This window comes from Clytia hemisphaerica, unplaced genomic scaffold (genome assembly GCF_902728285.1).
Source record: "Clytia hemisphaerica strain Z4C2 unplaced genomic scaffold, Clytia hemisphaerica genome assembly, whole genome shotgun sequence".
NCBI lineage: Eukaryota > Metazoa > Cnidaria > Hydrozoa > Leptothecata > Clytiidae > Clytia > Clytia hemisphaerica.
The window spans coordinates 494,497-735,163 of record NW_027104297.1 but is presented as its reverse complement, the minus strand read 5'-3'; the positions used below and the strand labels follow the sequence as shown (position 1 = coordinate 735,163).

The following is a 240,667-nucleotide window of genomic DNA, read 5'->3' as shown; positions in this document are numbered from 1 at the left end:
CTTAACGCTAGACTTAGCTTAGGATCTAAGGATCCAAAAGTTCAAGAATGGTTCAATAGGGCTCACATTATAGCCTGGAAGTCTATAAACCCCTCCCGAATTAAAATAATCAAATAGATTTATCAATTAGCCCAAAAGTGTCTTTCTCGCCCGAACTCCAAATTTCAAAAAACGAGGAAATAATCTAAATTCTCATTAGATAAGACCATGATTGTCTTTTTTTTTTTTTTTTATTATTTTTTATTATTAAACAGAAATACGGTTTCAGGCGCGCATGGGCCTCTTAAACCGATCGTTTACAAAATACTTTCTTAAAATAAAGCTTGTCACGAGGACTTCCTCGGACTCTTATTACATGATCCTTCTCTGACATCGCTTGATTCATTTCGTCCGCTTTCTTTCGCCACTCTTTAACTTGTTCGCGTTCGGATTTGGTTAAATCGTCAGTTATACTAACTTTGTCGTACTTTTCATATCTCTTTAGTTCTCTCAACTGCTTCATAAATCTGTGTTTAAAATGAGTGTCTTTAAACACAACTTTGATCGGACGCATGTCAGCAGACTCCTTTCCTATACGGGAAATGTATGTTGGAACTGTCTTGATGTTGACGTCGCTCAGTATCTCGGCTACGAAGTCATTATCGTCTTTATCTTTGGTCTCTTTAACGCCATGGATGATAATGTTGGCATCCCTAGATTCTTTTCTTTGTTCTTCAATTTGTTCTTCGACTTTCTCGCTACGGAGAAGCCGTTTGATATTGGATATGTTTAATTCGTTGCTGGCTGTCGCCATCTCAGCGTAACTTTTAGCAGGAATTTTCTCTTGGTCCGTTGTAGTCTTCGCATTTATGGTTTCTTCGATTTTGTTTACGAGTTTTGTTTCCAAGACGGAAAATTCTGTTTTGATTATTTCGGTTACTTGATTCTTCTCCCTTAGATATCCTTGACATCTTGCTTGCAGCTCCTTAACAACACAGCTCAGTCTCCTCTCATTCTCATTATTGTTTTTGTGGCTATCAGCGCAGCTTTTGATTCTTACTGATTGATCGATTATCTTTTTATTCAGTTCTTCATCGATTGAGCAGCAATTTATACACTGGTATTTACGATATCCTTTATTCAAGAACAGCTTTAATTGATACGTTGGAAGTCCAGTGCATGCATAATGTACTGTCCTCTGGCATTTTTGGCATTCAATTCTCATATTATCGTCATCTTTAATACAGTTCTTTTTCGTGCATTGGTCGGCGTCATTTCCATTTTCTTCCTTGTTAGATGTTGCAGCAAGAGAAGGCATTTGTTGACGAAATTTGGTCGTTTTTTTCATATTTTTTATTTTTGTTAAAGTTTCTCCATTTTTTAAAGAAACGAAGAGAGCGACCTTCTTAGTTGACGTCAAATGGAATCTTTGAAAATGAAAATACTAAATTCTGCTCTGCTGGGGGACCGATTTCAATCGAAAAGTACATTTTCCGGTTAAAAATATCTCTTTATTCATATTTACAGCCAGAAACTCAGAAAAAGTTCAAAATTTTCTGAAATATTGGCATTTTTGGATTTGCGTAAAAGTGATCTTTTCAAAAAGTGAAATGTTTCACACAATACTGATTTTGACTCAGTGAAAATGCTTCAAAATGGTCGGAAAAAGGTTTTTTTCAAATCTTTTTCTCGTAATTTTAGACCCCCAGCACAGCAGAAATTGGCATTTTTCATTTTCAAAGACAATCATGGTCGTAATATTTGAGAAAAAAGGTAATCTTATAACCACAAACGATTTGGAAGCGCTCTAAATTAGGTTGGAAGGGTAGAATTTTAACTCTATTAGATTTTGACCATTCAATTTTACTTTCATTTTTATTTTACATATATTTGGCTTCAATTTATACAAATTGTTCTTCCGCCTAAACTTAAAATGTTTAAAAGTTGAAATGAAAATACAAAAGAATAAATAGAATAAATATATACTAGCAAGTAGCTGTCGCTATGAATGCCCCGCCGATAGCAGATATTAGCCCAGAGGAACTTAACTATGAAGAGAGCAAGGGAATCATAATCAGACTATAAATTGGTGAAATGAGTCTTCATAAAAAGTGCTCAATCTTACTAGAGCTGTTTAAAGTTAAGAAACACGATCCGATGCGGTTAAAATTTCCTCAATAAGATCCATACATAACGGAAGTGTCAATCCAAAAAAATACATGTTAAATCTACACTTTCTGATGCAAAGTGACCTAAATTAAAACCATTACAGGTTTCGCAACATGTTAAGAACTAGAATGATATCAAAGTTGATTTTCTTCAATCACCAGATAAAAATCGCTTTTGAAAACCCAAACATAAGAATGTGTACTGTGAGACTGAAAGTGCTTCCCTCCCATAAAGAATACATAATGCAGATTAAAGGTGAATTCCAAAATTAATTTGAATATAATTTCAGTCATTTGATTTGAAATTTAAAAAGTAAGTAACTTTGGACTGGTGGCATACTGTAGATATATTTTATTTGTATCAAAGGTTACTAAAAATTATCTGAAGAACTTTAACAATGTTTATATGTGTTTCTGCAAAAAGTTTTCAGTTAGCTTGAATAAAATTTCTTCATGGTTACAAAAGATATAAATTTGATAGTTTCAAAATTGGCAGTTGAATCAGATACTTTTAATAAAGGTATTAATTTTCAGGGATTAAATTTCCCGGATTTCACAGTCTTTGTTCTTATTTACGAAAGACCATAAAATAAAATCCTAAGAAAATCTGAGGGGCCTTCCCTTCAGCGAAAATTAGTCACCATGAAAATATTAAAACATCATCTAATCCGCCACTGTACACAATTTTTTTCTATTGCTGTAATCCACTTCCCTGGCAAGCAAGAAAGCGGAGATTCTTCAACGAAATGACTGTTAAAAATACCAAGACTTATTTCATAACTTTTTGAAAATAACTTAACGTGGGAAAACACGAAAATAAGTCCTTGCGAAAAGCTTAGCTTTAGAATAGTGGATGCCCAACCGTGAGTATAAATTAATGGTAGAATAAATTAATATGCGGAATTAATCAATGTGAATGACCGAAGAATTGCCAAATTTGAATAATGCGAATTAGGGCCTAATTAACTAATGCTGCATTAATTTATCTTCGCATAAATTCATACTCTTAAGGTAATTCCTGCGAAAATTTATCCACTTAAAGTAGTGCCAGACTTTGTATTTCAACAAGTGTGTTTGTTTCGCTCCTATAAAAACAGATTCATCTTGTCTTCAATCCATATGTTTTGAAAATAAAGGCCAAGGGAATTTCAGATTCTGTGTCCCGTTCCGTTGTAACCACCGTCAACATGGTTGAAAACTTTTTACTTCACAGGTAGGTACAACATTGTGTTTGTATTTTATTGGACGTCTGGTTCTAAAAAGTCAAAAAGTTTGTTCAGTTTTGATTTGAGCAAAGTACGCTCATGCGTTCAACATCAACATGGTACAGTGTGCAGTGGTGGTATTAGTAGAGAGAGTGTTTGAGTCTGTTCATAATATGTGACAAAACAATTCAAACTGAAATTGAAATTACGCCAATAGTCAGATAGTGTGTGTAATAATGAAATGTTTTGTCCCAGTCTGGAATTCAGGCAACTGAAAATTTTCGGCATACGTACACACATCGCAGTACCGTTCTGGCACAGTCACAGTGGCATAAACAGCAGTTTCAAAGTTTGCTAAAGCTTCATTATTGGCGTAAAGAATTATTCACAAAATAGCATCAAATACTCCATATACCATCGTTTTTCGGCTTTTGTGTTTGTTCGGACCATTTTTTTGCCGTAGCTGACACTGTCACACTGAGCTTCAAATATCCACGAGAATGAATCAGTTCATGTTAGTCATACGTCATAGTATATTCTCATTGGCATGTCTCACTCACTAAACATTCTGTAAGAAACTCAATGTTGGTACCAGTTTTTGGCACGTTTTGGCGCAACGCTTCGGTAGAGCAGCACTCTGTCTGTGTGTGTAACACATTTGTGTTTATTGAAGATGTCGTCCATTCTGACAATCTAGATGGTTTGATCCAATATCAGTAGTTTGATAGTTATTCATTCAGTAGCAAACAATGTCCCTCAAGTAAATCCAGTTTTAGTTTTGAGCAAATAACTTAAAAATATATTAACCAAGCAAAAATGGGAGGTCGTCAGTAGTCCGACACTTTCTAGTCCGACAGTAAAAGTGCCCGACATTGGATTTGACGAATGCGTCAGTATTCCGACAACAATTTTGTCTGACAACGAGTCAAAAAAACAAAAATATAAAACGAAATATGAATCGCCGAAGAGGAGCCACATCTTTCATAAGCAAACAAAGTTTTTAATTTGAGGTTGGGCCTCTAAACCCGACTTTTCTTAAATTTTTGGAAGCTTATTAGGATTAGGCTTTAACAAACCCTTATTCAACATTCCGACAACAATTTTGTCCGACAACGAGTCAAAAAAACAAACATATAAAACGAAATATGCATCGCCGAAGAGGAGCCACATCTTTCATAAGCAAACAAAGTTTTTACTTTGAGGTTGGGCCCCTAAACCCGACTTTTCTTAAATTCTGGGAAGCTTATTAAGATTAGGTTTTAACGAACCCTTATTCAACATTCGACTTTTCGGGACACTCTTTCCCAAAAATCTTTCGTTTTCGGACAAAAGTGACGTCGGGAAAAAAGACTTCTAAATCGTACATTTATTTTAAAGATTCGGACTATTTTACTGTCGGACTAGAAAGTGTCGGACTAGTGATATGCACCAGCAAAAATCTTGTTTGTTGTTTGTGAAAGCTTAGCTTAGCTTTAGTACCATTGGGAACCAGCTCAGCCCTGTATGGAGCTCAGAATAAGCTTAACTAAGGCTCCAGTAAAGCGCTGTAAGCTTACAGCGTAAGCCCAGGCGGCTCTGTAGGCCTAAAAACCGGTTTTCTGGCAAAACTACTGTTCCCAGCCGGTTCTAAACCCTCTAAATCGCTTCAGCAGCATGAAAACATGCTAATTAGAGCCTTTGGAAGTAGCTCACTCGCTTATAAGGTCGCGTTTTTACGTTTTTTGCTTAAAAAAGCCTTAAAATCGCTTAAATAGAGCTTTTTAAGCGTTTTAAAGCTATTTTAGTGAAAATTCGTCGGTTCTGCCCCCTTCGCTGGACTTCAATGGGTCTAATCCATTGCAAGGGAGTGTCCATCGAGGTTTAGGAACATTGGGAACAAGCTCAGCCCTGTATGGAGCTCAGCAAAGCGCTGTAAGCTTACAGCGTAAGCCCAGGCGGCTCTGTAGGCCTAAAAACCAGTTTTCTGGCAAAACTACTGTTCCCAGCCGGTTCTAAACCCTCTAAATCGCTTCAGCAGCATGAAAACATGCTAATTAGAGCCTTTGGAAGTAGCTCACTCGCTTATAAGGTCACGTTTTTACGTTTTTTGCTTAAAAAAGCCTTAAAATCGCTTAAATAGAGCTTTTTAAGCGTTTTAAAGCTATTTTAGTGAAAATTCGTCGGTTCTGCCCCTTCGCTGGACTTCAATGGGTCTAATCCATTGCAAGGGAGTGTCCCACGAGGTTTAGGACCATTGGGAACCAGCTCAGCCCTGTATGGAGCTCAGAATAAGCTTAACTAAGGCTCCAGTAAAGCGCTGTAAGCTTACAGCGTAAGCCCAGGCGGCTCTATAGGCCTAAAAACCAGTTTTCTGGCAAAACTACTGTTCCCAGCCGGTTATAAACCCTCTAAATCGTTTCAACAGCATGAAAACATGCTAATTAGAGCCTTTGGAAGTAGCTCATTCGCTTATAAGGTCGCGTTTTTACGTTTTTTGCTTAAAAAAGCCTTAAAATCGCTTAAATAGAGCTTTTTAAGCGTTTTAAAGCTATTTTAGTGAAAATTCGTTGGTTCTGCCCCCTTGGCTGGACTTCAATGGGTCTAATCCATTGCAAGGGAGTGTCCCACGAGGTTTAGGACCATTGGGAACCAGCTCAGCCCTGTATGGAGCTCAGAATAAGCTTAACTAAGGCTCCAGTAAAGCGCTGTAAGCTTACAGCGTAAGCCCAGGCGGCTCTGTAGGCCTAAAAACCGGTTTTCTGGCAAAACTACTGTTCCCAGCTGGTTCTAAACCCTCTAAATCGCTTCAGCAGCATGAAAACATGCTAATTAGAGCCTTTGGAAGTAGCTCACTCGCTTATAAGATCGCGTTTTTACGTTTTTTGCTTAAAAAAGCCTTAAAATCGCTTAAATAGAGCTTTTTAAGCGTTTTAAAGCTATTTTAGTGAAAATTCGTCGGTTCTGCCCCCCTTCGCTGGACTTCAATGGGTCTAATCCATTGTAAGGGAGTGTCCCACGAGGTTTAGGACCATTGGGAACCAGCTCAGCCCTGTATGGAGCTCAGAATAAGCTTAACTAAGGCTCCAGTAAAGCGCTGTAAGCTTACAGCGTAAGCCCAGGCGGCTCTGTAGGCCTAAAAACCAGTTTTCTGGCAAAACTACTGTTCCCAGCCGGTTCTAAACCCTCTAAATCGCTTTCAGCAGCATGAAAACATGCTAATTAGAGCCTTTGGAAGTAGCTCACTCGCTTATAAGGTCGCGTTTTTACGTTTTTTGCTTAAAAAAGCCTTAAAATCGCTTAAATAGAGCTTTTTAAGCGTTTTAAAGCTATTTTAGTGAAAATTCGTCGGTTCTTGCCCCCTTGGCTGGACTTCAATGGGTCTAATCCATTGCAAGGGAGTGTCCAACGAGGTTTAGGAACATTGGGAACCAGCTCAGCCCTGTATGGAGCTCAGAATAAGCTTAACTAAGGCTCCAGTAAAGCGCTGTAAGCTTACAGCGTAAGCCCAGGCGGCTCTGTAGGCCTAAAAACCAGTTTTCTGGCAAAACTACTGTTCCCAGCCAGTTATAAACCCTCTAAATCGCTTCAACAGCATGCATGAAAACATGCTAATTAGAGCCTTTGGAAGTAGCTCACTTGCTTATAAGGTCGCGTTTTTACGTTTTTTGCTTAAAAAAGCCTTAAAATCGCTTAAATAGAGCTTTTTAAGCGTTTTAAAGCTATTTTAGTGAAAATTCGTCGGTTCTGCCCCCTTCGCTGGACTTCAATGGGTCTAATCCATTGCAAGGGAGTGTCCCACGAAGTTTAGGACCATTGGGAACCAGCTCAGCCCTGTATGGAGCTCAGAATAAGCTTAACTAAGGCTCCAGTAAAGCGCTGTAAGCTTACAGCGTAAGCCCCAGGCGGCTCTGTAGGCCTAAAAACCGGTTTTTTGGCAAAACTACTGTTCCCAGCCGGTTCTAAACCCTCTAAATCGCTTTAGCAGCATGAAAACATGCTAATTAGAGCCTTTGGAAGTAGCTCACTCGCTTATAAGGTCGCGTTTTTACGTTTTTTGCTTAAAAAAGCCTTAAAATCGCTTAAATAGAGCTTTTTAAGCGTTTTAAAGCTATTTTAGTGAAAATTCGTCTGTTCTGCCCCCTTCGCTGGACTTCAATGGGTCTAATCCATTGCAAAGGAGTGTCCCAAGAGGTTTAGGACCATTGGGAACCAGCTCAGCCCTGTATGGAGCTCAGAATAAAATTAACTAAGGCTCCAGTAAAGCGCTGTAAGTTTACAGTGTAAGCCCAGGCGGCTCTGTAGGCCTCAAAACCGTTTTTTTGGCAAAACTACTGTTCCCAGCCGGTTATAAACCCTCTAAATCGCTTCAGCAGCATGAAAACATGCTAATTAGAGCCTTTGGAAGTAGCTCATTCGCTTATAAGGTCGCGTTTTTACGTTTTTTGCTTAAAAAAGCCTTAAAATCGCTTAAATAGAGCTTTTTAAGCGTTTTAAAGTTATTTTAGTGAAAATTCGTCGGTTCTGCCCCCTTCGCTGGACTTCAATGGGTCTAATCCATTGCAAAGGAGTTCCACGAGGTTTAGGACCATTGGGAACCAGCTCAGCCTTGTATGGAGCTCAGAATAAGCTTAACTAAGGCTCCAGTGAAGCGCTGTAAGCTTACAGCGTAAGCCCAGGCGGCTCTGTAGGCCTAAAAACCGGTTTTCTGGCAAAACTACTGTTCCAAGCCAGTTCTAAACCCTCTAAATCGCTTCAGCAAAAAGTTTCTTATATAGGAGATGTATATCTATAGAGGTTTGCAAATCAAACTAGCATAAATTGGGAAAGCGTAGTTAAGAGAGTCAAAAGTAAACAAAAATATTTAATATATTTCTTACATCCGTGGATTTTGATTTATAAACAGGTCGTCTTTCAGTGTTCGTTCTATATTCTTTTAAAGGGACATAACAGTACTTGCGAAATTTGTAAACAAACTGTATGCAGCGGATACAAAATCAAAACAAATGTCACATGTCAAAATAAAAAGTCAAACCAAATATGGCTAGTTTTTATTGTTCAATTGTTTTACAAGTTTGTTTTGGACACGTGATTTTCATTGTTCTCTTTAATGACACGTGGTTTGCGCAATGTTTACATTTTACTACTGTAATGTCCCTTTAAGTGCTCTTGTATGTGACAAATTAGATTCTTTCCCACCATCCACTCTGACTTGGTCCCACACGCCATATCTTTCTAAGCTTGGTCTATAAGTAAAAAACAAAAAATAAATTAAAGCAAAATATGGAAAAAATACTGCCTGAGGATTTACCAAACTATACATTTATAATGTGTAAAACGTTCTTCTAAGTTCTCATATTATGCAAAGCCCTTTTTAAATTTCTTATTAATAAGAATTCCTCGAGAGAATAATAAGAAAAGGTATCCATACTAAATTACCTATAAATTTCATCATATATTGTGATGTTGTTCTTTCTTGGCATAGTCGAAAAACCAATGATTTTCCCAGAAAAGCCGTCTCTTGAACATACATGAACTACACCAAACATACATAATTTCTCATTTTGATCATAGTGAATCTTATGACCAAAGTAGTCGGCTCTGTAAACCTTCGGATTGAATGACCTTCTGGCTATGTTTCGTCTTCGCTCTTGAGCAGCAGGGTTAATACTTTTCAAAATTTTACCCACTTTTTCCTCTCCAACACGAATTCCTCTGCTCCTTAGTGTCCCATGCAAAGTACGACGCCCATAGCTTTCACCAACCTAAGTAAAATTATTTTAAACTGTTTGTGATCGAAAAATTGAACATTTGTGCATTTATTTAATTCAATATCCCAAGAATTACTTGTTCCTTTGTTCATCAGATAGATGAAGGTAAGTCCAGCCTCCTTCCCAGGGCCTGATTCTCACTTTTTCATAATTTTGATGGTCGTTTCGATTTTGTATGACAGCCCCGGGGGATAATCTTTACCAGATAACAGATTCAACAACCTACCAACCTCAGGACCCTAGGAAACCCTTGTTTGTCTTATTATATTGGAATTGGAGATGAAAAGAAAAGCCTTTGAATCGACTCTTGTAGTACTAAGTGGGATTTGTTGGACTCCCAGAGGGATAGACAGGTAGATAATCAGATGGTGTGCCCGTGATTTGAATTTACTTACTTCTGAGACTGATACAGATATTTCTTTTCTCAGGTCATCCGCAGATAAAGTGCAATTTCTTCCTATATTATTTTCTTTACAAAACCTTCTAACACTCATTGCTGATAATCCTCTTTGAGCGGGAAAGTCTGATTTCAATTTGCAGCTTATTTCTTCGTACGTCATTCCATGTCATTCCATTCTGTATCAAAGATTTTATGGAAGACGGAGTTGTTACTCTCGCCACTTCCATTTCAGCTCTTAATGAAGTAAACGCGCGTGTAATCGAGACATTAAGAGAAAAATTAGACTAACAAAGAAAAGACTGAATAAAACTATTGTTTCATTTGTCTTCTTTGTAACTGGTTGTAAATCATTTTCAACTTTCGATTTTTTTATCCGAGACGTTTTTTTTACAAATTGGTTTGGTTTTGTCAATTTCAATTTTTCACGACACAATTTCAGTATTTGAAAATATTATTTTCAATTTTCAATGCAAGAAGTTTATATTAGAAAATTATAGATGATACTGGAAATTTCAGTTCATTTCTGGCAGAAATAAAAATAAAATTGAAACTTTCAATCAAAATTCAATTTTCAATTTTTTAACTCGAAAATTGAAAATTGAAAATTACCATCGAAATTCAATTTTTTGACCAGAAATGTCGTCAAAAATTGATTGAACGGAACATGCCTGCATGAATATCCTGCCCAAATTTCTTGTTTTAAAGTTATTTAGGAAAGTTTAGAAATGGATAAGGGATCGCGAAGGAAAAAAGCTAAATATTAATCTCATTTTTTGTTTGTTTGAATAAAATTATTCAATAAATTAAAAAAAAATATTGAAAATAAAAAATAAAATTATAAATTTTCACACTTAAAAAAAAGTAGAGCAAGAAAAAATCAAAAACAAAAACAAAACTCGTCCAATCAGAATTACGTATATCAAGATCTTGTTGAATACATATCAGAATCTTCAGGATCAGATTGTCCAAGATCACCTTCAATAATTATATTTTCTTGATTAGCTGCCGTATCTAAGTCTAGTCTAGTATCTTTATCATCAACAACTTTTTCATCATCTAATGAAACGACAGATATTTCTTGAAGTTCAGTTTGTCCAGGATCAAAGTCTTGTACCTCATTATTTGACACAGGTACCTCTGTATTTTCCTCGCCAACTATTTCTTCACTTCTTTCATTTGATACGTTATCATTAACAGAATCAGGCACAACTTCAGCGGATCCACCTTCAGATTCCACAACCTCAGTCAGTTCTGCTACAACTTCTTCTTGTGGCGTCGGCGTCGGCGGCGGAGGCGGTGATTGAGTTTCATCTTCAATCACAGAAATGATTTCCTCAACTACCTCAGTTGCAGGAGCACTGACTTCTTCTTCCTCGGTAGAGGTAACAGCCTCTGATATCACAATTTCAGATTCTACTACTTCATCAGGCTCGTTTTTATCATCTAAAATTTCGACAACACGCTCTGTGGTTGTTGGTGCACTTGGTGCAAAGAGTTGAGCAATGGAAGAAGCGGTATGATAATAACTCGTCTCAGCAATGTCAAGTGTTCGCTCGGGGTAAGATATAGCAGCAGCTGTTGTTCCAAAGAGTAATCCATACAATGACCTTTTGATGGGTCTTCCTATAAGAAGAACACAAAACATATGTTTCCGTTATTTGAAGCATCCTGTAAAAAAGATTATCTCTAAATTCATAGAATGCACCCCCCCCCTGAGCTTAGGGGGGGGGCTAAACCATTTTAACTTGATTGGGGGCTGTATTTTTCAAAAAATACTGGGGGCTAGCTTGCTAGGGGGGCTGAGTGCTGTGTAATAGAACTGGGGCAGAACTGATAGGTTGAAGATATTTTAAATTATGTTAAAAATCTATATGCTGTGGGGAAGATTTTATCCCTCTTAAAAAAAAAATTTAAAATAATTTATCGAGAATTTGCATGCAAAATTTCTTGGATATTTTGCCTTGTGAAGGTGGGAATGAATGAATGTTTCTGGAATTTAGCTGCGGGCTATTTTCCTTAGCCCCCCCCCCCTGAAAAATGCTGGAGGCTGGACCCCTCTGCACACTATGCTAAAACGATCGACTAAAACAATAGAATCTTTTCTTTGAAGAAGAAAGTATTTATGGAACACGCTCTAGCTAAAGTTAAAATTTGAGGTCCTAGACAAATCTAGAAATCTAGAAGATCTTAGTGAAAATCTATCAGTTCTTTAATCACTTACAGTAGAGTAATCTTATAAAATGAGATGATTATAATCATTATATCTTCAAGCGTGACTTACTTCCTTTTCCAGCAACGACAGCTCCAGTAGCAGTTGCAGCTACAATTGCTGCAGGTGAGAACAGAAAATATGGATCTTCTAATGTTCGGTTGTAACTACCTGGAAGAGAAAAGAAGAAAATTTTATCACTGTATTTTTTACACTGAGCTCGATAGTCATGATCTATCTTAGAAAGGAAATCAAATACAGTTCAAATTTATTCAGATAGACCTTAAATTACGTTACGAACATCACTTGCCTCGTTCTGAAATTATTGCCATGGTGACCTTTTCATAAAAGAATCGTGGGCATAAGGGACACAATCACCATGGTAATTGTTTGAATACGAGGTAAGTTATGTTCGAGACGTAATTTATGAAAAGGTCTATTCTTTGATTTTTTATAATTTATAAAAAGTACAATGCTCACTTGAAATTCTTTCTTTCGTTGTAGCATAAAAGTCAGAAATCTTTTCATGGGTGGTCTATAAGAGAAAAGACAAAAATGTTAAACGGGATCTCTATAGCTTGAGCCTGAGAGACAAAAACAAAAACATCTTATGAAATACAGTAGATGTTTTCCACTTCGAACAAATTATTAAAACTATTAAAGATAAAATCTCATTGGTTATTTAAAAAAGAGCTTCATGTTGATATGTAAGATTTTGGGAATAAAAAAAATGACGATCTATACACATTTTACACTATACAGATACGGAAAGGAATTTAGCCCAAGATAGGGTTCATATTGCCATAAAAGCTGTTCTAGGTTCTGAAAAACATCATTTTGAATGTGGTTTAGGATAAGATTGTTAGTATAATAAAAAATCAATACCAATAGTCCAGAAAAGACGTTAGTTAAACTCTCTCTTCCTACGTGAATGTATTCATAAAGGAATTCTGGTGTAGGTGATGGTCGCTCAGCTGGTATTGTTGGCTCTGGCTCATAATAAATATCCAACTAAAGAAAGCCAAAAAAGCATATTCAGTTCTCAACCCCAAGAAAAAACAAAGAAATTGGAACTTCTCTTCAAAAATGATGGAAACTTTGAGTATTTGATACCAATTTTGAAACTCTAATTCTTTCTAAATTCTGCTATCCCTAGCAAAAAAAGGCCAGATTTCACTTCTCCATCAACCATTAAACCCCTTCCTCTAAGCTTTCTTGTCTAAAATTACTGAACATAAAACTCTCTAAAACATTTCTGTTTTATTATAATCCTATTAAATAATGCATATTCCATACAAGAAATTGTGACTATAGATATAGATTTTTAGTCATCTGTCAGACTACCACATTCCATTTTCTGGAATTACCCATCTAGTGAACTTTTTAAGGAAAGTAACTCTACTCTAAGTCATCCCATGAAAATCTGATGAAAAATAGCTTGTAAGCACCAAAATTGTATTGAAGAATATTTCTTACCTCAGATGGCTTCAGCAATTGCTTTTGATTGGATGCATGAAGAGTGGACACTAAAATGCCTTTATTCAAGACTGTTGACAGCATTATTTCATTATTTTTCTCTAAAATATTATCAATTTCTACACTTTTTCATAAATTTTATTAATTAGTCAGATAGGATTATTTGGTTTTCACCTTTAAAAAGATAATGTGGAAATGGAAATGTGGAATGTGAAATCTTGAGACAGCTAGGTTCCTTAAATGAGTCATAGAACCACAAGAAAAAACTTGCAATTAAATCAAAACTGATGCCCTTATGCCAGCAACAATTTTCAGTATAAACCCCTGCTAATGAATTTTCTTTAATTTCAAAAATAAGTTTTGACACTTTCATCTGAAAGATCATGCAGAATTTTAGTTTATGAAAGTGGGTTAATTTTCAAAATTTTGTCAAACTCCCTAAAATGGTCTGAAATGGCCCAAAATCTGTTACAAATCATTTCTTGGTAATCAGATTTGCACTTTTAAACCAGGCTTAAAAGATGGGCTGTGAATGATACTAAACTGAAAATGGTAAGGTCTATAAGGTTGCAATAGCCAGATCCACAAGATGTTAGGTTTTGCTGACTCAGCTAAAATATACCGTAACTTGGTCTATTGTCGACACCCCTCCTCTAATTCCGACACCCTTTTTATCAGCTGAAATTTATAGAAAGGTTGAAACTGCTTTTCTTTGTGAGAGAGGAATAATCTTTTTCAATTAGTGATTCAAGCTTATTATTCCTTTCTCTAAAAAAGGGTGTCGGAATTAGAAGAGGGATGTTGATATTAGACCAACTTACAGTAGTGATTGTGCTCAGACTTGACATAAGAACAGTCCTGTATGTATTTTTGTAAACCTTTTTGAGTCTTTATTTGTTGTTGTAACTGACTTTAAAAATTGCAATACAAATAATACAATGCTGACAAGTTGACACAACACATTGACAAGTATAATCCCTGAGAGAAGTTGATATTGAAATCTGCAGCAAAAACGAAAGCGGTCTCTTCTACAGATTGATTGCCGGCGCTCCTTTGCAGCTGTTTATCAAATTTCTACCAATGAAATTGCAGCATTTCAAACGACCCTTACTTTGGCACCCGTGGCCTGTTGGTGCCTTGCACGACGGGCGGCTGTAAAATCTCACCCTTCATATATTTTTTTCAATCCGTGATCCTAAGGCTTAGGTTTTTTCTCATCTTCAATTTTCTGAAGGAAGCAAGAATTCGATGTTAAGAGTCAAGGCTGTATGCAAAGTACCCAATGCTGTTCCCGTCAGGCAAAATCGTCCAATCTGAAGAGGTCACAAGATTTCTGTGTACAGACGTCAAAAAAAAAATTCAAAATGGCTGCCGAGCCAACACTGACAAAAACAAAAAATCAGGAGTTTTCAATCGCCTACTACAGCAGAATAAGACAGAGAAATGCAATAAAATAAAAAGTAAACAAACCTCAAACCTTTTATCGGCCAAAATAACGAAAATATTCTAGCTGTAGTAATGTTTACATTCAGACCTACAACAACCACTAGCAATGTTTCAAACCACGCTGTGGCATTACTGGCAATGAATTCTGACTTAAAAAATGTGGGTTCCCTGAAGAGGGTATGATTACACTTCCTAATGACTTTTTTTTTACAATAACATTTGTCTTCTCACAAATCCAAAAATATAGATTATGAAACCAACATGGGGGTTAACTTTCTTTACGACAAACTGTCAAATGAAACTTTATAAAGATCAACCATGTAATTATGTCACTTGTTCTCATAATATTTGGAAAATATCAAAAAACCTTTTTGTATACATTTGGTTCCTCCAAACCATTTCCCTTTCCTGCAGCAGGCTTTAAAGTTCATGTTGACCCCCGGTTATTTTTGCGCGGTAATCTAGAAAGGCCTTTAGTGCGGTATAAACAAATGATTTCATTGGTTTAAAAAAGTCAAAACATCAAGCTAATCACATGATCAGAATCATACGTCATATGATATTTTCCCACATTTTAATTTGACAAAGTTTAGTAAATTTGACCATGTATTAATGTTTTGATTTTTCAAGCCGGGATTTCTGTAGAATGATAAAATATGGCTTGGCTGGAATGGAGACCACAACAGCAGTGTGCCATAAAAAATCATTGAATAAACAGTGCGCCACAAAGTGCCATATAAACAAAACTCAACATCCTTACAAAAGTTTTCTTTTTGATTTCCCAAACATCAAGCGTTCACTTCCACAATAATTTATGTAATTGCACTTTCTGTCAGTCCACAGTTGGGTTCAACATATACGCGTGTTTTTATTCACGTGACCGAAGTGCCAACTAAAACAATCCAGGGGTAAGTGGCGAAGCAACATAGCAGATTATTTGTAAAGTAAAGAAATATCTTTTTGGATATTTCGTTAATTCAAAAATCAAAAATTCATTTTGCAATTGCGAAAAAATGAAAAAATGAATTATTATTTTTACATAATAAAGCACCCCCGTCTTTTAATGTAATCTTGTCTAATTTCCGATTTTGGGACGTGCAAAACACCCGTCCGCCCAATATCCAACCAATTATCTTAAATTCACTTTAATTGTCCTTTGATTTTCGAAAAATATTATTTAAAAACTATGAATTTATAATAAAATTACAAAAAACAAAAAGTTTGACACTTTATCAGTGAATTATTCAATAAATTTCAAGTTTCAATTTTCAGTGGGCATTTTTCTAGCGCTTCGTTGATCGCGCAATTTTTGCGTTACACCAAAAAACTTCAAAAAGTTGCGTATTTCCAGTGAGTAAACAATTCTGACAATTAACGAAATTGATGATGATGATTTTTTTCGGTCAGGCAAATGTCTCGTATTGGGGATTCTAGTCTTGACCCCTAAGCCTACACGAGATTGAAGTATTTGGGTAACCAGACGTTACTAATCGATAAAATCAATTATCGATTAAAATCGATAGCTAATCGATAATTAATCGATTGACTCGACCCTATCGATTTTTAATCGATATTATTATATACTGTACCTGTAGGCAAAAGCAACCATTGAATAATTCCTGATATACCATGGGTGTTATACCGCGGTCGATTTTTTTTTCAAATTTTACTTTCAAAGTTTGACTTTTTGTTGCTCTTGCTTTTTATCAGAGAAATTTATTAAAATATTTCATGCATGAACAAACTTTATGACTCAAAGTAATTAAGAAAATCATTAAAAAAGAAAAACATTCGAACGTTCGATTATGGGAGTGTTTTATGTGAATCTTTCGACTATATTTACATAATTTATGTTTTGTTTTTGCCTCTAGGTATACAATAAAACATATATTCAATAGGTTATCATTGGTTATTGGATTTATTAACCCTCGGTGATGTAACTTTTACCTATTGATATTCATACCGTGAGAGGTCCTAAATCCGACACCACTGCCTAAATCCGATGGGGTCTTTCAAAGATACAAACTAAAATAAAAACAAACCTTTCGCTGTGACGCAACAAAGATACCAAAGTGTCAACTAAACTGAGAGATTTGATACACTGAACCAATTGAACCAAATAACAATAATTGCTTCTTATAACAAAACATATTTTTTATTGCAATATGCACAACGTCATAAATGACAACAGTAGTAACAGCATCATAAAAAGTAGTGAGGTGTTTTGATTTTCACAAGCACACGAAAATATAAAAGAGGTCTGTGTACAAGCGTGCTCATTCTCAAACATTATGTAATCAAGCCTGGTTTTTATTACCGTAAACAGCCATAACTTGCAACGAAAAACAGCGTTTTTTGACTAAACGATGCTATATCTTTTAACCTAGAAAAGTTATAGCAATTAAACTTTCACAAAATAAGCTTCTACCTTTCTCCTTTTTAGATTACCATACATTGATCCAAACAGAAACTTCAATCGAAAACGTCGTTAATCCAAAGATGATCAAAAAATGTTCTTCAAAGTCCACAACTTGCAACGGTGCTAATTTCATAACAACAACATACTGAACACGCGCCAACTCTATCACATGAAAAAAATTTGATTTCAACAAATTTTAATAGCATAATTAAAAAATGGCACAACGATGGAGTGCGTTGTTGTAGACAAAAGACGGATCAATTTGTGAATTACGATTACTTCTCACACATGCAAATTCATAATTGGTCTGGCTTTTTTATGACGATAAGGGAACATTTGCAAAAACATCGATAGAAAGACGGGGGGCATTACTAAGCGGAGAAGCTCAGTGTAACGAAGATATCTGGGATTTCGTACCTTCGACGAGTTGAATGAATCTTCTACACCCCCATCTCAATTAAAGCAAAATAAAGTCTACTTTAATTCCTGATTAATTTTCGCGAATTTATATTTTCGCTTTTTTGCAAATGTTTGCCTTTCATTCACGAAAATAAAATCTTGCTAAATTGCGAGAGGAAACTGAGTTGCGAAATTCAATACTCGCAAAACTTTTGTTTTGCAATCGCCGATTAGTGAATATAAATTCAAAAAAACGAACCTTTTGCCTCGCAAAATTACAGCTTACGAAAATTAATCCAATTAAAGTATGCTGAGATGAAAACGAAATAAAATATTGAATTAAAAGTTGGGATTACGACGGCAGGTTACGGTAACAAATCAAGGACCATCATCCGTACCTTATTTGTCGTTCTTTTAGACCTTATTTCACTCAAAATTTGGAAATAGCGTATAGATGGATTTCCATGAACATTTTTGAGTGAAAAGCGTTGCCGAATTCGCCAAATTTGTAAGGCAAGAAGTCTTCCCTTAACAAAATGGAAGGTTTTATCGAAATATAGTACTAGATGTTTTTGACTGGAGAGATTCAATCATATATAATATATACTTTCATAGGGATAGAACACTAAAAACGTAAAATTTTTTTCGGGAAGAATCTTTAGCGAATATTATTGGGTATCACTATTTGCATGTTTCCACAAAAAAACAACCACCTTGCTCTTTCAAATTTTAAGTTTGACACATTTTTTTGGTGGTGTTAAAACACAAAATGAAGACATTAGAGGAAGATTATAGGCTCGGGAAAGCTTATACGTTTAAATAACGGTTTAATATATTATTTGTTTTAAGTCTTTCGTCTTCTACCGTTGGAATCCCCAATCCTTGTCATAGTATGCCAAATTCATTCGTCGTTTTGCTATTGAACTTTACTTCAGGGGTGAGAGAGGAGAGAGAGTGTTTTCGATCTTATGTATTATATAATTACAGAATCTAATTTTTGCATTGAATCGTTGAATAGATACAAAAAAGTTCGTCCCCGTTGATTTCATCCCCATTCGAAATCCATCCAATGTAAAAAATTGCACTCCAAAACCATCTTCATTGTGTATTTTAAAGCTTGGAACAATAGAATTCCTATCCCCATAGAGATTTTGATAGAAATTATTGGGCCGTTGTGGGAGAAAATTCCACCGGGGCTTTGAGACAGGTGTTTCGGCATGACATGATTTACTGTATATAGGAGATTTGTAAAAATTCGAGAAGAAAACGGATATTTACTTTTTACCATGTATCCCGTCACTGTCTGCCCGGAGTTCTGCATTCGCAAAGAGTGACACCTCTTAGACTGAGAAATGATTGTCTAATACGCTACTCCTTCTCTGGTTCCAATTGACGAGATACCGGAATATTCATCAGAATACTCATCTCATCTTCATCAGAATACTCATAACGCTCATTTGACGTTGACTTTGCACACACCCCTGTCTCACAATCTATATCGATCGACGAAACGTCCATATACAGTGTTACATGTACTTTCTTTTACACCCCTGTATCTTAACTAAATTCGGAACAGGTTTGAAGGAAAAATAATCACTTTTGATTAAAAAAGTTCTTAAGAAAAATTCAAAATTAGCGTGTACAGGGTGTGTTTTTCTTTTCCGAAGCTCTTATCCTTCTTGCATTTCTTATACTCTTACAAAATTGGCTCTGATATTTACTCCTCATTCCTGAAGGGTTGCTTTTTTTTATTCGTTTTGTCTTCTGGTCATTCTTTTTCCGTAAATCCAACGAATTGTAGAACTTATTTCAATTAAATTTTTCTTATAAAAGAAACGCACTTGAACAATCCTTGACCCCCTGATAGTAAAATTGATGATTACAGTTTAACAACGAATGATTTTATTGATTTCTTTTGAGGCACTTTTATGACACCAGTCTTGTTTATTAACATGATTAGTTATCGTATGGGACATTAGGAAGCAGAACTTCAGCTGAGATCCTTCAGTTACAATGGTTGATTGATTTAATATGTAAGCATTGGTAATTATCCAATTTATGCATCGAAACGTCTCTTCGTTGTGAAATGTAATCTAGCAACTTCAATTGAAGAATACGGAAGAACGAAAAACTGTACGAGCTGCGGATTTCGACCCAGCAAGGCCTCGTCTTTCTTCTTTCGAACTTTCTAGAAATCGCATCGTAAGAGAACGTCAATCGCCCAAGCGTGGGGGTTTATTGGAGTGACCTAATTATTTTCACTTTTTCATCTTCATTTTCGCAACAAATTATTCAATCGGGCTTGTTTTGCTTGATTAACGTGTAGTTTACCATTTCGAACATTCCCTGGAAAAATGAAAGAAAACGAAGCAATCAACGTGGAGAAAACGTAAATAAACAAAGCTGTTGCAAGTTAAGTCCGTGTTGCAAGTTATGGCCGTTTACGGTACTTTACACTTGGCTTGATTGTGGGCCTTCCGTAAATAAACATGCGGACTTATGGGTGGTAAAGAGGGCGTTGATAGTTGCCGCCTCATTGATTCAATGTTTGCTATTCAAATTAAGTGCTACCGCATCCGCCCTCTTTTCAACTTCGCGCCATTTTTACAATTTAGCTTCTTGATGGAAACCAGACCAGTTGTTTCGTATTTTTCCCACACAAGTCACTTTTTTTAAAAAACTGTTATCGCTGGTTATCGTTTTAAACATGAGCAACTGATCCAGAATAAAAGGTAATTATTTTTACAACTCACACTTTTAATTACATTAATTGACATCTTGACATAACAGCTATCTTGTTAGATGTTTTGTTTCAAGAGTTCTAACAATAGTTTATCGTTCAACTTGTTGGAAAGGGAATGTTTGTAAACATAGAATTTTTTTTCATAACAGTTATTAGGGGGGTCGGAATTAGGCAATGGTGTCGGATTTAGGACCTATCACGGTATCTAATTGATATAATCAATATCTTATATTAGGGGGGCGTACGGGGGTCGCAGACACCGAAATACCAACGCATTTTTCTTGGATTACTGTCAACACCAACAGCAAAATTTGGTAAAATCCTTTTTTTGTCACCACATGGCATATTTGACACCGAAATACCATCACTTTTTTCTTCAAACACCGAAACACTGACAGAAAAAAGGGTTAATACTGTCACACCGTCAAACCCGTACGCCCCCCTTATAACTGATCAATATAATCGATACTCACAATTTTCTAGGCAGCGATTATTTATCGATTATCGTTTTTAATCGATATTTAATCAATCGATTAAATATCAATTAGCTATCGATTTTAATCGATAATCAATTTTATTGATTAGTAACGTCTGGGCTGGGAGTAAATGAGACAAAACTTGCAAAAAGCTGGTGTTTTGAAGCGCCTTCCGTGCGATCTAAATATCGCTTCTTTGCCTTTGTTGGTGACAGACTGATTATCCTGGAAAAAATAGCGGAAAGATTCAAGAAAGATTCCAGAAAAGAATCTTAGCGAAGAAATGGGAAAAAACTTATACAAAACAACTCTAACAGACAACAACAAAGCATTTTTTAGAAAATGAATAAAACAACACGTTGAACCTAACCCTGACTGATGTTGAAAATGTCGTCAACTAGTAAGCCTTTAGTTCAAGCCTAAGCCAAAAAGACTAGAAAGTAACCTTGAAAATTCTGATACCTATTGCTTTCTTGGGAGTTTACAGGCACTATGGTTCAAAATTTGTGACCACATGCAGAAATCAGCAGCCATTATGTTGGAATTATGTTGGGTCCTTTCCTCCGAATGTTCAGTCGGGTTCAACTGACAATCATTATGGGGCCCGCGTAATGCGTTACGACCGAGTTACGGAAATACCGGCGTTTAAAAATCCAGTAACTCGAACATTCAATAGATTCAAATCAATCTGACCAATTCTATTATCAAAATTATGAACCAAATCCACCAGCAATCAATGATCAGAAAAACGATAAATGTTGTTGAGCGAAGAACAGACCTCAGATGCTTAGACTTAGGGAATTAAGCTCAATATATCTACCATTGTAGACCGACGGGGGTGCTCCGCTGAGGTTCGAAAAATGGACCCTACGTGGGACTCGAAATTTGAAAAAAAAGTTACCCTGAATGGGACTAAAATTCCAAAATTTTCTCAAAATTTCTACTTTTTCCCAAATTTTACAGGCACCCTACAAGGGACTGATTTTTCTATTTTGGTGTTTTTGTGACCCTACCTGGGACTCGTGGATGTTAAAAAGGTACCCTGACCAGCGGAGCATCCCCGTAACCCATCTTGCCCTAGTACCCCCCCCCCCGGGTTTTTCAGCCAGTGGGGATAAAATTAACGGTCTGAAACTCGATGGGGATTATTATATACATATGAATGGGGATTCCAATTCTTTTGTTTTGAAGCCAGAATGCAGAAAATTCAGTGGTGATGGGAAAAATAGTGAATATTTTGCAATGAGGATTGGTTTATTTGATTATTTTCGGTGGGGAAAACAATTGGAAGATGATTATAACATTATAACGCCCCACCATCAAATGGAACAATGGTTCCAGTGGGTCTATGAGAAGGAGTGTTGTTACAGAGTTTGGGCTTTTGGTAGTTCATCAGTAAAAGCGCAAGACCAGAAATACATCCAGTTGATAAGATGATGCTATTGGATTACTACACCATCCCAGTGGTGAAGAAGGTTGATACAATGCCATTGGTACCCAAAGATCGAAAGTCACTAATGAGTAAGAATGAAGATTGAAATGATAAGTAGTAGCATCGTTTCTTTTGTTTGAAGAAGTTAAACTGTGGTTTGGAAGATGCTGGTTGGATTTTGTGGTGGTTGGTCTTGAATGGGGGATCTGGAATCTGAAAGCATCAGTACACCCCCTTCCCACAGACCCGGTAGGATTTTTCCATCCAGTGGGATGAAAATAGCAGACTGAAACTCGATGGGGATTGACATTCCCATATTTTTCATGGCTGGGAATTTCAATTCTTATCTTTTCAAAGAAAATTCAATGGGGATGGGAAAAATAGCAAAATAGTTTGCAGTGAGGATTGGTTTATTTGATTATTATCAGTGGGGAAAAATTGAACGATAATTTCCCACCGTATGCAATATTTTGGACAATTTTTCCAGTGGGAAGGGTTTCCAGTGGGTCTGTAAGAAGAAGGTGTATCAATATCACGTGTGCTGTTGACTCTTTCGATATATTTGAGCTCAGTTTATTGATATATCTGACCTTTCAGTTTGTTGCTTGCTTTTAATAATAACCTCTTTCAAGTCGAACTCACCATAAATGAAGCGAAAGTCATGATAAAAAAGATGAAACTTAATTCCAGGGCACCAGCATTTGTATACTCAATATGAATATCCCAAAACAAAAAGATCAGATTTAGATACACAAAGTTCAGACACGGACCAATTTTGCAAATCCAAGTGCAAACGAAAATGATACTGAGGAGATTTTTGCTAATATTTCGTTTTCAGTATATGATCTTGCTAATATCTCTGATGTTACAATTGGACACATAAATCCACTATTGATGCCAGACACACAACGATTGGTTAATAAAAGATGCTCGTTTTTTTTTTATAAGAACATTTTTTTGAAGCCTTTGGATGTTTTTAACTTTTCTAAAAATATCTAAAAATGTTCTTAACATGTTCTTATTTTTGCCATTTTGTGGGTATTTTTGTGCGTTTTTCTAAGAAATTGGGTGTTTTAGAGTCCCCAAAGCCTTAAAATGCTCTTAACTTGTTCTTGACATTTTGGCCATCGAAGCCTTATGTTCTTGTATAGTTTGTCCTAATAAAAAAACGGGTACGGTGATTTCAATATACAGTAGAGGATGAAACCGATACATATTAACGTGTTCCCAAAGATGAATATGCACAACAGAACTTGTCGGAGATTTTACCGATAACCACAGGAAAAAATTTTCGACTTCCAAGGTTGGAAATTTCAAGTTTTCTTAGTTGGAAAAAAGATAAAATCCAATGGAAAATCCAACCTGAAAATGTGGGACATTCTCCAAGGTTGAAAATTTTGCATTTTCCATGGCTTGGAATTTTCGTAAATCCAGGTTGAAAAAAGCCAAAATCCAAATTTAACAAGGTTGGAATTTTTGAAAATTCACGTTGAAAAAAGCCAAAATCCAAATTTAACAAGGTTGGAATTTTTGAAAATTCAGGTTGAAAAAAGCCAAAATCCAAAAAGTGATGGCAGAGATGTGGAAAAGAGATCTTAAACAAGGTTTTTGTTTTTGTGAACAGTCACTCGCTAGCCTAGGCTCGATGGCTCCCGGTCATTCTCTTATTGTTCGCACAGATACGTGGTTGATCTTAGTTCACTCACACAGCACAGCAGGGCGCTATTTGAAACTATGACACAAGTACCCTATGTGCTTCACTGTGCGAACTCACTGCGATTGACCGAGGCCGCTCCGAAGAGACGCCTCACCTGACGGAGACTTACAGCTTGACTGCTCACATTATAGCCAATTATCTAGGTAAGCTATACATCAAAACAGTTTTGAGCGAAAAATCGCTTGTGGTTTTCCCAAGGACATGCGCAGAAAATGGTTAGAAAAACGTAATTTCCACATGGATCTTTTAACGTTTTCCAAACTGTTTGGAAAAACACAAATTTCCAACCCAAAAAGTCTAGTTTTCCAATCAAAAGAGTTTCAATTTCACAAAAATGTATTTTCCAAATGGATTTTTAACGTTTTCCAAACTGTTTGGAGAAACACAAATTTCCAACCCAAAAAGTCTAGTTTTCCAAGAAAGGGTCTCAATCTTAGAAAAATGTAATTTCCACATGGATTTTTAACGATTTCCAAACTGTTTGGGAGAAACACAAATTTCCGACCCAAAAAGTCTAGTTTTTCAACTTGAGGTATCAAATTTACTAAAATATGTATTTTCACACCGATTTTTGACCTTTTTTTTCAATTCCCAAACTGTTTGGAAAATAAAAACTTCCCACCCAAAAAGTCATGTTTTCCAACCAGCCTTGGAAAATTGTCATTTCTATATGTTTTTTTTTCACTTGATTTTTCAAGGGCATTGGTTTATTCTACAAAACCTATGGGTAATTTACGTTTTCCAAATCAGCTTAAGGTAATCGCTCAAATTTCCAACCTTCAATTATAAAACCAAAATTTCCAACCCAAAAATATTGAATTTCCAACCTTGGAAATCGAAAATTTTTTCCTGTGAACGAGACTGGAGAAAAATAGATATTGCCAGGTAGCAACCAGAAATAAAACTATAGAAGAAATCAGTATGTTGCGACATCTTTTAGATACAAGTATAATTTCACAAAAGTTAAAGTGGATTCCATGCTTAGATAAAGCTCTGGAAACAGTATATGATATATTGTTCGTTCGTTCGTTGTCAACGAACACTTGGGAATATGATGTTTATCTATAATCTCCGCCATGTATGTGAAGTTTTCTCCCGCTAATTCGAATTCAGTGAAAGGTCTAATTTGTTCAAATTATAGAGAGTATTTTGCAAGAGTTTCCTCTTGACGGGATCCAAGAATTAATTCGCTCCTGGATATCTTTTCAACAAGCAAAAATCACTACCTTATTAGAAGTCTATTATTAGACTTTCTTTTGTCTCCACTGCAGATTATTTTGAGGAAGAAATTTGTACTTCTGGAACATGTCTGAATAACAGACCTCTATAAAAACACTCCTGTCTCACAGCCCAATAGTAGGGGGAAATTTGTTCGTTTTTTTGAGGTCGCTCGATTTTTTTAGTCAAAGCACTTGTTATACATTTTTGGAAAGCTAAGGGGTAGGGGAATCAAAATAACTTGGGTGCCAATTTTTTTTTCGGACACTTGGGTGTGATTTTCGGACAAATGCGACGGTTTCAGGCAAAAATCATAGGGTGAAAAATTAATAAAAATTTTAGCTTGAGAAAACGGAGACCTGTTGTATATTTTTAGAAAGCTCTCAAAAAATTAAGATTAGTGATATAATGCGAGTATAGGTGATTTCTTTACCTAACTCGAGATATTAATCCTTAAAAATAGTGTTTTTCAGTGTTTTTCAGCCAGAAACAGCTGTTTTGTCCAGTTTTTGCGCTTTCGGAAGCTCAATATCTCGAGTTAGGTACTGAAATCTCCTATACTCGTAATATATCACTAATCTTAATTTTTTGAGAGCTTTCCAAAAATATACAACAGGTCTCCGTTTTCTCAAGCTAAAATTTTCATTAATTTTTCACCCTATGATTTTTGCCTGAGACCGTCGTATTTGTCCGAAAATCACACCAAAGTGTCCGAAAAAAAATTGGCACCCAAGTTATTTTGATTCCACTACCCCTTAGCTTTCCAAAAATGTATAACAAGTGCTTTGACTAAAAAAATCGAGCGATTTTACAAATTTCCCCCTACTACCAGTGGAAAGTTTTTCCTCTCAGTGTTGATTGAAATTCTATTGTTTCAAGGTTGAAAAATTCAGTCGGGATGGTTTTGGAGCGCAATTTTTAAACTTTGAATTTTGAGTGGGGATGAAATCAAAGTCAATTTTCCAGTGGGGGCTGAATATCCATAGGGAATTTTCCCACCGGGGACGAGATTTTTGCCAAATATTTTAGTTAGGCTGGGGTTCCAGCGGGTCTGTGACACAGGGGGTTATGAATATGCAAGTAGTATAAAAAACGAAACTGTTAATGGATGCCGGCAGCCTACCCTTGTCTTGTAAGAAGAGCTAGTTCAAGTTGTATTTCTCTATATATTTAACTCTTCCCATCAAAACTTTAAATTGACGAAATTTAAGGTTTTAAATCTACCAATATCTATCTCTAAATCTAAATCTAGATTTAGACTGAAATACCAAACCCGATTTGCAGCAACAGTAATCTCCAAGCAGATTCTGATATTCAGCGCATGGTACGTATTCACTCTAAAGGCCATGGCTCCGTAAGAGAATCTGCCCGGGTTGGCACACCGTTTTTATCTTTTTCATCCAGATTTGGGATGAACATTAAATGAGCTTTTTGAGCACGCTGATTGGTGAAAGCAAAACAATCGCACTGAAATCAATAAACAATAAACAATAAATAAACATAACATAAACATTAGAACCCAGTTCAAGCAAAAAAAAACAACGCAACTTTTGATTTTTATGGCTGAGCAACAGGTCAGATGGTCACATTCGAAATATTTCCTTAGAGTAGAGGACATTTTCAGTAGATTTTTCAATTCCGCTAAATTTATATTTTGATAAAAAGGCAAATGTAAATAAATATCGTACATATTGAAGAAGCTTTATCAAAACTTCAAATAGTATAACACCCCCGTCTTAGTTCCCCCAGAATTTTTTTCCACAGTTGGAATGAAAATTTCTATCAAAATCCCATTGGGAAATTCTTTTTAATTTCCCAGTGGGGCTGAGATTATAGGGTATTTTTCCATCGAAGACGAAATTTTAGCCAAATTTTCCAGTGAGGTGGGGGCGTCCATCCGAATCTTTGACGCTAGGGTCGTGTAGTATATGCAGTCTATGGGTGAGGAATTGAAAGATTTCATAAATTTTGGGGTACTTAAAACTTTTTATTCTCAAAATAAAACGAAGTCTGTCTGAGAGTTTATGAGAAAAAGTGTTGAACATAAAAGTCGTAATCAATAGTATTAGCACCCCTAGTGAAAAGTGTGAAGTTTTTCGAGACTAAATGATAGGGTTCTTAAAAATCGATCTTGCCTGACAATACATTTAGAAATTCATTGAAATTTCTTTCTTTTTTTCCCAAAATATTGCTTTTATCACTGCCCTGCAGTTAGATATAATGTTATTTTTTTCTTTTTGGTTGGATTCAAGAAATTCAAAAGCAGGGGGTGTCTTTTAGCCCCCCAAAAAATTTCATAATGTCTTTATTTTCTTTTATTGTATACATCCATACATCCCTTCAGGCTCGATTTAGATGGAATATTTGGATGGAATGGAATGGATGGAATACTTTTTGATTAAAATTATACACTATTATATACTTTCTAAATGTTTATGTTCGTGAAAAGTAAAGTTGTTATAAAATGTTGGAAAATTCTTATCCTTTTTCTTTCTTCAAAAAGTTGATTCCTTTCATTTTCATTCAACTGATTCGTGTTGTTGATGAGAAAGGTTACTAACTCAGGAAGTAAGTGGTTATACATTTTTTTCCCATGGAAGACAGTGTGATTTTGTACACCCCCTTCTCATAGCCCGGTATAGGATCTAGGATCTTTTTTAACCGGTGGGGTGAAATTAACGGACTGAAACTCCATGGGAATCGATTTCCTATATTTTTCTATTGCTGGGGATTCAAATTCCATTGTATTCAAGTCAGATGGGGATGGGAAAAATAGCATAAGATTTTGCAGTGAGGATTGGTTTAATTGAATATTTTCAGTGGGGACAAAATTTGGAGTATAATGTCCCACCGGGACGATATTTTGGCCAATTTTTCCAGTGGGAAGGGGTCCCAAGTGGGTCGATGTGACGGGGGTGTTTTAAACAGGGCGCATGGAGATATAGCTCACAGACACTGAGATAAGAAAATGCACACATGCAAATAGAGGAAGTTATAATTATTCGATTGGGTTAGACGTTTTGAACGGATTTAGAGTCTACAACTTTTCAAGAACAGCTTAACAAGAGTAGGCGAGTGATTTGAAACAGTGGGAAGTGCAGTGGATTTAGAAAGCTAACTTCAGGAAAAAAGTTTTCAGTTCCCTTTTAGCCCTAGAGTTTTGCGCGGATACAAATCGCTAAAGTTTCATCAAAATCTAAGCTCTTTGAAATGGCAGCTACGAATGCTCAAAAAATCTAGTTATAGTTCGTCAAAGATGAGAAGGGCCCGCAAAGCAGGTCCCTGTGAAAGAAGGGCTAGAAGAAGGGTCAGAAGAAGTCTATATATAGGGGACAAACACTTGACGATAGTACTGTTGTGTAGCCTGGGGTTTGTAGCAGAAATGGCAATGTCATATTTGAATTGAATGCAATCGAATCTTTTGAGAGCATTGTATATGATAGGTCCCCCAGTCATCTTTCAAATCACTAACAAAAAAAAATCCAAATCCAAATCACGCAACAACAAAATTCCGTTATCACGAGTTGAATTTCCTTCCTATCACGATCACGTTGATCACGTTGGTTCCCTCCGATCACGCAATTACGCACTTTAAAATCTTAAATCACGAAATCACGAACTTGAAATAACGCCAATCACACCATTACGGAAACCGCTAGGGGCCTCATATGAGAGCATCATAGATTGCCCGGATTTCCCGAGACAGAGACGATGAAACAGAAGTTACTATTTAGGGCTATTCTGCTATCAAACAGCTTACTTGGGCTTCATGCATAAGTTATAGAATGTGGCTGGAGTTTTCTCCTCGTAAACAACTGACTGTTAACAGCAAGGGCTCATGTTTTCGCCTGAATATGTTAAAATATTACTGAATTATCGCAAAAAAAGAAAAATAATGACGTCATCAAATCTCCTCCCCTCTTTTTGCAAAGAAGGCTTTTTAAGCTTGATTTAATTAACTTTTTTTTCGCGTGTTGTTTATTTTTAACAAATTTTGCTTCACCATGGTAAATAGTGATTACAATTTTTGGAGGCTTTAAGGAATTTTTGATTTGTTTGTATGTATGTTATTTAAAATTTAAACCTTTTTTTTTGGTTATCATTTGGGATATATTTCTTGTGTCAAATTTCAAGATGGAAATTACCAAGTTTAGCGTTTTATGGACAGAGGTTAGTAAGAAAAATGGGTCTTATACTTTTCCTCCAAAAATTATCACATTATAGGATTTGTTCATTTAAAAAATTTACCGGTCGGGGATACGTCCGTCGGGGAAACGTCCGGTCACCAATATTCGAATACTAACAGTTTGTCACTTTCTAACGAGGATGAACTGTAATATTGAGCTAGTTTCTCGAAGGGAAATCACGAAGCCCAAGTACACATTTTTGCCATGTTCTTAAGATATTCTTAAAATTTCGTCGACTTCCAGCCATGTTCTCATAAACTTGGTTCTAATAAAAAAGAACGTGTAGTATAGTACAGGCTAGATCAGTTCTTTTCGTTGGAAAGATTATCTCAGATGATGGATAGTAAAATCTTGAATTGAAGAAAATATTATCACCCCTTCTCACAGACCGACTGGGACCCCTTCCTACTGGAAAAACTGGACAAAATATCGTTCCCAGTGGAAAATTATTCTCCATTTTCGTCCATATTGAAAATAATCAGAAAAGCAAATCCTCACTAAAAAGTATTGTTCTATTTTTTTTATCCCCACTGGATTTTCTGGCTCGAAAGCTGTGAAAAAACATGGGAATATCAATCCCCATCCCAATTTTACCGGGACTTTGAAAAAGGGGGTGTATATTAGGGAGATAAACTTTGAAATCTAACACTCTAATGGGTAAGTAAAGATTAGGCTTGATAATGGATAGCGGAGGATTTCTTAAAAATATTTTGAAAGTACAATTTCTTTCTGACTTTGAACGAACGATAATGACTATGAAAATCGATCAATTATTGAGTGACTGTGCTAATAGTAATGATGTTTATATTTCAAAGTTAGTGAAAAATCAGTGATTTTTTGAAAGTTCATAGGGCAGATAGATGGATAGATTCATTATGTTAGACTTGGTTGGAAATTCATTTCTATCGTGTGGCCTTTGAAGCCAAACAATCAACATCGCGGTCGAGACAGGGCCCCTATAATTCGCGTTTTCCCCGTTTTTCGATACATTGTAAGGTATTGCACTGTGAGAGTTTTCATAGAAAGAATGTTTATAGAGGAAAGAAAAATGTATGAGATATAGAAGAAGAGAATAGTGGAATGGCAGAAAATATAAGATAATTAGGAGGGGGTATAAAGTAAAAAAAATATAGAGGGAAAAGAAAATTGGGTTGAATATATATCTTCTATGGTGGCGATGAAAAAGAAAAGATTTTTTGTGTGAATGAACATAAACAGATTATTTTTGTTTTATGTTTGTTGATCTTAAACAAAAAGTTTGATACTGAGCCCTTTTTAAAAGTTCGCGATTTTTACTGATTTTTAGTGAGAGAAAATGAAGAAAAATGGACGTCATTTGCTACCAATCATCTTCTTTTTCAATTCTTTCATTTTCTCATCTTGATTTAGGGGATAAGAATTAAGTAAAAAATTATCAGGAATGAATGAAACGACTATTTTAGTTTATTTTGTTTGGTTTTTTAATGTTTTTCTTTTTGGTGTTCTTTAAATAGGTTGCTAATTTTTATCCTTTAATACTATTTTAGATCTGATTTAGTTTCATGTTTTTTGTTTACATGATGAAGGGGGTTGGTACAGAGGTTTGACTTAAATTATCTTTTTCTAATGAACATTTAAAATGTTAAAAATTTGTTAGTTAAGTTTTCTTTATATTTCTTTTTGACTAATTTATTCACAAATTGATTCACGCACATAGTTCAACTTTATTTTTTAATATGGTCTGTTTAGTACATGTTTTTCTTTCGAATCTAACAGTCATCATGTTGTTTTGATTATACATAGTAGACTTGTGGTAGACATGATAAATACAGCTACGTGCTCTCATTTTGAAAATATGAAATTTTAAATTTCCTTGATTCACAACGCTGAAACATCTTGAATATTTTGTTTTGAATGATTGTTGAGAGTGTCACCAGCATGAATTTTTTGTTTGGGAATGAAGTAAGTTTGATCATTTTAAAAGAATGCAATCTAAGACTCAAAGATTCTTTTTTTTATAAGAACAATGTTTTAAGAACAACGAGGCTGGAAAATATAAGAACAATTTAAGAATAATGCTGACCCTGTGGAACTGCCGAGTTTCAAGAAATTCAAAGATGTTCTTTTTTTTTAAGATATCTCAATCTTGCTCCTAAAATATAGGAACAGTATAAGAACAATCTGAGGATTAGAGGTTCAAAAATAAGAATGGTCGGTCCTTAAGAAAAGTTAAGACTACAATTCACTGGTTCTTATAAAAAAAGGAGTATACGGCATTAAAGTTAAACCCGTAGCCGACTAAGATTTCGACAGACCTGTCTCACAGCCCCGGTGGAACTCTTTTTCTTAATGGGAATAAAAATTCTATTGTTCCAAGGTTAAAAAATCCAGTGGGGATGGTTTTGGAGTGCAATTTTTAAACATTGAATTTCGAGTGGGGATGAAATCAAAGTCAATTTTCCAATGGGGCTAAAATTCCAGGGTATTTTCCAACCGCGCTACATTTTCCAGTGGGGCTGGGGTTCCAGCGGGTTTGTAACACAGGGGTGCATTTTGTCAAAACGAAAAAGTTAGAGGGTTTGATCAGACGAAAAGCTGAGGCGTCAAAGAAGAAATGGACCAACTATGAAAAGCGGTTTCCGTGATGGCGTGATAAGGAACTTTTTCTTGCGTAATAACGTGTTTTGCAAATTTTTTATTCCATCTTTGAGTGATCAGAGGTCAAAGCGTGATTGTGATTGGAAAGATTTTTGAGCCGTGATGCGTGATCTGGACTTTCTCAAAAGGAATGCGTGATTATCCAAATTTTTTATTTATTTTCGTGATCGTGATTGAAGACAAAAAATAGCGCAACATTGTGATAAATCATACATTCAATTTTTGAAGTTTAAATCTATCCTCTACTTTGAAATGACATGTATATGTGTTCATTGTACTGGGCTAAGTTACGTTAATAATACTCCGGTATAGATAATATTTTGATATCCCGCACTGGCATTGTTTGCACTCGTGGGTCTGTAAGAGAATTTGGCCAGGTTTGCTATTCAGATTCGGAACGAATTAACCCAGTCGCTTTCGAGCATGAGGCAAGGAGGTTTTGAATGTTTTGACTAAACAACCAGTAAGATCGTCACATTCGCCATATCCTATTAGCAAAGCGTGGTATTCGCAGAATGGATGATCTGTTACACGTTTTTTTATACCAACAAACTATATAAGAACATAAGGCTTCGACGGCCAAAATTTTCAGAATATTTTTAAGGCTTTATGGACTCAAAAACACTCGATTTCTTAGGAAAATGGGTAAAAATGGTCAAAAATTTGTTAAAATAAGAACATGCTAAGGACATCTCTTAGTGAAGAGTATGAGATGACAGACTTTTGAAAGATGAGGAAGAGAGAAGAAACCACATATGATTCTAGACACGCGGTAGGGGGCGAAGCAAAGCAGCTACCTCCATTTAATCGTGATTCGAATTAAAATAACTGAGATAAATCGAAATTAATTTGCCATTCAAAAGGGTAGGGTTTCATTTTTCATAGATTCCAATTGAAATCTATGACGACTGCATAATGAATTGAATATGTCAAAATGAATTCGATAGCCAGGGGAGGTGCTATTGTTTCGACTGTTCTTTTTTGTTTCCTGTCTGTGATTTGATGTATCGAAAATCATTTCCGTGTAAAGTTAACGTGACATGTGGGGAAGTTGAATTTTTCTGAGTCAGTTTATTTTCTGAGTCAGTTTATTTTCTGGTGTAAAAAATATTGAACCGTTGAACAGATTTAGTGTTGATACTACTAGAATTCCAAAATGACTCCACAGTCAACAGATGATGAGGTAGGATTTATCAACATTCTCCAATATACCGTGTGCATCAAGAAAAAGTTGATTCTTTTTTATTCTATATAGGAAAACTCAACTTAAATTTTGGTATATGAAGCTTCAGTTCAGTCAATCAAAACCTATGTTTAAAAACCTGAAAATTTTGACCTACCTAAAATGACAAAATCACACTTGCGTATGTTTCTTTTCTCTTCTAACTCCACACTTAACAAATTATAAGGTGGGATTCAATAACATTCTCCAATATACAAGCAAACTTTCTTCCTTGAGTAAATTATTCACTGTATGTTTCTTTTGTTTCTCTTTTCTAAAACTTTTTAAAACTGCAATCTACAGTACTAACGGTACCCGGGGGGGGGGTAGCTGGACGGGTATGTGCAGGCCCAAGGGGTACCCTTTCCAAGATGTTTATAATGCACCGTAAGGGTCGGAAAAACTAGAGATGCACTATAAGGGTAGAAATTTCAGAAAATTCTTGAATACATGTTTTTTTTATAAGCATATGTTTTTTGGGAAACAAGCTCAGTTATGCTTAGAGATATTTTAGACTCAGGCTCGAAGTATGTTTATCATATGCTTATTTTACCGAAAAATTCGAGTCTCCAATTTTTTCAAAATCTGTCGTTGCTATACATGAGGATATTTATAAGATTTTTCAGGAAAGTTGTGAACGATTGCCGCGTTTACGCTTGTATTTTTTTAAATTAAAATGCCGTTTGAAGAAACTTTTTGTTAATTTAATGCAGGCTGTGTACTGTATTAAACATTTTCACTTACACACCTCAAAAGCAAGCTCAGTAATATGCTTGTAATATGCTTATTTTTTAGACAAATTCAGGTCTTGGTATGCTTATGCTTATAAAAAAAACATGTAGTCTAGATATTTTGCCCAAATATGCTAGAATTTTGACCATTTTTTGCTCAAAAAGGATTGAAAATTTGGGAGGAAATGTACTCTAAGGGAACGGTACTCTTTACCAGAGCAGAGTGTCTATATCTTACGTACTGTGTGACTTAGTATAGCCTTTCACTATCCCAACACATGATTTCTCTAGCACTCTGTGGGACAGGGTTGAGGAAAAAGCCGTGGTCGTTTGCCGCAGTGGTAGTTACAGAGCCAAAGCCGATCGAGCACCAAATAACGCCCCACGCAGCGAAGCCCATAGTGATAAAGAGGCGGTGCAACAACAAGACAGTTAAGTCTGTGTGTGGATAAGCCTGGTGTTATGTAGTGCGTTAATGAATTATGAATGAAATTCCGTATGTATCGGGTCTGGCATTATACATTCAGATATTGGGTACATCTACCTTGAAATAACACAAAACCAAGCTGGCGAATAACTCACAAAATTCGGTCAATTCGGTTCGTCTCTCGAAGTATTCGGAAATTTTCATTTTCAGTGGATACCTATGTTTTCATTTAAGTACGGTACATCTGCTGGAACAAAGTAGTTTTGCCGTTTTTAACAAGCCAATGCAAAATTTTATAAAATTTGAAATTTTTCTTCAAGCCTGTGCTTATCATATTTGCATGACAACTTTAACACCTTGAGTGAAAAGGCTCTGTTGGACAGATTCTATTATGAATAAAATCAACATCTTAAGTGTGAAATGGGTAAATATTAAGTTCAGTGAATTTCCAAATACTGTATATAAGCGAGCCTCAAAGAAAAGCTGCAAACTTAAATTACCATCTGCAATGCTTGAAACTTTTCCAGACAGTAGGGTTTAGAAAGTGAGAGAGCTTTTAACTTATTCCTGTCAAGACTATATATATATATATACGGGATTGACGGCATATTTAAGAACGTCATAATACAGTCTCCATAACTCGAACACGTTCGGGAACACAAATTTGTTCGAGTTAAAGAGATTTCGAGATATGGAGTAAGGTTTACATGGCATAACTGCGGACGAGAAAACTTGTTCGAGTTAAGGAGATATTCGAGTTAAAGAGGTTCGAGTTAAAGAGACTCTACTGTAATTCTAAGCAGGGAACTCTCAGCAGGCACACAACGCTGTTTCAACGTTCATCTAACGTTATATGGACGTTGTGAACGTTAGATAAACGTTGAAACAACGTTGTATGCCAGCTGGGTAGTTATTGATGATAAGTGTAGCCAAGTCTGAGAAGAAAACGTTTCAAATTCTTCATTTTATAAATTGATAGGTTGACAGAAATAGAGCAGCACAGCGGCCTTCGCTCAGCATGTTCATAGCAAACGATACAAGTACACCTTCTACACACGTCCGAAGAAGAGGCTCTGTACAAAGTATAAATTCGGACACTGACTCACGTGGCGTGTATGATCAAAAACAATACAAACGACGACGTAGAAGAACCTGGGAACGAGGTGAAACGGAAAACTCGTTGAAACGAAACCCGAATAATGCACCGAGGATTCGGATCAATGTTCGGGGACGGAAATATGAAACGTACATAGGTAAGATAGTTGAATTTCCATTTTTCATTGAAAACTGAAAAACCTCCAGTGTCACATCACGATTTGAATTATTTCAAACTCCTACAGGGTCAATGAATGGATAGACATTATTTGAGGCTAGAAAAGCGTTGCTTCCAGCTCAAAGATTATCCAGAGGTCAGAAAGTTGGTACGGATTTTTTTTGTAAGAAGCCTTTGTTCTTTTAACTTTTTTAGTTTTAAGCCTAAAGATGTTTTTATTTTCACCACTTTGTGGGTATTTCTTTCCATTTTCCTAAGAAATCGGGTGTTTTAGAGTCCGCAAAGCCTTGAAATGTTCTTGCCTTGTTCTTAAAATGTTGGCCATCGAAACATTATGTTCTTATATTCTTTGCAAAAAACATGTATCAATTAGATAGTGAGAAGGCTACTTTCAAATAAGTTTCCATAATATTAAACAAATTCTCCATTTTCTTTTTATTAGACACACTTGACCGTTTTCCAGACACGTTACTAGGCAACAAAGAACTTCGTAACCAATATTACAATGAACGTAAAGAAGAAATTGTCTTGGGTAGAAATTATGAAGTCTTCGAAGCCGTGCTCTTCTATTACCAATCAAATGGGATCTTGGGTAAGTTTTTAAGAAGACAAAACTCTCACAACAAGTTTTCAAAAAATCTTGGCGGAAATTACAATAAATCTTTTGTCCCATGGATCTTTGACCAAAGCCTTACCCTTACAAGCAAAACGGAAATCGTACAAACAAGTTACGCAACTATACGATAAAGTCGTTCTTTCTAATAATATTGATTTAATCAAGATAATCAGGAATTTTATACACCATTAGCATCAGCATCCCCTATATCAAAACATATCAGAGGGAATGCGTGCAGCCTAATAGAATTTTAAACATTATTCCATTCCAGCAAGACCAGCTTGGGTTAGCGAAAAAGATTTTGAAAAAGAACTAAAGTTTTATCAACTGCAACCATCCGAATCTGAAAAACTGAGAAAAGAAAAAGAAGCTCAGAAACAAGCGGCTAAAACGTTAGCATCAGAGCGCCGCCCTGCTTATCAGAAACTCATATGGAACCTTATGGAACACCCTCGTTCATCAACGCCCGCCTTCACATGCGCCATTCTCAGTATCTTTACAATCATCATTTCAGTCGTTGTAATCTGTCTTGAAACGATGTCCTCGATCACAGACGATCCTGATAAAAAACGAGGCTACATTAATCGCAAAGTTTTATTTTATCTTGAAACGACAGTCATGATATGGTTTACTATGGAGTATTTATTGAGAATCATTTCAGCTCCCAGAACGTTCAAATTCATATTATCACCTACAGGAATAATAGATTTGGTTGTTATATTACCTTATTACATCAATATTATAATCGGTGAAGAAATCCGTTCGTTTAATTTAGCGGTATTCCGTATAGTGCGAATGTTTCGCGTTTTCAGGATTTTCAAATTAACTCGATACAGTACCGGATTGAAAGTGCTGGGTCGTACTATTCTTGAAAGTTTTGGACAACTTGTTGCTCTCTTTCTCTGCTTATTTTTGTCAGCGATTCTATTCTCCAGTTGTTTATTTTTTATCGAACACGATAGCTTGGACCATAATTCCGAAGTGTTTATTAGTATTCCGGACACTTTTTGGTACGTCATCATTACTATGACTTCGGTTGGTTACGGAGACGTCGTTCCGCGAACGTTAATTGGACGTGTAGTTGCTGCCTTTTGCATGGTAACAGGAATTATAGTTTTGTTATGTTTACCAACACCCGTCTTTGTGACGCATTTCGGACGATTTTATGAAGACGTCATCAGTAGGCCGGCCACTGAACAAGAAGAGGATGATGAATTGACCGACTCTGAGATTTGGCGTAATGGTGAACACAATCTTATGATCCCAAGGTGGGTCAATGATGATGCGTGGAAGGAGAAAATTAGGACTGATGTTAATCAGAATCTGACGTTACCAGGGTTAAATGTTTACTTGAGTACGTCTAATCTGTTTTTATCCAGAGCTTGCAGTCAAGAAGTGTTGCATAGTATTCATAACTCACCAAGTAAGTAGAATCTGGTAATTTTGAAAAATGTTTTTTTTGTAAAAATTATATACTTTTTGGGTTTTACCAAAGAAATAAAGAACATCGAAATAATGCCAGTTTAGTCCAGTGCATTGAATATCAATTGATTTTCTCTATTACATTTCCTTGAGCCAAAACTCCAGCTCATCCGAAAACTTTAAATTATTTAAAGTTTCATTCACATTTTTTTTCATTCACATTTTTTATAAGAACATCTAAAATTTATGAAAGCTGTTCCTGACTTTTTGAGTTTTAAGTCTAAAAACATTCTTAAAATTTATATTTCTTATTTTCACCATTTGCTGTACAACGTAAACAAAGCAAGCAGAGAATGAGAGTAATTAAAATTAAAGAGAAACAGTCATACATTAGCCTTCAGATTTAAATCTTCATCGGGATAGAGAAATAAGGCAAACCTCGGTTTTCATTTGCCAGAAACTTTCGCCAGATGTCTTTTTGACCAAACCAGCCACATTATTTAATACAATCGGTACCAATCTTCAGCACTTTTCAACACAAGACTTGTTATGTTTTATTTCTTTTTTTTCTGCTAAAAAAAGAAGAAAAGAACGAATTACTTTGCTTGGCCACCATCACTGAAAGATAAATAGTACTTTTCGAATACAGATGTATCCAAGCTGGTATACAATGTTGTTTTAACATTCATCAAACGTTGTACGATGGACGTTATTTTGTCATTCTGTGCCAAGCTGGGATCTCATGATTGGCGACCCTAAAAATGTCTCGGGTAAGTTATGGCATGTCTCCAAAACTGAAAAAATACCATAAGTTTTAGATCGCATTAGTCGACAGAAAATGACCAAACATATGTTTGAACATGAAGAGTTCTCACAGGAAAAAATCTTAAAGTCCCAGGCCTGGGAAATGGCCATTTTCGGGGTGGAATTTTTTTAGCCCTGAGATTTTTTAACGATTACATATTTCGATTAAATTTCGGGGGTGATTTTTGCCATTCTACAACCCTTGGAAAATTTTATGCAAACTTTCCTACCCCGAAAATGGCCATTTTTCAGGCCCAGGATTGAAAGATTTTTTTCTGTGTTTATGATGTAGTTTCTAACTTGGGGTGTCTAAAAGGGTGTCATTATCACTCAAGTCGATTCCTTTACGGAATAAGAGGTATTATATTGCTACATGTGGCTTTTAGGGTAAAAAAACATTGTTTAAAATATAGAATATGAAATAATATAATATATAATCCTACACATCATAAATAAACATTTTATCATTATGACATTATTAAAAAATGTCACAAAAAAATAATTGAATTGGGGTATAAAAATGTTAAATATGTAACAAATTACTTTAAGTAAGGTTTAACAAAAAAAGAGATTAAAATAATATTGGTAGCTTGATAAAAATTTCTTAAGATTATAGGTTCGGTTAGATAAGCAAACCTTTGTGGTCACACTAAGCGGGGACATGAGGGTTTGACGGTATTAGCTTTCTTTTTGTTGGTGTTTCGGTGTTAAAAGTACCGCATGGCACTTTATAAGGATTTTAGCAATATTTGCTGTCAGTGATGACGATGATTAAAAAAATACGTCTGTATTTCAGAGTTTTCGACCCCCGTACTCCCCAAAGATTTATAAATAAAGCCCTTATGAAGCCTTTATAAATCTATGATACGCCCCACCCACAAAATTAAGGTCTTGTTAAGAGCCAATGCAAAGAAACAAGGGTGACAAAAACAGAAGTGGATCAAGTCTTTTTCAGAAGATTTGGATCAGTTTGGATCAAGTCTTTTTCAAGTCTCTCTTCCAGAAGAGAGGTTTTTCTGACCGTAATTGGAGAACAATTTAATAAGCTTAATTTCGTAATTAGAGTCGTCAAAAATAAATTAAAAATTAGGATAAAATTGACAATTGAAAATGAAACCAACATTATGAAAATTAATTATTGAGCGATAATCTAAAAATATATATACGAATTAAAAAATAGCTGGTCGAAATATTAATTCAAATTTTAACGTGATAATTTAAATGGTAAATGGTAATTAAAGAAATTTTCATGATAAAAAGAATACATTAAGGGCCGTTGAAAGTGACCAACATTTTAATATTCGAATCATTAGCGACGTTATAAGCAAGAGGCTTTTTAATTTAATGTCGTTAAAATGTGTGTACATGAGATTTCAAAGATTATTCTCACGGGTTTTGGTAGAACGGTCTATGTACAGGTGGGTATACACATTCTCACACCATAAATAGCATCTTACTTAACCTCACCATTGAGGATGAAGAATTAAACTGATCTGCGTCGTCTACGTTTGTGCTTGTTATTCTGAACGAGATCAATTTCTTTTTGCAACCAGACCGGGATAATCTTCCCCAACTTCTTCAGCAAGTCATACAATTTGAGGTTAGGAAGATGATAATAATTGGACAGGAATTGCCATTCCTTACCCGTCATCTTGCCGTAATCTCTCCCTTTACCTTTACCAAGACAATAATGTTTGTTGTGAAAGAACCTGCAAAAGTATTTCTTCTTACTGCTGTACCTGGAGTAAGTAGAGAATATAAAATAGGTTATTTCAAGGTTGAAAAGGATCATGGGTAATCAGGACCACCACGCTCTAACACAGTGATTCTCTCGAATGTCTCCTCAAGACGAAGAAGTTTAGCGGTCCCTTCAGTGAACAATGCCTTATAAACCTTACCCTATAACTCGAAATTCCCTTAACTCGAAGAAGTTCAGCGGTCCCTTCAGTGAACAATGCCTTATAAACCTTACTCTATAACTCGAAATTCCCTTAACTCGAAGAAGTTCAGCGGTCCCTTCAGTGAACAATGCCTTACAAACCTTACTCTATAACTCGAAATTCCCTTAACTCAAACAAATTTTTGTACCCCGTGAGTGCTCGAGTTATTGAGGTACTCAACTATGTAGTGAAAAGACCCAGAGAATGAACAGACTTACGTGATGTGTTTGTGGAAAGGATAAGGCGATAAACGGAGAAAAGTTTGAACTTTGGACATGGTCATTATCGGTTTGTGCTTCAATTCATCTCCATCAAGCACCAAGAGCTGTCGAAAAAGGAGAGCATAACAGAGTGATTTACACAAAACGTTGCCAGCTAACTGCAGTCAAAATTAAGATTGTTTAAATTTATCGACATAATTTTTATATGTTATTGTTGCCTTGGATTTAGCCTGTACAATCGAGCACAGGAGTCAAAAGAGTCCCCGCTCTCTAATTCGACGTTCTACTATTCGATACGCTTATTCGATGAAAATTGAAGCGAAAGAGAATAAAAACAAGATTGCTTACAAAGTGGTCAAAGCAAGTTTTTTGTCTCTTGAGACAGCACATAGATTTTACACATCAAATTAGCACATGTTCTTGAAATGTTGGTGAATTCTACAGGATTTTAAGACGGGAGAACTTCAGTAAACACTGCATGAAAAAGACCTACCTTAGAAGAGTCGTAGTATTGCAACCAGCGTTCGATAGATTCTGCGTAACGACCAGGTAGTAAACATTTGGCTGTCAACATGTCAAATTCGTGATCGTTCGTCAAATTCTTTGTACTAATCACCTCGTAAAAGGTATGCGGGTAAGGCACCATTGGACTCTTACTGCGCATGTGCTATTTCATAAATTAAGAAATAACTTCTGACTTCCAAAATGATATTAAAATGATTCTCATAAAAAAATGCGTTTCTATCCAAGATCTTTATTATTGGTCCACAAATTTCAGATCTTCAAATTCGACTTCTAAAGGGGGGGGAAGCCTTGATGACGTAATTAATAAGGATATATCAGGACGAAATACTAGCATGGAAATTTCCTTTCTACATCAAATTTCAAAACTTTTGTAATAAAATGTTACTAAAGTAAACTATTTGAGCATATTCGACCCTCAACTCGTAGTTTATATGTGGACGAGTCGATATTTAACGTGGATCACCCAGTAATCTAGAACATTTAGACAATCTTTCTATTGTATTTGTATGTGGACGAGTCGATATTTAACGTGGATCACCCAGTAATCTAGAACATCTAGACAATCTTTCTTTTGTATTCACGGTCAGCCGGATTGGCTATCTAAGTACTGAAAAATGGAACAGGCGGGGATTCGAACCACATACCTCTGGTTTGAAGCGCTGACCCCATGAACACTAGGTCATCGCTCCTTTGTCCATTCATTAAAAGAACATTATTTTCATCAATGGCAAACAAACATATTCATACCTGAAACCAGGAGTAAGCACGTAAACGAGGGTCGATCAAAATGACCACCAACTTGGCTTGAGGTAGGAAAGATGATGCTCTTAATGGTGCTTTCAATGAATCAAAATAGTTGGCCGATTTGTCAATGTACACCAAATCTTTTGATTTCCGCGTTTCAGGAAAGAAATTGAGATACCTGCAAAGTAGGAAGTAACTGATATTAGGTAAGATCAACAAATGAATTTTCTTGCACGAGTAAGTGCAAATCAACTTTAGCCTACTATATTCGAGTCAAGCATGATTGGTCTGAGAAAGGGTAGTCAGTCTCAATATAAGCAGCATCGGAGATAAAAAAAGACTGTACTTGAGAAAGGGTTCGAAGAAAATGTTGCAGTGTTTTTGTCCTGTTTAAAAGATGGGTGTGATATTATAAAATAGAAAAAAAATCTAAAAATTCTGTGAACTGTGAGAGAGTTTAGTATCTATTCAGCTCAATTGTGCAGACAAAGCTTCAGGTTATTATATCATCAACAAAGCTTACCAATCCAAACCGAACTTGTAGTTTCGCTTGTTGAAGAATTGTATTTCTTCGAAAGAGTGGTTGCTACGAACACTGGTCACTATGTCCGGATGTATGGCTAGGAATGTCAACAATGCGGTCGTTCCGGTCTTTTGCGGACCCAGGATCAAAACATCCGGTAGCCGAGAAATGGTGGACCTCTTGTCCGGTATACAGTATTTGTTTGTGTGGTTCCAGATCAGTTGATGACGTAAATCGTCACATGGGTCCTGTGAAATGGGATAATAGCGAGTTTATATATTTTCACTTTTGAGGACGGTAAAGTAGAAAAACCCGCAGTTCTGACCCGCAAAATCGAGGACCGTAAAAGTGCTGATTTACCGTCGTCCTCAGCTCGTCAGGATCTAGTCAAATTAGAACCTTACCGTCTCGGTCGTTCTGACCCGCAAAATCGAGGACGGTAAAAGTGCTGATTTACCGTTGTCCTCAGTTGATCATGATCTAGTCAAATTAGAACCTTACCGTCTCCGTCGCTGAAAAACACACAAACATAAACTTGGTAATGAATTAACAAAGCAGATTCAAGTCGCAAAGTCAATTTACTAGCGCAATGGTTGATAAAACGCGCAACATATGTGCTAACAGATTTTGGTTTGTAAAGAATTATGTCGGCAAGTCTTTTTTTTAAATTTACAAACTCAAGCAAAAATCTTGTATCAATGGAAGGATGTCCCCAGTTTTTTTAAACTTTGCGAGTTGTTTACAGATTTTGTAACAAGTAGTTTTTTAATAAGTCGGCCTATGATGAGATAGGAATTGGAACCTGATGGAAATTTGAGAGATGATTACATTTTTTTTCTAGATCACAAAGAAGAAACCAAAAAACTTTCAGTAATTCATAAAAATCATAGTGGTAAGTAATAAAATGACCCAACAAGAAAATTGCTTCAACATTCATTTTACGTTTTATGGATGTCGTAGACGTTACATGAACGTCGAAACAATGTTGAGTGCCAACTGGGTCGTTATAAAATTTCAGGTAGATGGTAGCCTAACCCTATCCCACCACGCGATTTTTGGATCGCATTATTGATACATTGTCCGTCTGGTTCAGGCAATTCAACAATTTCGTAAACATCAGTAAAAAATACCTACCGTCCATAGAGGTTCAATCTGTTTCGGGAACAATTCGAAATATTTGTTAGCCATTTCTACAGGTGGGATGGACTGCATGCGAAGATTGGTCCATCTGTCCACGAAATCTGTGACGTTCTTGAAGACTGAGAGTGCCAGCCTCTCTTTCATACCGTAGTTGTTCATGTGTGTCATGAAAATAAGAATCTGTAAAGGATGAGTTAGTACGTTAATACAGCAGAGTCTTTTTAACTCGAAAGTCTCCTTAACTCGGAAGTCAACGAGTGTTATTGTCCATTCAGCAAACAATGCCTTAGTTCCTTGAAGGTCGAATAAAAGGGAGGCAATTGTACAAACAAAAAGAGGAGTTTATAAAAGGGAATTTTTTGAATGAAAAACAGCAGAGCATGCAACTTACCGGGTTAAAGAGTATAGTCCAGAACAGTTCGCCACCTTGCGTCATATCGTACAAATACGTTGGTCCTTTGGGGTGTGTCGCAGCACTTAATGTCTTGGTAAATAAGCCACACGTTTGCCGTGGTAGAACCTGGAAAGAAAAATATAATTTCAAATCTATCTTTCCTGATGTTCGGTCGGTGTCTCATCATGAATATTTTCTACCTGCCTGAAATTATTTGGAAGCTGTACCTACTTTAAAGATACTAATGTTCACGATTGAAGTGTTTGGAATCGGTGTTTTAGCGGAGCTTATTTTCGCAGTTGACACCCTTTATTGGCCGATATTTTTTTGATTTACTAGGTTCTCTTTTAAGGCTTATTTTCACGGTAGGCATACAAAATCACGAAAGAAAGTACCACGCAAAAAAAACAAGTAGTTCTCTCATAATAATTATTAAAATTTTACAATTTTTATTTTTTTTCATGATTCCCTTGAGAACGGACCGAGTCCGAGACATGTCGGGAAAAATCAAAACATAATAGCCGCATTCTTTTTCACCGTTCAACATTTTAAAATTTTAGATATGCAACTGAAAAGGAATTTGTAGCGCGCAAAATAATTTATCCTCCTTACCATAATATCTTCATACAAGAATCCCTTGCGTCCATAGGCAGGTTTCAAATGCGGATAACCTTCGGTCGAGGTGACCTGTATCCCGTAAACCGACTGCCATGCTTTGTACAGGGCATCATGTACGGGATACACACCGGAGTGGTGTGGTGCAACGGCGTACGTGTGATCAACATCTAAGCCAAACCTCTGTGAATGAAAAAAATAGAATTCATTGCAATAAATATTTTTTATAAGCATAACGTGCTTATACTAAAATCTGGATTTAATGAAAAAAAAGTATATCATCAGCATATCGGTGAGCTTTGGTCATTAGTCACTGTTCTGGGTTGTATACTTGGGAGGGTTCATTTCTTTTTCATTCTAAATGAAAAATCTTTCTCTCGGAAATATAAGCATATCACAAGAATAATTTGAGCTTGTTCTCCAAAAAAAGATATGCTTATAAAAAACATAAGACATGGGGCCTATTTGTTTCATCACTATTTTTGCTATGTTTACTACAAGTACACTCGATTCAATTTTTTCTGTCCAGATCTGTAGCACTTTTTGTAAATAAACTTGCAAACTCCCTTTTAGCAAAAATAGTAAAAACATCAACCTTCTGCAAGCAAAGCAAAGTTTGCAATTTCTTCACAGTAAAAATTGCATCTAAAATTAGACTGGATGATACTTTCTTAGCCTGATTGCCGATTTTAAACCAATAAAATTAGAGAAGTGAAGAGCTGAAACTGTAGCTTGCTCCACGCACGGGTCTATATCTGAAATCAAAATAGCAGTTGTTTTCATAATGTCGGGATGGTGGTCACACAACCGTAAATAAACAGTGGATTGAAAATTACTTTTCAAAATTCAAAGTACAACCAGGGATCATAAAGATGGCAGACAACAAAACTTGCAATATTTACTATCATTTTCAAAGTTTTCATGGAATTTCATAGCACTTTTAGCAAATAGCATCTACAGCATTTATAGTAAGTGAAACAAATAGGCCCATGATAAATGTCTTTTTAAATTAGCTGTCAGTAAATTTTCAACTGTGTATTATTCTTGATATTATATTTTGCAATTTTTGGTAAGATAATCTGGAATATTTTGCGTATAAAATTAATTTAATTTAATTAATTCAATTAATATAATGCAAGTGCCACCGCTAACTCTGCCCTACCGAGAAATGGGTGGCACTGTCAGAGACATAAAGTCACGTGCAAATCAAAGGAGTTGACCACGTGCTTAAATTTCAAGTATAAAGATGCAACAGGGCGTAGAGAGCGATGTCTCTGTAACAACAATAGCAGAGAAATTTTCGAAAAAAGAAGGTAAATCAAAAAAAAAAAAGGGTGTTACCCATTCAACGTTCTTATTTATAATAAACGAAAATCAAGTAACGTTTTGACAAAAATTTGATTTTGTGCATCTTTTTTGAATGCAACTTGCGAAACGAGGGATCCGAAGTCCTTCGCAACACTGATAGGAAACAGCTAGTTTAGCAGAAGGTGAATGGTAATCTAACAACTTAGGAGATTTCCATTTATTTAAATTTATTAAATTGATTAAAGTGGGCATACAATGGGCTGTCTTAAGTCAACGTATTTTTTGACGACTAAGCATTCCTTCCAAAATAAAAAAGAAGAACTTTCCTACCCACTTTTTGTCTACTCTAACAATTAGAATAGACAAGGCAGAAAGACTGCCGTCTAAACTAGAGCTAACTTTATTAACGTACTAACCCTCGATGTTTTTTACCATGTATGATAAAAGTAAATGTCTTCTTTCAGACAAGCAACCAGTTGAAGAGCACGCAATCTTAGTATCTGAATGGAGATACAATCAGACTGCGTATTGCAACTGGCACGCGAAAAGAAAACCAGAAGGAAGCGTATGAGAAATAGAGCAAAAAACAGAACGATGACGTCTCCTCTCACTAACGATGTTGAAGCAGCTACCCTAGAATCCAAGATGGAGGAACCAGCCGAAGAACCTAATGTAGCTAGCCTAGAATCTGAGGTAGAACCTCCTTTCGAGGAGCCAAGCATTATTAATGCAGCCGAGGTAGCTACCCTAGAATCGGAGAAAGACCTTTCTTTTGAAGAGCCAGCCATCACTAATGCAGCTGAGGTAGCTACCCTAGAATCGGAGAAAGACCTTTCTTTTGAAGAGCCAGCCATCATTAATGCAGATGAGGCAGCTACCCTAGAATCGGAGGTAGAACTTTCTTTCGAGAAACCAGCCATTGTCGAAGCAGCTGAGGTAGCTACCCTAGAATCGGAGGTAGAACTTTCTTTCAATGAACCAGCCATCATTAATGCAGCTGAGGTAGCTACCCGAGAGTCGGAGGAAGACCTTTCTTCCGAGCAGCCAGCCACCATTTATGCTGCTGAGGTAGCTACCCTAGATTCAGTTGAGACCCTTCCAACACAACGAAAATGTCTAAAACCTAAAAGAAAGTTGGCTCTACTCAATACAGAAAACACTGAAACAATATATGTTCGTCAACACCCTTCTAACACTACAAACAACAACCGTACTAATGGTGGTTTCGCAGCCAGATGGAGGCGCTTTTTCAAAGTGCTAAAAAATCCATCGAAATGGTGTGGCTCGTGTCACGTGTCACGCCAAACATCATCTCAATAAGTTAGTTCATCTCTTAAAAGGTTGGGTGTGACCAAGGTATCTAAATAAGGTTGTAATACAAACCGTCTATCAAAAAGACCTCCGAAGTCAACGCCCTCTAACGTATTTACACCAATCACCAAATTTACACCAAACTTTGTCACCATCAACATTTGTACATCACGTTTTAAAATAATAAAATAATACCATCAAAAAACTTGTTGTTGCCAAATAATTTACCTTGCCGAATGAAAACCAAATCGATCGAACATTATCTTATCCTCAATTTCGTTGAGGAGGTCCCTCCATCGGATTGTGAGGTGGTTTTCAAAGGCTACAAGGTTTTTTTTTATAAGAACAAACTATATAAGAACATAAGGCTTCGATGGCCAAAATGTTAAAAACAAGTTAAGAATATTTTAAGACTTTGCAGACTTTAGAACACCAAATTCATAGGAAAATGAACAAAAATACTCAAAATATGGAGAAAATAATGTTAAAAACATTTTAACGCTTAGAAACTCAAAAAGTTAATTGCATCCCAAGGAGTGAGAAATTTTGGATGTTCTTATAAAAAAACCGTGTAGTTGCACAAAGTTTTTACTAAATCCAGAATGCAAATTTGAGAATTTCTTTTAGGCATCCTGTTCCAGCCTATACCAGACGACATCGTTCCGTCTAATATTTTCCCTCGGATCCTCGGATCACTTCAAGTCATTGCAGAATTGTTTCAAGGAACCGACATCACTTCTATGTAAAGCAAACCATATTAACACGAGTAGCTCATAGTAGGGGATCAAAATACCGGTAGTACTTAAAGGGCTTTTGATACCGAAAAACTCTTGCATGCTTTTTCATTGCATTTTTAGAGTATTCGTAAAATTTTTCGTCGATTGGTATTGCTATTGGTATAATTTGAAGGCATTTGAGCCAAAACTCAGGCCAGAACTGGAAGTCAAATTTTCGATAAAATTCGAAAAGGTCGAAATTTCAACTTTAAAAAAAGGCTCGATTGTGAACGTGTTAAAGGTAATAAACTGGCAAAGTTGGTTACATTAAAAAATCGCTGTGGAAAAGGGATAGGCTATCTAATATAGAAGCGTGGTGAGTCAACCAAAATTGAGGGCTGATAGCCGGGGGTTGGATTTTGCAACATTTTTTTATTATTTTCCTCTTTATGCCTGAAAACTGCTAAGATTAGGGTGTATAAAAAGCAAAAGGGGCGCCGAGATAAGATGAGAGGCGCCCTTTATTTTCGGCGCACCCACAAGAGAAATCAGCCCTGCACCCCAACCTGCTACCACGAAGCTGATAATGAACGTCACAAATACGTTTCAATTTTCGCCAGGGCGGGGACCAGTCCTACTGTATAGGACAAATTTAATTTTCTTTAGCAATAAAATGCAGTTAAATTTATTAATAAGGAAGTACAATACCGTTGTATGAACAAAAAAATATACAATACAAATTGCTGAAAATAAAAGATCTTAAATTTTTACTAACAATTACACTAAAGTTTCAAAAAAGTCGTAAAATTTGATGATAGAAGAAGTTAGTTGATATCTAAAGCCAAGTGAAGTTAAGCGAAGAGTTGCTAATGCTGAGTTTTATTTCGTTATTTATTGGTGCCACCGCAAGAACCGCGAATACAAAGAGCTTCGGCGTCATTTAAATTGGGTAATTGACGTCACTTCTTCGAAGAAATCATTGTAATTAACTTATTGAATTTTGTATTTTAACCTATTTTGTTTGGCTGATGACTGTTCTATATAGGACATATGATAGGACGGCATGAAACTTTTGTGGTATCTTCGAGTATCAAAAGCGTTTAAAGAGCACAAAAACTAATGTTATAAGAGAGGAAGAATCTATCATCCAAACCAGTTACACGTGTTGCCAATTCATTAGAACGGGTACCTTCACCTGAAATGGCTACTGGCTACAATGAAAACATAGCTAAAACAAAATGGGCTATTCCAGAAAAAGTCTGTACCCCCTATATTGAGGAGACGTGTGACGTCCAGGGTGGTCTAGAAAATAAACAATCCAGGGTGGTATGGTTTTTTGAGTGTAAAAATCCAGGGTGGTCAGTAAATTCGGGTCGAGAATCCAGGATGCTCAGTATAACGAGGTCGAAAATCCAGGGTGGTCCAAAAAAATGGGAGAAAAAGATCCAGGGATCAAAAACTGTTAACTTTGTTTATGCGAGAAATTCGAAATCGCCTGAGACTACCTTACTACACATCATTTCATTAATGCGCCTGGAGATGACCATTTCTCTTTCAAAATATCAACAATTAAAGAAGTGCGGTTTACTTCCGACCACTGCAGCTCCGATGTCGCAAAACGATGCCAACCTTATCGCTGAAAGGAACAAGGAAGACGTCGAAAGCCTTCAAATGCTTCTTTAGCTTACGAAAGATGACGCCAACTTCTGGAACATATCAAAAGAACGTTTAACTTTCGCACACAAACTAATGAAGGAAGGATCCTTACCAGAGGATGATGATGGTGAATGGTAGAAGTCGACACATGAAAAATAATCGCAACAGCAATTAAACAAGTAATTTTGTAATAAAAACTACTTATTCGACGAGGTTATCATTAATAACTTATTGAATTTATTCATAATTTATTCAAAGTATTTTATTTGGCTGGTGATTGCCGGCTATACATACGGACGATACCAAAAACTAGAAGTCTCATTCTTACCAAATTATATATTATAGGCCAGCTGTCCAGAGGTATTTTCTTTCATTTATATAATTTTAATTGATTCATTGAAATAATATAATTGATTCAACCTTTAATTTTAAATTGCTTAATTATTATCTTTATTTAAAAAGGAGATGAAGATCATAACATCAATAACAACACACTAGAGGCTATTCCTGACATGCTTCATTGATTTGTACAAAGTTTATCGGACGAAGTGGTATCTTCGAGTACCGAAAGCGTTTAGTGAAAACAAAAACTAATCCAACAAGCGAAAGAGAAGCCATCGTTAACCATCAGTCAGTTGACAGCAAAAATATTTAAAGACACTGAAACTCGCAAAACATCATTACTCAAAACCAGTCGTACCTAATACCATTTCAAAAACACTAACCACAAACCAGTTGCGATTGTTGGCAATTCAACAGAACGGGTACCTTCATCTGAAATGGCTATTCATGATATGCACCATTCATTACAATGTCTTCCACGGACCCAACAGCTGATTGGTTGAAAGTGACATATTGACTGGTTTTACGTCACTTATAACCAATCAAGCTATTAGGTCCGTGAGTTAATGTTAGAAGACATTACGATGATGCATATCATGAACTAACTGCAATGATAACATAGATAAAACAGATGATGACGTTCTCAAAGTCATTAGTCAATCAGGTGATGTGAGAAAATGGCTGAAACAATAAAGACGATATGTTATCAGGAATTAGTAGCGGTTAACAATAATGTAGTAAGGTTCTTCTAAACACTGGGTGGTTCTTGATGTCGATAATTAAATACGCCAAAAAACACTACCATCACCCAACAACAACAACAACAAATCAAGCCCAGCCGAAATACTTTTAAAATAGCCATAGACTTTGCAGCCATGTCCGTAAGTATATTCAACGTCTTGCTGCCTGAAAACCCAGACGATACACGAGAAGAACTCTTACCATCGACATTCAGTCCTACCAGTGAAATAGACGTTAGACAAATTGAGGACGAAAACAAGTTGTTGAAAGAAGTAAGTAATCTATATCAGTCAGTTCTTTAATAAAAAACAGCTTCATACCACATTGTACCGTTCCATTTAATATCCATTACTGGGAGAAGGGGAAGTTTTTCTAAAGATTTTTTGAAAATGAAAAAAAGCACCAATAGCAATAGGACAATAAGTTTAAAAAACTTTACATTGCTCCTTGGGAAAAGAAATAAATTCCTTCGATTATAGTACTCGTTATAACTTTGCGGATAGCCATTATCATTATGTATAGGACCCGAATCCACGAAAACCTACCTCTCCCGGTAAAAAGTAACAAACCATATTCAATTCATTTCTCAACAATTGAATTTATTTTAAAAAACTTTCAGGAATTAAAACAGATGAAGAAACACGTGGAAGACATCGTCAAATTATCGGACGAAAGATAAAACATAATTAAGAGACAGGACAAAGCAGTAGAATGGCAAGGCACTCAAATACAGGAGATGCGATTAACCATCAAACATATAGATAATAAACCCGTTGAAGAACAAGAAGTCCACTTAATTGGACAACTTCTGATTCCAAGCAAATCAACATAAGACGTTGAGTTTCAAACAACCAAACCAGACCAGTTACATCAAAAGGCGTTAGTTAAGGAGATGTACAAGGGATACATTGAGTCCACCTCAAGCAGACCTCAAGAAAGGGAATACGAGCCTAAAGTCATTTTAACTCGTTTTAAGCCATCTTTGCCAACAATCAAAGATGAGGAAAGTGACCAAATTGCAAGTGCACCTTCGGAAAACCGAGGAATCAATCAAATTGACCAGGAAAAGTGACGTCATAATAAATGTGTCTGCTGTCAGTTCAACACCACAGTTCAACGTAAAAACCAATCAATTCCAAGCACTTGATGCACACACTACACCGCGTGCTATGCAGTTAAAACAAGAAAAACTAAAACTGAGAAAAAAAAAGACGACCAAATGTGTCATCAAAGAAGTTTCAAAACATACCACCATTAAAGTTTGAGGTTTCAATTACAAATTACCAAGCAAAAGGTCAGGCTCCAAAACAACACCAGTCATCATGTTATATAATTTTAATTAATTGAGATAATATAATTAGTATAGTATTTATTCCATTGTCGCTATTAATGATAGCCTTGGGTATATGTATCTATTTTTGATGATTACATTGTTTTCATATGTACATGCACAATTTTATGACTTAATTGTTTCCTTTTCTCTTTTAATACTTGTTTTATATTCCCATGTGATTTTATGATTTTTTTCAATTTTTTAGAAATACTGAACATTTTGCTTGTAGCTTACTTTTTAACTGATGATGGACGTGAATGTTCGAAATATATTTTGTGATTTTACCTTATGAACCATTGCAGTTCAAACATTTATCTGTAAATTAACAACGCAATGTTTTTATCGTATCGCCTCTTGGCAAAATACCTTAAAAAGGAGGAACAATGGAAAATGTTTTTGGAATACGAAAGAGCACTGTTGAAGAGAATGAGAAATATTTGTCGAATTAACTTTCTGAACAGTTGTTTGCAAGCTGATATAGTGCCACGTTTTTTGAAATTTCGTGTACCCACAAATGGGTGTTTTGAACCAACGATCGTCCATAATTTTCAGAAACGTTTACTGAAAGAAGAATGCAACAAAGCCAAAAAAGCACGAGCAGTCCACGACGCAACCATAAAAGACATACGAGACGCTCTTAAATTTAGTGTCCACAGGAGGTATCTACCATCGATAATAGTCCATTCGAGATTGAAAGTTAGAATGGAGAGGAATGAAGTAATGTCAACACAATCGAAAAAGCTGGATAATTTATCAAAAGAACAAAATCGGCCGCTATTTCAGCTCCACAATACCGTTAGACTACTAGACGTCGAGGTTCCAGTACCGAAATACGTACTTGATACACTTTCAATGGGGCCAAAGAACTCTGTTTTGACGAAATTTGACTCGAAAGGCTTCCTTGCCGAGATGGACTTGTTACTCAATAATCTCCAAAACCCAGACGTGACAAATGAAACAATCAACGACATAAACATCGCCACCCTAAAATACGTAAAAAACTGTTCAAAACAAAAGATCCCTAGACACGTGAAAATGACTAACCGTTTCCTGAAAGAAAACGCCTTACTCGCAGTTCCATTCGATAAAGGCACAGGGATTTGTGTGATGAAAGAGAACACATACCAGGAAAAAATGAATGACATTCTAAACTTAAGTCAATTCGTAAAAGAAACTCCAACACGTAAGAATGCAAGGGAAGTGGTGCTAAAAGAGGAAGAAAGGATAAATTCAGAACTAATTACCTTGAATAAAAACAGTAAAATCGATGATAAGTTACTAGAAGATCTACGATCAACAGGTGGACAACTACCCCGATTATACGGCACAGCGAAGGTCCACAAACAAAATGTACCGATGAGACCAGTCTTATCAATGCCATCTTCACCCTACTACAACATCGCCAAAAGAATAACAGAATGGTTGTCAGTCGTACCACAATCGAAAATTAATAGTTCAGCAAAGAAAACGGTTGATCAGCTAAAGGATATCGAGTTAGATGAGGACGAAGTCATGATCTCGTTTGATGTGAAATCGCTGTACACCAACGTACCCGTCGACGAAGCGATCCAAGATGCAGCTGACCTACTCTATTCTGGGAATGTAAAAAAGCCACCTGTTGACAAAGAAACATTTATCACACTAACCAAACTTGCGACAACTGACGTTATGTTGCTAACTCATGATGGACCGTACAAACAAGTGGATGGCTTAGCTATGGGTTCCCAACCAGCCCCTTGTCTGGCCAATATATGGTTGTCCAAATTCGAAGAATTCATCAAAGATGACGCGAAAATTTTCGAGCGTTACATGGACGATATTCTAAGATCAATTAAACGACAACACATTGATCAAAAGTTGATTGACGTTAACGACGATGAGAAAGTCCACAAGAATTTGAAATTCACGTTGGAGATTGAAGAGGATGGTAAGCTACCTTTCCTAAACGTATGTATCATACACAAAGGAAACTCCCTTGAGTCAACATGGTACTGCAAACCGACAGATACCGGGCTTATGATGAACTTCCACGCGTTGTCACCGAAACGATACAAACGGAATGTAGTATCTGGTATTGTCCACAGAATATACAGAGCTTGCAGTCACTGGCGCCACTTTCATGAAAGCCTTCAAAGGGCTAAGTCGATGTTAGAGAAGAACCAGTATCCACCAGAATTTTATGACCCAATCATTTCTTCAACCATCGAGAAAATCATTTCAAAAGAAAACGAGCAATTGTTAACGTCAAACCAGGAGCCAGAACAAAAGCAAGCTAAAGTAAAGTTCTTCGTGGAATATCGTGGTAAAGTGACTGATAACTTTATTAACCATCTTCACAAGTGTGGAGCACCAGTACAACCAGTGGTCACACTTAGAAAGCTCAAAACAACCCTTCCTAGCCTTAAACCTTCTATCAAAAGAGAACTGAAAAGTGGAGCGATTTATAAAATTTCTTGTCCAAGATGTAATTCTTGCTATGTTGGGCAAACTGCTCGACACGTGATCACCCGCTTTAAAGAACACAGAAATAGAAAGGAAGGGCCAGTAAGGATGCATTTCATGAGATGTTGTAAACGAAAACCTGAATTTGAGGACCTTGAAATTTTAGGCTCTACAATCAAAGGAGAAGTACACTTATTGACAATTGAGGCACTATTTATTAGGGAAATAAAACCAGACCTCAACACCAAGGATGAGTTTAAAAGCAGACAGCTGCTCATTAAGATTTGAATAGTATTTATTCCATTGTCGCTATTAATGATAGCCTTGGGTATATGTATCTATTTTTGATGATTACATTGTTTTCATATGTACATGCACAATTTTATGACTTAATTGTTTCCTTTTCTCTTTTAATACTTGTTTTATATTCCCATGTGATTTTATGATTTTTTTCAATTTTTTAGAAATACTGAACATTTTGCTTGTAGCTTACTTTTTAACTGATGATGGACGTGAATGTTCGAAATATATTTTGTGATTTTACCTTATGAACCATTGCAGTTCAAACATTTATCTGATAATATAATTAATTCATTCTTTAATTTAATTGCTTTAAATTTGCGAAGTAATTTAATATCTTCATCTTTTGAGGGCTTTTAAGTATTTTAAATAGTGAAATTATGATTAATTTTTGAATTAGTCATTCGCAAATTGCAGTGCTCCAGAAAAAAATTGAGAAACTGTCGAGGCACCACTCCAGCCAAACACCAGGAACCAATAACTACCCTAAAGGCAAGACATATTAAATTGAAATTGATTAAAATCTTAAAGTTGAGCTATTTTAGTTAATTCCAATCGATTTTTAAAATTCCTTCCTCAATGATAAAAGAAAAATCGTACTCGAAGCAATAGCAGTGGACCAATCTAGAATGCAAAGTAGAAAATCCTTTCAAGGGACCAGCCATCATCGAAGATGCCGAGATTGCTATCCTCGAATGCAAAGTAAAAAATCCTTTCAAGGAACCAGCCATCATCTAAGATGCCGAAGTTGCTAGCCTCTGTCTTCGACACGATGTTGTATATTTTCTCAAGTAGACCTCAGCCCATTCAAAAAAAAGATGTTCCCCCCATGAAACGAATCTTTTTTTTCAATTGTTTTTCAGAACATCCGAACTAAAGTGTTTAGTCAAAAGATCCTCCCAAACAGTGTGAGCAATCTAAACGAACCAACCAACACTGACAGTCAAATTACAATTGGTGACGACGTGAAATGGTTAGTTGAGCCACCTATCGAGACTAGTGGCAGTATTACAACACTTGTAACACAATCCAGCATCAGTTATGTCGAATCTAAGGCAGAAATGTCGGCTGGAGCCAAAAACAAGGGCTCAAATGAAGCTGGAGCCGAATGCCAAATACTAAACAACGAGATAAGTACTTGCGATACAGGAGCTGACACTTCAATCGGCGACATTCCCTTGGCAGGGAAAAACGATGACAATACGGCTGAGACCTGTAGCTCTGGCAATATAAATGTAAAAATTGGTGAAGTTAGCAGCACTAATTGACCTTGTTGCCAAAAGTAACAATAAATCCTCAAGTAACAATAGTCACAGCCGCAAGAAACACTAACTCACTTTAAATTGTTCTAAATTATTATTTTTATCATTTTTTATTTATTTGTTTTAAGTAGGTAGGTAGTTTTGTTGCATCCTTTCAAGGAACCATTATTGAAGAAGCTGAGGCAGCTACCCTAGAATCTGAGGTAGAACTTTCTTTCAAGGAACCAGTCATTATTGAAGAAGCTGAGGCAGCTACCCTAGAATCTGAGGTAGAACTTTCTTTCAAGGAACCAGTCATTATTGAAGAAGCTGAGGTAGCTACCCTAGAATATGAGGTAGACTTTTCTTTCGAGCCAAGTCATCATCGAAGCAGCTGAGGTAGCTACCCTAGAATGCAACGTAGAAAATCCTTTCAAAAAACCAGCCATCATCGAAGAAGCTGAGGTAGCTACCCTAGAATGCAACGTAGAAAATCCTTTCAAAAAACCAGCCATCATCGAAGAAGCTGAGGTAGCTACCCTAGAATGCAACGTAGAAAATCCTTTCAAAAAACCAGCCATCATCGAAGAAGCTGAGGTAGCACTTCCTGTCAAGGAAACATCCATCGCCAAAGTCGTTCAGGTACGATAAGAAAGAAGCAACTAAAGATAAGCAAAACAAGGGATTATCTAAAAATGTCTGGCAAGAGTCACCAAAGCAAATAAAATCATCAAACTTGGGTAACAAAGAATTTGAAAAAAGAAAAATGCTAAGAATATAAAATTTAGAGGCATCATTGAAGCAACAAGAGCCTTTTAAAGTTAGACTTTCGATGAAATTCCAAGAGGTTAAATTTTTTATTAATAAAAAAGGGCTCGGCAGTGGGTGTTAATCAAAACTTTCTACAATCGATTTAAGTGTCTTGTCTGACTTATACTATGAAGTTTTTCACGTCTGCTTGTTTTTCTCGAATTTTATTATCAACGACTCCGAAATAACCACCACCTTACCTGAACTATACCACAACCTACTGACCAGCCACACACCAGTTGATAGAACAGTTGAGACCATTCCAACAAAAAGTAAAACTTAAAACACAAAAAAAATGGCTCTACTGTAAAGGCAATACCAGAGGACAACAAGAAACTAGACCTTCTCAGCTGCAATAGTAGATTTCAAGTGTCACTTTTGATCACGTCGATCGAAATGGCGTAGAAATAAGAAGAAATGCGGTCTTATTCCTGAAACCGTAACTCCACCATTGCAAAGCAAGGCCGATTCAGCCGCAAAGAGCCAACGTAACAAGGTTACAGAAAAATCTTCAACTAAATTAGGGGGGGTTTCAGGGGGTACCCGATTCCGCAATTCCGCCAATTTTTTCTCTAATTTCCGTCAAACCGTCTTAAATTGAACCAAAATTCCGTCACCGAAGATTCCTTTGAAATTCAATATTTTTGTCGAAAATTCCGCAAATTTTGAATATCTTTTACCAATTCCGAAATTCCGCAAATTTATTTGCTCGTCTCCGTCAGAGAACCCAATTTCCGTAATTCCGTCTAAATATTCGCCAAATTTCGCCACTCCGTCCGAAAAAAGGGCCGATTCCGCTCTTCCGCCAACCGTGAAACCCCCCCCCCCCTAAATGGATCACATTCGTGGATCGAAATGGCGTAGAAGTGACCGTTACTGACTCAAAGTATCAACATTTGAAAGAATGTGGTTTGCTTCCTCCCATATCATCTTCACGGTCGCAAACAGGCAACCTAACAAAGTTCCAGAAAAATGATCACCAAAATTGATCACTTTCATCGATCGAAATGGCGTAGAATTGACCGTTACTGAGTCAAAGTATCAACAGTTGAAAGAGTGCGGTCTAATTCCTAAAACCATAACTCCGCTGTTTCAAAGCAAGGCCGATTCAGTCTCAAAGAGCCACCGTAACAAGGTTACAGAAAAATCTTCAACTAAATTGATCACATTCGTGGATCGAAATGGCGTAGAATTGACCGTTACTGACTCAAAGTATCAACAGTTGAAAGAATGCGGTCTACTTCCGTCCACAACATCTCCACCGTCACAAAACAAGTTCCACACCATCACCGAAAGAAAGAAGAGAGAAAATAAGCAAAGTCTTCAATTGCTTCTCGAGTTTACAAAAAATGCCAACTTCGGGAAAATATCAAAAAACGTTTAGCTTTCGCCGAACAGCTCATGAAAGAAGCCCAAGAAGCCTCTTTACCCAAAGATGACGGCCAATGGTGAATTCACCACAGCAACAAATAAACATATCATTTTTAATAAAAAACAAAAAACCTTTAAATCTAGTATTCTTTTTTACGTTAATCACAGCTCATAATAATTCGCTTGCTTGTCATTGAGGAAGTTTGTCTCCTTCCAATTTAAGCTTGATATTCTTGTTCTGCGTCTTTACCCAAGGGAAAAATAAAGAGGCTGATGTTTTCTTGAGCTCCTCGCTGATCAAGAGATATCTCGAAATCACCTGATCGCTAATGATAATTCACTAGGGCTGAACATTTGTTAAGGTCAAGTGAATCATGGGTAGTCAGGACTGATAACGCCTTCCCGTTGGTTAGACTTAAAAAAATCATCTAAAATTTTATATCAACAAAAATACGTCATCAGAACACGATGGTCCTATGGGGGTCCTGTACCCTTGATTCGCCTATAAAGATAAAATTCAAAAATGTGTGCAGTTTTGTTGGCTTTTAGATATCAATTTTAAACCTCGCTCACGATTCTTCTTCTCCGAACTTTTAGCTAAGAAAAATCAGTTTTATATAAGAACGATCAGCCCAGTACAAAAATATTATAATCAAAGGAAGATGTTTTTCTGTTGTTTCAATCGATTTCTTTACTTTCCATTTGATGTGCTACGTCTGGTGAAAGATAATTGATGATTTATGACATGAATTATCTGATCTTTGAAGAAAGATTCGGTGGAACTAAATACCATCCTTAAATTCATTGTCAATTCTATCGAGTCGTCTTTGTAAATTAGCTTAGAGACTGACCTTACATAACATTTCATGAGATTGTCCAAATCAAAAGGTAAGAACAGGTATTCGACCAAGGTCTTCTGGTTTGATATTGTATCACTTGAAGAAGTTTCAATAGTCCAGTTCGTTGCGTATAGTCAAGATCACAGACGAGACAATAATGACTTGATTTGGTTGACAGTCTAGGTTACTTTATCAATAAGAGACTCCGATTTCATTTAATTAGATGAACTCAACGAACGGACGGCGATGATGGCACGCTTTCTTTCACCCTGTCAGTGGAGAATCAAAAGAGTACCAATATTAGCAAGAAAGATTCAGATGACTAGCTTAAAATGATGTAGGGCTCTTTGTTTAAATAAATTTTAATATAAAATTGTCCAAATAAAGTCGTAAAAAATGCGCGAATAAAAAGGAAACCTGAGGAAACATGAAAACTATGTTCGAGTATTGAAGAGGGAAAAGCATATTTTGCACTTACTTTTAGCGGTTCATTTGCTGATATTTGCTCACAATTTGAAGCTGTGAGTCTTTGTCTTTGATGTTAGGTGAACGTGGCATTACCAAAAACAATTGAGGATTTCCTCACCTTTTAACTGTTTCTAACGTCCATGACCTAGCCAAACACGTACTTTTTCTCCAGTGATACTTTTAGGCTGTTGTTGTTTCTCTGCCGAAACACACCCGCATCGGCTTTGCGTATGGTCATACTTCGACCGAAAGCTTTTAAAAGAAAAACCTCCTTCTTTTCCATTTTCATACTTTTCAATTCTATTCAACTATTTTTGCGAAGAGTTGTTGTTGACAGTTAGAAGTTATTTTTATGTCAAATGTCAAACCGTAACTTTGCAATGCAAGGTCAAAAAGGAGAAAGTGACGTCATTGATGCAATGTCTTCTATTTTTCTAAAATTGACGTCAATTTACGTTTTCTAGCTGTCAGTCAGGAAGAAAAGACACTTTTTTATTCTGCTCATGGCGCTATAAATTTAGAATGCCATGATTCTGTTTTTATGTTTTCTAGCTGTAAATTTAAAATTTATTTACGATATTTTCACCATTCGTCTTGTTTTTTTCTTTTTTTACCTAACTTTTTACTACACTAATTTTATCTGTTCTACTATTTGAAAGATTATTATTTATGGTGACCAAAAAGAAATGGGAAAACAAACTGTTGGTACAGCGTCGCAGCAGATTTGTTCGGAATTGAGCTTCTGATAAAGGACAAGATCTTTCTTTGGAATTCTTATTGGAATTCTCATTAACTAAAACCAGCATCGAAGCTAGTAATATTTCAAACCGTTATGCTTAATCCCTTGATCCATGACCATATATTCATTTTTATAAGAACAAACCATATAAGAACACAAAGCTTTGCTGGCGAAAATAATAAAAACACTTTAAGAACATTCTAAGGCTTCGCGGACTCCAAAACACATAATTTTCTTAGGAAATTGCACAAGTATACCATCCATGCAACGGTGAAACTAAGAACACTTTAAAACACTTTAAATTTTTAAAAACCAAAAACGTTCCGAAAATTCTGGACGTATCCATAAAAAAAAGCTTTTGAGCTGAAGGTACCTACCTCGGCAAACTTTTTGTTCCATTCGAAATCTTTGATGAGTTCGTCACGAGAAAATTGATGAGGTTTTATGTGATTAGAGGTGTGACAAAACCAGCGGAAGTGCTTGTGAACGTCGCTCTGCATCAGGTAAGCGTCTCCTTCGCGTTCACGCGAATCGTTGGACAGTTGATATCGTTGACCAGAGTATCCAATGTTGAATTTGAAATTGGTTATCTTCGTTGAAAGATATTCTTGTGCTTCAATCATAGCCTGAAATAAAACCAATATCGGGATTTACTGATAATAATTTTTTTAAGATATTTTTTTTGCTTTAATCATAGCCTGAAATAAAATCATTTTGCTTAATCGTAATAATGTAAATAGCTTAAATGGCTAAAATATTAAGAATATTTTAAGGTTTTAAGGACACAAAAACAATTTCTTAGGAAATAGCACAAAAATACTCACACAATGGCGAAAATATGAATATTTTAAGATTATTTAAAGCCCGGCTTAAAACTCAAAAAAGTTAAGAACATTAGAAAGCTTCAAAAATTTTGGATGGAACAGAAAGTTTGTGATGTGCGGCGCAACGATAGAAAATCATGGCTAGATAAATTTAAAACCTAAACTGAAAACAGGTAATTCACTATAAATAAATTTCTAATAGAATATGATTCGCAGAATTCTAGCTTCGAGCAGAAATTTCTAGATAACGGAGCGGCTGAATTCTTTTTATACGCGTCGATAAGGCCTTAAGAATGTAATTTTTAAAAGAGTTTCCCATAAACGGAAAGCAGGGTCAAGCTCACACGATTAAGCTTCAAAAACATTGGTTTCCTAATCAATTTGTTTAAACAAGCAGGCGGCGAGTTAATTTAGTCTCGTTTTGCATCAAAATAAGATTAATCAACTCTATGGTTTTTGTTTCACTACAAATGTATTCTAGTATCGGAAAGCCTGTTATCGTGTATTTTGATTGCGAAATACATTCAAAAAACAAATCGCTATATTTTTTCAAATAAAGTGTTGATATCTAAATTAACTGTAAAAATGCTCACCAAATTTCGATTCGGAAATTCAGTTTTTAATAGAAATACTTAAAAGACAAAAATTGAACAACTTGTTACAGTACATCAAATTTAACTCCTCCATTCGGAATGATAAAGCTACCCCTCAAATTACCTACCGCGTTTCCTGTATTTAGCGCCGCCCTTCAAAGAGCGCAGTGATTGAGTTTAACCCCCAAATGGTCTATTCAAGTGAATCTTTTGGATAGGAAGAACACTTTCTCAGAAAAAACTTGAACATTCTCCTCCTTCTAGCCCTTCAGGTTTGAAACGCAACGCTGAATACACTTCACTAAATATCATAGGTTTTCACCTTATGAAATAAAATAAACATCTTTAGGTGCTTTTAAGCAGGTTACTGTTAAAGTATACAATTTTTAAGTTTGAAAAAACCACAAAATGACAAAAGCATTTTCTTTTCTTAAAACCTACAGCTCTTTTTTTGGAAACTCTTTTTACGACAGACCTTACGCCACAAATAAAAGAACTGAGCATCGACCTGATGTAAAAAAGGTGTAACTTCAATTATTTGCCCGGTTCAGGAATATTTCAAAAATGAATCTAACCACAGATCGCCGAGTAAGAGACGTAAAAATGAATCACAAACCTGTACATCTTCTTTGACCAGTCGTTTGCCAGTTTTGCCAACGAATATATCATCCACGTCAATCTGTATGTATCGCTGCAAATCGTTTCCAAGGAAACCATTCGAACTAAGTTGTAAACAATCCATCAAAACAAGTTGGTAAAGCCACGATTCCCAAAAAGACACACCGAATATGAATTTACGGACACCATCAAACAGACCTTGATCGTATAACGCGATCGCACTTTTACTGATACTATACAGAGTGTGTTTTTCATTGAAATTAATCAGGTCCTGTTGTCCCGTATCCCTACGCTTACGTCCACCCGTAAACGCCGAATCCGTCATCATTAACGTTTTAAACGTCGGATGCTTGGAATGAAACAAAACATGTCTTTTGCCAGGCAAATCACCTTTTAGAACATTCGGTGACTTGACCAGTTTTAAAACATCATTGGATGGAATCTCCGCAGTCTTCAAGTTGTTGACGCCGTAAATAAGTGTTAGTGGTAAGGAAGTCAACTGTTTGGTTTTAATGGTCTCTGTATGAACAGGATGACATAGAATAACGATTCCTATATTAAATCGTTGGCAATGTCTTTTAACAAGCTCCCAATTATAACCATCAAAATCGTCATAGATATTTTCATCAGTGAATATAAAGGTCTGGTAACGCGTGTGGCCATATTTATCGATGAACCTTGGCATAGTTAAGTAGTTATCGTCCATCTTATTCCAAGTCAGAAAATCGAAAACAATTTTCATTGATCGGAAGAGCGCCTTCAGTTGGTCTTTAGTGTTGGAAGTCTCAGAGCCGGTGAATACAAGAACGCTCCTTGATGGTTCGAAAGTAATGTTGTATACGTTTTCCATGCTCTCGAAACGACTTTTTGGAACGAATTCAACCTCTGGTTCAACCTTTTGTTTCGTCTCATCTTTGTTTTCAATGCTATTAAAACTACCCCCAAAGTTTGTGTCTCCTTGCCAAGTATCTGGTGAAAGATTCTGATGGCTGACCCATAGTGTATTCTTGATATGTTTTCTGTGAGTAGTTCGTTGTACCGAGAAAAAGATGAAAACAATAGCAATGAGACTCAATACAACCATTGTTTTTCTTCTTGGTTTAGGGTAGAGATATTTGATGAATTTTCGATAGCAAACCATGACTGTACTAGAATGTCCGATGGTCCAATGCACTTCACCAACCCTTACGTCTTTTCATGATGCGTCCATATTGTATTCAACCCATTCAAGAAGACTGGTAGTAGTGAATTTATGGAAGGAACATGCAATAAACAAGCTCACAACTCAATTCAAAAGATTACATTTCTTTTTTATCATGTTATGTTTTTTTCTTGTGTCTTGCGTAATCTTTAATCTATAAGGAAATATGTTTTTATAAGATAGCTATAAATATGAAAAGTAGAAATTAAGAATGTACGTATAATATGTCACAAACATGTGTAACACAAGATGATTTGTAATATGATACCCTCTTCTTTTAAGCATCAAAATGAGTATGTATCGTAAGTACTAAAGGATAACAGAAAAGTAATAAAATCCATGAACTGGCCCTTCAAAATTTGTGAAACCCCTTTTTCCTCGAAATTTATTCAACAAGTTGCAGCAACCTTCAAAATAGTAGTTTTTATTTATCAAAGAAAACTTTTTAACAACACAATCAGCATATTTCACTTTCTGTACTGGCCCTTCAAAGTTTATTGTTGTATTGGACCCCTTCTCCCAAATTCTTTCAACCTTCAAACTTGAGGTATTCATGATATGCAACACTGCAATGACTTTACGAAATTTATGCAACTTTTCTGTTTTGTTCCACCCAATACGTCACTTTTTCTATTGTTTAAGTGACGTATTGGGTGGAAAATTTTAAAAGTTCTCAGAAGACTCTCCAGTGGTGCATATCATGAATTCATTTAAAAAAATAATTTTCACACAAGTATCAACACAAGTATCAACACATAAGAAGACAATAATAGGATGATGAGAAAATACAAACGATATCAGTACCACAGTGACCACAAAACCAAAAACTACCTCTCCTCGAAACATACACTTAATTACCAAAAAACGTTAAAAAATCACATTAAATCATCTCATTAATGATAATGACAATTTCACAGGGTCAAAAGTTTTACCTAAAAGAAGTATAAATAAATTTTAACGACAAACACTATAGAAACTATTTTATAGATGGCTTATTGTTCTAGATATAACGAACGCTATGAATGTAATTCTTCGAGTTGTTGTTTTAGTTGAGATGTCTAAATCTATACAAATAGTAAGACTGAAATGTATCAACAAAAGGGAAAAAACTGGATTACAGCAAAGTTGCTTTTAAAGTCATAATTTTTGACATTTTGATAGCTGACATGAAAGAAAAATCAATACAAATAAACTAAACAACATAAAACAACAAAAAAGATAAACTTAAAAGCAAATGTGAGTCTTCACTTTGTAAAATTAAAACATTTCAAAAGTCTCGTGTAAAGTAACAAAGATTTTTCATATTGAGAAAATTACAAAATTTTGATGCCCTTACACTTAATTTATTTATTCTAATGACGTATAAGGAAGACATGATGAAAAAGCAAATCCAAAAAGTATTTCATGATGGATACAGAATCTGAGGACAAAGATGACCTATTGATACAGCAATTCTATAGGGTGATTAGGGCCCATGGGAAAATTTTCTATGGAGCCTATGGAGAAGGGGGTAAGGTCATTTTGGCCTAGAGACCCTATTATACCCTATTTGAGTTTGAAATTCTGCTGACTTAGTAGGTAAGGGTAAAAAAAGCTGAAAAATATTGAGTTAGCAAAATTTTAAACTCAAATATATAAAAATCTAACCATTTAAACCATACCTCTGATCGATAGTACTCTTCGAGATGCGTCTGTTGGAATAATCATTTTTGGGGGACTTTTCCAGGGGACCAAATAAAACAAATCACCCCTTTTTGTCGAGTTCTTTTATCTCAGCTTTTGTCAATAAGGCACTTCAAAAATTGACTTTTCATGGGTCTCTAGGCCAAATTGATCTTGCCCCCTTCAAGGCTTCATAGAAAATTTCCCCTGCATTGTGAGCTTGGCAAAAACTGGTTTTGAAGTCAAAAAGAATCATATCATTAGTACTTCTGCAGGGATTAGTTTTGCATGATGATGTCCAGCACTGTTCACAATGACCCTTTACTAGTGCAACATATATATGAAGCATGAAAAAACACAAGCATTAAACCTGTAGCATTTTATATATTTTCAACATATCATATAAGCTTTTGAGAATATTTTCAAAAACAACCGTTTGTACTGACAATTATCATGTTCCTAGTGGAAACAGCTAGAAATTCAAGGTATTTTAACCAATGTGTAATTTTTAAAGAGCCATTTTCTGTAAGAACCAGGCAGGTGGTGATAGAAGAAAAATTTAAATTCCTCCATTTTTGGATATTTGGTAGACAATAGTGAAAAACTCAGAATCCCAAAATTTCAGGTCCCCAAAATCCATAATGGCGGATTTACAGCCAATCAAAAATTTCACTTTTTTGGGGCGTTTTCTTTGTTACAACTTTAAGAGGCAGTTTCAAGTTGCAACTAAGATCACATGGGTTTTTATTAATTTTCTTGAAGTACCCAATTAGTGCTTCCAAAAAAACCAAAAAAACCCATGTAAACTTTAAACGCAAATTCAATAATGGCGGCTTAAAAAACGCTCCAAAATCCATTTCAGCCATCTTTTAAGGTGCCATTACTCAGCCCAGGACTTTTTTTGGGCCAAATTTCTTTGTGGAAATGTGTTGAGCAACTTTATGGCAGTAGATTTAAGCAATTTTGAATTTTTTTTTTAAGTAGACCTTACTGGGCTCTAGCAGCCCTCAAAGGCGGCTCCAAACTCAAAAAGTAGCAAATCCGCCTCAAATTTTTCAGAGTTGCGACTAATTTCGGGCAAAATCTAAAATTGGATCAGATGCCATGTTAAAAAGTAATACACCGTTGGAAAGATATCATCGAGTAGGTTTTTTCTAAAAGGCTTAATATAATCGAAGATTAAGAGAAGAAAAATAAAGATAAAGAATTGGATCCGATAAAAAAGTACGTGTTTTAGGCCTGTTTTCAAGCTGGAAAACCGGTTTTACAGCTTGGAAATATATTTTTTACAAATATTTTATCAATATTTCCAAAAAAAACCTAGTATTTATTCCGAACAATTCATTTGAGTTGAATATATCCAAGATTCCATGATTTTCGTCATTTTTCAGTGAATTTTGTACAGAGGCTTCAAAAAAATCATTCAAAAAGTGATATTTTTCATTTTTGACGCAAAAAAACCCTTTTATCAACCTAGGCAAGTCTCAGTTCATGATCATTAACTGAAAAAGTTACAATGAGATTCATGGTTATCGTCTAAACAAGGGGAAAACAGGCCTAAAACACGTAATTTTTTATCGAACTTAAAAAATTTTTGATCCTTTTTTTCTCTTTCATGCTTATAGATCACATGGTTTTTTTTCACTTTCTGAAAATACATAGTCTAGGCTATCAGATCCAATTTTTGGTTTTGCCCGAAATTAGTCGCAACTCTGAAAAATTTGAGCCGAATTTGCTACTTTTTGAGTTTGGAGCCGCCTTTGAGGACTGCTAGAGCCCAGTCCACTTAAAAAAATAATTCAAAATTGCTTAAATCTGCTGTCATAAAGTTGCTCAACACATTTCCACAAAGAAATTTGGCCCAAAAAAGTCCTGGGCTGAGTAATGGCACCTTAAAAAAGATGGCTGAAATGGATTTTGGAGCGCTTTTAAGCCGCCATTATGGAATTTGGGTTTAATTTGCGGTTTTTTTGGAAGCACTAATTGGGTACTTCAAGAAAATTAATAAAAACCCATGTGATCTTAGTTGCAACTTGAAAAAATGCCTCTTAAAGTTGTAACAAAGAAAACGGGCGAAAAAAGTGAAATTTTTGATTGGCTGTGAATCCGCCATTATGGATTTTGGAGACCTGAAATTTTGGGATTCTGAGTTTTTCACTATTGTCTACCAAATATCCAAAAATGAAGGAATTTAAATTTTTCAACTATCAAAATTGTCCAAAACTGCCCGGTTCTTACAGAAAATGGCTCTTTTTTTAAATGTTGAAAAAATCATTATTTTAAACAAGTCAATTCATAGGCAATTTTACCAGTTCAAAAAAGAATATTAGAAGGGCTGTTGAGAAAAAAATATATTTCTGAGCCTATTTGTTGAAAACCTAGGTTAATACCAAAGGCTCAATTTTAATGGAAATTCAAATTCGTTTTAGGGCGAAACCAATAAAAGAATCTGAAAGCTCTTGAAAACTATGTAGAAGACTTTAAGCGAGCATGTCTGATTTCTGTACTGAGCGAGAGTGGCGATTTCCCCCTCATTTTGGTCATTTATATTACTTGTAAATTGATTTCTGAATAAAAAAAACTTCCAAATTTTGCATGTGATTAATAATGAAATTTGTCACCAATCTGGACTACTAATAGTCCTAAACCTATTCCAATATTTAAAAGTTCAACAGAAGTTTGCTCTCCTCCACACAAGGCTGAGTTGTTCACTCGGTGACAATTTTGCAAATTCCTAATTTGACAGTCTGCAAATTTTACAGCTTGAAACACTGCAATGGAGAGCGATTATCTTTGATGGAAACGAGAGCTTATAATAGTCCTAAACGTATTCCAACATTTAAAAGTTCAAAAGTCTGCTCTTCTTCACACAAGGCCGGCGACATATTTTTCGAATTCCTAATTTTGATTCCTGCCCAGGCTTACCCGCCCCTTTGTTTTTTTTTCTTCTTTTGTTTTAGATGTTTTTTAATGTAATTAACGATCGTATTTATAAATGACATTCAAATTCTTTTCAAAACAAAACAAATTCATTTCATGGAAAAGAACATTTCAGATGTAAAGCAAAACATAAAATTCAAAATGTTTGTCGGACAAAAACATCATTCAAAGGGCGATAAAAAGCAAAAGAAAAAATTAATCCACCTTTTTTCTTCCTATAAAAGCATTCAAGTCATCGTTATTGTTAAAAAGTGTATACGTCATTTTTTATTTTAATGTTTAAATTCGAAAAGTTATGACAAAGGTTTAAAAAACCAACCTAGAATTAATTATCTCCTTTTTTTTTAACCTGATAAAAACAAAGAGTTGCCCTATTCTTTGGGACTTTCCTGCTTTTTCCTCAAGAATTGTCATTTCAACTGGACAGCATATTTAACGCGGGCAAAGCGAGAAAAATAACTACCAGTAGAGTTGTTTCAGACGACACTGGTACAGTAAACAATGCTCTTTCTGATAACTTTTGACTTATACAAAAAATTACCTCATGGGGGGTCAGTACACGATCCAAATATGGTTAAAAGATAACCCTCCTAACCCTCCTGAGTTCAGCTACAGCTACCGGCTACCCAGGGCTACCTTACTTTTTCTGAGAAAAATAGACAAAATTGGGTAGGGTCAGGAAGTGATATTCTCAGAATTGGGAATCACCATTTCGCATCTCTGTGCAAAAAATCAGAACAAACTAATTAGCCAATTTTGTGAAAAGCTAGTAACAGAGGAAAGAAGGGACGGACATAAGTTAATTCAAAGGACCTCCAAGGTAGGTCCAAAAAGACACAAAAAGCTTGAATTCATGGATGAAATTAAAAATCTTATGTTTTCCACTAAAAAGGCTGTTTTTATCAAAATTTTAGTAATTTCAAGAGGGGCAGCGTCCGATAAACGGATGCTTAAAGGGCATGAAAAATGGCCTTTAACTTTTTGTTTTTTATAATTACAGTATTATAAATTCATAGTTTTTAAATACCATTTTTCGAAAGTCAAAGCATAATTATTAAAGTGAATTCAAGATAATACCGTAGAGTCGTCTAATCTCGACATACGTCTTGCAATCTCGACATAGCTGTAGGCTGGTCTTCGAAATAAAAAATCAAACATAAACAAATACATACCAAAGTTATCAATCAATCACTAAATTGTTCTCTCTCTCAATCCACGTCACAGATTGTTAATATAATATGAGAAATGTGAAGTGTTATTACTTATATTTTATTTGAAAAGAAAACTTTAACGATGTAGTAATCGCTAAAAACTAATTAGTATACTTTCAACGAAGATGTCCAAATCACAACAGCACAACATTTTGCACGCGAGGAATGTTTTACTAGACATTTTTACCGTGAACCGAAAATAATAAAAAGAACCTGGTTTCCTTTAGAATTTAATGTGACCGCCATACTGGCCATCACGGCGTGCGGCCTGTTAGCGCCTAGAGCGTGTGTTTTTATATATAAGGAAGGGGAAACCAGGCTAAGCGCGCGAATTATTTTTATCACATGACTTGAAGCGTAATAAAGTTGTAAAATTTTAATGATGGACACGAGAAAGTAACGAGGAAGTTTGCATGCGTTTCGTGTGTTATGTGAAATTGCTTATAATTTGGCTGTTTTTTTAATTGAAAGGATTGCAATGTTTACTGAACTTCTAGTTTGATGGATGAACTTGTTCGATAAGAATGATACCAAGAATTTCATTCAAGGTTTGTTTTGATTATTTTACAGATCCGGTGTCGAGATTGCAAGACGTATGTCGAGATTAGACGACTCTACGGTACACAATTCACAATTCAATAATTAACTTTTTTAATTGTGATAAGTAATAGTTATATCGGACAGTTGCAAGTAAAATAATATGAGTATATTTTGCGAGTTCCGAGATTTTTCCGTACAATATTACGGAAAATCCGGAACGAGTAAAGTATTTCTCATATTTTACTCTCAACTGTCCGATAACACTGGTATATTTGTGCTTGTGTGAAATCGTTGTGGTGGATTTTTATTTACATCGTGGATTGGTTGATTATTGATAATTGATTGCGAATTTTCTTTTATTAGTGTAGTCAGAAAATAGATATATTCTAAAAATTCGTACCAGGTTCATTTTCCATTTTTTGTAGCAGAACTTTCTTCTTGCAAACACGATAGACAACGATGAGATAACGAAAGTGACGTTAAGACAATCGTTTCCCACATTTTGAACATTTTCGTAACTATTCAACACCTTTGGAGAAAAAACCATAAACATTGTGAAAAGATAGGCCTATCCACACTATACCTACTGCATCAGTAACTTGTTGACGTTACATTTGACGTTACATTATGTTTGCCAACAGTTTGATTTTGGCTAAATTAGTTTTTATTAATTACTACATGCATGCGGCACGCGTATATAATTGGTCAGCCTAAGCTGAGCATTCAAATCCGTAAAATTCATTTCTTCTTCCATCATCATAAGACGGCAAAAAAAAAATCCGATTTCCCGATCTCACTTTGATTTTTAAACTTTCTTCCGATCGGGTTAACTTTTTGGGTACTTTTAGCGTGCGTTGTTTTTACAGATCATAATGTGGTGTTTCAAGATGGCGGCTCAAGCGATAAGTCAGATGTGATAAGTCAGTGTTGTTCCGATCGGGTTAACTTTTTGGGTACTTTTAGCGTGCGTTGTTTTTACAGATCATAATGTGGTGTTTCAAGATGGCGGCTCAAACGATAAGTCAGATGTGATATTAGTCAGTGTTGTACCAAAGTATTTCCAGTGTAAATCTGTTGCAAGCTTCAATTTCTGTCATTTATTTTTTTAACTCGGCAAATCAAACACATGATTTTCATCAAGGGGATTTTCTACACCTTTTGAAGGTTTAAAGCCGTTTGCTCAAGTTTTTGTTTATGTTGAATTTTCTGATACTTTTTTTTATTGCTGCTTTTTATTAGTTTTTGCAATAAAAACATATTTTTCTTGTTTGCCTCTAGGTGGGATTGATGGTGTTATAATGTTATTGGAATTTGATAAAGTTTACAAAAGTACAGCTACTGTCTAAATTTGTTAGAGACTGGATGCAATCGTGCTTTTTTGGACTTGGTTTGCTTGGACGTGTTTGATAAGGCGAATCGCAAAAAATTGTTTGGTTCCCGTCATTTCTACTTTAAAAAGTGGGGGTCAGTTTGTCGAAAATATTTTTCTTTCAAGAAGCAGCTATATACATCTTGTTGAAAGGGAATCTGTACCCGTGTGGACTGATCTGAATTAAGAAATTGAGAAACCGTGGATAAACTGGTTTTCGGTTTACTCTCCATTAGCATGCGGCTCGCTACTTCGATTTGAAAACTTGTAAACACAGAGCGTGCAGAGGTCGACAGTGGAAATCCAGCAAAGCAGCGGAAAAGCTTTCCAACTCTCCAACTCTACCTGCTGACCGTAAATCAGGGGCGGTAAGATGACGGGAACCAAATGATGACATCACATCTCCTATTATTGGACTTGCAAAATTATGACAAATGGTCTTTGGAATTTGATCAATTATATTAATATTAATATATACAGTTCTTGTTGAAATTGATCAAACTATTTTTCACGCAGTTCCGGACGCAGATAGTGTTTTTCTAACCTTTTCTAACCTTGGAGCACGTTTTGACTGAATGATGGAATGGAATGAATGGCGATAACAGTTTATACATATCTCTTATCAGACTTGCAGAAAGCGGACTGCAGAAAGTTATGAAAAATGGTTTCTAGAATTTAATGAATTATACCGTCAAGTTACACAACATGCACACTCTCGTCACAACTTGCACAGTCATAACAAACAGATCCATCTGGTCTTCATTTAACATTGTTTTAAAGTTTAAAAAACACTACCAGTGCTTGGCACAGAAGAGAGGAATCACAGTTGAAATTACAGTAATTGCTACTCCGTTGCCCTGTTGAATTTATTTATTATGGTCGTGTGTTTATTCCGCCAAGGCTGTAAAGCGATCGCCCAAACTCATAGACCATTCAAAAGGGAGTTTAAAGCAAAATAGGGGGAAAATGAGCTTCCCTGCATAGTTATGAATTTTAAGTTTTGCTTTCGATTATCATTTGTGACTAGCAAAGTCTTCAAGATGGTTGTGTGCATGTTGTGTAACTTGACGGTACTAAACTACAAAATTTATTTACGAAGACTGGATGTAAATTATGTTTTTCTGACCTTGCCAAATTTTGGCTTTCACTGAATAGCAGTCAGTTTTTACGTACCTCATTGGCCTTGCAGACAACTGACAAATGGTTTCTGTAATTTGACCAAGTCCAGTTTGTAGCTTGTAGTTGAAAAATTGAATGTTATAACAATGAACTACGTTTGCAAAGATTTGTGATGCAAGATTTTTCTGGAGTTTGCGCTTTGTGACTTGTGAGTAAAGTTGTAGCTTGTTAGTTTAAAGTGTTATGGAGTTTTATCAAGTAAAAAAATACAGTTTCTGTATATTTGATGGATATCTTTATTTTGGTCCTGACGTTTTGGCAATTTTCTTATTTATTTCTACTAGATAACACTTTGTATATCTGACATATGGATATTGTCACCATACTTTGATCTTCTCGTGGGGGGGGGGGCTTGGAGGAGCTCTCAGGCTTGTTTTGAATAATTTTAAATCAAGTTATCAAATGTTTCACATTTTGTACATTATTCAACATTTTTAGCCTACTCTGTTTCAGTACATCTCTTACACATGTTAACCCAGTTATTAAAGCTATCTAGCTAAGCTCTATTGGCTGACCTTCCAGCCTCGGCTGGTTTATTACACATTCATATCGAAAAATCACTCATCCACATCCCCTATCTATCTATCTATCTATCTATTATGGTTGAGTTACAGGAGGCTCTGGGAGCCCATTCTCGCAACTATAGATGCTTTGAGTAAGCATCCCGTAATTTTTATTTTTTCTAAAACTTTGAGCTTTGATTCCCATGCCATAAAGACCAATCACAAGTTTACAGACAGGCAGTAAAAGGAGGTCAACAAACTGTAAATACCACCTGAATCATTTTAGTAAACAAAACATGAAGATTTTCAAATCCAATGGCTTTTCGTTGTTTTGATTTTTGATTTATTGATATTTCCTCAAAAACTCGCCGCCATTTTTAGACTTTCACGCATCCTGTTTACTCTTATTCCGTTAACTAAACTAACCGTATTGTCGTCCCGGGTCCCGTCCTGCCACCGGGAAACCGCGGGAAAAGCTTTCGTATAATTCATTTGCACAGGAGTAGTCATGAAAAAAGCCACCAATATCTTCGAGTATTTAACATTTAGAAACTGCAGATAAAACGATGGGAACAACGAAGTTGGCCCTTCATCCTACCTCTTTGATGTAAAGGTTGCAATTACGCAGAAGCTATCGCGATCTTTGCGAATTTTAAAATTTGTTCCAGTTATTAAAATGAGATATTCGAGTTTATAGACAGTATGATAGACCATATGAACATATAAACGACTGGACATCCATCTCTTTTGTCTTTTTGTAGAAATAGCTGCTAGCTTCGTTGCCGCCTCGTTAAAAGAGGCCCCCAGCGTTTGGCATGATGGCGTGATGGAGGGTTTTTCATGGCGTGATGGCGTGAAATTTTGAAAAAAACGACGTGATGGCGTGAAAATGAAGTGCCGGCGTGATCGTGAAATCGAGGTTTTTTAGGCGTGATGGTGTGAAATTTGCAGTTCAGCGTGATCGTGAAAGTTATACTTATTATTTGAATCGTAATTCTATGTCCATTTTAGCCAATTAAGAGGGTTTAAATTTCAAAATTTTCTTGGTCGGCCCGAAATATGGTGGGGCCTCCTATAGCTCTCATTTTAAAACATAAAAGAAGCGGTGCAAACAGTTTTAAACATCTGCCATTTATCCTTGTAACATCCAATTGTCTTTAGCAATTGCTTGCTAGTCTTCAAAATAAAGTCGAATGCTATGAGAGGCTCAAAATTTAAAAATTTTCCCGTCGGCGCAAACCATGGTTGCGCTTCCTCCGTAACTAACATTTTCCTCTCTTTCTTAGATGCTTATTCTTAGAAGCATCAAAGACATCGGATCCTTTATTTCAGGAAAATATATATTTATAGCAAAGGCTTAAACAGAAAGAAGCAACAGGTTCATTATGAGGTGTAATTTTGAGCAGATTGGCATTGATCAAAGGAATCCTGTGATGTTTAAACCATATTTTGGAAAAAAGAGAGTAAATGAGGGCGATTGTAGCCATACTAAATTGAAAATTTCTCCCGTCGGCGCAAACCATGGTTGCGCCTCCTCGTTCCCCATTTAAAAACTATTCACGCTAATTCACAATTAATGCCAATGGGTCCCGTCAACAGGGGGCCAGAGGGGGCATGGCCCCTCATGTTTTACCAAAAACCTTTGTACTTTTAAAAGATTTCCATTATTTTTACATGAATTATTTTTCAAATTGAATTGAAATGGGTCCTAAAATAGCACTTTGAACCCTTCATAATTCAAAAATTTTCTCCGTTGCCCACCTCGTGGGCTTTGTCAATTTGCTCAAATATACCTCAGCCCTAAAAACCAGGGCCCTTTGATGTGACCCACCAGTTGTCAAAGAATTTTTGATATGCATAAGTCAAGATAACGTCATTTTTCCTATCGGAAACACCCGAAAAAACTTGAAGTTGACCCCTGTGTATTACTAAAAATGGAAAAACAGGTCAAATTCCTTCCAGATTTTTCGGGTGTTTCCGATAAGAAAAATGACATATTCTTGACTTACGCGAATGAGAATGCCAAAAAACTGATCGACGATCAAACACATACCTATTTATAGTCAAAAATTAAGTTTTCATAGCAGCATTTTATCCATACCAATGGGTCTAAACGTGGTCTAAAATAAAACTGAATCAATCCAGAGAATACGAGCGTGAAAACAAAAGTTTCTAGGCGTAATGGCGTGAAATCGAAAAAAATTGGCGTGATCGTGAAAATCAAATTTTTCAGGCGTGATGGCGTGAAATCGAAAAAAAATTGGCGTGATGGCGTGAATTTGGGGTCCGCTGGGGGGGGGGCCTCTTAAAAGCATAAAATGAAACAATAGATTTTGATGATATACCACTTGGGAGTACCTTGTTAACAACGTCAAAAATCGACAAAAGTCTCTGTTGTTCTACTCTTCTCAAGTCTCTTTTATCCAATCTATATCATAACAAAGATAGCAGAGGCAAAATCATCGTCAGCTTGTCAAAACTCCGACTAATATTTCTAAATTTTGACTGAAAAGTGTCTAATAATTTTAGAAAGTGTCGCATTCTAATTTCGATATTCTTATGACACAGGCTCTAAACTTTGGCAAGATGTTTTTTTTCAAGTCATAAAAAAATTTATTGGAGTGACAAAAGGGATTCAAAAGCATACACGCAGATGAATTTCTGCATTTTAGAGTTGAAAATGTTGATAAAATATATTACAAACTTGTGAAAAAATTCGAAAATAATTTTTTTGTACATTAGGAGTAATGTTCAAGCTCTATCAATCCTTTACCTAAATAATTCAAAGAAATAAAATTATGACGGAAAATATTGTCGGATTTTTCCTACCAATTTTGAAATACAGGCGGCAACGAAGCTCGCTTCAAAGAGACAATAAAAGATAGATGTCCAGTCGTTTATATGTTCATGGATAGACGAAAGCATCCACCCGAAGGAGGACTTCAAAATATCTGTTCTGAAGGCACGTTCAGCTGGATATGGCGGTCTGTTCCTAGCAAACTAAAGAAAAAAGTCTGCTGGAAAAAAGTGATCTGTTCTATTGACGATTGGGACCAGCTGGAAAATATGATCTGTTCTACTGAAGATTGGGACCAGTTGGAAAAATATGATCTTTTCTTATGAAAAAATAGTTTGATATCCAAAAAATAAGGTGTCTAAGAATTTCCTATCTGTTCTGAGGGAAAGTTTCTGTTCTTAAAAGTCCTTCAATGTCAAGCTGGAATTTAGCGAACTGTTCTCATAAGATTTTGTCAGCCCTGGTAGAAAAGAACAGTTAACTCGCATAAAATCAATCGCCTGGTAATTTATTCGTAGCTGTTCCGAAAGCTTTTTTACCTCCTAGCTGGAAAAATATAACTGTTCTGAAGTAAATATTTCTCCACTGGAAAACGAGGAACTGTTCTTTTAATTTCGTAGAAATCCTTCCAGCTGGCAAATCAGAACAGATATTTGAAAATTTTAGGTCGGTGGCTGCTTCTGGATAGAGGTTTGAGTTAAAGATATTTCACCATATTACCGTGATATAAGAGCAAAAAAATGGCTTTTAGAATTGCACCTTTACAGTGCAGAAAAAAATCAAACCCTTGCATCATTAAGGCGCTGTGGTATAGTGGTAATTGACCTTAGTTGCCGCACAGGCGACTGAGGTTCAATTCCCACTCGCAGCGGTTCACTTGGCAGGTGAATGAACCTTCACCCAGGTCAACCCATGCCATGTGGAATTGGGTAGTCAGTTCAAGGTGCTGACGGGGCGCTCTAAGCCTCCTGCGACTCAACCAAATAGAAAGAGAAAGTGCATTTTTTCAAATTTTAATCTCTTTAAGAACAAAAAAATCAAGATTTTCGAGCAAAAATTTACAATTTTTCCTAGATTTGCTGAAATTTCCACCCATACAGTCCATTTATCAAAACCCTTACTTACAGTGTATTTCTGATAGTTTAGAAAACGTATATCCTTAACCGCCGCCTCAACGACCGTGAGGGGCCCAGTCTGTAAAATACCGATTTTGCGGTTTTTGAGATTCCAGGTCTTAGATATTGAATTTTTCGAGTTATACGCATGCTAAACGATTGGAAACAGTTTTATATGAAAGTTCCATCCTTTTTGTGTCGATCAATTTGCCTGACTGCGCCTTCTCCCCCGCAGGATTTCACATTAGATTGGCATGGATGTGTAGCAAGATTGGTCGCAGAAAGTGGAAAAAGAAAACATTTCTTGCTTATCTCAGCATAATATAACACTAGGCAGACACTGTCCTGATATGAAACATGTGTTTGATATGAAACATTTATGTAAACGAAAAACCTTTAAATTCTTTTCGACCAGGAATGTCAAATGATTCGTGAAAGCTTATACTCGCTAAATATTTTTCGATTGCCATAATTATCTTCTGTTTACCTGAAGTTTAGATATGTTGTTCATTTAAGAAAATATTTACGCCTTAAGTACAAGTTTTTTTAATAAGAACAGACTTCATAACCCGGGGGTACTTAGATAAGTGAAGTTACGGTATGTGTCGGTACTCCCGCTATCTTGTACTAGTACCCCCCCTCTCCGGGGGCTTTAAAAGAACACAAAAGGCTTCAATGGCTGAAATATTAAGAACAGTCATGGTTTCAGCCCCCACCCAGAAATCTAAAGGGCACCTAAGCCAGGTTAGGGGTTGGGGGCTATAATATTTTGCAATTTTTTGGGGTTACCCATTCATTGGGGGTACCTAGCTGTTTTGATAGAGGCTCTTGGGGCTGTGTATATTTTCCAAATTGAATATTTCAAAATTTTCAAATTATTCAGTCTTTTTACCCCAGCACCCAGTTTCCCCATCCGATTCTCTTGTTTCTTTTGTTTCCCATCACGTCATCTTTTGCTATATTTTTCAAATGTGGTTGTTTTTATTTATAGCAGCCATCTTTATAGCTTAAAAACAAAGCTTTTCTCATGCGAGTGCGCTTCTCGTGCTAGCATAGAGAAGCTAAAACCTCAGGATAAGAGTAAGCAAACATGATAGCTAGTTGTGTTTTTGGCTCTGTTTAGCCGTTTAACACTCACACTCATAACTGATTACAATCTTCTGGTATACAAAAGAACAAAAAGTGCCAATTCAAAAAGATTATCGGCTGAATGGGGGTACCTAACTCAAAGCAATTTCTCAAGGGGACCTAACTCGTTGGGGGCACCATGCTTCAATAGGGGCACCTGAAAAGTGGGCTGAAACCATGAACAGGTTAGGAGCATTTTGACGCTTTGAGAACTCTAAAACACCTGATTTCTTAGGAAAATGGACAAAAATACTCACAAAATGCTTAAATAAGAACATGTTAAAAATACAATTAAAACTCCTAGCTGGGAGTCTAAGCATTATTGTGTTGAATGGAACAAAATAATCGAAATGCTAGTTATGACAAAAAGAATAAGGAAATGATGTGATAATATAATCTACGCCCAGTAAACAAAAGTACCATAACTCCTGAGCCGAGGTTCCCTTCTAGATATGATCTTCTCTTCAGGGATCGAAGTCTGCTGGTCACCACGTGCCACAAGCCTTTCGATATAATCGGTGGGTTTTTTACACACTCTCAAAAGTTTCTTAACATCCTTTTCCGTCATGTTCTGAAAAAGGTTAATTCCAATCAGCCAGAAGTTCCAGCATTCTCTCGATTGAATGGCGTTTATAACGTAATCCAAAAAGTTATGGAAACATCCTTCAATATGGCTTTCTTGCCATTCCCGAGGGTCTGTTTTTTCGAGAAAATGTAAGAATAAAGTTTTCAAATGATGCGATCGTAACCGTTTACATGTCGGCGTTAAAGAATCCTTTCCAAGTATTCTCATAGCAATAAAACATTTTCGAGCGGTCGGTTTTAACAACTTTGAGAGCTCAATTTCCGCAATAGAAAAGGAAAAACGCCATGTTAATTTCTTTTTATCATTTGTATTGGATTTTGGCACGAGATGAAACCCTAATTTTACTATCTGCGTGACGTCTTCACAACTCGGCCATTTCCTGCACCGTATGAACCAGTTTGATATGGCTGGCCACTCTTTGCATTGAACCGCATAAGTCAAATCTGCTAATAGATACCTTTCTGGTTCTCTCTCAATGATCTTAATATTCACAGCTGGGCCAGATTGTTGGATGATAAATTCGTGATTTCTGGAGTAACTAGCAGGTTCTTCGTTGTCCCCAGGTATTGGTTCCTTATAACCAGGAAGATTACGAACACTTAAACACGTCTGCATGCATTTTTGAGACACGGTGCGGCGGGAAAAAACAATTTTTCGCTGTCCGCCTTAGGTAGAAATAGTTTGGGGGAGCAGTGGTTTGTTAGGAAGTGTGGATAATAAAAAATGGTCAAGGTACTTTTTTCGCCATATCACATGTAGATTTTGGTAAAGCTTAAACAGTCATGTTCCCTCCTTGGATAGACAACTCCACCAAAAAGTATATTTTCAAACTTCAATTTACGTTCAACTTTTTCCAGCTGTTTATTATTTGAAGGTTTTGTAGATATATATGGGATATATATATATATCATACTATATATATAATCATACTATATATATTTGCCTAGTACATCAGGATGTGCGAGGATGTCCCCTGCCTGGTGTCTAGTGCAGTCGGCTCCAAAGGAGTCTAAGGTGTTTACACCTTTGTTGATTCATTTTTTGTTTTCTTCTCCTGTCAGTCTACCTGGAGTTTGTTGTCATCTTGTACAGGCCGCTGGGGTAATGTCGCCTAACTGTCTTAAATGACAGTCAGCCTGTCCCAAGCCAGGATAAAGACAGAGGGACCCAGAGAAGATTTGCTACCTTCTCATTGTAACATCGTCTCTCTAAGAGGAAAAAGAATTCGGCCACTCTTTGTTGTTTGTAGGTCTGACAGGAGAAAACATTTATATTTTCATACTATATATATAGTCTAGAAGTATAAAACCTTCAACTACTCAAAATGGAAACAATAAATACAAAAACCCACAAAACAAAAAGACAATACAAATACAACAAAAATCTAGAATGAACATTCACAGAAAATCAATCAGGTTGGAGTAGAAAAGGAAAATATGATGACATAGAAATCCGTCAATGTAAAACTGATCTAAAATGACTTTAAGGAAGAAAGTAACTCAATATGAGTCAAAAAATGTTTCAAGAAAACACATTATCTGTTCCTCAGTTTTCGACCTACACAGGATTTCGGCCATTTGTTAAAATATCCTCCTATATGATGGAAATAGGGTTGTGTAGGTAGGCCAAGCAGTGTTAGCTAAACACCACCACAGATAAAAAGATGTAAAAAGATGTGTTTAGTGAAAGTATGAAACGCGCGCAAACATAAAATAAACCAGCTGCGCTTGAAGCTCCAGCTATAAGGATTATTAGCACAAATATTTGAACGAAAACAAAGGTTGAAAAGTAAAAACGTGTGCGAATTTTACGTTATAAGAGATTGGATTAAATAGATCTAAAATACAGAATAAAATAAAAAAGGTAGGAATCAATTTTGGCGAGAATTTAACTTGGCTTGGTGGATGAGCGAAAAATACAGAATTTAATTTGGCGAATGGTTGAGAAACTTAAATTTGGCGGACAAGCGAAAAAATAAATTTTCAGACAATTCCACCAAATAATCCTCTTTTTTAATGCATTTGAAATCATAAACTATGATGTAATTTTTTAAGAAATTTTTAGGTTTGGGACATGATCAAGACAACAGTTTGTTTATGTGCTAAAAAATCGTTGGTTTGTATGTTATGTAAGGTTTTACACTTTTTTTCAGGAGCACGTCGTTGCTGGCAACAGTATTTCACTCAGACGATTATTCGATTCGATGACAAAGAAACGACAAACACAAACCTCCGCAATACCACATTGATTTGAACGCAACGATGAGAAAAATAAACGACTACCAAGATTATTACCTGTGTCGATCGATTTCTTTTAAATTTTACGAACACAAAGAAATATTTCAGCGGATTATGTAGAATTTTCTTTTTAAGCTGTAATATAAAATCTTTTTCGCAAGCATAAACTTTTTGCGAATTGTTAAATAAAAAGGAGGATGCCTTTTAAAATGCAAATTATTCTTTTAATACGATTTTTGACTTTAAAAAGGCACTAAAGGATTAGACGATCCTATCATCTACACAGACGATCCTATCGTCTACACAAAGATCACTAAAAGAAAGTAGTTTAGGAGGCGGGAAAAATTTGTGAACGGGTGGTTAGCTCGAGGCGGAGGTGTTTACAGCGTTTTGTTCCAAAATTCGACCGCCACTTTTTTCCCGTAAACCGCCCTGACTATTTTCTCACGTTAACTGAATTCTTAAACGGACGATAGCATCGTCTTCTATAGCCTGTTAGACGAAAACCGCTTTTTTATCGTGATTTAACGTCTGTTACACATTTTATCATACTGTAGTTTTGTTGAAAATTTCCACAAACTTAGAACTTTGTTAGATTTTTAAATAATGATGTAGTAAAAATATTTTTCTATTATTTTAATTCTAAATCTTAAATTTCACGAGATTATTGATTAATATATTCTTGGAATCATTTTATTATACATCCCTGTTTGCAAGACTGGCTTGAAACTTAGCTTTCTTTGATTTTGGCTGCAAGAAGAAAACCTTTTGAAGAAAGGGGATTACCTTTCTAAATTAAAAGATGGTTGATACTACCGTTAATTAGAGATTCTTGAGACTTGAGGTATTTTAGAAGCTTTTTTGCTTTTGTTTAGGGTTCTAGGGGTTTATCAAAATAATTTCAATTTGAACAATTTTAGTTCACTAACACTTCATCTCGATCCCGAGCCGAGAATTCTTGTTTTGATTTTATGCACGGACGACGCAAATTTTCGAGTTCCATGTTTTCCCGCGTTTATGCACTCCACACGGACGGGACACGGACCCAACCAATGAAAAATAAACCCGAAGGGCTAGAATTGAATCTCCTTGGTGGGATTTGAAGTCCCCATCCCACCAAAGTTGAGCGGCAATGAGCGACCCGCCTGTTTTTACTACAAATGGCAGATAGAAACTAAAATTTTCCACAAAAAATATACCGTTAAAAAACAAAATCACTAAATCCTATTCGCTTTGTCAAAATACGGTGTAAATTATAAGGCTTCAATTTTTCTTCTCTGATAAATAATCATTAGTATTCAGTTGTTTATATAATTTGTCTCCTTCTATTAAAATTTTATCTAAATCATTAGTTTTCCAAATCGACGTACGTCTTACATAGGACCAAAATATGGCGTAAAGACAGTTTGCACTGCATTGTGTACCTGCTGTTTGGCCAAATATCTCTCTATTGGCTTGATTAAAAGAACCCAAAACAGCTTTTGAAACTTGATAAGCTGGCATACTTGAAATATTGTGGATCTTTTCAAGAGAGTTTGAAGCTTTAAGAATGGTAGATTGTCTTTTTGAACAAAGTTGAATAGGTTTAATAAGTTTAATAGGTTTAAATTTATTAGCAAGAGGATGCAAGGAGCTCGCATGCAACCTCTGGGGTGTAGCTGCTTGCCTGATATATAACACAGGCAAGCTGTATGCTCTCTTTTACTGATAGCAAACAAGTGAGGTATAATTACACTTGCCTTGCTACACTAAAACGTGGAATCAAACAGTGTAAGAAAATTCTCACCCTTTTAACACTCTGCAAGATTAAGTTGACGTGGTCAGCCCAAAATTCTACAACGATTTGTGTCGCAGTTTATTAAAAAAAGTGGCAGTTTATTAAGAAGCTAATATTGCTAAGTTGAAGAAAATAGGAGCGCACCATTAAGGAGATAATGTTCCACCCGAAAATCCCGATTCTCTACAAAAAATCCGAAATTGAAATCGAAAGTGAAATCGGGAAATTATTTTTGAAGTCTTGAACGCCCGATGAATGATACTCATTTTAATGCTCAGCGTGGCTGGAGCAATAAACTAAAACTTAAACTCCACGGAACCAGCCGAAGAAACTAAAATAACAATGAAAAAAGAAGTGTACTTTCTACTAGACTAAGTTGCCACACCTTTGACACGTTTCTGCCACAACGTTGTAGAAAGCATACTAGATGGGAAGGAACTGGGATTGGATCGCCACTATCCAATCACATAATCACAATCCTATATATATATCGATTTGACCACAGACTTATGTTCGAATGCGCTTTTTTAGAGTCATATACTCTCAAACACATCCAAAGAATATTGCCGAAATAAGGGCCGATGTAGGCCTATTTTTGACTTTATGAGTGACATTGAATTTGGTTATTATCGAATAATAGAGGTGATTAGAGGTAATTTTATTTATTTCAAAACACGCATTTTGTAGACAAAGATGGTCGGCAAAGTCCAAAAATTAGAAATTGGAGTGCAAGGGCAAAAATAAACAATTTAAAAAATAGGCTTCGTTTTCAAGATAACGTTTAGATTTTGCTTTGGGAAGTTGGCGCAAAATACGAACTGAAAACAATAACAAATTTTCAAATGGATTGGCAAGCCGAGAGTACGCAGGTTGTAGAGAAAGTTCAAAAAATCATCCAAAAGCAAAATTTTGGTTGCCATCCCTCTGGTTGGATGTTTGTGTATATTGGATGAAATGTCCCTCCAATGTTTATTTTTTAGTATATAAAGCTCTATTGAGAGTGACTTTTATTAATTTTAATGCAGGTATATAAATCACGTTTGAATTGTATTTTTATTGCACCTTTATAGCTAGCTTTAGGTTAGGTCAGCGTACCGATAAAAAGATCTTCATTTTTTCTAAATGTGTCAGCAGTTTTCTTACAAATGTTAATAAATCTACAATGGAAGCAAAAATAAGAACACCTCCTGGTGTTTTGAGCCTTAGATATCCCAATGAAATTATTATTTTGATTTTATATTTTAGAAAGTATATTTTATTTTGTATTTTGGAAGCTAATTCCTATTTGCTTTTTCGGACACAAAGGCTAGAAACCCAATGAACGAGATTAGTTTTGATTTTTTTGATTGCCTTTATATTCCATACATACAACATAATATATCTAATAAAAAATTATAACATTATAATGTATATATTTTATATCCTCTATAAATGTAACAAAGAGCAATCATTTTCTCCAACATTATACAACCCTTTACACAATTAATACAGTATTTAATAAATTTTAACAATCACCGTTAAAGATTTCCCGTGTTACTTTTAGTGATCTATCATGATTCAGATTTTCTCACGACCTTTTTCCATTGAAACTGAGGCATTACCTCCTCGAAACGTCGATTGAAAGGAATTCATTTGTATATCTTATAGGCAGTGCAAAATGCAATCGGAATACCAGAAGTGTAGTCAAAGAATGTTGCTTAAAACTCAGCCAACCTAGGCTACAGTCATCTCCTGATATGGTGGGATGCAAATTGACGAAGAATTTCTTGTTCTTATCCAATTAAAAAAAAAGAAAAATATCACTTGTATCTAAAAGGAAAATTCCCTACAACCAGTAAAAACATGAAGCAAACATCAAAAAGAAAAACCAAAGACCTACAACCTTACTATCAAATCTAAATAAAACTACATTTAAGTAAGAAATTGTGACAAAAGCTTAACTGTGGTAGCGAATGGCCGAAAAAGTGTTTTCAGAAATTTAATTTCAATGACGGGGATTAAACTTTCAATGCTCCGAAACCATCAAAAAAGACCTTTATTGTTATATTGTGTAACATTTTGTTTTCAAAAACATCAATTTTGGTGGAAGTTTAATAATTGGTGGATGGCAGAAACTGATCAATATTTTGAGCAAATCTGTAAGATCCATTAAAATTTATTTTCCCAAAATTTCTTACTGTAAGCTAAACATCAATTTAACGGTAATGAATAAGAAGTTTGTTTTTATTGTACCTTTAGTGGATTTGAGAGTGGTCTTTCTTCGACCTCAATGTAGGAATCAACAACCATCACGCCCTTCCACGTACCCTTTTGTGTGATCATTTGTATTCCTTTTTCTGAGCTCCTCTTGATTGTCGCTACAAATGGGATTTTGGCGTCGTTGATTTTCGTTACTTTGTAATTTATGGTGACGTATTTTCCAGCTGGAATGGTGACTGTGGTTTTGTCGTGTATTTTAAAGCTTGTCGTTTTCCCATGATTTCCGCCTTTCTTACCGTTATAGTTGACTTCAGCACTGACAGTTAGTGATGCAGATGCTTCAACAATACCGACATTCACCGAAGCACTAGATGTGTAGCTAATACCAGCAGTTATCCCCCAAGCGTGCTCCCAGTTGGTTTCTTGTGTTTTTACAATGGTATCTTCAAACCCGAATTCATCAGTAAGGTCTTTACTTCCACCATTTCTTCTGATTTTTGTACTGACAATAGTTGGAGAAACGGACGAAGGACCAACATAATCACCCCATTTTATGGACACGATTTCTTCCTTTACTGGAGTAACCGACCCTGTTGACACTGTAAATACAGCCTCGCTTTCAATTCCGCTCCAAACCGCTTCAATATTTTGGCGGGAATCCTGATCGCCCATCATTGCTTCCCATCGGTATTTTCTTCCCAAAAAATCTTTCCATTTTTCACTATAAAATGCCACTGTATTTGCTTTAACTTGATACACTTTGAACTGGCAATCCTTTGGGAATTTAGGATCGCTACTCCAACCTAAAGGGTAAATATATTTGTTCCAATCTTGGCTCCATCTTTTAAAAGCACAGAGGTATTTGTTATATACAGGATTCTTCAGTTTGACGTAGCCTCCGGAAATTTTTTCGACCAAAATCTTGGAATTTTCACTTTTTGATGTCGATCTTGCTTCCATGACATATTCGTCATAATCTTGAGTTTCAATTCTTCTCCATCTAAGGCGCACGTATTTGCCATTGCTGGCTTTCAAAGCTATTCCAAGACCAGATTTAATGAAAGGTTCTAAAGCTGCGATCCCATCGATCCCATCTCCTAAAAATGAAATTAGTAATTAATATCATTGTTACACCTTTCCCGAATTGTTATTTAGGCTTTTTGACTTTTTTGTTTTAATGTTTGAATGTTTCTATTTAGTTTCATAAAATTGTATGTTGCAAAACTAAACAAATAAAAAAAGAATTATGAAAAAAGCACTTCCGGTTCTTGAGTTATTTTGATTTGAAATTTCTTTATAAACAATAGAATTACATGGAAACGAGGCCGGGCTGTATGTTTTAGTTTTTATAAGGGATTTCACCTTGAACAAAAACAGTCATAAAAATTGATAGAAAAAAGCTTTTGAGCTCAAATTTTCAGCATGCACTTGTCTTTATAGGAGGAATACAAATATATAGTTTTCAATATGGTTTGAAGACCTTCGAAAAAAAAAAAACAATTCGGGAAAGGTGTAAACTCTTACCTTGAGCCAAGTACACGCATCCGAAGAAGACGATGAAAGTTACAAATAATTTTGTCGAATACATCTTTTTCTTTTACTTGACAGAACAAGTAGAAGTCTTTTGGTTGTATTGACTGGTTTTTCTGAACATTCTATCGCCTATTTATGAAATTCTGCAAACTTGTACCTTTAGATTAAGAGACAATGAAGTCATTCTTTTCCATCTGAAAGACTTTTTAGAAATTATACATAAATCCATTCATCAGAGCAAGAAAATAAAGAAGACGCTGCAGCTATTGTTCCCATGACGGCTATCGAAGGATGTTTCAGAGTCAGATCCCGAATCTGAGATATCCTTATAATTTAATTTATGCAATCAAATGAGCCGAACAAAGAATAAACTATAATGAGATATAATTTATGTTTTATTTTATCTAATATCTTTAGTAGCTTATTCATTTTGATTGGTGATCAAATGAGCCAATTACAGGCCTCCAAGTCGTCCTGTATTTCCTGTGTTAGGACATTTGTTTTGTATTTTCAATGAAATGGTTCATGATTTTGTATTTTACTGATAATGTTCTCTATCTTCATTCCAAATGGAACTTTTATGCAGAGGCTAAGGATGTTTATTTTTTGCTACACATTCTTGATTTTTTTCGGCCTTGCGACTGATATTTTTTCAGATTTTGCTCATATTTCTTATCTTGTTCTTCCACAATACTCCAATCTCCGCAAAACCTGCTTCCTTTGAATGTTTATATAAAAGTTCTAGAAGTAATGGTGATGAGCTTTCCTCTTTAACGATCTGGGAGATTATTGTTCCATCCCAATGTATATGTGTAATTTTTATGGCTAATAGAAAGGTCAAGCCAAGAAGGTCATCTGGAATTTTGAAATTCTGGCTGTTAAAAAAAAAAGATACACTTGTCTCATTACATTCTATCTGATTTTCTTTCCCTGTATTAAGATTACTATAATGCGAAATAATTTCAAGACCTCAGTGTCAAAGTCTCGGTAGTGCGCCTTACCCACTAGAAGAAGTAGCGAAAAATACTTTTACAGTCATAAAAAAACCCGCTTTAGGTCAGCATAATAACATTATGCAGATCACAGCGTGAAAGGGGTCGATATCCGGTATGATTTTTTTATTACATTTTACCGCATAAATAATAATATTTTAATCCGTATATATCTGTATATTCCTGATACGTATGCAACGTGAATAAGGGAAACCGTGTACTACTCAATATATTACATCATACCCCTTGTATATGAAAACGACGGGAGAATGATAGGGTTTCAAGGGTTTTCATTTTTCTCTAAACCCCCCCCCCCGGCTTATTAATATTTGGGAAAATGTTTTTGAATTTTCCCTCTTTTGTCCTAATTATGCTCTATTAGCCTCATTTTCAAAAATTTTCCACCCAGGACATTTTTATTCCAACCCCCCCCCCGCTTATTAAGTTTTGAGATTTCTTCCAATCCCCCCGGCTATTAGGTACCCAAGAGTAGCTAGTACATGTGATCCTGAGCCATGAGAGACCCACGAGAAAGATAATACGAAAACACACCCCCTTTTTCAAAAAATTTGAAATTTGATGGGGTAGGGAGAATAAAAGAGGGGGGAACCAAATAATTTTGGAAATTTTGATTGGGGAACTTCACTGATCTCAAGGTAATCTCGCCTAGAAGACCTGTTTAAGTAATAAAACCAGCAAACCTTACTTGAACCAAACCAATAATTTTTCAATAAAACTTTCATTTACAACGCATCTTTATGTCAACCATACGGGGGAACCGCAAAGTCGTTAAATAACTTACACTGTAAAAAATAATTTTCTTAAGCTAGATAGTCATCTCAATTTAAGAAAACTTAACTGATTCTAAGATCTCATTTCTTAAATTAAGATTTAAATTTTCGAGTTTTGAAAAAAGTGTACGTTATCCTAAAATTAGATAAAATTTCTTATATTCTAGGGCGGTCAGATAAAATATCTAGAGCTATAGAGAGAGTGCGCGAAGCGAAATAAAAGGATTTACTAAAGCATGAAAACTTCTTTTGTTTTTAATCAAAAGAATAGTTTATTGAATGAAAAATTTCACTACGAAGGTTTTAACATTTTTTTGAAGTTTTTTTTGTGAGAAGTTTTGTATGTATATGGAAGAGATTTCTTTTTGAGGGGAGAAGAGCAAAGACAAGATGCGATTATAAGATAAGTATTTTTTTTATATGTTAACTTTACTGAACCTACCTACCTACCTACCTACCTACAATCTTACAAATATGGTTTGAGCCTGTTTCACTTAATGATCACAAGAGCATAAGGGATATATTCTAGCATGATTCGTAACGATATCAATATTCTTGAATGGCCCCCTTGAATGAGACACTTCCTTCATATAGGCAAGCATAAATGCGTGGAAACAATTTGTAGTCATGTGCTACCTAAATTTTGCAGACTACCGGGCTACCTTAACGGAGCGGCCCGTTTGTTTCTACAAAACCTTAGAAAAATTACTGTAATATTGGCAAGTTAGTGCAGAAACAATTTGTAGTCATGTGCTACCTAAATTGTGCAGACTGCCGGGCTACCTTAATGGAGCGGCCCGTTTGTTTCTACAAAACCTTAGAAAAATTACTGTAACATTGGCAAGTTAGTGCAGAAACAATTTGTAGTCATGTGCTACCTAAATTGTGCAGACTACCGGGCTACCTTAATGGAGCGGCCTGTTTGTTTCTACAAAACCTTAGAAGAATTACTGTAACATTGGCAAGTTAGTGCAGAAACAATTTGTAGTCATGTGCTACCTAAATTGTGCAGACTACCGGGCTACCTTAATGGAGCGGCCCGTTTATTTCTACAAAACCTTAGAAAAATTACTGTAACATTGGCAAGTTAGTGCAGAAACAATTTGTAGTCATGTGCTACCTAAATTGTGCAGACTACCGGGCTACCTTAACGGAGCGGCCCGTTTGTTTCTACAAAACCTTAGAAAAATTACTGTAACATTGGCAAGTTAGTGCAGAAACAATTTGTAGTCATGTGCTACCTAAATTGTGCAGACTATCGGGCTACCTTAACGGAGCGGCCCGTTTGTTTCTACAAAACCTTAGAAAAATTACTGTAACATTGGCAAGTTAGTGCAGAAACAATTTGTAGTCATGTGCTACCTAAATTGTGCAGACTACCGGGCTACCTTAACGGAGCGGCCCGTTTGTTTCTACAAAACCTTAGAAAGATTACTGTAACATTGGCAAGTTAGTGCAGAAACAATTTGTAGTCATGTGCTACCTAAATGGTGTAGACTACCGGGCTACCTTAACGGAGCGGCCCGTTTGTTTCTACAAAACCTTAGGAAGATTACTGTAACATTGGCAAGTTAGTGCAGAAACAATTTGTAGTCATGTGCTACCTAAATTGTGCAGACTACCGGGCTACCTTAATGGAGCGGCCCGTTTGCTTCTGCGTAAAAACCTTGAATACTATTTTGGACTTTTTTTCTGATTTAAGCCATATATATCGATCGGAATCAAAGCAGTTTATATTTTTTTAAGGGAAAATGAAGTGCAAGCCCAGACCGGAAGGGAAACGTCATTTACTCTACAAGTCTTCTTCAAAAGGTGAGAATATTTCTGTAATTATTTATCCAGCACCTTCAATATTTGTCTTCGTTACTCCAAGTACAGAATCTCTTTAGAGTCATTTAGCAAACGTAGGTGAAAAGAAGCACTTACTTATCTTGAGCTCTGTTGGCTTGTGAAGTCTAATATATTATTTATTATTTCCTTTTCTACAGGAGACCGATCAACCGAAGGCAAAAAAGAAAGAATTGTTTGCCTGAGATGCCAAGGTTAATGGTAGAAGTTAGGACATAGACACATTTATCCTCCGGATCCTGAGGATATCCTCACCTTTTTTTGTATTTTCTCAAAATATGAACCTTAGGATCCTTAGGGTCCTCGGGCTTTTGTGAGCATAACCTGAGGATCCTCACATTTTTTCTATTTTTCTCAAAATATGAACCTTAGGATCCTTAGAATCCTCAGGCTTTTGCGAGGATATCCTGAGGATCCTCGTTTTTATTTCTTTTTTCTCAAAATATCATCCTTAGGGTCCTAAGGGTCCTCAGGTTTTTGCGAGGATAACCTGAGGATCCTCGCATTTTTTCTTTTTTTCTCAAAATATGAACCTTAGGATCCTTAGGGTCCTCAGGCTTTTGCGAAGATATCCTGAGGATCCTCGTTTTTATTTCTTTTTTCTCAAAATATAATCCTTAGGGTGTATGGAAAATATTTACATTAATTCTTCTCTGATCATACCTGTTTGCTCATGCTCTCCGAATAGGATGTTTCCGATAGGATGGTGAATGAGTGCTTTGACCTTTTTGCGTATACGTTCATAAAATGCCTTGATGATATATACTATTCTATTATCTGTCGTATCCATTTTTACAGGACGAGGATGACCCCAACATTAAACGAAAACTACTGTTGCCAGAGTTACCGGGCCTCATGGTTGAAGTAAAAACCGACAAAGCTTTTGTAATGTATGGGGCAGAAATACTCCGAACCGTTGATCAATTACCGATGGGGCTGCTTTGTTTCTACGCTCTATTTTACGTACTGAACGTGGACTACCCCAACGAATGTGCTACGTTTCTCAGTATCCTCCAAAGACTAATTTTCAAAGACATAAGGTGCATCGATTCGCACTGCGACAAAATTGAAAATCATCTGGAGGAGTTACAGACCTTTTTACCTTATGACTTTATAATTTAATCAACACTTGTTTTGTGTTTACTTTTTATCTTACTTTTTATCTTACTTTTTCATGCCGCCTTCAATTTTCAAAATCATCGGAATACTCTGGAATACTCTCTTCCGTTATTTTCTTGTGGAGATATTTTGTGCATTTTACTGAATTTTGCTTTGTGAGTTGTGCCATGTCTTCGAAAGGAAAGTGATAGGTTTTATAATTCTAATTAAAATAAAGTTGTACAGTCTAGAATGAATTTTCAAAATGATCTGTTGATTTTATTTTTATCTTATTGTGTACATAATAGTAGGCTATTATTAAAAGAACTATCAATGTGAGCGCCGCGAAGTGCTCCATGGTATCATAATCAAATGTCTCAGTTTACCTTTTTTTATAGCAACCAATTGTCAACAGGGTATTCCCCTGAATTTTTGCATAATCTTAATCCGAGAAAAAACATCTTAAAATCGATCTGATTTATTTTGAAAAGCTCTTTAAACTATATCTTAAAACTAGAAATTGTTCAAAAACGTCATCTGACAATAAATCTTGTTTCAAGAAAAAACATCTTAAAATAGGAAGATTTTGGCAGAAACACATTACTTGATTTTTTCTAAAAATAAGAAAACTTTTCAAGATATATAATCTCATAATCTAAATTTAAGAAATAATTATCTCGTCTCACGGAATAGTTATTTAATCTTACAATGGTCATATTTTGTCTAGAAATAAGAATTTTCATCTAGAAATGAGAAAATTATTTTTTACAGTGTAGGGAAAGTAAAAAAGAGGGATTTCTAACCCAGGAGGACACTATGGCCAGTGGGGGTAAAAAAAATGGACCAAAATTCGATTGGGATTGATATTCCCATGTTTTTTATGGCTGGGGATTTGAATTCCATTGTTTTTTAGCCAAAAAAATTCAGTGGGGATAGAAGCAAGTGATACTTTTATGGGCCTACCTGGTTATGCATTTAACACATATATATAATACACTCTTCTCGAGATGCATAAATTTATTGTTGTCCTCGTTTTCAAAAATTCATTTTTTTTGTGTCTCACCCAGTTTAATCCTTTCTTGCGAGGGTTGAGAAAACACTAATAGTAAAACATAAAGCAATGGTAGGGGCACCTTTAGGGTTAGGGGTAATGCTCGAAAGGTATTATAAATGGATCTGTAACATATACGGTGTTCAAAGTCCATAACTACTATGATGGCGCAGTAAATTTTAAGAAATAATGCAAATTAAAAAAAAGTTGCACTGGCTTGGAAAAGTGAATGAAAGTGTCAAAGCGGAAATATATGTTCCTCATCTTTTTCGCAGAAAAGAGATGCTTGGATACATCACTAACATTTGCTGTTGTTTTCTTTCAAAAAGAAAAGTCCTTGGACAAATAGACATAAAATAATAAACATATTTACAAAGCTAATTTCAAGAGTTCCATTATCCCTGAAGAATGATTCAGAGAATTGTCCTGGGTTACTTAGAAACCATTTGCTGGCTGTTTTCTTTCAAAATAGTCCTTGGACCAAATAAACATATTTACAAAGCTGATTTTCAAGGATTTCATTTCCCTGAAGAATGATTCAGAGAATTGCATTGAGTTACTTAGAAACCATTTGCTGGCTGTTTTCTTTTAAATAGTCCTTGGACCAAATAAACATATTTACAAAGCTGATTTTCAAGAGTTCCATATTCCCTGAAGAATGATTCAGAGAATTGCATTGAGTTACTTAGAAACCATTTGCTGGCTGTTTTCTTTTAAATAGTCCTTGGACCAAATAAACATATTTACAAAGCTGATTTTCAAGAGTTCCATATTCCTTGAAGAATAATTCAGAGAGTTGTCCTGAGTTACTTAGAAACCATACCACTGGTGTGAAATTTTTTCAAAATGTCAAATGCTTCCTTCAAACTTCAGAGAAAAGGGAAATATTTTCTACTCTCGAGTCTCTAATAAACGTACATGTGGAAAAATCAAACCAGAATTAACATTGTAAAGCCAAAAGTAGATAAGCGGTTATAATGTTTGAAAACGGCTGCAGTATATAATAGTAATTGACTTAATTAAATTCCTGGGATTAAACGAATACATGTTTTCTGTGTTCTGTTTTTTCATATCTGGTCACCTAAACTTTCAAAAAAAAATCTAGAAAACTTCAAACAAATAGAATATACGACATGGAAAGACCATAAGAGTAAAACCTGAGGAGCTAAATCAAGTTTCTAAAAACGTCAGACAAATTTCCTGTGGCGTTCTTTGTGCTGATTTCATTTTTCTCATAAATTTTCCCCAGCAAGATTTTATTTCAACACCTTTTTCTTCATGTTTCTACCGGTTTCTATCGCCTACTATCGCTTTATTTTGAGAAGTCGCCTTTTTCTATCGCTTCTTATCACAGGCACGACGCAACGGGTACGGCAGGTACGGCGGCCGCCGTACCAGATTTTCACAAAAATACCCGAAGTTTTCCTCTTCGTCGGTCAAATCGCTATAAAATCGCTTAAATTTCCTCATTCGCCGTACCAGATATAAAAAGCTTCCGTCGTGCCTGTATCACCCAATGGGAACCAAGCTTTAATCCTATTTCCCGTGTTCTTTTCGTCTTTTAATTAGCAGAGTCTTTAGCCAAAAAGAAGAAAAAATATCTAACATTTGCATGAAAGTGTCACTCGCTTAATTATTCATAACTCTACTTGTAAAAAGGTGTGTGCAGGGAGGATTTGACAAGAGAGCAGATATTGATCAAGTACTTAAAATAATTCTTTTAGAAAAATTGAAACCAAATTTAGTAATATTAGATAAATTTCGAACGACGAATTTACATGCTTCACTACATGCAGACACCCCTGTCTCACAGCCTCGGTAGAACTTTTTTCCTCAGTGGGGATAAACATTCCTAATGAAAGAAAGTTAGATAGCAATGCGAGGAGAAAAAAATCAGTCAGAAAATATAGCGTTTAGCAAAAATGCATAGAAAAAAATAAATAGAAAGTTCTGGTCGCAAAAATCAGTTTTATTGACAATTGAATCATGCTTGATGGTGAGCATTGTTATTGCCCCCGCAGGAGCGTAGCGACGAGGAGGCTCTCATAGTTTCACGCATAGATATTGGACTGGAATCTCAAAATTTTGCGAATTGTTTTGTTGTTGTTGTCGCGTAAGTATTTCCGTAGTTAGTCTCTTCCGTAAATGTTCGGTTTTTTTCCGGGACGGTAGTATATATTTTCATATTACGTTATATGGTATTATCATTATTACATATTACAATTTTAGCTTTGATTCAGCTTTGAAAAGCTGAAGCGAGTGTTATAAATGCAAATCAAAACAGTGTATGATATAACACGAATTACAATATTACTTGTGCAAATCAAAACAAACAAAATGGCAGACTGGTTATGATGATGATGAGCTGTAGTAGGGGGAATTTTGTTCGATTTTTTGGAATCGCTTGACTGTTTTGTTAGAAGCACTTGTTATACATTTTTGGAAAGCTAAGGGGTAGGGGAATCGAAATTAATATGTTTCCAATTTTTTTTCGGCCACTTTGGTGTGATTTTCGGACAAATATGACGGTCTCAGGCAAAAATCATAGGGTTAAAAATTAATGAAAATTTTAGCTCGAGAAAACAGAAACCTGTTGTATATTTTTGGAAAGCTCTTTAAAAAATAAGATTAGAGATATGTTGCAAGTATAGGTGATTTCTGTACCTAACTCGAGATATTAACCCTTGAAAACCGTGTTTTTCAGCCAGAAACAGCTATTTTGTCCAGTTTTTGCGCTTTTTGAAGCTCAATATCTCGATTTAGGTACTGAAATCACTTATACTTGCAATATATCTCTAATCCTAATTTTTTGAGAGCTTTCCAAAAATATACAACAGGTCTCCGTTTTCTCGAGCTAAAATTTTCATTAATTTTTAACCCTATGATTTTTGCCTGAGACCGTCATATTTGTCCGAAAATCACACCAAAGTGTCCGAAAAAAAATTGGAAACATATTAATTTCGATTCCCCTACCCCCTTAGCTTTCCAAAAATGTATAACAAGTGCTTCTAACAAAACAGTCGAGCGATTTCACAAAATGCCCTCTACTACTGATTCATTGACTAGAAAAAGTGTTTTGTATGTCAAATTTTGTTTCTTGTCTTTGAAACTGAATACTAACTACTGTAATTTAGTCAGACGTTCACTTCAGCAATGATTTCAATTCTTTTTCCAGAATCTTTAAAGAAATTTGCTTAAGTTTTTCAAATGTACATTTGATATTTTTGTTCAAACTCTAATTTATTTTTGTCTGTCATTTTATTGATAACTACCTTTATTGTTTATATAGGGCTTCTTGAGTTTTAAATACCATCATATGGTCGTAACTCGAGAAAGTCCTTTTTAACTTAGTAAAACAACCGCCAAAATACAAAAAAGATGAATGTACGCATATGTAAAGTTGAATCCAAACGTGGTTGACTTTTTCTTTTGGTCTTCAAAATAATTTACCTCACTTAGAGTGTTTTTACGTCTTTTCAGTGCGGTAAATCTTTTTGAAAAACCTGAAAAAAGTTTGTTTACTCGTTAAACTTTACATGCGCACGTTAAACTTTTTCATGCAGTTGTGATAGCCTAAATAACTTACGCTCCAGTGTCCAGTGGTTTGGTGAAATAGCTCCAAATTCTGGCTTTCTAAGTTAGGAGAGACCTTCCCGAAGGCATTTAACGGTGGTTAGACTAGGTACACAGACAGTCATACAGAAACACCATAAAGGGAAAGTATATCGCTAGCTATAAACTCAAAAAGTCTAGCTTCCTGAAGGCACGTCTCTTCATTGTATGCGCTGCGATCAGCTTGGAGAAAAGATTGCATTTGAAAAGAAATTTAGGCGCATTTGAACTTTTCTTGACTGTACGTCTGAATGAACCACAATGGCATTCCTTTACTTTTCTTTTGACCAAAAACATAGAAGATTTTGCTTGAGAAGTGCAATCACAGCGTACGCTAGTGGAGCCCGGGCCTTAACTAGGATAAGTGAGTTTCTATTTCACCCAACTTAAGATGGCGCAGAACTTTTTGATAAATTTTATACGCAGTATCCTCTTGACTTTTGTTTATGAGGCAAAGTAGTAATAGAGAAATGTTGAAATATAGCAGCCAATGAAAAAAAAACAAGCTATTTCTGACTGGTTACCTTGTGGATTTATTCACTGCGTATGTCCATATATTTTGCCTACAATCTAAGATGTCTGCGACATTATTAGAAAAGGTCTATTTAGTGAATAATAATCATGACATATATCGTTATAAGAAAGAAACTAGGAGAAAAAACAAACAAACAGGAGATGTAAAAATCGGTACAATGGAATATAATTTTTTTTTCAAGCAAACGCCTCAATCAATCAATAAATTAATCAATCAATCAATCAATCAATCAATCAATCAATCAATCAATCAATCAATCAATCAATCAACCAATCAATAATTAAATCAATCAATTATTCCTGATTATTTTTTAATGTTTAATATTTAAAGCATTAAAGCTTTATAAGTGCATGACATGATCTTTATGTGGGGGCATTTAGTGAAAGCTATGACTAGTCAATAATGTTTTTGTGTGAAAAACATAGAAATACAAGGAAAAAATTATAATGAAAATCTGCGAAAAAGGCGATTTCTGGCATTTTCAACCGGAAAAAAAATTTTCTTAAAAATCGAACTCAGCCATGTTTTGAGCATTGCAAATACGCATCTTTCTGCAAAAAAATCAGAAAAAACTGAAGATAAAAATTCGAGAAAATGTAAAAAAAACGGGTTTTCCGGCATATTTCCGGCATTTTCGGCCGGAAAAAAATGTTTTTCAAAAATTGGGCTCTGTCACTCTTTAGGTATTGTCATATTGTATCAGTGTGCAAAATTTCATAAAAAAATATAAAGTACAGCTCGAGAAATTCAAGAAATACTGTCTTTCCGTCGAAAATAGGTTGTTTCCGGCGATTTTTCAATAGTTCCGGCTTCAGAAATCAATTTTATTGAAAATTGAAACACGCTTGATGGTGGGCATTGCTATTAATAATGTTTTTGAATGAAAAAACAACCAATTATGAGGAAAAAGTCTAATGAAAATCCAGAAAAACGGCGATTTCCGGCATATTTCCGGCATTTTCGGGCGGAAAAAAATTTAAAAAAAAAAATCGAACTCAACAATGTTTTGGGCAATATTAATACGCATCTTTGAGCAAAAAATCAGAAAAAACTAATGATAAAATCTCGAGAAAATGCCAAAAAAAACAGTTTTTCCGGCATATTTCCGGCATTTTCGGCCGGAAAAAAATGTTTTTCGAAAATCAGGCTGTGTCACTTTTTAGGTATTGTCATTTGACATCAGTGTGCAAAATTTCATAAAAAATTATAAAGTACAGGTCGAGAAATTCAAGAAATACCGTTTTCCGACGAAAATCGACTGTTCCGGCAATTTTTTAGAAAGCACCGGCTTCAAAAATCAGTTTTATCGACAATTGTGATCATGGACATTGCTATCAATAACGTTTTTGTGTGAAAAAACAACGAAATATAAGGAAAAAGTCCGATGAAAATCTGCAAAAACGGCGATTTCCGGCATATTTCCGGCATTTTCGACCGGAAAAGATTTTTTCTCAAAAATCGGACTGGGCCAAGTTTTGTTTTGAGCATTGCTAATACGCATCTTTGTGAAAAAAATCAGAAAAAACTAATGATGAAATCTTGAGAAAACGCCAAAAAACGGTTTTTCCGGCATATTTCCGGCACTTTCGGCCAAAAATTATTTTTTTTCGAAAATCAGGCTCTGTCACATTTTGGGCATTACCATTTTGCATCTTTGTGCCAAAGATCAGGAAAAACTGAAGAGCCAATCTCGAGAAAAGCTGGTAACAGACGGACGGACGAACGGACAAAGGTTAATAATTTATATAGGACCTCCAGGTATACCGGGGTAGTCCAAAAAAAGTGTCCATAAAATTCATTTTTTGACGTAGCTTGTTTTTGTGGGTCCATTGACTTGAAATTTGGTACAGGCAATCTTTAGCATAACTCTGAGCACTCCTCAAAATTTCATATTCAGAAAACAATTTTTCGAAAAGTTAAAAGATTCTAAAAATTGGAGGTCAAAAGTGGGTTGTTCAAAAATTGACGTCAATCATTTTCAGAGGGCATTTTGCTTCATAATATTTCAAAACGATTGAAATAAATTCATTTTTGAATTCACATTTTTTCTCAAAACTTTCCACAATAACATTAAGCATAATGTTCGTTTAATAAAGTCAAAAATTAATTGTAAAACAATTTGATACATCCACCATTATTTTCATTCACAGTACGAACTCGCGGTAGGAATTGTTTCAAAGCTTTTCGGATGATTTCATGATTGGAACCGATTTTTTTCCATACTGATTTGATCTTTCTTTTCAATTGTTCTTCGTTTTCGAACGGGTTGTTTAAACGGCCCCTGTACACCTCCGCCTTGACTGCTCCAGAAATAATAATCCAGTGGATTGCAGTCAGGTGACGAAGGTGGCCAGTCAGTCTTTTTTACGAAACGTTTTCGTAATCTTTCTTCCATGAATCCTTGCACCAAGTTACTACCGTGTGAAGGGGCACCATCTTGTAAGAAGATCCAGTTTTCATGAGGAAATAATTTCGCAACGGACGGTATGAGTTTTTTTTCAAGGTGTTCGTGGTATTGTTTACAGCTTCAGAGATAAACCTTTATTATAGATTACCGGGTGGGTGAAAAATCAGGGTTTTTCTCTAACCGGGTACAATTTGCTGATTTTTACAGTATGTAGAAGTACCACCGGGTCAGTGACACAATACAGTATATATCTATCAATCATTTGATCTTAATGCTTATATTAAAGTCGCTGGCATCCGAATCTTTATTCATCACCAGCCAAAATGTTGTCTTGTTCAACCGTTTAATAATTTCTTTACGTCAAAGTTCTAAGTGATAGCTGAAAGACAAAATAAAATTTTCAGAAGGAGTTCCAAAATTCTGTCAATTTGGTAGCTTGAATTGGAAATAGGGTAAGCATCTTTTAAGGTTTATATAGCGCACACTTTTGACATAATCATTACTTTTCTTGATGTGTTTGTACGAGCTCCAATCATTTTGCGTTAATCTCTTTTGCACATTAATTGCATCATGTGACAAAAGATATATAAGAACTTGCAAGTATCTTTAATTGAGCCGCATTGCAACTCGTACAAATGTAAAAAAAAGTAATAATTATGACGTATGCGTTGCGGAGCGCTATTCGAGAGTTACAAATCAGCTCAAGTGTTCATATGGTTAAATATCTTTGAAAAGTGAAACAAAGTGTTCACCATATTAGATCTTTTTGCCTTATGAAAAACAATCTAAAATTGCACATTTCTCAATATAGTTATTACATGGGGAAAGGAATAATAGGCTTTTACGCAAGTAATCGATGGTAACTCAAGAATATTTATTCTTACCTCGGCTAACCAGTTGGTTTCACTTGTGCAGACGTAAGGATTTGTAGCTCCTAAAAAGGAACAAAAACAAAATCTTATAGTTTAAGTGACATCTTAAGTTCTTCACCATCTAAATCGTACTTTACATCATAAGTAAAAACTTGGGAAATTTGGCAAGAAATTTGTGAAACTTGAGGGACCAGGCGGTATGTGTTCTAATAATAGGTCAAAGCCCCGTCAAAGCTCCTTTGGGAAATTTGGCAAGAAATTTGTCTTCGTTCCCGATGGAAAATTACCCTGAGATTCTAGTCCACTATAAAAATTGACTTTCATTCCATCCCCATTCTAAATTCAATGCTTAAAGATCACATTCAAAAACCATCACCACTGGATCTTTTAACCTAGGAACAATATCATTTCTATTCCCATTGGGATTTTGATAAGAGTTTTTATCCCCACTGAAAGCAAAAGTTCCAAAGGGGCAGTGAGACAGGGGTGTCTTTTGCAACTTTTGATGAAAACATTTGGGAGGGGCCACCAATTTGAAAAGTTACATTTAACCCTATTTTTATCCGGCTTTTTCGGATTTAGTATTATCAAGGGGGTCTTTTCCACCAGCCTTGCATAACTTTTGATCTAGAAAAGATATGGACTTGAAATTTGGCAGAAATGTTCTCTACCATTCTCCTTTAATGAAAATTCATAGAAAAAAATTTGGGTTGATGAGGTCATCATAAAGGTGATGACGTCATCACAAAGTTTCACCTTTCTAAAAGCCAAAAGAAATATCTTTAACATATTTGCTGGTTTTTAACATACTAATAAAATTGACGTTTAAAATCCATGCAGAAAATGAGTAAATTTTTTCAAAAAACAATGACGTCATTTTTGATGACGTCAGCAGTTTATGAAAATTTTTAAAATATTTTTTAAAATATATTATTGATACCTAAAACCTGTCAAAATTAGAAGTCAGTTGGATGCCTAGATCAAAAGTTATGCTAAATTTAAGATTTTGGGATTTTACAGGGTTTTAGCTGGATTTTATGATATGCCTGCACAAAAAAGTCATAAAACCTGATCTGGTCGATGTATAATTGTAAAATTTGGTATACATGCAGGTGATAGGATTATATTAAAAGTCAAAAACTTTCAGTTTTTTTTCAGTGAGCTACACGTTTTTTTTTTATAAGGAACCTTAACTTTGCTCTGAGCCTGGAGTTCCTTATTTTTACAGAGAATTTCAGGCTCAAAGTTCCTTATCGAGTTCCTTATTTACATAGCTGCTAAGTTTGGATTCGCAAAAATTGGATTCCTTAAAACTTTTTTTCTTATTCTCAGCCTGAGCAGTTCCTTAACAATTCCTTATTTTTCGGACCATTTTCAGCCTCAAGTTCCTTATAAACGTGTTCCTTATTTAAAAAAAAAAACGTGTATTAGCAAAAGAGTGCCAGCCTGGTGGAAAACACCCCCTGATAAAAATAGGGTTAAAGACTGCGCAAACTTATTGAGAATCAGATCTAGAGGTGATTCGAAATTTTTTTTGATAGACATTTTAGGGAAAAAGATTTCACTGATGAAAAAGTCCAGGTATTAACAGGTATTAATTTAACTCTTTACTTCTCAAGCTTTGTTTTTTCTCGCAGCCCTGGTGGAACTTCTTCTCACAGTGTGGGTGAACATTTCTATCAAAAAGCCAACGGGGAATGAATTTCTATTGTTTTATAGTAGTCTTTTACTGACCACTTTCTTTATTGGAGAGGAAGTAAAATAAAATTTTGAGAGCCCAAGATACTAAGTAAGACCATGTTGCGACATAATAATGACTTACTTAGTTTAGCGTTAATTTCCTTGAAATTTAAACAATATCCGTATGTCCCGTATTCAATTCAGCTATGTTTCGCGCTGTGGATGTTGTCCTAATATGAAATATGTGTCTGATATGAAACATTTATGTAAAAAAAATAAAATCTTTATATTCTTTTCGACAATAAATGTCAAATGATTTGCCAAAGTTTCGTGAAATTTTTCGATTTCCATATTTATCTTCTTTTTTGTGAACAGAAAGTTTAGATATGTTGTTCATTTAAAAAAGTATTAACGCCTTAAGTACAAGTTTTTTTTGTAAGAACAGACTTCATAACCCGGGGTACTTAGAAGTAAGTGAAGGTACGGATATGTGTCGGTACCCCCGCCATCTTGTACTACCCCCCCCCTCCAGGGGCTTTGAAAGAACACAAAAGGCTTCAATGGAATAATGAAATATATACTGAAATATTAAGAACATGTTATAAGAACATTTTGACGCTTTGAGAACTCTAAAACATCTGATTTCTTAGCAAAGTGGATAAAAATACTCACAAAATGCTTAAATAAGAGCATGTTAAAAATACAATTAAAACTCCCATTTCGGGGTCTAAGCATTATTGTGTTGAATGGAACAAAATAATCGAAATGCTAGTTATGACAAAAAGAATTAGGATACGCTGTGATAACAAAATCTACGCCCAGTAAACAAAAGCACCATAGCTCCTGAGCCGAGGTTCCCTTCTAGATATGATTCTCTCTTCAATTGCCAAAAGCCTTTCGATATAATCTGTGGGTCTTTCTTTAATTTTTTTGCACACTCTCAAAAGTTTCTTAGCATCCTTTTCCGTCATGTTCTGAAAAAGGTTAATTCCAATCAGCCAGAAGTTCCAGCATTCTCTCGATTGAATGGCGTTTATAACGTAATCCAAAAAGTTAAGGAAACATCCTTCAATATGGCTTTCTTGCCATTCCTGAGGGTCGGTTTTTTCGAGAAAATGTAAGAATAAAGTTTTCAAATGATATGATCGTAACCGTTTACATGTCGGCGTTAAAAAATCCTTTCCAATGATTCTCATAGCAATAAAACATTTTCGAGCGGTCGGTTTTAACAACTTTGAGAGCTCAACTTCCGCAATAGAAAAGGAAAAACGCCATGTTAATTTCTTTTTATCATTTGTATTGGATTTTGGCACGAGATGAAACCCTAATTTTACTATCCGCGTGACGTCTTCACAACTTGGCCATTTCCTGCACCGCATGGACCAGTTTGATATGGTCGGCCACTCTTTGCATTTAACTGCATATGTCAAATCTGCTAATAGATATCTTTCTGGTTCTCTCTCAATGATCCTAATATTCACAGCTGGGCCAGATTGTTGGATGACAAATTCGTGATTTCTGGAGTAGCTAGCAGGTTCTTCGTCGTCCCCAGGTATTGGTTCCTTATAACCAGGAAGATTACGAACACTTATTTGCATCATTGAATCGTAAATTGTTTTTGTAACATGCTTAGCAGACAAATATGTTTTTGAACAGTGGCTGTAAAGTTTAGCAAACCCAGGATCAACTCCTTCAGTCTCAATGTGATAATCTACCAGGTTAGAATTGAAACTAGCTGAAAGGTGTTCATTATAAAGCATGAAATCATAGTCGGTGATTAAAGCATGCGTCTCTTGTGAGAATCCACTGGCTATTTTAATGCAATGCTCTGATACTGGTGCATTAAAACGTTCTGCAGTACTCCCGGTCAATAACAACGTTAGAGGTGTCTGACCTGGCAAATATTTAGATATCCAAAAAACAACTTTCGAAAGTTGTCGTTTAGCTGATTCTTCGACCTCTGGCAGTTTCTCTACAGTGGGTATCATTCCATCAATGTGTAATAGAACTGTGGATAAATTTAGTCCCTGTTTTGGACGAAAACTAGTTCTACGATCAAAGATTGTCCGATTGCACCACAATTTTATTCTATAGATGCATTCTTCTAGAATGGCTGCAAGGAATATGATCGCCAAAAACATTAACAAAAAGAACCACGCCAGATTTGATCCACTTAATGTTCCTTGTTTAGCTAAATTAACCGAAAGGTAAACAATCAACGCCATGAAGATAAGAAAGCCAAAGGCGTAAGCTACAGTGGTGAATTTTTTACCCCTCATGTGAGATTGGACAGTGACATCGTGAGAGTTTGCAGTGCCAATAAAATCTCCGAGCTGGCTGATCTAGATAACAAAGGAAAAAAATAAGTTGGAAGGGCCCTACCTCCAACGACTACGTTGTGACGAAATTATAAGGTTGTATTGTAATGCTCATCGTTTTTGCTGATCACATGATGAAAATCTGATTCAGAGAGTGGTCAATGAAATTAAAAAAGTTATTGTAATGGGAATGGTAAAGTGACATCACACAGCTAAACGACTGTATTTTTCCCTTCGATATTGAGCAAAATGAAATCCCAATGAAATCAACCTTTATTCTTGCGTTTTCTGACCAGATAGATATTCAATTGGCTTTGTTTACTTCGAATACATCAGGTGTATGTTAAAAACACGGCACAAAACTTAATTCATGATGATTCATGACGTAATGTTTTCTACGGAAAGACCCCGGTTTTAACCAGTAGTGGCAAAATTTATACACTTTTGTCTAGTATAAATCTGGCTAAAGCACTACTTAGCCTACATAATATACAGATCCAGGCTTTTAGGCCTTACTCTCGAAGAGTAGGAGTTTTACGCTCGAAATGAAGGAAGATATGACGTAGCCTAGCTAAAACCGGGGTCTTTCCGTGGAAAACTTTACGTCATAAATATCATGAATAGACAGAGAGACATTTACCGTAAAATATCGAACTAGAAAAAAAAAACTACACTCACATGTTCAGCTTCTTCAATGTTTTCATCGATAAGTTCATTTCGAGTGTGTATCATGTTTGATTCCACAGGTTCAATCAGTGATGCCATGCTATTCTTGTTTCAAGAGCTGTTCTCTATGTTTTTACCTTTATCTACAGAAATAAAAAAGAAACACAACAAATCAACATTAATAAAACAGCCGTAATATGACAGCTGCAAACTCCGGTAATTGTCATGGGTCGCAGCCTTTCTTAATATATCTAACATAAAATTTAAAAGAGTATACACGCTTTTTTTTTAAAAGAATGGTGTAAATCCATTTCATCATGGATATTCTTAACTTTTTTGGGAAAATCATCCTAAAATATTCATACAGCATTCTTAGGTTAGGATCCTAATTCAGACTAGATTTAACATTTAGTACATACGTCTCAAAATTCCATGATGGTGATATGCTTAGCATATTCTTAATTTTTTGGCCATTTTCATCATGGACATTCTTATAAAGTGTATTCTTATAAAAAAAAGCGTGTATCCTAGTAAGTGCGAGCGCAAACGCAAACCAAATCGGGAAATCAAACCAGAAAGATCGGGAAATCGAACCCGACTATCGCGATTGATTGGATTTAGGCACAGTTACAAATGAAAAACACCTACCTAGCTACAGTAAAAGATCATCAAGCAAAATACACAGAAAAGACTAAGAGCTTGTCAGTAATTTCAGCTTTTTTCAACAAAGAAGTCATGTCAAAATCACTCAGACAACATCATATGACAGTCATCGTTAGATAGTCTAACAAAACATTTTTAAGAAAAGATTGGCATGTAGTGTCATGACACAGTTTATTCTGTTAAAGCGGTTAAAGGAAAATAGAAGTACTTTCGAAATTTGTAAAATTGTCACATGTCAAAATCAAATATCAAAACAAATATGGCTGATTTTGATTGTTTCAATTGGTTTGGAAAATTCTGACAAATGCTTTGGTCTTGAAGTAGATCCAAAGGAGGATTGCCTTCTTTCTATATTATACACTATAATTAATTTAAGTTCTTAATACAAAAATATCCCAAAATTGAAGACATACACATTATAAAGTGAAGAAAAAAAGTCTTCAACAGAACTGTGAGGATTTTTTCAGCCAGTGGGGATAAAAATAATGAACCAAAACTCGGTGGGAATTGATATTCTCACATTTTTTATGACTGGGGATTTCAATTCTTTTGTTTTCAAGTCAGAAAATTCAGTGAAGATGGGAACAATAGTAAATATTTTGCAGTGAGGATTTGCTTATATGATTATATTCAGTGCGGGGACAAAAATTGGATGGTAATTGTCCACCAAGAATGATATTTTGGCCGTTGGAAGGAGTCCCAGAGGGCCTGTAAGAAGGGGTGTAATAATGAATATAAGCTTCATTACAGAAAGTTCAAAATCTAATCTGGCCAAAACTAGTGTCACTGCAACCCAGTGGGTTGAAAGAACCGGGAGATACACCCTTATCATATTTTATCGTTCGATTATTTATGATATTCGTGACGTAATGTTTTCTACGGAAAGACCCCGGTTTTCGCCAGCAGTGGCAAATATTATACAACTTTTGCCTAGTTTAAATTTGTCACTACTGGCTAAAACTGGGATATTTCCGTACATGAATATCATGAATAGCATCTAAACATTCATCTAAATTTACCCGAATAATCTGACCTTACAAAATGAAATTCATAAGATTTAAATTATTGAAATGTGACAAAGAATAATTTTTGTAAGATAATATTGCTGGGAATATAATCGGACCTTAAAACCCTGGTCGGAACAGGCTTCTCAGTTGCCAAAATTATCTTTGGCCAGAGCTTTTCGAAAGGGATAGCCCTACCTTCGTTTTGTATAAGATTATAATTTCCACACTAAATGTCAAGACACTTTTCCTTTTTCCCGGGAAAACCGGCATGATGATGGAAAAGGTTTGTTTCTAAAGTTACGGAAAATCTTGTGTATACTCACAAAACTGCCTAACTTTCCGAAGCTCATTTTTCAACGAACCGAAGTCTTGGTCTTTTTGCGCTAGAAAAGCGGTACTGTAATGAATGATACAAAACGACAGTAATGGTATCATTTACTACTCACTTTGGGTGAAACAGGGTGAAAAAATTTTAAACAGGAAAGTTCGTTCATTCATTAAATCAAAAATTGACATCGATAAGTATTATAACTTTTCAAAAAAACTCCGACCAAAGATAGCAGATAAAGGCAAGTGGGAATAATAAGCATTACGCCATATTGAATTTTTATAAACTTATGTCTCAAGCGGATAGAGATGTGGGTTATTACTTTACTTTACCTTTGTAAAACCTTCCCAAGTTCCCGGTAAATGCTCGCCATGGAAAGACTATACACCTTCCGTACACCGTAGCCGCCAATTGCCGCGCGGGCATTATTTTGTCCGCTTTATCTCACTAAAACCGTCGCAGTCCTTTTTTGACACATTTTTCTATCGTCTATATGTGCGAAAAAAGGACTGGGACGGTTTTAGTGGGATAAAAATGCCTGCGCGGCAATTGGCGGTTACGGTCGAAAAGGTGTATTAGCATTGAAGAAAAAAACTTTTGTATGATCAACATTTGAAGATTTGTCGAATTCCGTTTGAGACGATAAATTTTCTTTAAAAAAAAAAACTGTCAATGTTAAATTTAAATTCAATGTTCTTTTGCAACCAACACCAACTCAATGTTTTGCTTTACCTCATTGTAACATACACGTTTTATTTAACACAAACGTCAATATTCATCCCTTCTAAGCCTTTAAAACAGGCGAAGATCATCAACTGGCGGTTAGACAACCAGGCTCAACAGCCTCTCGTTTGAACATTGTGTCCAACATTTTACCATGAACGGTGGTCATCTTTCTTTAATCATCACCAATGAGACCCAAACCATTCAAATGGATTTTAAACGTTTCCATCATCAACTTTCACCACGACATTCTCATCTCATTGCATCAATAAAAAGCAACAGTATGCAATAAATGACGACGGATTTTCTTTTCGAAAAGTTCCAGTGTTTCTGCAATGTCGTCGTCCAAATCGTCAAGTTTCTCAAGCTGAAAGGATTAGAACAACATGAATAAGATTAATCTGGACTGTCACATCGCAGAGTAACCCAGATATTCTAAAACCCCAAGGTGGGTACTAGGGTTGCGAGCTGACGGGTATGTGCCACCCGACTTCTGACCCCCTCGGACCCTTAGCGGGACTAAAAAGGAGAAAAATAGGAAAATTTTGCGATTTTTACGACCCTTATTGAGACTAATGTATATTTGTTTTCTAAAATACTGATCATTTGAGCTGAGGCTGGTTATATGCTTAGAATTCTATTGTTATATAACAATAGGTCTATTTTTTTCAGGCCCAAGTTTCAGCCTTGTTATGCTTATAAGCGTTATGCTTATAAATAAAAAAAATGTATAATGTGTAAAACGTGTAAAACTATCTTTAAATTCAACAGAGTGTTCAGTGCTACAATTCTGGAAGAGCGGTATCATACTTTGAAATAATAGGAGAAACCTTTTTTCCAATACTTAAAAGTATTGACCAACTGAATGCTTGAAAAACTAGCAAGAAATTGTACCATGATGTTAATAATTTCTTTTAAAACAAAGTTCAATTGCTAAAAATTGATTCTCCAAATAGTACATCAGAATGTAAAAAGTTTGAAATCATGATTTTTCGCGAAAACCTCTAGGAAAATGAAAGATATTTGGCCACAAAGAGGCTGATCCGAAATCCTCGCTAAAATTAATTTACTTATTAAGAGGGTACTTCTTCATTTACAGAAAGCCGAAAAAATATGAAGATGATTTGGTCACATACCTTTTCACATAGCTCGCATATCTGGAAAGCACCAAGTGTAGCTTCTTCAGCGTTATCCGTGATGTCAATGTTAATGACATGCACTGGTGTGTATGACTGCGCCTCTCGTTGCTGGAAATCTAAGGAAATCAATCAATCAATCAATCAATCAATCAATCAATCAATCAATCAATCAATCAATCACTCAATCAATCAATCAATCAATCAATCAATCAATCAATCAATCAATCAATCAATCAATCAATCAATCAATTTATACGGATTGTTACATTACAACCTAATTTATACACAATTTCTCTTTATTCAAAATTCATTTTAGTTTTCTTTGAATGCCTAAATTGAACAAAGAAATCCTATGTCATTAAATGATTTCAAACTCCAGTGAGCCTACGAATTTTGTGGATTTTACATTATAATAAAATCTGTTCTGCTTTTCCGTACATTATGTACAATGAGCCAGTGAAAACAAGGGTACAAAATACAAAAGCTAAAAGTCTTATCAGAGAAGGAATTTCAGACTCCAGCAAATATCATTAATTTGGGTAAAAAGTTTTCAGTCCTATTGGCCTTAAGCTTTTTCTCATGCTTTCCCTCTGCAGTGTGTTCAGAAAAAGCAGACAAGATCCTCATAACTTATGCGAAATTTTATGACTTGAATACTTAGGGTACTTAATATTTCCATCTCGCAAACCTATTCAATCATCTTGGGAGTTGAATATCTATTGATTGAACAGAGAATTTTAATCTTATTCCAATCATTCTAAACCAAGTTAAGATGATGAGTTTTGTTCGGGACACAGTGTATATTTAACAAACCCTCCCCTAGTCATGAGACAGGGGTGTGGTGTGTCAGAAAACTCCACCTTACCTTCTACGAGTTGATCGTATACTCTTTCTTCAGCGGTGATGACAAGATCGAATTCTTCCTCTTTCTCATCTTGGAAACGTTGTGGAAACTTCTTGATGCGTCTGTTTCTATCTAGCATGTGTAGAACACCATTCTGTTTGTATCTATAGTTTTTTTTATTGTGGTTGTCAGGAGTTAAGGATTATACAGATTTTAAGGGATTATAATTCAAGAACAAAAAATAAATATATTACGAGAAAGAAAAGAAAAAATCTCATTTCCTGATTTCTACTTCACAATCTTAACTACTTTAAATCTTCTAAATCCGAGTAACCGTATAACTATCTTGAAAATTTCCAATTGCTTCAAACATAACTGCTGAAACTATAAACTTCAAATGTATTTTCATGAAATATCTAAAGTACAAAGGTATCACTATACAACCTCTTTGTTATAGAACCGATGGAAACTCTTACAAAGTAGAAAAATCAACCAAAGATTTTTCCAAGGTTAAAACAATTTTATTCCCATATGAAAATGAAGCTGAAATCTCAGCATCTATTGGGAATAACGATGCTGTAAACAATACTCCCTTTCCACCATTCCTAAAGGCATTCAGACTCACCAGGTCACCTATGGAAACGTTTCACGCAGGTTTACAAAATTTATGAAATTGATTTCACATTGATTCCCCTTAGTGTTGGACCATTTAATACCAAGGTGAAAATCAGACCACTGGGACCCGCCAGTCAAATTCATAAAATTGGAAGGACTAGGTTTGCGTAGTTGCGAAATTGAAGAGGCCTTTATAAAAACTGCATTGGCGGATCTGAGAGGGGTTGAAAATTTATGAAGAAGAGTCTTTATTTCCTTATGAGTATGGGTAAAAGAAACAGGCGACGTCAAAAATTTTGACCACCCTCCCTGAAATGTTGTAGCAACGAAACTTCAGAATATGAGAATATCTCGTATCAATAATTTTGTCAGATGTTTCAGTAATACTTTCAGAATCAATTTTACACTTTTTCAGTAGTTGATGACTTGATACGACATTGATTAATCGACCACATTTTTGCATTATTTCAGTATTGTTTCGGTAATGTTTTCAAGGTCAATTTAAAGGGGTATCAACGCAGCATCGTTGTAGGAATGTTGCTTCGTGCAGAATGATAAGCCAGAGAAAGATGGCATCAGTACCTGGATGTTACACTGCTCGTCGACTGATTTCGATTCGATATTTGATAAACTGTTGATTAATGTTTGACTGATTCCATTGGCGTTTACTCAATTTACTTGATCGGAGTCGGAGTAATAACCCTTTGCTTGATTGATATCCCACTATTCGATTGACGTTCAATTGATTGAGTGAGAATAAAATGATTAAACAATGGTCAACTTTGATCGAGATCAATTGTTGATGGCTTAAAACGTCATTAATCATCAAACCACATTGCGCGATTTTGAAGAATAGTAAGAGACCTCCGTATCTCAGTTCTGGACGCAGCAAGAGGCATACCGAAATTCAAATCAGTATTAAATGTCACGGATTGACCGATAATGCTGTCGTCGTGATGGATGTTTCTTCTTCGAAAATAAATCTTGGAATGAGAACAAGCATTAAGGGGAGCACCGAGTAAGGATCGAATTTTCTCATTATGATAGATTGATTTGAAAGCGTCAGCGCGTGTGTATTTAAGCAAGTCCATTTTCCTCATCTGCACTTCGAGCTGAGTACGGTCTATCGAAGCCATAGAATGTGTTCGTTTTTTTTAATCTTATTCTTAAGAATTTCAGTGATAAAAGTTTTGTAGGAATTTCCCGTACATAACAGAATCTTGTTCCCTGGAGCATCAACTTCATGTATTGTGAAAAGTAGTCATCAATTCTTACAAAAAAACCTAAGTGAACGATTCAGCATCATTTGAGCAAAATTAGGAACCGTCACATTTGCCATATCCCTTAAGAGTAAAGCATATAGTATGCGGAGAATGGATGATCTGTTATGAGATGCATTATGACCGGAATTTTGTCCGTATTTCTTATTAGAGGCACCTGTAAGCACCGCAATAATTTACTCCTAGATGCCTTATTAACCACCCCTCTTTAGTTTTTTCAAAAATATACCAGCTGTAAAAGGCGAGTGTATCATCCAAAACGAAGCGCCTTGGCTGGCCTTTCAAAGGGGAAGAAGGGAGGTGTCAGAAATCACAACCACTGAGCTTTTCGAGAGCTTTTTGCTTCTGTTGGTAAAGAAGGAGTAGGATCATAAATTATAGAAATTTTCTAATATTGACAACGTAATGACGGACAGTTTCGATATCTCCCAGCTTCGATTCAGGATTCGAAAACGTTACGGTAAATTATCTCAAACTAAGTTTTTCGTAAATGGACTCATTTTCTGAATAACCACTTGCTGTATTTGAAGATGTTACTGTATTGAATAGGTGAAAACGAATTCAGTATAAGCCAAAAAAAGTCATGGTTTGAAATTCAACTCTCCTTGGTTTAGCTCTGCCAGAACCACCGGGTTGCGTATATCGTCAAACATTAAGTCTCCTAAATTTAAACTACCAGAACCGTCGAATCAAATCAGCCGTCGAGCACAAAATCATAAAGTATCACTAGAAGAATCACATTTCCTTAATTAGATGTTTCAGAAGCAACGAGTCACTTAGTATCGCGAGGACAATCAACTTGACTTCGACTCTTCGAAATCACCAAGTCGTGCAGTATCGTTAGGAACACCAACTTTCCTTAATTTAGAACGACAAATCCTAACTCGGGACTTTCCAGATCGATAGATTTTTTTAGAATATTTTTTAAACCGTTCTAAAGAATCGCCGGAGCAACCCAATTTATATCAAAATCCTTCTCAAGAGTCACCAGAGCCACCAAATAATTCTCAAAAATCACCAGAGCCATCAATAACTTCTCAAGAATCACCAGGGTCATCAAATAATTCTCAAAAATCACCAGATTTATCAAATCCTTCTCAAGAATCACCAGAGTAACTAAATCTTTATCAAGAGTCATCAGAGCTACTAAATCCTTCTCAAGAATTACCAAAGCAACTAAATCCTTCACAATTATCACCAGGGCCATCAGACCTTCCTAAAGAATCACCAGGGCCATCAAATCCTTCTCAAGAATCACCAAAGCCATTAAATCCTTCTCATGAATCAACAAAGCCACTAAATCATTCTAAATAATCACCAGAGTCACAAAAATCCTTCTCAAGAATCACCAGAGCCATTAAATCCTTCTCAAGAATCACCAGAGCCATCAAATCCTTCTAAAGAATCACCAGAGCAATTAAATCCTTCTAAAGAATCGCCAGGGCCATCAAATCCTCCTAAAGAATCACCACATTCACCAAAACCTTCTCAACAAACACCAGAGATCAAATCCTTCTAAAGAATCAACAAAACCATCAAATCCTTCTCAAGAATCAATATATTCACCAAATCGTTCTCAATAATTACCAGAGCCATCAAATCCTTCTCAAGAATCAATATATTCACCAAATCGTTCTCAATAATCAACAGAGCCATCAAATCCTTCTCAAGAATCACCAAAGCCATTAAATCCTTCTCATGAATCAACAAAGCCACTAAATCATTCTAAATAATCACCAGAGTCACAAAAATCCTTCTCAAGAATCACCAGAGCCATTAAATCCTTCTCAAGAATCACCAGAGCCATCAAACCCTTCTCAATTATCACCAGAGCATTCAAATCCTTCTCAAGAATCATCAGGGCCATCAAATCCTTCTCAAGAATCACCAGGGCCATCAAATCCTTCTCAAGAATCACCAGAGCCATTAAATCCTTCTCAAGAATCACCAGGGCCATCAAATCCTTCTCAAGAATCACCAGAGCCATCAAATCCTTCTCAAGAATCACCAGGGCCATCAAATCCTTCTCAAGAATCACCAGGGCCATCAAATCCTTCTCAAGAATCACCAGAGCCATCAAATCCTTCGTAAGAATCACCAGAGCAATTAAATCCTTTTAAGAATCGCCAGGGCCATCAAATCCTTCTCAATAATCACCAGAGCATTCAAATCCTTCTCAAGAATCACCAGAGCCATCAAATCCTTCCAAGGAATCACCAGAGCCATCAAATCCTTCTCAAAATTCACCAGGGCCGCCAAATCCTTCACAATTATCACCAGGGCCATCAGACCTTCCTAAAGAATCACCAGGGCCACCAAATCCTTCTAAAAATTCACCAGAGCAATCAAATCCTTCTCAAGAATCACCAGAGCCATTAAATCCTTCTCAAGAATCACCAGAGCCATCAAATCCTTCTCAAGAATCACCAGAGCCACCAAATCTTTCTCAAGAATCACCAGAGCCACTAAATCATTCTAAATAATCACCAGGGTCACAAAAATCATTCTAAATAATCACCAGAGTCACAAAAATCCTTCTCAAGAATCACCAGAGCCATCAAATCCTTCTAAAGAATCACCAGAGCCATTAAATCCTTCTCAAGAATCGCCAGAGCAATCAAATCCTTCTCAATAATCACCAGAGCATTCAAATCCTTCTCAAGAATCACCAGGGCCATCAAATCCTTCTCAAGAATCTCCAGAGCCATCAAATCATTCTCAAGAATCACCAGAGCAATTAAATCCTTTTAAGAATCGCCAGGGCCATCAAATCCTTCTCAAGAATCACCAGAGCATTCAAATCCTTCTCAAGAATCACCAGAGCATTCAAATCCTTCCAAGGAATCACCAGAGCCATCAAATCCTTCTCAAAATTCACCAGGGCCGCCAAATCCTTCACAAGAATCACCAGGGCCGCCAAATCCTTCACAAGAATCACCAGGGCCATCAGACCTTCCTAAAGAATCACCAGGGCCACCAAATCCTTCTAAAAATTCACCAGAGCAATCAAATCCTTCTCAAGAATCACCAGAGCCATTAAATCCTTCTCAAGAATCACCAGAGCCATCAAATCCTTCTCAAGAATCACCAGAGCCACCAAATCTTTCTCAAGAATCACCAGAGCCATCAAATCTTTCTCAAGAATCACCAGAGCCATCAATACCTTCTCAAGAATCACCAAGGCCACCAAATCATTCTCAATAATCACCAGAGCCATCAAATCCTTCTCAAGAATCGCCAGAGCCATTTAATCCTTCTCAATAATCACCAGAGCCATTAAATCCTTCTCAAGAATCACCAGAGCCATCAAATCCTTCTCAAGAATCACCAGGGCCACCAAATCCTTCTAAAAATTCACCAGAGCAATCAAATCCTTCTCAAGAATCACCAGAGCCATTAAATTCTTCTCAAGAATCACCAGAGCCATCAAATCCTTCTCAAGAATCACCAGAGTCACAAAAATCCTTCTCAAGAATCACCAGAGCCATCAAATCCTTCTAAAGAATCACCAGAGCCATGAAATCCTTCTCAAGAATCGCCAGAGCAATCAAATCCTTCTCAATAATCACCAGAGCATTCAAATCCTTCTCAAGAATCACCAGGGCCATCAAATCCTTCTCAAGAATCACCAGGGCCATCAAATCATTCTCAAGAATCACCAGAGCAATTAAATCCTTTTAAGAATCGCCAGGGCCATCAAATCCTTCTCAAGAATCACCAGAGCATTCAAATCCTTCTCAAGAATCACCAGAGCCATCAAATTCTTCCAAGGAATCACCAGAGCCATCAAATCCTTCTCAAAATTCACCAGGGCCGCCAAATCCTTCACAAGAATCACCAGGGCCATCAGACCTTCCTAAAGAATCACCAGGGCCATCAAATCCTTCTAAAAATTCACCAGAGCAATCAAATCCTTCTCAAGAATCACCAGAGCCATTAAATCCTTCTCAAGAATCACCAGAGCCATCAAATCCTTCTCAAGAATCACCAGAGCCACCAAATCTTTCTCAAGAATCACCAGAGCCATCAAATCTTTCTCAAGAATCACCAGAGCCATCAATAACTTCTCAAGAATCACCAAGGCCACCAAATCATTCTCAATAATCACCAGAGCCATCAAATCCTTCTCAAGAATCGCCAGAGCCATTAAATCCTTCTCAAGAATCACCAGAGCCATTAAATCCTTCTCAAGAATCACCAGAGCCATCAAATCCTTCTCAAGAATCACCAGAGCCATCAAATCATTCTCAAGAATCGCCAGGGCCATCAAATCATTCTCAAGAATCACCAGAGCCAGCAAATCCTTCTCAAGAGTTACCAGAGCCATCAAACAATTCTCAAGAATCATCAAAGTCAAACTTTTTTTACTTACATTAGTTTCGACATTGACATTTGTTACGTCCTTCGAATGCAGTGATTGCTAAACCTCACGTAAAACTGGAGAGTTTTTGATTGCTTAAAACCCACTAGTTTTCAGCCAAGCCACTTGAAATTTTCTGCAAGCATTGTAAATTATAATTCCAAACTTTTATCAAGGCTTTTATCAAAGACTGGGAGAGTTATTAAATGAAACTGAAGTTGTGAACATTCTCGCAAGTTCACTAGTTTTTGTGATGTTTACAGACACCAAAATTCGATATCGAATTTAGTGATCATTTAAAAGCTTTCAAATGAAAAAAATCAAAGGCAAAAGACGGAAGGATCAATCTTTAGGGGTTTGTTTGGGTATAATTTCGACGTTTTCTGCTGCAAGATGCATAGCTGTAACGAGGAATGTTTATGTATCTCCATAGCAATAAAGTCAGTATCACATCTTATGCGCTTTCTTTCAAATACAATACAAGCTTTGATAATTCAATCATTGCCATTTCGTTGAGTGGAGATTTTTTTGTGTGCTTTGCATTATTGCGTATTAGAACAAATGAAAAAGAAAGTAACGCGTCTGCGTCCGTTTTTTAATATTTGACTTTTTTCTGGACACCCTGTGTATCGCTCTTACGGTATTCTGAAGTTTTGGCACAACATATTGAACCAGTTGGCATGAAGAATCCCGTTTGCTGATTACTTAAACTTCAATGTATATTCATATACATTTGGCAATAGGTTTGTAAAAATACATACAAATTTTGAGAATATTTTCAAATTAAAAAAATTCGACAAGATAAAAAACACAGATAGGAATTCACTCCACTTTATTGGCATTAAATTTCGCGGGTACTTAATTTCGCGATTTTTAAGTCAAACTTCGCGAAATTTAATACCGTTTAAATTTTTCAAAAATACAAAATCGCAAAATTAAATGCACGCGAAAGATTTTTAAAATAGGCCGAAAATCGAAAATACTTATTTCTTACCCTTACTATTATAGTAACTAAGTGTAACAAATAAGTATTTTCGATAATTTTTGTCACTAGTTTTGTTACTATTTTTGTTATGTTTACACCTAATACGTTGTGTTTCAAGCGAAATCAGTCATTTTCTTGCTTTATTCCCACTTTTTGAAAATGCCCAATTTAGTGAATCGCGAAATTTAATACACACGAAACACGTTTCCTCGAAAAATTTCGCTATAACCCGCGAAATTTAATACCATTAAGGTAAGTGAATAAGTTGAAGCTCAAAAAGGTTTTTTTCAATTTACGCACAGGGCTCTTCCAGAACATGTCCGTACGTGGGGGGTGGACGATTTAATGTCCGGGGGTAGTGAAAAATCATCAACATTTGCCTTGTCCGGGGGGTAAATTTTCTCTGTCCGGGTGGTCAACTGATGCTTGTCCAGGGGGTAAAACCCGTTGTCCGGGGGTCCAAAAGTCACTTTGTCCGGGGGGTAAGTCACTGAAAATTATTATATCCTCCACCCCTTGTTCAAATTTTTTCTGGAAAAGCCCATACTGAGAATGGCCGAGAATGGCAAAAATAACTTTATCCTTATGTGTCTTATGACACAAAAAACGCAAAATCTCGGCAGGAAATTTCAACTTCCACTCAACAAAAGAGGTATTCAGACTTTGACATCATTAACAAGATATCGTTAAACAAACATTGGGTGAAAACATTAGCTTAATTGACAGGCTAGCTTATCGCGATAACCGATCATTTGATTCGTGGGAACGGACCTTGATGTACGCAGATATCCAAGTACTTGTCTCCTGCTCAGATGTGTGAGACCATCGTCTTTTTTATCAATGGTGTACCTCAATGAAGCCTATTCATATATTTCAAATTAATAAGAATTTCCATTCCGTTTGTTTTTTAAGAATCAATTTCATAAGAAACGTCATCATTAACTTTTGAACCGATGAGAAGAATTCGCTTTTAGTCATAAGTTTTATGGTGCAAAAAAATAGATAATTAACTCAGCCATGACCAGCCCTTAAAAGTTGAAAAGCCTTTCCTTCTTATGCCTTATCTCTCTCCTACATTTTTTCTAAAAATAAACTAGGGCTTCGATAACCAAAATATTAAGAACAAGTTATTTTAAGGAACATTTTAAGGCTTTGCAGACTCTACTCCCAATTTCTTAAGAAAATGGACTCACAAAATGGTGAGAATAAGAACATGTTAAGAGGACATTTTAAGGCTTAAAACTCAAAAGTTAACATCTAATGGCTTCAAAACTGATGCTTATAAGAAATAAAAATGCGTTCGTTGTTAGCCAATTTCATCTTCATATTTGCTTTGAAAGATTGAAGGAAGATATCAACGAAAAGTTCTTTTATTTGTTATAAAGTTATAAATTAGTAATTGATGCTTATAAGAAAAGTGAATACGATCGCTTTCAGTCCCGGGGGGGGGGGGTACTAGGGTTGGTGAATGAGGGGTATGTGCGGACGGGACCTCCGAAAACCGACCCTTAGAGAGACCAAATTTTAGTGAAAAAGTGACCCTTAGAGAGACTTTTTCGAAAAATTTTCTCTGATTTTCAAAAATTTTCTACCCTTAGTGAGACTTTTTTGTAATTTTTTCTCTCAAAATCAATTTTTTTTTCTAAAAATCGTGATTTTTCCCACCCTTAGAGAGACTTTGAAAGGTGGAAAACCCGACCCTTACCGTCCGCACATACCCAGCACCTATTTTTGCCTAAGTACCCCCCCGGGCTTTCAGTTCGAAGAATCGCTGATGTAACAAAGTTACTGATTGGTTTCTTATATAAAGTTGTTGCTTATAATAAAAGATTAATCTACCCACTTCGAGCAAGATGCCATGTTCGAAAATAGGAAGCTCGAACGTTAATCGACTTCCTGAGATTTAATTTATTGAGCCAAGAATTTTGCATAATCAGCTGAAAAGGAAACTGAAACTTTTTTTAAGCAAAGTAACTACCTTTATTACTTTTGAGTGGTTTTTACGAAAAAGCAAAAAAAAAAGTTTTGAAAATTTCGCGTGAACAAAGACGTAAATGTGAAAAATTTTGACCGACGAACTCAAAGCTGAGAATTTTTGACCGACCATTACATTTTGCCAATGAAGTTATTTGTTTACGAAATAAATTACGTCATGAACATCATTTGCCTCGTATTCAAACAATTACCATGGTGATTATGTCCCTTCGCTTGAAACATTAAATGGCTTTTATTATGAATAGAAAGTAGTCTTAATATAAATCCGCTGGGAGTTGATCACCATGGCAATAATTTCAAAACGAGGCAATCGATGTTCGTGACGTAATTTATGAAAAGGTTTTTTCCTCTAAAAAGCCGACGTTACTATGGTAAAGAACTATTCGTCGGCAAAAAGTGACAATTTTTTGGCAATGAATTGGTCAACGAATTTTAATTACCTTTAAATATTTTAGTAGCTATGGTAACTTATAATGACATTACCCGTAAAATGCCAGAAACTTCAAAGTATCTTATATGAAAAGTATTAGCAAAAATGTCTTTTAAATCCATCACAATTTCTTTCTAAAAGACGATATCGGCTTAACGTGAAAACTCAGGTTTGACCTCCGAAAATTGCCCACAATGCTTTGCGCGGAAAAAAGTTCACGGTGAAATTCTTTCCACGCAAAGCATTGTGGGGAATTCTCGGAGGTCAAAACTGAGTTTTCATGTAAAGCCGATATAGGGGGTCATATAGTCTATTGAATAAAATTCCGCGCGCTCGTAAATACCTCAAATTATTTGAAATCCTGTGCTTCTTACTTTAGGCGTACAAACTTTCGCGAGCAGAAACTTTCGCGATTTTCGTGAAAGTAAATTAAATGTCTTTAAAAATTCTAGGAAGGGCCATTCGCGAAAGTTTATGCTCGCGAAATATTCTTGACATACTGTAATAGAAAATCTGTATAAAACCTCAAAGTTTGAATAAAATGTAGCTTTTATGGCACTTTTTAGCCTGCTAAAAGACTAATGAGTCAAAGGAAAAATGTTTCAAGCCAATCCAAGAAGTATTTGTCCCACTAAGTCATTTTTTCATGTGAAAATTCTAAATTCTACGTCTTGATTCGCGAAAGTTTATGCTCGCGAAAAATATTTTTCGTTAAAATCGCGAAAGTTTGTACGCCTAAAGTATTTGTGCAAAAACGGCAAAAGTTCGTAAAAACGTTTGGTCTTGCAAGATTTAAGCCCATAGAAGTATCACTATGATTTGTACGAATTCTCGGCAATATTTAGTTAGCTGTTTTGAAATTAAAATTACAGAGTATAAATAGAAAGTTTTCAAAGAGCAATCAAAAGATATATACTATCATCGATGATACTATCAAAAAATGACCATCGATATAAGTGCTTCATATGTTAAATGGTTTTAGTACCATAGATTAGCCTAATTACAGAACTCTACGAAAACGGTAGTATATAAACATTCTCTATTCTAATCTATGAAAGCACGAATCCTTTAGTAGATGTCAGCGGCCTCACCAAGGTTCGTACCTTTTCATTCAATCAGACGTATAAGTAACATCAATCGAAAAATAATTTGATTACTGATTTTGTAGAGATAGATAGCCGGTATGAAGTAAGAGAAACCTTTATAATTGCGTCAGGTGCTGAATAATTCAGTTTGGTACAGGCTAGGGATTTAAGCAAAAATGAAATAATAAACAAATTATAGTTACCATTATTAAAGTTTAAGTTCTTCGTGACGCGTATAACTTCATCTCTGCAACACGTTTTCTTCTTATAATCTTCGTGTCTTAAAGTTCGTATCCACAGCAAAGAATATTACACACAAAATGTTACAAATCTTAGCAATATTCAATATATAATAAAATATACAATAAAGATCTCATTCACGATATAAGTACCAGAATCCATACACCGAAATTTCAAACCATATTCAAAACAGAATTCCAAAATTTCTTCTAATTTACTTTGAATTGATTTTCTCTCAGGTACGGGTTCTCTCTCCAGTTAAGTAGTTGACAGGTGTCATTTTCAATGACGTCACCAAGTAGAAAATATTTATTAAGGTAGATCAAAAGTGGTAGAGTGGTGTAAACACCCCGGTAAGGAAAAACAGCAACATGCTGAATGGTGATCAAAATGTTTAACGAAAAAGGAAAGACAGAACAGCATATCACAGAGGCGCGGAAGAATGAAAAACTTGTTTCAAAGCTGGATTTCAGATGTTTTAGAGGTGATATTGCCTGCCATATAAAATGATTTTTTGGATAAAAAACATGCTTAATTTTGGCAAGAAACTTGGTTTTGGGTTACGGCTAAAAGACTTTCCGGGGAAAACGGTAAAAGTCAGCTTTTAGAGAACCTTGCCTTCTGTATTTAGAAGAAATTAGAAAACGCTGATGAAGAAATTTTGCACGAAGTACTAAATATCCCATTTGTATGCAGTTTTTTTTCTTCGAAAGTCGGGCTACTTTAGGCGTACAAACTAATGAGGCTTTTTCATATACAAAGTCAAAAAAATATTTCTATGTATTTTTCGGCCCAAATTTACCCCCATTTGGTATTTTTGAATGTCGAGCGTCACTTTGTTGGCACTGTCATTTTATGTTTACTGTTAAGGGAGGGACTTACCTTTAAATTCACCTCACTCGTCAAATTAATAATTGCCAAAAAACAACAATTTTCCCTCCTTTCAGTCAAATTTCTCGCAAAATAACTTATTCTCTCATTAGTTCACTAATTCTCTCAATCAAAAAAGTGAGAAGAGCTCAGCCTCGAAATTTCATTGAAGAAAAACGAAAAACCAAATCTTCGTAAAACCGTTTTAAGATGTTTTTTGTACTGACCCAGTACGTACATCAGACGAATTTCAAGAGAATTAATTACTATTCTAAGCTTATCTAGGGTTTCAGAAACGACGACTTTTTCGGGTTTTGTCTAGCACTATTGCGCATACCTCTGCAAACCCAAAGCATAGTACATATTTTTATTTCATAAGCATAAAAAAATTCGGAAACAGGCTCGAAGATGCTTAGGCCCAGGGTTGAAAAGGCTGAAAAAATGCTTATTTAAATTGTGAAAAGAAAATTTCAATGTGAAATAAGAAAACCCAATGTTCACAAACTTTATTTCAAACTAAATTTTGAAAATCCGATTTTTAAGGGCCGGAAACGACGTTTCAGAAACTTGTAATATGCTAATTTTTTCCTGTGTATAAGGATGCATATAATATTCGTAAATATACATAATTAACAAAAATATTCGTCACTTTTTTCGTTTTTATCAGTTTGAGTTATCTATATATCAATACTTTTCTTTTTCTACAATGACAGATATTATATCTTCACTATATATAATCCCAAGCCCTGAAAATTACACCCATTTTTTAAGACAAAAATCGGTAGACTTCAGCAAACTTTCTATGATACATTTCATTAAAAAATATTCTCCAGATTGGAATCACTCACTTCGTTTTTATAAAGCTCCAAAAATACGTAATAAAAGGGCTATCAAACAAACGCGCATCATTCAGTAAGACTTCTTAAAAAATGCAAACGAGGGTAAAAATTATATCTAGTCAGATGGAACTAGACCAAAAGAAGAAAGAAGTATGATCCAAAGTGACAAAGTAATAACAAGAGTTGCTTGTTAGATATCAAGAAAAATCAACCGTAACAATTTTCTAGATTTGGTCAAAAGCGTTCGATGTTTTTGATGAAAATAAAAGCCATATCGTTGAAAAGTCAAGAAAGGCCTCTTACAAAAGAATCTTTCTACTCAAAAAGGGATGTTTTGCTGTTTAGTGTTGAATCAGATCTCTGGTTAAATATAGCCGAGAATAAATTAAAAAAGTTCAGCTGAAATATTTAGAAAATAAAATTCAGATCGAAAGAAATTAGAAATTTAAGACAGGCATTTTTAGAGTATCAATCGAAACGCCAGACAAAAAGAATTGACACAGAAAACAACCAAACAAATAAATTTTTGTAATCATTTTATTTTGGATATATTTCACACATTCAATAGAATAGGGAAACATTAGGAATAATATTGTCAGAGTGCAAAACAACAGACACAGTAAAATTCATATAATAATATTGAAAAATGCAAAAAAAATATTTATGAAATATATCTCAAACGTTAGAAAATAGAACAAAGAAGGTTCGTTCTTACCTTTTTCTTTGCTTGGACACGTCAAATAAAAGCTGTGGTAACAGCAGTTAATGTACTTCGGTGGTGAAAATTCTAAATTCTTTAGACATAGGGATACCATTCCGATTACCAAATATAAGGCCATATACTATATTGAACAGAACATTAACGAGTAAACAATTCATGTTATGCACCACTGCAATGACTTCACGAAATTATGCAACTTTTCTGTTTTTGTTCCACCCAATACGTCACTTTTTCTATTGTTTAAGTGACGTATTGGGTGGAAAATTTTAAAGTTCTCTGAAGACCCTCCAGTGGTGCATATCATGAATTAGTATTTATTCATTAGACGAGTCCAAAACACCATCTCTCCGAATTTACCTGTCAGGCATTCCTTGAGAATCACAGCATTACTTCTTGAATTTTAAAACTTTAAATTCTTTTCCTGACCTTACTAACTGACTGACTTAACCTGGCTAAGCACATAGTGTATGCAAACCTGATTTTAACCTCCATACCATTCAAAATTGTTCATGAAATGAACAAAATTCAATCATGGAAAAGGACTTGAACTGATCAATGGAGGAGGATACAAATGAGCGTCTTTCCTGTAGAGTTCCCTGTAAATGTGGTCATATGGGGTTGTGAACGGATAAACATTTGGCCTGTCAGCTGATGGTCCTGGTAGCTTGACTTGGTTTCCAGTGCCATACGACTTGACATTGAATCCTCGTTTACTACAAAAAATAAAGTAAAAACAGATTGTTAATTTTGCAAGTCTAAGATTAAACTAACCCATACTAACCAAGCTGATTTTTTATTCATGCTTAATATTCAACTGATTTTTTCTAACTTTAAGAATTTTTTTCTATGTATTAATCCAAAGGGTTTTTGTATGTTTTCTGAATTATATTAATTTTAAAACACTATATAAAACAACATAAAATTTAGCTTTATTTTCAGAATTTTATTCAGCAAGAAGAACGAGGTTGCAACACAAAAATTGGTTAGGACTTAGTGAATTACGAGGTAGTTACAACAAGGAATAATTTTAAAATTGGTCCTTAAGACTTGGTGGCTTGCATAAATTGGGCTATTCTATTGGCTGCTATTGGTATAACGAGATTCTAAATTTTTTTTGACATAATGGTGTGATGTAGATCTAGCGTGATACTTAAAAAGGCAGAAAAAAGAGGGCAGAAGTAAAGATAGCAGAATTGGAAATGTGGCGTATCAATTCTTCTTCGTAAAATGCTGCGCATTAATTACTGTCAACTGCTCCAACTTGGGACTATCTAACAGAACATGGGACGGCAATTCGGCCACCATTTCACCGAACCTCCAAAGTCATTTGATTTGAGTTAATGAATGGCGTATTAAAAAATACATGATTTCTCTTTCCCACCGAGTAGGCTTTTAAATCGAAATATGAAAAAAATCACACACAATGTCTGGAAAGAAGAAGACCAAATTAGTGGCAAAACGATGGGGTGTTTAACGTCACTCGCGCGGCAATTTACAAACTCATTATTTGTTAATCCCATCGGGCGATAGGCAGCAGGCATTCTCTAATTCTCCAATCGACGTTCGGTCATTTTGAATGAAAACAAAAAAGTTAAAAGGTCGCACTATCAGTGAAAGTTATTGTGACATGTTATGACAGAAAGTATGATTGATAAACTTGGTGGAGTTATCAAAACAAATTTGTTGTCAAAGACATTTAACAGTAATTGAAAATACAGGCCAGATATCAACAGTCCCGTGTTTCGACCAATCGTCCCAAATCAGAGCAGTTGATGGTATATTTTCATTCTATAAAAACTGAGGGATAGAGATTTCTTGTAAAGAATATCAACTACATATATTAAAGACCTATGAGTAGGTTGGCAGATTTATCAAAAGCATGAGTTTTCTTATAATAGTCGTAATTGCACGCATCAAAATTGATTCGATAAAAAGTGGCTATACCACAGCAATCTATCCAAAATTGACGCTTTTGATTGTTAATTGGAGTTTTGGGCTATTATAGGATAAAGAACAGCATTCAGCGATCATACCCAAATATCAAATTCACTCTGAGCTCATCTGATTTCAGTTTTGTTAAATCTATTTTGCCCTTACTCACTGTCTTGGGAAATACTGAGCACTGTGAAAATTTCTAGCATAGAATGGTATTTTTATCTCCATCCAATATATAGTTACTTAGTAGTTAAGTAGTAACTTACTAGTCAAAATAGGAAAAATATTAAGAAGTGCTGCTTAAAGTGAATTTCCTAACTACCCAGTGAATGTTAATTATTTATAAGGTATAATATTGAGTCATTTATATCAGTGGCCTGCGAATTTGTAAAACTATATTATTATTATATTCCATGGCCAAAGTGTTTGGAGTGCTCAAAGCCAACTTTCGTACCAAAAGTGCTTCCTGATTTGGAAACTCTAGCAATTTTGGGGAATTTCTCCTTTTTTACATAATTATTGGAATATTTCTGGATAAGACAAGGCAATTGTTGCCTTAATATGCTGTTGACGACGAGACGAGCAGTTCAGAGCCAATTTTTTCAATCAGAAAACAACTGGACATGGTGAGAAAAACAAGGCAAAAAAAATATCTTGATTGACCAAATTGTCAGTACCAAACTTTGGTTTAGGCCAAGATCACAAATAAGTTGTGTTCGCGTCGCCCGACCGACTCACTTTCTATGTTAAAAATCAAACCCTTTTAGAGTCGGAAAGTCGGAAGATCTGTCGATGCGCCTGATGATAACTTGCCGCCTGAACAAACCTATATACTCAGAGCGCATTTTTCCGATGAATCCAGCACTAACTGACAACCTATGTTCAGAGTGTATTTTTCCGATGATTTTATATGCCGACCGACTCACATTTTGGGGCTGGAAATGACACAAACACAAGTTATATGTGACTCAGGCCTTACCCAGCTAAGATAGAGCACTAGTTTGCTTCAAATTGGACGCTTGCGCAAATGTGCGCGATCGCATTTACATGTTTCTCATCAAAAAGATTTGTTCCTTTTGCGGTGTGAAAGCCTACCTGGTGAGTAGCGTATTCACATTATTTGCTACCTATGATTTGCGGTTATGTTAATACACCTCATCGGAAATTCCACCTCCTCGCGTTGTTGCTACGCAACACTTTTTGGGAGGTAAACAAAGCGCGATATTGCGGTTTTCAGGCAAAAAGCCTTACAAAATACCCAAAATATTGATGCCAAAAGAGCCTCCAAATCAACTGAAGAACCACCGAAGTTGTTGTTTTTTTCTTTCTTATAGCTTCTGCTAGCATCTTGAAAGCTTTGTTTTGTTTACTCGCGCTACCATTTATGTTTACCTCCCAATTTCAACAGACCCATTTTATAGCACGATTGTTTTTGTGGAATTTCCGATGAAGGTGTATTAAATGACTTTGGAGGTTCGGTAAAATGGTGGCTGAATGGTTGACCCATGTCTTGTCAGATAGACCCATGTCTTGTCAGATAGTCCCAAGTAAGAGCAGTTGACGACGTATAAATTCATAAAGATGACAGAAACACCGAAATGTGTGATTTTAATCAAACATCTGGTCAAACATCAAGTTAAAGAGGTGAATATTCCATAAAATAATAACAATCCATATTAGTGAAGTAGATCCACTATATACAGGAAGATATATATGTACATACCCTTTGGATTAAGAACACTCTTAAAGTCAAATATATGTATTCTTGGAGCAATAAGATGAAAATAATGGAAATAAAAACGGGTGGTTGGTGGTGTAAAAAGAAAATAATATACCTCAAAAAGCTGTGGGCCTCCATACTTCTATTCATGTTACTACTGCAAACGACTGCGATGCGAAGATTTCTCGATCTTTTTGTCGACATCTTTGTGACTTCTTTATGTTACTTGGAAAGATATTCTTTTTGAATAATATCACTCAAAAAATGTCGAAAATTTGTCTTCCTCCCAACTTGCTCTTTCCTTCCTTCTCGAACGACTGCGTTGATGTCAGCTGGTTCGGCTTTTTTCAATGTTTACGTAAATCATTTATGAGCAAGGGGTAACAGACTTAAAACGTACTTTTAATTTGTTTAGATATTCTTGAGAAATATGATTGCTATTTTGTAGTAATATTTTCATTTAAGTAATATATGTACATTTTACCTGAAAATAGTTCATACTGTCATTTTTCTTGATCCAAAAGAAGTAATTAGTAGTTAAATTTTACCCCCGGAAATAGCAACCCCCTGAATGCAATTCACTACGACCCCTGAACTTTCGTTTTCGAAAAACTAGATCTACGGTCCTTTCCAAGACCACAAAATAAAAACACATTGCAATACAAGATGGCGGACAAAAAGTCCAAAAAGAGAAGGAAGGTATGATTTTTTTTTATCATCTTATTCTTTCGAAGAACATATCATCATTATAAATCCTTAAGCACGTTGTATTCGAAGAAGATGGTTTGAACCACTAACTCTACAGCCTGGGCTTTTTGATAAAATCTGGGTAGGGGGGGGGGAAAAACATCTCTCTCTGTCGTCCTTCTGGTGTGCTGGGTTGTTTGTAATGTTTTCTCCATGGTTTTAGGGCAGTTGTCCGGCACAGACCTATGCCAACTTTTGAGATGACAATTTTAGGCGGGAAAAAATTTCAAAGCAAATACAAAAAGTGTTTTCTATTACCTTTTTTCCAAAAATCGGAAAATCAGGGAAATATTTTTCTGAAAATTGGAATATCAGGGAAATACTTTTTATGAAAATTTGAAAATTGGAAATATTTTTTCTGAAAATTGGAGTCAAGGAAGTTTTTTTTCTTCTGAAAATTGGAATCAGGAAAATACTTCTTTTGAAAATTTGAAAATCAGGGAAATATTTTTTTCAAAATTTGGAAAATCAGGGAAGTATTTTTTGCAAAAGTTGGAAAATCAGGAAAAATTATTAAAAAAAAATTGAAAATCAGGGAAATATTTTTTAAGGGTAACATTTTTCTGAAAATTGGAATCAGGGAAATATTTTTTCTGAAAATTGGAATCATGGAAATATTTTTTCTGTAAATTGGAATCAGGGAAATACTTTTTATGAAAATTGGAAAATCAGAGAAATTTTTTTTCTAAAAATTGGAAAATCAGGGAAATTTCTTTTTCATAAATTGGAAAATCAGTGAAATATTTTTTTCAAAAATTGGAAAATCAGGGAAATATTTTTTCAAAAATTGGAAAATCAGGAAAATATTTATTTCAAAATTGGGGAAATATATATTCTTTCAAAAAAACTTGGAAATCTTTCCCAAAAATCAGAAGATCGGAGAAGAAGTATTTTTTTCCAAAATTTGGAAAATCAAGGAAATATTTTTTGGGAGATATTTTACCTAAAAATCAGGAAATCCGAAAATATTTTTTTCATATACTGTATTTACATTGGAAAATTTGGGGAAATGTTTCTTCTAAATATCGGAGAAACTGGAAAATTGGACAAAATTTCTCAAAAATGAAAAAATATGTACAGAAAATTGTACAAAAAGTGTGTAAAAGTCAATGACCAAATGCATGAATTTCATGTTCAATGCACGGTTAGTGTAAAACGCAGGTCACAGGTTACAGGTCACAGGTCAACAAAGTGCAGACCGGAGAAAAAAATAAGATCATAACATATACATAACATAACATCAATACATCATAGCATGTATTACAAAAAAGTAATACATGCTATTTAGATATTATAAAATGACAATTGAACAGAATAACAACCTATTTTGACCTAGTGACACAATTACTTACAAAAATAATGACAAAATCATAAAATATGATACCATATATAAAATATTTATTATACAAAATGTGATGTGGATGGTGTGAATGGATAAAAAAAGGCATCAAACAGAAGCTTGTGAGGTCCCTAAGAGAGTAGTTTTAGAAGGATGAAACTAATTAATCATTCAATTGTTATTTTAATGACTTAATGACAATTTTTGACAAAAATATTGACAGAATCACATATCATGTCTTACAAGAGAAAAACACCAAAAATATTTAGCATACCGAATGTGATGATAACTATATGGCTGGATATAAAATTACACCAATCAGAAGCTCGTGAGTTCTCTGAGAAGGTAGTTTATTTAGAGCGATGTGTTTTATTATATGTAACCATCATATAACATTACAAACATTACAATATGTAATATACAGCAAACTGCGCAAACTGCGAAAGATCGATAAAAGCACATGGTTAAATTTTGATGTTTGAAATGGTTTTTATATGGATGTAATTGCTTGAGAATTATGTTTTTGATAGTTCTTTGTGTTTTCCAAACATTTTCCTCTGCAATGACATTGATTAGAGTCAACCTGTCATCACTGACCTGTGACCTGCAACCTGTGACCTGCGTTTTACACTAACCGTTCAATGCATGAGAGTTTGCACCTCTGCTTCAAACTGAAGAAATCTTTTTACCATGAAATAGCCCTTCAAAATGGGCCAAAAAAGTTTTGCAATAATTTCCCAATTTTCCTAGATCAAAATTCATGGACATGTATGTGGTAACCTGTAAAATAAATATTTTTGAACTGTTTTTCAGCTAGGTCAAGCCATTTTTCATGCCCATCGGACCCTGCCCCTCCTGAAAAACACTAAAATGTTGGTAAAAATAGCCTTTTTAGTGGAAAAACACCGGAAAAAGTGCCCTTTTTGGCCATCAACGGACGCTGCCTTGGCTTTATAAAATATGGCCTGTAGGTAAATCTATTTTAAAAGACCTACGTTCCAGGCAGGTCACTTGGTTTGCAAGTTGCAACTGCAAGCAATAATGTACAAGCATACTAAGGCTCGGATTTGCAAAAAAAATGAGCATAGTGCTAAGCATAGCTCGAAGCCGGGGAAAGTCATCATTTTGATTTTACAATCTTATATTTTGACTTACAAAATTTGACATATAATATAAAATAAGAATATAAACAGTCATTGTAAAAAGTAAAAGTGAAATTGAAATTTGCCAAAATTGACAACGTTTTGAAAAAACTTCTGTATAACCAAGCATTTGAGGCTCAAAATGAAATCTTAAGCAAACGCAAATTAAAAACAGAAGAGGTCCGAGGACTGTGCCTTGAGGAACTCCAGAGATAACATTAGCTTTTTCAGATGTCTCACCGTTAATAACAACAGTTTGGGTGCAATTGGAGAGGTAGTTAGTGATCCATTCAAGGGTTTTACTTCTTACGCCTTGGTGATGAAGTTTTAATTGGGTCTGCCTATTGAGTAGACTGATAGGATCAGAAAGAATGAATGAAAATATTTATCAATCCTTTCTCTCTCTTGAGTTTCAGCAAATTAGCTCTTTTTATTTACTGACCAGTGGTTAAATCTGAAATTTTTAGATTTTTTCAATACCATCTAGGGAGATGAAGATCAAAATCCCACAAAAGATGAGACAGAAGTCGCTAAATATCTACGCTTTAATCTGCCAACCAAGAAAGCAACACTCTTTGGAGAAAAAGCAGTGTATTTCTCAGGTAGGTTTCTTGTATTTTTTTGCTGAAATTGCGTTCACATAAAGATTCTAAATGTGAACTTTCACTATTTTATATTTCTTGCTTTCTTGTCCAACTTGACATAAAAAATGATATTTGTTAGTTTAACCCAACGGAATTCAGATAAAAATTTCATGTGTATGAAAATGGATTTTTCTATGATGGATTAGTGTTATTTCTTATAGGATCAAATGCTGTCGACTTTTTGATGGACTCAAAATGGGCTAGTGGAAAAGGCAAATCAAGTATTGAGTTCACACACAGGGATTCTGTTGCCGATTACTTACGAAGGTATATAACATTTTACACCATGTACTGGGACTCCTTTGTCCAAGGAAAAATTGGCCTAAAACTACTCAAATTTTGACTCTAAGGATTTTATCAAATAAATAATTAACTTCCCTTGTATAATTTCATACTTAAGCTTAAAAAAAAACCTCACAAGATATCTCTTTTTATTCTTATTTAAATGTTTTTGAAATTATCACTTTAGATTTCTTTTCATTTTTCCAGGATGTTAAATTGTCAACTATTCAGCCGTGTACACGTTATAAAGACTGAAAAGAAAGTCAAGAAAAAAGATGAACCTGACAAAAAGTCTGAAGAAAAAGCAATCGAAGAGAAGAAGTCAGAAAATAAAAAAGATACAAAAAGTCCAAAAGAGCCAAACAGCCCCAAAGCTAAAAAGGTCTTCGAAAAAATGTTTTTGCTTTCCTCTCATGATTTAAACTATGAACAAGTTATAGGGATTACTAATTACTTTTAAGTAAGGTCTGAACTAACATGCAAATCTTTTCCATACTTTTTTGGTCAAACATTGAACAGATTAGTGAAAAGTTTTCTTTAATTCTATTTCTAGGAGGGTAAAGAAGCAAGAAAAATCAAAAAGAAGGTATGTCATCTTGATAATATTCTAACTCTGTACTGACACTAAAGAAGTCTTCTTCTTAAAACTACATGGTATGTCATTAATTGACGCATTGACAGAGAAAGTATATTACATAAGGATAGATACGGATTATCTACATTTCATTTTCATTATGTATAGATTTGGTTTAGTAGTAAGTTTGTGACCGCAGTCGAGGGCGATCCGTAGGCTTCCTTTTCTCTAGCTGTCTATCCAAATGTAAGGGAGGGTACTACTCCTTTCCCTGGATTTCTCCCCTTACCCTTGGTCTGTCTTTTAGATGCTGAGCATCAAGCTGAGAGGCACCAAGTAACATTTTGGGAATCTTTGGTGTGACCCTTCTGGGAAGCAAACCCACAACCTTGCGCACCGTAGCTGGATGCTCTGCTTTCATGCTACGATCGCTAAATTATTAAATTTGCTTTTTAAACATAGATACACAAAAGCATAGTAAAAAGAGATACTCGCGTCACATTTTTCTTCATTTTTAGGTCAAGGTGACACTGGAAGTGAATGATATTCAGGAATTTTTCGATTCTGATGAAGAGGTGATGACTGATGCATAATATTTCGTAAAAATTTCACTTTTCAATGTCTTGCCTAAGGTTTCTGAGGAAAGCTACATGCTGAAATTTCTACCTTATTAATTACACGAATATTACTAGTCATTTTATTAACACAAATTGAAAAATTTTGTGTTAATAAAAACCCCCTTAATTAAAACCAGCCGCTGTTTCCTTTAAAAAGCAGAAAAATTTGTGTTAATTTGAAAACATGCAAATTTCAAGGCCGTTAAATACTTACCTAGTAATATTTGTGTAATAAGGTAATTTAAATTGCTTTACTTTTTGTTTGTTATAGATAATTTAGCGTTATATTATCGTTTTGTACTTTGTACTTTTTATCTAGTTTTATGTATGGATATTTGACCCTATCAGTTGGAAGACTTTCATCCTTGGTATCATGCTGGGTAAGCTCCTTTTTATTTTGCCATTTCAATATGAGTTTTCAAAGATTATGGGCAATGATTTCCAGATTTGTGTTTAATCAAATTGGAAAATGAGAATTAGGTAGGAAAGTACAATACGAACTTTTTATCTTTAAAGTGTTCTGAGCTCTTTCCTCTCAGACAGAGGTTTCTTTCTTAGCGAAGTTAAAAAAGATTGTTGGATTCCGTATCAAGATCTATATTGTTTTCCTAATATCTTTCAAATGACTTTTACAATGTTAATGACTTTAACAGTGCAATTTCAAAATCGTTCGTTCGTTCGTTCGTTCGTTCGTTCGTTCGTTCGTTCGTTCGTTCGTTCGTTCGTTCGTTCGTTTTGTTCAATAATGGAAAGACAAGTATTTACATTCATTTATCATTCAGTTTTGTTAATACAATGTTGAAAGGTACCAAATAATATTAGACGAACTTTTATAGAGTTTTTTATTGATTATTCTACTTGAATTTCTGTCATTTTAAATTTTTTTAGTTCTTGGAGTTGTTATTGTTTGTTTGTTCCCATTATGGCCTGAAAGTGTTCGTGATTACAGTTGGTATTTATCTGTAGCTGGAGCCATTTTTGTTGGTGGAATACTTATTCTTGCTATTTGTAAGTCGTGTTTCCTTTTAAATTTGAAAAGAATATTTTAATGTGTATTCTGATCTCATTCGAACTTAAAGTGATATGTTAGTACAGTATTAGTCTCTTTAACTCGAACCTCTATAACTCGAATGTCTCCTTAACTTGGACAAGTTTTCTTGTCCCTTCAGTGTCACATAAACCTTACTTTATAACTCGAAATATTCTTAACCCAAACAAGTTTTCTCGCCCCTTCAGTTAACAATGCCTTATAAACCTTACTCCATAACTTGAAATTTCCTGAACTCGAACAAATTTGTGTCCCCCCTGTGGGTTCTATCCTGTTGATTGAAAACTCATTGAAAGACGTGTATGTACTCTTTCTTCAGTACGTTATATTATTTATGGATTGTTATGGCTTGGCACAATGGGTAAATTACATTTCTGGCTGCTACCAAACTTGACGGCTGAGTGTGGATTCTTTGAGTCGTTTGTTCCTGCTTACCAATACACTGTTAAGAAAGAAGAAAAAAAAGAAGACAAATCTATTGACGGTGACGACAAAGACAAAGCAAAAGAATCTTTGGAGAATGAAGATGAAAGTGAAAAAAGTGAGAATGGAGACTGGGTCAAAGTGAAGAAAGATGATGCCGAAGAAGATGGTGTCCAGGAAGAGGTTTTGTCTTAATCACATGGTTTGATTATTTGTTTTGATTGGATCATTGTTTACTTATCTTATTACACTTATATAACTACTAAAGTTATTAACGTGCATTGGTTATCCTCACGTTAACTACAACTGCTTAACAAATTTCTAGTCAAGGTAATTCTGCGTTATTTAGCTATATAAGTGTAATAAGATTAACTTATACTGAATTGTCTCCGTTAGACCTATTGTCTCTCCTTTTTTTTTAAAAAGACAATGAATTTCTTTAATAATGCATTCATACCCCCCTCCCTGTTTCATATTGACACCATTCCCCAAAAAGCTCAAAAAATTCTCAGTCGCGCAAAACAGCGTCCATCATAGTCTAGTTTGCTTCTTTAGTTAAAAATGTTCCTGCTTTTTATCGTCTCCGTAAGGAAAATTATAAATATTATCAAAATAACAATGGAAAGAAAAATTATTTAGGAATTAGAAATAGTAGATTTTTAGGATATTTTGTTTTTTCCATCTTTTTTTTTTTTTGCCTTTTTAGTTTTATAATTATTTATTTTTAGTAGTAAAAAGGTGTTCTCTCTGCTATACTGCATCGATTTTCATTGATGTTTATACAGCTTTGTCACCTTCAGAGATTTTTGTACTTCTCGTTTTTTCTCTGCTTTTAACCATTATGAAAGCTTGATAAAAAGGAGAATACAATTTGTAACTTTTTTAGAAAAAAAAGAATTCGATATTATATTTCACATCAGTTTATTTTAAGTGTACTTCTTTTTAGCAAAGAGTGTGTCTAAGTATGTTCAAAATTTAGGATTTTCAATATTTTTCCTTTATTAAGATATCGATAACACTACATACAAACTCACAAGTCGTTCTCTGTCATTATACAAAACCTGAACTTGAAGGCAGTTTCTCATCCCGGCCAACCAAAATCTTTGATCGGGTGTGTCTCAATGTTATACTACTCGATGAGGATGTAAATGCACCGAGAGCGCTAGATCTATTTTTCCTTAAATAATTGTGATGTTGCACCATTTGACGTGAGGCAAAGTTTTAAGCATTATATTTGGCCATTCAATTTTATATCCTTACAGGGTGGAGGGGGGGGGGCGTGGACGAACATTTCCTGGAGGTAATTTGAGCGAAATTTTCAGGGGGTCTAAAAGAGTGCTTTTCATTTTTCCAGGAGGTAAGGTCCCTTTGAGGTATGAAAAGAAATTTTCCAAGGTTTTTTTGTTTTGCTAATTTTTTCAATGTTCCAAGGGGTTTCAACACATTTTCAAGAAATATTTTTTGACTTCAAAAGGTTCGTCCACCACCCTGTATGGAAATTTATGGAATGGCCCATTGGCATTTATTGTTTAGTGGGTGATATTACTAAGTCCAGGCCAGGGTTTTATTAGACATCAGTAAAAAAGCCTTATCGTTTTCTGTTATTTTTCATTCAGACTTTCTATTATACATTGTATAGTCGGTTAGTTCACTTCACTGTATGTATAACATTTTTTGTAATTTCATAAAGTTAGAGAATAATAGGAAAAATAGAAAAAATAATAATAAATAACAAAAAGTACTGCTAATCATAATAAATGCAAGCTTGGGCAGAATGTTTGACTGGTGGATTAGCAGCTTGCTGTGCTTGTGTTTTCAGCAATCCTTTAGAAGTTGTCAAAACTCGAATGCAACTCCAAGGTGAACTACAGGTGAACATCTTTCATTTTTTAAGCTACTATCTGAGTCATCATGGCATGACCCCCCCCCAGCCCGCAGGGGGGGCTACAACCAAAATCTTCCTGAAAAAGGCTGGGGCTGGATTTTTTTTAAATTTCAGGGGGTACCTATGAACTCTGGGGGTATCTAACTTTTATGTAGTAAGGTCTGGGGGCTTGGGAACTATATTTTATCTTGCTTTTATCTAACTATCATTATTCTTTTTAATTGTAAAATTATACAATTTTTTCATTTCTTGACATATACTCAAGTCACAGGGGGTACCTACTAACGTCTGTTGTTAGGGGGTACCTAAAATTCAGGGGGTACCTATTTTCTTAGGGGGTACCTAAACCCCTGGTCCATGCCATGGTCATAACTTGCTCTCAACAGTTTTCATTATTCTTCACATTCTTTCAGTACTTATATTGCTACACATTTTTTATAAGCACCTATGTTCTTAAGGGCTCAAATTTGCCAAATTTTTCACTCTCTCGTAAAGTAAAAGCTTTTTAAATAATCTAACCATGGCAAACGATACCCCTTGACCCAATTAGCAAAAATTTGGTAAAATATAAGGGGTGGCCAAAGCAAATCTTTCAGAAAATGAGCTAGAATGCTAAGCAACCCCAGGGCTGACCCGAAAATTGGAGTTGCTTACTTACAAAAAAGTGTGTATAGATTGACTGTCATATTCTTCTTTCCTTCCTTTAAAACTTTTTTTATCTTCCTTTGTTGTTTTTTTTCAGGCTTCCGGAACATACAAAGTACACTACCGAAATTTTTTTCATGCATTTTACACTATTGGAAAGAACGATGGAATACTTGCATTGCAAAAGGGACTGGGTCTTGGGATGACTTATCAATTCATTATGAATGGTATAAGACTTGGTAAGTTCTTCATTATCATTTTCACTTTGATTGAAAATTTGGAAACTATGAAAGAGATTTATGGAGTGGGAGCTGAGGAGTTTTTGTTTTCAGATTTCAGTGTAAACCCTTCGAGCATCTTGCCCCCCCCCCCCCAAAAAAAAAATATATATACCGGGTGCAGCAGAAAAAACTTTGGACGTTTGGCGAGCCACTGAGGCCGAACAAAGTCTTGTTTAGACTCAAAACCACTTTTATTAGAAAGAGGACACTTAAATTTTGCGGTATAACTTTTTAAGTTTGGTCAAGTAGTTGTCAAGTTATAAGCTTTTGAAGTTAAAATTCACTTTTCGAAAAGTGTGAAAAACACGTAATAAAAGGGTATTAAATTAAGCATTTTTAAGCGTTTTCGATAAGAATTTTTTTCAAATATTTCTAAAAACTGACTATTTACTAAAAACTGACTATGTTGTAAACGAAAACTGCTTTTAAAAGTATTTTAACAATTAATTATGTCGTAAAAGTCGTTAAATAAGTCAAATACTGAGCTATTTTTGGACCTACCCCGGTGGGGTGGAGGTCCTATAAATTAACCCATGTTCGTTCGTTCGTTAGTGTGTTAGTTACCAGCTTTTCTCGAGATTGGCTCATTAGTTTTTTCTGATTTTTGGCACAAAGGTGCATGACCATAAACCCTCGAATGTGACGGAGCCCGATTTTCTAAAAAAAATTTTTTTAGGCAAATTTGGGCCAAAAAACGGCTTAAAAACGGGTTTTTTGGACTTTGTGAAAAATTGGATCATTAATTTTTTCTGATTTTTAGCATGAAAGTAGGGTACAATCATAGTTAAAGGATGGCTCAAGCAGATTTTTGCAAAAAAAATTTTTTTGGCTCAAAAATCGTATTTTTATCTATAAGAACCACTTTTAATAAGAATACATCAATGTTCTTAGCCATATTATTATTATTATTTTTATTAATTTTTTTACGATGAAAATGTCACGGTGGAGGCTAATGATTTGAGTTTTCTGTAAACACTTATTATTTTTTTGGCTGAAAAACGAATCTTTATCTATAAGAATCACTATTTATGAGTATATATCAATGTTATTAGCCAAATTGTTTTTTTATTATTATTTTTTCTAACAGAAGAAAATGTCACGGTAGAGTTCGACGGTTTGAGTTTTCTGGAAACCTTATTTATTAAGCTGTGCATTTTTCTGATAGTGGTTTTTATAAAGAAAAGCGCTTAATAGCTTTTTTATTTCTTTTTCAAAAATCTTTTTCAATAGTGTTGATAGTTTCTCTCAATAGATATGCTTTCATTTTCTTTATTTTTTTGTATTTTGACCAGTTATGTCTTATGTGTTTCATTGTTTCAATGTTCACTGATTAGTTTGATAACCAGGTAGGTCCATAAAAGTATCGCTTGTTTCATTATTTGCATAAATTTAATACACCTTTTTTTACGTGTTTTTTACACTTTTCGAAAAGTGAATTTTGAATTCAAAAGCTTATAACTTGACAACTACTTGACCAAACTTAAAAAGTTATACCGCAAAATTTAAGTTAGCATGTCCTCTTTCTAATAAAAGTGGTTTTGAGTCTAAACAAGACTTCAGTGGCTCGCCAAACGTCCAAAGTTTTTTCTGCTGCACCCGGTATATAGTCAAAGAAGTATTGAACCTTCAACTATTCAAAAAATGTTATAAACAAAAAGAGACAAAACAATACCAACAAGAGGACACAACAACACAACATGCCCAGGATGAATATTCATAAAATGGAAACTAGGTATGTGATATCAAATGATGACAAAAGATCTAAACTATTTGTACATAATTCTGATGGAACAGAAAAACAGAAATGGGACAATGGTGTATTCTTCGGAAGTATCTAAAAAGCAAAAATGCACAGCATGATCTAAATCGACCAAAAGGAAAGAAGCAACTCAATGCGAGAAAAAGTAAAAATAAACACAAATAAAAGTGACTCAGTATGAATCAATTTAATATATTCAAAGAAAACACAAACTCTGTTCTTCAGTTTTCAACCTACATAGGATTTCGGCCATTTTCGAAAATATCCTCCCTAATGATATAAACAGGGTATTGTAGATAGGCCTAGCAATGTTGATCAGGCATCACCACAGATGAGGTCGTAAAAATAAAAGTGTTTCTTTGAATTATTATAACGCGCGCAAAAGTATAAAAACAAACTCAAACATAAAACCTACGGACCTGCCGAGGATACCAAAAAACTAGCTAGAGAAGTACTACCCACTGGACAAAGTTGCCACATCTTTGACCCGTTCTGCCACTAACGTTGCAGATAATACATTCGAAGATAAAGAAAAAAACACTTGAAGTAGACTGCCACCATCTATGACAAGGGAGAAGAAGATTGAAAGGATGGAAAAAAGCATGAGAATTTTTTGAAAAGTTGGGTGATAGCCCGGTTCGATGCCTCTTATCCCCGTGGCCGCTCAGCCCAAAAGCTGGTGAACGACTGCATTTAAACTGAGTTGAAACCTTGAAAATTCAGAACTGTGACGTGTAATGACTCTACGCAGACTAAGATTGAGTTTACCAACTGTAGCGCCTTGAGCACGCATTCTTTGAATAAATATGTGGGATTTGTCTCTCAAGTCTTCAAATAAAAGAGTGGATCGAGCTATTCTCAAAAACTCACCAACAAACGAAGAATAAAAAATGGATTCTGGCATATTACTGTCAATGTGAGGCATATGAACAAGAGAAAAAGGAAAGGCATCGCGCTTGTCAAACAACTTGTAAACAAAAACCCCGTCTTTGATGGAAATGTCAAGGTTAAGGGATGAAGCATGAGATCCTGAGTGTTCAACTTTGAGTTCAAGTTCATCTGGATAGATTTCTCTATATACTGATTCGAACATGTTCCCATCGTTTACAGCACAGAGATCATCAATGAATCGTTTGGTTGAATGAAAATGACGAGCCTTCACTTTATCTTGTTCAATCAACTGGGTCATATATCTATGTTCGTATTGATATAAAACAAGTTAGCCCAAAATGGCGCTGGATCGATGCCCATTGGGATACCTATGACCTGACACATGACAACATTGCCAGCTTTGAAAAAACAATTTTTAATCAGATGTTTGACAGCGGTTTTCAAAGAACTTTTTGAAAAGGAAATAGACGATTTAGGTTTAGTTCTCGACCAGTAAGCTTTGTCGTTCTGGGAGATGGCAATATATTTCGAACCACCTGCATCAAAAACAAAGTCAATAATCCCTGCCAATTCTTTAATAAGTTTGTCATGAGGGATCTTTGTGTAAAGAGTACTGAAGTCAAAGGTGGAAATAGACTTAGCATTCTTCTTTTTATTGATACGGTTTAAGGACTCCAAAACAGGATTGAAATTTTGAAGCACCCAAAACTTATTGTAATTACTCAAGAATTTTGACTTTGTGTGAAAATTTTCTATCTGTCGATAAATATAATATATATTTCGTTCTTTCCTGTGCGAACGGCTGCACGGCATTTCGGACTTTAGGTGTCGAACCGGGTTCTGGGCCTACTTTCTTTGTTGTTGAAAATTTGTGTTTTTTGATACTTGTCTTTTGTCGTTTGTCTTGTTCTTGTCTTTTTGAACTTGTTTGTTTTGTCTGTTGTTTAACCCCTTTTTTGTTTCTTTGTATTTGTGTGCGAGTTTTTGTTCATTTTTCTATGTTTGTTAGTTTGTTTGGACCGCCGGTCGGTTCAGGGTTATGGAATCTGGGGGAGGCTGAGTGTTGGACGTCCTTAAAACATGTTTAAAGCCGCTGCGCCTGTCGCAAGTCGGGGACTCCAGATTGCATTTGTTGGGTTTTTGAGTGGTTTTTGGTGTTTGTGTTTATGTGATTGCTGTTTTGTTTTTCTGCTTGGCTTTTTAAACTTTATGTCTATTGGTTTGTTGGTTCTTTTTCGCATAAAATTCTCATTTCTTGACAGAATGTTTGATTGGTTTGATTTATATATTTGGAAAAATTCAAAAAAAATGTAAAAAAACGTATAATTATAAAAATATTAGTCCCTTTTTATGTTTCATCTTTATTTTATTTAGTATTTTCAACGCTGACCTCAAGGAGAGAAAGTGTTGAAAATACTAAATAAAATAAAGATAAAAAACATAAAAAGGGACTAATATTTTTATACCTTAAGAGAACTATTTTTTGCGGGAACTAATTTTTGCGGTTCGCAGTTCAAGACTTAATATTTAATATTTGCGGGAACTTAATTTTGCGGATTTCTCACTTGGAAGAAAATTAGAGCCGTACTGTGAATTATTCGACCTTTGTTTTTCGCATTTGAAAAATTTTGCGGGAACTTAATTTTACGGTTTGGGCCTAAATCCGCAAAAACCGCAAGGTTTTTTCCCTTAAGGTAATTATAAGTTTTTTTACATTTTTTTTGAATTTTTCTAAATATATAAATCAAACCAATCAAACATTCTGTCAAGAAATGAGAATTTTATGCGAAAAAGAACCAACAAACCAATAGACATAAAGTTTTAAAAGTTTATATATTTTTCAAATGTGCGCCAAATATGAATTGGCATCTTTGGTGAAAATTTGACTTCATTGATGACGTCATCACCACCTGATTATTTTCTGCCCACCAAACTGAAGCTCTAAAGGGATGTGTGGAAATGAATGATCTGGGGAATAAGCTATCTCAATTTTGTATAGACCTCACATTGCTTCAGAGAACTGGGGAACATAGAATGGCTGATATTGATTCCATTTTAGAATTGTTGAATGAAATGGCATTCCTGTTAATTTACCATAGGAACTTTTCAACAGATTACAAATGCTGGCTTGACGAAAGATGACGAAGGAAATCTCAGTTTACCCAAATGTTTAATTGGTGGTGCAGTCTCTGGTTGCCTTGGAGCTTTTGTTGCAAGTCCTTCATATATGGTGATTTTTTCTAACTATTCGATATTTTCTCATTTACTTTACCCGCTTAAAAAATGTCTTTATTTTTATTGATAAGTATGAGTGACTTTATTTTTAAAGAACTTTTTAGGTAAAAAGTAAGCTACTGACATCATTAACGACTACTATCTGCGACATTGTGGAGGTCTACGATTCAGACTAGGTCAAAAGTCATTATATCCCAAAACATGTTTTTTCTTTCATTTAATTATGTTACCTAGCTCAAAACGCAACTTCAAGCCAAAGCAAACACAGCGATTGCAGTTGGTACACAACACGATATTCAGAGCGTCTCATCAACACTAAAAACCATCTTCCAAAACCACGGTATCACTGGTTTATGGCGCGGTGCTTCCGGTGCAATGTTACGCGTGACGTTTGGGTCAGCCTCCCAGCTAACAGCCTTCTCTAAATGCAAAGAGAAGATCATAAAGAGTAAAGTTTTCGAAGAAGGAAGCCTCATGATCCCCGTCGCGTCGAGTATGTCGGCAAGTGTCGTGGTTGTCATGGTAATGACGCCTTTTGATGTCGTTTCTACACGGTTATATAATCAGCCGGTATGTAAGGAGACTGGAAAAGGTTTAATGTACAACAATGTCTTTGATGTCTTTCGTAAGATCTTCAAGACGGAAGGTTTTGTTGGATTCTACAAGGGTCTGGGTCCGCATTACTTTCGTGTGGGACCGCATACAATTTTAAGTCTTGTCATTTGGGATAAATTTCGACAAATGCTAATGAAGGAACCTTGATGCACGTTTTATGTTTGTACGTCATTTTCTAGGACAGAAAACCACTTGTATAGGTATAGGCTAGATAGTCGAGTAGCATGACTTCTTAAATTTATATTCTTTCGGCTTATTTTGAATGCTCTATTTTTTTAACGAGTATTTAGTTATTGTACATAAAATAGGACCAATTTTAGATCGAAAATATTTTCTTTACCCAGTGTCATTAGACCAAAGAAGTTTATAATGTCGCTTAAGAATAAATTGAAGTGGTGAAATCTCTAACTCAAAAGCCTTTAAAATAAACGAACTCCTAAATTAATTTTGCTTAGATCTTTATTAATATGTCATTATCTACCACTTCTACCGAACGTTTTACTAATCAGTGTAATCAGCTTTGTAACGCGAGGCAACGAACTGTTAAAGCTCGTATTTATTTAACCCTTTGAGTGCCAGGGTCCTTTTTTCTAAGTTTTTTTTAAAAAATCGCTAGTTCAAACTTTAAGGGCTTATATCTCCTGATCTAGAAGGAATTAGAAGCTCGTATATAGCTCGTTGGATAGCTTAGAGTCTCTTCTTTCTTTTGGGCGCCTTCGGCGCCACCCGATTTAGGAAGGGCGTGGTGGGCGGCGGCCAAGGGGGGGGGGTAGGTTAGGGAATTAAAGCAGTCAGGCCCGCTGCGCGGACCTGACTGAACTGACGGAAAGGTGCCCAGTGGTAAAATTTCAAATCAATTCACTAGAAGACAGAATAAAGTAAAACATGGCCAAATTTGGAGGTTTCTTGGGATCTCTCGTTGACCAAAAATAGTCAAAAAAAAAACGGTCAGAATCTCAAAAAAGTGAATTTTTGTCAATTTTTTGCAATTTTTTGACTTTTTGCTTAAAATTTCGCTGGAAAGACTCACTTTTGAATTTTTTTTTTGCTTGACCATAAAGGACAATCTAATTCCTACGAGTTCGACCAAAAATAACGATTTCTAACCCAACTGGGCATTACAGGAGGGCTTCGCCCTCCTATATAGCCCATGTCGTATATATACGACATCGGCACTTAAAGGGTTAAACAAAGTGAAAAAAAAATTTTGAAAATGTGATTTTTTGGTGTTTTTCAGCATTTTTGAGTGAGTTTAGGCCAAAAATTGAGAAATCTAAAAAAAAAAATAATTTTTGCAATTTTTCTTTAACCCTTTGAGTGCCAGGGTCCTTTTTTCTAAGTTTTTTTTAAAAAATCGCTAGTTCAAACTTTAAGGGCTTATATCTCCTGATCTAGAAGGAATTAGAAGCTCGTATATAGCTCGTTGGATAGCTTCTCTCTTCTTTCTTTTGGGCGCCTTCGGCGCCACCCGATTTAGGAAGGGCGTGGTGGGCGGCGGCCAAGGGGGGGGGGTAGGTTAGGGAATTAAAGCAGTCAGGTCCGCTGCGCGGACCTGACTGAACTGACGGAAAGGTGCCCAGTGGTAAAATTTCAAATCAATTCACTAGAAGACAGAATAAAGTAAAACATGGCCAAATTTGGAGGTTCTTGGATCTCTCGTTGACCAAAAATAGTCAAAAAACGGTCAGAATCTCAAAAAAGTGAATTTTTGTCAATTTTTTGCAATTTTTTGACTTTTTTGCTTAAAATTTCGCTGGAAAGACTCACTTTTGAATTTTTTTTTGCTTGACCATAAAGGACAATCTAATTCCTACGAGTTCGACCAAAAATAACGATTTCTAACACAAACTGGGCATTACAGGAGGGCTTCGCCCTCCTATATAGCCCATGTCGTATATATACGACATCGGCACTTAAAGGGTTAAGTTGTTCAATTTCAGCTGTTACTCATTCTTTTTTTAGAAATGATAAAATCCAACATAACAAATGAAATATCAAAGAATACAATTATGTCGTGTATTGGGAATATTCGAACATGTATTATTTACGGATGGTACCTTCGTTCCATTCGTTTGTCCATCAAAGAAACAGCTTCGATGCAAAGGTATGACTGATTATTATTAGATAAATAATATTGATGGCATTGAAACTGACATTGATAAATTTGCTCTGATTGGGGGTAAATTTGGGGACAAGCTGGAGTTTTTACAAGCTCTCGTTTGATTTGGTTGGTCGTTAACCTGTAATAAAACAATTTTGTTACTTTTTCTAAAGAACGTGTCATCTCTATTACTTCAAATTACCAATTAGTGAAGTCTCTTGTAAAAACTCCAGCTCATCCCTAAATTTGCTCTGTTTGAGGGTAATTTTGAATGTCCAGGGGGGTCAATTGATGCTTGTATGCTTGTCCGGGGGTCAAAGTTTACAATGTCCGGGCTATATTTCCAAGAGATGTTATATCCTCCACTCCCCATATTCATTTTTGGACCTACCGAGAGGTCCTTTAATTTGACCGTTGTCCGTTCGTCTGTTACAAGCTTTTCTCGGGATCTGCTCATTAGTTTTATTCACTCCAGTATCTACGATTATAAGTCATACGACTTTAACTATAATTCACAGGTCGATATTAATTTGAGCTGTGATACTCGTGGTAATCTATTCATAATCTGTTCTCTGCTCACTACACTTTCTTACTCTCTTGCTATTTGTCCTATTTTTATCTGATTTTGATCAACAGGTAGGTCCATTCAGCATGTTGCTTGTTATACTTAATATTACCAAAAACTAGGAAAATATTGAAAAATGACAAATTTGTTGAGCTGCCCTTTAATTTAGTCATTTTTGAATATTTTTGTGCCACGTAACTCCAATGAAATCCGAAGAAACAAAGAGGAAATGCTAAAATCTCAATTCTTGCCCGAGCTTTTTAAAATTCTGAAAAATGTTTAAAATAACCAAAATTGTCTATATTTAAGCGGCTTTTGTAGTCATGTCGCTCCTTAAGGTATTTTTCCATGAGACCAGGACTAGGGTATCAGCCGAGACATGATCATCAATTAGAGCACAAATTGAGCGTCAGTTGATTTTAATGAACGGCAGTAGTCTAATGATTGGATTACGAGAGTAATATAAGGGTGTTAAGTTTTTTTGAGAACTTTTAGGGTATCCATAAAAAAATCATCATGATTCACGATCCATTTTTTACGACCAATGGTCGATTGCTCTTTATAAAAGTCATATAACTGCTTTAAGTATCCATTCATTTCCGCACGTCTTTTATTTTCGCGCAGAAAATGCGCAAAAATAAGCAAAATAGCAATACTTAAAATGTGACGCAGTGTGACGGAGCCTGATTTTTGAAAGAATGTTCTAAAATGCCGGAAATATGTCGGGCAAAGCAGTTTTTTGGTATTTTTTCGAGATTTCATCATTAGTTTTTCCTAGACTGGAGTCGTTTATAATGCGTGTAATAGTAGTATAATAAGTAGTATAGGCGTTATATATATGATAGTACGATTATTGTTACGGGATTTAGTTTTTATAAACGACTGGAAGAATCCGGTGTTCCGGCCTTATAGAATCCCCGGCTAGCTACGCAGAAACTTGCGTAGCGAGAAAACAATTTATCAAGCAACAACAAACTCTCCAAACAAAATCAACTCAAAAGGAAAAACTTTTAACACACAAAAGCACACACATTTTTTTTCAAAAATTTTTTTGAGCGGGAAAAAATTATAATTGCAATTATGAAACTCTTCTTTTGTTTGGAGTTAGTGCACAAAGGTTTCTAGACGACTACAATTGTTCTCTCCGTTACTTTTTGCTTTATTTCTACTTTGTCTGAATTAGTCGTCTAGCTTGCTAGACTAGTTTTTCCCGATTTTTTTGCAAAAAGATGCGTATTAGTATTGTCCAAAATGTGGCCGATTCGGATATTTAAGAAAAAAAATTTTCTGGCCGAAAATGTAGGATATATGCCGGAAATCGCCGTTTTTGCAGATTTCATTAGACTTTTTCCTAATATTTCTTTGTTTTCACACAAAAACACTATTGATAACAATGCCCACCATCAAGCATGATTCAATTGTCAATAAAACTGATTTTTGTAGCTGCAACTTTCGGAACAGCAGAGAATCGCTGGGAAATGGTTTCTCTTGAATTTCTCGAGCTGTTATTTATATTTCTTCATGAAATTTCGGACACTGATACCTTAAATGTGACCGAGCCCGATTTTCAATAAGTATACTTTTCTGGTCGAAAATGGAAAGAAAAACCGTTTTTTAGCATTTTCTCGAGATTTCATCATTAGTTTTTTCTGATATTTTGCTCAAAGATGCGTATTATTAATGACGATGAAAATGTGAAGAAAATACTTGGAACTTTAAACTTTGCTGATTTCTCAGCATCTTTCTTGAGTCAAAAAGTAGAGACCACCAAAGTAGGCTTTATGCCCAGTTTTTAGCCCTTTTTAGCCTACTTCGCAGGCTAAAACCTTTGGTCCAAGAAAAACTTTCTAAATAATGTATATGAGCGTTGGCAAACTTCCTAAAATTTCTATTTCGAATCTCTATTATTCGAAACTTTCTGTAATTCGAACTAAAATATTGCCCCCAGCTGACAAGTGGTTTAAATTACTCTCCTTCTCTAATTCGAATAACATTTTTGGTTTTCTGGAGATTTAGAGAAATTCAACTGTACTCGTAACAATGGAACAATTCTTTTTCACAGAATATCTTGATGTATTATGAAATGTCGAGCGAGAAAATATCCCAACAATCGACATCAAATAATCAGAAACCTGGGTCTGAAGAAAAGAAAGTTCATTTCAAAAAAGTTACAGCTTCATGGGATAACGTAACTTCTTCTAATAATCACCAAGTGGTGTGTCAACTGACCTTTATATCCCTGGACCAAGCTACATTCGCCATCTTTGATCTGAGTTTTTTTTGGAATTGGTACCTGAGAAGAAGCCATTGCAATGTTAGGCTGCACGCATCCCCTAAAATAGTTTTTGATATATCAAAAGTAATCAGAGGGGATGCAGGCAGCCTATTGCAATGTTAGAACATCAAAAGTATTTTAGGAAAAGTAGATCTAGCGCTCTCGATGCATTTTCACCGCTATTGAGTAGTTCCGCCATTAGGTTACCACTTTTCAAAAAACTCCGATCAAAGATTTTGCTTGGCCAGGATTGAGAAACTTGGTCCAAGGTGTATAAAGGTCTTCAGTGGTTGTGTCCAGATTTGTAAAAAATTATGCAGCAAATAGCGCTCGGCGTCTCATACGTCATTATTATTTTTAACTCAAAATTGTTTTTAACGTGCAAGAGCAATTAACGCAAAGGAGGATGGGGATTGCTAGTCGTACAAACAAATAATTTTGTGCGAGAGTAACAATCACTACACCATAGAATTTTTTTATATCTTATTTATATGTATCTTATTTTTGTTTTTAGCAAAGTCGAATTACTTAGTTTCCTTAGCATGACTGAACTTATATAAATTAAAATATACTGTTAACTCTCTCTAATTCGAACATCTATTATATTTGAATCTCTCTGTAATTCAAATCAAAAGAATTTGTCCCCTCAACTGTAATACATATAAAATACTTTAACCCTTTAAGTGCCGATGTCGTATATATACGACATGGGCTATATAGGAGGGCGAAGCCCTCCTGTAATGCCCAGTTTGATTTAGAAATCGTTATTTTTGGTCGAACTCGTAGGAATTAGATTGTCCTTTATGGTCAAGCAAAAAAAATTCAAAGTGAGTCTTTCCAGCGAGATTTTAAGCGAAAAAGTCAAAAAAATGCAAAAAATTGACAAAAATTCACTTTTTTGAGATTCTGACCGTTTTTTGACTATTTTTGGTCAACGAGTGATCCAAGAACCTCCAAATTTGGCCCTGTTTTACTTTATTCTGTCTTCTAGTGAGTCGATTTGAAGTTTTACCACTGGGCACCTTTCCATCGTTCATCAGGTCCGCGCGCGGGCCTGACTGCTTTAATTCCCCACCTACCCCCCTGCCGCCGCCACCACGCCCTTCCTAAATCGGGCGGGCGCCGAAGGCGCCCAAAGAAGAGGAGACTCTAAGCTATCCAACGAGCATATACGAGCTTCTAATTCATTCTAGATCAGAATATAAGCCCCTTAAGTTTGAACTAGCAATTTTTAAAAAAATTAGAAAAAGGCCCTGGCAATCAAGGGTAAAGAAAATTGCAAAAATTATTTTTTTTCTTAAATTTTCAATTTTTGGCCTAAAATCACTCAAAATGCTGAAAAACACAAAAAATCACATTTTCAAATTTTTTTTTCACTTTGTTTAACCCTTTAAGTGCCGATGTCGTATATATACGACATGGGCTATATAGGAGGCGAAGCCCTCCTGTAATGCCCAGTTTGATTAGAAATCGTTATTTTTGGTCGAACTCGTAGGAAGTAGAGGTCTTATGTCAAGCAAAAAATTTCAAAGTGAGTCTTTCCGCGAGATTTTAAGCGAAAAAAGTCAAAAAAATGCAAAAATTGACAAAAATTCACTTTTTTTGAGATTCGACCGTTTTTGACTATTTTTGGTCAACGAGTGATCCAAGAACTCCAAATTTGGCCCTGTTTTACTTTTTCTGTCTTAGTGAGATTTGAAGTTACCACTGGGCACCTTTCCATCAGTTCAGTCAGGTCCGCGCAGCGGGCCTGACTGCTATAATTCCCTAACCTACCCCCCCCTGGCCGCCGCCCACCACGCCCTTCCTAAATCGGGCGGCGCCGAAGGCGCCCAAAAGAAAGAGGAGACTCTAAGCTATCCAACGAGCTATATACGAGCTTCTAATTCATTCTAGATCAGAAGATATAAGCCCTTAAAGTTTGAACTAGCAATTTTTAAAAAAAAACTTAGAAAAAAGGACCCTGGCACTCAAAGGGTTAAAGAAAATTCTTGGTCCCTTGAATATCAAACTAGAGAGCGAGTGAACTGTACTATAAATTCTTAACCGAACCCAGCTGGCACACAACGTTGTTTCAACGTTCATCTTACGTTATATGGACGGTGTGAACCTTAGATAAACGTTGAGACAACGTTGTGTGCCAGCTTGGAAGCGAAAGGTCACAATGATGTTGACAAATGCTTATATACTATCGGGTAAATCCTATATTGTTTGGTCACATTGTTTAGCTGGTTTTATCATAGTCCGTATAAAAAACTCTGGTCTGGAAGTTAATTGTTTTAACTTCTTGTTAGGTTTTTCCTTTGTTAATATCAAAAGATAAAAATTGATTTGCTCAGTTTTTGATCACGTTACCAAGTATTCATTTTTGGATTGGTTTCACATGATCAAAAAGCGAGCAAAACAAACTAATTTCTCAAACGCAAATTCAAGTAAGAAACAATGGAAAAAACAAAAGGCTTGCCAGACCGGGGTTTTTTATATGGACTATGGTTTTATTGCGGCCACTTGTACAATCTTATCAGTGTAAGAAAATAAGACTCTCCCCTGCAATAATTGATTTTTGTGTAAAAATATTTTCTGGTTTTTGATACGGCCACTGTCCCTGTTTTGCCTTTGTATGAAATATTCTTTTCCACTTGCATTTATAGAATGCTGCTGACCCGATCCTTCAAAGTGTCGATTTAAAGTGTGATCGAGAGGTATACAAATTTTTAAATTTATTCTCGTTATCTGTTAAATACCAGTATTATGTCTATTTTATACCCATTTTATTAGGTCCTGGAAAGTTTTCCCTGTACTCTGTTTACTTGAATTTTAGCCCAAATGTAAGCATGATTAGTATTTTCTACTCTCAAGTACATATGTCTGACAAACGCCCTGCCTTCCACGTTTGTTGATTGGTCGATTTTTTCCAACTCCCGTACCATATTTAGGAGCGCCCCCTCGTTTATTAGATAGGCTTTCGTAGTCGGTGCAGAATAAAATTTTGAAAACGAAAGTAGTTAACACGGTGTTAGAAACTTCTAGAACATTCTCGAATATTCAAAAGATGGACTCACTTGCTAAGACAAAATCTAGCGTTTTGTTTAATGATTCCAGTCCGCAAGTACTAGGTAGGCGTAACAAGCATTTGTAAACGTTGCTCGTTTTCTATAGAAAGTTAGAAAATTTCTTGAAAGTGTTCTCTGAGAGCCACTTGTTCGCCTTTGTCTCTCTAAAGGGTAACTTTATTATCTGTTTATGGCCAGTTTTCTCAGGTTCTGACCTTACATTCTCCTACCCTAGTACTCCCTACCTACCCTAGTATGATTTCATGTATAAATAATGGACCTTTTCATAAATTACGTCACGAACATCACTTGCCTCGTATTCAAACAATTACCATGGTGATATATCCCTTGAGACATTAAATAATTTTTTTATGAATAGAAAGTAATTTCAATAAAATCCACTGGGAGTTGATCACCTTTTCAATAATAAATTTTCGACTCATCTTGTTAATTTTTGAAAATGTTATTATAGAGCCTTTTTTGGCGCTATATAGCCTTATTTGTAATTTATCAAATCAACACCACAGATCGGTAAGCTATAGGAATAAAATGCTACTAAAGTCACTTTTATTTATTCTTTTATTTTATCCATAGAACTCTATCGTTATGTTGGTTGGTCCAGTTGGTTCAGGGAAGGTTTGTAAAGTATTTCACTTTTTTCGTTGAAACTTTGACAACAAGAGATGTAATAATATATACCCATGCTATAAAGCTTTGCACAGAGGCGTAGCCACGAGTTTTCGTCTCGGGGGACGAGAATTTTGGCCTTTTTTAGGGAAAATTATTGGAGAAAATCTTTTCTCGTAACTTATGCACCGTAGAGGTAAATCGTTGCTCGAAGCAATCCCAAATATCTTTAAAAAAGGCATTGGTGAAAGGTCAAAGTTAACGAGAGTAAGATCGCAAAACGTGGAAGGAGAAAACATAAAAATTTTCTATGTAATCTTGGTGCAGCGGGCGAAAACTTTGGTCTAAGAAATGCCAAACAGCTTAAAGGAGACCTTTAAAAGGTTGAAGGTAGCCAGAAAAATGTCACAGAAACTACAACCCCTTAACATTCTATTGGGAAAAGTTTGACAATTTTGGTAAATTTTTATGTTTGGGGGCGGCGACGACCACCACCACCACCACCACCACCGCCCACCCTTCTCACCCCCCTCTCGGTTAATGCTATTACTAGAAAAAAAGTCCGTCGGGGAAACGTCCGGTCACCTTAGAAGCCTTTAAAATCAACAAAACTGCGATGGTGATTATTAGTTCTCCTTCTTTTCGTAAAGATTCTTTTCTAAAACGTGTTGCAATGCCAGTCAAAGCATTATGTTTGTATATAATATCAATAGACGGCATCTGATGAATAAGAAAATCAAATACGTGCTTTTTTTATAAGAACAAACTATGTAAGAACATGATGCTTCGATGGCAGAAATCTTAAGAACAAGTTAAGAGCATTTTAAGGCTTTGCGGACTCTAAAACAAACAAAAATACTCGTAAAACATATCAAAAATATTCAAAAAATTACTAAATTGAGAACATGTTAAGAACATTTTTGGGCTTTAAACTCAAAAAAGTTAAGAACATTCAAAGGCTTGAACAATTTTAGAAGTTCTGATATAACAAAAAACATGTAATGACGTCAATGCTAGATTGCATGGCCTACGTATAAGAATGAGAGTTTTTCGAAATTTTTTTGTGGAGATTTATTTTTAATGAAAAAGAATTTTGTGAACTATTTATCATTTATTATGAGTTTAAAACGTGTTTCCTTAATTCCGTGACGAGTTAAAGGATAAAAAAGAATTGAGAAATAAATAAATCTGGATCCAGAATGAATATTAGCTAAGAGGTCATAAATACCATACTTTCACTGAGTAGAGCTTCTGATGGGATTTTTTATTATGTAGCGTAAGTTTTGGTTAGAGAGTATGGATCTCCAGACTAAATGAATATAGACCATGGAAGAAACAATTCGTTCAATCCAAAAGATTGCACTAGAATAATTGGTTTTCACCAACAGTTTTAGATGACAATCTTTCTCTGAGTGGTATCTATGTATTGAAATGTAATCTTTCAAAGGATGTTGAGGCTTCTAGATATCTAATTATTTAGTCAGTACCCGTTTTAGGAAGAGCAAAGTTAATGTTTATGTCCATTGAGCTCTTCTAGAAATTTTTTGTTGAGGATATATTGGATATTTTGTCCCGGGGGTAGTGAAAAATCTGCAAAATTTGCCTTGTTTTGGGGGCAAACTTGCTCTGTTTAGGGGAAATTTTTAATGTTCGAGGGTGGGGTCAACTTATGATTGTCCAGGGGTGAGATCTGTTGTCCGGGGGGTGAGATCTGTTGTCCGGGGGTGAGATCTGTTGTCCGGGGGTTCAAAATTCACAATGTCCGGGGGGGGGGTAAATTTCCAAAAATTTTAATACTATCCTCCACCCCCCTGTATTCAATTTTTTTTCCGGGAGAGCCCATTTCTCTGGAAAAGTCTAGGAGCAATAAGGAGAATATCGATTGAAATTTTTACTTTGAGGTAATGCCCACCCCAGTCAAAGTCTAGGGAACTAAATTTCTTAAACGCTTTTCTCTGACAAACATTTTTCGTAATATTTCCCTACAAAGACACCTATCAGAAAAGTATTGCAGGGCTTTCCAATTATATTTTATTCGGGAAACGATCATTCCATAAATCATCATTATCGTTTCTGAATCATTTTGATCATTTTGGAAACGACCTCACAACTCACTGATAGCTTTGATATCGTCTCTTATTGATTGTTACTTTCACTTTTTCATTGAATTAACTATAAAACAAAGGAAACAAAATGAGTTGGTTAGCTTGGTCCAAGAGAATATTCCTCCTTATACAATTAATGTTACTGGTTATCAAAGAAACAGAAGCCAGAGAAACATATTGTCTTCAAAAGACAAGGCTGACCGTCTTTACTGATGTGGAAATTTTGTTTGTTTATAGTAATATATATGAATACCCTTTCCTTGTGTCGGTTATAAAAACTGTTTTACAAGATCAATGTTACGAAGGAAGACTGTACGACCAGGCTAACCGTAAATTCATCGAGATCAATGATGTCGAAGACATTCGATCGGACTTCGAGAAACTTTCCCACAATTTTCAACCCATCAAAAGAGATGAAATGTACAGTTTCGTTGACGAATTCTACGGTGAAATAAATAATAATAATAACGATTCAAGAGAAATCATCTTTTATTTATATGAAGAATACAAATACACGCTACGTTCTTATATGGAGTTGAAAGTGCTTTCCAAAAATCCAAAAGTTTCTGTTATCATCGGGTGCTTGACTTACTTAAGGAGCTACACCAGTGAAAAGTTATTTGCTCGTTTCCCTGAGCTTGCCTGGTTACCAATTCATCGTTTCATTCTTATCACTAGCGGACAAAATATTCACCTTCGGTACACACAAGCTAGACCTTTTCCGACGGTGGATGACAAATTTAACCATAATGGTGTTCCTATTTGCTTCCAAAGTCTTTTAGGATTGCTTAGAAATCCGAACTTCAATCGATTTGAATATCACTCAAACACGCTTCTACCAGATACCCGTTTCCCAAATACAATTCAAAATTTAACTATTTATTTTGAATCAAACTTGGAAATTTTTTTGAGTGATTTCTTGATAAAGGAAGACACAGATGCACTTTTTCAACTGATGGTTTTTCTGAAAAAGAAATTATTGCAACTCGATGGTACAAAGTTCTTTGTGTTGATGAAAGGAGATGAAAATGCATCAGCGATGCCTTTGTATCAAAAGCTTGGCTTTGAAGTCGTCCAAGCCCAGGCAATTTCGGACCGAGATTTACCGGATTTAAAGTTCTGCTCCTTGGACGATATCGATTATTCTGATAGCTTAATCACCGTTTATCCAGAAGATCTTTTAACAGACAAATCTTTAAAACTCTGGATGAAAGCAATTATCAGCACGGTTGAATCGCATCCACAAAAAGATGAAATGAAAATAACAAAAATATTGAATAATGATCGAAAATAACTTTAAATAATACGTTTTGGATATTAATGTACAACTTCATTTGAATAATGAAGGATTTCTCATAACGCAGAACAAACGTACAAAATGAATTAAAGTATTTCGTTTTTAGCGCCGTCAATTTTGTAAATAAATTTGTCAGTTTTGTCAGTAATAATTTAAATGTCATTATTTATGAATAAGATTTTTTTTTTTTGAAGATTTTTTCGTTCCAAATAATATATTTAATGTTAGTACCCGTAAGGCGCTCAAAGGATGGAGTTCATTCAATCATTGTATCGTGATTAATATAATATTGTATATATTGTGTATATACTATAAATTTGTTAGAATGGTTATTATGCTTTAATTTACATTAAAATATCATTTTTCATTGGTAAACTGTTGAAAATTCCAATGGATAATTTTTTATCTTCGAATCATACCTAAAATCCTTTACTGTATATAGAGAAAAATGGTCAAAAATTGACGCCACTTTTAATTAAAATTTGCAAAGTTTTGGCCGGCGTAAAAATAACGCCAATAAGGGCCGGTGTAAAAAGAGCCGTTAAGGTAATATTTTATGTTCACTGTCGGGTCTTCTTTCCAAAAACACAAAAGTTTCAGAATTTTGACAATTTCTATTTTTAGATGACTTTGACGTCATTTTGCCTCATTTCCTTAATATCTTCTGATATATTCATTTTCAGATTGGTTGTGACCTTTTTCTCAATCAGTTTTTCATGCTCTTTCGAATGGAACAAAAATCTTCAAATTTTAACGACTTTTTACTTTGGTTGCCATAGTAATTAATGACGTCAGTTTCCATAGCAACGGGTATGGAACGGGTACAGCCTCACCTCTCAAATTTTGATCTTCTACATTCAAGGAACAATATTAAATCATAAAATCCCTTTGTGCAAGCTGCTGCACACGGGAAGACATAGTGGCCTCTACTATTACTATTACATTGAAAAATGGCAGTATAATAACTCCATTTTTTACCTTTCTTACAAAATCAGCTTGGTGAAAGTAGTAAAAAAAATTTTCTGCCAATTTTCTTGAAACATATGTAAGTTTTTCCTTGGAAAATACAAGAGATTGCTGTATTGGTCGATTTTCCTTGAAAAATACATGAATTTTGCGTTAGGTTGTTTCCCAATACTAGAAATATGTTTTATCTAACTTTCCTTTGAAAACGCAAGAGGTACATAATTTTCCTTGGAAAATACAGGAGAATGTTTAATCACTGTTCCATTCAATAAACAAGAAAAAATTGTGGTTCATTTCAGTGTGTTTACGGGACCTTGAAAACCTTGAAAACTTGAAAACCTTGAAAACCTTGAAAACTATCAATTTTCTGGAAGAACCATTAGTTTTGACTTGAGTTTGAAAATGAACAATAAATTTTGATGATATACCTCTTGGGAATACCTTGGACAAAAGTCTCTGTTGTTCTACTCTTCACAAGTCTTTTATCTATATATCATCCGACTAATATTTCTAAATTTCGTCTCAAAAGTATGGAATAATTTCAGATAATTTGGGTTTCAAATTATGATATTCGTAAAATAAGATATATAGCAAACTTATGAAAAAAATTCGTCAAATTTCGCCGGCTCAATACTACGAATAATAAATTCGCCGGTCTCGAAAATCTATCCAGACATTCAAAAAGTAAGAATAAGTAAGTACGTTCCTAAACTGTTTGTCATGAGAAAATTTCCCAAAAACCGCCTCCGGCGCTAAACCTTTATAACATTTAGAGAATTCTATATTCACCTATTTCTGTTGTGATTTTGTCGCAACGAATGCAACACATTCTTTTATCATTAGCTGAGTTTTTATCACTAATTTTCTGTTTGCATGAGCCCTAAGAAATCGACTGTTCCCCAATTTTCAAATCGCTTCAAGGCTGTTCATCAATAACTAATTTCCTTAAAACAATCTTTTGCCAATTGATCGTCGGTCACTGTATACATTTGTTTTTTGCTTCTATTTTTTTTATTTCTACAGTTGAAAGACTAGGGAGCTGGAGTCAAAAATTCTTTTTGTGGTATCGTTCTCGAGAGGGAGATAGGAATTTAACTGTTGAAATAATTCCCCGGCCACCAAAACCGAATAAACTTTATTGCCGTCCTCTATTTTTCTTTCTCCTGCCACTCTGAAAAAAAAACCAATGTAGAGAGCCATGTCAACTGAGTATCAAAAAACCTTGAAAAGTGCCAACATATAAGAAATAAAAAATAAGAAATCGATTCTTTACAAGTAAGAAACACATTTAATTTCAATAATGACAGCAAGCGAAGCGAGCTTAATTATCATGGTAAAGAATCGTCTTGGACGGCGCTGGGACGGCTAGTACGGATACAGTTACGAACAAATAATACGAAACACTGGACATAAAACTCTTGTTCCGCTAAGACCTAAGTGATATCGATAAGTAGAGTTTAAGAAAATCTCTAGGGGCCACTAGAATTTTATGACGTCACTTTAAACCGACAAAAAAAAATACTTAGAATGGTGGTTTTTGTGAAAAACCTTTTTGGAAAGATTTTTGAATGAGGTGCTGAAAATTTATTACAAACATAAATTGCAAGTCATTTGTGTCATTGAGGCGTAGTGGTGTGTTGGTCATCGCTCTGGATTCTCGTCTGGGAGGTCTGAGTTCGATTCCCTCTGTAGTACTACGGTTCACTTGGCAAATGAATACACCTTCGCCCGGGTCAACTCATACTCTGATACAAGAGTGTGGGTGATATACCAGACATTGTGGTGTTTGGTGTCACTTATCCCCTTATACGCCTGCGACGAGCTATATGCTCTCCCGCGTAGTTCGGGTGTCATCGCTATGCATCGTGATATCTGTATCTAACGTGCACAGAATCAGAGGTATCTGGACAGCAGTGCTATGCATTCCTACTTGAAAGGAACTCCTACTTTGTACCATTCCCAAATGGGGAGGGCTCATATCAGCATATCATCATAACATTTTAGCAATATTTTTCGCAGGTCTATTGACCTCTAACAAGTCATTATAGATGATAATATTTTTATACTTTTTAGTCTTCACTCTTGATGGCTGCAATGAACTAACTTCACGTCAAGAAAGTTGAAATCAAAGTACAAGGGTCTACCGCATTCACAACTCAACAACCGTGGATATATTCCGGAACGGTTCGGCAAAATATACTCTTTGGTAGAGAGTACAAAAAGGACTTGTACCAAACGGTCATCAAAGCCTGTGGAATGCACACTGTAAGATTTGATATTTTGTTACATGATTTTAGAGTAAGACCATGTTCAGACGTTACGGTTCCGTTCCGTTCCGTTCCGAAACGGTTCTGAAACAAGTGTGAACGTCAAAATTCGAACCTCGAAAAAGAAGACGTTACAAAGCAAAACAAATAGAAACGGTTTCGCTCCACTTTTTTCATCGGAACGGAACTGCTCCGTTTTCTCGCTCAGAAACTTTTCGAAACCAATATGAACAAAATCATACCGGAACGAAACGGAACAGTAACGTGTGAACATGGCCTAAGGATAAGGTCAGGATGGTGCAGTAGCCTAATAACTGTGGCGCCAAGCGGGAGGTCCGGGTTCGATTCCCGAAAGTGTCTTTGTCTTATATCCCTCCATAATCTATACAGCTCGTGACCATAGCAAACTTAGTTCTCTATCTAGTTCCAATCTATAAATGTAGTACCCACTGACCTTTATATACCCTGTACCAAGCTTCTCAATCCCAGCCAAGCAATCTTTACCAATCTTTGATCGGAGTTTTTTGACAATTGGTACCCTACTGTTGGTACCCAATTGGCGGCACTACTCGATAGCGGTGTAAATGCATCGAAAGCGCTAGGTCTATTTTTCCTCAAATTCTTTTGATGATGTAGCGGCGTGAGACGTTAATTTTTAACATTGCAATAGCTTCTCCTCGGTTACCAATTCCAAAAAAACTCCAATCAAAGATGGCAGATATTGCTTGGTCCCGGGTTATATAAAGGTCAGTGGTGGTACCACAGTGTGAATAAATCACTGGTCTTCGGCACCCCATGTTGCGCCGTGTTTGTTTAACCACAAGTGAGTTAAGACTTGCCAAAATAATCTTACTATCGGGCCATATAGGATAAGGTAATGTAGCTTCTCAGCTACGGAAATGGCTAATTGATTGATAAGGTTAATACGCTTTAACGTTAAGGTTGTTTTCTGAGCTTTTAAAAGTTGCGGAGATCGATGGTCATAAATGACACTAAAACCTTATTTTTTATTTGTTTGTATTATATTCGAAATCCCTCTTTTATTTGAATCAAGTCTAAGAACATCTGATGATTAGAAGATATTGTCAAAATATTTTTAAAATTGGTTGAAGATTTTTTAAATCAACTTGAAAAGGACACTACTGTTAGAGGTCGAAGTATCGTTTAAAAACACATTGTTTGGCTTTTTGGACCTACTTGGAGGTCCTATAGAATTTAACCTGTGTTCGTCCGTCCATTCGTCCGTTCGTTCGTCCGTTCGTCTGTTACCAACTTTTCTCGGGATTGAATCATAGGAATTTTGTGATTTTTGGTACAAGGTGCAAAATGGTGATTACCAAAATGTGACGGAGCTCGATGTAAGAAATAAGAAAAAAATTTGGGGAGGGGGCCAAAATGGCCAAAAATAGGGTTTTTGGACTTTGTGAAAAGTCCGTTTATTAGTTTTTCCTGATTTTTTATACAAAGACGTAAAATTAAATTGCTTAATATGAAAAACTTCATTTTTCGAAAATAATATTTTTGGCACCAACTTGCAAAATTTTAAATTATTCAGTTTTTTTTGCTACATTGCCTTCATTAAACTTTTATTATTCGTCTTATAAACAGGTAGGTCCATAAAAGTATCGCTTGTTTTTCTGGAAAAACCCATTTCAACAAATATTATTCATCAAAAGCCTTCATTCGCTTATATATAAAAACAACACCAGTGTTGGAATGAGCTTGAGTTCTAATAAGACCCCGGGGGGGGGGGGTACTAGGTTTGCGAGGTGACGGGTATGTCCGAGCCGAAAATCGAAAATCGACCCTTTGAGAGACAAAATTTTGTTGATTTTGGGACCCTTTGAGAGACTTTTTCCTAAATTTTGGTCCATTTTTTCCAAATTTTGGTTTGATTTTCACCAAATTTTTGTCAAATTTTTGGAAATCGTGACCCTTTGAGAGAGAAATTTTTGATTTTTGTGATTTTGGGACCCTTTCAGAGACTAACTTTTGAATTTGTACCCCTTTGAGAGACTTTTGAGAAATGAGAAAAGGTACCCTTATGGCTCGCACATACCCGGCACCCATTTTGCCTAAGTACCCCCCCCCCCCCCCCCGGGAATAAGACACTTCACTATTGGTCATTTGAAGTAATGGAGTTAACACGTTTTAAGAAAAAGTAGCAATATTGTTTTATTACAGGTTAAAGGCCAACTAAATCAAATAAGAGCTTGTAAAAACTCCGTCTTGTTCCCAACCCAGCCGGCACACAACGTTGTTTTAACGTTCAAATAACGTTATTTGGACCTTATGAATGATGGACGTTGTTTTGACGTTGTTTGCCGTCTGGGAAGTGTTATGAGAGAAAAAAGTTGTCACTGTATAAATTTTGTTGAGTTGATAAAATAAAAAAAATCTCCCTTGACTCCTTACAGTATTAAATGGGTGTTACTCTCTTTGATAATTTCCTACACCCCTGTCTCACAGCCTTGGTGGAACTTTTTTTCTCAGTGGGGATAAAAATTCTTATTAATTTCGCATAGCGAAAGCATTATAATTAGTTTTCTGCGTTGGCATTCGTTCTTCGTGTTCATAGTGCTCCACATGTTGTTCTAGGACATTCTAGAATATCCTCCCAATACACTCTTTTTTTTATAAGAATACACTTTATAAGAATGTCCATGATGAAAATGGCCAAAAATTAAGAATAATGCTAAGAATATCGTTATCATGGAATTTGGCTACTCAAGCTAAGAATGCCATTTTTAGAGCATTTTCATTATAAATTGCCAATCACCCCCAAGTAAGACTCACTCCTATGCTTGAGACAAACGTACTAAATGTTAAATCTAGTCTGAATTAGGATCCTAACCTAAGAATGCTGTAAGAATACTTTCTCAAAAAAGTTAAGAATATATCCATCATTAAATGGATATACACCATTCTTATAAAAAAAGCGTATATTCTAGAGATAGTCTCACGCACAAAGCGTTTCTCAAATGATTCTAGTACGCAAGTTTGAGGTAAGTGTAACCAAGGGTTTGTTCCTCGTGAAAGCTTTTTATTAATGCTTGAAGTGTGAAGGCTAAAACTGCTGCTTCATTGAAAAACTGAGAGGAATAATCCTTTTCAATCGGTGATTCAAGCTTTCATATTATTCCTGTCTCTAAAGAAGGGTGTCGGAATTAGACGAGGGATGTCGATATTAGACCAGCTTACGGTAGTGATATAAAATGGCAATGTTTAATTTCTGATGGAGCCCGATTTTCGAAAAAAATATTTTTTTGGGCAAATTTGGACCAAAAAGTGCCTAATATGGGTTTTTTTGGACTTTGGGGGAATATCACCTTTTATCGTTAATAAGGTAATAGGTAATTAGTTTTACTAAAATATCTATAGACGATGTATGGCTTTTATTTCCAAGAAGATTCTGAGAGAATTATTAACACGCCGGGTAGTAATAGTGTCATATTGCACTTAAACTTTTCGCAATCTTTGTGAGTTTTTGACTTCTTAACGAAAGCAAGTTTTCGACTTCGCCAAACTTCCGCAAAACTATCTGCCCCTTAAAGTATATTAGCGAGTTTATGTATCGGAGGATATCGAGGGTAAGTGAAAGTGAGGCGCTAACCAAAGTCGATAATTGATGTACTGCTCTATATCGCCTTTGCTCACCTAGACAGACGACGCTATTTTGATGTTTTTACCGTCGTCAAGCAAAAGGGACAGCGATTTTGGTAACATGTAAACTTTGCTTTATACCGTATCCTTCGATTTATCTCGAATACATAAAGTTCTTTCTTTATAGAAAACAGTCATGTAAACTTTCTCACTTTCTGAATTTTACCTTTTAAACAAAAGTAGGCTTTTGATCTTGCGAAATTTCCGCAAAACTATCTGTCCTCTTTCTAACATATTTTTCTTTTTCGACAGAACGTTATAATTGTCCTGAAGATGAACAAGAGCAGGAGGAAACCAACCACCATTCGCCGACGCTTTCAGCCATCGCAAATTCTCATCAATCGTACCCAAAGCCAACAGACAGGTTTGAAATTTTTGCTGAATCGAACAATTTGCATGACCCCCCCCCCCCCCAGCGGTTTGCTTGAATGCGTGAATGGGCATTTTCGGTTGCGTGAGTGCGTGAAAATTAAAAAGGAAATGCGTGAATTGAAAAAACTTGCGTGAGCCTGAAAATCCACTTTTTGATTGCGTGAATGCGTGAACCTGGGCTATTTTGTGCGTGAATACGTGAATTTTCCCTTTTCTCCACCGATTATGTGCAGTTTTCCCGATTTTCCAATTAATACTCCCTTTTTTCCAATATTGGAAAAAAATCAACTCAAATTGAGCGTTTGCGCATATTATTTTTAGAGCATTTATTTTATGAGAATGAAACTCGTAATAGTTCTTGCAAAGAAAACAAGTGTAAGAAGTTGAAAGTGCAGATAAATAGTCCATTTCGTCATACAATGTTTGAATATCATGCGAATTTTTCGTCTTGTTGAAATCTAAATGGGGATAGCAATTCTATTGTTTCAAGACTAAAATCCAGTGGGGATAATTTTCGAGTGCAGTTTTTAAACATACAATTTTCCAGTGGAACTGAAATTCCAGGGTATTAATCCCACCGGGGACAAAATTTTGGCTAAATTTCCCAGTGAGACTGAGGTCCCAGTGGGTCTGCAGTAGCGTAGACAGGAAGGACGCAAAATTTGTGTAGGAGAGCAGATTTTTATGACACTGTAATTTTCTATTAATATCATGAATAGATAATTACAGTGTCATAAAAATCTGCTATCCTACACAAATTTTGTACCCCTCTTGGCTTACGTTACTGGGTCTGTGACACAGGGGTATTTTCCTTATGTGTCATCCGAGTACATCAGGTCTTCCATGAAATGTCTTTTGAATGTCATTGAATTCTCTTCGTTCACAGATTTGATTCTCTGGTTAACATATTCCAATCCTTTAGTCGCTGGTTCGCCTTCCTTGACAAGTGTTCTCGCTAGGAATGACATGGTAAAGAATACAATTTCTCCAATAACGTAAAATCCTTTCATTGGTCGTGTCTTCTCTAACCAAGTCAGATTGAACTCTACCAAAGCCTTTGTTACTGATATTTTACTTTCTACCATTTTCCCCATATCATTGCTACGAAGTAATTCAACGATTGGATCGAAAATAGAGAAGTTTGGAAGCTCATAAAAACCGTAGAATTTGAATGATTGGGTGAATTCCATTAGAAGCTTCAATGGATCTTTGCGCGCCACCTGCAGGAGATCGACAGCTTTATCGATATTCTTTCTTGGTGTACAACTCAATAAGTTGTTCTCCGGAACGAAAAAATGTTCAATCTTCCCGTTGTTAAGGTTCTCGATCAAAGCATCAAAGATCTGCATAAAAACAATCCCAATCTGGTCGTAACTGATATCTTGCAAATGTGCATCTTTCTCGCACATCCACAACAAAGTCGTTTTCAGAAAGTACGAAGATATACCATACTCCTTCAAACTCAACGATTTCATAACAATCTTAACCAAAAGATAAGCCGATTTTACAGTGGCGGACATTTTGAGTGCTAACTCTTTCTCTGCTTCAGAAAATGATAATCTCCATTCAATCTCTGGTGATTTGCTGGCAGCGTGATGCACGGGCACTAAATGACAACCCATCTCACTTATTTCTTCTTTCACAGACGCACCAGGCCATTTACTTTCTCTGGTTCTCCATCCTTCAGCAACATGTGGCCAGTCAAGAGACTGAATACATAGAACTAAATCATCATCCATCATCGGTGACATCTTGCCACCATGACCTATTGAAAAGGGATATAAGAAGTTAATGTACCTGACCATTTCAATAACTTAAATTCGCTATATTAGATCAGTTTATGAACTTTTTAAATTCATCATTTTATCAACTGATGGTTGTAGAAACATGAAACTCTTGAGAGAGTTGTAACAAAAATGATTTGTCTTTTTTCTTGATTGTATGTACCTGATAGCCTTTACTAGAAGACGTCACGACTTTTTTGGTCTCTAATTTTCTTACTGAATCTTAGAAAAACAGCACCAATACCTTTTAAATATAAGATACCTATGGGCTTACTGATATTCCAGCATATACTACTTTTCGATTTTCTACTGTTTGACCACAAAATTATCAAATACTCGAGACTAAATCCTTACTGAATTCCATGGAGACAGATATTGCTGGACCGCATGTAGATATTTCTCGGTGATGTTAATCTTTTCACATGGCAGAAGATATTTTACCATTTCCCTGAATATAAATGAAATGATAGTTGATCGAAATATAAAGCTAGAAATTTAGATTTAATCTTGATTCTAGAGGCTAGATTTTTATTCCGACTGATACTGGAAGTTTAGACCGAATTTTAGTCAAAGATGTATGATAAAAATTCAATGCGTAACTTTTTAGATAGGACCTATAGTTGGAAAAAAAGTTTGTGAGATTTAAAAAGACATGCTTACATCGTATCGAAGAAAGTGAATGGTTTTCTTTCTACACCTTTGATGATACTTCCTTTGCCAGAACAATCTTCATCAAATGCCACTCCAAAATATCCTCGATCTGATCGAAGTCTATAAAGGATAAGTAGCTTTTACCTTGACTGGGTATTTTGCGCTTTTCATACAACAATGATTTTCAAACCCCTTTTCATCATTTCGTCTACTCATAAGGAAATGTTTAAAAGATGTTCTTTTTCTGGCACACTAACTATAACTTTCGACTGTGGAAAAAATGTACCTGATCTCCATTAGCCAGGAATTCTATAATCTTTTTCTAATAGTTTCTTTATGACAAGCGTGCCAAATTCTAGCCCTACCTTACATAACCAGGTGGTGTATGGTCATAATCAATGATGAGTTGTTCAGCTTGGTCAAAAGGAGATGTTATGGTGACCTCATCCCTCTCTTCTGGTGATATTGCCACGAAATTCTTCAACACTATCATTGAATCAATGTCCACTTGAACTAAGACAAATATAACCAGATTTAATTGAATCCAATCACCGTAAGACCCTTCATTTTGACTCTATCCATTTGGTAAAGATATAGTAAGCAAGTAAAGTAAGCTGCGACTGCAGTCAGAAGCGACCCGAAGGCTCCCTTTATTCGGTGGCTATCTTACCCGAAGGCAAGGGGGCGCCACTCCCTGATTACTATCCGCCACTCCCTGATTATTATCCGCTTACAATTGATACTTTAAGTGTATATATTTTCGCGGGTACTAAAACTCGGGAAATTAAGTACACGCAAAAATTTAGTACCCGCGAAAATATTTACACTCATAAGGTTTTGATATTTCCCGTAATTGCTGAGCATCAAGCGGAGAGGTACCAAGTACTATTTTTGTGCTCCGTACGAAGTCTTTGCTATGACCCGGCCAGGGATTGAACCCATATATTGAAACTATTTTTGCCACAATTTAAAGACAGAAATTTTTCTTAAATTGTTCTTTACAGTTAAGAAGATGGAAGGGCATCAGATTACAGATAGACCTTATTATGACGTTCTGTGCCAGTTGGGATATTTGGAGACATTCTTACAGTTGCATGGTGAGTTTTCTTTGCTTTGAATCATTGGAAATGAAAGAACCTCTGCTTGACTCCCAGTGTTTATGATTTCGTGGATTTCTTCGCCTGGTGGATTATCCGTTGAGCCCATCAATTTGTCTGCTTTCTCCTTCTGTAAACGAATCATAACCCAGCTGGTAGACAACGTTGTTTCAACGTTTATCTAACGTTCACAGCGTCCAACGCTGAAAAAACGTTATGTGCCAGCTGGGAACACCTAGATGTTGCTCGATAACGTTATTTTTAAATCAGATGCTCTTTGGCATGCTGTTAATTTTTTTGTAAAAGTGTTTATAGAGTTTGCAGTCCTCTAGTTCGATTTTCAAGTGGGGTTGGATTTTCATTTTGATAAGGGAGCGAATTGCAGAGCCTTGATTACGAGAGTTTCTTATTGATGGTGACTTTCAATATCATCGAATAATGGAGCGTTTCGAACAGTAGAGCGTCACCCGTATAATGTTTTACTATCGAAGTGGGTTGGAATGCCCGCATGATCAATCGAAGTAAAGAAACAAGATCGAGTTAGGTTTCCTATGACCTCGGCAACTCACGCTCATGGATAAATAACTTACGACTCTTTTCTTCCGTGGGCCAACATTTAGACGGTTGCTTCTCCAGATGATCGACTCTGGTAGAATATTCCGTAGTAGAAATGTGAACGCATCTAGATTGTACCCACTCAATTCATCCATGGTTATATTAACTTTGTTTGTTTTGTCGGTACACTTTTTGTTTCAGATAAGAAGAAACTATAAGAACATAAGGCTTCAATGGCAAAAATGTTAAGAATAAGTTAAGAACATTTTAAGGCTTTGTGGACTTAGAAACACCCTATTTCTTAGGAAAATGGTCAAAATAAGAACATTTTTAGGCTTAAAACTAAAAAAGTTAAGAACATCCGAAGGCTTAAAAAATTTTGGATGTTCTAATAAACAAAACGTTAATACAAGTCGACCTGTCTCCAGAACCTTCAGAACTTTGATTTCTCTAACCAGCCAACAACCATCTCACATAATATTTTCTTTTTGAATTAACTTTTTTCTGTGGTTTACATTTTCTAAGCTTGACGCACTGTTTGGATATCATTCTGTACTTTCCCTTTTCTCCTTGTTATCAAAATTATGCTTATTTAAGCAGTGGTTTTGTGTATTTTAAAAACTATCATTAAAAAATTTTTTGACTTTATTTCTATAGATTCATTGATCCCCGCTATAAAGCTTACAAAAAATGTTTTAAATCTCTATCTATTCATGACGTAACCTTTTATAGAATAACACCCGAAAAACACCGAGCGTTTGACACCAGTATTATGGTACTGTATTAAACTTAAAACGTTCGGTGAAGTTCGGTGTTTTTTGGGTGCTTCTGTTAAAGGTTTTGTTTTCGAATAAGAGTGATATCGTTGCTTACTCAACAATTTTAATTCACGAATGTGGAGCAAGATTAGGCAGAAAGAGGAAAAGAAAAACATTTTTTGCTTATATCAGCATAATATAACAGACACTGTCTTGATATGAAATATGTGTCTGATATGAAACGGGAACAGTTATGTGAAAATAAAACCTTTAATCGTGAATATCAAGAATTTTGCTATCACAAAATGTTTTATTGCTAAAAGTTCTTTAAAATTCTTGTTTTTTTTTCGGGATAGGGAGCGATGCTAGGCAATTTTCATCATAAACCTAAGACAATTTCTAAAGCCCTTCCATTAGTTGCAGCTCTAAGAAAAGAGAATGCGAAACGCGTTACATTTTGTGAAATCAGACATATTGCTTCACAGTCTCGCAGAATAATTTAATTAACTTTACAAATTATTGAGCAAAAAATTCATCAAAATGCAAAAAGGCTGTCAAATTTATCAATACCAAAAGAGAATGTTTAAAAAAATCTGATTTCTCCAAAATAAGAATACATATTAGCCTCGTGAATTTGAAAGAAAAAACTTGACGTCGAATTAGACTGGAGTAGTTTGCAATCTGTGTAAGACAGTAATTTTGATGTTATAAAGATAAAACGATGATTGTTTACGGGATAGTTTCAGTTTGTCCCTTCCATTTTTTGTGTATCTTCTTTTATGTCTGAATTAGTCGGTCGGCATACTAACTTCGAATCTTCGAGGAGAATTGATATCGAAAAATTTTCGCTGACTATTAATTATTTTCGCAATCGTCTTTATATAGTATAATTACCTATAATTATATCGTAATTACGTAATGATGAGTGAAATCCTTCTGGGAGGCAACGGGTTTTGATTATTCGCGATAAACTTGACAGTCAGACGACCAGAAAATTAAGATGCGAGAATATGCTTCGATATACGAAGAAACTATTCTAGAGTGGAAAGATTGAATCTCAAATACTGGCTTTTTTGGTTTATGAATTTCTTTGTTATTACAGTGGGCTCTCCATAAATCGAAAACGTAAATGGAATACAAATTTGTTCGAGTTAAGGAAATTTCGAAGTAAGGTTTATAAGGCATTATTAACTCAAGAGACAAGAAAACTTGTTCGACTTGAGGAGCCATACACAATTATAGACGGGTTATAGAGGTTCGAGTTAAAGCATTCACTGTAAAAATGATATTCATTTCAATGCGCAATACTCTCGACAATTCCCAAATATTTCTCGTACTTTTAGGAAAATCTTAATTTTGTGTTACCATGCAGAAGGAAGATTACATCTTCACATCGACCGGTTTTCGGAAGTTGTCACCCAGTCCGAAAGGTTTACTTCATCGAAGAGTGCGATCGGCCAACTCAGTGTTATTGAGAAAGAAAGAGAAAAGTGAAGAAACTGTCATCAAGTCTCATTCCATGGAAAAAGTATTCAACTTTATTTTTGACACTTGTAACAGTAACCCGATGTTATGGATAATTCCATCTAGAGAAAAGGGAGTTTTATGAGAGCTAAATAAACGGAACAATAAAATATTATCCTTTCAATCGGTGGGGACTTTGAATTCTATAATTTAAAATCAAAAGATCCATAAGACAAGATGGCAATTCAGCCCAAAAAACATAGTCTTATGATTGAGGATGTATTTAACATTTCGTTCTTTTTCAGTATGTCGATGAAAGGAGAGGAAAAAGGTAAGACAATATACCCTTAGGTTCGAAATAAACGGGTGGGGTTCGAAAACCCCAAGAATACAATTAGCTGATGATTTGTAAAAGATGAAACTGACAGTACTAAATTGATTCTTGTCTACTTTTTTCTTAAAATCGTATGAACCTAAGAGTACATGCGGCCTCTTTTTACTATGTACCACAGCTTAATTCAACATTCTTAAATTGTTTCTTGCAGTATCCCTTCTTATAGTGAAAAGTGAATTTTCCCCCCGTTTACAGATTATATTCAAGATCGATATCACGATCCTCACGGTAAATATCGCAAAGAAAATATTTCTCGAAACTTCAAATTTTCATCGAAAACGCGAGCTTATCGATGAATAAAAGAGTAGAGCGTCGTAGTTTTTTTTAAGGAATTTTGATGGAATTGAAATTTGATACAGAAAACGAGACCTAAATAACAAAATGTTGAATTAGAGAACATCTTCAAAAATATTCTCTATTCCTGTAATCTATATTTTACATATTCAGCACAAAGACTATATTCGATGTGGGTGCAACAAACAGTATCAAGAAGCGACCTTCCACAGCTCAACAGTCTTTGAGACAAAAAATTCATCCAGGTATTGTTTTAAGCTTTACTCCATCTTACCACATCCCCTTGGAATCATTTTGTTTATTTATCATAATTGAAAATGAATTTATCATGGTGTACTGGCCAATGAAGTATAAGCCCGAAGGGCTAGAAGTCAATCTCCTTGGTAGGATTTGAAGCCAACAAATCCTACCAAAGTTGCGCGGCCTTGAGCGGCTCGCCTGGTTTTTACACAAATGAGAGATTGAAACTAAAATTTACCGCTAAATTTCGAAAAAAATATCAATCGTAAACAAAGGAATTGCTAGATTCAATCTGTCGTCAAAAATGCGGCACATTTTTTAAGGCTTCACTTTTTCCTGCCTGAGAAAGGTTAGAGATTGAACTCTAGCTTCGGGCTTTAAACTCAATGGTATTTGCAATACACGTTTTTTATAAGAGACGACTATTTTCGGTGGTCAAAATATTAAGAACAAGTTTAGAACATTTTTAAGGCGAATTAAAACTCGAGAAATTAATGATACGCAATGGTTTAAAAATTTTAAATTCTTCAATCTAAACCTCATTGAACTATACCACATTGAAATTCCAGCATGGGTTCCTGTTTATGATCCAATTTTAATCTTAAGCACGTGTTGATACGGATTTTTAATTTTCTGTAAATAAACGTTTGTTCCATAGCACCACCAGGATACGTCTACACTATGAATAATCTAGAATGTGCTCCACCACAGCTCTATCTCAACGATAAAGTTCGTATTTACGCTAAGGAACACAGGAGAGCACAATCTGCGTTGGAGAACACAAGAGATATTCCCAAGGCTTCCTCCTTCAACAGTGCTGGTAACAGAAGAAGGGTCCAATCAGCTGATGTGGCATACCGTTTCGGTAAACGGATTCATCTCCCGCAAAATTATGCTGAAAATGAGCATCTAACACACGAAGGGTTAACCATGGGTCAGAAGCAGTATATTTGGGGTATCGCTCGGTGCTACTCAACACAGAATCTCAAAGAGCTCAATGATCGGCGAATGAAGATTATTGTAGACCAAGAGCTAGACAAACGATTGAAAACTCACAGCATCTCCGATAAAGTGAAAAAAAATCTTATCAAAGAATACCATGATACAATTCAATACATCGACTACAAATCGGTAAGCCGTATATGACCAAAGACATTATAAAAAATCCTGGTGTGGTAATGTATTGTTATAGGTTTATTGTCAAATTTTCCTCTGTTGTAAATAAAAGTTAAATTGCGGTTTTCATATTTTTTGAACACATTTCCGACCCTTGAGAATAGTTCATGTTCTAGTTACCATGATGTGCTTACAAAAAAAAATAGGCTTAAAACAAATCCATTAACGTATATAAGCTCTAATTGTTAACAATAGAAAGGAACAAAGGCCTTCCAGACCGGAGTTTTTATAATGGCTATGATCTCGCAGATATCTTTACACGTCAGATTGGCTAACTGCTCACAGATCTCCCGTCGAAGTGTGTCCAGTGTTGAAGTCGACAAGCCGACAATGTTGTTTTCAAATTACCTCAAATTTTCGAACGTTTGAATACCAAACATTTGAATCGCGATGTTTTCTTCAAGATTTGAAAACAGCATGGTGAACGCCCCTTTTCGACCGTAGTCGCTCGGTCAGGCACGTGTCAAGACGTGTCGCTTTATTATTTAATTTACCACCCTAAACTCGATCCGATCCTTTTTTACACTTTTTCTATTGTCTTTAGGCGCGAAAAAAGACTGGGACGGTTTAGGGTGGTAAAACGGATAAAAAACGCCCTCGCTGCAATTGGCGGCTACGGTCGAAAAGGTGTATTTGTTTTCATCCGTAACTTAAATTCAGCTACATTCAGGGTGACTCAAGTGACTTTTTATCATGATTATTAAAACATCTTATTCTTTCTTATTCTTTCTTTATAATTTCTAGAAGAACATCCACCCGAAGCGCCCAACAACCGCCAAAAAACAAACGCGGAGATCTCCATCATACGAAGAAGAGAGTGACTCCGTACAAGGGGACGAGAATAGTTTTGATTGTGTGATTATCGTTAGAACACCTCCAACGTCACCACTAGCACGAAGAAAGATTCTGTCAGAAAGATCATCCTCGACATTGATGTCACCGAGTGTTGAATCTTGATGGATACGGTAAGTTGTTTAGTGTTCGCCAGAGAGAGCGAATTGTATTTATTACGAGCTGTACACGTTTTTTTAACAAAAACATCAAATTTTTTTGATGCCTTCGGATGTTCTTAACTTTTGGAGTTTTAAGTCTTAAATGCTCTTAAAGATTTTATCTTATGTTGATATAAGCAAGAAAATGTTTTGCTTTCCCTTATTCTGACCAATCTTGCTCAACATTTGTGTCAATTCAATGTGAAAAAGCTTGTGCATTAAAATTGATGAGTAAGCAAACGATATCACTCTTATTTAAAAACAAAACCTTAATATGTTCTTATTTTGGACTATTTTCATAAGAAGTTGGGTCTGCGAAACCTTAAAAACGTTCTTTACTTGTTCTTATATTTTTTCCTTATATAGTCTGTTCTTATAAAAAAGGTGTATTAACCAGAGGAGGATAGGGCTAAAGCATGTCTCAAAATAGTCTGCAGCGGAGAAAAAAAAGGCTAAAACTTCTGCTAATAGAAATAAAACCTAAAGCCGGTTCTGTGCTCGTTGGAAAGATATTCAGGAATGAGAAATTATTAAAAAGAAAAACAAAACATTTGGAGAATTATTTATTTATTCCAACTTTTGATGATATTAAAGAAGATGAAAGATGACAGTTGTGGTGACAGTTTTACTTTTAAAAGTTACCATAGTAACCAATGCTGAATGTGTGCTATCAAATTTTACAGAACGATTCTGTAGAATATTAAATGAAGCATTTTTTCCCACGATTTGTTTACAAGTAGTTTTTGAAAGCAGCTTCTTGTCTTGATTGATTTAATAATTGATTTGCATTATAGCAAGAAAACAGGTGTTTTGTGTCTTAGTTTTTCGAATTACTAAATCAAAAAATTCATTTAACATTAAGCAGAAACCAAAGCTTATCAGATATTAATTTGCATGTTCGATTTATGTATTCGAATGAAAAATTATTTTCGAAAAGAAAATTTCTCCACCGGTATGAGGTCGCAAACTGGCTTAAGTTTTAGTATTGAATTATTCAATGTTTTGATTTTTTTCGTTTTCTCAATCTATGCTCTTCTCTGAATAGATTCATCTTAAGTTTTGCTTTTCTTTCATCTTTCAAATTCTCTGTGACCCTTTACTACTACGAAACTTTTTAATATGATAAAGCTAGACGCAGCTTTCATAGAAATGTTATGTATATCACACTTGTGAATAATAAAAGAAAGATATATTCTTATAATAAGTAACATTGTGAATACTTCTTCCTTCGATCAATCAAAAATATCAAGAATGGTGAATTTGATTCATCTCTCAAGTAGAAGAACTAGCTCAGCATTTTCCATATTTTTGGTCAATATTCTCTCGTTTTATTATTATCGACTGATCTTTTGCTTGGGGCTGGATCCTTGATTCTCAAGCTGTGAAACTGAGAAAGACCGACATCTCTTTATAGTAACAGAAATTTTCTTAATACAAATTTCTTATTGTGGGTTCGGTGACTCTCACTTCAAGAATTTTTCGATCATTTTGTGCTGCCATAAGCAACAACGTGTCAATCCAAGGTAACATTCAAATTCTTTCGCTTGATAATCTTTGTCAAGTCATTATTATGTTTTAAATGATTGGATTATTATACACCCCCTTCTCACAGACCCGGTAGGATTCTTTCAGCTAGCGAGGATAAAAATAACAGACTGAAGCTCAATGGGGAATAATATTCCCATATTTTTAATGGCTGGCGATTTAATTCTTTTGTTTTCAAAAAATATTTTGCAATGAGGATTGGTTTAATTGATTATTTTCAGTGGGGACAAAAAGTGGAGTATAATTTTCCACCGCGCGGGGACGATATTTTGGCCAATTTTTCCAGTGGGAAGGGCTCCCAGTGGGTTTGTGAGAAGGGGTTGTTATTATGATTTCATCGGATGGAGTCGCATTTCTTGTGTAGTGTAGGTCAAGTAAGCAACGTGTTCATTTTGGATAACTGTTTACTTAGTTACTATTTTTTATTCGATGCGCTTCTTTGATAATATTGAGACCATGTTCAGACATGTGAACGTCAAAATTCGAAACGTTAAAAAAGAAGGGTGAACATGGTCTGAAAGACATCGTCACCAAGAAACTGTCATAAACGATGCTCTACTTTTCGATACGCTTTCTTTTTCGATGATAATCGAATTCGAGAGCGTCAACTAACTGTATAATGTTTTCTCGTTCTTCTCTTTTGAAGAATTTCGCTGGGAAATGAACCCACTTTATTTCCCATCCTAAAAGGAGTGACCCGTGTGTTTTCCAAACAAAATTTCTAAATGCGAGGCAACTTTAAGGCTTCACTTTTTCTTGCTTGAGCAAGGTTAAAGATTCCTCTCTAGCTCCTCCGGGGCTTCAAACTCAATGGTTCAACCCTCGCCCACATGAGACAATGGGTTTTAAAGGTTTTACAGGTTTTAAATCTACACTCATTCAAAGCAAGAGATTTTCAAATTTTGTTGCTTGAGTACTCAGCTCTTTTAAGACAGGGGTGTTTATTTTTTCGAAAGCTCTCTTTGTTTTCCCAGTTAGGTTGCGAACATCAGATAAACGTTGAAACAACCTTGTGTACCATCTGGTGGGTTGTCTTTGTAAAAGATTTTTGAAGTCTTTTGAAATTAAAAAAAAAATCCTTAGCAGCACGAGTAGCTTGCTCGAGGCTATAAAATCCTAATTCTGTACAGTGGGAAACTCATGAGTCATCTTGTAAAGTGCTGACCACGAGAAAAAATTCGTAAAATAAGTAAAGTTACATCACCATTTTTTTTGCATTGAGTGTGCTTTATAATCATCCCTGCATCACATGACATAACAAACCATCTCATTTCCATGGTAATCGTACAGGTGTTGCATACATAATTGATTACAAAACAAGCTTGTTGTTCACTTCATCCTCTCGTGTTTTACATCTCCGTCATCAATTATTCACACATTCTCAAATCCCAATCATCAATACACGTTTTTTATAAGAACATACTATATTAGAACAGAAGTTTTAAAAGAAGTTTCCAAAATATTAAGAACAAGTTTATAGCTTTTCAGAATCTAAAAATCGCCCTATTTCTTAAGAAATTGGACAAAAATAGTGAAAATAAGAACATCTTATTAAGAATATTTTTAGAATTTAAACTTAAAAAAGTTCAGAACATTCGAAGGCTTCAAAGATTTTAGATGTTCTTATGAAAAACCTGTAGGGCTTATTCATGGTATACTGAATGTGCTATTTTGCGTGGCTTTTCCCATCGCTCCCTTTTTGTCTCACAACAATGACGTGTGGTTTTTCTGTGGGATTGCCACTTTTAAGGTGTATTAATAGTGTAGGTTTTAAGATGTCACTTGATTTTAATGTACATTTTTGAAAATATTTAGATCTAATTGTAGTATTAGTAACTTTGCAGTGAATCAATATTCAAATTTGACACCAGAAGGACTATTTTATAAAACCATTTTGTAGGTTTATCGGGTAAATAGCTCGGGGGGGGGGGGGTACTACCCTTGTCGACCGACGGGGGTGCTCCGCTGAGGTTCGAAAAATGGACCCTACGTGGGACTCGAAATTTGCGAAAAAGTGACCTTGAAAAAAATTCCGAAATTTTCTCAAATTTTCTACTTTTTCCCCAAATTTTCCAAAAAAAGGCATCCTACGATAGACTGATTTTTCTGTTTTGGTGTTTTTGCCACCCTACCTGGGACTCGTGGAGGTTAAAAAAGGTACCCTGACCAGCGGAGCTAAAATTGCATTTTTTTCACGAAGCAAGAAAAGTTTTCTTAGCAGCTTTTACAAAATACCATACCCGTGGAAGAAATTCATAGGTAGCCTAGACTCACCCGAAGAAGTTTCAGCCCTTACTGTTTTCTCTATCAGGATATAGGGGTACCTTTTTTGTTGTAGGTTTTAAGGGGTATCCACTGGTATGCTTCTCCTTTTCTTTATTTTTAACTTCTTTTTTTTTTAATTCTTTTTCCAGAACATCACATGGGTTTGAAAACGATCAACAAGAACACGAAACGAACAATTCGTTTTCACCAATACGACCACCAAGGGAAGAAGATCAAACATCCCAAGAAACAAAAAGTCATGACTATTAGTTATACTCTCAAACAACAATCTGAAAAAAATAACAATACAAATACGAACAATGTCACTCGATCTGAGCATAATTACAGCATGCAGTTATTACCGAAACAGCGTGGTGCTGGCAAATTGACCAAAAAAACAAGCGAACATTATATTATTTGTGAGATTGGTAAAATATTGTTACGCGAAGCTGAGAAAGTTAAATCCTTTGAAAAACAATTAGGTGAAAGTTACAACAAATTTGATTTGGACAGTTTGCAATCATTTCATGAATATGCTGGATATTTAGAACTTGTTAATCCTATTTGCAGTCCTGATTCTGTGGATACTGCTGATAAACTTGTTTTGAATCTGGGAATCTAAATCATCGATGTCATATTTTGATAATGTCTTTGGCAATCGAATTATGGAGAATGTGAAGAGATTTTGCAAGAGATTATGGATTGCGTTGATATAAGCTCGTTTTATTGGACCAAGCTCGTTCAAGGCTTTATTTACGCTACTGATTGAATACCCTGGTGTTGACTAATGAGAACTTCTTGAAGGTCGAATAATACGGAGGAAACGAGGTTGTTATTGCCTATTGGGCATTTAATTCCATTGAATACTTTCAAATATCTATCTATGTTCTTTTCGTTCAATGAAAATTAAGAATAATGATATTTCGAAACCACATTGAATGGATGGAGTTACGTAACCTTTGTTTATTGCTTTGCAGACATCTCATCATGACATTTTTGGGACTCTCAACTTGGTACTATTTTATACCAAGATAATCTATGGTTGTTTTCATCTGATTATATTTAAGGGAATTTATTTTTTTGAGGACTCATTATGGAGAGCAGCTAAAGTCCTAAAAGTTTTCAAATTTTTATTTTGGCGAGAGCTAGTTCTATCCCAAATTAGTTTCCTTAAGATTTTATATGGCAAGATAAGTTATTCATCACCAACCAATTTAGATGAATTCATAAACCGGTATTACAGAAATATTTCGAGGAGTCTTATGCCATACTCCAATAATTTACCTACTCTCGGGTACCTAATAGCCGTTCCCCCCGCTAATTAATTTTTCGAAAGTTTTCCACTCAGGAAATTCTTATTCCAACACCCTCCGCTTATTAATTTTTGAGAAATTCTCCACCCAACCCGCTCGTTCCAAACCCCCCGCTTATTATAGGTACCCGAGAGAGTACAATGTTATTGAATAGAGAAAATATTGTAAATAGGGTTATGAACATCAAACATGAATTTAGTAATTGATTAAATTATAATAGAACTAAGTGAGAAAGACACCTCCAAACAGTTTGATGAAACTGTTTCTCGTTTCATTTTTCTACGTTTAAAATGGTTTCTCTGGTACCCAGGGTAATTGACAAATTAAGACGTGATTTTAAATAACTGTGGTATTTTTTATTTTTGTCATATATTTCGACATTTTAGTGAAGAAACTTTATGTGACTGTTCTTTTTTGTTGTTGCTTGGTGTCCTAAAGTCAAAAAACTTCATATTGTAATTTCACCGACGGAGTTTATTTCAATAATTTCTCGTAATCTAAATTCATTATTTAGCAATGAACGCGTGGTTCAATTTTAGAAAATTTCCCTCCCAAGACAGTCTTTTGCCGTCCGATGTTATTAATACTTTTGTGAAAATAAATCTTGGTAATTTTTTCCGTTTTTTCCCAGTTCTTTTTTATTAGCCTTCTTCCAAAATTATTCCTCGTCTGTATCCACCTTAAGTAACCTATTAATCACAAAACACTGAAAGAACTTACTAATGTCCAGCAATATCATACTTCTCTGGTGAAAATACATAAAAACACCAATGGAATGGAAAAGCTCCCGATCGGATAAGTTGCTCTGCAATGTGGCCTGCTCCTCTCACTGGGCAGCGTGTACAATAAGTATCGAATAAGATGAAATTTTAAAGCGTCTTTATGTAGAATTTCACTTTGCAAAAGCAAGATGAGGATAGAACTTCTTGGATAGTACTTACGTAGCGTGCAAGAATAAAATTTGGTTTCGGCAGTCTTTTCCCAGCATTGGGATCTTTGAAGAGGATTTTATGGAAGAAATCAGTATTATTATATTTTTGAAAGCAACCTTTAATCCTTCGTCCGTCGGCTATGATATTTGAATGTATTTTAAGCAAAACTTTTGACTTAAAATTTTTAACTTTTAAGGCATAGCCCCTGGATTCTACCTAGTCTGATAGAATTAGCTCAAAAAAGGCACTACTTTGAAAAACCAATGTGTCGAAATTTAGCACAGAAGTTCCTGGTGGCCGTGGGTGGGTCATAGAGCCACAAACATAAAGTGTAGCTTCTCCTCAAACCACGATGTACTTTTTTGCGATGAATGCTGAAATTCCTGTTTTCTTTCATCATATTGTGACAAAGCAGGGCTTGGACAAAGTCACTTCGCTTACGCACTTTTTACATCCTTTTTCTTTGAGAGAGGTCGTGCTTTAAAAGTAAGTGGGCGTGGTCTCATTTCTTGGTTCCGTTTCTTAGTTGCGTCATATTTCGTCAAAGAGTCTGGGTTCTATTCCGATTTCCGAGAATTTTATAATTTTGCGAAAAGCTTCCATGGCTCATGGTCAAACTTCCTAAGGAAAAAAATTGAAAAAGTGTCACTCAATTAATCACCTAGGAATTTAATAAGTGTGTCCAGAATGATAATCGAAAGTATTACGACGATGCCGTCAAGAAGGATTTTGCTGAGATAAAGTGCTGTTTGTTTTTGGTAGGCTTGTGAGAATGTTTTGTGGTTTTTCTAACACCTCTAGACAAAATGGATTTGAACGACTTATGTGACCTTGAAAATCCTGATGATGATGTTATTGTTGACGCTATCAAAAAGAGATATGAGTGTGGGTATTTCTATGTAAGTTTTATCAGTTTAAGTTCACATTATTTGTTTAAAAAAATGTCGTCGAAAGCAAAGCCCTGCTTTTTTTATATTACCTGTAATTTGTTTTTCTTTCTTCTGTGACTGCCTTTGAATTGCCTGATCAATGATGATCAGCTGTTTTTTGGCTATCCCTGAGGTTTTGAATCAGATCTTCAGGTCTAAGATCTTCATTCTTCGCACATTTTAGAGATATTTATTGTTTAAAAATTATATAATCGCATATCAAGTTGCAAACCAATTTGGCAAGTTGCATAGTTTTGCAGCGCTGCAAAATTTGGCGAAATTGCAGTTTTTCTAGTCATTCTACCCAATACTTCCCAGTGTGGAAACGATGCAAAGTCCACACCAAATTGTTATTTGATTAAAGTGAGCTCGCCGGTCCACGCCAAAAGAAGTTCGCCTTGTGGAAAGGCATGGTTTGGCCCGAGGGGGGGAAGTTTGAAATATAGAGCTCTAAATTGGCTAAAAACACACTCAAAAAACAAAAATAATTCGAATAAAGGCAAAATTTAAAGGTAAAATACTCCATTTTATGAAGAAAATCACTCTTAAAAAATTATTGGGGGGGGGGGGGGTTAAATACCCCCGGTAGCTACGGAACTGAATGAATCATGACCATGAGCCATATTTTAGGAATTAATGGGATTAGGGATTAATGAATTAAAAGCCCTTTATGTTCTATTTACACTCTACTATGTTGTTATATGACGGTCAAGGGAGAGCAAAGTGGATGCGTTTGAACCTGGCGTAATGAAATCGGGCGTCAGAATGGCAGTGCTCCTCTTGTCTTGAAAAGCTTTGACTTTCGCCGATATTTTACTTTATATTCACTCCTTATGCTAATACACGTTTTTTTTTTATAAGGAACCTTAACTTTGCTCTGAGCCTGGAGTTCCTTATTTTTACAGAGAATTTCAGTCTCAAAGTTCCTTATCGAGTTCCTTACTACATAGAAAATTTTGAACTTTTTGCCCCTTGAAAGATCAAAATTTGGTCAAATTAGTCCCAATAAGGTACATTATTTTCAAATCCACTTATTCTCAGCCTGAGCAGTTCCTTAACAATTCCTTATTTTTTGAACCATTTTCAGCCTCGAGTTCCTTATAAACGTGTTCCTTATAAAAAAAAAAACGTGTATGCCAAAAGAAGTTACTGCCTCACGTCAAATATATTCAGCGTGCTGTTCACTAATTCTAGCCTGGAATACTTCCAATACTCCTTTTTTAAGACGAACATGGCAGCGCGGTCTATTTGCATATTTACGATGTCAATCGAACGAATCAAACGCCTAATCAATTGAACACAATCGAACACAATCAAATAAATGCGATTCGATTGTCGAACGCAATCAAATCATAATTGCGATTCGATTGTCGAACGCAATCAATTGCGATTCGATTGTCGAACGCAATCAAATCGTAATTGAATATTTTGTTTGATTAAGTTTGATTGATTCAATTGTATTCGTTTCCTTGCTTTAATCTCTCTTGTGCCATACTTATGCAGGCTAGCTCTACAGCTCTGAAACATCATCTAATAACACGAAAACCAGAATTTGATTCTTCAATTGGAATCAAACCTATGAAAATTAATAGGTGCCGTGGTATAGTGGTATCGACCTTGGCTTCTGTGCAGGAGGCCAGGGTTCGATTCCCACTCACGGCAGTTCACTTGGCAAGTGAACATTCCTTCGCCCGGGTCAACCCATGCCATGTGAGGGGAATTGGATAGTCAGTTCAAGGTGCTGACGGGACGCTCATTAGTAAGCGTCTATAGCTGCGAGAATAGGCCTCTAAAGCCTCCTGCAACTCAACCAAATAGAAATAGAAATAGAAATGAAGTGCACTGACAAACATCAATATGTCGGATTCAACAAAATTAATAACGGCACTGTCATCATTCAGTCACAGAAATACTTGCATTTGCACAGGGTGTGCATTTGCAACGGTTACAACAATTTTTTCCAACCCTGTGCAAATGAGCTAGAATTAATAACGGCACTGTCATCATTCAGTCACAGAAATCCTTGCATTTGCACAGGGTGTGCATTTGCAACAGTTTCAACAATTTTTTCCAACCCTGAAAAAAAATGAAAAAATCGCTTTTTTTTGTCTCACTTTTGCGGGACTTTAGCTTAAAGTGCTTGCGTGCAGCGTAGGATACAAAGTCTAAATATTCGTTTTCCGTAATTTTTTGTATGAAGATTTAGGTCTATACTGTATGTGCTCGCTCTTATCTTATTTTCTAATGGCATTGGCCAATTTAATTGCAATCAAACTTAACTTTGAACAATGTCATAATCGAACATAATCTAAGCTCAATCAAACGTAATTGACAGTCAATTGAACTGATTGAACGTTATTTGAAGGCAATCGAACATAATAGAATATTACACCAGGGATCAGTCGTTCAATTGCAATTTTCTTTCGAACTTGTTCGATTGACACCGTCTGGAAAACTAATTACTCCACACCTCAGTGGATGCAAGTAAAACAAGCCGGAAATTAGACATTACCTATAAATAAGTTTGAAAAGTTTATATCCTCTTGATAACTTTGTTTCCTGAATTCAAATTTGGGGAAATCCTGATATTCTAACACTGTTTTTCCAAAGATTAATAAAACTATCCCTCAAATTGATCTTCCTTGTGAAATGGCCTATTCATTACCAGAATTGAATTTTAAGAATTTACATTCACAAAAAGATAGTTATATAACATGAACCTTGTGCAGCAAACTAAAAAGGTTTGCTCTAAAATTCAAAATCCTTGTGAAGAATGAAACGTTTTATGGCAGGGGGGGATCGGTAGTAAAATCTCAGACATAATGACGTTTACTACAGTGGTGGTGTGACAAAAAATCGAAAAAAAATTTACTACCCAGGGTAGTTAAATACTAAAATGGGTGGTATCTATGTGTTAAATGTTGAAAACATTTTACTACCTGGGTAATTAAAACAGGTAAAATTAGCAAATTTTAGCTATTTTTGTAATTCTTTTCTGAAAAAATCTGAAAGTTTTTATAATTTGAAAAGATTTTCTGTTGGAAAGTTGTTTGCTAAGGGCAAAATATTAATTTTTACACTAAGTGAAAAATGTGTCACAGAAATAATCATTTTTTAGCTTTTTTGTAAAATCAGTCCGAAAAGCAACCAAAAAAATAGGTGGTCTCCATGACAAATTGTCCCAAAAACTTTTACTACCAGGGTAGTAAAATTCCTCTTCCAAGAGTCTGGGTGGTGGTATGTAAAATTCGTAAAAATCATTTTACTACTCATATATGTCTGAGATTTTACTACCGACCCCCCCCCTGTTTATGGCAAAATGTATGTGGTTGAGCGATAGCATTTGTCTTTCTTTAAAAATTTTGTTAATATTCTCAAGCTAAATTGGGCATATGCAGGGTGACACATTATAGAAAATTAGATAACAGAGAGCAAGGATTGTATTAAGTTGTATAGAGATAGGTGTTTATTATAACATTTGTTTTTGTTTCTTTGTTTTAGACTTGTATTGGAGATATTCTCATCTCAATCAACCCATACAAAGAGTCCATCTTGAATTCGCTTGAGGTAAGAGTATTGTATGATTTTGATTTTTGACCAAAGAATAATTTACCAAAAAAGTCATTATAAAACATGATTTTTAACTCGTTTTTTTTTATTTCATCAAATAAGATCTTTTATCAACAAAGCATTCCAATCAATTATTTTGTCTTTTTTTATGATGAACAATCAAAAATATATAGGTCATCAAGTTTAATGCTTGTAAATTATGATTTTGCAAGCCTAATCTCGTTATACAAAATGAGAATACCACTTAATGCTCTTTATCATACCAAAAATTAATCTGCTAAATAAATTTTTAATTTGTCTTTTCAATTTGTCAGTTTTTATCTGATATGATTCATGTTATTTGCATTTCATTTTTACTGCTTTTTACTTCTATGTATTTATGAAAATAGGCATAACATGGACGTTTTTAAAATAGAAAATCCTTTTCCAGGTAGTTATATTCATGCTCAGTATGAGCATCCTATTCAGTGAAATTTGGATTAGATTCAACAAATCCCTTTCATTGTCTTGTCCAGTTAAAATCCATCCAGTCAAGATAAAGCAAACAATACCCCCTACCAGTAAGACAGCTCTTGGTCAAATGAATTGCAACACTGCAAGGGAATTTACTATAACTACGCTGCTTTCCATATTGTAGCAAAAAAGAGTACATACCTGTACATACTTGAAAATGAGTAGCATTAGTAGCAAATGAACTTTATGAAAAGTGTTGTCCGAAAAACTTAGATGGTTAGCTCGAAATTTGCTTTGTTTATTCTAAAAAATACCTTCTGTAGACGAGGGAAATTGTAAATCAAACAATGAAATTTGCCTTTATACCTGCTTACCTGTTACACTTATATATTATTATAAAAAAGTCAATGGATTAACATAGTCTGGTAACTTAACTGAAGATTTTAAACATGTTTTGATATTTTATATCGTCATCAGTCACTAAAAAATTTAGTTCTAAAATGAATAAATATGGGTTATCAAATGTGCATCATTAAAAACAGATATCAGATAAATTTCAAGATCATATACCGGGTGCACCAAAAAAAAGTATACAGGTTTGTCGAGATATTGTGAGCTTCAGGATTTATATTTTTTGTTCATTCTTTTTTTATTGTATAGAGGATGCTCCAACTTGAATTTTGAGCTATTATACATTAAATTTGAAAAAGTAGTTCGAAAGTTATTTCCAAAAAACTGACTTTTTTTCCATGTCGAAATTTCAAAAAATCATTAAAAACAGCAATCACGCTATAAATAAGACAAAATGACAAAACACAATTTCATTGTCTTTTTGATTCTTTTTTCTCCTATCTTATATTTTGCCAACGGTTTGTCCATCTTATTTACACGACATGAATATTTTCAACACCAGCAAACTAAATACAGACCCAAGTTCTTTGAGCAACTAGTTGAGGAATGGTGATTTAATTTTTCAAAAATTTTCTCACGTTGCACACCACACCTGTCTTGGAGATTTCCCAAAAAAAATTTCAGCCTTACCAAAAATATTTTTCCACATGGGAATAGCTTGTTTTACCATATTCTTAAATTCCGTAACGAGTTTTGAACACAGTTGCATTTTTTTGGTATTTTTATGTGTAAAAAAGGTAAGTGCCAAGAGAAAAGTTTGCTCGCTGTTTTTGATGATTTTTGGAAATTTCGACATAAAAAAAAAGTCAGTTTTTTTGAAATAATTTTCGAATTACTTTTTCAAACCTAAGGAATGATAGCTCAAAATTCAAGTTAGAGCATCCTCTATGCGATAAAAAAAGAATGAACAAAAAATTTAAATCCTGAAGCTCACAATATCTCGACAAAGTTGTATACTTATTTTGGTGCTACCGGTATAAAATCAACTTTTCAAAGTTTTTTGAATGTTGAGTACACCCCAAAAACGTTCATTCCAAAGATATTCTTTCTCAGTGAGGGAATATTTTCCTCTTGACTACATGCATTCTATTTATCATATTATTTACTGCTTTTTCCCTAATCAGCACTGATTTGCAATGTAGTAAATGGCAGTATGATCTTTGGTAGAATATATATAAAATTGTTTTTTATTCTTTACCCTAGGTATCACACAGATATAAAGATGAACCTTCTCTTACGCAAACCAACCCACATGTCTTTGGTACCACAAACAATTTATATCATTTCCTCAATGTCAACAAAGAAAGTCAATGCTTCATCGTCTCTGGTGAATCTGGTTCTGGAAAAAGTGAAGTCATTCATCAAGCTGTCACACATTTTTTATGTCTAGTTTCAACGTCTGATAGGAGTTTCAAAGAAAGAATTTTACAGGTAATTTGTTTTGTTACATGAATCTTGATTTTTTTGCATGACTTTTGTGTAGTAAAACTTTAAGTGGTTTCAGTTTGTAGAGATATCTGAAAATCCAATTGAAAATTTCTAAAATAAAATCAGAACATCGTAGAAAATGGGAAATTTTTGCCCTGAAAGTAAAAGAAATATTGAAAAATATTTTTTTAAATTGAAACATGTTGATAAAAATCCTTTGTCCTGATTACATGTCATAGTTTTACAATCCAATACTTTCTATCTTTAGGCAAATGTAATTCTGGAAGCTTTTGGAAATGCACGGACAAGTTTAAATTCAAATGCAACAAGATTTTGCAAATATTTAAAGTTCCATTTCGATAGCAAGTTACATCTATCCGGAGGTAAGTGTTTAAAAAGTATTATTTAACATATCTCCATTCGCTGACATATCATTTATAAACAAAAAAGAAAAATTTTCTGCTCGTCCAGCCCTATGCGAGCACAAATTTATAGAAATGCTATTGTCAATTTTGCTTAGTCAGCATAAGAGATATAGAAAATATCTTGTCATGGTGTTATTTGTTTTATCGTGGGAATGCTACGTGTTTTGTACATACATTGACGAGTATGGTCTGTTCATCAAAGAATTGCAACGTTTGACAAAGAATAAACTTTTTTTATAGTATCAATCACAGATTATTTGCTTGAGTTGCCGAGAGTTTCAAATCAAAGACAGGTACTTATAATTTTATCTAATACTACGCCTTTTCTATTCTGGTCAGGTTTTCCCATTACGCATTAGCCGCTTACCAGAAAATCACTTTTTGTAATTTGCTAAATTGTATCATTTATTGTTCTACCCTAGGGAGAAGCAAATTTCAATATCTTTTATTACATGTTTTCTGGGCGAACCGAAGATGAGCTATCAAAACAATTACTTGATACCCCTACACAACACAAGTAAGTTCAATAATTTCTCATTTTATCGATTTTTGTATTCATCTGCATATTCATATAATGCAACTTCTTTTATACCATGTGGGCTCTAGCATCCATCTGTGATGCCCATATTTAAGGGTTCAATCCATTGAGTTTAAAGCCCGAAGGCCCGGGGGGGGGGTCACTCATATGATCTGGCCTACGTCATGTGCCGCGCTTAAGGGTGGGGTTTTTCTGCATCCCAAAATGCACTGTAAGGGTGTGTTTCTGTGAGATTGCACTGCAAGGGTCGAATTTTAAAACAAATTCAAAATAATTATTAAAAAGAAAAGGTTTTTACTTCTCGTTTGTTTGAAAAAGTTTCTATTGTCTGATAATTACAGCTGACAATAATAATTTTCTCAGTTTTTCTTTGAAACCAGTTGAAACAGAAAATTTCCCAAGCTTCTTCTCTTCACGCAGATATACAGCTGAGAAATATAGTGCACTAGAAGGGTTGGGTGAATCAAGAGAAAATGCACTGAAAGGGTACCTTTTCAGCCATATTGAACTGCACTGTAAGGGTACGATTTTGAAAAGCAGATTTTGCGCAGCACATACCGTCGTTTCAAAATCGAGTGCCCCCCCCCCCCCGGGCCCGAAGGGCTAGAGTAGAATTTCTAACCTTTCTCAGGCAAGAAAAAGTGAAGCCTTAGAAAATACGTCGTATTTTTGACAACAGATTGAATCTAGCAGTTCCTTTGTTTACGATTGATATTTTTTTCGAAATTTAGCGGTAAATTTTACATTCAATCTGTCATTTGTGTAAAAACCAGGCGAGCCGCTCAAGGCCGCGCAACTTTGGTAGGATTTGTTGGCTTCAAATCCTACCAACAAGATTCGATTCTAGCCCTTCGGGCTTATACTTCATTGGTTCAATCCCTAGCCAGATCATAGAGAGACTCTTAGTACAAATTGGTATTGGTGCCTCTCTGCTTGGTTCTCAGCAGTAAAGGGAAGGATCAAGCGTAAAAGTGGAGCAATTCAGGGAGAAAGAGTGGCACCCTCCACTACCTTTGGGTAGACAGTTCTCAAAAGAGGAGCTTCCAACTAATGTTGCAGACTTACTTACTTTAGCATTTTCCCTTCATTTCAAATGTTTAGATATTTGAAGTATGGTGAGTTTTTTGGGGATGATTTACTTTCTTGGAGTCAGGCTTATGAAAGTCTTATTGATGCATTTCAAGTTGTCGGCTTCACACAAGAGGTAAGATTGATGTTAAAGATTTGATTTGTAAATCGTTGTTGACAAATTGAAAAGGGAAATCTCAAAATTAGTGTCTGAGAAAAGTTAGAGTTTTTCTGTTAAGCCAACCTTAAAACTTAAGATCGTTCCTTTTGACATAGTGAGGAAGGTCCTATATACGAAAAAAGAAAAATTCTTAGTTTTCTCAGGCACTAAAATTTTGGGATTGACCTTTTTGATTTGCCAGCGACAAAATCTATAAATATATAAATAAATAAATATTATTAGCTATTTTTCGGCTTTGACTGTTAAATTTTAGGTAAAGTTTGTTTCAATTTTACCATTTCCAGGAAGTTAGTATCAGGAGATGATGATCATTGAATTTCAATTACTTTTTTAGACTGTCAAAGAGATATTTGGTATTTTGTCAGCCATTTTGAATATAGGTGATTTGAAGTTCAAATGTGAAGACGAAACAACAGGTGTTTTTGTGGACAATCTAGAAATACTTGATAAAGGTTTGAGAATGTTTACGTTATTATTTCAATAGTACAGCAGTTGGTTAGTTTTAAAGGCAGCTTTTAAAAATGTTTTATGCCAATAAAACAATGTTCCTTGTAAACTCATTACCAGTCCCTGCAAAGCTGACCACGCCTCTAAAGTTTGTTAGGTGTATGATTTCGAAATCAAATTCTTTCAGGCAAATACACTTGCCCGAAATATGAGCCTTTTGAGGGCTCTCCTTTTTAATTAGATGCTCTGAATCCACAAAATTAAATTGAGGTTTTTACCCCCGGGGGGGGGGGGGCACTCGATTTCGAAACAACTGTATGTGCCGCGCAAAAACTGCCTTTCAAAATTGCACCCTTATAGTGCAGTTTGAGATGGTTGAAAAGGTACCCTTTCAGTGCATTTTGTCTTGATTTACCCAACCCTTATAGTGCATTATGTTTCTCAACTTTTTCTCAAATAAAACGGGTAAATATTTAATTTTAAAGTTATAAGCCTTGCTGTGAAAGAAATTTACGGAAATAACAGTATAACATTATTTTTAACTTATCTGCAGTCAAGCAAGGTTATCATTTAATATTGGATGAAAACTGGTTAACAATATTGTAAAATTCGACCCTTACAGTGCAATACCACAGAAACACATCCTTACAGTGCATTTTGGGATGCTAAAAAAACCTACCCTTAAGCGCGGCACATGACGTAGGATCATATGAGTGCCCCCCCCCCCGGGTTTTTACTTAATCCCTTCTCAGAATAGAGATGTATTAATGAATTTTGGAATGAAATGATGAATTTCAATTTATTTTAGTTTCTATTCTACTTGGAGTGGACACAAGCGATTTGGAACTTTGTTTAACCAGTAATTTGTTTGTGAAACCAGGTAAAATATTTTGCTTGAAATTCATTACTTGTTGCTTATAAGCCCCATACTAAGTGATGTTTTATCATTGACAGCCACATTTTGATTCTGAAAACTCCCTTTTCTTTAGATGATGGTGTTTCTGGCTTCAAAAGTCTGAGTGAAGCTGAACAAACCAGAGATTTCATGGCCAATTTCATGTATGCAAGATTGTTTAGTTGGATAGTCAGCAACATTAACACTTTCTTGAACCCTGGCGAACCAAAAAAGAAGTAAGGAAATTGTTTTTTTATTTCAATTCATTGGAAAAAAGTTACCAAATTCGAATTTTAACTCCTTTTCATTACATTGTGGGCTGTTTTCAAAGCTTCCTGGAACTTTTTTTAGTAATTAAAGTGACTTGCCAAGGCTGGAAATAAATACATTAAAGGAAGAAAATTTGGGGGATTTGGTGGATTTAAGTTCCCGCCAAATTTAATTTTTTTCATCAACCGCCAAATTAAGTTCTCGCCAAATTAAAGTTACTCTATTATTCCCCCAAATGTGTACTATTTCAAGCTTTAAAACAGGTTTTTCCTTTTTTAATGGCATTTTTTGGACAAAAATGTCCTTCGTCCGTCAAATTAAAGTCCCGCCAAATTTAATTTTTCAAGTTAACCGCCAAAATTAAATTCCCTCTGAAAAATCTTTTTCGGCCATCCGCCAAATGAAATTCCCCAAAAATTTCGTCCTTTAATGTGCAATCGTTAAAGCTGGCCAGATAAGGAAGAAATAGAGGATTTGAGACCTTAATGATGATCTGGTATTATTTACACTCTACTTTTATTATTCTTTATTTCAGACAATCTGAGCATGTGCATGTTGGATTTCTTGATATTTTTGGGTTTGAAGATTTCCAGAAAAACACACTAGAACAATTGTGTATTAACACCACAAATGAACAGATTAATTTGCACTTTATACAACACGTCTTTGCACGGGAACAGGTAAATCAAAGCACAACTCAATGTTCCTGCATGTTTCTTGCACTTTGTTTGCGGTCAACCACCTTTCAAATTGATTCCAAACAAATGAAAACAAAGAATAAAATCTCCTTGCCAAAGTTTATCCCCAAAACCCCTTATAAACGACAATCTGGTCATCCTTTAATCTAAAGTACTTTACAGTCTACCCCCTGTAAGATTTTGTAACTATTTTCTTTCAAGCTGGTACACAAGGCTGCTTCAACGTTCATATAACGTCGTATGGACGTTGTGAATATTGGATAAACGTGGAAACAATTTTATGTGCCGGCTGGGCTGCCTAAGAAAAAGACAACCTTTCTGACTGTCTACTGTGTGTAATGTCCTTTACAAACAAACTTCTAGTCCTCTCTTAATCTAAGGAACTTGTTAGTCTATCCTCTGCAAAACTTTATTCTTAGCCTAAGAACAGGACAACCTATCTGGGTTTCTTCAGTGATGACAAAATATGACATGGCCATGTATGGAATGGTATCTTCTCTATATGTTTTTTTTTTCAGGTTGATTACCAAGAAGAAGGGCTTTCAGAATTACAATTAGTGGAATATTTTGATAACAAGAATATTGTTAATCTTCTCCTTGAGGTTTGGCCTTAGATTACTTTTTACGTCTGAAAAAATGTGTCTAAGAGCAGTGTTGATTTTGAAGGTTTGGATTAGATTCTATACATGCGTTTTTTTAGCAAACCCATAAACCCTAATTTTGTTCTTCCCTCAAGCTAAAATATTGCCGTTTCTTAAGCTTTATTCTGAATCAATATCTTTTGGTACTTAAGTCTTGATTTATACTCAACTTTTCTTCGATCGAACTATCCCGAACTAATCGAACTAATTGAACTATTCACAAATTTTTGAAAATTTCCAAAAGTTCGAGTAAAGGAACTTACTTATTCGAGTAAGTTCGAGCAGTTTTTATTTAACGGTCTTTTACATGAAGTTTTCCTTCTCATTTTAATGTCTCTGAATTTAAGTTTGAAAGCTGAAATCTGCCAACAGTTTTCAGAAAAACTATATCCATTATTATAGTAATGAATCTCTGAGGTTGAAGCATAGATAATGTGTCAACTCTTTATTATATCCACTATTATATATTTTCAGACACCTCACGGCATCTTTGCATTATTGGAGGAAGAAAGCAAATGTTTGCAAGCAGATGATCAGACGCTTGTCTCTTCTTTCAATGCTCATTGTTCAGAATTGAAGTTCTATATTCCGTCCACCGCAAACGCATCCACTTTCAGTATCGTACACTACAATAAAAAAGTAAATTGCCATCCTTTCTCATGATCTTTTTGGAGGACTGGAATTCCCGAGTTAATTTTTCGTGATGACGTCATAATGACGTTACAAAACTGAAATTATAACGTCACATGCATAATAACTCGGAAAAAATAACTCGGGAAAAAAATAACTCGGGAATTCCAGGCTCCATCTTTTTGTTGCTAGTTCATGTTTGTTGTTTTTACCCTCTGAAATTATTGAATTTTTGATAAAAGCTATTTCGTCGGTGACCATGAATTTTCTTTGAATAAAAGAGAGAATCAGATTATGGGGTTGATGGGATCGAAATATAGAGGTTTGAAATATAGAGAGTCTACTGGATATGGCCTACTAAACAGTGCTGGTCTCTTCATCTTTATAAGTATTTAGTGGAGCAATCCAGGGAGAAGGAGTCAGGTGAGATGGAGTTTTTATAAGATACTTTAATAATTGGTCATTTGAAGTAATAAAAATGACGCGTTCTTTAGAAAAAGTAACAAAATTGTTTTATTATTGGTTAACGACCAACCAAATCAAATAAGAGCTTGTAAAAACTTCATCTCGTCCCGAAAGAGTGGCACCTTCCCCTTGGCTATCAAAAGTTGAGCCTTCGGGTTGCCTGCCATGCCTGGCTAATTATTTTTATGATCGTTTGACAGTGATGGGAAAAAATGAAAATTTACAGAAACCATTACCATTCGACTACGCCTAAATTTTTTACTCTAGGTAACTTACGCAGCAGATGACTTCATTTTGAGGAATAATGCAAAACTTGATGGCTGTCTGATTGAATGTTTAAGAGGTACATCGTATAGATTTATAAGAACGTAACTATATAAGAACATAAGGTTTCGATGGCCAAAATGCTAAGAACAATTTAAGAACATTTTAAGACTTTGCGGACTCAAAACACCCGTATCTTTAGGAAAATGGGTCAAAATGTTCACGAAATGGAAAAAATAAGAACATTTTAAGAGCATTTTTAGGCTTGAAACCCAAAAAGTTAAGAACATCCAAAGGCTTCAAAAATTCTGGATGTTTTTGCAAAAACTCGTATAGATTTAGTGATTATTTGAAAAAAGTGAACGTTATTCTTCTTTTCAAGGGATGAATCAAAGTTTGCAATATTATATTTTATTCTAACAATGTGGAGTTTCTTTACCATAGGTTCAAAGGGACAGTTAACGAGTACTCTATTCAACTCGTCCTTAACCAAGACAGGAGCACTAATCATCAAGTATTAAATTATATATTAAAACTTTTTAGAAACTATATTTAACAGTATCAAAAGTTAGGTTTGAATCGCTATGAAAAAATGCTGAGCTTGCTGCAAAAACATTGCAGATTTTAGATTTCCTCGGAAGATCAGTACAAAATCAGTACTTTTTTATTTATATAGATTGGCTTTAATTTGGCTATTTCAATCTTCTAAAGTCACGAAATTCAATTACATAAATAAAAAAATATTTATATTATTATCAAATGTTCAGAATACCAGCTGGACAATAAGTTGAGTAACATAAAATTTATATTTTTTACAGGCAAGGACATGGTACAGTGAATTGTTGCCAAGGGGATCTTCGAGGGGCTTACACCAAACGTATTAATCATAGGTAAGAACCCTCATTATTATTTTTTTGCCAAATACTCTGGTTTGATCATTGGTCTCTATTGCACACCCATGAACCCTTAACGGTGTGGTCGGCTTTCAAGGGGGTTCGGTAATGAATTTACGAGGAAATGACGTCAAAATTCTTTGTATGTAAGGATGTCAATGCAACGACTTCAGTCATGACGTCATTCCTACATTCGAACCCAATCTTCTTGGTCCGGTTTTTCAAAAGTGGATTAGCTTAATTTTTGATTAAATCTCGATTAGCGCCGATTAGCATAGTAACGTCAGCTGCTCGAAAGCCCATAGCCTATACTAGACGTCACGGCTTTTTTCTACGCTGTAACTGGATGAAAAATCCCGGTTCATAGTGAGGTACTCGCTAGAAAGCCCACGGTTCGAACTGACGCTCGAACAACGGAAGTTAATCGCCGGGGTTAAATAATCGAAATCTAATTGCGATTAGCGGTAATCGGGATTAATTCTAATCGACTTTTGAACAACCAGGCCCTTGTGTTTAAAGGTAAAATGATTTTGAAGAATGAGTTAATAAGTTGCCTTTCTTTTTCTTCCAGGTTAAAGAAAGAGGGGAAATGCAATACGAGCAAAGCTTGGTTAGTAGTGAACTGCTCTTTAAATCTTTCATAAAGCGATACAAAATCTTTGAAGCCTTTGAAGTCCTTAGTTCTCTAAATGTTCATACTTTCACCATTTTTTGAGTATTTTAGTGCAATCTCCTACAAAACTGGGTGTTTTATAGAGTCAAAAAGCCTTAAAATGTTCTTAAATATATAGTTTGTTCATAAAAAAGGTATAGTTGCACAATATTAAAATCGAGTCAACCACCATCAAATGAAGTCTTTTCCATTGTTTTTCTTGTAGCCACAACACGAAGAGCAAGCAACGCACATTCACCGCTAGAAAACATAAAAATAATTCAGTTGCCGTTCAGTTCAGGGTATGAAGCTACCTTAAATGATTTTGTGTATCAAATCATTACTGGTTTCTTATCTATTGTTAATATATCCTTTCTTTCCATCATTTTTTAGCTCAGCAATGCCCCATTTAGTTGTTCTTGATGAACTTGAAGTTGTTGTGTTTGGGCGTTACAGAGTCTTTGGTGATTGCAGAATAAAATAAAATGTCTAAAATTCTGCATTAAACTTTATCGAACTATCTAAAAATGAAATCAAAATTAGTTTTGCTTGACACCAGCAATACTAAAGAAAGTTCTAGCAGTTTTGGTTTTGCTTCCCTTCTTACACATAATTTTTCTTTCAACATTCCTACTTTTCTTATTTCAGAACTCGTTAGTGGATTTGATAGAGACCATCCTGCTATGTCAGGCTCATTTCGTCAGGTAAAAACTTACGATTTTTGACGTAAACTATCTTTTCCTTTTTCCTGATTTCATCAGTTTCTTTAAGCTGAACTTTTTGTGTTTTAAGCCTAAAATGTTCATATAATGTTCTTAATGTTACCATTTTGTCAGTATTTTTGTGCATTCTCTTGGGTGTTTTAGAGTCCATAAAGCCTTAAAATATTATAAAGCTGTTTTTATAAAGCTAAAACATGTTTCAACTTTTTTGCTTCACTTTATTTCTCACCAGGTGCATAAAGCCGAACAAAGTAAAAGAAGCAGATAACTTTGACGTGGATTTTGTTAGAGCTCAAATCAAATGCAACGGCATCCTGGATTCCGTTCGTATTCGCAAAGACGGTTTTCCTGTTCGGCTGCCGTTCAAAATCTTTGTGGAGAGGTAGATTATTTTATTTTTTGAAGTAAATGGATTTTGCGTGGTTTTTTATAGGCTCGTGATTGAAAATTTAGCTTCGCCGAATTCTACATCCTAGGCCGGCGAATTCTTAGCAAGTCCAGTGTATTGATTAGCGTGAATATGTTATTGAATCGACGAAATTTTTAGACCGATGCTGACCGATGAACTGTAATCTTTTTGTGCATTGGACTGGCGAAATTCGCCGTTCTCTGGGCATGAACAAGACTTCTGATAAAGACTATCATCTTTTATGTCAAATGAACTGTTTTTAAATCTATACCGATGGCTAGTTTGGCTACTGAGTTAGAATTTTGAATTGATTTTCTGAATTTACCTACCAAATACTTTTCAAATAAGTATACAAGTAATAAATTAACGAAATTATATTATTTCTTTGAAGCATAAGCTCGGAGTATGAATTTTCGTTTTTTCAACATTTTTTTAGATATCGTTTTGTGAAATTTGATATGACGTCACCATTGGAGAACACTGGAGAAATATGTCAACAGATTCTTCAACATTGCAACATTGATGACGGCTACAAGATTGGTGCCACCAGGGTCATTTTCTTATTTATTTCACTGATCAAATCTCCTTTTTTACAAACGGATTTTCCAGAATAATTTTTGGTTTTGGTTGGGTTTTCTTGAATTTAATTTTATTTTTCAAGAGTGTTTCAATGGGATTTTCGATCTGTATACTGCGTTTCTCGTCTGCAATTTGAGCTTTACGTAGCTTATTTGACGCCAATTGATACTTAGATCATCAACCGGTTCGAGAGAGAGTGATAATACAGTGAATGTAGATAGTCTATCCCATGTCTCCTTAACACCCTTCCCGGAAGTGCTTGGGATTCGATCACAAACTTTTACCGCAATGAACTGGCACCTTCGTTTCATCAAGCTTTTAGAGAAAAGGGTTGACAAATTATTTAATCATGAATAAAGCTAATTAAGGAGACTTTGCTCTCTATATTCAAACTATTTTCGTTGCTTTTTCAGGTGTTGCTTCGCCTTGAGCACGTACAGAAATTGTTATCCTCACTTGATGAACAAACTCGAAGAATCGTCATCGCGCAGAAAAGTAAGTTTTTGTCCAACCCTACTTTATGTTCTTGGTAAGAAAATTTTCGTACGAAGATTTGTTTAACCCTGCAAAAGTTATTATCATTTATATTTGTGAAAATGTGCGAATCACTCAAAAGCTGGGCTGAGAGGAATGCTTTTGATTTCAATCTTCTTATTGTTATTTTCCAAGTTATTTCTGGACAATCACATTTCATGGTGAAATAATTTAGTTTTTTACAAAAATGGTTGATTTTAGCTCAGGTGTTTCATATTCTGTTTCAGCTGTAGTTTGCCCTAAATTAGCAGTTTTGATTTTACCTTGTAGTATATGCTGTATAGATAATTAAAGTCTGTCCAGATATAATTGGCAGTGGAAACAAGAATGCCTGTAACTTTTGATAGTCAAATATAATTATGGAAATTTTTTTTGCTTGTTTTAGAGAATCAAAAGCTATATTTGAATGTTTTTTGGTTGAAAAATTCGCGATTTTTAGCGGTAAAAATATGCCATTGCAAAAATTGAGCTTTTTTTCTACTTATGCTATAACGTTCATTTTTACACTAGTGGTAGTTCAACCTTAGGTTAAGAAGTTTGTTAAATTTCGAGGCAAACAGAAATACCCCTTGGTAGCACTTTTCTGTGAAATATCAAATCTCCAACTTATTACTAAAAACTAATCTCAAATATAGCGCTTTTGATTCTCTAAAACAAGCAAAAAAAATTTCCATAGTTATATTTGACTATCAAAAGCTAGAGGCATTCTTGTTTCCACTGCCAATTATATCTGGACAGACTTTAGATATAAACCCTCCAAAGAAATAGAAATCATGGCGCTGACCAGTAATTACACCCCCTTTTCATAGACCCGGTGAGAACCCCGCTGCACTTAAATTTTTGGCCAAATTTTAATTTCGCGAGCTGAAAACAATATAATTTCTATCCCCATCTGTCCCCATTGGCATTTCGATATTAATTTTCATCCCCACTGTGGTGAAAAGTTCTCAGGGGTGGGGCTGTGACACAGGGGTTGTATAACCCAAAACTTCGGTCTTTATCGAAATCATATACTGTATTTTATAAATCAGCTGTTTCACAGCAGACTTCAGACCATCAAAAATCTCAGCTTAAAACTTTTTGTTGAAGTACTACTCGCGTCGCGTGATTATATTCAGTTTTGTGTTATGATAGAATAAGATTTTGATATCAAAAATAAAAAGCAGGCGATTAACTTTGAATAAAATGTAAAATAGATCTGATGGTGAGGTGAAAAATCTCTAGTACATGAGAAAGAATCATGTCGAAAAGATATATTTTAGACAGGTCGGAATTTCTCCTTTTTCATGGAAAGAGAAGAAGTCTGTCAAAATAATTAAAACCTTTTAGGTTGGTAAAATATTTGAGAAATTCACCAAGCCAGTCTAAGCCATTAGAAAATGCTGTCAAAATATTTTTCACTTAATACCCTCTCATTCGTGTGGCCAGACTTAAAATAGTTTCATGCGTTTATGATATCCTTTTTGAAAATCAAATGGGTTGACTTATAAGGTAGCATAACTATTCCTGTTCAATGTCTCGAGATCTTCAGTCAACTGTCTGTTTTCTAATAAGAAGGTAAGTTAACAAATGAGCTGATTTTATATAAGCTTGGGGCTACCACGATTTGGAGCTACGTTTTGGGTGATCGATCTGGGGACTGAGCTTATAATTCAAATAATTTTCAATTTTCAATAATTTTGATATATCAAGTTAATTTAGCTGGTCCTTTGTGACAATGCATCATGTTGATATATTGTTACTTTATTTTAATGACCTTGGTGATTATTTTGTTTTCAAGCATACTTTTTTGAATTTCCGCTCAAAATTACGCTAGAGGCTATTTTCATAAGCCCCACCCTGAAAATGGCTGAAGGCTAGACCTCTCTGCACTCTATGACGAGCAAGAGCTTTGTTTAAGGTTTTATTAAAGTTAAATGAATTGCCGATGTCTCACATAGCACTTGCAATTATTTTGTATGGTATTTGTGGAATTTCCTGCTTTGGAACTCAAGGTGTTGCAATAGGGAGGGGCTGATAAGTTAAGTTACATATGGCATGTTAATATCAAATCGAAGTTTAGAATGATACCACTTTCTCATTTGAGCTTTGGAAAGCCGTGGTGCTGCAAGGTTTGGAATCCACAGCCTGTGTCTGACATCGCCAATTTACATTTTTGGAGTATATCTTTATGCCATCTATCGTCGTTCGTCAATGAGTTTTGAAAATTTCGAGAACAGTCTTATAGGAACAATGAGGTTCAAAATTGCTGCAAAATAAGAACTTTTTGAGAACAATACTGAGCCTAGGTATCTTTGGGTAAGGTATATCTTTGGGTAAAGTAAAGGTCAAAATTGTTAAAAAATTAACAAAAGAGTTCAATAGGAGAAGAACAATTTTAGGCTCAAAGTGCCAAAAGAATAACAACCGCCGAGCTTCGTCAAAAAAAATAATAAAAAAAGGATTGTACGCCATTAATATGTGGAGAGATTAATGAACTTTCATACTTTCTGAAGGGCTTGTTAAAAGCTCAACACTTCAATTAACAAGCTCTTAAAATACTGTTAAGGATCGATTTCAAACCTATTTAATGAGCGATAATGTCATAGGTATTGCTTTCAGAAAAATATATAGGTATGACTTTTAACATAACTGGTATAAAAAGTCAAGTTAAAAGAAATAGTTCACATTCTGGCCATATCATCGTAATTTTAGTTTGTTTTGCTTGTTGATAGATACACGTTTTTATAAGAACATCCTAAATTTTTTGAAGCCTTCAGAAGTTTTTAGTTTTACGAGTTTCATCTGGTTTCATGCCTAATTCATGCCTAGTTCTTAATTTCACCATTTCGTAAGTATTTTGGTGGAAGGCAATTTGCTAAGAAATTGGGAGTCCATAGAGCCTTAAAATGCGCTTAACTTGTTCTTAATATCTTGGCACTTGAAATCTGATGTTCCTATATAGCTTGTTCTTATAAAAAAACGTTTATGTACCTACCACGTGATTAGTTTTATTGTTTCCGTTACGTCTGGCTGTGGTTTGTGTTTCGGTGAAGGGCCCTTCAGTGACAAGGTAAATAGCACTCGAACAACACAAATTGACAGGCTAGAGAGAGGTGTTTGGGTACACTTTATTGTGAAAGAATTGTTCCATTCTTTTTATACTAGAGAGTTTATGTATGTGCGGTTTTTCTGCGACGGAGACGTTTAGCTTCTGATTTGTCTATATCTTGAACGACTGAGGATACAACAAAAAATCGGCACTTTTAACGTCCTCGATTTTGTGGGTAAGAAGTGCGGGTTATTCCACATCGCTTCAGTCACTCCGCCGTCCTCAACAGTGCAAATACAAACTCGCTATTTACTCTCGAGTAAAGTGTTGTGTTTTCTTTTTGTTCACTTTGTGATAATCCGTCTGGTGTGAGAGTATTGTTTAAATCACATCTTGATCAATTTGTTGCTTTCCTTTGGATGGACCTTTTGTGTGGTGCTTCAAAGTGTGGAACCAAGAATTCTAAGACAGGTCAGAAACTTTTTATCAAGATTGAGGTCAAGCAAGAATATTTTAACGACCGTTAGATCCTGTGGATTACTGTACTCAAAGACTGTTTTCTTGGTCAGACTGAGGGGATCTAACGAGGGCTCTGATTTTTGAAATACCGAAGAATTTCACCGTTTCAGTTTGTTTGTTTTTGAACCATTTTTCCGAAATTCCTAAATCTAAGAATGAAATCTTCTCTTTACCGGGATTTTGAAATAGGGTTAAAATAGGGTTAATTCCGATACCGAACCTTACTTTTTGCCCTAAATATTTTCATATTTTTGCTTTCTCAAACTCTAGGCGAATTATTTTATAAGTTATCGGGTCTATAAGTAAGAAACTGAAACTAAGTGACATTTAACATTGCTTCGGAAGAATAGTTTGTGAAATTTATCCTTACCTACTTTTTTATCTCAAGATGCAAGATAGATTTTAAAGGTTTCGTGAGGACCATTTTTAATTTGATTAATCATAGAGAGAGATACGAAAATTGGAAGATATGGAGGATTTGCACGAAAAGATGGATATCGAGATATCTCGCTTTATTTACTAAAAACATCCAGTATTTTTGAAGCCTTCGGCTGTTCTTAAGCCTATAAATGTTCTTAACATGTTCTTATTTTCACTATCTTTAGAATAGTTTTGTGTAATTTGTGCAATTTCTTAAGAAGTTTCGTGTTTCAGAGTCCGCGAAATGTTAAAAACTTATTCTTAACATTTAGGCTATGACAGCCTAATATTCTTATATACTTTGTTCTTATAAAAAAACATGGATATGAGGAATGAGAGATGAGAGATGAGTAGGTTCTCGTGATGGTTTGGTTCCGTTGTGTTTGAAAGTTGATAACCAATTCTATCACTTCTAATTGAATTAGATGCAATGTTTTTAAAATTTGTTGATCTTTTGTGGGTTAGCACGAAACATGTGTGTCGTTTTGATCAAAATTTTTGTTTTAAAATGTTATGGTTACCAAGATTTTGAAATCTCTTTTTTCGACTCTTAAACCTTTCAGTCCGTACAGTGTAGGGCATTGATAATATTCATATTCTGAGGTTATCTTTAAAATTTATTTCTTCTGTAGATTTTTGCTAGAATTTTTCCTTGACTTTATTACAATTTTAGTGGAAACGAAGGTATCAACCAGGATCAGAAGTGTGGTGGCAGTTGGCGGGCCCCCCAGCCGATTATTTTTGGTCGTGAAAAAGTGAAATTACAAAAGGCGCCTCCAGCCCCTTTGCTTTTTCGCGGCCAAAAATAAGCAGTTCTCAACCAAGAATTTGATAAAGTATCAAAGAATTTTTAAGCACTTCACTTAAGCAAAATTGGGTACGGGACGTGCCGCTGGGCATGGTCCCTTTTTAGGCTCTGAAGTCATCTCACAGGGTCCCAAATTTACAAATTTTCAAGAAATGTGGATCGACTTTTGGTTATTTTGAACAATTTCGTTACGTTCTATCAGAGTCCAGAATTTACCAACATATCTGACAGGGTTCTTTTTTCAAACTCCAGCGGCACTTCCACGTTGGCCGTCAAGGTCAGTGCCCTCCCTTGAAGTAGTTCCAAACTTATTTTTTCAATAAGTGACACAAAAAGCTACTTTGGAGAAATTGCCTCCCGAGTTTGCCCCAATTTTAGTCAACCCACCACGCTTCTGCCGTGGAGTATCATTTATTGTTTTTCTTTACCTTTTAAAAACACTTCATGACAGCCTCTAAAACACGTGTCACTTTTTGGATTGGCCCTTTGTCAGGCTTATTGACATATTCCCAGAGTAGTCAGACAGGGTTTTCGTCTGGTCTTGTCAATCACTGTCAACTTATGGAGGGTGATCTTCTTTCTGAACCAGTAATGGGTGCACAGATTGTCCATACGAAGAAAGTTTTTCGTTCTGTTTCTTATATAGATCCCACACGATCTTACCTTGAGACCTGTGTAAGTCTGCGACCGCAGTCGGAGGCGACCTGAAGGCTGCGATAGCTGTTTACCCGAAGGCAGAGGAGGGCGCCACTTTTTCTCCATGGATTCCTCCACTCACCTTGATCCTTCTCTTAATTGATGAGCATCAAGCAGAGAGGTATCAAGTATCATTTTGGAAATCCTTGGTATGACCCGGCTGGGGGTTGAACCCACAATTTTGTCCCTTGAGACCTACCAGTGGTCCTCTTCCTTTTTTAGGTTCAACGTTTTTGAACCGGCAGCATATAATCATAAGTTTTTGACGTTTTCACGTCGGTGTTTATGTAGACTAGAGTCTACTTCTGGCTGAACTTTGCTTTTAATTTTTTATGACGCTGAGTCCAGTGAAGTAGACTAGGAGCATTTGACGAGGTTGCCATTTTGAAAGAAATTATTAAAGATCCAAATAACTAAAAAATACCTTCTGAAACGTCTAAAATCTGGCGGCCTGTTTTACAGTCCACCTAAGCAAAAGCATATTACCATATACTACCGGGCCACTTAATTGCGCCATCCAGTCTATAAAAAAGCTTCAAGTGGACCCCGGGCTAGCGTTTATGTTGATGTTCCATGTGAAGGAATGTACCTTTCATAAAATACGACACACAGAGAAGCTGTTCATACCTCCATCTATTTTTACAACATACCACTGTACGCTCTTAATCCTATTTAATTGATCTATTGCGTCACTTTTTTCTCGTTTTTTCTACTTTCTAAATAGCTAAGAATCTTTTTTTCTTCGAAGCAATTATTTACCTATTGGACGCCTAGCAATCAAAATTGTACTATCCCAACTATGTGCTGAATTATTGAAAGTATTTCCACTCCCACTATGCTGGTGTTGGGTGCTAATTTTGTTTCGTAACCTTTAAGAGAATGTATATCTTTTTATCTAGCATTTTACTATACCGAACTAGCACAATCTCCTCGTCATCTTACTTTTAGTCTTTTTCCTAATTCATAAACCATGTGCTTTCCTCTTTCGTGTAAGAACAACAACAATGTGACCGCCTGATAGATATCTAAGTACGGTCGCATTATTCACAAACCAGCACTCACATACCTTTTTTGATGAAGTCAGTGATCTTTTACTCACAAGATTAAAGTCAAACTTAGGAAGTTTAAGCTGATGGAAGCTTTATAAATTCAATAACCTTTCAACTTTTCAACGTGACGCACAAAGTTTTATCTGAAATGTCATCAAAGTCGGTGTTCTCTTTGAAAAAAAGCAATATGCCTCAATAACTATATTCTACTTTGCCAAGCATCGAATTAAGTTTTCTTAAAACAAACACTGCTCAATATTACCTTTTCTACCGGGTGCACCAAAAAAAGTATACAACTTTTTCAAGATATTGTGAACCTCAGGATTTAAATTTTTTGTTCATTCTTTTTTTATCGTATAGAGGATGCTCTAACTTGAATTTTGAGCTATCATATAATAAATTTGAAAAGGTAGTTCGAAAGCTATTTCCAAAAAACTGACTTTTTTTCCATGTCGAAATTTCAAAAAATTATTAAAAACAGCGAGCAAACTTTTCTCTTGACACTTACCTTTTTTACACATAAATACCAAAAAAATGCAACTGTGTTCATCGAATCTCGTTACGGAATTTAAGAATATGGTAAAATAAGCTATTCCCTTGTGGGATAATATTTTTGGAAAGGCTGAAAATTTTTTCTGGAAATCTCCAAAAGAGGTTTTGATGTTATGTGTGTGCTATGTGAGAAAACTTTTGAAAAAATAGATCACCATTCCTTGACTAGTTGCTCAAAGAACTTGGGTTTGCATTGAGTTTGCTGGTGTTGGAAATGTTCATGACGTGCAAATAAGATGGACAAACTGTTGGCAAAATATAAGATAAGAGAAAAAGGAATAAAAAAAACAATGAAATTGTGTTTTTGTCATTTTGTCTTATTTATAGCGCGAGTGCTGTTTTTAATGATTTTTTGAAATTTTGACATGGAAAAAAAGTCAGTTTTTTGGAAATAGCTTTTGAACTACTTTTTGAAATCTAATATATGATAGCTCAAAATATAAGTTAGAGCATCCTCTATACAATAAAAAAAGAATGAACAAAAAATTTAAATCGTGAAGCTCACAATATCTCGACAAACCTGTCTACTTTTTTTTGGTGCACCCGGTATAGCATGGCAAATCTGTATTTTATACAAAAAACAGAATCCATATACACTTTTTCTTATATAGAAACAATTTTATAAGAACAACGAGGCTCAAAATCGCCAAAAAATAAGAACAATTTGAGAACGATGCTGAGCCTGAAATTACTTAAATTCAAGCAAATTAGGGGTTAAAGTAGCAAAAATTGGATATGACACCTAAAATACCTCAATTACATCTTAAGAATATGATAAGAACAATTTGAGGCTCAAAGTGCCAAAAAGGAATAATAACGACCGAGCCTCAGAAAAAGTTTACTGGTTCTTATAAAAAAGTGTATACGGTTAATACTCTACAAAAACGCAGCGTGTTTGCGCGTGCAGACTTTCGTCGTTAAAATACACGGTTTTTAATAAGAACGGTGTTTTTCCATTCCATCATGGATATTCATCTTTTACTGTTATACTTATTCTTAGGTTAGATTCAAATTCAACCTAAATTTATCATTTAATACACACCTGAAGCATAAAATGACATTTTTGTGATGAAAGTTTTGAGCCTTACTGGGGCAATTTACAGTTATAGTCAAAATGCTCTAAAAATGACATTCTTAGTTTCTGTTGCCATATTCTATGATGATATTTTTAGCATATTCTTCATTTTTCGGCCAATTTCATATTTTCTTATAAAAAAGCGTGTACATCGCAGTTCATTTCAATTAAACGATCCATTATAATCTGAAGGCTTGTTGATCCAAAAGGCTCAGAATCTCCCTATGAAAGCGGATCGCTGGTATTATGCTCTTGCTGTTTTGTAGTTTTTTCAGTCTCCAAATGTAGAAAAAGAATTGATGAGCTTAACTATAGGAAGTATAGTAATTCAACTCCAATGGCTCGCACTCCAATGCACTGTATAGGGGTTTAATGTGCTCCCGCCGATCCGATAATACAGGTGTTGTTAAGAAAGTTTTAAATTTCTGATTTAAAGTCATTGTTTAATGCATACGTAAATGCTTTCGGACTATAAGGAACACAGCCTTATTATCAAACACTTCAGACATTTTTACGAGCACAATTCAAGGTCTGTCTGTTCTCGGTAGCACTGGTAAAGAAGTAATTTTCAATAGCATTCTCAACTAAAATGACTGTTTCGACGAGGCTGATTCGAAGCTCAGATAGTTCTTATAGTAAAAAGAGGTTTTCGAAGTATTGTATTTTAAGTGCATCCGATCAAAGCAAATCAATTCATTAATTGTCTCAAGAATCATTTCTTGTTCAGTACATTAAACCCTAGATTTGATCGGATTAGGGCTAACGGGATTAGACATGTTTAAAGAAGTATGTTTTGTTTGTTTTAATGATATTATTTGTATTGGTTGCATTCAATTTCTTCCTATGTGATTATGTTTTGTGTTGTTTGTCCCTTTAAATATGGCATGTTACACAGATCTGATGTGATCTTGATCAATTGTGATTGTAGTTGAGACAAATCAAGGTAATTTGATTTTTGAATTTTGATTTCTCTTGAATTAATATTTTAATTTGCTTGAACGTTTTTGTCGATATACATTGCGTGCTAAGTTGATTGAAATGTAGTGCCTACAGAAGATGTGATTGCTGACGGCTGGAGCTTATCAAGGTCTTTGTTCACATTTTCCTTTAGCTATGGACACGTGCTTTCGTGATTTTGAATCTTGTCCTTTCTAACCGTTCGTTTATTGGAAGGAGAGTCCATGGAAAAGTTTTCCTCAAAAGAGGGGCGTTTATTCGAGGGGCTGTTTAAAAGAATGGGGGCGTTTATTCGAAGTAATACGTTAGTTATGCTCGTCCATTCGTCCTGAGTTCGGCTGAAAATGACGTCATTGCATGTTATGCTGGACTGTTCAACCAGCATATGGTTTTTGTGTTCAAAGAAACGTAGGAGCTTTTGATAACAGTCATCCAAACTATTCAAACTGCGATTAATTTGCTCTGATTTCTTTCTTCGTACCTTTCTCTCAGCGGGTTCATAGTACGATCTGCATTTATTGCATAAATATGTGTTTCTGATTTTATGGTATGCGATGTGCCGTGATTGCTCATTTTAAACTTTTTTACATACCTCGGTTAAAAATGACAGGCGGATTTTCGATGGAGATTGACTTGTTAAGAATGATTTATGGTTTGCCTGGTTTGCCGTTACCCTACCCGCAAATACAGATTACTCATATATCACAATTAATCCGCAATGGGTAAAGACTCTCTAAAAAGAGAGTAACGCCTTAATACCAACATCACATTTATTATAGCCCACATTTATGGGGGATGTAGGTCTTTCGGAGATTTTACCACAGTCAACTTTAAGTACAATTGAATGTCTCTGAATAGGTACTGTATTGTAAAATTAAAATGCTGCGCAGTTGATGACGGGTTTCTGTTTCTTTTTTTCAACTGTCGGTTCTGAACTGGATCGATATTAACAAAGACTACAAAGCCAAAAATAGATATTTCAAATTGAAAATTTGGTAGGGCCTATTTTTCTTTCCGTGTGATTTAGATAGATATAATTCTGAAACTAAAAACAAGTCGATTTTGCGAAAACAAGAAGTGTCCTAGCTAGTAATCCTACGCTACAGTGGCTTATTTTGCAAGGAACTTCCCATCAATTACGTAGTATAACCATTAACCGTCCGTGTAAAAATATGCGAACAACCAGCTGATTCGCAGCCTGTTTTCTATCCTCGATTATAAAACTGTTTCTTTAAGCATACCATGGAGGTTTCGATTAAACGCCGAAGTGAAATCTAGCGGTCTGGGCTAACAAAAAGATTAGGTCAGTCGTGAAGATTAGTCTTTGATACTCAGAAGGGAAATTTCTCCATAGAAAGTCATTTTCGGCTTCTTTGCGGTTTTAAAGCTCTTACAGAAGGTAACTTTTTTTAAAAAATGACACGCTTTTTAAAAAGTTAATATGTAGGCACGCAAGCCGAAAATGTTGAAAAGTTATTATTTTGATGTTTCGCGAACTTTCATTTTCTAACAAGAACCATATTCTATAACCTTTCAACAGCAAGAGTTTCGCAGGAATGAATCTCATGAAATACGTTTCATTTGCTTTCTCATTAGACACAAAACCCTTCAAAACTTCAAGTCATATTAGTTCTATCTATCTTTCTATGCTTTTATCAGACTCTGAACTTTTCCAAGGTTCATTCTTATACAAAATTGTTCTTATAGCTTTTTAAGCAGTTCAATACATTCAATAAAAGGTGACTGATTAAAATCCGTTTTTTATGTCTCCGACAGAACAGTGTCATTGCTTTGTCTTTAAAAACTTGACAAAAGTATTGTCCCTTTAAATAAGGGCTTCTTTTTATTCTTGACGCAGGACAGTTTTTTTAATTTTCTTTGGTATAAAACCGTCTCTTCTTTCTAGCTCAGTAGGATCTTTCTACTTTTTTTTTCTCTGTCAATCATCTATCTTCAAAAGAGTCTCTCGATCATTTTGTTGTTGTTTTTCAATGTTGGATGGTAGGGTGTTAGGATGGTTAACAAGAACTTGCGCCTATGGTCGTATTTTTACTTTATAGCATTTTTGACGGAATATTCTATGGCTTTATTAATTGTTAGAGAATGAATCATGGCAGAGTTCACAGGTTTCTCCTGGTTTCAAAATATCAGAATGTTTTGGATCAGGAAAACCTTTTTTCAGCCTTTTTGTTTGCTTTTTCAAGAATGAAGACCTTCACTTCTATGTTGGTATTAGATTTGGTAACTTTCTGCTCTCTATGAATGAGTATTAGATGTCTAGCAGAAGGTTAGAGGACTTAGAGGCGAGTCTCTGGAACATCTGGCAAGCAAGAGAAAGTGTTGTTATTGGATGACTGATCACAGGCCTTTGTCATGGTAAACAACACTCTACAGTCCCGTAGGAAGCATTTTCATATTGGGGGGGGGCTAAAGTTTAGTGACACCGCGAGGGCCAACCATGGTTTGGCCCGAGGGGTGAAATTTTGAACATTTGAGCTCTAGATTGCTTAAAAATACACTCAAAACATGCACATAAAAGACAATTATGACAAATTAAAAAAGAAAAACTTTGCATTTTGCAAAATAACTATTTTTGAAAAAATTATTGGGGGGCATAGCCCCCAGTTGCTAGGCACTGCTCTACTTGTCGGCTGTGACGCCGGGTGACGGCTTTAAATCTAACATAGGGCGCCAGTAGATTTCAAAGTTAACATAAATTGCCGTTGAACGAAGAAGTGATGTACGGTTTCACAGCTCAGCAGGACGTCTGTTACTTGCCTATTTAATAGTTTACTTGACTGCGGCTTGACTGCTATTGCGTTTTGTTTCGGCACGTATTCTTGCCTGTTTGGGAGGAGCAGATGACCTTGATTGACATGTGTCTTATCAATATTGCTTTCGATATTACTTTAGATATTATGTTCAAAGGTATGTTCTATTCTTGGCCTCGCTCACTCTTAATCACCAATCAAATTTCAATAAATGTGCTTCCTCTTTGAAAGAGAGATAAAGATCTCGTTCATCTGAACTGTGCCAAGAAATGAGATCTTTTTGAAGGGTTAGATAATCTAGATAATCCTGTTACTTTCTTTATCCCCTCCCTTTCTTATTGTTAGTGACGTGTAATATGCCTTAAATTGATTCCTAAATCAATCGTCGCACTTGGGTTGTCTCCTTCATGATCGTTGGTGATGATGTTATATGGTATATGATTGTATGATATGCGATGTGCCGTGATTTACTTCATGGGAGAAATAAACTCTAAAATCATCCCCACTGGATTTTTTGAGTTTTGAACAAAAGAATTTCTATCCCCATTGGGATTTCAATAGAAATTTTCATCCCAACTGAGGCAAGAAGTTCATCGGGGTGTGAGACAGGGGTGTACAGAAAAGTCTTTGACAGTTAAAATACTAGGAGTCGTTTTCCATAAGTGAACGTAGATTGCTAAGGGAAGAATTTACGAAATTCATTTTATTTTGTCTATATTCTCTTTGAAGTTTAAGAAATGTGTTCAAAAATGAAATGTACCCCCATCTTTCATCTTCGATAACTGATATGATCATCATCTGCATGTTTTTCATAAGAATATTCAAAGCCATCGATGTTCCTAACTTTTTGGACTACACGCTTTTTTTTTTATAAGAATGGTGTTTTTTTCATTTCATCATGGATATTCTCAACTTTTTGGCGAAAATCATCCAAAAGTATTCTTACGGTATTCTTAGGTTAAGATCGAAAGTGGCAATCTACAGGTTAAAATGCATGAAAAATGGCATTCTTAAGTTCAGTTGTTAAATTCCATGATGGTGATATTCTTAGCATATTCTTAATTTTTTGGCCATTTTCATCATGGACATTCTTATAAAGTGTATTCTTATAAAAAAAAAAGCGTGTATATGCCTAAAGATGTTCTTCTTATTTTCACCATTTTGAGAGTATTTTTGTGCGATTTCCTAAGAAATTGGAGTTTTAGAGCCTGAAAAGTATTAAAATGTTCTTAACTTGTTCTTAACATTTTGGCTGTCGAAGCCTTATGTTCTTATGTAAAAACGTGTACGATCATCATCTACACGTTTTTTTTATTATAAGGAACACGTTTATAAGGAACTCGAGGCTGAAAATGGTCCAAAAAATAAGGAATTGTTAAGGAACTGCTCAGGCTGAGAATAAGAAAACAAGTTTTAAGGAATCCAATTTTTGCAAATCCAAACTTATAGCAGCTATGTAGATAAGGAACTCGATAATTTGAGGCTGAAACTCTCTGCAAAAATAAGGAACTTCAGGCTCAGAGCAAAGTTAAGGTTCCTTATAAAAAAAAACGTGTATCATCTAACTACTGTTACCTTTTTGATCGATTTTCTGATGGAAGAATTTTTCTCTCTGTTTCTCATCTTCTCTTTCATTTCTTCATTAATAATGAAAGAGTTATTTTTCATCAGAGTAAAACCCTCTTTTTCACTTTTTTCACACCACGGTGTGAGAAAATACATGGGGAAAATTCTTCTTTTCTTTTTTGCTTGTTATGATTGGAATTTTGTTTGATGTGACCGCTAGGTGTAAACATTTTTCAGTTTTCAATTTTTTGAAAAATGTTATTTTTGTACTTGCTCAACATTTGAGTGTTAAGTAACATTATTTGAAATATCTTCTTTGGTCGATCGCTTCAGTAGATAGATAGAGTTCAAATGTGGATAGTCCAGAAATCTAAAACGTTTTGACAGTCTTTCGATTGTTTTTTACGGGGTCCACGATCAGCCGTCTTTACTTTCTATGAACTGAACAGAACATTGGAAGAAGCGGGGATTCGAATCGGGTGCCCCTGGTTTCTGGCGCTGGCACCCTGACCACTCGGCCATTGCTTATTATTGCAGATTAACCTGAGATAAGATTGTGATTGTATGTTTTCTGTCCTCCACGCTGCAGCTCTAAAGGGATAGGTGAAAACAAACGATATTTAATCGATTTTCTAAAAAAGTTTAATTTTCCATCTTGCGTTGAATGATACACGTTTTTTTTATAAGGAACCTTAACTTTGCTCTAAGCCTGGAGTTCTTATTTTTGCAGAGAATTTCAGCCTCAAAGTTCCTTATCAAGTTTCTTATTTACATAGCTGCTAAGTTTGGATTCGCAAAAACTTGATTCCTTAAAACTTGTTTTCTTTTTCTCAGCCTGAGCATTTTCCTTAACAATTCCTTATTTTTTGGACCATTTTCAGCCTCGAGTTCCTTATAAACGTGTTCCTTATATAAAAAACAACGTGTATTGTGAACAAGTATAGTTTGGGCTTTGGGTGTATTAAGGGGTGACTTATGTACGCATTGGTTACGTTTTGAAGGATCGAACCTTTTCCTACTGTATCGAATACGTAATAAAGTGCAGCAGAGGTCTTAGAATATTAGGGAATTTGACTGCCTTCAGTCATTACACTTTTTTCATAAGAACAATGAAGCTCAAAATCGCCAAAAGATAAGAACAGTTTAAGAACAATGATGAGCCTGATATTGCTCAATTTCAAGCAATTTAGGGGTTAAAGTAGTAAAAATTGGGTATAGCACCTAAAATACCTCAATTACACCCTATATATAAGAACAATATGAGGCTCAAAGTGCCAAAAAAAATAAGAAGCCGAGCCTCAGCAAAATTTTAACGGTTCTTTAAAAAAAGGTGTGTTTCCTCTGTTTTTTTCTTTTGGGTATCAATTTTTTCATTTTTTCTTCTTCATTACTTGCTGTGAGAGTCGTAGTTCAACCTGGGACTGGGACATATTTCTGTTACAAAAAGTCACGTACGAGCTAATAATTATTTTAATTATTTGTCCCTGACCTAGAAAGACCCCCCTATTTATGACGTCACAAAATTATATTAAAGTAGAAAGAACGCAGCGTGAGATAGCTTGTTCAATATGTTGTCTGACAGTTTGATTTGGGACGTTTCTATGTGAAAGAAAGTTTTAAAAAGTAAAATCTTGCTGGGATTCGTCTCACAACTCATCATGGGAAAAGAAGGAAAAAGAAGAAGAAAAATGGAAAAGGAAGAATGGGGAACAATTTCTTCAGCAGAGTAAACAATGCAAACAATAGATAAAGATGGAATTTTCTCTAGAAAAAGGGGGAACGGTTTTTTCGAGAAAAGTTATAATTTTTATTGAGGTCGCGCAGTTGAAAATTTCTAAAGATGTAGGTAGAAACGTTGTGATCAGTCGATGATAGAACCTTTCGAAACAGTTAAGAAACGTTCGGTAGAGATGTGAAGAAATTTCCATATCTTTCAAGAGAGAGTTTCTATAACCATGAAATATCCTGTTCATTATAACGTTTTCGCCTCTGTTCTGTACATTTCTTAAACCTTTCCGATGATCTGATGAAAATTCTGTTGAATTTTTATGAATGGTTCTCTCTGGCTTAGTCTAGAAGCTGGAGCTCAACTACTTTTTGCCTTTAATGATTCTGATGGGGGAGACTAGATCACAGCGCTACCATTCAAATCAGAAAGCGAAGATAGAGTAAGGCAGTAAGGCAGACTGACTATCTCTGGCCAGTATCATCGATGTTTGCTTATTTTAGGCCAAGATGGGGCCAAAATTCATCATGGGTTAAGATTGTTCCCCAGTAGTTGATTTTCAATAACGTTTTTTTCACTTTCTGTTTCGTTTTAGTGGTAAGAGGAAAATTAGCGCGCATCGATTTTGATTTCTTACAAACGTCACGCAAACAAGAAGATCGAAACGTCGGCAATTTGTTGGTCTCGGTAAGTCATTCTTCATTCATTTATTCAAAATTTGATTTGATTCATATATTGGTTCAAGTAATCAAAAAGAGCGGAAACCCGTCTATCGCTGCACTGTGGAAATCTCAAAAAACACTATAATTCTTTGTTCAACAGATTTCCCTTGTTACTTTGAAGATGGGGGGGGGGGGGATTTTAGCCAGAGCTTCCTGCCTAAAACCCAAAAGAGTTCTGCTGTCACTATGCAATACATAAGGTTGAGTTTGACATGATATTCAGTTGTCACTTCTCTAAGTCCTCGACTTGCTAGTCTGAATCGCAGACCTCTGCAAAAGTGGTTGGAAGTATTGAAGCAAGAATCCGTAAGTGGATGCTAGCAGCCTACCATCTACTGGTAACTGTCAAAAAAGGATCCATTTGAAATGAACAGTCTCGAGAAAAACAAATTCTGCTTCTTCACTGCCATCTTTTTCTTGTGAATCAAGTTCTATCAAGTTTTCCTGGTTCCTTTGCTCACTTTGCTCAACGATTTACAAATAAAGTCGTTTGCAAAAAAGTCGTTGTTGTACTGTAGCCATCTTTATTCGTGTGCTCGCGTTTACATCTGAGTGATGTTGATTTATCAATTTCCACCGATTCAAATGTTTGTGTTATTCTCCATCATCGCTCTCTGTTAACGTTATGTTCGTTTGTTTGTTTGGTGACGAACCTTTTGACGGAAGTTTGTTCAACAATCTAACATTTGAATGTAATGATAAACAAGGAATTGTAAGGCAGAAAGGTTTTCCCGAGTACACGTTTTTTTTGTAAGAACATCCAAAACTTTTGAAGCCTTCGGATGTTCTTAACTTTTTTAATTTTAAGCCTAAAAATGTTCTTGACATGTTTTTATTTTCACCATTTTTTGAGCATTTTTGCTCATTTTTCTAAGAAACCGGCTGTTTTAGAGTCGACAAAGCCATCGAAGCCTTATGTTCTTATATAGTTTGTTCTTACAAGAAAAAAAACGTGTATGTCCTTTAAATAATTTTTGAATCCCTAAACATTTGCTGGAAACCATCAAAAGTTCTTGTCTCCAACATAAGTTTACTATCCTTTAAAAAGTGACAAAAATGATTATTAATTATTGTGTTCTTATGGAAAGCAAGAAAAGTCTGGGGGGCCAGTTTTAACGAACTGTTTGTAGTCAGTCGCGTGCGTGTAGAGAGGATTTTCTTTGATTAAGGCTCAGACTACACTTGTAATCATCCGTTCGCCTTTCTCACTGGTTTTTTTCGCACCTCAGTGGAGCATAACAGACACACTTATCGCATGTTATGATGTTTCACACATATATGTTCTGCTCGCTATTATGTTTGGTGTAATGTTTGTTTGAGTGAAGCGAAAGTGTTTCTGGTTGTGTGTGGAAAATTGATGTATTTTTGTGTGATCTCGCTATGAGCGCTTGTGCGGTCTGTGGCTATTGAGTGTGGTGGTTTTTCGTCCAGGATCTGGAACTTAACTCTTCTTTGGCTTTGATATCTTATGGTGGAAAAGAGGAGCGCTATCAAGAAATCAGAAAACAAAGAGTGTTACGGTAAACTGACTAGGTGGTTTTTGTTGTGGATTGTATTTGGTATTTTCTCTTTATGGAAGAATGCGTTATCAAATGTTCATCTTGACTGGTGAAGAAGTAAGTCAAAATCATTAATTTGTAGTAGAGTGCGGTGGCAGGAGCGACCGCTTTTTATCACCCCCGTCTCAGTTATGAGTTTTTATTACGAAAGATTTTTGAAGCCTTCAGATGTATTATTAACTTTTTGAGTTTTAAGCCTTAAGCTTAAAAATGTTCTTTACATGTTCTTAGTATCGCCATTTTGTGTCCATCTTCCTAAGAAACTGGGTGTTTTTAAAATGTTCTTGACATGTTCTTAATATTTTGGCCATTGAAGTCCTATGTTCTGATACACGTTTTTTTTATAAGAACGTCAAAAAATTTCAAAGCCTTCGGATGTTCTTAGTCTTTTGGATTTGAAGCCTAAAAATGTTCTTTTTAAAAAGGTTCTTATTTTCAGCATTTTTTGAGCATTTTGATGTAATTTCTTAAGAACATGCATGTTTTTAAGTCTCCAAAGCCTTAGAATGTTCTTAGAATGTTCTTAAATTTTTGGGCCTCGAAACCTTATGTTCTTATATAGTTTGTTCTTATAAAAGAAAAACGTGTACATATAGTTTGTTCTTATGCAAAAACGTGTAAAGGGTATCATTTGAAGGAATCTACTTTTTGCCTTTAATATTTCTGATTCTATCTTAGTGCCGCCTTTCAGATCAGACAGCGAAGATATACTGTAGATTTTCTGACCATATGGAAAGGGTCGTGATTTATGTTTCTGATTGTCCGATAAAAGCAATCAATCTTCATCATTATGCAAAAGGAGGAAAAACTTTTGGAAATGATTATTGTTTCCTGGGAAGGATGTTAAATCATTCAACAAGGATATTAATAATATGTAAAATGTCAATGCAATATCACTTTCAGATGCCATTTTCATTTTCCTGCCAAACTTTTCTCGTAATCTTTTTTCACCTGTTTATCTTCTTCCTGAATATTTTCAAATTTCATAAATTTTTTACACACGCAGTACACGTTTTTTTATAAGAACATCCAAAACTTTTGAAGCCTTCGGATGTCCTTAACTTTCTTATTTTGACCATTTTTCTAAGAAATTGGGTGTTTTTGAGTCCACAAAGCATTGGATGCTCTTATATAGTTTGTTCTTATAAGAAGAAAAACGTGTACATTGCAACGTGTTTTCAATTTTTCTAGAAGAACGAGCACTTTAATATTTTGAGGATACACGTTTTTTTTTTATAAGGAACCTTAACTTTGCTCTGAGCCTGGAGTTCCTTATTTTTACAGAGAATTCCAGTCTCAAAGTTCCTTATTGAGTTCCTTACTACATAGGAAATTTTGAACTTTTTGCCCCTTGAAGGATCAAAATTTGGTCAAATTAGTCCCAATAAAGTACATTATTTTCAAATCCACTTATTCTCAGCCTGAGCAGTTCCTTAACAATTCCTTATTTTTTGAACCATTTTCAGCGTCGAGTTCCTTATAAACGTGTTCCTTATAAAAAAAAAAACGTGTAGTGAAGTGTTACCTCTCTGTAACACCTTCGTGAGAAAAAACTCATTTTTTCGCTTAGTCATCAACTTGTTCAGTGAAAAAAAAATCTTTTTGAAAAAATTCAAGTTGAATGAGAAATTTTATTCAGGAAAACTTTTTCACGGAAGGAGGGGCTAAATTTTTTATTCACTGTAATCAAATTCTTATTTTGAAGGTGTTTGATTGCTGCAATTATCGGCTAATTTTCTCCCCTCTTCCATCGGCGTATGATTCATACTGTTAGTTTTTGTTTCTTTCTGTGCTCGGAAATTGAAACATTTAATGATTCAACACTTCAGGGAATACTGGTAATTAATGATAAAAGGTCATTATCCTACTCTTAATCCATCGTAACATCTGTGGCCGGCTAAAGCACGATAATCTGCGTTGCTCTGTGTTGAGGTACATTGATGTTTTGCATATGGTATAACAAATTAATCACGCATTGCCAAGTTTGTTGCACATGTAGTAAATTCGATTGTTTATCACTTGACTCATCAAGGAGTAAGTTTTGTTTTGGATACTTTCTTTCACAAACGCCTATTAATCTTCTATTTTTAGCTTAACCCTTTTAGTCCCAGAGACCCGCAGAGCGGGTCCCTCCGGGACTCAAATTTGCCGGGCTATATCTCCGGAAGTAAGAGATTTCCGGAACTCTCGTAGCTCGTACCATTGGAAAAAGCATAAAATAGGCTGGTTTTGCGAGACGCCCTTACCCCTTAACCGATGTCTTGCCGACACAAGACGTCGGTGCGAAACTTTTAATTTTTTTTTCAAAAGAAGCAAAGCTCTGGGACTTTTCATATCCATGATACTCAGACTTAGACTGCGGGCGGAAGGCACCCAACAGACCTGATTTGAAGTGTATATAGATACTTTTATTTCGTTTGTAATCAATATGCCGTTCGCTGCTTTTCGTTTGTTACAAAGTAGCCATATTTAGACTGTGAGCGGAAGGTATCTACAGGCCTATTTTGAAGGGCGCTTTTGAATTTTTTTGTATTGATATGATGTCTACTGCTTTTCGCAACTTTGGAACAAAACGAGCCTGCCAAGGACTTGCATATCGTAACGGATGTCTAGCTATCTCCACAATTTCGCGGGAGGAGGTTCTCTCTATTATTCACGAGCCTCTAAATATTTGCACCTTTATTTCCTTTGAAAGTTCGTGCTCTTTTTATACTTGTTGGTGTTTGTTGTTTATTAATCAAAAGAACTTGTTTTTGCAAATCCTTGTGTTCGCCCTTAAGTCTTCCACGTGTTTTTAAATCAATATGTCTCACTTGCTAATGAATTCAGAAAGGGGAGAAGGGGGTCTTTGCTTCCAGATTTTGTTTGGATGGATGGATTGTTTGATTGATTGATAGGTGTTTTGTGATTGGCTAGCCAGACACCTGTAAGTAATAAGATAAAGACCAGATAAAAAGAGGGGGGGTTTATCAGATTTTAATTGTTCAATATCTCATTTGTTCCCTACAAATAACAATTTTGAAGTATTCTGAAGATTTTAAAACCGCGTTCAAACAACAATATCCATTTGGCAGCTGAAATCTATATTATTTTATTGGTTTTATTTGCTGTTTTTTTTTGTGTTTTCTTTTTTGTTTTTTTTGCATGAATATTCACGTTGAATTAATACCAATAACTCTCCATTCAAATTTCCCTCATCCCATACTTCTCTACACTCCAAGATAACAGAGTCGAACGATTTAGTTTGAATCATCTAACTGGACAGAACAAGACAACGTTTGTTTTCTTCTCGTCAATCGACATGGTTAACGCTTCGGTGTGATCTCTAATATTGTATGTTTTTCCTTGTCACTGATCTAAAGTTGAAAGATTGTTGAAATTTAACTTTATGTAAGAGAAGTAAGAGTCGACAAATGTATTGGACTGTCCTGTTACATTTATGAAAGTACCTGTTCATATTTATCGTAAGGAAGTTTGGTCAAAGCTTACAGGAGACTTTGAAAAGGAGAAATTCGTATGTGAATGTTTAAAGTAAGTCTAAACACATGATTTTGTCGATTTATTCATGATACATTATGGCTTTTAGAGACATTATGGCTTTTAGAGACATCCTGATCGGGTACATACACGCTCTTTTATAAGAATGATGTTTTCCATTTCATCATGAATATTCATTTTGAAATATTCTTAGAGCGTTCCTTGCTATGGATCAGATCCCGACCGAAGGATCCAATTTCAACCTAAGGTTAACATGTAATGCATCTTAAAACAAAAATAACCTAACGTAGGCCGTCATCAGTCATACTTAAGCTGGTTGATAGTCTATTGTTTAAGCCCATTACTAGTCTTCAGTATTCTAGGTCATATTTACAGAATCATTGACTTTTGTTGACTTGCTTATCTCCACGTATTGTAAGCATAGATACTTTATGTAAAATGTCTTCCTTTTTACCTAGATTTTGTGACTCGTATTTCCTAAGTGCCTTAGGCTCAGCGAGCTTATAATATATGTCATCAGAGGTGCGACTCTTAACAATAAGTCAGGTCATTCCTCATTTTGTTTGAGTTCCTACTTAACGCTAATGAAGTTACCACGCTATTTTCTATACTTAGGATGTTAAGTCATCATATTCTCCTTGTGAGAGAGAGCCTCTTAGAAGATTTTTGTGGTTTTGGTCTGATTCAAAAATTTTCGGTTCATTCACTTATGAATGAGTTGCCAAGGAAAATCTTACCTCAATCCTCTTTCAGAGAGATGGAGATTACTAAAGTACATGTATTGTCAGATGGCTTGTAGGAAAAGTGAGAAAAAAATTGAGAAACTGTCTTGGATTAAGCATTTCAGTGCATGTAGGCTATACAGTCCTTATAGTGTTATGATCCTCGAATATCCTAAACTCGAATTATCTCAAAGTAATGTCCTATACATAAGAGAATCGTCAAACAGAGTTGTATCAGTTTATATAACAAACAGGCCAAAGATCATTCCGGATAATTGGAGCTAATTTGGAACCAATTTTTAAAAATAGACCTCAAAATTGAGCATCCTACACCGACCAACCACCAATAAGATGATCATCAGTTCTGGAAGTTTTGATATTGACATTGCAATGCCGTGTGTTACGCAACACCCTTCTCAGTTTTTAAGCAGATGATGATAGGAGCAATTTGATTTGATAATCTCAAGCAATTGGTATCATTTTGGATATGATGGCTGAAAGGAGTTTTTTTTTTCCAGATGTCATTTTTTCATTGAAAAGCAGATAATCTGTTGAGATCTGTTCTTTTTGATGTTTTTGACTCTTAGATGAGATGCAAATTTGCAAATTTCCTTGCTTGTCAAAAGTTTGTTGATGTTTTGTGAGATGTTGTAGACTTACAGAGTTTTCATGTTTTGACGATGTTTTGTGAGGGGTGTCTCTAGTTCATTTACATGCTAACTTTTAATTATAACATGGTATAGAGTATGCAATTAAACTTTGATTCTCGTGTCTACATACTGTATCATGCAAGAAAAGATGACATCACCATTGAAAGATGAGAAAAATTTGTTGAAACACAACGCTCTCTGTTTGATGAAAGGGATTTTTTTATGTGTGCTAACTACAAAATTCGATGTTTGAGCTATAGGGGTGCACACTGCTTGTGCTTATTTTACTATAGCTTTTTATTAGGTAGTTTACAATGTAGTGTATTACCATGGCACAGTTATTAGACTACGCGAATTCTGTAAGGCTTTTTAACAACATACTGTATACCATTAGGTAGTGTGTAGGTGAAACTGTGCCAGAGAGAATTATTCTTTAGATTTGTTTATCTTTAGTTATTGATAGATAATTCGGTCATATAATATTTATTTAGTGTGTGTGACGAGTAAGAAAAAAAATTATCATCATTTTAATCCTATTTTGTATAATCTTATGGCTTTTCTTTCAAACATTTGAGCTTGACTTGAATATTATGTAGCAATTTTTCTTGACATGAGAAGTTTTTTAGGCCATGAAGTAGAAGCTGACATTTTGATTCTTATATAGTGATAATAATCGCGCAATGTATGACAGAACAGAGGTCATCATTCTGTCATTGCAATGGGCTTTTATTTTTGTTGTAAAACAAGTTAAGAGAGAAGAAGGCAGGCTTTTCAGTTCTCTTTTTTTTGTATATTTTTTAAGACGATTTGGGGGTTTTAACAAATCTTTTTGATACTGTTTTATTGAAGGAACGTTTTTAGTTTCATTGTTGCAACTACTGTACTGACAGAGAAAGAGATAGAGAAAAAGTTATTGATCATTTATTCAAATTATCATCTGGCGCGTTTTCTCTCGCGTTTGTATGTGTGTTGATGTTGACTTAACGTTTGGTAGGACAATTGGTGTGGGACAGTTTTCTTGAGTACAATATGTTCATACTGACGGGCGAACGACGCTTACCGCGTGTGGAGGAAGAACCCGATGACGTCACAATGCATTTCAAAAGCAAGATACCTCGTCCCATACCTCTCGACCGCAACAACAACAACAATCTCATTGTCGTCGATAAAAACAATAACAGCAATTACATTGATGTTCCCAAAACGAAAAAACAGCAACGTCGGAAAACAAGACGGCAACGGGATCGTGAAGCTGTCACTTATCGTCCACCGCCCGCATCACCGGGTGGTGAACGCTCGCGTATCCCATTACGTGAGACGTCCAAGACGCAAATCAACGAACGTAACACGTTGCGTGAAGAACTGATCGTACCACGTGGAGATAACATTTACGAGAGACTTTACACAGACAGGACGCGTAGTTATTCAACGCTGTACGAAAAACCGTGTAGGAAAAATCGGAATCGAAATGGCGTAGCAAAGGTAGAGGTGCTATGTTTTCGTTTATAAATCTTATTTTGGAGGCTTTGGAGATTTCATGGTAGTAGTAGTGTGGTAAAGTGAAGAAGGAAAAAATGTCTATTTTGTCAAATAAATAATAAAACTCATCTTGAGTTTCCACCGGGTTTTCTGCAGAAGTCGGCTCAAGAAAGAACAGTTTAGATTAGATTAGATAACCCATCCATCATCGATATTTGAGTTAACTAATTCTAGAGTTTCTTTTGATTCCTTATTCGGATTCTCAGCATAATTTGAATTATTTTGTATCGAATTTTCGCGCGAATTTTCCTAACCTCCTTCTTGTTGGAATTCAAAGCATTTTTTTCCATTTTTCGCGCCATTTTCACAAATTGCATTTTTGTCCAATGAAACTTCATCATTTTTGGTTTTTGATGATTGACAATGAATGTCTTTACGACTTTAATGTGGATAATGATAGGATTTGCTTGATTAATTCGTTTGATATGGAGAAAGTTTTTCTCTTTCTCTCTAACTGGATTATTCTTTTCGTCTTAAGTATTCTGCATGCATGTTTTTGATTCACACCCATTTTTTACCTAGATGAAATGTTTTAGCAAGTCATTCAATTTAAGTTCGTTCTCACCTATTCGACAAAATGAAAATCATTCTACAGATCTACGTTGTAATGGTCGAGCTGCCATCGAGACCTGAGTTAGCTACTTTTGGAACTTCTTCCATGTAACCTCCCATCAAAATTCCTTATTCGGACTGAAATCATCTTTCATTATGAGAAATATTCAAAAAACTTTATCGCGATGGAATTTTTCAAAATCGAAAGCACGTCACATGCTTCTATCTATCTTGTCACCAAATAGAAATTCCTTCTCAGTGTTTCCTTATCTTCCGCAATATTACAAATTTGGATGCTCTTATCTCTCCTAAACGTTACATTGCATGCATTACTAGAATAATTTACAATTACATGACCTACATCTCATACCATTAAAATGCTATTACCACCATCTTATATAACAATACCGAATTTATTTATGTGTGTTTTTCTGCGACGGAGACGGTAAGGTTCTAATTTGACTAGATCCTGACCAGCTGAGGACGACGGTAAATCAGCACTTTTACCGTCCTCGATTTTACGGGTCAGAAGTGCGGGTTTTTCCAAATCGCTTCAGTCACTCTACCGTCCTCAAAAGTGCAAACACATAAACTCGCTAATTATTTGGACTGTAGGGCACAGGGTAGGGGTTTGACTTTGTCAAGGGTTCAATTTTGTCAAGGGTTCATGCCATATATGGTAGACGCATCATAGAAACAATGAAAAACTTTCTTGCTTTCCTGGAAACCCTTATTAATGGTTACAGTTAGGTCATGATCAACTTTCAAAATCACTGAGAATCACCGATCAAGGTTTGGAATATTAGCAGTGAAACAATTGCAGCATCGTTAAATAATTTCCATTCGGAATTACTTGACGTCAGCAGGGAATTTCCATAATTTGTCTGTATTGTTTTGAAGAAATTGCTGAACGGATTTCGCCTATTAATTAATGGGTCAGGGGAGACATGATATAGAACATTAATTACTCTTGTGTTTTAATTAATGACTTTTTGTAGAACCACCTCCACGCTGGATGCTTAGGTATTTGCAGACAACGTTTTGCAATTATTCTTTTCCAATTCAAGATGGCTGACTGCGTCTTTCTGTCTGTCTACGTTACATAAGCCATTCCTACATGTCGTTCGTTTTGTTTCATCTTCAATTTTCGATCTCTTGTTGTTGTTGTTGTTGATTTTCTGTAGTTTTGTTGATATTCTGTTTTGTTGAAGAAGTGCTTTGTCAGCTAAAATTCTTGAAAATGAAGATTAGGGTAAGTTTCTTCTGCGTTTGACACTCCCGTTAATACAAATAATAGTTGCTTTATACGATGTTTTATATGAGAGACAGAGGAATCTTCATTTTGAGTTAAATTTGAAAACGAGACTGGTTTAGCGTTTTTAGTTACTTCGTACAAAAAAAACTATTTCTCAATGGGGGGATCCCTAAAATAGCCGACGTAACAAACTAAGAAGAAATTGTTCCAATTGGTCTGGGGATGTAGTAGTTTTTCTAATGCACGTTTTTTATGAGAACCAACTATATAAAAACATAAGGCTTCGATGGCCAAAATGTTAAGAACAAGTTAAGAACATCTTAAGGCTTTGCGGACCCCGGTTGCGGACTCTAAAACACCCAATTTCTTAGGAAAATGGACTAAGATACATAAAAATGGATGGAAATAAGAACACGTTAAGAAGATTTTTAGGCTTGAAACTCAAAAAGTTAAGAACTTCCGAAGGCTTCAAAAAATTTAGATGTTCTTATAAAAAAAACGTGTAGCCGACGTAACAAACTAAGAAGAAATTGTTCCACTGTGTCTGGGGATGTTGCGGTTCATTTCTAATAGCTGAAAGACTAGGAGGAGTGTTTGAATCAAACATCATCATTCCAAATAGCTTTAAAGTATGTTAATGAAGTGAAAAAGAGGGTTGAAGGCGTGCACGTTCACACAGCTTTTGCGTAAGTTTTCTGATGACACCTCAATGTTTAAAATATCTCAAATTAATTGCGTCTGCCTGATCTCCTAGGCCTCGTGGGAAAGCTTTTTCCATATATTCAGTATCAATTAACATGTGATTTTCCACTATTTACCCCAATTTTCGATCCTCGTTTTTCCTAGCATGGACACATGGGCATGCCTTTTATCGCAGAGCATAAACAGTGATTTGTCCACGTGAAAATGATAAGATGTGGTTTCAAATGATGGCTTTTAGAGACCGCTAATCAAATATAAAGATTATATTTTTCACACGGTGTTTCAGTAGATGACCATACAGAATTTTCCTTCTTTCTCATTTAAAGAGTGAGAGGACTTGGTTTTTTGTTTTCAATTTCGTTCAAATTTTGTGGTATTATTACCCGAGTTTATTTTCAATGTAAGGTTGTCATTTTAGCTGATCATTTTGCTATCATGTAAGTAGTAAGTAGTAAGTCTGCGACCGCAGTCGGAGGCGACCCGAAGGCTCCTTGATAGCTATCTACCCGAAAGTAGGGGAGGACGCCACTCTTTCTCCATAGATTGCTCTACATGCCCTTGATCCTTCTCTTAATTGCTGAGCATCAAGCAGAGAGGAACCAAGTACCATTTTGGGAATCTTTGGTATGACCCAGCTGGGGGTTGAACCCACAACCTTGCGCACCGTAGCCGGATGCTCTACCACTGCACTACGGTCGCTTTTCTGTACATCCATCCATTCCCGGGGAAACATTCCTGACGCGTTTTCGGGACCTGCAAGCAGTTTTTTCTGGGCACATTGCTAAAAACGATTTTTGTGATTTGTATGACTGCGTGGCTCAACTTTACAGCCTTGAGACTGCCCAACAGTTGACGTTATTTTTTGTACATACCCAGAGTCTCGTTTGGTTACCGTTGTAAAGTGTCAATAGGAATGTTTAGCCACGTATGAGAAAGTTTAACAACCATCCTATGGTATTTGAGCGCACTTTCATTTTCTTTTACAAAGAATGTCTTTGTATTGCAGTTACCCAATCACGCGTAGGTGGAGGAAACATTTTCATCAAATTTTCAAAAGATTTTTCAGAAATGCAATTTCAATTGCGGTGGGTGCCAAGGCTCCAAGGGAAAGAAACAACATTGTTCGAAAAGGACATTAATTGAGTTCTGCTATTTGCATTTCATAACGAACACAAAAAAGAAGGGTCACATTTCAATAAAACCGGCTTCAATTAATTGTTCGCTCTATTTATATTAATTACAATCAACTATAAAGAGACTTTTGAATTTGATAAGTGACTCATTTATTGATTGATCTCTATTACCTAAACACTAATTACCTCTACTGTTGGCTATGTTTGTATAAATCTCTTGGTACTGGTGGTCGCTTAGTATTTTAGTTTGTATGAGCTTGATCAGTTATAGTTGATTGACTGACTAATGGTTTTACAAAAACAGGTGATTTTTTGCTCCACATTGTTCTTAAATTGTTCTTATCTTTTGGTGATTCTGAGCCTCATTCATTGTTCGTGTAAAACAAAAAGAGTGTAAGGGAGTGTGTTAGTAGAGGATCAATTATGAGAGTTTCTTCTTGACGGTGACGGTTCATTTATCGAATAATGGGGTGTATTGAATAGTAGAACGTCGAATAAGAGAGCGTCGACTGTATTTGAGAAAAACATAATTTTTAAGAAAGTGTTTTTAATGCTTTGATTTTTCGCGGAACGAAAAAACCGAATAGTCTCAAAAAGAAGAACTTTCTAACACGCTGTTGAAGTTAGGAGGGGAATGTTTGCCTTGTTAACCGTCTCCATTTAGATTCGATGAGTCAGTCGTGTTTTTGTTTTCAATGTAGTCTTCGTGTTGTCTTAACGTTAAACCAAATATTTGCATACACTTGTTGTCTTCATCTTCATTTTCTTCTTCATCTTCATTCCTTTGGTGACCTCGTTCGAGTTCTTCGTTTTCTTTGAAATTTGTTCTCATGAAAACTTGGAGGATTTCGCTATGAAGATGTACAAGGTTGAAATTTTATGATTTTACTGGAGATTTTGTTTTTTGTTTTTTTCGGATCATCATTGCTTCTTTGACGAGACTTCTATGAATTTACAAAATTTCAAGTTAGAGAGCTTGCCGAAACACTCCATAGTTTTGCTTAATTACATTGTACTTTGACATGAGAAATTTAATTGGGCTTCTGGTTATTCATTTATACCTACGTATGTGTTATAAGTCGAGGGTCACCTGGAAGCTCCTTTTCCCTTGGTTGTCTACCCGAAAGAAGGGGAGGGTGTAACTTCTCTCCGTGGAGTCCTCACTTACCTTTGACCCTTCTCTGTAATTACTGAGCACCAAGCAGAGAGGTGTCAAGTGTCATTTTATGAATCTGCACTATGACCTGACATAGGATCGAACCCACAACTTTGCGCACCGTAGCCGAGTACTCTACCTTTAAGCTACGGTCACTTATTCTTTTATTAACATATCTTTCCTTTTCACTTTTTCAGATCTCATCACGCAGCAGCAAGATGCATGACAATCTCTTGATATTGAACGATTACGATTTGAAGCGACATCAACGTGTTAAAGATAAGGTAAGATAATTATAGCTTTTCGTACAACCTCGTCCCTGTGTATCCCAGGCTTTATTTACGTTTTCTGATGCCAGAGAATATGCAAGTTTATTATCTGGCGCTATCAGAAAGTATACAAAAGCCGATAATATTCGGTGAACGAGGCAGCCACATTCTTTTGCACGGTCCTTTTGACTTTACTTGATCAATGACTGGGATCATTTTACGGCTTAAAGGGGAAACATTTGAGTCTGGAAAATTTTCTAAAGCAAGTGACAAAGTTTCCCATGGCGAAAAATTGGTCAACTTTCTTGCAAAGTTCGAGGGAGTTGTGACAAAGACTTTTACAAAATGGATGAAGTTTTCCCCGACGAAAACTTTTACCCAACTAAGTCTACCCTCTTTAAAGTAACTCGACGTTCAACATGCCCGCCAATTTCTTTTTCTGGTGCTAGATAACTGATAATCAAACTTTTCTCTTAAAATGCTTAAATGCTCCTTTGATTGAGCGGAAAACATGAAAATCTTTCTTAACTGGCCCATTGAGTTTCGAGCCCGAAGGGCTAGAGGTGAAACTTTAACCCTTCTCAGGCAAGAGAAATTCAATCCACTTAACTGGCTGGTCTCCACTTTCGCGCGAATTGAACGAAAACTTTTTAACGTTTTTGTAAGGTCATTGGTCGGTTGAAAAATGAAGCAATTCCATTGGTCAAAATTGAAATAACGGTTGGAAAAAGTTTAACTTTCTTTAACTTTTTTTTTGTTCACGCGAAACTTTTTTATGACGTAATCTTTTCTTCAGGCAAAAAAGGTTGAGAAAAAATCTGTCGCCCATTTCGCGCGAAAGTGGAGACCGGCTTGGCCCCGGGGCAGCTGGGCAAAAGGACCGACGGGTATGTGCGGGTCCTAAGGGTACCTTTTCCAATATGTTTAAAGTGCACTGTAAGGGTCGGAAAAACTAGAGATGCACTGTAAGGGTAGAAATTTCAGAAAATTCTTGAAAAATCTAGATATTTGGACCAAAAATGCTAGAATTTTGACCATTTTTTGCACGAAAGGGATCGAAAATTTGGGGGAAAATGCACTCTAAGGGTACGATTTTCACTGATTTTTGCTGCACTGTAAGGTTGCAATTATAAAAGCCAATTTTTGGCCCGCACATACCGTCAGTCCGCAAACCCAGTGCCCCCCCCCCCCGGGGGCTTGGCATCTCATTTCTTTGGCAATGATGATCATGTACATAGTTGTCTAGTTAGTTTTGAGAAAATATTAAGAGGAATGACAGATAGGCAATCAGCTTATGCATCTTAACTTCTTACATACCGGCACGCCATACTTTGAATATTTTACGGTTTTATTTCTGTCGTTAGGTTGTTAATGATGTTGATTTGTGTTTAAATGTAATGAGGTCCATAAATCTGTTTGTACAGTCTGCCAGCAGTCTTCAGGCTCCTTGCGAGTATTTTCTCACAGTTCAAGTTCTTGGAAAGTTTTCAAGAAATGGATGAAAGAAGAATTTGTAATACACGTTTGTTCTATATAAGAACACAAGGCTTCGATGGCCGAAATGTTAAGAACAAGTTAAGAACAAATTTAGGGCTTTACTAACTTAAAACACCAAATTTCTAATAAAGTTGAAGAAAAATATTCACAAAATGGTAAAAATAAGAATATTTTAACCACATTTTAGGCTTAAAAAAACTCAAAAAAGTAACGAACATCCGAAGGCTTCGAAAATTTTCAATGCTCTTATAAAAAAATTGATTAGTGACCTTGTTGTTATGTTATTAATCGTCAGCCGTGCAAAATTACTCGAATCTGATTGGTTTAGAGGAGTGCAATTAATCGTTAATTGCACTATTACCACTTTTTGCACTTTTCGGCGGGGGGACACTTTTGTCCCCTTATTCTTTTCTCTCCAAAGTCCTGTGTCAGAGACTTTTTTTTACTATATAATAAAAAACAAAGACATTTTTTTTCTTCAATATAAAAAAGAACAAAGAAATTTTACGTTACAATAGCTTCTTTTAATTGAAAACAAAGAATTCGAATGTCAAAAATTTTCCCTTTTTCTGAAAAAACTATGATTTACTAATGATTATTTACTGACGATTACCTCGGAATCGTATGTTTTGTCGTGCAATTAACGATTAATCACTCGTAACAAAGGAGAAAATACCGTAATTTGCACTCGTCCTTCGGACTCGTGCAAATTACTATTTTCTCCTTTGTTACTCGTGATTAATCGTTAATTGCACTCCAAACCATACGATTACTAGTACAAATTATGTTTTCATTAATTAATTGCTTATCTTAATTAATGAACGGCAGTCATTTTGAAAACGAGGCCATTAAAACAACTTAAGGATGAGTCAAATGGGTAATGGAACAATTTTGTTTGTGATTATTTCGTTTGATGACATCATTTACATGAACGACTCCTTGAAACTTTAAACGTCTTTTTTTTAAGAACATCCAAAATTGTATTGGAGCCCCCGGATGTTCTTAACTTCTTAAGTTTTAAGCCTTTTCTTAAAATGTTTCACCATTTTGTGAGTATTTTTGTGCGATTTCCTAAGAAATTTGGAGTTTCAGAGTATCCACGAAGCCTTAAGATGTTCTTAACTCGTTCTTAACATTTTGGCCATCGAAGCCTTATGTGTACTTATATAATGTGTTCTTAAACAAAAATACATGTTTTTCTTTGCGGCAATGAAGTGGTATCACTGTTTTTCTTTTCCATAATGACTCGAACCTCCTTGAAAACCTCTCATGAATCACTCCAGCTCGTCTCCATTTCTTGGTCGTTTATCTTTCTTGGCATATATTCCAAAAGTGGGACTTCATTATCGAATTTCTTATTGAATACACGTTTACATTATACTGTACACGAACATAAGCCTTTGATGACCAAAATTTTAAGAATAAGTTAAGAACATCCTAAGACTTTAAAAGATTTTGGTGGTTCTTATTAAAAAAACGTGTAAACTGAAATTATGCTGAGAGTGCTGTCTCCTCGTTCGCGTTAATTAGTGTGAGTCATCATGCAGCATTTTCATCTGATGGTGAAACTCTGGTCAAATACCTCATTAACGTCAAAGAAAAAAATGAAATGTCCATCTAAAATACGCCCTATTGTTCCGGTTATATGTTCAAGAATACACATTTTCGACCGTAGCCGCCAATTAGCGCGCGGGCATTTTTTTGTCTGTTTTTCCACCCTAAAACCGTCCCAGTCTTGTTAAAAAGGATTGGATTGAGTTAAATAATAAAGTGACACGCGCCTGACCGCTCGACTACGGTCGAAAAGGTGTATTGAGTATCTGTTATTAGAAGCCATATTCATCACATATTTGAAATGATTCGCAGAAAATTTGATCATCTTGCGATCCGTCAAAGGCATGATTTAACGCAGGGACAGTGGAAGGTTAGCAAACGATATCATACACTACAAATTCAAACAGGAAATGGATCCTGAAGTTGACGGTAGTATGATATTGTTTGTGAACCATGGTGTAATTTTTCAATTACAATATTACCAAGTGTCTAAACAATCTATTGGCTATTTTGAATGGAATTCTTAAAGGGAAATGGTAGTAAGTCTGCGAAACCCAGTCGGAGGCGACCCGAAGGCTCCTCCTTCGAAAGCTATCTACCCGAAGGTAGGGGGAGGGCGCTCTCAATCTAGTATTATTTTGACGGAAAATTTCACTAGCATGTTTGTATTTTGTCTGGCCGGGCTCGGCTTGGACGGTTTAAAACGCGGAAATCAATTTTTCCTCGTTTCCTTTTACACCATTCATTTAAAGTCTTGCTTATGCATGATTTTTCATGAAATATTTTTCTCCTTCTATACTTCTAAACCTATTTTTTCTTGCCTCTAATCCTCTCTAATCGTGAGAGAAGGTTAAAGATAGAGGGACCTGCAGACGAGTCGCTTTCTGTGTTCAACGTCATTGTCAAAACACACGAGATCGAAACCCTCAACAAGAAAAAAAAACGATTCTCTATTACAGATTAATCGAAGCCATCGAAAAGCTTTTAAAAATGCTTTCTTCCGATGCGCTTTTTATTAAAAGGGTGTAAACATATTTTTGTTTGACCCTTTAGGATTGGTATACATGTGTGAAAAATCCTGGTTAAATTAATATTACTGTTTGGTTTGTCCCCGCTAAACAATTAAAAGCGGGGTTACAGACTTTAATTAAAACAAATCAGTTTAAACATTCTATTATATGGGTCTGTCCTTTTGTCCAAGTTTGTTTTCTTTCTGACTTTGGGTCAATATTTTGACATGATGTCATCGATATTGTATGTCAACATCACACCAAACTGAATCACTTTTTAAATTGATGTATTCTTCTTACTCACTTGACAATTGATTGACGCGCTTTTGCAAACACTTTCGCTCTCCATCGTTTGTTTTGGATGAATATTTTTTGGTACTTTGCATCCCTTACAGAATCCCGATCTCTAATTCGTCGTTCTACTTTTCGATATACTCCCTTATCCGATGAAAGTTCGATTCCCTGTAACTACAATTAACTCTTTGCAATTCGATCTGCAGAAGAACAAAAATTTCATCGAATTACAGAGAGTATTTTTAATATTTTTCAACCTAAGGGGACTTATATTTTAGTACGAATTGTAGAAGGTTCGAATTAGAGAGAGAGTCGACTGTGTTGACATGACTGCTGCAAGTTTTGTATGCATCTAAAGTCTTTTCTAATGAACTTAGGAATAATTAAATGGTGACTTTCGTCGCAAGATATGCAATGAAATAACACACATATCAACCTTTAAAACTTGAGGAGACTGGGCACGACTTTACCAAAAAGGAATGGCGTCAAAATGTCCAAATGCGTTGGATTGACTTTCTCATACAGTCGACAAAGAGTTTTGAAGGCAATCTTTCCTGATAAAGTCGAATCCAGTCTCCTCATATTTTAAGGGTTGATATCGGGGTTGATATTTTTATTGAAAGCGGTTTATCCGTTTTTTTTCGAGAGAATGAAAATTAATAACCATTTGCCCAGTAGCTTTTATGCTAAAAAGAATAAGTGGGAATTCTAAAACGTATGTCGAACTGACACATGGCGTCTGTAGCTTCTATGTGATGAAAGCGTAAAAATAACAATGGAACGGATCCAGTCTAGAGAAAGAAGGAGTGAGGGTTGGTGAAAACGAAAGTGGAATTTCTAGAGGCTAAGGAAAAGGGAAAGAGGGACACAAAGGAGAAGTGTTTGTTATGATTAGACATGAATTCCATCAAAAGAATGTGTAAATAAAGTCCTCTAGCACCTTTCTTATATATCTTCAATCGTCTTTAAAATAACTAAGGATTGGAAGAAAAACTCTAAGCAAGTCAGATGTTATTTTATCAACCGTTGTCTGTCTAGTCGACCAGCATTTTGTGGTGTTGTAAAAAAAAGGAAATTTCAGATTCAGGAACTTTATGGTTTTATGAAAGTGTGGTTTTGAAATATTTTTTTATGAACATGATGTATCAGTTATATTTTGATGACCAAAGAACAAACGAAGTGGCGGCACCCCGGGCCCGCAACAAACGCTTCTCTTTTGACCCACGTCTTTTGAAGCAAATGGCGTATTTGAGGGCGCTTGAGCAATCGTACGCGAATCCTGTAAGTTTGCCTTACTATCTTGATATTTGGTACTGTGGTATTCTGTTTCTTTGGGAGAATGTTATGTTGAAATGACTGTTTTTTTGGTTGGGTTTCTTTTTCGTCGTTCATTCTTTGATTTATATAAATCATCCAAAGGTTTCATAATCGTTCAGTTAGCCTCGAGAATTATGTAATTCGTGTAGCTTCGTTGTTTTCAAAACATTTTGTCTATTTTTGTTGTTTCGACATGGATTCTGTCATCACGCGCCGTACCCACTACGTCATTACAATGCAAAATCCATTGACGTAACACGGCCGTATCATACTGTCAAAATAATATGACCTTTTCAATATCATGTCATTTTGTCTGATTGATAACAGATCATTCGTTTTAAAGTTCTTTTACTTATTTTTACTTAGTCGACTTAGTCTTGACGGTTTTTTTAAATCACAGATCTTTTTAAAGTTTTTTTCTCGCTGAAGAAATTGGCTAGCTTTCACTCCCAATTGGCCATATCGATTTAATGGGAATTTAATACTTTTACTACAAATCTCTGATAAGTTTGATAAGTCTGATAAGATAGCTACTACTAACTTTGGTTTCATACAGGAGTATTTTAAAGCATTCTTTTATAGTATTCTTGACTTTATACATCAGTTTCTTAAAAGTGTAAAATCAGTATATTGATAAAACAGAAATTTGAATTTTTGTCATTTTTACTTGACTTCATCAGCATGTAGCTCAACAAAAATGATATCCTTTTTTATAGGGAACGCTATAGTTTGAATATATTATGAGGCATACTTTTAATAATTCTGTCTTTTCGTTTTCACAGGAGATGAAGAAAGAAATTGAGAAGGAGAACTTCATCCAAAAACGCAAATTGACGAGTGCCACAGATCCTGAATTGAAACTTCGTGAAAGTCAACAACGACCCGCCCCTGAAAACTCACCAAACAGAAAGGTACGGTGTCTAGTCCTAGAGATATTAATGCAGTTGTCGCTCTCTAATTCGATTTTCAAGGAGAACTGGATTTTCCATCGAATAAGGGAGTGTATCAAAAGTTGAGCGTCGTTTATGAGAGTTTCTTATTGACGCTGAATTTCAACATTGTCGAATAATGGAGTGTATCGAAGAGTAGAATTTCAAATTAGAGAGCGTCAACTATATAAAGCTAAATGCTTTCGAGGTCTTTATTTAAATCCTTTTCATCTAAATTAGGCTCTTTCTCATTCTCATTCCACTGCCGTCTAATTAAAATTTAGATCATTTTCATCTCAATTAGGTTCGTTTGCATTCTTTCCAATTCTAATAGACATTCCACTGTCTAATTAAAATTTATTGTTGGGACGCTTTTCCAGCTTTCAGTCAAAACCTATATCCTTTACGGAAATGAGCTGGATCAAACGGCAATTCTTTCGGTAATTGCAAACCAACTCACCGACTGACTGAGACGCATTGTCTCAACATTCCTATGATCATTGTTTGAATCCTCTCTGAAAGTCGAAGAGAAAGCCATCAGTATTTTACAAGTAGAAAAATAAACTGTAAACCGAAAGGCTGAATTTGTTCGAACCCTCTGAAAATTGAAGCGAAGACCATCGGTAATTTTACTAGTAGAAAAATAGACGCTAAAACCAGCATGCTGAATTATATGTATCAATCAAAATACATTCAAACCGTTGACATTTGTAATCCCAGTTGCACCTGACATGTTTTGGTTTTTGAGTTTTGAGAACTCGTTTATCAAACACAACTTATGGCATGTCAAACTTCTTTCGACCACACGACTACACGTTCTTTTATAAGAGAAAACTAGATAAGAACATAAGGCTTCGATTGCCAAAATATTAAGAACAAGTTAAGAACATATTAAGGCTTTGGCAATTTCTTAGGATATTGCACTAAAGTACTTACAATTCTATTTGAAAATTACTTGAAATTTAAGAACATTTTCAGAACACGCGAAGTCTTCAAGAATTTTGTATATTCTTATTAAACAACGTAGTTCACAATCATCAATCAAAAACATCGTGCTTTCTGTCTTCAACATTGCGTAATGTCATTCCCTGGGAATACAATTATTGTAAAATGTCGGAAAGTAATGACTCTCGTCTCGATTGGACCCACTGTTCATAATTATTGGCAATTAGTTTTTGGGGTGAAACCTGAAAGTGGTATTTGATTTATCACGTTCAAGATTTGAAACCTGCTCTGAAAGTTGAATGAATTCTGTCCCGTTATACCTTATCTGCCTTTTTAACGCCGGACTTTATTATGCCCTTTATTTTAGCCCTGCCCTATTTTAATTCCAATCCCTCACGCTGACCCTTATTACGCCAGCGACGTAAAAATAAGGTACTCGTTACAGAAATACTTTTGATTGGTTTCGACGAACGCATGGTTTCATTAGTCAAATTGATCACAACCCACGGTCTGACATTCAATTCGTTCTTATGTAAAAAAATCACGAAATTTGTTTTTTTCGAACAACAATTGATGGCTTGTTTGTTTCGATGGTAAAAAAACATGCATTATAAATTTATTTGGTTTCATGAGTCAATGTTGTGATTAAGTTTCTTTTGTTCTCTTCAATGTGGTTTCGGTTAATGACCATTAGTTCGTTTCCCGTTGTGGTCGATAAGCTCATTATGAAAAGATTGCCACCAAAAACAATCTGTCAATTATTTTGCAACCGCCGCTATTTGGAAATCCAGTTGTCAAAAATTTGCAATGTTTTATGGTTTTTCTGTCGCCAATAATTTTGTTTTTGCGATTTCCAACCAGTTATAGTTTTAGTTGTCAAAAATTTGCAATGTTGAAGATTTTTCTGTCGCCTATTAATTTCGTTCTGTGATTTCAACCATGGTATAATTCCATGCAGATTTCACACACATTGTCATCTGTACCCTAATGTAGGATGTGTAATCCTTATCTTTCGGACATTGTCCAGTAAAAACGGTCGATGTGTCACTGTTTCAAGTGTTAAGGAGTACTTATCGTGAAATTCCTTTACTATGTTTTGATAAGTGAAGGATCATCATTCTCGGTGGCTGTGTTTTTGTTTTGTTAACAGTTTCGCTATGTAGAACATTCTGTCTGGCTCTGTTTCTCATTATCCATTAAAGGCTCGTTTTAAGATTGAGTATAAGGGGTTAAATTTGTTTGAACTGACATGCTGTTTTTGGATTTGTGACTCACTTAAATGGTTTTCAAGTCATTAGTAAGATAAATGGATCAAATTGGACCAAAAGTTGTGTCCCTGTTTTATCTATCTCTCAGCCCCTCTTGAAGCACAATGGTTGTTTGTGTTTGCAGAAAGCTCTCACTCAACCCACGCATCGAAAAATCTTTTCATTTTTTGAAGTGGTTTTGTGATTCATGAACAAGCAGGTTTGAAGAGCAAGGTCTTTTTTGTTTGAGTCATAGGGACGATACTTAATACTTTTTTCCGAGTATGATCCTGTCTTAAGATCTTTCGTTTATTACATTTATAAAATATTTCAGATTCTATAGACTTTCCCACCTGGCAAACTTAGTTGGTCAAACTCTGCATCTCTCGATTATCAATATTTTTCACTTAGTTTAGGTCCCGAAGTCTTCAGATTTGCTCGTGAAATAAATAAATTGTTAAATTTAAAGGATATTTTGAATCCTACAAGTTTCTCAATTGACAGGTTTTGTTTTCAAACTCTTTGAAAAGTGTAATAATCCAATGGCTGATCTTTGGATGAATCTGACTATTAAATGTGTATGGTTGAGCAGGAAATACTGGCGAATTATCATCTTCCCTTGATATTTAACGCATTATTGTTGAGAGAGCATTGTCTGTAACTTATTTGCTTTTTATTCCTTTCTCATATACAAACATTGTCTGCTAAGTGGTCTTTAAACCTGAGGAATTTCTTTAGATGCACGTTTTTTTTTATGAGAACAATCAAAATTTCTGAAGCCTTCGGATGTTCTCAACTTTATGAGTTTAAAGTCTAAGTCTAAGTTTTCATATTTTCACCATTTTGTGAGTATTTTTTTTCCAATTGCTGTTTTAGAGTCTTCAAAGCTTTAACAAGTTAGTGACAAGTTCCTAACTTGTTCTTAAAGTTTTGGCCATCGAAGCCTTATGCTCTTATATGGTTTGTTCTTATAAAATGTGCATAAAAAACATTGTCTGCTAAGTGATCTCATTTGATTGTTAGAACTATCTTTGGATTTACCTTGAAGAATTTCTTTAGATAATTCAAAGTGCCTTTCGACACTTTTAGATTATTTCGTCGTCATTTTCCACCCCCGTCTACAGGTACCAATCATTCGCTTTTCAAACTGTGATGAAAGCCAAAAAATATCATTTTCCCTAGCATGACTGTGGGGATTAAAAGACTATGCTGAAATAGAATTTCCTTGGTAGGTTTGACGTCACTAGTTTCATCTGTCATATAAACTGTTTCGAAAAGCTTACAAAATATCAACTCTCAAAACGATTTAACATCTCTATTCCTATCTCAAAAAAACGATAATAACAAGTTGTTGTTGTCTGTGTAATGGAAATCCTGATATTTCTTTTCCATCCATTTCTAATCGCTGTATCTATGTTAAAGTTGTTAAAATACGAAGATTCTTTCCTGGTTATTCCATAATTAAATTACAAGTTCTGCACCTTATGACGTGTTATTCCACACCTGTGGATGTCTTGTAACGTCATCTTGGAATCTGACGTAATTATTTTATTTTGATGACATTTTAATTAGTAAACATATCATCATCTCATTTAACGACCGCAAACATTTTACAGACTTTAACCAGGAAAACTTAGCATGAGAATGAGGCTGATAAAAGTACAAATTAGACCCCTTCAAAGTCATCACAATCAAATTGTTCAATTCCCAATGCGTCTTGAGTTTTGATGTCCGTTCCCAGGGAGAGAGAGGATCGGTTGAAAGATGACAACTGGTTTTGATGAATGACTTTCGAATTGTTTAATTATTTAAATGATTAATGATATACCGATATCATTATCCCGCAAATTAATTCATCTGATTCAAAATCTTTCTCTTGTCTTTTCATATTTACCCTCTGCCACTTTTCTCCGCATTCTTGAATAAAAATTGCTAAACAACCTAAAATTCGTCAATTTTATCGTCAATATTATGAAGAAATTTGTTTCTTGGAAAAGCGGTTTGAGTTAGTATTAAGATTTCTTAATACCCAACTTTTAAGAAATTTCAAACATTTCATAAGCTATAAAACACAAGGGAACGAGGAGCAAAATATTTATGGAATGTTATTCAAGCGAGAAAAATGACAGAAAAAAAAAACATTGGTTTAATGATGTAGTAATCGATTGGATGACAAGACAATCACTTACTCTATTATACTGAACAATAGAGAGAACAATTAAAGAACGTTAATGATGCGTGCATGACAAATGATATACCATAATTATTCCCTTTCGTTTTTGTAGTCTTTCATAAAGATACAAATAGACTGTTAATGTGATGCTCTCTCAGTTAGTTCGTTAAATAAATATACCAGTGTCAAGACGAGTGAGTGGTTATTGTGAAAATTACTTTGAATATTTTTGTCAATTTTTTGGAGTCGTTTTGGAAAATATTGTAAATGAAAGGAATTGTATGTTGTGATTGAAGAATTGTGAAACATGATTTTGAACATCCAACCAACAGCGTACCACAAACGCGATACATTTTACACCTTGACTGGTGTCCCTTCGGTCGATAAGGCGCTCTCGTCGCCGACCAGCCACGTCGCAGGGTCCTCGTGTACCCAACCTAAACGAAAAGCGGTAAGGAACGGACTTAAAACTTTTATTTATATAGCGGAAGGGGGAGGTAACGTTTTTTATGAAACCTTAGTCTTAGTTCGACTGATTTAAGGGTAGATACTGAATTAGTTCAATTGAAATTGGGCTTTGACTGAGTTTAATTTGTGAATATAGTGGACGGAGTCTCCATAACTCGAACACGCACGAGGAACACAAAGTTTTTCTCGAGTTAAGGAAATTTCGAAATATGGAGTAAGGTTTACTATAAAGCGTTGTTAACTGAAGGGACCATCAAACTTCATTTGACTTGAGGAGATATTCGAGATGTGGAGGTTCGAGTTGAAAAGACTCTTTACTGTATTTATTGTATTATATGAGAGCGTTTTCAATGCTGACTTTCGTAACTTACAAGTTTCTTTATTTTGACTTGTTGTGGTGATGAAAAAATGCTTGTCTTTCTATAAAAAAAATTCACTTTAAAGATGCTTATCTTACAATGATCACGTTATTAGATTTTAATCTCCATTTTTTGATACGAGTTTCTGTGGTCTGATTCATACATCTTCTGTGTTGGCTCTTTAAACTTTTTGTGACAACATTTTTAGCATTCTTGCGAAAGTTTTAAAGTTCTAAAGGAAATACGTAAGCATAAAATGATGATCAAAAATAAAAATCCAAAAAATCACGCCTGCTTTTTCTTAGAGTTCCATTTTTCAAATATTTTTGGTTTTTTTAATGACATCCTATGAACTTATGATTATCGAACTTCCTGGACATTTTTTGCTTCTATTTTTGCTTCTAATCCGCCTCATTAGAAAGCTTGTTTCAAAACTTGATGGTTTCCTTTGGAAACCAAAATTAATTTCCTTTCAATACTTGAGTCGATATTTAACGTGGATTGCCCAGCAATTTAAGACTTTTAGACAGTCTTTCGATTGTTTTCACGGGGTCCACGGTCAGCCGGCTTGGCTATCTATGAACTGAACGGGGCATTGAAAAGAACGGGGATTCGAAAAATAAACCGTCTGGTTTGTAATGCTGACACCTAAGATAGCTTGCCCATCAATCTTTAAGTCTATGGATTCGGATTTTGAATATTTTTATTTTCTTTATCATTCTCAGGTTCCACGCAACAAACAACGCACACAAACAGAACCATTGATTCGCAACTTCATCTCGGGTCCACAATCAGCATGGTGTATGGTCAAATGCTACGAACGCCAATTCCACATTGCATCTTTCCAAATGGAAGAAGCTGTCATTTGTGTTGACGGCACACACACATTCAGTGATAAAAACCGCATCGCCTTTGCCACCCTCCCCGTACGGGCGGACGATCCAAAAGTCGCCAAAGTGAAAAGTTGTATCGGGAAAGGAGTCCAGTTACACCAAGACGAGCGACAAAACTTGTGGGCTACGCGACTTGGTAAAAACCCCATCTTTGTGCGTGGTCATACCTTATGTCCAGAACTGGTCAAACTGAACGGCAAACTTACGCAAGGCGTACCCATGAAAGTGTTAGATACGGCCGCTTTCAAGGATTACATGCGTGAAGAAGTTGAGAAAAATGGCGGCGTCACTGAAGACCTCAAAGATCGAATCATGTCTAAACTGAAGGTAAGCAATTTTACATTTGAATTTTTAAAATCATATATATTTCTAAAAAAATAACTTGTCACAGAAATATCTGATTTTAGTGGAAGCTCTATCTTGTTTATCGAGCACTTTTTGTGTTGATTTGTTCACCAAAGAAATAATGATATTTGAACTTTTGAGGAATACGCCTTCCCGATATCGATTGTCCAATACAAAAACACAGGAAATTCAACATTAAAGCCAGGCGTATATGTAAGTACGATTCATTTTATGTCACTTTCTTCTGCCAACCAAAGCTTATAATAAAATGTTCCCTTTCTATTCTTCAGATTTGCATGAGTTTCATCAAAGATACACACTTAGACGAAGAAACGCCGTGTTGGTTCGAAATTTGGCTTGTCAAAGTCAAGGAGCATGTTAGACGTAAGTTCTAGATCCTGCTTTTCAATTTATGTATTTACCGCCGCTAAATGAATTTCAACAGCCTACGACTAATGGATCTGACGTTTATGGCTATACTCTTTAAGCCATTTTAATCCTGATGAAGAAATTTTGATCTTGAAAGATTGATTAAATCCAAATTTAGTTCATCTCTTGATATTGTTTCTTTATTTCTTTATTTCTTGATTTTCCAGGTTACCTTGACAACCAACAGAAACGAGAGAAACGAAAATCAGGACATTTAGACATGCGTATTACACAAACACAAGAATCCGTTAAACGAATTGCAGCCATGCCTGAAATGAGGCGCGCTAAAAGCGGTGATCATTTACGTAGACCACGAAGTAATACGGCAGGCCCGAATCCTGTCGAAACGACGGGAAAACCGGCCCGTTCATCAAGACCGCCGTCACAAATAATCGGCGAAAAATCCATCGCACGTCATCGAGGGACGACATCAGCAGACACAACGGCGCAATGGCGTGTGGAACAAAAGATTACGCAAGAAATGTTACAACGTGAACGTAGTATGGACATGATTCGACGTGAGAAAAGCATGGACGTACGGCTGGAGTCGCGACTTTTAATGGAACGCGAATATCGAAACAGTATGGGAAAACCTTTAGTTGAATCTCAACACGTGAACAGAGTGAGGGGTAGCGAGAAAAGTAGCCCCGGTCAAAGTCCACCGCAATCACTGGCCCGTAGTACGGGAAGCAGTATGGGATCACGTAAAGACAATTCGACCACAGCCAACGATTCCCCTCGTATAGTTAACGGTCCACATACGCCCGTTTCACGTATGCCCGCCCACTCTCAACAAAATCCTCATGAAGAATTTCGAAGGGGCGGAAGTGTGGCGGCTGCCCGTGAAGGAATGAGTTATCGACAAGTATTTGGACTTCAATCATCAGACTATTTATTTAACGTGACGCCGCCTAATTACACGCGCCATCGACGTTTCTCAGACTCAGATACTGAATCCCTTCACAATTTCAATTTCATACACAAAGTAATCACACAACCTTCAACGCCCACTCACCAATCCACCCAACAATTAACAAACGCCCAACAAACGCCCTCCCAACAAACAGAAGATCCGAAGAAATCGAAAGTACTTCAACAACCGAAAAGTTGGATGAAAAAAGTACGACGAAAGTCGGAAGATAATCCAAAACGAAAAGTTGTAGCGCAACTTTCTAACAAATAAATAGATAGGATGAGATATTTTGACTTTTAGATGAACATATTATTTTTAGGAGAGGAATTTAAGTCTTTTTGCTTAATATTTACATTAAGATTCATTTTTATGACGTCTAATTTTCTTAGTACTAGATATTGTATGAAATTAAGTATTCTTAGAGTGCCTTTAAACCATTTAATCTTAACTGCTATTGAAATTTAGAAAACTTGGAAATTTATTTGGAAATTTTTATTCTCAAAAATTTTGGCTTACAAATTATCTTCAATGCATCTCAATATTTTTTCTTTTTAATTTTCTGTAATATAGTTATTGGTAAAAAAACGAAGTTATTTTTTTCTGTTTCATTTTTGTAAATTATGTGAAGAAACAAGCACCGTTATACAAAGAAAATTGTTGAATTTATTTAAAAAATTCTTCGACTCGTTTATTGGACCTACCCCGATGGAGGTCCTATAAATTAACCTGTGTTAGTTCGTCCGTTCGTTCGTTCGTCCGTTCGTCTGTTGCCAACTTTCCTCAGGATTGAATCATAGGAATCTTTTGATTTTTGGTAGAAAGGTGCAAAATGGTGGTGGCCAAAATGTGACGGAGCCCGATTATCGAAAAAAAAATTTTTTGGGCAAAATTTGGGTCAAAAAACGGCTAAAAAAATTGGGTACCATCATAGGTAAAAGATGGCTGAAACAGATTTTTGCAAAAAGAATTTGTTGGCTCAAAAAACGCATGTTTATCTCTAAGAACCACCATTAATAAGCATACATCAATGTTCCTAGTCAGATTACTCAATTTTTTTATGATATAGATGTTATTTTTTGCTCATGAGAGCTTACTTTTGAAGAATATGTGTGTAGACAGGAAATTTTGGTTGCTTGACGTGTTTTTATAAAAAACTGACCAAATTCAACATTTTTTTATAAGCACATTATCAATTACTCAGGTATTAGCTTTTCTCGCGATTGGCTCTTTCATTCTTTATGATTTTTTGCACAAAGATGCATAACTATAAACCCTCGAATGTTACAGAGCCTGATTTTCGAAAAAAATGTTTTTGGGCAAATTTGGGCCAAAAAACGGCTAAAAAACGGGTTTTTTGGACTTCGTGAAAAATTGGATCATTAATTTTTTTCCAATTCTTTTTCATGAAAGTAGGGTACCATCATAGGTAAATGATGGCTCAAGTAGATTATTTGCAAAAAAATTTTGTTGGCTCAAAAAAACATGTTTATCTATAAGAATCACCATTAATAAGCATACATCAATGTTCTTAGTCAAATTACTCAACTTTTTTATGAGATAGATGTTTTTTTTTGCTCATGAAGTCTTGAATATGAAAGAATATTTCAAGAGCATGAAATTTTGGTTTCTAAATGTTTTTTTATAAGAAACAAACGACTAATTTTAATAGATTGTCACTATTGGTGTTCTGAATGATTAATATCAATTATAAATGTGTTAAATACATAACCAGGTAGGTCCATAAAAGTATCACTTGTTTACGTGTTTTTTACACATTTCGAAAAGTGAATTTTGACTTTAAAAGCTCATAAGTAGAGAAGAAGTTGGTCAAATTTAAAAAGTGATGGCTCAAGTTAGGATATCTACTTCTAAATATCAAAACTCCAAGCACTTTGCGACTTTGGGACATTTGTTCGGCCTCAAGACGTCGGGAAACGTCTGAACTTTTTCGTGGGTCACCCGGTAGAAGAACAAGAAAGAAAGTAACTAAATATCTCACTTCTCCTCTAAAAGGTGAGTGAGTCCTGTACGTTGTGTATATACTCTTAGGTTCCAAATAAACGGGGGGGGGGGGTTCGAATAACGGGGGGTGGGGTTGGAAATTTCTAGATTTTAGTAAACGGGGGGGGGACCTAATTGCCGGGGGGTTGGAAATTGTACTTCTGAAACCCAAAAATAAGGTAAAAATAGGCTAAAATCAGGCTATTTAGACCAAAATAAGGGGCCTTCTCTTTGACAGCTGAAAATATTCTTAGAGATTAATAAACAGGGGGGTCCTAATAAGGTCCGGGGGGGTTGGAAAATTTTAGAAAAATTAACACGGGGGGGGCCCGTTTATTTGGAACCTAAGAGTACATGTTCAAACTTTGCAGTTGTTTCAATGCACGTCGAATGCGAGTTGGTTGTGCAATGAATGTTGGAGCCTCTGGGTTCAAACCTGTCAGAGATTGAGGTTGAGATGAGGGAATGATGGGTTCATTTCGTTTGCATTTGGGTTAATCTTGAGAAACTTGCAGTTTCGTAACGAAAGTCTGCCAGATACATCCATGCGAATCCGATATTGACGATAAGGGAGGGTTTCCACAACCTTGCCGGTGCGAATCGATCTTTTGTGTCCACAGGAAGAAGGAGAGTCGTTCGTTAGTGAGTTACCAACTTTTTTCGAGATTGGCTCATTAGTTTTTCCTGATTTTTGGCACAAAAATGAAAATGGTACAAGATGGTAATGCCCAAAATGTGACGGAGCCTGATTTTCGAAAAAAATTCTTTTCCGGCCGAAAATGCCATGATTTTTTTGCACAAAAATGCGTAATAGCAATGCCCAAAACATGCTCCAGTCCGAAAAATTCTTTTCCGGCCGAAAATTGGACTTTTCCTTATATTCCTTTGTTTTTTCACACAAAAACATTATTGATAACAATGCCCACCATCAAGCATGATTCAAAACTGATTTTTGTACCCGGAACATTATAAGAATCGCCGGAACAGCCGAAAACTGCCGGGAAAACCGTCTCTCTTGAATTTCTCGTGCCGTACTATACATTTTTTCATGAAATTTTGCACACTGATGCAAAATAGTAATATCTTAAATGTGAAGGAGCCTGATTTTTGAAAAACAAATATTTCCGTCCAAAAATGCCGGAAATATGCCGGAAAAACCGGATTTGGATTTTTGAGAATATTTTTTTGCGGCTAAAAATGGCAGAAATACGTCGGAAATATGCCAGAAATCGTTGAAGTTTTTGCAGATTTTCATTGGACTTTTTCCTTACAATCAGGGACAAAATACTTGGCACAAAAGGGAAATTCACCGGGGTATTTTGAAACCACAATCGATTTGTAAGTGCTCTAAAGTAGGTTCGAAGGGTAGAGTTTTAACTCTGAGTTTTAACGCTAGACTTATAGACTAGTAAACCACGTCGTTGTATTTCGCTGCAGATTAAACTTTCAATGGGATCTATTTTTTATATGTTTTCTGAATACAACGACTAGTTCCAAAAGGCGCTCTTTACTAAATAAACGGTGGAGTGCTTTTTCTACCGCGGCGGAGTGCTCACTCAAAACAGCGCACTCACTCTCACGGATTAGAATAAAAAAGTAAACAAAACTCGGTACTTTTTTTACACTTTATTATTATGTTTTTTTTAATGAGACTCTTGAAAAACTAATTGCTGAACTAAATTAACAGCGTTTTTGAAAACTTGGTTTTTATTTTGTTAAATGAGAGGTGTTTTATCATCTTATGTGCAACATTTTGATATACAATTCAATTCACTCAAATCAAAACAAAGTCACATCCTGATTATTTTTTGATTTTAATGTATTATATAAAAGAAGGTGAGTACAATGGAATATCAGTCAATTTAGAAGCTTTTTTATTTTGAAAAAATTGAAAGTACTTGAAACAAGATACCAACAACAAGACAAGGAGTTAAATAAAACTATTCACAAAAAGTATGATTTGTGAAATGAATGAAAAGAATATAAACTGAACTGTACCTACCAGCTACAGCAGCTAGGTACTCCAAAAAAAAATATTCATGTAAGGGGAAAAATCTCTTTCAAAAGAAAAAGATGAACATTTTGTTAGAAAAACGACATCAAGAATATAAAAGATCAGGGGATCAAGGGCCATTGCAGGCATAAGAAAACTTCTTTTTTTTATAAAAGCCAAAAAGAAAAAAAGCAACAGCTTTTACAAAACATAAAATTATATGTATTTGTACATATTGACCTCCAATTTTGCTATAAAAATTATATATAGTATCTACATAAAATTACTTCCAAATCCAAGTGGTTGTTTTTAAATTGGCAAAAGTCCAATCAAAATTTTCATAAATTTTATAAGCATATAAGCATAGTATAAGATTTGAAAGACTTTCACAGCAGGTATAAATTTCAGTCTGAACGTGTTCAACAACACCAGGGGACAACAAAAAATTACAAGGTAGAAGTATGCTCCGGGGGAGGGGGGCACCAACCTTGACGACCGACGGGGATGTGCCCTGCGCTGGAGTTTGAAAAGTGGACCCTGTGAGATATGAATGTTTGGTAAATTTGGGACCATTTCAGAACGATAAATGATTCAATCGAAAAAAATCTGTAAAGTGGCAAAAATGACTTAAAGTAGATGAAAAATTCAAATATTTTCTAA

The 240,667-nt window shown here is 35.4% G+C and overlaps 11 protein-coding genes across 14 annotated transcripts; 5 read left to right on the top strand and 6 right to left on the bottom strand.

Moving 5' to 3' along the window:
• Window positions 1-10,259: 10,259 nt before the first annotated feature.
• Window positions 10,260-12,089, bottom strand: LOC136817248 (uncharacterized). Its single transcript, XM_067073582.1, has 3 exons — window positions 12,081-12,089; window positions 11,781-11,946; window positions 10,260-11,122 (listed from the first exon to the last, which is right to left on the bottom strand). Exons 1-3 carry the CDS (start codon window positions 12,087-12,089, stop codon window positions 10,419-10,421), a joined length of 879 nt encoding a protein of 292 aa, XP_066929683.1. The 3' UTR covers window positions 10,260-10,418.
• Window positions 12,090-29,152: 17,063 nt separating this feature from the next.
• LOC136817299 (potassium voltage-gated channel subfamily A member 1-like) lies at window positions 29,153-37,650 on the top strand. The gene is made up of 4 exons (XM_067073641.1): window positions 29,153-29,204; window positions 35,218-35,491; window positions 35,954-36,103; window positions 36,399-37,650. The coding sequence occupies exons 1-4, from the start codon at window positions 29,169-29,171 to the stop codon at window positions 37,556-37,558; spliced, it is 1,620 nt and encodes a 539-aa protein (XP_066929742.1). The 5' UTR covers window positions 29,153-29,168; the 3' UTR covers window positions 37,559-37,650.
• Window positions 37,651-39,377: 1,727 nt separating this feature from the next.
• Window positions 39,378-63,458, bottom strand: LOC136817297 (bifunctional heparan sulfate N-deacetylase/N-sulfotransferase 4-like). Its single transcript, XM_067073639.1, has 10 exons — window positions 62,106-63,458; window positions 60,450-60,698; window positions 44,453-44,638; window positions 43,838-43,966; window positions 43,441-43,626; window positions 42,307-42,554; window positions 41,787-41,961; window positions 41,008-41,181; window positions 40,512-40,618; window positions 39,378-40,092 (listed from the first exon to the last, which is right to left on the bottom strand). Exons 1-10 carry the CDS (start codon window positions 63,246-63,248, stop codon window positions 39,837-39,839), a joined length of 2,853 nt encoding a protein of 950 aa, XP_066929740.1. The 5' UTR covers window positions 63,249-63,458; the 3' UTR covers window positions 39,378-39,836.
• A 20,225-nt stretch (window positions 63,459-83,683) lies between these two features.
• Window positions 83,684-86,197, bottom strand: LOC136817298 (uncharacterized). The gene is made up of 2 exons (XM_067073640.1): window positions 86,076-86,197; window positions 83,684-85,648 (listed from the first exon to the last, which is right to left on the bottom strand). The coding sequence occupies exons 1-2, from the start codon at window positions 86,137-86,139 to the stop codon at window positions 84,576-84,578; spliced, it is 1,137 nt and encodes a 378-aa protein (XP_066929741.1). The 5' UTR covers window positions 86,140-86,197; the 3' UTR covers window positions 83,684-84,575.
• A 15,585-nt stretch (window positions 86,198-101,782) lies between these two features.
• On the bottom strand, window positions 101,783-104,094 carry LOC136817246 (uncharacterized). The gene is made up of 2 exons (XM_067073581.1): window positions 103,967-104,094; window positions 101,783-103,312 (listed from the first exon to the last, which is right to left on the bottom strand). Exons 1-2 carry the CDS (start codon window positions 104,051-104,053, stop codon window positions 101,783-101,785), a joined length of 1,617 nt encoding a protein of 538 aa, XP_066929682.1. The 5' UTR covers window positions 104,054-104,094.
• A 2,634-nt stretch (window positions 104,095-106,728) lies between these two features.
• LOC136817296 (RNA polymerase II subunit A C-terminal domain phosphatase SSU72-like) lies at window positions 106,729-126,038 on the bottom strand. The gene is made up of 5 exons (XM_067073638.1): window positions 125,849-126,038; window positions 122,648-122,791; window positions 108,680-108,822; window positions 107,812-107,930; window positions 106,729-107,042 (listed from the first exon to the last, which is right to left on the bottom strand). Exons 1-5 carry the CDS (start codon window positions 125,935-125,937, stop codon window positions 106,941-106,943), a joined length of 597 nt encoding a protein of 198 aa, XP_066929739.1. The 5' UTR covers window positions 125,938-126,038; the 3' UTR covers window positions 106,729-106,940.
• Window positions 126,039-126,355: 317 nt separating this feature from the next.
• LOC136817295 (translocation protein SEC62-like) lies at window positions 126,356-133,463 on the top strand. The gene is made up of 9 exons (XM_067073637.1): window positions 126,356-126,432; window positions 129,449-129,563; window positions 129,767-129,872; window positions 130,095-130,269; window positions 130,441-130,473; window positions 130,980-131,036; window positions 131,398-131,458; window positions 131,967-132,086; window positions 132,446-133,463. Exons 1-9 carry the CDS (start codon window positions 126,400-126,402, stop codon window positions 132,742-132,744), a joined length of 999 nt encoding a protein of 332 aa, XP_066929738.1. The 5' UTR covers window positions 126,356-126,399; the 3' UTR covers window positions 132,745-133,463.
• A 773-nt stretch (window positions 133,464-134,236) lies between these two features.
• On the top strand, window positions 134,237-141,212 carry LOC136817294 (solute carrier family 25 member 35-like). Its single transcript, XM_067073635.1, has 4 exons — window positions 134,237-134,420; window positions 135,177-135,318; window positions 140,110-140,240; window positions 140,480-141,212. Exons 1-4 carry the CDS (start codon window positions 134,307-134,309, stop codon window positions 141,005-141,007), a joined length of 915 nt encoding a protein of 304 aa, XP_066929736.1. The 5' UTR covers window positions 134,237-134,306; the 3' UTR covers window positions 141,008-141,212.
• A 19,519-nt stretch (window positions 141,213-160,731) lies between these two features.
• LOC136817291 (cyclic GMP-AMP synthase-like receptor 1) lies at window positions 160,732-164,528 on the bottom strand. Of its 4 annotated transcripts, XM_067073632.1 has the most exons (6): window positions 164,274-164,528; window positions 163,675-163,813; window positions 162,952-163,099; window positions 162,596-162,706; window positions 162,290-162,383; window positions 161,810-161,916 (listed from the first exon to the last, which is right to left on the bottom strand). In XM_067073632.1, the coding sequence occupies exons 1-6, from the start codon at window positions 164,391-164,393 to the stop codon at window positions 161,890-161,892; spliced, it is 639 nt and encodes a 212-aa protein (XP_066929733.1). In that variant the 5' UTR covers window positions 164,394-164,528; the 3' UTR covers window positions 161,810-161,889. The 4 variants fall into 4 exon arrangements, with proteins under 4 accessions (XP_066929732.1, XP_066929731.1, XP_066929734.1 ...); XM_067073633.1 differs by lacking the exon at window positions 162,290-162,383 and having other exon boundaries at window positions 161,788-161,916; window positions 164,274-164,526; XM_067073631.1 differs by lacking the exons at window positions 162,290-162,383; window positions 162,952-163,099; window positions 163,675-163,813; window positions 164,274-164,528 and having other exon boundaries at window positions 160,732-161,916; window positions 162,596-162,686.
• A 1,811-nt stretch (window positions 164,529-166,339) lies between these two features.
• LOC136817293 (uncharacterized) lies at window positions 166,340-169,529 on the top strand. The gene is made up of 5 exons (XM_067073634.1): window positions 166,340-166,524; window positions 166,766-166,791; window positions 167,302-167,393; window positions 168,047-168,519; window positions 169,309-169,529. Exons 1-5 carry the CDS (start codon window positions 166,363-166,365, stop codon window positions 169,519-169,521), a joined length of 966 nt encoding a protein of 321 aa, XP_066929735.1. The 5' UTR covers window positions 166,340-166,362; the 3' UTR covers window positions 169,522-169,529.
• Window positions 169,530-176,332: 6,803 nt separating this feature from the next.
• LOC136817290 (myosin-IIIb-like) lies at window positions 176,333-236,377 on the top strand. The gene is made up of 28 exons (XM_067073629.1): window positions 176,333-176,510; window positions 180,042-180,107; window positions 182,178-182,405; window positions 182,671-182,785; window positions 183,068-183,120; window positions 183,250-183,344; window positions 184,467-184,569; window positions 184,949-185,066; window positions 185,870-185,941; window positions 186,051-186,192; window positions 186,762-186,906; window positions 187,443-187,526; window positions 188,040-188,204; window positions 188,928-189,003; window positions 189,369-189,438; window positions 189,743-189,814; window positions 190,389-190,427; window positions 190,696-190,771; window positions 191,118-191,173; window positions 191,424-191,573; window positions 192,037-192,151; window positions 192,593-192,674; window positions 208,479-208,570; window positions 221,569-221,655; window positions 228,095-228,223; window positions 234,159-234,653; window positions 234,962-235,055; window positions 235,268-236,377. Exons 1-28 carry the CDS (start codon window positions 176,418-176,420, stop codon window positions 236,281-236,283), a joined length of 4,128 nt encoding a protein of 1,375 aa, XP_066929730.1. The 5' UTR covers window positions 176,333-176,417; the 3' UTR covers window positions 236,284-236,377.
• Window positions 236,378-240,667: the final 4,290 nt, after the last annotated feature.

Coding starts and splice junctions, on each gene's coding strand:
- LOC136817294 (XM_067073635.1), top strand. CDS start 134,307: ATGCAAGCTTGGGCAGAATGTTTGACTGGTGGATTAGCAGCTTGCTGT. Junction 135,319..140,109: donor TATGAATGGTATAAGACTTG/GTAAGTTCTTCA, acceptor AATTTACCATAG/GAACTTTTCAACAGATTACA. Junction 140,241..140,479: donor TTGCAAGTCCTTCATATATG/GTGATTTTTTCT, acceptor TATGTTACCTAG/CTCAAAACGCAACTTCAAGC.
- LOC136817298 (XM_067073640.1), bottom strand. CDS start 86,139: ATGTATTCGACAAAATTATTTGTAACTTTCATCGTCTTCTTCGGATGC. Junction 85,649..86,075: donor ATGCGTGTACTTGGCTCAAG/GTAAGAGTTTAC, acceptor TTTCATTTTTAG/GAGATGGGATCGATGGGATC.
- LOC136817246 (XM_067073581.1), bottom strand. CDS start 104,053: ATGGCATCACTGATTGAACCTGTGGAATCAAACATGATACACACTCGA. Junction 103,313..103,966: donor ACATTGAAGAAGCTGAACAT/GTGAGTGTAGTT, acceptor TTTGTTATCTAG/ATCAGCCAGCTCGGAGATTT.
- LOC136817290 (XM_067073629.1), top strand. CDS start 176,418: ATGGATTTGAACGACTTATGTGACCTTGAAAATCCTGATGATGATGTT. Junction 189,004..189,368: donor TCTGATTGAATGTTTAAGAG/GTACATCGTATA, acceptor TCTTTACCATAG/GTTCAAAGGGACAGTTAACG. Junction 192,152..192,592: donor ACAAGATTGGTGCCACCAGG/GTCATTTTCTTA, acceptor TTGCTTTTTCAG/GTGTTGCTTCGCCTTGAGCA.
- LOC136817296 (XM_067073638.1), bottom strand. CDS start 125,937: ATGTCGACAAAAAGATCGAGAAATCTTCGCATCGCAGTCGTTTGCAGT. Junction 122,792..125,848: donor GAGGCCCACAGCTTTTTGAG/GTATATTATTTT, acceptor TATTTTTTGTAG/TAAACGAGGATTCAATGTCA. Junction 107,931..108,679: donor ATACGATCAACTCGTAGAAG/GTAAGGTGGAGT, acceptor TGATTTCCTTAG/ATTTCCAGCAACGAGAGGCG.
- LOC136817248 (XM_067073582.1), bottom strand. Junction 11,123..11,780: donor TGTCGTTGCTGGAAAAGGAA/GTAAGTCACGCT, acceptor TTCTTCTTATAG/GAAGACCCATCAAAAGGTCA.
- LOC136817297 (XM_067073639.1), bottom strand. CDS start 63,248: ATGGTTTGCTATCGAAAATTCATCAAATATCTCTACCCTAAACCAAGA. Junction 43,627..43,837: donor GGACTATACTCTTTAACCCG/GTAAGTTGCATG, acceptor CATCCTTTACAG/ATTCTTATTTTCATGACACA. Junction 40,093..40,511: donor CCTTTCCACAAACACATCAC/GTAAGTCTGTTC, acceptor TACTTACTCCAG/GTACAGCAGTAAGAAGAAAT.
- LOC136817295 (XM_067073637.1), top strand. CDS start 126,400: ATGGCGGACAAAAAGTCCAAAAAGAGAAGGAAG. Junction 126,433..129,448: donor AGTCCAAAAAGAGAAGGAAG/GTATGATTTTTT, acceptor AATACCATCTAG/GGAGATGAAGATCAAAATCC. Junction 130,270..130,440: donor ACAGCCCCAAAGCTAAAAAG/GTCTTCGAAAAA, acceptor TTCTATTTCTAG/GAGGGTAAAGAAGCAAGAAA.
- LOC136817299 (XM_067073641.1), top strand. CDS start 29,169: ATGGAAATTACCAAGTTTAGCGTTTTATGGACAGAG. Junction 35,492..35,953: donor GAAATATGAAACGTACATAG/GTAAGATAGTTG, acceptor TCTTTTTATTAG/ACACACTTGACCGTTTTCCA. Junction 36,104..36,398: donor CCAATCAAATGGGATCTTGG/GTAAGTTTTTAA, acceptor ATTCCATTCCAG/CAAGACCAGCTTGGGTTAGC.
- LOC136817293 (XM_067073634.1), top strand. CDS start 166,363: ATGCAGAAGGAAGATTACATCTTCACATCGACCGGTTTTCGGAAGTTG. Junction 166,792..167,301: donor GATGAAAGGAGAGGAAAAAG/GTAAGACAATAT, acceptor TTACATATTCAG/CACAAAGACTATATTCGATG. Junction 167,394..168,046: donor GAGACAAAAAATTCATCCAG/GTATTGTTTTAA, acceptor TTTGTTCCATAG/CACCACCAGGATACGTCTAC.